This window comes from Macaca nemestrina, chromosome 14 (assembly GCF_043159975.1).
Source record: "Macaca nemestrina isolate mMacNem1 chromosome 14, mMacNem.hap1, whole genome shotgun sequence".
Lineage (NCBI taxonomy): Eukaryota > Metazoa > Chordata > Mammalia > Primates > Cercopithecidae > Macaca > Macaca nemestrina.
Window position 1 is genome coordinate 36,881,411 of NC_092138.1, and position 288,358 is coordinate 37,169,768.

The 288,358-nt window shown below is 40.1% G+C and overlaps 1 protein-coding gene, 1 long non-coding RNA gene and 1 pseudogene across 3 annotated transcripts; 2 read left to right on the forward strand and 1 right to left on the reverse strand.

Annotated features, from left to right (window-relative positions):
* Positions 1 to 417: 417 nt before the first annotated feature.
* Positions 418 to 126,439, forward strand: LOC105489131 (uncharacterized). 2 transcript variants are annotated; one of them, XR_011613049.1, is made up of 6 exons: positions 418 to 1,154; positions 2,563 to 2,736; positions 99,129 to 99,336; positions 104,210 to 104,325; positions 108,065 to 108,223; positions 125,730 to 126,439. It is a non-coding gene; the product is annotated as an uncharacterized lncRNA (long non-coding RNA). The 2 variants fall into 2 exon arrangements; XR_011613048.1 differs by lacking the exons at positions 418 to 1,154; positions 2,563 to 2,736 and adding an exon at positions 76,989 to 77,083.
* LOC105489133 (acyl carrier protein, mitochondrial-like) lies at positions 44,295 to 44,929 on the forward strand. The gene has a single exon (XM_011753826.3). It carries the CDS (start codon positions 44,306 to 44,308, stop codon positions 44,774 to 44,776), a length of 471 nt encoding a protein of 156 aa, XP_011752128.1. The 5' UTR covers positions 44,295 to 44,305; the 3' UTR covers positions 44,777 to 44,929.
* A 28,947-nt stretch (positions 126,440 to 155,386) lies between the features above and the next one.
* LOC105489130 (ubiquinone biosynthesis protein COQ9, mitochondrial pseudogene) lies at positions 155,387 to 156,977 on the reverse strand (annotated as a pseudogene).
* Positions 156,978 to 288,358: the final 131,381 nt, after the last annotated feature.

A 288,358-nucleotide genomic window follows, 5' to 3' on the forward strand; every position in this document is an offset into this window, starting at 1 on the left:
TCTCTCAGCTTCATTCCCACTCCTGTGAACATCCGAACACCCGGCTCCCCAGTGCTATGGAGGCTATTAAATTAGTCTAGACAGCAGGCGGGCGCTAAAGAAATTGGAAAACAACAGCTGATCTCAGTCACAGTGCACTGTGGACTCCTGTGAAGGGGATGTGAGATATTGACTCTATCATGAGAGCCCATTCAACAAGGGGCCATCTCCCCCGACTCAGCCCCAGAAACATCGGCTCCAAACCATCGCTTTTAAGTGGGAGAAAGGAGTGCTTGGCTCCACTAGCAATGCCTTCAGCATCATCTCTTCATGGAGTTATCCAGCCTCTGAAGGCTGTCTTGGGCAGCGTGTGTGTGTGTGTGTGCGCGCGCGTGCGCATGCACGTGTGTGCGCATGTTAGGGACGGTTATAATCTGATAATTTTTTCTCCTTTTGGCGTCACAATCAAGGAGGTTCCATCTTACAAGAATGTAGGTGGGAATGAGTGAGGATGGAAGAAAGGAAATAACAAAAAGAGCTAAACTTTGTTGAGTTTCCACCTATAAGCCAGACACTGTGCATGACCTGCAATGCTTACCTGTAAAGTTTCACTTAGTTTTCCTAACAGCCCCACGATGTAGGCACTATAATTTATATGCGTTTACAGAGGAGGAGACTGAGGCACAGAGAAGGCCTGATCAGTAGTTGAACTTCAGCAATCTCACTCCAGAGCGTATACTTTTCACTACTGTGTTGGCAAGCAGCTAAAATGGCGAGGAGATAGCAGAAAATAAGTAAGTTCCTTGAGTGAGCTACTGTTAATGGGCAGGGAAAAACCAGATCCTAGTCCTGGGGAAACACCAAGCAGCACCTAGAAAGTTTAGCTGAACTGCCTGAAGAGAGCTGCTGCAGCCTTTGGGTTTTTGACTCAGAAGAAGAATGTAGATAAGGGCTTGCTGGCTCTGCAGAAATGATTCTGCCCCTAAACTCTCTGCTTACTGAAGATAGATTCCTTGAATTAGGTGGGTGGGGAGAGGAGATAATTTTCCCAGACTCTTCAGAATGGCTGGCCTGGAAGAAGATGAAACTGGACCAGCAACTGTAGAAGCACGGGAAGCAGTTGTAGGGGCCATGGAGAGCCTGGTCCTGTTTGCATTTTGTAGTCATTTGCTCTTGTGAGTATCCAGCTCTTAGTAGTAAATACAGTAATAGTAGTAAGGCTACTATGTGTATAGTGCTTTCTTAGATGCTGAGCACTAAGAATGTCCTTTTTAATGGCAAGAACTATGTGTGTATTGAGTGTTTCACTCATACTTAATCCTGACAATAACGCTATGAGGCAGGTATTGTTTCTACACTATAGATGAGGCAACTGAGGCACAGGAAGGTTAAACGACTTGCCCAAGCTCGCCTTGCTAGAGAGAGGCAGACTGCTAGGGTAGCCTAGCACCAGAGTCGAAGCCCTTCACCACTGCAAGCCCCCTTCATGGGCTTGTCTTCTGAGAGATGTCACAGATGCTGGTGGATGTGAAGTCTTTGTATCTGAAGAGCTGGGTACAGTGGCTCATGCCTGTAATTCCAGCCCTTTGGGAGGCTGAGGTGGACAGATCCCTTGAGCCCAGGAGTTCCAGACCAGCAATGGGCAACATGACAAAACCCCATCTCTACAAAAAACTAGAAAAATACCCGGGCTTGGTGGCACATACTTCAAGTCTAGCTACTTCGAGGCTGAGGTGGGAGGATTGCTTGAGCCTGGGAGATCTAGGTTAGAGTGAGCTATGGTTGTGTGGTGGCACTGCAGCCTGGGTGACAGAGTGAGACCCCATCTAAAAGAACAAAAAAAATAACAACAACGACGAAAAAAGAGCTATTCACATAAGGAGAGGAAACATTGGTTTTGCATATAAGTCAAAAAGAATATTGCTGGAATAGGGCATGACACATGAGTGGAAGGTCGTGGCCCAAGATTTCCATGGTTCCTAGAGATCCTCATGTGTGAGTAATCTCTGCGTTCTGGAAAAGTCTAGTTCCTTTCTTTCAAGATTCTACTCTGGTGGCTGTCAGAGGACATAACTTCTTTTGGGCCAGATGGTCAGCACATATTGTCAGTTTGCAGCCATGTCATGATTCAGCTTTAAAGGCACCATCCTGCTGTACTGCTCCGAGTCTCCAACCCCCATCCTCTGCCCTGCTGGGAAATTCATTCAGTTATAGAAGCCTGAGAGGCTTCATGGCTGAGTCCCACCTGGTCTGTGCCATGGGAGGTATGGGGCTCACCTCCAAGGGAGAAGGTTCAGGATAGCATTGCAGGGACCCTGGTGCACCAGGGAAGTAAAAAGGAGTGTATGAAACAAAAGGTCTCCTGTGGGAAGAGGAGCAGAGGGGCAGGGTGAGCTCCCCAGAGCTTAGGGCGAGCTCACTTTAGGTGGAAAGATACCACTATGCCACTATCCATGGAGAAGGAAGGGAATGAACACTTCACTGAATGTCCTTTTTATGGCAAGAACCATGCATGTATTGTCTCATCCAATATTCTCAACTCCTGTGTGAGGATAGTATTTTGTTGTTCTTATTATATATAAGGAAACCGGAACTCAGAAGTTAAGAAGCATATCCAAGAATGCCCAGATAAATAAGGGAAGAACTGCAATTTCAGGACACTCCAGCTGCCTTTAAAGCCTACAGTTGACTGGATGCTAAGCCAGTGCAGCCCACTGGACTGTACATGTAAACCAGCGCATCCACTGCTCTGTACAGGTAAGCCAGCACAGCCTGCTACTCTGGACAGGTAAGCCAGTGCACCCAGCTGATCTGTGCAGGTAAGCTGGAGCACCCCACTGCTCTGTACAGGTGAGCCAGTGCTCCCCACCGCTCTATGCAGGTAAGCCAGGATATCCTGCCACTCTGTGCAGGTAAGCCAGCACAGCCTGCTACTCTGGGCAGGTAAGCTGGAGCACCCAGCTGATCTGTGCAGGTAAGCCAGAGCACCCAGCTGATCTGTGCAGGTAAGCTGGAGCACCACACTGCTCTGTGCAGGTAAGCCAGTGCTCCCCACTGCTCTATGCAGGTAAGCCAGGATACCCTGCTGCTCTGAGCAGGTAAGCCAGGGGACCCCACTGCTCTGTGCAGGTAAGCCAGGACACCCTGCTGCTCTGAGCAGGTAAGCCAGCACAGCCTACTGCTCTGTTCAGGTAAGCCAGGGCACCCAAGGGCATCCCGCTGCTCTGTGCAGGTAACCTGAGAATCATCAGGCATGGTGTTCTAACCAGTGGATGGGATTTTACAGGATAGGGTATAGCAGAGATAAACTAAAATACTCACTTTGAAAAATGAGCATTATAGAGCAAAGGTGAGAGGACCCTGCAGGGATTTGGCCCAGGATACGGAAACATGGTAGAGCTGCCTCCATAACAGTTTTAAAGATTTTAAAGTTTTCTTGGTGGCACTTGGGAGCTACATTTGTCATGAGAATAGGAGATGAAGTGTATTTAGGTCAGAGTCTAAAGGGAAAATTCCCTTTTCAGTGCAAAGGGAATTACATTCTGGAAATTATGTAATGTCCTTCCTTGAGTTCTTCAAGTTAAAAAAAAGAAAAAAAGTTCATTAGTGAAGGTGGGCGGTTGTCTAATCCACCTTGTCTTCCCAGCCCTAGCTTGTGAACTGTGTAAAATACAGAGCTTCATCCCAGACTGACTGGGTCAGATCTGGAGGTGAGCCCTGGTATCTGTGTAAGAAACTCCAGTAATTGTTATGCTCACCTGGTGTTGACATCCAATGCTAGAAGTTTTAAGCCTCCTCTGAAGCTATACCTTCAAGATGTGGAATCCTTCAAAGCCATTTCCAGTCAAACACATAGCCATTCTGCAAACTATTTTTCCTTCCTTCCTTCCTTCCTTCCTTCCTTCCTTCCTTCCTTCCTTCCTTCCTTCCTTCCTTCCTTCCTTCCTTCTTTCCTTCCTTCCTCCCTCCCTTCCTTCCTTCCTCCCTCACTTCCTCCCTCCCTTCCTTCCCCCCTCCCTTCTTTCCTCTCTGTCTTTCTTTTTTTCTTCCTTCCTTTCTCTCTTTCTGTTTCTCTCTTCCTCCCTCCCTCCCTTCTTTTCTTCCCAGGATCTGGTTCTGTCACCCACACTGGAGTACACTGGCATAATCATAGCTCACTATAGCCCCCAAATCTTGGCCTCAAGTGAGTCTCCCACCTCAGCCTCCTGAGTAGCTAGGCCTATAGGCATGTGCCACCACACCTGACTAATTTTTAGGTTTTTTTTTTTTTTTTTTTTGTATAGGCAAGGATCTCACTATGTTGCCCAGGCTGGTCTTGAACTCCTGGCCTCAAATCATCCTCCTGCCTCAACCTCCCAGAATGCTGGGATTACAGGCATAAGCCACTGCCCCTGACCCAAACTAGGTTTTCTTAACCTGGGGTTCATTGCTGCCTTCAATATCACCAGGAACCCTGTAAAATTGAAGGTAAAATTCTGTATATTTTTGTATACAGAAGGTTCATTATAGTCAGATGTGCTGAGACATCTATGATTTTAAAAGTTTAAGAACCTCAGCAGTATATGTTTTGACAACTTTTCAGAGCTCATTTAAGATCCTTATAAGCAAAAGAGGTTGATTGATTTATAGACACATTTTTGGTTGTATGTGTGTGTTTGTATGTGTGCATATATATTGGTATATTTGGTGAAGTGCAAAATAATACTACACAAACTACTCAAGGTGTTCAAAATGTTTGGCTCACATTACTTAATAAAAAATTATATCCAGTAAAAAAATCTAATTAGAAAAAAAGCAAAACACATGAACCAACATTTCACTGAAGAAGATATACAGATGGCAATAAACACATAAAAAGATATATGACATCATTAGCCATTAGGGAAATGCAAATTAAAACCACAATGAGGTATCACTACATAACTACCATAATGTCTAACACAAAAAGGAGTGAGACTACAGAAAGACTGCATCAATAATTATTTGCTGGGAAATGAAAATGGATACAGCCATTCTACAAAACTGGCAGTTTCTTATGCAACTACCATACAACCTGGTGATTGCACTCTTGTGCATTTATCCCAGATAAATTAAAACATATGTTCATAAAAAAACCTGTACATGAATGTCAACAGTAGCTTTATTCATAATAGTTCCAAATTAGAAACCGTTCAGATGTCCTTCAATAGGTGAGTGATGAAACAAATTGTGGTACATCCTTACTATGGAATATTACTCAGCAATTGAAAATACGAAACTATAAATAAATGCTACAAGTTGGATGACTCTTCTGGAAATTTCATTGAGTGAAAAAAAGCCAGTCTTAAAGGTTCCATACAGTATAGTTCCACATATATAACATTCCGGAAATGACAAAAACTATAGAAATGAACAGATTAGTGGTTGCACAAGGTTAAGGATGGAGTAGGAGTATGTATGAGACTATAAAATGGGATTATGACAATCCTTGTGGTACCATAACCAGGATCTTGACATTGACACTGTCAAGATACAAAACACTGCCATTACCACAAGGCACTCTTATCTCTCAGGAAAACCCAAGGGTTTTAGAAGCTTGTGCCAGGAACTAGGGACAGAAAACAAATGAACTTCTTATTATACCACAAAGTCACATGGTCACATGAAACCAAAGAGACTTATTGAGTGAGTTGAGTGTTACGTGCAGGCATAAAAATCATACTTGCAGAGTGCCCACAGGGGCCAGCCAGCTCCCCCACTTGCATTATTTTGCTAGATTCTCATGAAGGCCCTATATTTTGAAGATGAGAAAACGAAGCCTTGGAAGGTAAAATGACTTGCCTTAGGTCACATAACTAGAAGGTAGCCCAGGTAGTATTGAAATCAGTGTTTTCTGACCTTAGAAACCAGGCGTGTCCAGCTTTTTTGGGTAAATCTTCACAAGAGCTCTTATGCGAAGGGGCACTTGCAGGAAGCAAGATGGGGAAGGAAAGCAATAGGACTTTTCCTTTCTAAGCCTTAAGCTGCTGGTTTGAATGACAGTGGAATTAAATAAAAGCTGTGACAGAGAATCTTTCTGAACTAAAGGAAAAAGGCGTGATTATTCAGAATCTTTAGGGGAGAAGCAGACTGATTTATCTGGCCTTTATCCGAACCTTTCTGGGAACTAAAAAGTTAACTCTGGCTCCCCCTAAGGGCTCCCAATTGTCTGGCACTTGGTTCTATGTCCTAAGGGGATAGTGTGTGTAGGTGCAGTGAGTATGCGCTGGCCAGCGTCATCTGTGCTCAGCCTGCTTCCCATCCTGGGCTGGCCTCTAGGGCTTACACCAGGGGACCACAGGGGGCTTGATGCTACATACCAGTCTGGGACAGACAGGATAGGGTGGCAACCTGGCAGCAGTAGCCTCTGGTCCCTTTACCCCACCCTTTTTGTCTTCCCCGTTGGAAAGAGAACTTGGTTGAACAAATAAGTAAGACCAAGATATAACAATGCAGTAATTACTTAAAAATAAAAGGATAACAGTGCAGCAATTATATGACAGGAAAACCAGGAACAAAAGTAAAAGCTAACAGTTAATAAAATAACAACTGATGCAAGAATAACTGTAACTGGAAATGCATGGATTCACAATTTTATTGATTGAGCACTGTGTGCTAGTCACTATGCTAAGGATTTCATAAGAATTATGTCCTTTAGTCCACTCAACAACCCATGAGGTGGGTACTGTTACTATTCTCACTTTACACACAAGAAATAAAGACACAGAGAAATGGTCACTTCTCAAAAGTCACGTAGTTAGTACAGGAGGGAACCAGAATTCAGATCCAGGTAAGTTGACTCCAAAGCCTACTCCTTTTTTTTTTTTGATACAGTGTTTCACTCTGTCACCCAGGCTGGAGTACAGTGGTACAATTTTGGCTCACTGCAACCTCCACTTCCCAGGCTCAAGTGATCCTCCCACCTCAGCCTCCAGAGTAGCTGGGGCCACAGGTACACACCACCTGCCCGGTTAATTTTTGTATTTGTTGTAGAGACGGGGTTTCACTATATTGGCCAGGCTGCTCTCAAACTCCTGAGCTCAAGAGATCTGCCCCTCTCCGTTAGCTTCCCAAAGTGCTGGGATTACAGGTATGAGCCACCATGCCCGGCTGAAAACCTACTCTCTTAACTACACTTTGCTACCAATTGAAAACCATATTTATAATGCCTGGTAACCAAACATCCTCCTTACCAATATAGCAGTAGAAGCTTTATGATTTTTCTAAGAGTTGCATGGCAGCCACACTTCTCAGAATGCTGAGTTAGTGTGTTTCATAAATTCTAGTGATCTGCTAATTTAAATTTGTGAATACTAAGCTTTAGTCACCCTCAGCAACTCATTCAGTGAATTATTTTTAAGGAGCTCTATCACATAGGTAAATATTGGAAGTCTCTGAAATTGAGCAACATTCTGAGGATCAAAATGATTTGCACTTTGGCATTTTGAGCAGTCAGGGAAGTCCTAGGAGCCCCAGACCATACTTTGAGAAATCTTGATATGTAGGACCTAGGCAGAATTACTGGACAGATAATTTCTTCTGGTACGCTCCCCGGTGAGATCCCTTGGGACACGGTAGATGCAACTCTCCAGAAGTTTTACTTCCAGTTAGAAGTCTGTAAGAATTTGCTCAGCTTATAAAACTAAGACAGTGCAACCAAGTTACTGGCTTTAGTGGTCAGAGGGTCCAGCCAATCTCCCTATAAACTCTGATTCAGGACCAGGTCTTGTAAATCAGTTTGGGTTATCCCTTGCAGCCTGGAATCTTCTGAATTTGCATGCCTGAAAAGGGACTGAGGATGATGTCTCACCAATAACTTAATCATATTTCCTTCAAAGCCTGGAGAGATCCTCGTGACATACAATATTTAAATATAGATAATTTCAGGCTCTTGTTAGGAGAGGGTTTCAGTGATTAAAGAAAATAGGAATTTTATTCAGATTCAACATTTCCCATTTGTAATTATCCTCTTGAAGTCCCTTTGTAATTATTCTTTTTTAAAAGATCATCTGTATTAGCATATTTAATCTAAAATTTTTAATTAGATGATGGTTTGCTCAAATTAGAGATGAATAAGTTTCCCATGTAACCCTCAAAAAAGCTTGTTTTGTGCTTTGATACACTGATGGAGAGAACATTCAAAAAAGCAAGGGAGGAAGGCAGGATTGCACAGACATTGCCAGGTAATGATGTGAATTTCATATCCACGATTTAAACCCCTCCAGCTTTATGTTACAGGCAAATATCAAGCTGACCACTTTACATTTTTTCCATTTACCCCTAGCTAGCCTGTTCTTGGATACATTAAATGCCTACAATGTGCCAGACAATAGGAGCTGGGGTGTGGTGGAGCAAAAATAGCACCTCTCATAGTTTTTATGAGCTTACAGTTTTGTGGCAAGACAGACTTTAACTGAACAATCACACAAGTGAGTGTTTACTTTCAAACTAAAATGAACACTTGGAGGCAGAGTAGAAAAAAAAGACTGTGGCAAAGCAGTATTTGAAGACAATTCTGTATGGGCCTCTCTTGTTTCTGCATGTCTTGTGTCAGCTTGTTCTGGACTATCTTTTCAAGAATATTTGTACAGCAAATAGCCTTAGAAGATAGAGATAGTATCTTCCTCCAGGGCAGAGGGCAGCTTTGTTTTCTGACAAGTATAACAAGATAATGTCTCTCTCTGGGACAAAGACTGGGCAGGTTTGCTAGCAGCCTCTTTATAAGATTGAAGGTTTCCTAAGATCAGGGTTCCTTAGCTGTAATAAAAACCCACTGCATGTGTAATAACCATCTAGGCATGTGCAGTATCCATCTGAGATGGTCCACATCTCCTCATGGGACTTGTGGCTTTGTGGAGAGGAGGGCAGGGGAACTGATGCAAATATGAAGCCTACGCTGCTTGCTGTGCTGTAAGTAATAAAATATTTTGTCTCTGATCCAGGAATCTTGTGTCTCCGGCCAACATCCAAGAAATGGTGGCAGGCTAACTTGTTAGCTCCCAAGTAGGGTAAAATCCCAGATCTTTCACAATTCTTGACACAAGACAGACTACAGTCCAGTATCATTCACACAGAACTGCTTATAGGCTCATTGGTACTGAGATAGAAAGTGAGGGTCGGTCACTGGTGAACACTTTTCTTTTGGAGAAGGGAGGAAATGAGGCCCAGAGCAGCCGCCCTGACAGCTCCCTCACCTACACATGCACAGCACTGAAAGTCCTGTGCTTCACTACTGCTACAGAGTATGTGGAAGACAGAAAGCACAGGTGCTGGACTGCTATCTATTGTTGCTTATACTAAGCTAAGAGATGGGAGCAGATCCCACCTCCCCAGCCTTCGTCAGAAAGGGACAAGTTCTTAGGGGTCAATGACAGAGTTATTCCTCAATAAAAGATACAGGGTCTGGGACTGCTCCCTAACTTCTGAACTCAGGGCGTGGCCACACCCAAACTGCCAGTTTCTGTTTTTGGTAAAATGTGAAGCTATTTGTCTCTTGCCCTTCCTGCAGGCTGGGCAGGACCATGTGACACCATCCTACCTTAATAGCTATATAAGGTAGTGAGGGAATAAGGTTGGTAGGGGAAGGGAAGACTGACTAAGTCAGGTATTAGGATTGGGTCTTTGCTTGATTTTCTCACCTTGGCAATCCCTGAATGCCCCTTTTTACAGTAGTTTTTCTTATCTTTTTTAAAATGACAGTTTCACAAGATAATTATGTATTTTAAAATTAGGTAATGTTAGCAGGCAGAAGTGAGGGAAACTAGAATGGTGATGGGTATGCAAAGCCCCTCTTAGCCTCTCTCCTTACATGTGGCCACTCTTCAGAAGCCAAAGCAGGCGCTCAGAGCTGGAGCTGGCCCCTTCCTTCTCAAACCCCAAGCTCTTGGGATACCTCAAACCTGTACCCCAACTATGGCATAGGCAGAATACATGACTGTCCTATCTGAAGAAAGACATTTGGGAAAAATAAATATCTTTGATTATAAAAAGCAGAGACCATCCCCTCTGAAGGATGTGCAGTAAAATAATAGAGTTTCTGAAACTGTATGGAAACATTCTTTGAGCAAAATTCTCTTTTGAGGAGAGGATGAAGGAGACAATGAAGCACACATCTCCAAAGATAGAGGCTAGGGGTGGAGACAGCATACTGAAGTTCCAGCATCATTGGATGCTCTCTGATGGGTCCTGGCCTTTATATATAGGTGAGGAGTCAGAGAGAGGATTAATGATACTAGATAGAAAAAAAATTGATAATATTAAAATATTAAAAGTCTCCCATATTGACTTGTAATTGTGACTTTACTTCCATGTAGTCTTGAAATTTGAACTTACATCACTTGCAGTCTGAGAAACATGTAATCCAAGAAATTAATTAAAAATGTTTGCAGGTTGGCAACTGCTTCCAAGCACCCAGCAGAAATCAAGACAAATCATCTCAATCCAAGCCCTTTGGGATTCCCAAAGTTACATGGTAATGATAAGCTTAGAATAAAATCAAGCAAACTTGAGGAATCAGACACATGAGCAAGAGTCAACACTAACTGCAAACTGCAGAAAAACATAGGCAAAGGCTGCAGAAAAAAATTACAAACTACTGTGTACAAAAAATGTGTGTTTTAAATGTTCAAAAAGTAAAGGATTGAACGTATACACAAAAGAACACAGTATCCAAAAAGACTAGGTAGTTCCACTTCCAAAAAGATGGGATATAAGTTCTTTTCCTTAATCCTCCTGCTAAGTACAGCTTAAAACTCTGGACATTATATGTAAAGCAAACATAAGAGGACCCTGAAAGGTGGACAGAAAAAGTCAGATGGACTAAGGACCTTGGGACTTGAGGAATAATATGGCATGAGGACAGCATCAGCAGAGGCTTAATAGGGAGCCAGAACTCCCACCGTTGCACAGCAGTAATGAGGGACCCTCCCACCCACTGACTGTTAACAGAGGCTGAATGGAATCTGACCTTTCACCCAGTCAGGCTGCAATGTGGTACCCTTTTCCTCAACCTGCTGGAGTGGAATTTGAGAAGGCCTGCCAAAACAGGAGATTTAATTAAGATCTGGTCTCAACTTATCCCAAGAACCTGATTAGAGTTAAGCCAATCAACAGATGCCAATGCCAATATGACCCAGATGTTAAAATTATCTGAGAGGCCGGGCCCACAGTGCTCACGCCTGTAATCTCAGTGCTTTGGGAGTCTGAAGTGGGAGGATTGCTTGAGGCCAGGAGTTCGAGAGCAGCTTGGACAGCGTAGTAAGAATCTATCTCCACAGAAAATTTAAAAATTAGCCTGGTATGGTGACATGCACCTATAGTCCTAGCTACTTGAGAGGTTGGGGCAGGAGGATTGCCTGAACCCAGGAGTTGGAGGCTGCAGTGAGTTATAATTGTGCCACTTCCCTATGGCCTAGGTGAGAGAGCAAGACCCCATCTCTAAAAAAATAAAATAAAATAATCTGAGAATGATTTTAAGGCAGCCATTACAAAAATGCTTCAACAAGCAATTATAAACATTCTCAAAACAAATAAAATGGAAAGTCTCACCCCCCCCCAAAAAAAAGAGAGAAAATCACAGTACAATAAAAATATAATATATAAAAGAAGAATCAAATGGAAATTTTAAAACCAAGAAATACAATAACAAAATTCTCCATGGATAGGCTTAACAGCAGAATCAAGGGAATGAAAGAATAAACGAACTTGAAGATAGAACAACAGAAATTTTGAACAGAGAGAAAATAGACAGAAACAAAACAAACAAAAAAGGGACAGTGCCTTAATGACTCACAGAACTGTAACAAAAGACTTAACATTCATGTCATCAAGTCTGGGAAGGAAAGGAGAATAAAGGCAAGAAACTGAAAGGTATTCAAAGAAATAATGGCTGAAAACGTCCCAAATTTGACACACAACGTAAAACTGCAGATTCAAGAAGATGAGTAAACCCAAAACAGGATAAATCAGAGATCTATGCCAAGACACAGAATAAGCAAACTTTTGAAAATGAAAGTCTATTGGGGGAAGCCGCCCCCAATATTTCAATGTAGATTCTTTTTTTTTTTTTTTTTTTTTTTGAGACGGAGTCTCGCTCTGCCACCCAGGCTGGAGTGCAGTGGCCGGATCTCAGCTCACTGCAAGCTCCGCCTCCTGGGTTCACGCCATTCTCCTGCCTCAGCCTCCCGAGTAGTTGGGACTACAGGCGCCTGCCACCGCGCCCGGCTAGTTTTTTGTATTTTTTTTTTTAGTAGAGACGGGGTTTCACCGTGTTAGCCAGGATGGTCTCGATCTCCTGGCCTCGTGATCCGCCCGTCTCGGCCTCCCAAAGTGCTGGGATTACAGGCTTGAGCCACCGCACCCGGCCTTCAATGTAGATTCTTTCTATTTTCCATAAGTGTCAGCTGGTCTGAGAAATAAAGAGTGCAAAGAGAGGAATTTTACAGCTGGGCCTCCGGGGGTGATATCACATATCGGTAGGACCATGATGCCCACCTGAACTGCAAAACCAGTAAGTTTTTATTAAGGATTTCAAAAGGGGAGGGGCTGTAAGAACAGGGAGTAAGTTGCAAAGATCACATGCTTCAAAGGGCAGAAAGGAGAACAAAGATCACATGCTTTTGAGGGAACAGGATAAAGGCAAAGCAGAGCTACTGATAAGGGTTTATGTTCAGCTGTGCATATATTGTCTTGGTAAACATCTTAAACAACAGAAAACAGGGTTTGAGAGCAGAGAACTGGTCTGACCTCAAATTTACCAGGATGGGGTTTTTCCCCTACCCTAATAAGCAGGAGATCAGGGTTTATTTCAGTCCTTATCTCAACCACATAAGACAGACATTCCCAGAGTGGCCGTTTATAGACCTCCCCCCAGGAATGCTTTCCTTTCCCAGGGTCTTAATTATTAATATTCCTTTCTAGGAAAAGAATTTAGCGATATCTTCCCTACTTGCATGTCCATTTATAGGCTCTCTGCAAGAAGAAAAATATGGCTCTATTCTGCCCAACCCCGTAGGCAGTCAGACTTTATGGTTGTCTTCCCTTGTTCTCTAAAATCACTGTTATCCTGTTCTTTTTCAAGGTGCACTGATTTCATATTGTTCAAACACACATGTTTTAGTTTGTACAGTTAGCACAATAATAGTCCTGAGGCGACGTACATCCTCAGCTTACCAAGATAACAGGATTAAGAGATTAAAGTAAATTATAAGAGTATTATTTGGGAACTGATAAATGTCCATGAAATCTTCACAATTTATATTCAGAGACTGAAGTAAAGACAGGCATAAGAAATTATAAAAGTATTATTTGGGAACTGATATATGTCCATGTTAAAATGAAATCTTCACAATTTATGTTCCTCTGCTGTGGCTCCAGCTGGCCCCTCTGTTCGGGGTCCCTGACTTCCCACAACAAAAGACAAAGTCCTAAAAGAAATGAGAGAGTTTTACTGAAAGGGGGAAACAATCAGTAAGATAGTGGCTTTCTCATGGGAAATCATGAAATCCAGGAGAAGCAGTGTCTTAAGGTCACATGTTGAATCTGTTTGTTCTTTCTAACAGTAATCTGCCCTTTAGGCAGCTTTACTCCAGATAGACACCCCATGGGAACCTCAGAACTTACCCTCAGGTGGTGGTGTCTAGCATTTGCTATATTTGTTTTTGACTTTAAGGAATTACGATTCTTTGATCTAGAGAAAAAGGGATTAGAAGGGCCGTTATTAGGAGACAGCTATTCATTAGCCCCCTCAACTGCAAATTATCCTGCATTCTGAGAACTTCCAAGAAGCCTCCAGAACACATTACAGAAGCACAAAAAAAAAAGCTAAGCCAGCTGCCTTTTGGGGACATTTCATTCTGGGCCCAACATTATTTCCTTCAGCTCACACTCACCTTGCTCTTCCCTTTCAAACAGTTCTTAGTTTTTTGAAGTCCATACCCCTTCCTTCTCACAATTCTTTCTTTTCTGTTTTTTTTTTTTTTTTTTTTTTTTTGAGAGAGAGAAACTCTGTCACCCAGACTGGAGTGTAGTGGTGTGATCTCAGCTCACTGCAACCTCCGTCTCCTAGGTTCAAGGGATTCTCTCACGTCAGCCTCCCGAGTAGCTGGGACTACAGGCGCACACCACCATGCCCAGCTAATTTTTGTATTTTTTGTAGTCTTTTGAAAAAATTTTAACATGCACACATCTCCAAAAGATTTTTTTACAAAAGGAATGGATTTTGGGAAGAGACAAACGTTGGCCAAGGGAGAAGTATGAAATAGAAAATGAATATATGACTGGCCCTTGAACACCACAGGCTTTTCAACTGCTTAGGGCAATAAAAGTGACACCAAGTGTGCCTACCTCCCCTTTCACCTCCTCCCTCTCCTCTGCCTCCTCCGCCTCTGCCATCCCTGAGACAACAAGACCAACCCCTCCTCTTCTTCTTCCTCCTCGGCCTACTCCCTGTGAAGACAGCAAGGATAAAGACCTTTATGATGACCACTTCCACTTAATCCATAGTAAATATGTTTTCTCCTCCTTATGATTTTCTTAATTGTTTTTTCTAGCTTACTTTGTTGTAAGAATACAGTATATAATACATTAACATATAAAATATGTGCTTATTGATTGTCAGCTGGTAAGGCTTCCAGTCAATAGTAGGCTATTAGCAGTTAAGTTTTGGGGGAGTTGAAAGTTATATGTGCATTTTTGACTGTGTATGGGATCAGCACTCCTAATCCCTGCATTGTTCAAGGGCAACTGTAAATGTAAGGTAGTCTGTTAATTGTTTTATCACTCAAACTAGTACAGAGAATGCCCTGTACAACACTGTGCAATAAAGATTTAAAAATGGAGGTATTTCCTTTGAAAGACTGAAGATTTCAGTCTCTGCTATTTGGGACTGAGGCTGCAGTCCTTGATTTTGGATGGATCATTGGTAGTGTGCATCCAATTTGCTGTTGCTGTGGCTTTTTCTAAGAACAAGTGAAAAGCCCTCAGGTCCAGTCGCAGGGGAAGTCACACGATCTCCTGATGAAATTACTTCTCTTCCTTTTTTTTTTTTCTTCCTTCCTTCCTTCCTTCTTTCTTTCCTTCCTTCCTTCCTTCCTTCCTTCCTTCCTTCCTTCCTTCCTTCCTTCCTTCCTTCCTTCCTTCCTTCCTTCCTTCCTTCCTTCCTTCTTTCCTTCCTTCCTTCTTTCCTTCTTTTCTCTTTTCTCTTGAGATGGAGTCTGGCTCTGTCACCCAGGCTGGAGGGAAGTGGCATGACCTCGGCTCACTACAACCTCCGACTTCCAGATTCAAGCAATTTTTCAGGCTCAGCCTCCCAAGTAGCTGGGACTACAGGCGCATGCCACCAGGCCCGGCTAAGTTTTGTATTTTTAGTAGAGATGGGGTTTCAGCATGTTGTCCAGGCTGGTCTGGATCTCCTGACCTCAAGTGATCCACCTGCCTCTGCCTCCCAAAGTGCTGGGATTACAGCGTGAGCCACCTCGCCCAGCCTTCTCTTCCCTTCTGAGAAGACTGCTCAGTAGGCACATTTTTCTGATGTGCCTGGAGAAAGTTTGCTCTGGTTTCTAAAGCTTAGTTGTAGAACTTTAGAGTCATAATGCCTGTTCATGGCCTCTCTCCTCTTGGTAGTAGGGTCCATAAGTTTCTTTCATATAGGGTAGAGCAGACATTTGGTCTTTGCCAGGAAGAACCTGAGTGTGGTAGCAAGATCTTTCTAGAGAAAACTTGGGGCAGGATGATAAAGAAAACTAAACTGAAATTAATCCATAGTGTCAGTAGCTGAAAGCTACTTCTGGGACCTTTTGGTTGAGTCCTTCTGGTATAAAAAGCACTGGACAGTTGGGGTACTGGGTTCAAGTCTCAAAGCCTATGAGACTTTGGGAAAATCACTTTAAATTCTCTGTGATTCAGTTTCAAAATCTATGAAGTGACCCTCTCAACAGGGGTGGATGCAATGAGCTGAAATGTACAATATTAGACACCCATAGGTAGACAGCCCCAAGTTGTTATGGCAGTGCCTCAAGGGAGTCTTGAAGGACTTGGGCTCCCTGCCTTTCTGCTCTGTCTTATTGGCATGTGGTTGCTATTTCCAACATCATCTCATGGCCTTAGATGGCTGCTGGAACTCCAGTTCTCTTCTCTGACATTTTGGTATTATGAAAGAGGAAAGAGGGAAGAGCAAAAAGGTCATATCTCACTATAGAGTCAGGTTTCCTTAAGCACATTAGGTACAAGGGAGGCTGGGAAATGTAGTCTTTGGGTTAGGCCCACGGCTGCATCCAATGGCGCAGGTGTTCTGTTGGTGAGGAATGGCAGCATGGTGGGGAGGAAATGGTACTGGGTAGACAAGCAGCAGTTCCATAGGCAACAGTTACCTTAGATGAGGATAGGAAACAGTCACAGGGATGAGGTGGAGGGGAAAGAAAGTTGTCCCAGAGAAGGTGAGTTTTCTTCTATAGACATTTGGTATTTTGATTTTCATTCTGTCAGTTAAGCATGAGCATATTTTGCCCCACAGAAGGGATTTTTTTGAGACTCTGTTTGGCCCAGTGTGGAGATAGGAGGTTTGTATGGAAAACAAAACAACTCAGCCACCAGCTGGGCACACACAATAAATTACTTCCAGGTTGTGGGTAACGGCAAAGTTTCTCGGAGCCGTAATTCTCATCTCTCTTCCTCTTCAATGAACACAAGGCCACAAAAAGTCCTTCACAATGACAGTTGTTTTAGCATCAGGGTTCTGAGTGGCTAACCTACAGAGAATTTCAGAAGAGAATGTTGTTTGCCATTTCTCTTATCTGGAAGATGAAACTGGGACAAGATAGGGCATTTTAGGTGGGAAGTTTCAACTATAAGTACTGAAGATCTTTTCCACTTCCTTTTCTTTTGTCCTTTATACCCAATCAATCAATAACATTGGCAATTTTTTTCCTTCAGGTATCTCCTACTTTCATCTTTTCCTCTCTGGTCACATTGCTCATGGGTCTGGATTACTGCCCCAACCGCCTCCCAACTAACCTCCCACACTCACCTTCTCATCCTAACTTGGCTACCCATCTTGCAGAGCAGCAGCTCTTCATTAAATTAAATCTATTTCTCGTTCTGTTTTCTATCTGCTCAAAACCCTTCTACCACCTCCTCTTTTTTACAAGAAGTTATCAATTTTTTCATGGGCATAACAGTGAGAATTGTTGGGGGGTAAAGGAGCAGATTAATCAGACATTGGAGGTTAGATTTCCTCTGTAAGATAGCATGCCTAGGCTTGATTTTCTATGTTGATAAAGCATGGTTATTATTTGACATTTGCCCTAAGATAAATAAAATGATTTCCTGTTTTGTCTTTCTATTGTTTATTTTATGTATTTCATACAGTCCTATAACTTTTCTGATGTGTGTATGGTGGATAGGTTGCTTCTTGGCAGTTGGGTAAGCATCTATTTCTACTCCCTATACTATATTCATTCCCTCATTCATTTACTTATTAATTATTCTAACAACTATTTTTTGAGGGATTTTCTGCTCACCAAACATTACAGTAGCAGCTGGATTTATATTTGTATTGCAGTTGCAGGACCATTACTCAAATTGATGTGGATTTCTCTCACCTCTTCATTTAACTTATAAAAATTTTATCTTTCAAGGCCCAATCAAATGTTACCAAGAAGTAATGTTACCAAATGTTACCAAGAAGTGTATCAAATGTTATATCAAGAAGTTACCAAGAAGTAATCCCCCTACTCTCTAGCATTCATGGATTGATTCTGAATGTCTATAGGAATGTGATGCAGCTATGTTAGTCAAAGCTCTTTGAATGTCAGTGACAGAAACCCAACTCAGGTTGTGCAGACCCTCACAGCCAAATTACAGGAGGGACAGTTGCTGACATGTTGGGTTATTTGAAAGATGGAAGTTGAGGGCTCTCAGGGCTCTCCCCTCTCTCTCTGTTTTCCTCTCTTTCCATTTCTTTGCTTCCCTTGGCCCTGCTTGTTGCCTTCCTTCACCCCTAGAGGACACTGATGGGCCATCAGGTATAGTTGGAATGTGATCTATACAACCTTTGGGCTTATATCCTATAGCTTTGTAATCATAGAGGGAAAGGATCCCAGAAGAGGATTCCAGCTGACCCAGCTAGAATCCCAAAGCCATCTATCTGTGGCCTGTTGCTATAAGAAAGGCATGACACACTAGATTGGCAGAAACAGTAGCTACTACAAAGTCTGCCCTAAAAGAATTGACCTGGTCTTGTTTTGAGAAAGATAAAAAATTTTGCATTGACCAGTCGTGATCTTTCTGTGTTCACTGCAGGCTGTGATTCAATGGGCAATCTCTGAGGACAGCAATCACATCTTGTATTCTGTTAGATCAGATCTAGTCCTAATTAACACGAAGAAGGGTGAGGGTAGGGCTCATTAGACACCCATTCTGAGACATCACGAAGACCACTGGGGCCTCTTCCATTTGACAGTCCCAGAGCTTTTGGGAGGCCAAGGCACAAGGTCTTCTAACACTTTCAAGAGCAGCATGTTCCTGAGGCACACAGAAATTGCTGCCTGTCCACTCTGAGTTAAGTTGCAGTTGGTAAACTTGTATTCTGATCCACTGTATTAGTCCATTTTCACACTGCTATAAAGATACTATCTGAGACTGAGTAATTTATAAAGAAAGATACTATCTGAGACTGAGTAATTTATAAAGAAAGGAAGTTTAATTGGCTTACAGTGCCACATGGCTGTGGGGGCCTCAGGAAACTTACAATCATGATGGAAGGGGAAGCAGGCACCTTCTTTCCAAGGTGGCAGGAGAGAACGAAAGTGAGCACAGGAAAAACTGCCACTTCTAAAAGCATCAGATCTCACGAGACTCACTCCCTATCGTGAGAACAGCATGGGGGAAATGGCCTCCATAATTTAATCGCTTCCCTCCCTCCACACGTGAGGATTACAATTCGAGATGAGGTTTGGGTGGGGACACAGAGCCAAACCATATCGTTCTCCCAGCTCTGACCTACAGCCTGAGCTGGGGATGCGGCCCACTGAAGCCAGACTGATAGTGGTTGTTACATCCCAGTGTTTCTGCCCGGAGGGCTTGGTGAGGAGACTGTTTACTCAGTGTCCCTCGTGGGGGCTTCCTTCTGGTTAGAGTCACCCAGAGGCCAGTATGTGTTAGGACAGTTCACAGAGCTGGTCACCAGGGCTGGTCAAGGCAGACCAGGAGGACAATTCGGGATGAGCCTCACATTGAGAATTTTGATATTGAGACCGTGGATATAGTGGTTAAGTATGAGGTCAGAATACAGAATTCAAATCCTGTTCCTACAGCTTATGAGCTTTGAGATCTCTGATAAGCTACTTTATTTTGTGTGTCTCAGTTTCTTCAACAGTAAATCGCGGATAATCAGACATGCTGTTAAACTGTAATAATCTTCACAGATACCCAGTTAGACCAATCACAGTGGACTTGGGTGCTGGTCCTGGAGACAGGAGCCAGGGGCCCTTTCTAGTTCTTTAGTTGCTGAACATGGAGAGATGCAGAGGGTCCTAAGGGAAGTGCCTGGATGAATGCAGTGGCTGAGTTTTGACCACAGGGAGCTTGAGTTTTGATTTTTTTCCCACCTGTAAATATTTCAATATTTTAAACCACTGCTATATGTGTAGGACTGGCCAAACATTACCCTGGGGACAGTCATTGTACTTCACAGGCCTTTTGTCAGGAATATCAGTTAATGCGCAAGCCGTGCACTGCCCAACCCCAGCAATGCCATTCACTTCTGAGCCATGTAGAAGTGTGGAGTTATAATGACAATTTTCCAGCAGACAGTGGTAAAGTGTCTCAAGGAAAGAGCGTACTCTAATTTTCAGTATATTGCCATATGGATTAGTGGAGGGACTGGCTGCTATGAAGATTAAATGAGATAACCCATCCTAAGTGCTTAGAATAATGCAGGAGGGTAGTAAGACCTCAGTGTAAGTTAGTTATTACTCTCTGTAAATGAAGTACTGTTGATTCACCGACAGCATGCTAAGAAGTAATTATTCATCATTCAACTGCAAACTTGTTATACCACACTGCATGCTGTGTAAAATAAATTCACGTTAAAAAATTTGTTCTGCCTTTATCTTTTTCCCCCAACATGCAAAATTTCAAACATTCAGAAAAATTGAAAGAATTCTGCATTGAACATCCACATGCCCACGGTCTAGATTTTAAAATTAACTTTTTTCTGTATTTGCTTTGTCACACATCTCTGCACCTACCTATCCCTTTATTTAGACATCACTTTATTTTTAAGTGCATTTCAAAGTTTGTTGAAGGTATCAGTATACTTAATTATTGAACTTCAGCATTCATATCATTAACTAGAGTTCAATATTTGTATGTATTTTTTAAGGTAAAGTTTACACGTGGTGAAATGTACAAAGTTTAAGTGTATTATTTGAGGTTGGGCGCAGTGGCTGACACCTGTAATCCCAGCACTTTGAGAGGCCTAGGTGGGTGGATAACCTGAGGTCAGGAGTTTAAGAGCATCCTGGCCCACATGGTGAAACCCCATCTCCCTAAAAATATAAGAATTAGCCGGGGATGGTGGCACACCCCCGTAATCCCAGCTACTTGGGAGACTGAGGCAGGAGAATCACTTGAACTCGGGAGGCGGAGGTTGCAGTGAGCTGAAATTGCACCACTGCACTCCAGCCTGGGCAACAGAGTGAGACGCTATCTCAAAAAAAAAAAAAAAAAAAAAAAAAAAAAAAAAAAAAAAAGTGTGTCAGTTGATAAATATTTATTCATACATCTGTGTAACCCAAACCCCTATCAAGATTTAGAACATCAGCCAGGCGCGGTGGCTTATGCCTGTAATCCCAGAACTTTGGGAGGCTGAGGCAGGCAGATCATGAGGTCAGGAGATCAAGACCATCCTGGCTAACACAGTGAAACCCCGTCTCTACTGAAAATACAAAAAATTAGCTGGGCATGGTGGCAGTTGCCTGTAGTCCCAGCTACTTGGGAGGCTAAAGCAGGAGAATGGCACGAACCCGGGAGGCCAAGCTTGCAGTGAGCCAAGATCACGCCACTGCACTCCAGCCCAGGCGACAGAGCGAGACTCCATCTCAAAAAAAACAAAACAACACACAAAAAAGATATAGAACATCATCATGGCCTAGAAAGTTCCCTCAGGCCACCATGTAGTCAATGGCCACTGCCACAATCCCTAGGCAACCAGTCTTCTGATTTTTTTCACTCTATATTAGTTTTTTCTGTGCTAAAACTTTGTATGAATGGACTGTTACAGTATTTGCTCTTTTATGTAAGACTTCTTTCACTTAACATAACATTTTTGAGATATATACATATCATTGAGTGTATTAGTAGGTCTATTCCTTTCCATTGATGAGTAGTATTACATTGTTATGAGTATAGCATGGCTTCTTTAGCTATTCTCCTGCTGATGGACACCTGCAATGTTTCCCATTTAGGGCTATTATGAATAAAACTGCTGTCATCCTTCTAGTACAGGTCTTTTTGTGGATGTATGTTTTCATTTTGGGGGATAAATATGTAGGAGTAAAATTAGTAGAGTGGGTATATATGTTTCATTTTATTAAAAACTGTGAGACCTTTCCCCGAAGTGATCATATCATTTTATGTTCTCACCAACAAGGTATGACTGTTACAGTTCTTCTGCATCCTTGTCACTATTTGATATTATCACTCTTTTTCATTTTACTCTATGGGAGTATACTGGAATTGTGTTTTTAATTCATATTTCTCCAATGACTAGTTACTTGAGCACTTTTTGTGTGCTATTGGCCATTCATATATATCCATTTCCAAATTGTCTGTTCAAATCTTCCCCATTTAAAAAACCTTTTTATTTTGAATTAATTTTAGGCTTACAAAAAAAGTTTCGAAAGCAGGGCAGAGTTTCTGTATATGCCTCATCTGGGTTTCTTCTAATGTTAACATCACATATAACCATAATACAATGGTCAAAACCAGGACATTAACACTGGCACAATACTATTCACTAAACTACACTTGATTCAAATGCACCAGTTTCCATAGTTTTTGTGTTCCACGATTCTATCTAGGATCTCATACTGCATTTAAATTAAAAAAAAATTTTTTTTGAGACAGAATCTCACTCTGTCACCTCGGCTCACTGCAGCCTCCTCCTCTGCCGTTCAAGCGATTCTTGTGCTTCAGCTTCCTGAGTAGCTGGGATTACAGGCGCGCACCATGATGCCTGGCTAATTTTTGTATTTTTAGAAGAGATGGGGTTTCACCATGTTGGCCATGCTGTTTTTGAACTCCTGACCTCAAGTAATCAGCCTGCTGTGGCCTCCCAAGAATTACAGGCGTGAGCCACCATGACCAGCTTATACTGCATTTAATTGTTATTTCTTATGCTCCCTTCCCTTTTAAAAATTGAGTTGTTCTTTTTGTCATTAAATTCCAGGTATACTTTATATACTCTGGATACAAGTTATTTTAGTCTTACGCTTTGAAATTATTTTTCCCAGTATTTGACTTGCCTATTCATTTTTGAAATGTTGAATTTGATGAGCAGACGTTTTTAATTTTGATGGTCTAATTTATCAAATTTTTCTTTTATGGTTATTGCTTTCTGTGTTCTACTTCAGAAAATTTTGTCTCTCTTTAACTTGGGAAGATATTTTCCTGTTTTCTTACAGAGAAAATTTAAAGTTTTAGCTTCTGTATTTAGATTTATAGTTCATCTCAAAGTAATATTTATGGTGTATAGTAGTGGTTGAGACTAATTTTCTTTTCCTCATATGAATTTTTAACTGCTCTAGGACCATTTGTTAAAAAAGAATTTTCCGTCCCCATTAGGTTTTTTTGGTTCCTTGGTTGAAAACAAAGTTATTTTATAAGTGTCTGGCATTGGCCTATTTTTCTATTTTGCCAGTACTACAGTGTCTTCGTGACTATAACTTTAGGGTAAATCTTGAAGTTGGTTAGTGTAAATTCTCTAAAATTTTTTTCTATTTTAGGTCCTTTGCATTTCCACATAAGTTTTAGAATCAGCTTGTTGATTTCCACAACAAAGGCTGTGGCATTTTTGCTGAGATTTGGGAAGAAATGGTATAAAAATGTAGTCTTCCAACTCATGAATATGATAACATTTTCAACATTATTTCTAAATGTTTCCAAAATTTCCAAAAGACCTTGTCAGTTTTTTTTCCTAGTTTCTCTGGGCAATGTTTTGTAGTTTTTAGTCTTGTGCATCTTTTGAGGCATTTATTTCTAACTATATTATGTCTTTTGAAGCTATTGCAAGTGGAATTTTAAAACATTTTATTTTCCAATTTGTTTGCTACCAATATACAAAAATGCAATTGGTTTTTGTATGTTGACCTTGCAAAACTCTCTTAGTAGTTCCAATAGATTTGTAGATCCTTAGAATTTTCTAAGTAAACAATTATGTCATCTGTGAATAGAGATGAACTGGTTTTACTTCTTCCTTTTTGATCTTTATGCCTATTTTCTTGTCCACTGCATGAGACAGGATCTTCAGTACAATACTGAAAAGAAGTAAAAAAAAGTGCTTTTAAAAAAATTTTATGGGGAAAGCATTCAATATTTTACCATGGAGTTTAATAATGGTTTTCTTTCTTAGATGTTCTTTATCAGATTGATGTAGTTCCTTTCTATTTTTAATTTGCTAAGAGATTCCAGCATAATGGGCATTACATTTTATCAAATGTGTCTTGTATATCTATTGAAATGCTTGAATAGCTTTTCTCCCTTCATCTGCTAATATGATGAATTACATTGATTTTCCAATGTTAGAGCAACCTTTTATTTCTGGGATAAACTCCAACTGGAGTGTGTGTGTGTGTGTGTATATAAGTTTATATATATAAATTTTTATATATTTCTTTATTTGATTTATTAATATTTCTTTGAGGATTTTTTAGTCTGTATCCATGAGGGATATTCTATAATTTTTTAATTTTTTGTAATTTCTTCATCAAGCTTTATATCAATGTTATATGAGCTTCATAAATGAGTTGGAAAGCAGCTTCTTGCTTTCTATTTTCTGAAAGAGTTTGTGTTAACATTCATATTAGTTCCATAACTTTTAGCCAGAAGCCACCAGTAAAATCAGCTGGGCTTGGAGTTTTCTTTGCAGAGAGGTTTTTGATACTGGATTCAATTTCTTTAATATGTATGAGAATTTTCATATTTCTATTTTATTTTACATCATTTTGGTAAGTTGTATTTCTCAAGGAATTTGTACTTACACTCAAGTTGCAAAAATTATTTCCATAAGGCTGTTCTTAATTTTTTTTGGTACTTTTAATGTCTATGGGTTCAGTAGTAGCGATAGTCCCTCCTTCACCTTCATTCTTGATATTAGTAATTTGTTGTCTCTGTGTCTCTGTTTTTAAAAGACTTTAGTTTTTGGAGAAGTTTTAGGTTCACAGCAAAATTGGGAGGAAGATACAGATTTCCCTTATATTCCTTGCCCCAGCACATGCATAGCCTCCTCCATTATCAACATCAACCACTGAAGTGGTGCATTTGTTAAGACTGATGAACCTACATTGACACATCATCATCACCCCAAATCCATAGTTTACAGTAGGGTTCACTCTTGGCATTGTGCATTCTATGAATTTGGAAAAATGTATAATGATATACATCTATCATTTCAGTGTCATATAGAGTATTTTCACTATCCTAAAAATCCACTATGCTTCACCTATTTGTTCCTCCTCCTACCCTCAACCCCTAGCCACTATCCCTCTTTTTACTGTTTTCGTAGTTTTTTGTTTTTTAGCATGTCATATAGTTGGAATCATATAGTATGTAGCTTTTTGAGATTGGCTTCCTTCACTTAATAATATGCATTTAACCTTTCTCCATGTCTTTTCATTGCTTGATAGTGCATTTCTTTTTAGTACTAAGTAATATTTCATTGTCTGGATGTACCACAGTCTATCCATTCACCTACTGAAGAAGCAACTTGGTTGCTTGCAAGTTTTGTCAACTATGCATAAAACTGCTATAAATATTCTTATGCGACTTTTTGTGTGGACATGTTTTCAACTCCTTTGGGTAATACTAAGGGGCGTGGCTGCTGGATCATATGGCAAGAATATATTTAGTTTTGTGAGAAACTGCCAAACTGTCTTCCAAAATGGCTGTACAATTTTACATTTCCACTAGCAATGAATGAGAGTTTCACAGACTTGCCAGCATTTGGTGTTGTCAATGTTTTGGATTTTGGCTCTTACTATAGGTGTGTAGTGGTATCTCATTATTGTTTTAATTTGCATTTTCCTGAAGGCATATGACATGGTGCATCTTTTCATATGCTTTTTTTCCATCAGTATATGTTTTTTGGTCAGGTGTCTGTTAAGGCCTTTGGCCCACTTTTAATTCATGCTGTTGTTTTCTTACTGTTGACTTTTAGGAGTTCTTTGTATATTTTGGATAACGGTTCTTTATCAGATGTCTTTTGCAAATATTTTCTTGCAGTCCATAGCTTGTTTTCTCATTCTCTTGACATTGTTTTTGCAGGTAGAACTTTTTCATTGACTGAAGCCCAGCTTATCAATGATTTCTTTCATGAATTGTTACTTTGGTGTTTTACCTATAAAGACATCACCATACCCAAGATCATCTAAGTTTTCTCTACTGTTTTTTTCTAGGAATTTCATAGTTTTGTATTTTATGTTTAGGTCTATGATCCATTTGTGATAATTTTTGGAAGGGTGTAAAATCTATGTTTAGATTCATTATTTTGCACGTGGATGCCCAGTTGTACTAGTACCAGTTGTGAAAACATTTTTTTCACTGCCTTTACTCTTTTGTCAAAGATCAGTTGACTATATTTACATGGGTCTATTTCTGGGCTCTCTCTTCTGTTCCATTGGCCTATTTGTCTATTCTTTTACCAATATCACACTGTCTTGATTATTATAGCTTTATTGTAAGTCTCAAGGTTAGATGGTGTCAGTCCTTTCATTTTATTCTTCTCATCAATATTGTGTTGGCTATTTTAGGCCTTTTGCCTCTCCCTGTAAACTTTAGAGTCAATTTGTTGATACCCATAAAATAGTTTGCTAAGATTTTGATTGGGATTGCATTGAACCTATAGGTCAATGGGAAGAACTGACATCTTGACAATGTTGAGTTTTCCTATCCATGAACATGGAATATTTTTCCATTTATTTAATTTTTCCTTGATTTTTAAAATCAGATTTTGTGTGGTTTTCCACATATAGATCTTGTACATATTTTGTTAGATTTATACCTATTTAATTTTTTGGGAAGTGCTAATGTAAATGTTAGTGTGTTTTAAATTTCAGATTCTACATATTCACTGCTGGTATACAGAAAGGTGATTAATTTTTTTTTCTTTGAGATGGAGTCTAGCTCTGATGCTCAAGCTGGAGTGCAGTGGCACAATCTTGGCTCACTGCAACCTCTTCCTCCCGGGTTCAAGCAATTCTCCTGCCTCAGCCTCCTGAATAGCTGGGACTACAGGCGTATGCCACCATGGCGGGCTAATTTTTTATGTATTTTTAGTGGAGACAGGGTTTCACCATGTTGGCCAGGATGGTCTCAATTTCCTGACCTCATGATCCACCCCCATTGGCCTTCCAAAGTGTTGGGATTACAGACGTAAGCCACTGAGCCTGGCCAATTAACCTTTTTGTATTAGCCTTGGATGCTGCAACCTTGCTATAACTATGTATTTGTTCTAAAGTTTTTTTTTTTTTTTTAAATCTGTTCTTTTGGATTTTCTGCATGGATGCTCATGCCATCTGCCAAAAAACACAGTTTTATTTCTTCCTTTCCAATCTGTATACCTTTTACTTCCTTTTCTTGTTTTATTGCCCTAGCCAGAACTTTCAGCACAAAGTCAAAAAGGAGCAGTGAGAAGAGACATTCTTGCCTTGTACCTGATCTTAGTGGTAAAGCTTCTAGTTTCTTATTGTTAAGTATTATTTTTAGGTGGAGGTGTTTTGTAGATATACTTTATTAAGTTGAGGAGGTTCTAATTTATTCTTAGTTTTTTGGGAGTTTAAAAAAATCATGAATGGGTGTTGGATTTTGAGAACACTTTTTCTGCATCTATAGAAATGATCATGTTATTTTTCTCTTAGCTTGTTGATGTGATGGATTACATTAATTGAGTTTCAAATGTTAAACAAGTCTTGCATATGTGAGATAAATCCCACTTGGTCATGGTGTACAATTCTTTTCATACATTGTTGGATTCCATTTGCTAATATTTTGTTGAAGATTTTTGCATTTATGTTCATGAGATATACTGGTCTATCGTTTTCTTTTCTTGTAATATCTTTGTCTGGTTTTGGTTTGAGGGTAATACTGGCTTTATAGAACAAATCAAGAAGTACTCCTTCTGCTTCTATGCTTTAAAAGAGATTGTAGAAAATGGGTATAATTTTTTCCTTAAATATTTGGGAGAATTCTTGAATAAACTCATCTGGGCCTGATGTTTTCTGTTTTAGAAAGATATTAATTATTGATTCAACTTCTTTAATAGATATAGGCCTATTCAAATTGTCTATATCTTGTGAAAGTTTTGGCAGCTTATGTCTTTCAAGAAATTCACCATTTCATCTAAGTTATCAAATTTGTAGGCATAGAATTGTTTATAGTATTTCTTTATTATCCTTTTAATGTTCATGGAATCAGTAGCGAGGTCCCTTCTTACCCCTTTGATATTAATAATTTATGCCCTCATTTTTTCTTAGTTTGACTAGAGGCTTATCAATGTTATTGCTCTTTTCAAAGAATCAGCTTTTGGTTTTCTCCACTGATTTTCTATTTTCAATTTCATTGATTTCTGCCTAATTCTTATTATTTATTTTCTTTTGTTACTTTTGATTTAATTTGCTCTTCTTTTTCTAGTTTCCTGAGGTAGAAATTTAGGTTATTGACTTTAGATCTTTTTCTTTTCTATAAACTTTCTTCTAAACACTGCTTTTGCTGTATTCCACAAATGTTGATAAGTTGTGTTTTCATTTTCATTTAGTTCAAGTAATAATCAAAGTTTTGACTTAAAAATTTTTCTCAATGTTTGTTGCTTTTTATTTACTTTTGCTTTTATTATTTTCTTCATTTAAATTACTCTGGGTTTATTTGGTTTTTCTTTTTAAGGCTCTTATGGTGGAATCTTAGGTCACTGTTTTTTGTGACAGATTGCATTTTCCCAAGATGATCATAACAATCTCTTTCATCCTACGTGCTCTTCTAGAATTTTACCACACTGCATCAAGAGTAAAGTCTAATTTTTCTCTTCTTGACTTGTAGGGGATTGTGAATCACCTGTAACCAATACAATGCAGCAGAAGAGATGCTGTGTGACTTTCCAGTTAGGATATGAAAAGGGATGAAATAACCTTTTCCTTGCTAGCTGTGAGTTTTATTCTTGGAACCTAAGTCTTCATATAAGAAGCTCAGCTACTCTCAGGCCACAATGCTGGGAGGAAGCCAAGCTATGTGGAGAGGCATGAGTAGTGGGCAGTCCTAGCTTTTGAGTCCTCCAAGTCCAGGAGCCAGAGATATGAGTGAATGAGCATTGAGATGAATCTAGTCCCACCCATTGACTTCTCTTCAGACTTTGGGTTGTTTCAGCGGATGCCCCTTCAGTCTCCAGATACTGTAGGAACCCAAAATGTAGCACCCTGTGTGGTGTTTTTTGAGGCCTGCCCACCAGCAAAAAAGACTGTATTGAAAAAAAAAAAAGCTCATGCAAGGCAAGTTCTTCCACGTGTCAATTCCCTCCTCCAATTTCTGCTTCTTTTGGTGACTCTAGAACCTTTGAGTGGGTTGGTCTGATAGAGGCTCCTCAGCACTTACCAGAAGTGAAACTCAGCATCTATCTTTCAAATCCATGAAATTATATTATCTATATATTAACAGAGCATTAATCTGTTTAATACAAATACTTTGTATTTGTCACAGTTTTAGTAAATTTATTTAGGATTTTTCTCATTTTAAAATATATTAGGAGTCTCACTTTTGAAAGTCCAGTCTCTTAGCTTCCAGAGTGAGGAGAGCCTGAGCTCAACTTCAGCTGCTCTCTCTGCCTCTGAGTTTACACCAGAGGTTCACATGTTCCATCTTAGATTACAGGCCTGGGAAAACTTAACAGAGTTACCTTTTTCTCAAGGTATAATGTTAGGATATAGCCCAATAAACCTAACAAATAAACAAAGAAGAAATAAGAAAAGTGAAGGCTTCTAGGACTCAAGGAAAAAGAAATTAGAAAATATCCTCTAGCATGAGATTCTTTTGTTTTTTTGGAGATGGAGTCTCGCTCTGTTACGCAGGCTGGAGTGCAGTGGCACAATCTTGGCTTACTGCAGCGTCCGCCTCCCAGGGTTCAAGTGATTCTCCTGCTTCAGCCTCTCTGCTTCAGCCTCTCTGGTAGCTGGGATTACAGGCACCCACCACCATGCCCGGCTAATTTTTGTATTTTTAGTTGAAGTGGAGTTTCACCATGTGGCCAGGCTGGTCTTGATCTCCTGACCTCAAGTGATCCACCTGCCTCAGCCTCCCAAAGTGCTGGGATTACAGGCATGAGCCACCATGCCCTGCCATAAGAGATTCTTAAAGCTAGAGATGGGAGGGGCTGGGGCAGTTACGGAAGGCCTCACCTCTGGCCCGTGCTTCTACACCAGGGAATTTGTCTCAGCATTCCCATCCCCTTCTGGGCTGCACTGAGCTTGTTTCAGCAGCACTGAATGCCATCCTCTTCTTTGTAATGTCTAGCTTTTGCTTGGAACATTTTTGCCTGTGGTAGAACATCACATTCAGCTCTTCTCCAGGAGGTAGGGACAGAGATGGCTTTGCAGGAAACAAAAAGTGAGGCTTATCCTCTTAAGTCAATTGGAGCCTCTTATACTTTATTCAAAGTGCAATTCTAGTCTGAACCTGAAATGGTGATAATGGCTTAATGGGCACATAAATAAGTGTTGAAATATGCACAGCTGAAAAGGGACCCACAATAAAAGTGGAGAAGAGGTAATGATGCAGAGAGAGGACCAAAGTTTCTGATTAAAGTCATACCTAATCTGCTGTGGAGGTTATCACCAAGAATTTGAGAAACTATTTGCTTACAGGGAGATTGGTAGTGTGGAGTGTAGGGGTGTGTGTTTAGGGGGAAGGGTGGGTGTGGGAAGATGTGTAATAGGAGAATGGGCTAATTAGAGGAATTGGAGGAAAATTGGAATCTTCCCACTCACTCACTTTCTTTTCAACTACTACACCCATTTTTATTTTTAAACTAAAAGCAGAGTCCTAACTTATAGTATAGTGCAAATAGTCAAGATTTGGATTCAAGCAGCCCTACCACTTTCTATCTATGTGACCTCTTTTTTTTCAAATCTGAATAATGTGAAAATGATAAGCAAAGCTGAAGGACTGCTGTGACAACAGCAGATAAGATAAACTGAATGAGATAAACTGTCCAAATGCACCTAATACAGTGCCTGGCAATAGTAGCTGCTGAAGCTGGCTTAGTTTACTCTCCTGTCATCCTTATCTGCTGCTCAGCCAGGCCAGTTTCTTTTACCCCTAATTCAAGTGGTAATTGAATTTATTGTTATGGTGCTAGCATTTCTGTGTTACATAAAATTACAAACTCGTATAATCTTTAATGCGGACGGATCATAAGGTTCAAGGGTCTTGCCCACCATCTTTCAATTTGTTGTTGAATCAACAAGTATTTATTTAACTCTGTGCGCCAACCGTGCTAAGCATTAGGATAGGGCAGTGAACGATATCGACCCAGTCCTTGTTTGTGGAGCTTAGAAACCAGTAGAGAGAAAGAGACTTGAAGCAAAATATTATTACAGATGATCCATGAGAACAGTTCTCCGTGGTAAGAAGGAGAAGAGAAGAGCTCACCAAGTGAGCACAATGGTGAACTTGATATAGACTTGGGTGTTAGGGAGGGGAGCCCCAGAGAAGTGGCTTTGGGTTGAGCCCTGAGGGATGACCAGGACTTAGTTTGGTGAAGAGTGGGAGGAAAGGAGAGAAGACACCTTTGAGGGGCTGAAAGGTGTCAACGTAGCTGGATACAGATGGGGTGAGTGGGAAAGGGTTGAGGGAGTTGTGAAAGTTGGCTGACTAGGAGCTGTTGGGAGGAGAAGCTCAAAAGAAGTTGAAGAGGTGAGGTAAGCACGGGCCAGATCATGCCATAGAGGCACGTCAGGGCATCTGACAGTACAAGACAAAAACAATATACAGAACAGGACTTCCTTTCCTTGGGTCTTCTGGATGGTTCTCTGCTGCCCTCTATGGTAATCCAGGGCTGTAAAATTCTCTGTAGGGTAAGCACACGAATCTCATTGAGGGTCTTAAGCTAACATTTTAAAGGACTCAAAATTAAGAAGTCATTTTTCTCCAAATGGATTAATGAAATGCCAAATAGTGGATCTGAGTGCTATTGGAATGTCGGAGTGCTCTTGCTCCTTTCTAGTTGGCAACAGGCCGGAGTTGAATGTTGACAGCAAATTGTACAGATTTTTATTTTCTTAAAAAAAAAAAAAAAAACTTAACCTGCTTCTGAGAATGTTCTCAGAGAATGCTTCTTAGAATCTCTATACACAGTGCATGTTAACGGCAGGGAATCCCTCATAGAAACCCAAATAAGCAACTCTGGAATTAAATTAGCCCCCAGCTATCTTAAGCAAATATCCTACAAGGGAAATTGTGTTATCTAACTGGCCAGTTGATTCTTGACTTTTTCAGCTTCAAGAAAGAATTTAAATGGCATCCCTGTGTGTTACTCTCATTTCAAATCCTCTGGAGCAGATAAACATTATCATGAAACTGGCCAAGGATGAAATTTAAATAAGTAGTGATTGGAAAGGATGACAGTAAGAGTTTCCAACCCACAAAAACAGACAAATTAGTTTAATTAACTGCAAAATTTGGAGGACAAAGATATGGGGAAAATTATTTAGGTCGATGTGTAATGCATGCTCAATATTTTTGTAAACAAACGTGTTAGGAAAAAGAAATCCTACCAGTATAATTAATCCTTAAAAATGTACCACCAACGAGCGACTTGGAACCAAGAACATGTTTTTGTCCTTGTAAGTTACTGTCTCTTTAAATGGCAATACAGATGGAAGACCTGTCCTCACCAAAGAGGGTCTTCCTCTGTTGTGCCATCACACTACACTGCCAGGCTGTGATTCAACTATCGGGTTTATTTGTATGGAGATCATGATGGTTTCTCATGTGGTTGAATCATGGTCTGAATAGACAAAATAGAAGCTGACTTCATGTTGGAAGCAGCCATCTTTTACTGATGATTGGAGGGAAAAGAACTTTAAACAGATAGCAGGGCGTACCATGCAGTAGTAGAAAGCCATGACATTGACCCAATAGTTAGCAAGAGATATCTGCAAAACCATGTGGATAGCTAATTCTACATCTCTCCTCCCTCATCATGAAGCCAGGGTGTGCTTTTTAAAAATTTTACAATCTCCATAGATACAAGTGTTTTTTGGTTACATGGATAAATCGTATAGTGGTGAAATTTGAGATTTCAGTGCACCCATCACTGAAGTAATATACATTTTACCCAACATGTAGTTTTTTTTATTCTTTACCCTTCTCTCAGCTCAACTCCTTCTGAGTTCCCAATATTCATTATACCACTCTGTATGGCTTTGCATACCCAGGTTGTGTTTCATGTAGTTCTGTTATGCATGCACACACATGTGCACATATAGACTCTGATTTGCTCTTCTGTTACTCTGGTTGTGTAGATGAGGACTTAACCTAATGTAATAAGTTATAGATGAGTGTATTTTAAATCTGGAGAACTAGGAAAACATTTTGGCAAGGCCAGGGTGCAATGTAGTTAATAGGGAAGATCTATTGATTTTGTCTGCCCAGCAATCCTTTTCTAACTCCCCTGGCTTTTCTCCCCCCTCTCCTCCCCACTTCTCCTTGCACCACCCTCCTACTAGTTCCTATGGATCAGTTAGAGCTGCCAATCACAATGTACCCTGGTTATGGACCGTAACTCTGGCCTTGGCCAATCATAATACCCTATTTCTCTAAACACAAGGATTAGTTCCATAGTACGTTTTATAATTTAAACAGAGCCCATCAGAATTCATTCCTGGGAGTGGTATACAGACATTGGGAGAGAGAGTATCTTTCTGCTGGAGAAGATAAGCTAGGAGGAAGTGACTCTAGGGCTGCTGCTTCCATCTTTTTCAGTCTGCAGGTGCCAAGCTGAGAAGAGTGAGACATATAATTTCGGCATAGTTGAACCCCAAATTTCAGGTTCGGAGGTTCAGGTTCTTACAGTTATTTCTTCTCCTCCCATCCCCTCCCCCTTCCCCTCCCCTCCCCTCTCTCTTCCCTTCCCTTCCCTTTCTTCCTTCCCTCCCTCCTTCCCTCCTTCCCTCCCTCCCTCCTTTCCTTCCTTTCCTCCTTCCTTCCTTCCTTCCTTCCTTCCTTCCTTCCTTCCTTCCTTCCTTCCTTCCTTCCTTCCTTCCTTCTTTCCATTCAACAACTATTATTAAGGATTTATGATGTTTCAGACAATTTTTCAAGGATGCAGGAAATTATGGTGAACAAGATTGACAAGATCCTAGTTCTCTTGATCCTTATACAGAGGAAATTGACAACATATTAGTAAACAAATAAATAATTACAATAACTGCAAATAGGGATGAGTACTATGAGGAAAATAAAATGAAGGGTGATGTAATAAAGTCTGGCTCATGGTTGAGAGGATAGATAATTTAACTGGAGTGTTCGGAGAAAGCTTCTGTGAGGAGGTGATCATTGAGCTGATGCCAGAAGGACAAGAAAGAACTAAGCATGCAGCAATCTGGAAGGCAAGAAGATCAGCAGAAGGCATAGCCAGAACAACAGTCTCACAAGGAAAAGCTTAGGGTGTTAAGAGCAGAAAAGGTAAATGACAGCAGAAAAAAGGGAAGTAGGAAGGAGAATGTGGAGTAAGATGAGTTTGGAGACTGTGTAAAACTTACAGTCCCTGGCCAGGGATGAAATTTTATTCAAGTGACTGTAGGAAGACTTTTAAAAGAAGAAGATGCCATGATCAAATTTGAATTTGAAAAGGATTACTTTGTCTACTATATGAAAATAATTACAGGGAGGAAAAAGTGAAAGCCAGAAAGCCAAGTCAGTGTTTTGCTCTTATATTAATTAGGATGATTGTCATTATAACAAAGTTAATCAGACTAGGATTGTATTATTATTAATACGCAAACAGTTCCAGAATGACTCTCCAGCCTCGTAAATATCATTCAGGACCCACGCTGTTTCTATCCTTTAGTGTGTTATGCTCAGCGTGTTAACTTGGCTTTTAGGCCTCTACGTTCTTGTTTACAAGATGGCTGCCTCGGATGGTTCTAGTCTTCTCAGGTAGGTACACAATATCTAGATGATGAAGGAACTGTCCTCTAGTGATCCTCTTTTTCCTGGCAGTGACAACCCTCCCCAAAGTCTCTTCCCAACCCAGAGATCAGGAAAGGGTTATGTGACAAAGGGGCATAGAATCACTGTGTTTGTATTAGACCCATCGTGGTTCATTCCTTTCCAGGAACACATGGAAGGATGAACATTAAACAAAATAAGGATTTATCAGCAAGGAGGAAGGGATGCAACTGATAGTGTCTGCCATGATTGATTTGATTACTCTGAATAATCCAGATAACTTAAAAAATACTTAAAAAAATTCCTAGCATCCCCAATCTTTTTCCATGTTAATCTCTGATAAGCAGGAGAGACCTCGTGCCATGATGCGATTCTAAATAACTTTTTCACTGTTTATTGACCTTTGAGAACTATAATCCATAGTACACCTCTCTGAATTGTTATTTAACAACTCTTCTTGACCAAGGAGCCTTGTTTTTGTTATCTCTGAGTTGCGTGGGGCCAAAGAAGGTGACTGGCTAGTTTAGGTAACATTGTGACTGTTTGTGGGTTGGTGCTTCTGCCGCTACTTTGAAATTGTTTCAGATCATCACTCTCCTGGTCCATTCCCTCATTCTCTTTGTCTCTTTCACGTCACCTTCAGTGTGGCTGCTGATCCTCCTTCGCTGCATTGTTTATCCTCTATTTAGCTGCAAGAGAGTTATTTCTTAAGGATCCCCCATACAGCAGTTCTGGTTTCCCTTCCAAAGCAGGACTGCTACTTCTGTCCTAAGGGCTATCTCATTGTCCTTCATAACAGAGCCAGCATAGTCATTTCTTACTGAAGTTAGTCTGACTTTGATTTCTGTCACTTGTTACTAATGTTCTGACCTAAATATATTTGCCTGTATAGATTGCATTCTAGATGGGGATAGAAAGATAAGTATAGATAAGCAAGGCTTAAAAAGGAAGATTGCTGTGTCCTAGTTAATCAGCTGAGTCAGGGACAGTGCTGGGCAGAATTTTTTTGGTTGTCAGTTTTGTGGTCTTTCCACTTTCTTGAAGCCATTTTTGTGAAATTTTCTTCTCCAGCCAGCCTCAGTCTTTATTTAAAATTACTCAAGTCAGTGTCACCAGGCTCTCCCTAGGGAAACAGGCAATGGCAAAGTCCACTCTTGCACAAAACTCCTGCAACTCTAGAGTCATGCTGTGCTGAGTCTCCAAACCAGAAATCCTCTTTAACTGGACACTGTGTCTGACTTGATGCAAAGTCAGGTAAATAGCTACTCAATTGGAGAGATTGAAGAAGTTACGAGACCTTCTTGCTTTGCATCTCTCCACAAGCAGCTGAAGTTACAATATCCCTAAAGGAAACAGAAATCCACCTGTCATCTGTAGAGGAGGGAGAAAGGATGCCCAGTAACTCATTATCATGTTAGCTTGAATTTGTTTATCACATTAGCTGATAAATGTATCACTCAAAGTGGCCAGTAAATGGGCCACAGACTCTGTGCATTTTTATAAGGATGATGTTTGAATAAAGCAGAGTCTGGGACAAGACCACAGACTCTTGGGGTTAGAAGGAGTCCTCAAGTTTGTCTCATTTTCTGTTGAGACTTTGTAATCCAGGGATGCATAATCTGAGGTATAGGCTTTAGAGGGTTCACAAACACCCTAGAATAACATGGAAACTTCATGTGTCTGAAAAATTTTTGTTAAAGTGGGTTTGCTATGGCTTGAATGTGTCTCCCAAAGTCCACGTGTTAGAAACTTAAGCCCCAGTGTAACAGTGGTGGGAAGTGGAGTCTAATAAGAGGTGATTAGATAATGAGGGATTAATGTCACTATTGAGGTAGTGGGTTAATTATCAAGAGAGTGGCTTTGTTATAAAAGTGAGTTCCAGCCTTTCTGGCTCTGTCTTGTGGGTGCTCTTTTGCCGTGTGAGGCCCTCCACCATGTTATGACTCAGCAAGAAGGTCTTCACCAGATGCAGCCCCTTGACCTTGGACTTCCCAAACTTCAGAATTGTAAACAAATACATTTCTTTTATTTCTGAGTTACCCAGTCTGTGGCATTCAGTTATAGCAATACAAAATAGACTAAGCCAGAGTTAATGGGTTTCATTAGATTTTCAAAATGCTTCTGTAAATAAAAAGAGTTAATGTCACTGAGGCCCAACCTCAACCCCTGCATTGTATGAATTCTTACACATCAGAGCCCAGTGCAGGAAAATTCCAGTAGCAGAGAACTCCTCCCTTCCTCTCTCCTTCCCTCCCTGTCACTTCCTTCACTCCCTCTCCCCTTCCCTTTTGGATAGCAGCCAGCCTAGTGCCAGCTTCTCAAATTGGAGTATGCAGGCCCCTAAGAAAATGTGAAGGGAGATGGGAGGCTTCAGGATAAACATGGACCATTTTCCCAGAAGGATACTTTTGCTTGAAGATTTTGATGAAAACTTTATTCTAGTATTTAAGAAAAAAACTAATCTAAGATAATAGAGCAAGTATGTAAAACTGACATGAATTTGAGAGCCAAAACTCGGCAACTCCTTTGGGCTCTGTCTGTTCACCTTGATGTATCATTTCACTCTCGCTATGGGACATTTAGGGAGACTTCAGTAGAAAATTTGCAGAGGCACTGGCATATTTAAAAAGGCACAGTTTCAGGCTGGGTGTGGTGGTTCATGCCTGTATTCCCAGCATTTTGCAAGGCCAAGGTGGGAGGATCATTTGAGCCCAGGAGTTCAAGATCAGCCTGAGTACCATAGTGAGACTCTATCTCTATAAAATAATGCAAATATTAGCCAGGTGTGGTGATGCATGAGGAGGGTGAGGTGGGAGCCTCACTTGAGCCTAGGAGGTCTAAGCTGCTGTGAGCCGTGATTATACCACTGCATTCCAGCCTGATTGACAGAGCAAGACTCTGTCTCAAAAAAAAAAAAAAAGTACAGTCTGTAGAGTAGAACCTAGCTCTACCTCTTGTTAGCTCTGTGTCCTTGAGAAAATAGTTTTAGCTTCTGAGAGCCATCCTTTCCTCATCTATTAAATAAGGATAATAAAACCTCCCTTACATAAGAGTTGTAAGTTTCAAGGAAATGAGGACTGAAGGGCCCTTGGCTCACAGTAGGCCTGTTCCAAATGGCACTTTCCCCTCTATTTACATGATGAGCTGTAACCTGCCTCCAGGAAACTCTCTCACTGGTCTTAGTTTTGTCTTCTGGGGTCTTGGGAGTAAGTATATCCAATTCCTCCCCTTGCAACCCAATCCTTCAGTCATATTTTTTAAATGTGCTAAAATATGCATAACAAAATTTACTGTTTTAACCATTTTAAGGTATACAATTCAGAGACATGTAGACATTCACAATGTTGTACAACCATCACCACTATCTAGTTTTAGAACCTTTCCATCACAAACAGAATACCAGTGCCCAAACAGAAGCCCCAAACCCATGAAACCATCACTCTCCATTCCCCCTGCCCCAGCCCGTGACAACCAATAATCTGCTTTCTGTCTCTATGGATCTGCCTTTTTTGGCTGTTTCATTTAAACAGAATCATAGAATTCATGGCTTTTAGTGTCTAGTTTCTGCTTTCCTCAAGACCACGAAGAGCTCAGGCCAGAGGAAGGCAGTGTGCATTGAGAGAGGCAAAGACAAGTATATTTCACCTCACAATGTAGCCCCAGCATCCTACCCCTGCTCCTACACCTGGTAGTCAAAGTCCAGCCATGTTGCAGCGGGCCACAGGGCCTGGCACCAGCATCTGCATCATTCATCTGAATGACGAGTCTGAGGCCAGGGGCACTGCTCGATCCAAGGTCGGCTTGGGCAGCAGGTGCCTGGGAAGCGATCATTCAGGCTGGCAGAGTCCAGCTGGATGCTGTGCGCTGTTTATCCTTGTATGGCACAACAGAGCCTCGTTACAGGAGCAGCACTTGGGCACACATTCACAGGAAAGACAAACCAGCCTGGCCTGGCCGTGGCCTTTGGAAAGACAGAGTCTGCTAATGTGTGCAGCCAGTGAGCTGCATGGGTAATTAAATCACTCCCAAGGAAAACCTTGTTTCAGCACTAAAGGTCATGGTTATGATTTGTCTGTGATTCTTTGTCAATACGTTTTTCTAACCAAGTACCACATAAAGAGTCCACTATATGGGCTTTGGTGCTGCCTGCATGCCCAGGGATAGGAACGGAAAAATTTGTGGGCTGGCCCCGTTAAACGCACCATTTAACGCGGTACAATAGCTCTCCAGCCTCAAGTCTGCCTTTTGTTTACTCAAGACCTAATTCACATGGGGGTGGGGGGGGGGTGGGAAATTAGTGTAGCTAGAAGTTTAGGGTCTCATAAAAGGCTTTAACTAGTTTCACAAAGATATTCACAGATGGCTGCACAGTAAACATTGTGAAGGACTAGAGCTGGGTGAGAAGTTGGAAGAATGGAGCACTAAATTGTGCTTGTGTTCTGCTCTCACGGTTCTGAGTTGGTTACAGTAAATCACTGGGATAGGCACGGGGATTTCTGCTTTCCCCTGGGCCCTTTCCTGTCCTTTCTCACAGAGAGGACCTGGAGAAACCGCTGCGTCAAACACCAGCTCAGGGCTTGAGAGTTGCAGGCACTTTCACAACCTCCTTTAGGAAGCCAGGTGTTGAGTGATGGCTCAAGCAATTGGGCCCCAACTGTGGCAGCAGGAATGCTCCAGAATCACAGGTAGCATTGACCATGGTTATCAAAACCCCACAGAAACCAAAGAGAGTTCCTGGTGGCTCAAGGAACAGCCAAAGTAGAGAAGAGCCTCCCTCAAGTTGATGGAAACTCTAACTCAGACTCCATCTCCTCCAGGAAGCCTTAAATAATCTAGAAGCTTTATTTTTCTCTCAAGTAATGTTAAACCAGGGCAGTTTCATGAGAGTGTCAGAGACTGAGGCCCCTTTCATCCTTTCGTTCTACTTTTTAGTGCAAGTTTTTTGTTTATGTGGGACTAGGTTTGTTGCATTTAATGTACAAAATGAAAAAAAAAAAAACTTTTAATTTATCTGTTATGTGAAAGAAAGAGGCAGTCAGTCCAGTTTGGTGAGTCCTTGATGTCATCAGGGACCAGATTCCTTCTAGATTATTACTCTGCTGTGCCTGGAGCTCTTATTCTCAGGTCTTGCATGGCCATCCCCTCCATGAGATCTGAGTTCCAGGCAACACACAATGAAGGAAGGAGAAGAGGACATTCCAACTTTGTTAAGGAGACTTCTCAGAAGCCTCACATTCATTGGCAGAACTTAGTTCCATGGTTACACTTTACTGAGAGAGACGCTGGAAAAAGCCTTGTAGCTGGACACATTGTTGGATCCAACAATATGTGTTCTTTGCTGAGGAAGACAGTGAGAATGGATTTGGGTAGGCAACTAGCAGTTTCTATTTCAACCCTTGCAGTCTGTCCCACTAGCTTGCCAAACCTTTTTAGATATGTCTGAATCATTAGGAGTGAGCAGTAGAAGGTTTTGGCTCAAAATATGATGCTAGCTATATGTATAACATACAGATCATAATGCCTGGCTCAAAGAAAATACACAAAAAATGTAGGTTTTCTTCTCCTTTTTACAGTACCTGGACCAGAGGTTAATCTTCAATGCCTCACTTTCTGGTTGATTGATTCCCCTTATTCTAAGCAAGCTATTAAGATAACACCTCTTCCCTGAAATACTTCCTGTGTTAGAATAGTTCTGTGTGTGTGCTGCAGACCCATGAAAAGGAGGGGAATCCAGAAGAGCGCTCATTGCAAGCGTGTCAGGGGCCAGAGCTGGTACTGAGATTAGGAAAAATAAAACCAAAGAGTTTGGAGACCAGGGAGATAAGGAAGAAGGCGACCGACGGTTGAGATAAAACTACGACAAAGTGGTAATTTCATTGATTTGTCCTGAAATGTGTGTAGAAGAATGAGCCCATGATTTGGAGCCAGGATACAAGATTCAAATCTTGTTCCATCATAAAGTTGACCTTTGGCTTCAATTTTCTCATTTATGAAGTGAAGAGGTTAGACTTTCTGGCAACCAGCTCATGAGGCTGGCTCTCTTGGGTCAGGGATGTGGGGGGGTTTCAGGATGATCCCATATGGTTTGTCTGGCCGGGCTCACTGGCAGGTTAGGAATCCACTGAGAGGATGAGTCTGAAGGAAAATTCTGGGTGGAATCTAGGAAATGGGGCATAAAAGCTGAGAACCAGCAAGGCAGGACAAATAGAATATGGAGCTGGAGAAGGTCAGCCTCAGAGGAAATGGGAGAAATAAATCTGGAAATTGAGGTTGCCAGAAATCACAGTACTCAGGGGTCAAATGAGTTGTAAAAACGAGTTCAAGGCAGGTGATCCAACTTCCCAACGTCTGTCTTGCATCTGAACTTCTTGGACCTGGGAGACATTCTGGAAGTGGGAAGCTCTCAGGATAGGGCTACATGTTGTTCGGGTCTCCTGTGGCTCTAAAACTGCTGTGATTCTAAGTTGAATGAAGAGGAGATACAATTCTGTGAGAACAAGCTATTTCCTGGGAGCTGGTGCCTCTTCACTCTCTAGTGCTATCTGCTGTTGGGTTGGGCCATAAGCTTCCCTGACTCCAGAATAGGAATGGGCAGTACTAATTTTAAGATATTCAGGCCGGGCGCGGTGGCTCACGCCTGTAATCCCAGCACTTTGGGAGGCCGAGGCGGGCGGATCACAAGGTCAGGAGATCGAGACCACGGTGAAACCCCGTCTCTACTAAAAATACAAAAAATTAGCCGGGCGCGGTGGCGGGCGCCTGTAGTCCCAGCTACTCAGGAGGCTGAGGCAGGAGAATGGCGTGAACCCGGGAGGCGGAGCTTGCAGTGAGCCGAGATCGCGCCACTGCACTCCAGCCTGGGCGACAGAGCGAGACTCCGTCTCAAAAAAAAAAAAAAAAAAAAAAAAAAAAAAAAAAAAAAAGATATTCAAAGAAAAACAAGGTCTCGGTCAGGTTGAGATGAATGGGTTGGTTCATACCAAAAGATTGTGGAGAGCAGTTGTGCTCCATTAGCTTTTAGGAGGATAAACCGTGTGTTGTGTTTCTCTGCTTTGGGGAAAGAAAAGGTGGAGGTGAAGAGGTGGGAATGAGCAAAGACAAAGAAACTTACAGAACAATTTAAGTATTAGATTTTAAAATTCTAGGTAGGCAAATCTTCTTCACTGGGAAAGACAGATGATTATATTTCCTGAGGTTAGTAAGAGTTTTTCAGATACTTTCAAATAAGCAAACAGAGTCAGGTGTGTGCTTCCAAATAGTGTTTTTTCAACTTTCCTTAGGCTAGGATTTCAAAATGCTGCTCCAAATGCAGAAATCACTGGGCTCTTTATCCAAATTTTCAGGAACTCTTCTGCACAGAATCCCTCCTAGTTTCTGACGCTCTGGTGTTTGGTTTGTTGGATGGCATGTGCAATAGAGAGGCAGAAGCAGGAGGATAAAACCAACGACTGTATTTCTCCCGCAAGAAGCAAGAGCAAGCCTCTCATGTATGGGCATTTATTGTATCATGGGAGAAGATGAGAAGACAGGGCTTTTGAAGCAAACCCGGTCCAACACCCTGCTGAACTGACCTGCGCCCAGCTTGGCCTGAGGGGATTTCTTGATGTGATGAGAGAAAAACTGAGGGGAGTGTGTTTCAGAAAAAATGAAAGGGCATTTCTGTTTGCTTCTCTCTTGTATGTCTTGTGACGCTATCAAAAAATAGAATCAGGATGTGCTTTGGCAGTTAGACATTTATATTTCCAGCTGGACTCAAATAATTTTTAGAATCTATTTACAACAAGTATAGAGTCACTTTTTTTTTCACGTTTGGAGAAAACTACCTTGTTGGCATGGTAAATAGCAAATGAGTCAAAGAACTCTTAGAAATAATATTTTGAATGTTTAGAATAACATTTCGAAGGTTAACTCATTAACACTAATGATTTGTTATATTAATTTCACCCAAACTATAGATTAAGATACTCAGGGAAGAAATATGTTAATTTTCTATAATCTGCAAGATTTTCAAAAGTAATTTGAGAAAAATATAGCAATCTACAGTTCTGGCAATATTTTCTTTAATGAAGAAAAGCCAGTGAGCAGGTCGAGGAATACCTTTTATGACACATTTTCAGATATTACAGTGTATGTTGATTATTTCCTTTAAGGTTGCAAGGAAGATACATGAATAAGTAAATGAATAAAAAGTGATCTCTTTTCAAGAAGGCAAGATATATACAGAAAAAATATAACACATGGCTGACTACAATAAATGCCAAACAAGAAGGCTCAGAACTTCTGAACAGAAGTTGTTAAGAGCTTCACCATCTATCTGCCTGATAACCCAGGAATGGAATTTTGGGGTCATGATTAACTTCCCCCTTTCCCTTGGACCATGATACATGTTCCCAACTCTTGGCCTTTATTTGTGCTGATTCCTTCCCTGGAATCCCCTCTGCTCATCCTTCACACCCCTTAAGACTCAGGTCAAATGACAACTCCTGCACGAAGACTTCCCTGATGTCCTCTGTACCAAGTAACTTCTGAGGCTTAAATCTGCTTGCAAAAATCTAGAGATCTAGAGGAGACCACATAGAAACTATCTTTTGTCTAAGCTGAAGAAAGAAACCAGAGAGGTTTTACTTTTCCCCTGTAGGATCCACAGTTGAGCGGGCTCTGCTAACCCTCCACCATAGGCATTTTTAGGGGCAGTTTATATGTTGCTTCATGGCTTGGCTGCTTGGCAGGAAGAAGAATAAGTGATGGTTGTGCCTCTTCTCAGAAGAGTTCTGCACCTCTGAACCACATTGCAAGGAAGCGGGGTGAGGGGAGAAGGAGAGAGAGAGAGAGAGAGAGAGACTGAGGTGGGGCCTCTCCTGGGTGGGAACAGGCCCAGAACCATACTATATCTTTAGCTTCATGACAGCAGCCAATGTGGTGGTGTGATATATACTTGGATATATCAACCGCTGTGTTTTTTATTCAGCTAGTTCTTGTGAATTTTTGGCCTTTTTTCATTCAGTCAGTGACTGCCCTTGGTTTAGGGGTGCAACAGATAGGAATCTCAAAGAACTAGAAGAGTACATGGTGTTTTGAAACTCATGACAGAAGTAAGAGTTGTGAGAGGTGGAGGTAGGGGAAATTTTAGTGCCATAGGAACCTGGGCTTTGTATGTGCCAGAAACAAGAGGCTGTGGAGAGTGAGCTGGCTTTAACCACCGTCTAGCCCAGAGAGAGACTCCTGGGCAGGAGGCAGCAGAGTTGTAAGAAAAGCTGGGCAGTTGGATGCGGGGCCATGGCTGGGGCCTCATGGCTCAGTGGGGGCCCTCGGGGAGAGTAGGTGTGTGTCTTGCTTCTCAGGTGAAGCCCAGGAAGGTGCTTTGCTTCTCAGGTCTCTCGGCTCATCCAGTTTGGCATATGGCATGTCTCGCAGCAAAGAGAACCTGAGATGGCCCCGTTGACTTTCCCATAGTCCTAGGGTAGCATGGGACAACATCCAGACGCCCCCGTACCACCTGAGAGAAGGCCTGTCACCTATCTGAGAGAGGACAAATGGACCAGACGAGGACTCGGATGCAGTGGCCACATAGGGAGCTTGACACCTCCGGGATAGATGCAAAAAGACACAGGCTACTGGCACCATTGGCAAGACACATCCATCTGGGGGATGCCTCTGTGGAGAGGCAGCACTGACGGAGGACGAGACGCCTTCTCCTCACCAGAGGAGCACGACATGGCTCAGTGGGGCAAAAGCTCTAGACAAAGGCATAGACAGAAGATTCTGGGTTGCTCGAGTTTTTATTCTAAATGGTCCAACATGGAGCTTCTATTACCCAGTGAAAAGGGGGCTTGAGATAGAAATGATATAAAAATAGAGTGCATCCTGGGTCGGCGTAGCTATGGCGTCTCGTGTCCTTTCAGCCTATGTCCGCCGCCTGCCTGCGGCCTTTGCGCCGCTGCCCCGGGTCCCGATGCTGGCCGTGGCCCGGCCTCTCAGCACCGGTCTGTGCTCCGCGGGGACCCAGACGAGGCTCGGGCCTTTGCAGCCGGCCTTAAGGCTGGCGCAGGTTCCTGGTAGAGTTACACAGTTGTGCCGCCAGGATAGCGACATGCCCCCTTTGACGTTAGAGGGCATCCAGGACTGTGTTCTTTACGTATTGAAACTCTATGACAAGATTGACCCAGAGAAGCTTTCAGTAGATTCTCATTTTATGAAAGACCTGGGCTTAGACGGTTTGGACCAAGTGGAGATTATCATGGCCATGGAAGACGAATTTGGATTTGAAATTCCTGATATAGATGCTGAAAAGTTAATGTGTCCACAAGAAATTGTAGATTACATTGCAGATAAGAAGGATGTATATGAATAAAGTATCAGACCCTTTGGCTTTGGGGAGAGAGGACTCAGATGATAGTGGCGAATATCTGGCAGTGAGGACGCATTTTCGCATTGTTGCTGACTCTGACAGAGTGATTCTGATGGACTTGTATTTAAATTGTGTAAGTGTTTTACCCTTTGAAAATAAATCTGTAAAACAAACAAACAAAGAAATGATATAAAAATAAAGGCGCTTTATTTATTTATTTTATTAGCACTTCACTTAAAATTCTTTTCCCGTCCCCCACCCCAGATTTTATTTTAGATTCCGGGGGTACATGTGTAGGTTTGTTACCTGGATATATTGCATGATACTGAGGTTTTGGGTACAAATGATCCTGTCACACAGGTATGAGCATATTGCCTGGTAGTTTTTCAACCCTCGTCCTCCTTCCTTACTCTCCCTGTTGTAGTCCCCAGTTTCCATTATTGCCCTTTTTATGTCTATTAGTTTCTGATGTTTAGCTCCCACTTAAAAGAGAGACCATGTGGTATTTGGTTTTCTGTTCCTGCATTAATTTGTTTAGGATAATGGCCTTTAGTTGCATCCATGTTGCTGCAAAGGACAGGATTTCATTCTTTTTTACGGCTGCATAGTATCTCATGGTGTATGTGTACCATATTTTCTTTATCTAATCTGCCATTGAGGGGCACCTAGGTTGATTCCATGTCTTTGTTATTGTGAATAGTGCTGCAATACAAGTGCATGTGTCTTTTTGGTAGAACAATTTGTTTTCTTTTGGGTACATAGCCAGTAATGGGATTGCTGGGTTGAATGGTAGCTCTGTTTTAAGTTCTTTGAGAAATCTCCAAATTGCTTTCCACAGTGGCTGAACTAATTTACATTCTCACCAACAGTGTATAAGCATTTGTTCTCTTTTCTCTAGCTTCTCTTGTTTTTTGACTTTTTAATAATGGCCATTCTGAGTGATGTGAGATGGTATCTCGTTGTGGCTTTGATTTGCATTTTAAAGATACATTTATTTCCTCACCTCAGCTTGTGGCCTAAGGAATTCATAACTGCTACACAGGTATTGTAAGATCTATCTATCTATCTATCTATCTATCTATCTATCTATCTATCTATCTATCTATCAGCTATCTATTTATCTATCTATCATCTATCTATCATCTATCTATCTATCTATCTATCTATCTATCTATCTATCTATCTATCTATCTTGCCTTGACTGTTATCTTACCTCCTAACTTATTAGCAAAGAGCCCCACCTATTAATGTAACTGTTAATAAAATGTTCTTAAGCCTGATCAACCTTGTTAATTGTCTTTGAATAAGAACTGGACTTGGGGGGTGGGGCCTCCACTAGAGGCCAGCACACACCGCAAAGCAGCAAGCTCTGCTGTCCAATTCAACATTAGCCACTTCCCTAGTGTTCCTACAAGCCACTGAGCAAAAAAGAACGTCATACAGAGTCCTAGCCAGAACCAGCCCCCTACTCTGTGTTTGCACTAACTCTTTTGATATGGGTGTGGGGGGACTTTGCTTTTAGAGAGCTCTGGTGAAAGATTCCTCTGATCAGAGTGAATGCTTCATTGCTGAGAACTGTTTTTTTCTTCTAGTCGTAGATTAAGAACTGTTTTATTCTTCTGGTGGTAGAATAAGTTGTTCTTCTCTTTCAGAGAAGCTGATGACTTCGAAGTCACTTGGCATAGTATCCGGTTTCCTCTGTGATCTATGGGATGGCTGAGTCCACAGTGTGAGTCCAGCAGCAATGCCTTTTGCACTGAATTCCTGATTGATTCTATTGAACTCCTATCAGTTACCAGGAGCAGTTCCTGGATTGGGGAACAGCTGGAAAGGTGCTTTATCTTTGCCTATTTCCAGGACATGTGAGCACTTTAAAAGCCATCCTTTCAGCACTTGAGGACCTAATCAGCAATCTCAATTTTGCTTTTTTGATATGGTCTCTGAGTCTTAGATGTTAAACACAGTGAAAGCTTGGAAATGTTCTTCTGCTGTAGTGAGCAGTCAGCCGCCCTTCTGTGGCAGAGACCGGCCTGACACCCTCCTCAATAGTCACCTGATGTTAAAACCAGATGAAGATCCCTCGGGAGAGCCCCACTGAGTTTAAGTCCTTAGCATGGCACCGGGGGTTTTTTAGTCTAACTTTTCCTTGATGTTGGCTTCCACCTTGCATCCTGTTACAGCCCATACTCTAGCTATGGAAAATGATTGTCAATCACTCAGCACACTAGATTGTTCCACAGCTTTGTGCCTTCGTTTGGTGAATACCTGCTCCTGTTTCAACACTCGCCCCTTCCCTGAGTTTTCTGAGCTTCTGGGAAACCCCCATTCTATATCCCCCATGCCTCCACCCGCACCTTGTTTTATGGCCTCTTTAGCATTTTATTGGGGGATGTTTAATCCTGTGACTGTCACTCTTTCCAGATTGTAAGGACTTTGAAGGCAAAAACTATGTCTCAGCTAGCTCTGTGTTCCTAATGCCTGGGGTCTAATAGCCCCTCAGGAAATGTTTATTGAGTGAATAAAATCTACTTTGATTTCTTGCAAAAATCTTGTGGCACTGACAGTTTAATAATGGTGCCAGGAAGCTCTTTTCCAGTAAGCAGAGTGTGGTTGTGTTGAGGTGAAAGATTCCAGCTCAGGATTGGGAGGAACATGCTATCCAATCCTCACTTCAGGTCAAAAGGACCACAGAATCACGAAATATTTCTTAAAGCGAAGAATACATCAACCAAAAGTGGGTAAGGGATGTCACTGCAGTTCATCATTTATGGTCTCTTTTAACAGAGTTTATTGCCATCAAGGATTCAGCAGACCAAGACCATACATCATGTGAGGGGCTCCAAAGAAGCTCTTGAAATTAGCTCCTGGAGAAATCTTGCTTGAACAGCAGGTTCCAAGCAAACTGTGACACAGAGAAAATTTGTCTTTATCCAGCTCTTTTTCCTCCCTCTGGTTCCCCAGATCTCTCAGATTGTAATTAAGAGATTCAAAGTGTTCCATTCACCTCCTTTTAAAGACTGCCAACTGCCTGAACACCTTTGATTACGAATCCACATCACAGTATGTTATAATCTACATGCTCGTGTGGTTATAGCTCTTATAAAACCCTGGGCTTCTGGAGGTCAGGCAAGTGTATCCTACTTACCCTTATATCTTTGGGCACTGTTATGGTATTACAATAGTCTTATACAATAATATTCAAATGTTAGTTGAGTAAATACATAAATAAAAAACATATTAACAATATGTTTATGTTAATATTAACAATATGTTAACAATATTTTATTGTATATGTTTTTTATTTATGTATTTACTCAACTAACATTTATTGAGTCTACGTTTTTGAAATTTCATTGAACAGAGAAGCACGTTTCCCAGAAAAGACTATACTCTTTGCGGTTTTTAGACTAACTGGAAGCATAGAAAACTTAACACATATCTCAAGATTGTTCTGATTCAGTCATGGAACCAGAAGAGTTCTTGCCCTACATTTGTGCCATACTTTATAGTTTAAAAGGTATAGGCACTACCTTTTCTCTTATTTGACATTTCTTTTTTTTTGAGACGGAGTCTCGCTCTGTCGCCCAGGCTGGAGTGCAGTGGCCGGATCTCGGCTCACTGCAAGCTCCGCCTCCCGGGTTTACGCCATTCTCCTGCCTCAGCCTCCCGAGTAGCTGGGACTGCAGGCGCCCACCACCTCAATGAGCTTGTGAGATAAGTGTTAATCTCAAAATTTTACCAGTGAGAAGATTGGTGCTCAGAGAGGTTAAGTGACATCTCAGACAGTGCACAGAGAGCAGTATCCCAAGTCAGCACTAGGGCTTTCGTGTTTTGAGGAAAACTCAATGTTTTTAAAATTGTCATTCATAGACTACCAGCTCTGTCACCTTTGGACCTAGTGAGGTCTCTGATGGTAATGCAATGCCATTTTGGATGCAAACTCAATTGAAATGTTTTAAAGCATGAGACTTATGTTAATGTCCCATTGTTCTAAGAATTATGCAGTAAATAACTGGAAAAATATGCCTGTATTTCAGACATTATGTTAATAGCACACATATTGCAAAACAGAATCACTAAAATACTGTTAACTCTCTTCTGATACATTCTATGCAAAACGTACTATACACTCTAAACTTTTCACTTAAACTCAAAGTGACATAATAGCAATAGAAAAATTCAGTAAGTGAAGATATCTGCAGCCTATTCAATTTATGTATTTGCTCTATCGATAGTACTAGGCAAATAGGAAACTTTGTCATACCTATGTAGTGTTTACAAAGAAATGCTTGGCAAACTAGCAAACCAAATGTGTGTTGTGCCATAAATTTGGAAATTTGACTTTTTATAACCTTAGGCATTGTCAGATTCTCTACAGTTCTTCTAAATCCTTTTGCTTTATGGTTTTCATATATCTGAAAAGATAAGTGTATGCAAAATTGGATGTTTTCCAAGCAATGTGTCTTTCATTTGTATTTCCTGAGGAGCTCAGCTATATGCAGTAATGCACTCATATTTTAGAATGCTGACTATGAAATAAAGTGCTACACTTAAATATACAATGTCTCTACCATCATTCCCTAAAATATTTGGGTAAATGTGGTTTTGACTTATATATAATTTATTATATTCCGTCAAGTCATGCTTATAACTTCTACTTTGTATTTCCTAAATTTGAAAACATATCTTTTTCTACCACTAGAATATGGATTTCTTGAGGGCAGCATTTGTGTCATTTAAGATTGTGTTTAGCAACAAGTAGCAGAAAACTTTGGTAAGAGGTTGAAACAAATAGGGGTTGAATTATTTCAGAGAACAAGAATTCTAGAGGTAGGCAGCTTCTGGGGTTGGTTGGTTGGCTTAATGATAACAGAGCAAGTTTGTTTTCTTTTCTTTCCTTTTTCTTTTTCTTTTTCTTTTTGTTTTCAGACCGAATCTCACTCCTTCACAAAGGCTGGAGTGCATGGCAAGATCTCGGCTCACTACAACCTCTGCCTCCCAGGTTCAAGAGATTCATGTGTCTTAGCTTCCGGAGTAGCTGGGATTACAGGTGAATGCCACCACACCTGGCTAATTTTTTTGTGTTTTTTGTAGAGAAAGGGTTTCACCATGTTGGCCAGGCTGGTCTCTGACTCCTCATCTCAAGTGATCTGCCCATCTTGGCCTCCCAAAGTGCTGGGATTACAGGCATGAGCTACCATGCCTGGCCTACGGGTAGTTTTGTTGCAATCCTCTTGGTCTTTTCCTCATACTTGTTGCTTCATTGTTGCAAGAGGGCTGCTGTCCCTCCAGCCATTAACATTAAGGGCAGGAAAGAAGAGGAAGAGGAGCAGCAGCAATTTCTATTCCTTTTGATTCTTAAAAACCTGCTAGTAGAATTCTGACTTACCATCTCCTTAGCCAGAGCCATGTACCTGGCTACTCCCCATTGAAGTGAAGCCTGGTAAAGTGGATATTTAACTCTTCTAGCTTATTTTTTTTTATATGAAATTAAATTAAATTTTTTGAAAATTATACTCTAAGTTCTAGGGTACATGTGCACAACGTGCAGGTTTGTTACATATGGATAAATGTGCTGTGTTGGTTTGCTGCCCCCATTAACTCATCATTTACATTAGATATTTCTCCTAATGCTATCCCTCCCCCATTCCCCCACCCCATGACAGGCCCCAGTGTGTGATGTTCCCTCCCCTGTGTCCAAGTGTTCTCATTGTTCAATTCCCACCTATGAGTGAGAACATGCGGTGTCTGGTTTTCTGTCCTTGCGATAGTTTGCTGAGAATGATGGTTTCTAGCTTTGTCCATGTCCCTACAAAGCACACGAACTCATCCTTTTTTATGGCTGCATAGTATTCCATGGTGTATATGTGCCACATTTTGTTAATCCAGTCTATCATTGACGGACATTTGGGTTGGTTCTAAGTCTTTGCTATTGTGAATAGTGCAGCAATAAACATACGTGTGCATGTGTCTTTATAGTAGCATGATTTATAATCCTTTGGGTATATTCCCAGTAATGGGATTACTGGGTCAAATGGTATTTCTAGTTTGACATCCTTGAGGAATCACTACACTGTCTTCCACAATGGTTGAACTAGTTTACAATCCCACCAACAGTGTGAAAGTGTTCCTGTTTCTCCACATCCTCTCCAGCACCTGTTGTTTCCTGTTAATGACTGCCATTCTAACTGGTGTGAGATGGTATCTCATTGTGGATTTGATTTGCATTTCTCTGATGACCAGTGGTGATGAGCATTTTTTTCATGTGTCTCTAGGCTGCATAAATGTCTTCTTTTGAAAAGTGTCTGTTCATATCCTTTGCCCACTTCTTGATGGGGTTGTTTAATTTTTTCTTGTAAATTTGTTTAAGTTCTTTGTAGATTCTGGATATTAGCCCTTTGTCAGATGGGTAGATTGCAAACTTTTTCTCCCATTCTGTAGGTTGCCTGTTCACTCTGATGGTAGTTTCTTTTTCTGTGCAGAAGCCCTTTAGTTTAATTAGATCCCATTTGTCAATTTTGGCTTTTGTTGCCATTGCTTTTGGTATTTTAGACATGAAGTCCTTGCCCATGCCTATGTCCTGAATGGTATTGCCTAGGTTTTCTTCTAGGGTTTTTATGGTTTTAGGTCTAACATTTAAGTCTTTAATCCATCTTGAATTAATTTTTGTAGGAGGTGTAAGGAAGGGATCCAGTTTCAGCTTCTACATATGGCTAGCCAGTTTTCCCAGCACCATTTATTAGATAGGGAATTCTTTCCCCATTTCTTGTTTTTGTCAGGTTTGTCAAGATCAGATGGTTGTAGATTTGTTGTGTTATTTCTGAGGGCTCTGTTCTGTTCCATTGGTCTATATATCTGTTTGGTACCAGTACCATGCTGTTTTGGTTATTGTAGCCTTGTAGTATAGCTTGAAATCAGGTAGTATGATGCTTCCAGCTTTGTTCTTTTTGCTTAGGATTGTCTTGGCAATGCAGGCTCTTTTTTGGTTCCATATGAACTTTAAAGCAGTTTTTTTCCAATTCTGTGGAGAAAGTCATGGGTGGCTTGATGGGGATGGCATTGAATCTATAAATTATCTTGGACATTATAGCCATTTTCATGATATTGATTCTTCCTATCCATGAGCATGGAGTGTTCTTACATTTGTTTGTGTCCTCTTTTATTTTGTCGAGAAGTGGTTTGTAGTTCTCCTTGAAGAGGTCCTTCACATCCCTTGTAAGTTGGATTCCTAGGTATTTTATTCTCTTTGTAGTAATTGTGAATGGGAGTTCACTCATGATTTGGCTTTCTGTCTGTTCTTGGTATATAAGAATGCTTGTGATTTTTGCACTTTGATTTTGTATCCTGAGACTTTGCTAAAGTTGCTTGTCAGCTTAAGGAGATTTTGGGCTGAGACAATGGGGTATTCTAAATATACAATCATGTCATCTGCAAACAGGGACAATTTGACTTCCTCTTTTCCTAATTGAATACCCATTATTTCTTTCTCTTGCCTGATTGCCCTGGCCAGAACTTCCAACACTATGTTGCATAGGAGTTGTGAGAGGGTGTCCCTGTCTTGTACCAGTTTTCAAAGGGAATGCTTCCAGTTTTTGCCCATTCAGTGTGATACTTGCTATGGGTTTGTCATAGTAGCTCTTATTATTTTGAGATACTTTCCATCAGTATCTAGTTTATTGAGAGTTTTTAGCATTGAAGGGCTGCTGAATTTAGTTGAAGGCCTTTTCTGCATCTATTGAGATAATCATGTAGTTTTTGTCATTGGTTCTGTTTATGTGTTGGATTACATTCATTGATTTGCATATGTTGAACCAGCCTTGCATCCCAGGGATGAAGCCAACTTGATCTTGGTGGATAAGCTTTTTGATGTGCTGCTGGATTCGGTTTGCCAGTATTTTATTGAGGATTTTGCATCGATGTTCATCAGGGATGTTGGTCTAAAATTCTCTTTTTTTGTTGTGTCTCTGCCAGACTTTGGTATCAGGATGTGCCAGACTTTGGTATTAGGATGATGCTGGCCTCATAAAATGAGTTAGAGAGAAGTTCCTCTTTTTCTGTTGGTTGGAATAGTTTCAGAAGGAATGGTACCAGCTCCTCTTTGTACTTCTGGTAGGATTTGGCTGTGAATCCGTCTGGTCCTGGACTTTTTTTGGTTGGTAGGCTATTAATTATTGCCTCAATTTCAGGGCCTGTCATTTGTCTATTCAGCGATTTAAATTCTTCCTGGTTTAGTCTTTGGAGAATGTATGTGTCCAGCAATTTATCCATTTCTTCTAGATTTTCTAGTTTATTTGCATAGAGGTGTTTATGGTATTCTCTGATGGTAGCTTGTATTTCTGTGGGATTGGTGGTGGTATCCCGTTTATCATTTTTTATTGCATCTATTTGATTCTTCTCTATTTCCTTCTTTATTAGTCTTGTTTGCGGTCTATCAATTTTGTTGATGTTTTCAAAAAACCAGCTCCTGGATACATTGATGTTTTTTGAATGTTTTTTTGTGTCTGTATCTCCTTCAGTTCTCCTCTGATCTTAGTTATTTCTTGCCTTCTGCTAGCTTTTGAATTTGTTTGCTCTAACTTCTCTAGTTCTTTTAATTGTGATGTTAGGGTGCCAATTTTAGATCTTTCCTGCTTTCTCTGGTGGGCATTTAGTGCTATAAATTTTCCTCTATACACTGCTTTAAATGTGTCCCAGAGATTCTGGTACATTGTGTCTTTGTTCTCACTGGTTTCAAAGAACATCTCTAGTTCTGCCTTAATTTCATTATTTACCCAGTAGTCATTCAGGACCAGGTTGTTCATTTTCCATGTAGTTGTGTGGTTTTGAGTGAGTTTCTTAATCCTGGGTTCTAATTTTATTGCATTGTGGTCTGAGAGATGGTTTATTGTGATTTCTGTTCTTTTGCATTGGCTGAGGAGTGCTTTACTCCCAATTATGTGGTCATTTTTGGAATAAGTGCGGTGTGGTATTGAGAAGAATGCATATTCTGTTGATTTGGGGTGGAGAGTTCTGTAGATGTCTACTAGGTCTGCTTGGTGCAGAGCTGAGTTCAAGTCCTGGATATCTTTGTTAACCTTCTGTCTTGTTGATCTGTCTAATGTTGACATTAGGTTGTTAAAGTGTCCCATTATTATTGTGTGGGAGTCTAACTCTCTTTTTAGGTCTCTCAAGACTGGCTTTATGAATCTGGGTGCTCCTGTATTGTGTGGATTTGTATTTAGGATAGTTAACTCTACTTGTTGAATTGATCCCTTTACCATTGTGTAATGGCCTTCTTTGTCTCTTTTGATCTTTGTTGGTTTAAAGTCTGTTTTATCAGAGACTAGGATTGCAAATCCTGTTTTTTTTTTTTTTTTGCTTTCCATTTGTTTGGTAGATCTTCCTCCATCCCTTTATTTTGAGCCTATATGTGTCTCTGCACATGAGATGGGTCTCTGGAATACAGCACACTGATGGGTCTTGATTCTTTATCCAATTTGCCAGTCTGTGTTTTTTAATTGGGGTGTTTAGCCCATTTGCATTTAAGGTTAATATTGTTATGTGTGAATCTGATCCTGTCATTATGATGTTAGCTGGTTATTTTGCTCATTAGTTGATGCAGTTTCTTCCTAGCATCAATGGTCTTTACAATTTGGCATGTTTTTGAAGTGGCTGGTATCGGTTGTTCCTTTCCATGTTTAGTGCTTCCTTTAGGAGTTCTTGTAAAGCAGGCCTGGTGGTGACAAAATCTCTCAGCATTTGCTTGTCTGTAAAGGGTTTTGTTTCTCCTTCAGTTATGAAGCTTACTTTGGCTGGATATGAAATTCTGGGTTGAAAATTCTTTTCTTTAAGAATGTTGAATATTGGGCCCCATTCTCTTCTGGCTTGTAGGATTTCTGCTGTTAGTCTGATGGGCTTCCCTTTGTGGGTAGCCAGACCTTTCTTTCTGGCTGCCTTTAGCATTTTTTCCTTCATTTCAACCTTGGTAAATCTGTGTCTTGGAGTTGCTCTTCTTGAGAAGTATCTTTGTGGTGTTCTCTGTATTTCCTGAATTTGAATGTTGACCTGTCTTGCTAGGTTGGGGAAGTTCTCCTGGATAATATCCTGAAGAGTGTTTTCCAGCTTGGTTCCACTCTCCCCATCACTTTCAGGTACACCAATCAAACATAGATTTGGTCTTTTCACATAGTCCCATATTTCTTGGAGGCTTTGTTCATTTCTTTTTATTCTTTCTTCTCTAAACTTCTCTTCTCACTTAATTTTATTAATTTGATCTTCAATCACTGATACCCTTTCTTCCACTTGATTGGGTTGGCTGCTGAAGCTTGTGTATGCTTCATGAAGTTCTCGCACTGTGGTTTTCAGCTCCATCAGGTCACTTAAAGTCTTTTCTACATTGTTTATTCTAGTTAGCCATTTGTCTAATCTTTTTTCAAGGTTTTTAGCTTCCTTGCCATGGGTTCGAACATCCTCCTTTAGCTCAGAGAAGTTTGTTATTACTGACTTTCTGAAGCCTACTTCTGTCAACTTGTCAAAGTCATTCTCCATCCTGCTTTGTTCCGTTTCTGGCGAGGAGCTCCAATCCTTTGGAGGAGAAGGGGCACTCTGGTTTTTAGAATTTTTAGTTTTTCTGCTCTGGTTTCTCCCCATCTTTGTGGTTTTATCTACCTTTGGTCTTTGATGATGGTGACCTATGGATGGGGTTTTGGTGTGGATGTTGTTTTTGTTGATGTTGATGCTATTCCTTTCTGTTTGTTAGTTTGCCTTCTAACAGTCAGGTCCCTCAGCTGCAGGTCTGTTGGAGTTTGCTGGAGGTCCACTCCAGACCTTGTTTACCTGGGTATCACCAGTGGAGGCTGCAGAACAGCAAATATTGCAGAACAGCAAATATTGCTGCCTGATCCTTCTTCTGGAAGCTTCGTCTCAGAGAGGCACTTGGCTGAATGAGGTGTCAGTTGGCCCCTACTGGGAGGTATCTCCAAGTTAGACTACATGGGGGTAAGGGACCCACTTGAGGTGGTCTGTCTGTTCTCAGAGCTCAAACACCATGCTGGGAGAGCCACTGCTCTCTTCAGAGCTGTCACACAGGGACATGTAAGTCTGCAGAAGTTTCTGCTGCCTTTTATTCAGCTATACTCTGCCCCCAGAGGTGGAGTCTACAGAGGCAGGCGGGCCTCGTTGAGCTGCGGTGGGCTCCACCAAGTTTGAGCTTCCCAGCAGCTTTGTGTACCTACTCAAGCCTCAGCAATGGCGGACGCCCCCTCCCCAAACCAGGCTTGCTGCCTCACAGTTTGATCTTGCACTAGCAGTAAGCAAGGCTCCATGGGTGTGGGACCCTCTGAGCCAGGCACAGGATATAATCTCCTGGCGTGCTGTTTGCCAAGACTGTTGGAAAAGCACAGTGTTTAGGTGGCAGTGTCCCGATTTTCCTGGTACAGTTTGTCATGGCTTCCCTTGGCTAGGAAAGGGAAATCCTCTGAGCCCTTGCACTTCCCGGGTGAGACAATGCCCCTCCCTGCTTCAGCTCACCCTCCATGGACTGTACCCACTTTCTGATCAGTCCCAATGAGATGAACCAGGTACCTCAGTTGGAAATGCAGAAATCACCCATCTTCTGCGTCGATCATGCTGGGAGCTGCAGACTGGAGCTGTTCCTATTTGGCCAGCTTCACTCTTCTAGCTTTAACAGTGAATGGTGTCAAGGTGGAAAGTGGTTGAGAGTAACTGTCATTGAGTCAGTCAGCCAGCAGCTTGCCATGGTGTCCTTTTCATCTCTGAGTCTCCTGCAGTCCTGACACAATGCCTTGAATAGCATAGTCATTTCAAATGATGAAATCCCTTTAATATAATCCAATTTAGAGATTATTACATTGGCCTTGTAGATGGTGGGTTTTTAAGGGATAGGAACTAATATGAGTGCCTATGACATAAGAGTAGGTGTTTTATAGACTCTGAATCATTTTATTCCTCAGAACAATCTCCATTTTACAGGTAAGCCAGTGGGAGTTCATTTGGATTGAGTAGTTTGAGATTGTAGCTAATAAGTTAAAAAGACCGTTTTCAAACACCGTTCTGTCTGATGCCCAAACTCATGCTGTTTCTATTCTACCACCCTGACTACTGAATGATTCAAATTATCCTGATATGAAGATCAGTCTAGTAGACTGGCATGTTCTTGATACTTCTTAGAATTTCAAAATTCAAAGTCTGACTCAATACTGTCAATGACCTTCTATGATGAATTTTTTTTTTCATCATAGGCTGTGACATCATAAATTAGGTGTTCTGAAATGCAATTGCTCTTTTAAAAGGATGTCCACTTAAGTGGGGGTTTAGTGGGGTATCTGGGGTGGGATTGGGTGAGAGTTAGGGCTTATGTCACCCTCTGCTGCATCTGAGGGTAGGGACAGCACATCACCTTGGATTTGACTTTCCTTGTCCAAGAAACAGTAATTTGCATGAGCCCTCTTTGTTATGCAAACTGAAAGTGAATAAATACTCCTTGCATACCTGGCAGCTTCAATGGGGCTGCCAAGCCTGCAGAGCTGATTCTTGTGGAGAATTTGTCTGAATCAAGAGCCTTCAGGGTAGGAGGGGTTGAGGCCCCAACCCCTGCTTCCTGAAATTATGTTAAGAAAACCCTTTGGGTAGGTCAACTGGCAGAAGACACACACAGATACAAAAGGAACTCCTCCCAGGAAGCCTGAGGTGGTAAGCAGAGCTCATCGGCTTGTGGCCCATTCAGGAGACCTCTGGCGGCATGACCCAAGCTGGCTGACAGCAAATATTAGGTTGGTGCAAAAGTTATTGCGGTTTTTGCTGTTAAAAGTAATGGCAAAAACCACAATTACTTTTTCACCAACCTTAACTGAGTGTAGAGTGGGAGCTCTAATATCCCACTACAGCATGCAAAGGCATCACTACATCACTAGGCATCACTATAGTATGCAAAGCTCTGATGGAACTGTCAGGACTGGTCCTCATCTGTGATACCCTGTGGCTGTAGGAAGTGATAGCAGAAATGGACTGGACTCTTCAGTTCTCTGCTCGCCTGGAGTTTGGTCAAGACAACTTCTCTGTACACTGAGTAAGCTTAGGGGCTTTGGGGTGGAGTATGAGAATCGAAGAGGGGAACAGCCAGTTTACAGCTTTGTAGGGCCGATATAAGGCTCTGAAGTCATGTTTAGGAGAAGGAATCAACTGTATTTTATAGTGAGTAAGTAGGTTATACTCCAAAGGTCAGTGACATAAAATCACTGCTAAGCTGAGACTCTGCTGAGTTATTTCTGGACCTTCAGGTGGACATAATTAAAACAATTGCTAGATGAATTGATATTAAACTGTCAGGTTGGAACTGAGAGGCACAGAAAAACATTAACGGAGATAACTCTTTAATGAGAAGTGATTCCTGATGCAGATAGACAAGAAAGAAACAAAGATTACAGAAGAACAGCCTGCGGATCATAGTGTGCCTGCACACATAGAGAAACTAGAGTGACTAAATTGATGGGAAACAAGGGATGTGAGAGCTTGGAGCAGAGATTAAGGGGGCTAATGAGGCAATTTCTTTGCTTTTCAATAGGTAATATATTCATACATTCAAAATGCAAAAGGTTTGAGAGTGTATAATGAAAATAAGTGTCTCCATCCCTATCCCTACCAACTCAGTTTCCTGCCTTAGAGGCCGCCAAGGTTATGAGGTCCTTATGTTGTTTTTTGAGAGATATTTTATGCATATGTAAGAAGTATGTGTGTGGGTAGCCACACTTTTTTTTTTTTTTTTTTAATACAACGGGTGTTATAGTATACACAGTCTGCACTTTGCTCTTTTTAAAAAAACCTAGGCAATATGACTTGGAGATAATTTCATATTAGTATAGAGAGACCTTTGTTATTTCTTCTTCTTCTTTTTTTTTTTAATGCCTATTAGAATCCCATTGCTGGTTGTACCGTACTTTATTTAACCAGTCCTTTCTTTATGGACATATTAGGTTGTTTCTTTTTTTTTTTTTTGAGACGGAGTCTCGATCTGTCGCCCAGGCTGGAGTGCAGTGGCGCGATCTCGGCTCACTGCAAGCTCCGCCTCCCGGGCCGACGCCATTCTCCTGCCTCAGCCTCCCGAGTAGCTGGGACCACAGGCGCCCGCCTCCGCGCCCGGCTAGTTTTTTGTATTTTTAGTAGAGACGGGGTTTCACCGTTTTAGCCAGGATGGTCTCGATCTCCTGACCTTGTGATCCACCCGCCTCAGCCTCCCAAAGTGCTGGGATTACAGACGTGAGCCACTGCGCCTGGCCTAGGTTGTTTCTAATATTTTGCTGTTGCAATGGTAATACAGTGATTCATCTTTTATGTACATCACATGTGTGTATGAAAGAGCAAGAGAGAGAGGAAGAGAAAGATTCTATTGTTAGAATAAATTCCTAGACAATCACATTTTCTAATATGTGAGGACTTATTTATAAAACTATTGGCCATTTGTGCTCTATAGCTACCAAACAGACCACGAGGGCACCAGCTTTACTTACGAGGTTCAGTTGAATCTACCATGTCCCACTATACTGAACAATAAGAAGTGCTGGAGAGCCAGGTATGTTTCCCATTTTGCTTCTGTGAGACTTCCTAATTTTCTCTCTCAGTCTTAAACATGGATGGCATTATTTTCAGACTGCAGTAAGTTATCAGCCTAAGTAGATCCCTCTGATCTTCTAAGATTGGTTCATCTTATTCTCCCATATTCTCTGCAGACAAAGAAGGTAACCAAATGTTTGGTTTTAAATACTCCATCTCTTTCATGCAGCTACACTTGCATAAGATTGTACATAGAGGCAAAGTAGAAATTTTCGTAACTAAGGGGGTTGGGCTGGCAGAGCAGATAATCAGGGCAATGAGGAGCAGAGATTGAGATTTGTTATGGTAGATCCACTTGTAGATATTTTAGAGTTGGCTTTAATTGAACTTTTATTATTCAAAAGGAATGCAATACATCCACTGGCCTTTTAAATTTTTAATTGAGGGGACATGTTTAAAGTTTTAAATTACTAGATCTATTTTGCTTTAATTGGCCACTATATAAAACCAGACAGAGTCCATCCATAGTAGCACCTAATAGTTCTGCACCATCAATCAAAGTGTGTTTCTCCATTTTATTTCCTGCCTCTACTATTAACTTGTCATTACCAACCTGCTTGTATTCTTTCACATGGTGTGTGATGGATTAAACTAGTTAGCTGGCCAGATAGATTATACAGGGTACATTAACACTTAGTGTTTTTGATGGAGCACTGGGCAAAACAAAAGCCCTTCCTTACGAAAGACAATTAAGCCTGCTGCTTGCTGTGTTTTGAACTTCGTGGTTCTCTTTCTCTGAGTGGGCAGATAATAGCCATGTAATCATTTTAGTGCAGGTGCATTTAATTAGTTTCTTTCTTAAGAGGCTTCTATTAAAGCAAAATGGTCAGTCCGTTGAGTAGCTGGTTTCCTTGCATCAGATTTTTCTCTCCCTTTCCTCCTTGTCTATTTTTGGCAAAATGACTGAGAAACTCCTGAGACAAACTACTTCCATAAGGTCTTTGTTTCTAAGAGAGGAGCTTTTGAGATTCTGGGCAGACAGCTCAGGAGATCTTCCCCAAGTTTCAGTGTTTAGTTGACCCAAGTTCCTGATGTTTTATTTTCTGTTATTTGGAGGCCGAATCATCCCAGTCTCATGTTCAGAGAGGCCTCCCCTAGCCAGTGTTCACCAGGTACACTGTGTGCTACCCAGACACCTTGATACTCACGGTGTGGGTCTGGGGCCCGGCTTGGCTCTGCCTCACTAAATAAGACAGGTGTCCTGTGATTGGCCCCCAACCAATCTACCCTACTGCTTAGACCCTCACCTGTGTGCACCTGCTGCTGTTGCCTGCTTAATCTGTGCAGATTGAATTTGTAAATCTTCATGGAAATGCCATAAATATTCTCTAATTCTCTCAGCACTTCCACAGGAAGGACAGAGAGCATCTCTCTCTGGTTCCCTGACATCCTGTTACTGCTCCTGAGGGATTCTAGTACCTCCAGTCACCTTGACCTCATGTCTTTGGTAACGTCTGGTGTCTGGGCTCAAGGTTCAGTTGTTTTTTGGTTTTCTTACTTCCCTGTTCATTCTAAACTCCTGGGTGGCTGGTGGGGCTTGCTGGCTCATTTGGGTCTCAGAAAAACTGGGGAAGGAACAGAACAAAAGGCCAGTTTTCTGTTTCCTTATCACCCCTGTAGCATGGGGAAGCCATCCTGCTTAGGGGGCTTCATGCTGTCAACCTCCTGCTGACCCTCATTGTTGGTAGGGTGCCAATTGCTTGAATGAAAACTGACCTCAGGCAAACTCTCCTGAAGGCTGGCTTAGTCCCCACTGGCAAACAAGATAGAGTAACTAAGGACTGGGAGTGGGCAATGAACCCTGGGGCCTTTCTTCCTGCATGCACCTTATAAGCAGGATCTGGGCTACTTCTATCTCTATTCACCCACAGAATGTGTAACAATACCTGGCATAAGTTGCTGCTCAGCCATCACACCACATTACTGCTATTTCTGCTGATAATACTAATAAGAGTAACAACAATAATATATGACAGAGGAATCAGAACGAGGCCTCTTGCCAGGATTTTTTAAATCACCAGCTGCCCTAATCCTGCCTCAGTCTCTAACATCATCCATAACCTCCCTAAGAAGCAAAATGATAGTATCTCATATTATTGATCTTCTACCTTGTTCAGGACTTTACATACACTATTACACTATTATTAATCCCCCAGCATTAAGAGCCTGCCTTCACTTGTCACCAATATGTCAGGTGCTCTTCTAGGTCATATATATCATTCAGTCCTCACAGTAATCGTGTGCTCTGGGTGCTCTTATCTCCCCATCCCAGCATGTCCAAACAACATTTTTAGATCAAAGATGTTTGATAAAATAGCAGCAGCAGCAGCAGCTGTTAACATTTGTTGAGTGCTTATTATATACCTGGCACTGTTCAAAGTTCTTTGTGTATGTTAATTCCTCTAATCATTACAACAATTTCTATGAGCTATAATGTAGGTATTATTTATCTTCATTTTGCAGATGAGAAAAATGAGGCACACAGGTCAATAGTTTTGCTAAACTCACACATGGATAAAGCTTTCTAGCAAATGCTACAGGACAGGTATTGTTAGTCCCATTTTTGGTATTAATAACAAGAAAACCAATGATGTTTTAAGAGCTGGTTGAATTTGAGCAGATTGACCTGAGAGGAAGTCAGAGTTCCTATTTCAGAGGCAAAATTATTCTTTTGTTTAGGAAAATGCCTTCATAAGCTTGTTTGGTGTTGAAGGTATACGAGCATCACTGGAATAGAAGTTTAAACAAAGACCAGGTAACTTTTCTGTGGAGTAAAATAACAGGAGGTTTGGAGTTGTTCACTAGAACCTTGAGATGGCAGAAGGACCTGGAAAAGAAGAAGGTAGGTACAATACAGAAAAAAAGAGAGAGAAAGAATGGCTCAGTAACATGATGGGAAGTTAGGATCCCTGAAGGAATGTAGTCAGTGATAAATTCCATGTGGAGGGAATGAGCAATGAATTCCTTGGGATAGGAATGGCTGACATTCAGTGTGAAGTTGTTTTTGCATATGTTGCTGTCTTTTAATCCCAAAACTTCAATAAAAGTTTGATACTCAGAAATTAGCACTGCTACTTTGGAGGAGTGAAGGGAGAGGACATTTATGGAAGGGGCTTTCCAAGCAGTGACGAGCAGGGAAAGGGCTTAGAAACTTGGGCCAGAGCTAGGAGTGAGTCCAAGTCAAGTAACAGCAGAGAAACAAGCTGAAGTATAGACCCGTTAGAGAAGTGAGTGTAGTAAGAGCCCCTGCAAACTCCCTTCCCCAAATGTACCCAAGGGAAGTGAACAAAATAAGGCAATGGGGGGAAGAGGGAGCAATTAATAACTTATGTAATAATCAATTATTTTCTAAATTTGTGCATGTGTATCTTTTAGGGACTCAGCTTCAAGCAGTGGAAAGTATTGTCTCAAATGGGACTAGTCAACAAGGACATGTATTATCTTGCATATGAGAAGGCTCGGAAGTAGGGTATTTTCAGGGTTGGTTGATTCACTGGTTCAGCCATATCATCAAGGATGCAATTTCTTTCACTTCTCTCTGCTATCTTCTGCATTGGTTTCATCCCTAGGGTGGGAGCAAGATGGCTGCAGAAACTCCAGGAGTCACATCTATATATTTCAATATATAGAAGAAATGTTTTCTATTCCAGTAGCTCCCTTAGGAGTGAAGTATCTTTTTCAAGAAAATTCCTAGAAGACTTCTGTGTCTCATTGGCTAGAAACACAATCATTTCTGAGCTAATCCCTTCCAAGGGGATTGGATTTGGCCTTAGATAACCCAGGTTTATCCTCAGAGCTGGGTATGGGGTCAGCTTCCTCTGAGGCACATGGCTACAAATGGGAGAGGTAGAAACTCGGAAGATAGCCAGGACTTGGGTTGCTGGGTAGAAATTGTAAAGTGTGTACTGCACAGTGGGAACAAAGGAGGAAAAAAATGGGGAGAAATACATTTTGAGGTTTCTGACTGCATGTTTCTGTTGTGTTTCTAGCCCTATAAATGAAGCTGTAGCTCTCTGGCCTTACACAGCTAAAAGAATCCGCTGGGGTGTGGCACTCCTACGCAACAGAATACTATGCAACTGATAAGGCAATGAGGCATAGCTCTGCATATTGGTCTAATATGATCTTCAGGATATATTTTTAAGTGATAAAATCAAGGTGCAGGGTATTATATGTATCTGTAAAAGGGGGAAATACAAATGTAAACATAAACCATAAACTAATAAAAGTATCTCTATGCATTGTTTTGTAAATTGACTTTAAAATCATGTAAACTGAAACAGAAAGCAATTCTTAGAAATTAAAAAAATGACAAGCTTAATTGTGAATTATGTAGGTGGTTTAACTGTATCAAGAGGAATTATTTAGAATGACATTAAAAACTCAGTAATTTGGACATCTCTTGTGGGATATATCTATCCTAAAGAGAAGAACTGCAACAAAATTTAAATTGTTAATGTCATTAGGAACCAAAATTTTTCAACATAAAAGAAACATATACCATGGTAAAATCAAAGAAGTTAAATTAAATCTCTGTAATTCTGAATTTGAATTGTAAATATCAGTATAAATTTTTGATATATTTTCTAATAAATATTTCCCAGCAATTTCTACTAAAAAGGCCTAGAACAGGCCATTAATAGACCTCCCAGATTGTGGTCTGTAAATACAAACACCCAGAAAATGAAACCAGAGTTTGTGGTGAGATAGTGAATTCCATGTTTAGGAGAGCAACTGTGCAAGATAAGCCTGGAAAATCTTGTCAGATCAGAAAGCAAGGAAAACATCGAGATAATGGAGATTGTGTTAAAAAGATTCAGAAGCTGGTTTGAAGAACTCCCACCGGCCAAAGATGGAACAGTTTCAAAATCAAAAGGAATAGAACAGTGAATGGATTGATACATATAAACTATAAATATGCATGGATTTGTAATCATATAAAAATAATTGGTCACCTTTGAAAGATCCTAGACAACTAATCCATGATTCTGAAGAAAGGTAAATGAGAGCACAGAATCCAGTCTTTAACTTGTTGTTCCTGCATGACGTGTACCTCAAAGACAACAAACATTTGCTGAAAGTTTTTCTTTGTAGAAAAATCCCAGTTAATGAAAGTAGAAGCATAGATTTAAAATATTAACATTTCAACTCTTTTTTTTTGAGATGGAGTTTTGCTCTTGTCATCCCGTCTGGAGTGCAGTGGTGTGACCTTGGCTCACGGCAACCTCCACCTCCCAGGTTCAAGTGATTCTTCTACCTCAGCCTCCTGAGTAGCTAGCATTACAGGTGTATGCCACCATGCCCGGCTGATTTTTGTATTTTCAGTAGAGACGGGGTTTCACCATGTTGGCCAGGCTGGTCTTGAACTCCTGACCTCAGGTGATCCACCCACCTTGGCCTCCCAAAGTGCTGAGATTACAGGCATGAGCCATCGCACCCATCCCAAAATTTCAAATATTGATGAAATAATTGATTTAAGCAATTAACATCAATGCCTGCTAAGACCTTTAGTTGAAAAGCTGATAGGGAACTTTATAACAGATGAGCAGGCTGGCGACACCTGCACTCCTTGATCAACATTAACATCAGGCGTTACGTACCTCCTCGTGTAATGTAATAGGAAGTACACAGCACCACCTATGAAGTCTTCTTGCCAAAAACTGAACCTAAGTATAATCAACACTTTATGTTTACAGGAAATGTTGGGACATAGAAATGAAATATAATACACGGACTTTTTTTGGATTCGAATTGAAACAAGCTGACTACTTAAAAATATATAAGACAATGAGAGACAGTTGAGCACTGATACTGAGGAATTATTAACTTTTTCAATGATGGTAATGGTTATATTTTTTAAAAACTCTATTTTTTTGTAGCTACAAATGGATATGTTTACATATGAAATACTATAACGTTTGGAATTTGTTTCTAAATAATGCAGTGTATGTGTGAGGGAAGTGAATGGGGATATGGACTGACAAACGTGAAGCTGGGTGATGGGTAATGGAGCTCACTGTAGTGTTCTCTTTGGCTTATGTTTGACAGTTTCCATAATAAAGTGTTTGAAAAGAATGAGCCGTGGTCAACCCAGCTTTCAATCAATGCAATTTTGGCTTTTGCTGTTCTGGCTGTAGGCAGGGGCCTTGATGTGAAGGCTCTCGCAGAGAAGCCATGGCTGTGTAGATGCTGCCTTGGGAGTGAGGAATTGCATTGCCAGGGCCTTTGAAATACCTGGTACCATGGTTTTCCAGGTCCCTGCTGTACTTGTGTATTGATCTTCCTCTTCCCCTTCCTCTCACTCCTGCTGGGTCCTCTCAATCACCGGAGTGGTGACAGGATTCAGTGGAACAATCTGGATGAGATGAACTCTGGAGAATTTGATCTCAGGAATGGTGGCATTGGCTGTTAGTCACATGCCTCTTCTTGCTTACACTGTGATTCTGGGACTAACCACAGTCCACAAGTCAAAAGCTATCCTCTTCTACTGGTGCCTGAGACTTGACATCACTTCTCCATTGCCAAACGTAGAGTCTTGGATCCTATTGAAAGATAAAGTCCATGTAAAAGGGCTGACTCTGTAACTGTTCAGTTTTCAAGTTAAGGTGCCAAGAAAAAAACTCATGCTCAGAGGGTTCTGTTACTCATTTGGGTATGACTGTTTTCATCTACTCTAGTAAAAATGTTAAATAAAGGGATGGGATAGTATCAATCATAAAATTTTCTCCATTCAGATCTTTTCATGCTCTTGGTGTATGCTATTGTTTATATATATTAGAATCTAAGATGGCATCTGATTTAATACAGAATTATTATTGATTTTAATTTTCATATGGTAACTTTTCATGATATTCCAAGAAGAACACTATGATTTTTAGGGGGTTCTGCTACTAGGTAAAGTTTGAGAACAGACCACTGCAGAATGACCTATATTTTAGTGTGAGTGAAGGATTTGAGGGTGGGTTTGATGAAAGGCAGAATAGCTTTATTCTGGGTGAGAACTGAAATTGGAAAAACCTCAACCCAACCCTTGTCTTGTTTAAGAATGTGTTTCCTTGACAACACCATTTAAGTACAATAACTTAAGGGAAGGTTAAATTCTTAGGAGCAACACCTAAGCAGGGAGAGATGATATTTCAGCTTAGCTTTTCCTGGGCGTTAATGACTGAACCTGCCAGGTCATAGGCTGTAAGATTTATTTCTTACTCTAGAGAATATAGTTGTAATGACACAAGAATAGAAATTAATCAGAGTTTTTTTTTTTTTTCATTCCTTCTCATCTTTGTTTAAGTAGTTCAAGATCTTAGCCAAGGGATGGGGACAATTGCTGGCAAGAAAGGAAGCTTTCTGAATAGGCGTGAACCTTGAAACTCAGAATAAAACTGAGTAGAGGGGGACACCTTGAATTTAATTCACATTTTTAATCTGAAAAATTGGAAAGAAGGGCAGGAAGCATTTAGACTATCCGCAAATTACCTATTACTGTCTCCGGCCTCTCTTCAATTTAAGGCAGCTGGGGTACGTGTAAGCCAGATGTTACCAGAGGGAATCATGGTAAGATGAGTAACTAGAAGCTTAAAGATTGTGATTTCTAATCTTAGAAGGTTGATGTCTTCTGGGACATAGAGTGTCTACGATTATGCTCTGTAGATAGAATTTGTCATTTTTGCTCAAGGATCAAAACAAGCATCAAAGAATTCTTTAAGTCTGTGTTATTCTTCCTATTCTATTTGGATCGAAATCTGTACTATCTCTCTCCCACTCTCTCTCTGTCAAATCATCTTTCTTGCTATCTCACATCTCTCATTGCATGCACCAGAGTTGTGCTGTTCACCAGCCACATGTGGCTACTGAGCACTTGGCATGTGGCTAGTCCAAATTGAGATGTAAGTATTAAACAGCGGATTAGGAAGACTAAGGATGGATAAATGAATATAAAATACTCACCAATAGTTTTAAAATGTTGACTACATGTAAAAATGGAAATAGATATATTCAGTTAAATAAAACATTAAAATTAGCTTCAATATTTATTACTTTTCTAATATGGTGATTAGTGTGCTCAAAATTACTATGTAGCTCACATTATATTTCTGTTGGATGGAGGCACACTAGAAAATATTCATGACATCTTTAATTTGTCCTAGAGACCAAAGGTATGAGATCAGAAGCTGGATCCCTCAGTCTGAATTGTGGTTCTCCACTTTATACATATGTGGCCTTAGATAGTTCTAAAAATCTTCATGCCTTCCTGTCCTATTCTGTAAAATGCAGAGAGAAAGAGTTGCTCTTGCATCAGGTGGTTATGAGATTGCCTGAGACAGTGGCTGGTTCAGAGCAAGTTATGATATTCCTACTCTGTTGCTCTAACCCAGAGCTAACCTCTTATGTTCCTGAAAATCAGAGACTCTGTTGAAAGAAGGGGTAGGCAGCAGCCTCCCCAATCTTCCCACCATTTACCCATTTTTACCTGCAGTCAACTTCACACCCATATACCCTTATATGGTCTGAATGTGTCCCCTAAATTCATGTGTTGGAAACTTGATCCCCAGCACAGTGGTGTTGGGAAGTGGGGTCTTTTTTTTTTTTTTCCTGAGATGGAGTTTCACTCTTGTTTCCAGGCTGGAGTGCAATGGTGCGATCTCGGCTCACTGCAACTTCTGCCTCCTGGGTTCAAGTGATTCTCCTGCCTCAGCCTCCTAAGTAGCTGGGATTACTATGCCCAGCTAATTTTTGTATTTTTAGTAGAGACAGAGTTTCGCCATATTGGCCAGGCTGGTCTCGAACTCCGGACTTCAGGTGATCCACCCAACCCGGCTTCCCAAAGTGCAGGGATTAAAGGCATGAGCCACCGCGCCTGGCCGGGAAGTGGGGTCTTTTAGGAAGTGTTTAGGTCATGAGGGGTCTGTCTTCATAAATTAATTATTCCTCTTACAAAAAAGGTTTGCGAGAGTGGGTTCTCTCTCTCCTGTTCTTCTGCCATGTGAAGACACAGGGTTCATCTCTCTTAGCCCTTCCACCTTCCACCATGTGAGGACACAGTGTCTTGGCCCACACCAGATGCTGGTGCCTTGATCTTGGACTTTCCAGCATCCTGAACTGTGAGGAAATAAATTTATTTTCTTTGTAAATTCCCCAGTATCCTGTTATACCAGTGCAAAACAAACTAAGATGTGTCCCTTTAACATTTGAGGACAGGGATTGCACATTCGATTCCTGCATTTCACCCACAGTATTCTACATATGGAGGATGCACAACAAATAATTGTTTATAACAAAAAAAAAAAAGGATAACATAACTTATCTAGGAAATACAGATTTGGTGATTGGAACAAGTTTAAAGAATATCTTTGGACACATGCTGAGAGCCTATGACATCACCATGTAATATGTCTTTTGTTTCTCATGGCAACCTGAAAGATTATTAAATTGACTATTGACTGCTGCTTTTAAGCAATATACAACAAGAATTTCCTTCCAGAAGAATAGCTATGCATTTTTCAAAAAGGAAGAGAATGTGTTATGTCTGAAGATCTTCATTATAAGTCATTCTTTGTTTCAAAATTATGCTTGCTTGCTTGCCTTTCTGTTTCTATTAAAAATAAAAACACACTCCTTCATGCCTCAAATGAGGTAAGATAATGGTGATAGGATATCAGTCCTAAGCCTGTCCCATGGAGGTAAGGGGTTATAATTACGTGGCCCATTGAGCCTCAACTCTCACTCTGAGGAAATAATCAGAAGCGGGGAACACATCTTTTTTCTTCTGAAGTGCTGGTGGAAGCTTAGCTGGAGGTACTGGTGCCCCCCTCTTTTAGCTGTCCCCAAAGGTCAAATATCCTGATCACAGTTTCAGGTTGAGGCCCATCTGGATCAGTGAAGACCACAAACTGCAGGTGGAGAGAAGAAGCCAAGCGGGTACTATCCAGTGGCTTAACTATGCATTCTTTAGGGAATCAAAAGACATTGGTGAGTCTCTGTGTATAACACTCATATCCCTAAGATTAAATCAATCTGAATGAGTGCTGTCCCAGACCGAGGCAGCCTCTCTGATTTAGCAGCTTTTAAAACTGGCTACCAGAACATGCTATAGGATGTTGTTCATCCAGTATCACGGGGTCCAAGAAAAATGATCTTCAGTCATTTTTACTTAGAACAACTTAAACGAAACCCACCTGAGTGAGCTATGTGGTGGAACGTGAGAATGGTCCCAACTCCAACTCAGAGAAATCTCACTGTAAGAAATGTTCAGGAAGAAATGTAGAGATTGAATCCAAAGATTAATTAAAAGATCTCGGCCAGGTACGTGGCTCATGCCTGTAATCCCAGCACTTTGGGAGGCCTAGGTGGGTGGATCATGAGGTCAAGACATTGAGACCATCCTGGCAAACATGGTGAAACCCCGTCTGTACTAAAAATACCAAAAAAAAAAAAAAAAAAAAAAAAAAAAATTAGCTGGGTGTGGTGGCGTGTGCCTGTAGTCCCAGCTACTCGGGAAGCTGAGGCAGGAGAATCGCTTGAATCCGAGAGGCGGAGGTTGCAGTGAGCCGAGATCGCGCCACTGCACTCCAAGCTGGTAACAGAATGAGACTCTGTCTCAAAAACAAAAACAAAAACAAAAACAAAACAAAACAAAAAGATCTCATTTATTTGTAGTGTCTGTGCTACAGGATTTATATTTCCTGAATTATGGAGCTAGTAGAAATACTCCATCCCTCTTGGCAAAGTGCAGAGAACAAACAATTTTACACAAACCTCAGAAGCCACACTGCACAAAGGAACAGGTGACCAGAGGCCACTTGCTTCTGGCAGTTCCCTCAGACAAATTTGTAAAACAAGTAACAGTTGATTCAACAACCACAGGCTTTGGTCTTGTTTCAAACCCTTCTTCTCTGGAACTGGCCTTTTGCCTGAAGCCAGTTTTGGACCTATCCTGTACTATCCTGTCTCTACTTTCCTCTTCTGGGTGAAGGAGAACATCCATTTGTTGTTCAGATAAAAAGTACTCTTGTGAGAATGAAACTAATAACGCTTCAGTGACTTTCAGAGGCTTCCTGGTCCCCACTGTGTCAATTTAAACTCCTTTGTCAAGATTTCAGGACCCTCCAGTATTGTCAAACACATCTCGTTTTTCCCAGGAGTGCATGCTAAGCCTTTATTCCTTTTGTTCATCTCATCTAAAATTGCCTTCCTGCTTCTTATATTCTGGCTGACATTTAAGGCTCCGTTTAAGTTCTATTTCCTCTGTGAAGATTTCATTGTTTCCTTAGCTATTCTGAGGACATTTACTCAGTACCCACACCATGAAGACACTACCCTGCCTTGTTCACTCTCACTTCTGGTGTGTAACTCATATCTGCCAGCTAGTGGCAAAACACCACTTGACACTTCACTTTTCATGCCCAGAACTTAGCTACTGCTGGTTACTGGGGGCTCTTTCTACAGAGAGAGGGAGAAGTTTCTGACATCGAAACTACCTCAAATGGAATGAGGTCATTTAGGACATAATGAGTTCCTTGTCAGTGGAAGGTATCAACTAGAGGTCACTGGAAGGGGCCTTCCCTAATGCATAGATCTTAGTGGATTCTTTATACATGTTTGATGAATGAATGAATGCAGGCTGTTGGGAAAGAGATTCAGATATTCATTTGGTATGTGACAAAATTCTCAACACCAAGTTTCTATTATTCTATAAAATGGTTGCTCATTAAAAAAAAAGCATTTGTCACATTCATAAAAGTCTTTTCTCATTTGGAAACAATTTCACATTTGTTACCTCACTTGATTTTAGCAAACTTGTGAGAGGTGTGAGCTTTCACCGTTATGTAAGTGTTACACATGAGGAAAGTGATGGAAACATAACAAGGATGTGTAGAAGGTGCATGAGGAGAGGGGGACACAAAAATAACCAGGAAACAATGGTTGCCATGCTCTGGCCTTGGGCCATTTAGTGGTGGAGGGTTTGGGAGACAAGTCAGGTATAACAATGGGAAAATAAACTATAGCCAAACTTACTTCTCCAGTACAGTTCTGATCTCCCTGTTTGTGCTTGGATCCGCTGGACTACCTGATAAATCAGGACTCTATGCAGAAGCTGCTGGTTTTCCTCTTCAACAAAGAAGTTAGAATTGCAATCTGGGTGAACATTTTTAACTGAGTCATAGTTGCTCTTTTATTACCTTGTGATAGGGTCCAAAAAAAACACTCAGAAAATTTGAAAATTCCAAAACGTGGGGCTTCAGGGGATGTATATGGAATTTATTTCCTGCTTTAGTGGAATGGTGGATATTAAGTCATCATATAACAAGGAATGCATTTATTTATTTTTTTTGAGACAGGGTTTTGCTCTGTAGCCCAGACTGGAGTGCAATGATGCGACCTCAGCTCACTGCAACCTCCACGTCCTGGGTCCAAGTGATTCTTGTGCCTTAGCCTCCTGAGTAACTGGGACAACAGGCATGTGTCACCATGTCCGGCTAATTTTTGTATTGTCGGTAGAGATGGGGTTTCGTCATGTTAGCCAGGCTGGTCTTGAACTCCTGGTCCCAATTGATCTGCCTGCCTCAGCCTCCCAAAGTGTTGGGATTATAGATGTGAGCCATGGCACCTGGCCAGGAATGCCTATTTTAAGAGCAGAATGTGTTAAAGGGCTGAGGTAAATCATAGTAGTATTTTCCTAATGCTCTCTTGTAAACCTTGACAGTATAATATGAATTCAGGAACACAGTTATCAATCAGATATAATGTGCAAATCATTTTGCTGAACACCTGTCAAAAGCTTTGGTTATGCTCCCTGTTGAAGAGGACATCATGAAAAGACTTGGGCAGTATTGTAAATGTGAAGTAGGAGAATGACGAAGTGATCAGGGTGTATTATAAGTGGCTGTATTTGTTTTCTGTTGCTACCTAACAAATTATCACAAATGACGCAGGTTAAAATGACTCACAGGAGTCATCAGGACTCAGCTAAGATGTGCCCAGTGCACAGGGTCCTCTGCTTAGAATTTCACAAAGCTGCAATCAAAGTCCTGGCTGGATTGAATTGCTTTCTAGATCTCAGGGTTCTCTTTCAGGTACCCTCAGGTTGTTGACAGAACTTGATTCCTTGTGTTTGTAGGACTGAGGCCCCTGCTGTATTGCTGGCTTTCAGCTGGGGCTGCCCTCAACTCCTAGAGCCACTCAATTTCTTGCCTCATAGGCCTTCTCACAACATGGCAGCTTATGATTTCAAGACCGGGAGGAGAATCTCTGACCTCCTCTGTTTCTGATTTCTAGACCCTCTTTTAAAGGACTTTCCTTATTAGGTTAGGCTTGCAAAGCATAATCTCATTTTTGATTAACTTGAGATCAACTGATTAAGAATTTTAATTACATATATAAAATCCTTTCACTTTTGCCAAATAACATAACTTAATCTCTGGAGTAAAATCCTACCATATTCACAGGTCACTAAAGGAAGGGGATTATACAGGGCATGCAGATCAGAAGTGGAAATCTTCAGATTATCTTAGAATTTTTCCTACTATACTAGCGAATCAGAAGGCAAAACATCATCCTGTTAGGGGCTAGAATGATGTTTTTCCAATAGCAACTCTCCCATACCAGTTGGGATTGATTGTCCTACAATTCAATTCTGGCACTATCTGAAGTGAGCATCAGATCCTACAGGTTAAGGGCACAGACTATTCTCACATTAGACAGCAGATGTAAGTCCCAGGGGCCGTCTGTACTTCTGTCTCATGAACCACAAATTTGAGGATTTCCACGACCACCTCTCAGGTTCGATAATTTGCTAGAACTACTCACAGAGCTCAGGAAAGCACTGTAATTATGGTTACTGATTTATTAGATAGGATACAAATGAACAGCCAGGTGAAGAGTTACATAGGGCAACAAGGTGTGTGATCAGGGTTGAGGGATGGGGCACAGTGTTACATGATATTTCCAGGCATGTCACCCTCCCAGCACATCCTTGTGTTCAGCAACCCCCAAATTTCCCAAATCTGGTTGTTTCAGGGTTTTTTATATGGGATTTCATTACATAACATTCAAGCATTACGGACTGATTATTTGTGTCCCCTGCCACCTAAATTCACATGTTGAAGCCCTAATCCTCAATTTGATAATATTTGGAGATGGGGTCTTTGGGAGGTAATTAGGATTAGATCAGGCTATGAGGGAAGGGCCCTCTTGATGAGATTAGTTGCCTTAAAAAAGGAGAAAGAAAGATCCTTCTCTCTTTTTCTCTGTCTGGCTCTGTGTGTTTGTGTGTATGTGCAGTGAGGAAAGGTCACATAAGGACACAGGAAGAAGGTGGACATCCACAAGCCAGGAAGAGAGCCCTTATTAGCAACCACATTGGTCAGCACCTTGATGTGGAAGTACCTAGCCTCCTGTGAGAATAAGTTTTTGTTGCTTAAGACATCCAGTATATGGTATGTACTTGTGACAGCCAAGCCAACTAAGACGGTAGGAGCATGTAATTAAATTATTGGCCACATGATTGACTCTGATCTCCAGCCCCTGTTCACTTCTGGGGACCTCCTTGGTAGATAGGGGCTGAAAGTTTCAACCATGTAATCAGGTAGGAGAATGTGCGTAGGCTATATGCAAATACTATACCATTTTATATAAGGGACTTGAGCATCTGTGCATTTTGGTATCTGAGGGCGGTCCTGGAATCAATCCTCCATGGATACCAAGGGAAGACTGTATATGTGTGTGTGCATCACACACACACACACACACACCAAGCTATAATATATATTCACCACCAAGTTATAATATATATGTACATATCTAACATCAGTGTGATTTTGGTGTTAATTCTCCAAACAAGGAAATGCTTAACTAGTGTCACCAAGGGGATATCTTTTTCCTAGTTTTATTCTAGACTTTTTTTCTTTGTGCATTTATGGTTATTCCTGATGTCACCTCAGTCTACCTCTGACATAGATCCATGGTAGATTAAAAGTCTCATTTGGGAACCAGGACTGAGAAAGGACTACTGGATTCTTAGTCTTCCTGGATGCATTTGCACTACGTTTTGTTTGTTTGTTTTTTTGGAGATGGAGTCTCACTCTGTTGCCCAGGCTGGAGTGCAGTAGTGCAATCTCAGCTTACTGCAACCTCCGACTCCCGGGTTCAAGCGATTCTCCTGCCTCAGCCTCCTGAGTAGCTGGGATTACAGGTGCCCACCACCATGCCCAGCTAATTTTTGTATTTTTAGTAGAGACGAGGTTTCACCATGTTGGCCAGGCTTGTCTTGAACTCCTGACCTTGCCCGCCTTGGCCTCCCAAAGTGCTGGGATTACAGGCGTGAGCTACCGTGCCTGGCCTGCACTATGTTTTTAAAATTTTTATTTTATTTTTTCTTCTTTTTTGTATTTGTACAAATTTATGAGGCACATGGGAAGTTTTGTTACATGTATATAATGTGTAGTAATCAAGTCAGGGCATTTAGGGTGTCCATCATCTGAGTACCAAATATTTTTGTTAAGTGTCGTCACCTTACTCTATCAAACACTGAATTTATTCCTTCTATTTTACTGTATGTTTGTATCCTTTAACCCACTTCTCTTATCCCCTTCATTCCTCTCTACTCACCCTTCCCAGTCTCTGCTATCTTTCCACTCTTTACCTCCATCTGATTAAATTTTTTAGCTCCTATATGTGAGTGAGAACATGTGATATTGTCTTGTTGTGCCTGGCTCATTTCACTTATGATAATAACCTCAAGTTCCAACCATGTTGCTACAAATGACATGCTTTCATCCTTTTTGATGACTGACTAGTATTCCATTGTGTACATAAAGCACATTTTCTGTATTCACTCATCCATTGATGAACACGGGTTGATTCCGTATCTTTGCTATTGTGAATAGTACTGTGATAAACATGGGAGGCAGGCATACCTCTGATAATGTTGATTTATTTTCCTGTGCATAGATAACCCATTTGTACTATGCTTAAGCTTTGTAGGGGAGTCTTCATCAGCTGGGTGTCTACAGGTGTGGTTTGCCCTGTTCATATTTGTAATTGCATTCCTTGTCAGTGCCAAAAGTCAGACATATTCCTATCACCTGTTGCTGATACAGGACAGCACTGCTTTTCCTCACTGTTATTCTAGTAGGGTTTTGTAATCCATTCTTACTTTGAGGACAAGAAGAACAATCTTGATTAATGCACAGAAATGCCTTCAAATGTTTTCACAATTTTCCTCTGCATATGTTCTATATGGCACTCCAAAACGTATCCCTTAGCTGGAGCTGTGTTTACTTTTCCATGTCACCATTTCATTCTCATGTATGCCCATGCTACAGCTATAAATCGCTTTAAACTGTTCCTCAGTAACTTAACGCAACTTTGAACTGGCACTTGAGATTATTATAGTAATAACCACAAGTTCTAACCATGTTACTACAAATGACATGATTTCATGCAATTTGCATGCATCCAGGAAGACTATGACACTGTGGGCAGAGCAATGAGTGTCTTCTTTATTCCTGGGTGTCACCAAGCAAGTAAGAAATGCCTGTGGGTGTCAGAGACAGGTTCATGTAATTGTCAGGAGTAAGGAAGGAGAGGAAGAAGGGAGAGGGAAAAGACATGGGAAGGAAACATGGAAGAAGGTAGAGCAAAAGAAGAGAAAAAGAAACAAGTCCACAGAAGACACACACGCTCACACACACACCCCCCCCCCCCCAAGATTACATCAATAATGAAACCTATTTAAAATAGTTCTAAAGGTAATTTAGGTTTTTGAAGGGTTTTCTTGTGGAAGGAGCCTATACCATGCCCCAAAAGGGTTAACTGAAGACCAGGAACCAAGACACAGGATCAAATAGGGCAGAGAAGCCAGGAGGAGTAGAGAGGTGAGGTCTCAGTGAGCCTGGAAGAATTTCCAAAGTGGAATGCAACACAGTCAGAGTGTTTTTAACCTGGGCAATTTGTTTCAGGTCCCAGAGTTAGGGGTAACAGGTCAGTACCTAGAAGCAGGTCTCCTGACCCCACTGTGGAGCACACTCATCTCCGAGGCCCAGACCCTGCGGCAGGGCAGCACATCTGATTATGTGACTCTGACAAAATGTCAGAGAAATGAAAACAAATGGCTGAGCAGTCCCTGGGGCTATAAAGAGTTCAGTTATTAAGCTCCTCGACCAGAAACATCGAGATTTAGTCATCTAGGATGATTTTATTCCATTTTCTATTATGGGCTGCACCACATAAATCTGTGTTTTATTGCTGGAGTGAGATGCCAGATAATTTCGAGATTACTTTTGGCACTGTCTGAGTTGGCTCACTGCTGTGCCGACAAGTGCTTGTGGAAAATTAGCAGCAATGATATTAATCACCTTCTTTGGGGCTTCCCCCACCCCCACCCTGCTAGAGCTTTGTTTTATCCTTCTGAAAAACAGAAAAACAAAAAAATTTCTTCCAAAATGCAAATATCTCAAGTGGAATTAGAGAGTGGGGTGGGGTCAGGAAAGAGAGGTGGTAGTCGTGTTGGAGACACAGGAGAGGTGGGATGTAATGAGGCATCCATTGTGTGATGCTATTGTTATGTCATATTTCTCATGCTGGAATCCTTTGTGATGAGACTGCTGGGAAATGGAAGGAAAACAAGAAAAAGTGATACTGAAGAACATAAAAGTATAGCCAGTTTCCTCCTTTGATTGGCACATTCAACTGGTGCAATACAGGGTAAAGGAAGGCAAGAAATGGAAGTGGATGAATGGATGGGTGGATGGGTGAGGGATTTTAACACACACACAACCACATAACCGTACACATACACACACTCATGTAGCTCTGAAAAAGGCAGTTTATTTTGGGGCCAACCGCCTTGACAATTGATGCTTTCATTCTCTGTCTCACAGTGTCCCCAAACACTCTCCTATCAAAAGCTGATTTTTTTTTAACTTTTATTTTAGGTTTGAGAGTACATGTGAAGGTTTGTTATGTAGGTAAACTCGTGTCACAGGGGTTTGTTGTACAGATTATTTTATCACCCAGGTATTAAGCCTAGTACCCAATAGTGATTTTCCTGTTCCTCTTCCTCCTACCCTCAAGTAGACCCCAGTGTCTTTTTCCTTCCTTGTGTTCGTAAGTTCTCATCATTTAGCTCCCACTTATCAGTGAGAACATGCAGTATTTGGTTTTCGGCTCCTGCGTTAGTTTGCTAAGGATAATTGCCTCCAGCTCCACTGATGTTTCTGCAAAAGACATGATCTTGTTCCTTTTTATAAAAAAGGTGATTTCTTGAGAATCTCCGAACTTAGGTCAAAAATTGTTTTAGTTTAAGTTACTGCATTGTCTACCCAAGGAGGTTCTGCTTTTGATAGAACAGCAACTTTGTCATCTCAGCACCTATGCATATTTATTGAATTAAATGTAAGTCTCACATCCAAAATTATCTAGAGAACAAAAGGGTTTGCTTCCCACTGCAGAAATTTCTGGTATTAAGCAAACTATTTCTGGGAGGCAGTATGGATAAGCAGACAGCTGGGATTTCTTGGGGAGCCAACTTAGGTGTTGCCAAGCATTGCCTATGAACAAGGTTGGCTCTAATTGCTATTAATATGTACATACAAATCCACATAAACAGTCCTCATTATGGACCAAGAGCCCCTGAGAGTTCTTTTAAGCCATTATTCACAAACTCTAGCCATTCACAGGCCCTCTCTCCACTCCTTTCGGTTTCTTTACTTTACCTCATGCTCCCTTTATAGCTGTTCTGTCCTAAACTTTCCCTCTCATTCAGCTAGATAGTTCCCTTCTGCTCACTCCCCAACTCTGGATGTTCTCTACTCATCCTACCTCCCCTGCACACCCAGTAGTCACCTGGGTTCTGTTCAGTGACTCTGGACAGCGTCACCTGACTCTTCTGGTTGGGCTCAGCTGATGGAGGCATCAGTAGGAGACAAGTCTATGGGAGGAGAGCGAGGAGATGGAGTGTTCCCCACTACTCCTTTCCTTTCCTGTGCTGCTGTGGTTCTCACGGTGGCTGCGGCCCTTTACAACACAGTTTCTACTGGGTGGTCCCTCTTTCATGGTTTCAGCTCTTGCTAGGTTTAATAACACCACTTGTTTTCCTTGCCCCATGAAGTGTATAGGGTAATGGTTCCCCACTAATGCTGGTTGTTGGGTACCTCATCATCTATTGTTGGTCCTTCGAGTATTTTGCCTATTTCTAGCTACAACCCTGATTAATATAACCATTTTCTAATCCTTTCCATTGTGTCTTTTAAACTCCTTCCTTTCATTGTCAGCAAATTCCTGTGTCTTTTCCCTTTCTTCTTAAACACCCTCTACCTTTTCACTTAAGCTGAAGCCATTTTCTCTACTGCAAATATCGCATGCTTTGAAACTCACTAAAATGAAAGCTTCTCTTTCTCCCACGTACCCTATGTCTTGGGACAAAGTGGGAGAGTTTGTGGTTCTTTTCACTGCATCATTCTGCAGCTTCTAGAACTTTAGTCTACCTTAGACATTCCACATCCCCTTATCCTCTGATGCCACACTTCCCCTTCATAGTGACTGGTTTCCCTGCCCTGCTCAAATCACCACCCATCCCACAAGCTAAAGACATTCTTCTCGAGGATTCTAGCTCTGGCTCATGGCCTTCCTATTCACTCATCTTTTCATGCATTCTTACATATTGTAGGAACTCAATAAATGAGAGCAAATGACATTATTCCCTTCAATCCCCCAATAGTCTGATATATTTTCCATTCTTTTAATAAAAACGTCAGTCTTCACCTTTGCCACCTCATTTTTTTTGCTTTCTTTTCATTCCTTTATTTCCTAAAAATCTTACTTCTTTCCATCATGCCATTGAAAGTTCTCTTTTTTTTGAGACAGAGTCTTGCTCTGTCGCCCAGGCTGGAGTGCAATGGCATGATCTCAGCTCACTGCAACCTCCGCCTCCTGGGTTCAAGTGATTTTCTCTCTTCAGTCTCCCGAGTAGCTGGGATTACAGGCACCCACCATCATGCCTGGCTAATTTTTGTATTTTTAGTAGAGATGGGGTTTCTCCATGTTGGTCAGGCTAGTCTTGAAGTCCTGACCTCAGGTGATTCACCTGCCTTGGCCTGCCAAAGTGCTGGGATTACAGGCGTGAGCCACCGCACCTGAAAGTTATCTTTAAAGTTCACTACTGAGGTGTCAGTTACTAAATATAATTATTTCTTTTCAGTTTGATCCTACTTTTTGCTGCACTTTAATTCAACATCGCAAATATTTTTGAATGAGTCCTATAGGTGCCTGGTAATGTGCCAAGTGACCTTAGAGGCCAAAACTCCTCATATAATTTTTGTAATCTGTATATATTTTTTGTGTGTAGTTATTTAGAATATTTTCTATTTATTTATTTTGCTGTTATTGATACATAATTTTTACATATTTGTGGAGTACATGAATGTTTTTTACTTGCATAAAATATATAATGATCAAGTCAGAATATTTGGGGTATCCATCACCTTAAATATTTATTATTTATAGGTGTTGGCACCAAGTCATCTCTTCTAGTTACTTGGTAGTGTACAAAGTTTTCTTGCTAAGTATAGTCACACTAGTCTGATATCAAATATTAGAACTTTTTTCTTCCATATAACTGTATGTTGGTACCCATTAACCAACTTCTTTTCATTCCCTCCCACACCCTCATCCTTCAGAATCTCTGGTATCTATCATTCTATTCCGTATGTCCATGAGATCAAATTTTTTAGCTCCCTTATATGAGTGAGAAAATGCAGTACTTGTCTTTCTGTGCCTGGCTTATTTCACTTAACACAATGATCTCCATTTCATCCATGTTGCTGCAGATGACAAGACTCAGTATTTTATGGCTGAATAGTATGAATAGTATTCCATTGTGTATATATACCAAATTTTCTTTATCTATTTGTCTGTTGATGAACATTTAGGTTGAATTCATATCTTTGTTATTGTGAATAGTACTGTAGTAAACATGCAGGTAAGGGAACCCTTTGATATACTGATAAATACCTAGTAGTGAGATTGTTCACTACTGAGAAATCTCAGTGTTGTTTTACATAGTGGTTCTGCTAATTTACATTCCCACTGACAGTGTGTAAGAGTTCCCTTTTCTCTCCATCCTCATCAGCATCTGCTGTATTTTTCCTTTTTAACAGTGGCCATTCTAATATCTATATCATATCATATATCATATGTGATAGCATATCATGATATGATTTGCATTTTCCTGATGATTAGTGATGTTGAGCATTTTTCCATATAACTGTTGGTCATTTGTATGTGTTCTTCGGGAAAGGTCTATTTAAGTCCTTTGCTAATTTTTAAGGGGATGATGATTATTTTTTTACTGTTGAGTTGTTTGAGGTGCTTTTATATTCTGGATATTAGTCTCCTGTTGGATGAGTAGTTTGCAAATAATTCTCTTTTCCAATTTGTTTTATTTCTCTTGCCTGATTGCTCTGGCAAAGACTTCTAGTACCATGTTGAATAGGAGTGGTAAAAATGGGCATCCTTACATTGTTCTAGTTCTTGGAGAAAAGGCTTTCAACTTTTCCCCATTCAGTATATTAGCTGTGGTTTTGTCATATGTGACCTTTATTATTTTGAGATATGTTTTTTCTGTGCCTCATTTGTTGAGAATTTTTATCATCAAAGGTGTTAAATTTTTGGTTTCTGCCCTTTGTTATGTTGTTGTGATGTATCTTATTTATTGATGTATATATGTTGAACTATCCTTGCATCCCTGCTACAAATCCCACTTGATAATGGTGTATTATCTTTTTGGTGTGCTGTTGGATTAAGTTTGCTAGTATTTTGTTGAGAATTTTTGCATCTATGTTCATCAGGGATGTAGGCCTGTAGGTTCATTTTTTTGTTGTGTCCTTGTCTAGTTTTGATATCAGGGTAATGTTGGCCTCATAGAATGAGTTAGGGAGAATTCCCTTTTCTTCAACTTTTTGGAATAGTTTGAGGAGGATTGTTATTAGTTGTATTAGTCCATTCTCACACTGCTAATAAAGACATAACCAAGACTGGGTAACTTATAAAGGAAAAAGGCTTAATTGGCTCACAGTTCTGCATTGCTAGGGAGGCTTCAGGAAACTTACAATCATGGTGGCGGGGGAAGCAAACATGTCCTTCTTCACATTGTAGCAGGAAGGAGAATAATGAGTGCCCAGTGAAGGGGGAAGCCTGTTATTAAACCACCAGATCTTGTAAGAACTAAGTCACTATCATGAGAACAGGATGGGAGAAACTGCCTCCATGATTCAATTATCTCTGCCTGGTCCCTTCCACGACACATGGGGATTATGGGAACTACAATTCAAGATGAAATTTGAGTCCAGGGACACAGCCAAACCATATCAGTTATCCTTTATACATTTGGCTGAATTCAGCAGTGAATCCATCTGGTCCTGGGCTTTTCTTTGTTGGGAGGTATTTTATTACGGATTCAATGTTGCTGCTTGTTTTTAGTCTATTCAGGTTTTTGGTTTCTTCCTCATTCAATCTTGGTAGGTTGTATTTGTGTAGGAACTTATCAGTTTCCTCTAGGTTTTCCAGTTTGTTAGCATATAGTTGTTCAGAAGAGCCTCTGATGATCATTTGCATTTCTGTGGTATCAGTTGTAAAGTCTCCTTTTTAATTTCTGATTATGTTTATTGGGTCTCCTTTTCTTGGTTAGTCTAGCTAGAGGTTTATCAATTTTGCTTATCTTTGTGAAGAACCAACTTTTTATTTAATTGATCCTTTATATTTTTATTAGTCTCTATTTCATTTAGTTCTGCTCTCATCTTTATTATTTCTTTTCTTCTGCTGATTTTCCATTTGGTTTGTTCTTAGTTTTCTGGTTTCTTGAGGCACATCATTAGATTGTTTATTTGAAATCTTTCTCTTTTTTTGATGTAGGCATTTATTGCTATAAACTTCCCCCTTAGCACTGCTTTTGCTGTATCTCACAGTTTTTGATATGTTGTATTTCCATTTTCATTTGTTTCCAGACATTTAATTTCTTCATTGACCCATTGGTCCTTCAGAAGCATGTTGTTCAATTTGTATGTGTTTGTATAATTTCCAATGTTCCTCTTAGTTTCAATTTCTAGTTTTATTGTGGTCTAAGAAGACACATGATATAATTTTGATTTTCAAAAATGTGTTGAAACTTGCTTTGTGGCCTAACATATGGTCTATTTTGGAAAATGCTTCACGTACTGGTGAGAAAAATGTGTATTTTGCCAATGTTGGATAAAATGTTCTATAAATGTGTATTAGGTCCATTTGCTGTAAGGTCCAATTTAAATCCAATGTTTCTTTGTTGATTTTCTGTCTAGATTATCTGTCTAATGCTGAGAGTGGGGTGTTGAAGTCTCCAGATATTATTGCATGGGAGTCTCTCTCTCTCTTTAGATCTAGTTAATATTTGCTTTATCAATCTGGGTGCTCTGGTGTTGGATGCATATGTATTTAGAAGTGTTATGGCTGGGCATGGTGACTCACTCCTATAATCCCAGCACTTTGGGAGGCTGAGGCAGTCAGATCACTTGAGGCCAGGAGTTCAAGACCAACTTGGCCAACATGGCAAAACTCCGTATTTACTAAAAAATAAAAAATATTAGCTGGGAATTGTGGCGCACACTTGTAATCCCAGCTGCTCAGGAGGCTGAGGCATGAGAATCACTTGAACCTAGGAGGTGGAGGTTGCCGTAAGCTAAGATTGCCAACTAAACTTCAGCCTGTTATTTTTTTTGAACTCCTGGCCTCAAAAAAAAAAAAAAAAAAAAAAAAAAAGAATTGTTATATCCTCTTCCTGAAATGATCCCTTTATCATTATATTATATAATAACTTTCTTTGTCTTTTTTTGATTCAAAGTCTATTTTATCTAATATAAGTAAAGCTTCTTCCACTCATTTTTGGTTTTCATTTGCATGGAATATCTTTTTCCATTCTTTTACTTTTAGTCTATATGTGTCTTTACAGGTAAATTGTCTTTCTTGTAGGTAGCATATAGTTGGGTTTTGTTTTGTTTTGTTTTTTAATTCATTCAGCTAGTCTATATCTTCTAAGTGGAGAATTTAATTCATTTACATTCAAGGTTATTATTCATATGTGAGATTTTGTTCCTGTCACATTGTTTATCGGTTTCTGGTTATTCTATATATCCTTTATTCCTTTCATTTTCTTTTATTTTTTTTGCCTTTGTGCTTTGGTGGTTTTCTACAATGGTACCATTTGGATCTTTTCATCATTTGTGTTTTTGCTTTAACAGTGGATTTTAGACTTTAATGTGTTTTCACGATGGTAACTCTTGTCCTTTCTCTGCCAGGTTCAGTACTCTCTTGAGCATTTCTTCCCTAGTCTAGTGCTAATCAATTCTCTCAACATCTGTTTGAAAATACTTTATTTCTTCCTCATTTATGAAAGATAATTTTGCTGGTTATAGTATCCTTGGGTGGCAGTTTTTTTTTTTTTTTTTCCTTTCAGTACTTTGAATATGTAATTCTGTTATCTCCTGGCTTGTATAGTTTCTGCTGGGAAGTCTGCTGTTAGTCTGATGGGAGTTTCTTTATAGGTGACTAGATGCTTTTCTCCTGTTATTTCTCTCTCTCTCTCTCTCCCTCTTTTCATTTCCCTATTGTCGCACTAGAGGATCTTGCTGTTTTTAGAATTCTCTTTTTCTTTGATGTTAGATAGTTTGACTATAACGTGCCACAGAGAAGACCTTTTTGCATTTTATTTGTTTGGAAATCACTGGGCCTTTTGTATCTGGATGTTTAAATCTCTTGATAAACTTGGGAAGTTTTTATCTATTATTTTATTTAAAAGGCTATTGAACTCTTCTTTGGTCTCTTTGCTGTCTGGAGAACTGATAATTTATTTATTTGGTTACTTTATGGTGAACCATGTATCACAAACGCTTTGTTCATTCTTTTAAATTCTTATTTATTTATTTATTTATTTATTTATTTATTGAGACAGAGTTTTGCTCTTGTTGCCCAGGCTGGAGTGCAATCGTGCAATCTTGGCTCACTGCAACCTCCGCCTCCTGGGTTCAAGCGATTCTCCTGCCTCAATCTCCCCAGTAGATAGGATTACAGGTATGTGCCACCATGCCTGGCTAATTTTGTATTTTTAGTAGAGACAGGGTTTCTCCATGTTTGTCAGGCTGGTCTTGAACTCCTGACCTCAGGTGGTCCACCCACCTTGGCGTCCCAAAGTGCTGGGATTACAGGCGTGGGCTACTGCCCCCAACCCCCTTTTATTTATTTTTGTCTGAATGAGTTATTTTAAAATCAACTGTCTTCAAGTTCTGAGATTCTTCAGCTTGATCTAGTCAATTGTTGAAGCTTTCAAATGTGTTTTGTATTTCATTCAATGAATTCTTCAGCTCCAATATTTTTGTTTGACTCTCTTTTATGATATTTCTTTAGTACATTTCTCATTCATATCCTGAATTATTTTTGTGATTTCTTTGTGTTGTTTTTCAGAATTTTCTTGTATCTCACTGAGCTGTTTGGTTGTCTAAATTTTGAGTTCTTTTCTGGGACTTCATTAATTTCTTTTTGATTAGGATCTGTTGCTAAAGAATTATTGTGTTTCTTTGGAGGTGTCATATTTCCTTGCTTTTTCACGATTGTTGTGTCTCTACATTGCTATTTGTGTATCTGGTACATTAGTCACTTCTTCCATTTTTTGGAATTTGCTTGTGTAGGGGATGATTTTTCTTGAAGATGTATCAATGATGTTGGTTGGGTGTGTGCAATAGTGTAGTCTCTGTATGATTTCTTTGATTATAAATAATATTGGTGGTATCTGTGATTTCCTCAGTGGCTTAGGGTGTCATTATTAGTAGAGGCTGTGAGGAAGTTTTGCTGGGGACTGGGATGACAGGTGGGCCAGTCTTCAGGCATCAGTGGTGGCAGCAGAGGGCTGAGCATGCCCGTTCTTGGGCCCCAGGGTGATATATGCTGGCAATGGTGTTAGTGGGTTCAGGTGGCCAATCTTAGGCATCCAGGTGGCTTGCTCAGCTGCCAGTGGTGGCAGTGGTAGGCTGGTCATGTGGGTGCATTTTTGGGCCCCCAGGTAATTGGTGTGGTGTGGGTGATGTCAGTAACAGTGGCAAGATGATCCTCTGGGTCCCAAGAGGTGCATGCTGGTGTTGGTGGTGGCTTCAATGGGTTGGGCAGCATGGTCCCCAGGCTCTTGGGTGGTGCATGTGGGTGGGTGAGTATTGTCAGTGTCATTGGCAGCGGATTGGGTGGGCCCATCTTCACCCTGGAGGGAGTACCCAGATGCCAGAGGTGGTAGCATGTGTGGAGTGTTCTCTAGGTCCTCAGGCAGTATGCTTGGGCTCGGGGGTGGGGGATGCCAGGCCGCGCAGGTCTGACCTCAGGTCCCTGGTGCTCTACAGGGGTGTCTTCAGCACTGTGCAGAGAGGAGAAGGAACCCTGCCCTCTGCACACAAATCTGAGCACAGAGGCCACACCGCCACCACTCGTAGCCTTTTATAGGCAGCCTTCCAGCTTGCCCACCCCAGCCCAGAATGGCAGCAACAGCAGCTGCAGCTGCAGCCGTGTGTAGAGTGGGGGAGGGCTCCCAGTCTCTATGTACAAGTCTAAGCACAGAGTTCGCCTTGCCAGTGGGGTCTGGGGACTCACCTGCCTGAGCTCCTCGTGGCAGTAACTGCCATGGCAGTGTGTGGAGGAGGGCAATGGGGTCTACTCTCCAGTTATGAGCCTGAGCACAGAGTCCATGCCGCTGCTGGGATAGGATTGCATTTCTCAGCCTGACAGGGAGCTCTCGGGGTCTGGAAAGCACATGCTGTGGTTTCCTTTGCCCAAGGGCTGCCTCTTTGGTTTGCTGCACTGTTCTTTCCCCAGAGAGTAGTACTCCTTGTGGATAGAGTACTGGGGACCCTGCAGAACCTTTGGGTCCAGCCAGCACTGTGCTATTGTAGCCTTCCAAGTGGACACTGGAAGATGTCAGTCAGGGCTCTAGAAATGTGGAGATATGGGGTCTGTGGTTCACAGGGTGACAGCTATGCTCTCTCAGTGGTGCTGTGCTGCAGCTGCTTGGGTCTTGGGGTTGTGAGTGATTCAGCCAGCATAAGTCATCTGTCTGCTACAGAGCCCTCGGGCCTCTAGACTACCTGCCCCTGCCAGTCCCAGGGTTTGTGTGGATAGAGGAGCTCTCTCTTGGTTAGGATTGCAGCAGATTGTAATGGGAATGTGACTGCTGAACATCTCTCACTTACACTTTTTCCACAATAGGAGTTTCTCTGTGTCCCTAACCAATCTCGGCCAAGCTGGCTGCTCAACTATTTCTCCTTCTGTGCCTCAGGTGTTCCCTGTGACTTGTCTGTTGAACTCCAGTGTTTGCTCCTAGGTGTTCTATTTGAGATGTGATTATCTATTCACCATTTTGGTTCTTTCTGGAGAGGGTGAGTGTTCAATGTCTCTAGTCAGCCATCTTGAAGCTAATCTATAATTTAACAAAATCTTCCCTTTTCTGCTAGTGCTCCCTGATCTTTATATAGTCCCAATTTTACTTTTTCCTCCTAAATTACCTCCTCAAGGCTTTGCCTTGCGCAACTTGCCTCCACATTTGGGCAACTGTCTATTCACTTGGTTTCCAATGTCGTCTGTTAACAACTTCCAAATTTACGTATCAAGCTCTGCTCTTACTCTAGCAGGATTAGATATTGCAATTCAGCCCTGGGTAAGATAAAGGGAGTGCAGGCAAAGTATAGCTAATTCTTGCAATTGCTTACCTGGGTTTGTTGGCAGCAGGTTCCTGAGATATGTGGAGGGAACAGGCCTAAGCTTTTTCTATGTTCGAATGCTCTCTGTGCCCTAAATATACTTGCTTTGGTCTGACCAAAGTAAAAAAGTTTGGGGTGGCAAAGAATTGGAATAGAGGGTCGGAAAAAATCAGTTCAGTGCAGTGGTTCACATGAGCCTGGGAATCAGAATGCTTGCGTGCAAATCCTGACTCTACCAGGCACTCACTGTGTGCTCTTCCTCAGACTTTGTGAATAGCTCTCTCTGTCTCTGGTTCCTTATATGTAAAAGGGAATAAAAATAGGATCTTTTCTCTAGAGTCACCATGAGAACTAAATGAGATAATGCATGTAAAATGCTGAGGCCTGCACAGAGAAGGACTCACTAAATCTTCACTATCTCAAGCCCTTTGGCTTGTTTTTCTCCCCAAAGTAGAGAAGAATGTCTTTTCCAAGAAGTCTATGACAGAAGGCAAAAGGCATTAATGTGGAAAGCTCTGTCTTTTGTGGAACAAAATGCTAAGCCCAGGTCTGGGGCTTTGTGGCCGGGATTCATTTATTGCTCATTATGAATAGGTTGATGAGAAGTAGGTGGGTAAAAGATGAGGGAAAAGCTTTATGATGAAGTTTATCCTGTTTTCTGGGCCCAGCTCTAGGAAAGCTGATTAAATGAGGTTGTGGCTGAACAGGGCTGCCCTACTTAAGGCTTTTGTCAGCACTTTCTTTGCAGATTCTAATTTCCAGGGCCTAGAAATGGCTGTGTTGAAAATATTCTCTGAGGACTTGAGGTTGGTGTGGAAGATCTTTATCAGGCACCAAATAATCCTGTCAAGCTTTAAACGAGGAACAGAGAGAGAAAGAAAAAAAATGTTGGAAAGAGAATGAAAAATGCAGACAGGGAAAGAGAAAGAAAGGGAGCAGAGATGTGGAAAGGTTAAAGGAAAAGGAGAAAAAGAGAAAAAAATTATTTTTAGGGTATCTTAGAAACTCCCCTGAAAATGGCACCTCTATCTCAGGCTTTTCTTCTTGCCCAGGCCTTCTGCTGTTATAATTAACTAGAAAGAGCTCTGCCACAGAGCTTCCTGCTGTCTGTCTGTTCCTATGGCGAGGTCCCTACTTCCACAGACCAACACACTCTCAGCCGCCTGCCCTTCTTCCTGACTGCCAATGTGTTTCCTTAGCTCCTTTTCCATCAAACACTCTACCAACCCGATCTCTGACTTCTTTAAAATTTTAGGCCAATGTTGTTGGTTCCCTAGAAGGATCTTTGATTCTCTTCTTGGAGGCTACTGAGTGGGCTGAGGACTAAAGATGAGGCTTGGACCAGAATCTATAAAGGAAAAGTGAGGCCACAGTTAGTTCTATCTGAATACCAACCCCAGTAATTCCAGATTGTTAGGTTCCCTTAGCATGAGGACTCCCAATCCCTGTGGCAGAGGCTGTGGTGATGACTTGAGAGGGTCCAAGGTTGGGTTTGCCATGTCAGGGCAGGCATGTGCGAAAGAGGTGTGGGTGGCCATGCCTCTACCTCTACAGCAAAGATGGAGGTTCTTATCATGCACTAAAGGGAGTCACTGCTCTCTGTCTCCCTTGCTCTGAGAACTGTGGATACAATTGGTTTTAATATACAGGGCCATATTTGGGAACTCCCTTGTTGCTTTCAATCCTTAGTCTATTCCCTCAACACTGGAAGTTATACCTGTGAAAAAGCAGCCTGAAGACTGAAAATTAGCATGTGGCTAATTTTCTCTCCCTTCCCAAACCTCAGGAAAACAATTATAGAGGAATAAAATATATATAAATCCATAAGCATAGAAGAGCAAAGGAGACAACTGCTAATGAAAACTTTCTATATATTTTAGGAAGATGGAATGTGGAGAGGGGACTGGTGGCTGACTGAACAAAATAGGGACAGTAACAACCTGAGTGTCCTCAGATGGGGGGAGCTTTAATCAGTGCTGCAGAACTCCAGAACGTCCCAGGACCTTCACCCCACCCAGGAGGGAGGGGTGAAGTGCAGAGCTGAAACCAGGGGTATTGGTTTGAAGTCTGAGAGCAGAGTGGCCTGCAGACTTCCCAGTACTCTTCTCCCCTCACCCAGCTAGGCCATCACTGCACTGGCCATGAGGTACAGAGAGGCAGGGTGTTAGCGATAAAACACAAAGCTGTAAATGGGAAATATTTAATAAAAATATACACACTGAATAGAACACCACCACCCTCTCACCCCTGCCTGCTCTTTCTTACAGAGCTTGCAGATATCTTATGTATAGGCATAGGTACAGCAGTGGATTGGATAATTCTTCTCTGAAAGAATTTGGGATGACACCAAATATAAGAGCCAGTTTTTAAGATGTTCACCCTGTGTTAAGAATCACACGTTGACAAGTCTCATATACATACACAGTATAGCCAATCAACTTTTAATAATTTGTTTCTAAATCTAAGTGACTAAGCAAGAAACACAAGACATTTGAAGAACTCTTCCAATGTATAGTAAAGGAACCAAAACCCAAAACAGGATCTATGAGGCAATGTAGAAAGGAAAAAAAAATCTAAAATTTACATAATCATATTTTAAGAGAGATGAGGAAAATATTGCAGTCTGGGTTCTCAGCCTTTAAAGCTCATATCAAGGGACTCATGTACAATGTCAACTGATAGGAATCTTGGGAGGAAGAGTAGTGATTGATTAGCACCTGCCTCTAACTCCTAACCTTCGGCCCTCGGGCTTAGGTATGCTCTAGAGAGCCAGATAAAAATATTAGGTTTATTAATGGGAGCCCCTTAGTTGCCAAAGGCCAGGGTAAAGCCAGGTCAGAGAATGCAATGAGGACCTACTGCCAGGGTTGAATCTAGACAAATGCTTCCTCTTGTGGGTGAGCTGGATCAGCTGAGCAGACTGATCTATCCCGACTTGCTGCAGGGAGAACCACTGCTCTCCTCCCAATGTCTGGTGCTGGCAGTGTCAAGAGCTGCAGGGAAGGTAGAAAGGCTGTGGAGGACTTTCATGTACCAGATAGTGAGCTTGCCACTTCTGGAAAACCAAGAAGGAACCCTGGAAATCCTTACTGCAGCATGCAGGAGGTGGCGTAGACAGAGGAAATGGAAATGATATGTCACTTTTGTTTCTTCCCCATACCAGTATGTGGCTTGATGGATTGGGCTCTGCAATCCCAGGTAACTCTTTTGAGGGGATGTGTGAATGAAGGGAGGAGAAAGAAACCACAAAGTGTGTCTGTCTCTCACTACCTTCCATAGACAGGGACATATAAACGGAATCTATGTAGATCTAGAGAGGGTGGAATAAGTGCCCCAAACAAGAACTGTGGGGCATTATTACCCTCTCATCACCGTATAATTACATGTGAAGGAAATTTTACGATCAATCATTGGTAGAAGAGACCTGGGAAGAGGATGCTGTGGACATTTTGACCCAAACAATCTTGGTGAGGAGTCTAACTCCTGGTCTCTTAACAGCAGGTGACATCATTTAGGGTAATGTCAGCATTAACAGGATAAACTACCAGAGGTAGGAATTAGTGTGAATTTTAGAGTCAGAAAAATCCATTTCTATTTAAGCTTTTCCAACCTTAATAGCTTTGTGACTATGAGGAGCTCTGTAATGTCTACCGGCCTTAGTTTCCCCATGTGTAAATTGTTACTTGGAATTGTTGCAAAATTTAATGGGAATTCATTCACCCCATTTATTCGACAAGTGTTATTTAAGCTTTGGATTTTTTGGCACCTATCATGTGTCGGGTGCTATGCTATGGATGTCATTAAAGAACTTGGCACTACACAGAAGTTAACAAATGGTAGTTTCTCCTTCAGAGGATTTTAGCTCTTTTAGTATTCAATAGTCCTAGTCAGGGCCGCATGAATTCAGAGCCTCGGCATAGGGGAATAGGGTTGGCTCTTTGGAAAGCAGGAGAAAGTCATTGTAGATCGTCACTCACTCTCTGGCTTGCATTAAGAATGTTCTGGCAGTATTTCTATCCTTCAGACCTGTCTGCACTTACTTAATTGTTCTGAACTCTGAAGCCTTCTATTAAGCAACAGCCATTTCCGCCCAGCTTGCCCAGTCCTGGCACCTCTAACCAGGGCTCAGATTCATCTTGGAGATACCATTTACGGTGGCAAGAAGCCCTTCAGTGTCGTGGCCTTTGCACTGTGGACCACTGGAGCTGAGGTCATCTCTTTTCCTCAGAGCAGAAATGGTCTGATGAGGTGCTCTGAGTCATGGGTTATGCAGCTGTCTGCTTAGGACTTGACAGAACGCAGCTGAGTAAGGATGACTCGCCACTTAATGGACATTAATTACTACTCACAGCATCCCTGTAGGTCAGAGGACAGAAGGATTCTGATGTCAGATCTGACATGCTGTCGCTGGCGGTAGGCTGGCACTTACGTTTGATCAGGGTTGTGGTTAGTTGAGCACAGCCAGAGGGACCCAGATGGACAGTCTTGCCAAACTTGCAGAACATTCACAGTTACTTTTTTTTTTTCAGTGACATTTACGTCATGAACTTTGTCTTTGTTTTCCCCATCCCAACTTCGTACTCCATCCCCACTCCATACCAATTTAAACAAGTACGCCTGAGAGGTGCAGAGTCTAGTTTCTGAGCTCTGCCTTCTTTGATGGAATTAAAACCAGTGCTTCTAGAGAGCATGGGTTTATCCGAAGTCTTCGCTTACCAAATCCCTGTATTGTAGCTTTGCGATGCTACTAAGTGTAGAGCGGATTAAAAAGCAAGAATAATTAATAGCATTACAAATTGGAGAAGCGAATGGCAGTCTTCTTAATGCTAACCTCTGGTTCCTGTAATAAAGCAGAGATTTGTAGGAGCTCCTACGCAGTGCATCATTTTAAAACATCATCTCCGAAGCACTCGTTCGTTCCATTTTAGCCTAGGTGGCATATGGAAGGTGTCAGCTGTGAATATTTATTGGGATTAAAATGCACTAAGAGGTGAATGCTGAGGGGAAGCATCTTGTGATATTAATAGAGCACATATATGTCATCCAGAAGATGGCTGATGGGCTGGCCCTCCTGCTCTACAGTAGCTGGATCATGATTCCTTCCGGAGGTGGTGCAGAACAATGCGGATTGGAACAGCGCTGCATCATCTTCAGCTGCTTGGACTTTAGACGCTTGAATTCAAGTGCAGGTTGGGGAGAAGTTATCTGGCAGAGAAAATAAGAGGCAGGTTTTCCCTGTTGTTAAGTGAGGAGTTTAACATTGAGAAGAGAACCTTCAGCTTTGGCATTGCCAATGAGAAATGCATGGCCTCTCTCCATTTAGGTGGTAAACCCATCAAGACAAAAGAGCGCTTGTCTCAAAAAGAAGGCTGTAGAGGTGAACACATTCAAGCCAAAGGAAGGGCTTTCATTTTTTACTTCATAAATACGTGGAAGTGGCATTTATGCTGGTGCCTTGGACTTTTGAGTTTAAAACAGTTGAAAGGGCCACAGTTTACAGGCTTATCAACAGATAAAGCATATTAAGTATTAATTCCTGTTTAACTCACTCTTGTTCACATTGGAGGTTTTCCTTTAAAAGTAGTCTAAAGTTTCATAGCAAAAATCTTACTTTTTAACCTTTTTGTTAAGGTGATAATTTAATATTATTAAATCTACCTAATGTACAGTTCTGTGAGTTTTGATAAAGGTGTACAGTCATATAACCCACACCCAATCAAAATATACAACAGTCTCATCCCCACCCTCCAAATGTGCGTGTCCCTTTATATTCAATTTCTCAGTCCCTGAAAACCACTGATCTGTTTTCTGTGTCTGTAGTTTTGCCTTTTCCAAAATGTCCTATAAATGGAATCATATGTAGCCTTTTTGGTCTGGCTGCTTTCACTTACCATATTGCATTTGACATTCATCTACGTTGTGGTGTGTATCAGCCACTTTGTTTCTTTTTTACTGCTAAGTATTCTATAGATGCGCTGAAATTTGTTTATTCAGTTCTTAATAGGGAGATGTGTGGATTGTTTCCAGTTTTTGGCAATTATATATAAAGTCACCTCTGTACAGGTTTTCAAGTGACCATAGTTTTCATTTCACTTGGGTCAATACCAAGTAGGAGGCCAATCTGTGTGGTAAGTGCATGCTTCACCTTCTAAGAAGCTGCTGCACTGTTTTCCAAAGTAAGTGTACATTTTTAAATTTTCACCAGAAATGGATGAGATTTTCAGTGCTCCACATTTTTGACAGCACTTAATATTATCGATTTTAATTTAATCATTATTATAGATGTCTATTGGTATATCATCATCGTTTTAATATGTATTTCTGTAGAGACTGTTGATTTTGAGTGTCTTTGCATTATTTGCCATATGTAATTTATTTTTGATGGAGTTTCTATACATCTTTTACCCATTTGAAAGCAAATTGTTAATTTGATAGAAAAGTAGTGTTTTAAATTTTTTTGGTTAGGTTGCTGTTTTCAACTGTTATCTATATTCTCCTCTACCCCACAAAGCCTTTAGCCACCTGAAATATATTGAGATCAACATTTAGTGTGAATAGAGCCACATTTTCTCTAAGTCAGACAGCAGAAAACTATATATGGAGCATTTTTCTGGATGTCTTTGGAAATAAAAAATAACTACTTCCATTCCCCCTGGAGGAGCCTACACCATCCAGTAAAATGGGGTCATTAAGCCAAGTTCTTCTTTATAGGAGAAGAAACAACCATAGCCGCTTCTTTAAGAGGGTAACTTGTTTTTCCTAGAGCTATAAGACACCAGAGGATTATAGAATTCTGGTTTTTAAAACAGCCTGAGGATTTCCTCAGGGCAAATATTGATTATTTGTAACTTGAAGTTTTAAATCATGCTTCAAATGTCATTTTAAAATATAAGAAATCGATGTAACTGTAAAATTGACATAGTTACTTTAGATATGATACCAATAGAAGCCACAGCAACCTTCATTATTTACCAGATTGAAGAAAAAAATAAATAAGACCTTGAAATATTTTACTGTTTTAGTTGGATATACTTGTAGTGAACTTCTGTTAGGAATTTTTTTTTTTTTTTTTGCAGCTCCCGGTGTTTCCTTTCTTGAGGACCACCTTTCTTTTCCATGTCATTTTGCATCTTCCGCTGGGATGGGCCCTCACCAGCGGTGTTTGTAGTACATCATCCCACCCCTTGGCCAGAGCTGATGTGGTCAGAGGTGATTCATTCTGGGCCAATAAGATCTCCTCAATTGATGCCGAATCTGACATGATGCTAATTTGGGAGTCATGATATTTCTTGCCATGTAGACATGGAATTAGAGAAACTGAGTCTACAGAAAGAATAAGCAAATACATAAATAAAAATAAGGCTGATTCTTGGAAAGACCAAGATGACAGACACAGAAAGGCCACTACCTAGTTAAACTCACTTTCCTAGATGGCCCAGGCCTCAGTTTCTGCCCTTTTACTATACTATACTTTTCTATGCTTAAAAACCATGAGAATTTCAATTTCCATTTAATTCCCCCTTAGGTTAAAGGCAGATTAAGTTGGTTTACGATATTACAATCTAGAGAGTCTCAGGCTGGGTGTATTGGCTCATGCCTATGATCCCAGTATGTTGGGAGACTGAGACAGGAGCATCGCTTGAGCTCAGGAGTTCAAGATTAGCCTGGCTAACATGATGGGACCCTGTGTCTACAAAAAATAAAAAAATTAGCCAAGTATGATGGCACATGCCTGTAGTCTCAGCTACTCAGGAGGCTGAGGTGGGAGTATCACTGGAGCCCATGAGTTCAAGGCTGTAGTGAGTCATGATTGCACCACTGTACTCCAGCCCAAGTGACAGAGCAAGAACCTGTCTCAAAGAGAGAGAGAGAGAGAGAGAGAGAGAGAGAGAGAGAGAAAGAGAGAGAGAAAGTCTTAACTGAGATAGCACTGGATGATCTTGGTTAGGAAACCCATCTGAGTTGGCAGCCTGAAAGAATTCCAAGTGGCAATTGTCATAAATATTGAGCTTTATAATGCCAGGTGAATAACTGGAATTGAGAGTGGAGACAGTCAATCTGAAGATAGGTTTCAAGGAAGGTGGAATCACTTCTTTGTTTTGAGGTCTAGTCAGATTCCTAGAGTCTTAGATTGGGAATGAATCTTAGAGGTTATATAGTTCATTTTGTTCAACTTTTCACACAGGGTGGAAGGCCTCTCTCTTAAATTCAGAGAGTTAGTCCATCTGGCCTCTGATTATGTCAGTTGGTTTAATTCAGGCTCTACACAGGCCTGGGAAGACAAATGTTATTTTCTATATTAAATTTCACATTTCTCCCCACAAATCTTCTTCCAAATATTTCAAGACAGTTGTTGCTCTTGGGATTCCTCCTTCTCATTCACTTCTGGGGCCATCCATAGATAATGAAGATATTTTTGCCAGCAGCATTCCAATTTGGATTCAAAAATACTAATGAAATTTGCTTTTGGTTTCCTGGTTGTCTGTTGATGAGTCATGCTTACAAACTGCCTCACTTCATATCTTTTTCAGTGCATTGTAGTCCACTGAGTGTTTAAGGCAAGGACATTTTCGACAATACGGAAAGACTTACCTCACACAGGTGCTGCTTGTGTCAAAAGAGTGAGCCCTGCTAGTTGGAAGCCAACACAGACTTTTGGTGGAAAGAAGAAGAAGTAGCATCTAGATACCTGTACCCAATAGGTGATCAACCTATTAAGTGAAATGAGTGAATTACTTGTGATCAAGTCATAGCTGTTTTATGTAGAAAGGGTTTGTTTGTACCGTTTTCCCAAACTAGAAAGAAAGTAGCCTGGAAGTTTGTAACTATATTTCCCTCCCCTCACTTCAGAACAACAGCAAATGTACTGTCTACAAGAAAAGTGCCATTTTGCAGTTAGTTTTAAAGTGTCACAGACCAGCTGGAATTGGAAGTTCTTGGAACTTTAGAGGTGTTGGACTGTGTCAGACTGATAAATTATGTAAAACCTGTTTCCCTGAGTATTATTAATCATCCTCAAGCAAATGAAGACATGCTAATTAATTTGTGGTGGTTTTCACCTGCAAATGCCAAAGGAACTAAACCAAATTAAATCTTCTATTCTCTTCAAGACCAGCACCCTGTTAAATACCCTATGACTTATCTAATTCAATTTGAAAGATGTGATTCTTTGGAAACGTATTTTGCCTGTGGTTTCAAAATCTTAAAGGCGCTTTATTGAATGTGTACCCCAAAGTTTTGTACTTAGGGACTTGGAAAATGAGTGGAGGAAATTCATTGCTATGATTTATAGAGGACCCAGCATATACAAGATTCTGTATTAGATAGTTTACCCGTATTAGATGCTCTCTCATGGGTAGGTATTACCAAAGCTATAGGAAGTAGGAATTATCATTCTAGTTGTATTAAGAAGGAAACAGTCTCAGAGATTTTATATAAATTTCCCAGGCCACACAGTTTATTAGTATGGAGCTAAAATGCAAATCCAGGGCTGTCCAACTCCACAGTTCATGCTCTTTCCACTTGTACCATGCTCCTCCCAAGGAGACAATCTATTGTGTGTGTGAAATGGAGACAATCTATTGTGTGTGTGAAATCTCACCAGCTAGACACCAAAGGACCATGCATTATAGACTTTGCATGGTATTTTAAGAATTTGGATTTCTCATTTAATTTCCTCCATTGGAGAAAAGTCTCAAAGAAAAAAATTTTAGAGTCTTCTAATGATTTTCACAAGAACAGCATTATGCGCAATACTACCCCATTCTCACCCTCCACTACATGTGTACTTGGCTATTTCTGAGCCAGGTCATTTCTCTTCGGTAACAATTAAAATATTATTGCTCAGATGAGAGATGCCTTTCCACTCATGAGCCATGTTTAATGTGCCTCTGAAAGCAAGTGGTCTCTGAACATCCAAGAAGGACTCTGTACCCAATAGGTGATCAACCTATTAAGTGAAATGAGTGGGAGAGACTGAGAGAAAGTAGTAGACTCCGATTGGCCACAGATGGTTTGCAAAAGATGGAACTGGGCATCTTATATCCCTGTCTAGATCAATGTTCCAGAGTCTCTTCCGTATCACTGTGACTGTAAAAATTAAATTGAAGGCTCACTTGTGGAAAGTTCGTTGTCATTACTAGCATTTTTCTTGGCAATTACTTGGCATACCCACAGAGGTAAGAGTGCTGGCGAATGCTCCACAAGACTGTTTAGATGTCAGAGTGGAGTCCTCTAATGTATTTCCTGACAGCAAGCCCCATCCAGGATGAATGTGCTTGGCCAACATCCAGAGCTGGGCACACTCCAGGGAAGAACCTAGGAAGTAGGATTCTGGCCAAGGTGTCTCGGGTCTTTTTGTGGGGGTTTGGAGCTTCCTTTTCTTCATGCATGTTTGGCTAGTTACCAGCCCTCTTTCAAGGACTCAAAGGCACTGAACTGTTAGAGGAGGAAGCCCTATGGAACACTTTGCTGAAGACAAAGATTATGTAAACTGATGTGCATTCGGCCTCTTTTAGGAAAAGGTATAATTATCTTCACCTTCACTTCTTTTGTTTATTTCATTCTCTCCCAGTTATGGAAATACCTGTGGTCTCAATAAAGATTTCAGACTCGGGCATCTCCCTTCTTCACCATTTCAAGTAACAGACATCCCTGTTTTGTCAAAGAGCTAGTGAGATGTACAAGAGCATGTACTTCTGAATCTTGTGTGTGTCACTAACTGTCACGTAGGGCAAGTCACGTTCTCTCCAAGCCACATTTTCCTTTCTCACCTGTCAAATGGGATGATCATGCCTGCCTCACAAGGCTGTCCTGAATGAAAATTCAATGTGAATGGAATTAGCACAGAGTCTGACTTATGGAAGATGCTCAAAAATGTTTGATTGCTAAAATGAAGACCATTGCTTTTTACTTTTGAAAGTCCCCAGAGTCCTCCCTTATCACACACAACATGCTGCACATACACACACAATATTTCTGTTTTTTTTTTTTTCCAGGCAAACATTTCCATATTATGTGTTACTGCTTGCAAGTTGCAGTCAGCATTAAGTTAAATTTTTCTCACATTTCTTCTCCTGCCCTGTCCTCCTCCATAGCATAGAACAAGAGAAATATGAGTTAGAATTGCATTGTGTATTGCTAATTCTTCCCTGACTGCTAGTAGAACCACCTTTCACATGCGCACACACAGACGCATACCCTTTCCATTTTGTTACCCCATGTCTTCCTTTTCAGATGTCCTCATTGTACATGTTTTTCATTGTTAGACATGCTTCTTCTGGAATCAGACATAGTAAAAGTGTCCACTTGGATACAGCACAGTAATGTGTGTGTTGGGTGGCATTGGCAAACCCTTATGCAAAATGAGAAAAATGCTCCTACCTTTATAGGCAGGTCAAACGAGAAAGTGGGAGAGCTGTTGGGGGAGTAGCTGCTTTCCTCAGGAAGAAAGAAGGGAGAATAGGTGGCAATGGGTGAGTTTTTATTTTCCTTGAAACTGAGTTTTGGGTGTCAACTGTCTCAGAAAGAAAATCAAAGCAAATCCCTCTGTTCCACTGCCCTTCATAGGGAAAATACAGTAAATTGGTCCTCTCTTTGCTAGGCTCTTCCAAAGGTTTATATCCTTGCTGAAATAATCTTCAGGAATCACTTCTAAATTTCACGACCTTGTTCACTGTTTTTTTTACTAGCCATTCTTACATCAGTTTTACCATCTCCTAGCTGTAAGGCATCTGGTAAAGCCAGCTAAATTTCTATGGGTTAGCACGGTGCTTACCCAACAACATGGGCATGGTAGACAGCCTCCAGGATGGTCCCAAAGACCCTTGCCTCATGATATGCACATACTTGAGTAGTTCTCTTCCACAATGTGCTGTGGTTTGTGTAACCAACAGAATATGGGAGAAGTGATGGTATGTCATTTTTAAGATTATAAAAAGATACTGCAGTTTCTATTTTGATCACATCTTTCTTGCATCACTTGCTCTAAGGGAAGCCTGCTGCCGTGTGTTGAGGATCCTCCAGAAGCTCTGTGGAGAAGCCCATGTGGTGAGAAACTGAGGCCTTCAGGCAACAGCCATGTGAATAAACCTTCATGGAAGTGGGTCTTCCAGCCCAATCAGGTCTTCAGGTGACTGCAGCCCCAGCTGACAGTTTTCACAGCAAACTAATGAGAGACCCTGAGCCAGAGCCACCTGCGTAAGTCAATTCCAGATTCCTGACTCTCAGAAACAGGAAAATAAATGTTTATTGTTTGAAATCCTGTCAAAAACTGAGAAGGATCTGAGATTTTACCCTCTTTGCACACCAACAAATTTTTATTTTCTATTCAAAACAGTTTTATGAATATCAGTAGAAGTCATGACTCCTAAGTCAGAGAAAAAGACTTGTATTATTTACAGCACAGCAGTTAGCATGAGCTCATGTTTACATTGGTTTCTCTTGCCCCCTAAACCCTAAACCCTGAAAGGGTGATGTGGGGGGTGGGCACAGGTGGATGCTGTACACACAGTTGGTTTGCCTCCCAACTAAAGAAATCCCAATCTTCTATAAAAGTACTTCAAGAAAACCTGCTCAAACATTGTCCTGGCAGTAGACATTAACTTTATTATACTGGATGGCAAACAAATCTGGCCTCTGTCCCAAAGGAATACACCCAGTCTATCTTCCAACATTGTTTGCTGTGTAAATATTCTGGAAAAGAGTCTGGACCAAAAGCTGTCAGTGTCTCTGCTCACAACACACACAAGGCATCCAATGGAGACTTGTCTGCTGGCAGCCACTGAGTTTTGGAATAATTTTCTGTGCAGCAATAGATAAGTAATCCGATGGGAGGTCTGTGTCTAGGCCTCACCTGTCAAAGTCACTGTACTGAGGGCATGTGTAGTAGAGTTGTATCTATTGACAGAGAGTGAGCGCAAGGGTTTTAGACTTAAGGAGTAAGTGAAGGGACAAGTAGGTCCTCTGGTTTTAGAGGGCGATAAAGAAGGAGAAAAGGAAAAAGCGACAGAGGGAAGGAGCCAAAAGGTGGAATTTACTAGAATTGACAAGTGTAGCTTTCTCTTGTAGCAAAGATTTTTACCTAGAGAATAGATTTGTAAAATGAAAGAATTCACTACTTAGTATCTTGCTGTGTTTAAAAACCTCTTCTCATCTTCACTAGCAAGTTGTCCTATGACATTGTGGGGGTGTTGCTAGTGGATATTTTTCACACTTTTTGGTCCCTAGTGAAGGAAAATGAGGTGTAGTTAATTTTGAGCCAATCCATAGAGAACCCAACTTAGAGAATTCTATTTAAAAGACACATCAAAGAAAGCACTTAAAAGATGATTTTTGTTTACTTGCTTTATTCTGTGAAAAAGAGGAATCAAAGACATCTGGGTTTTCTGCTGTCAGGCAAATATCTTCTATTCTCCTCTTGAAATCAATTGAGGGGCTAAATAATTAAGAATGATTTTAATTTGAAATGATACTTGGTCTTATGTTTCATTTGATTTTAGAAATATTTGAACAGCCTTCCCTTAATGAAGTCATTTTTAGACACCCAGAATGAGTATAACTGACAGTTAAAAAGTAAAACCAAAAGTGTGAATGAGCTTCCATCAGCGCATAAGAAAAAGAGGACCTAAGATGCTTGATAGATGACATTACTTCAGGCTTCACTCATCTGGCATCTGTTGATAGGACAGGGCTCAGGGATACTTTATTGGTTTTCCAGTATGTAATGCCAGAGCTGGTTATTGACATTTGCAGGAGCATCTCTCAATAACAGCACCCAGGGCAAGTTATAGCCTTGATTATAGCTCGGGGAATTTAAAAGCAGGTTAAATGTGAGCTCTCTAATTTCTCTCCTAGTTTCTTCATCTCTTAAATGGGAATACTTATCTCAATGTTATTGTGAGGTTTAAATGTGCTAAAGTAGATAAAGAGTGTAGCACTGTGCTTGGCTTATAATAAATGCTCAATAAATGAAAGTTTTTAAATTATTTTTATTATTTTGAGACAGGGTCTTGCTCTATCACCCAGACTGCAGTGCAGTGGCATGACCATAGTTCACTGCACAAGGCTTGTATTGTTAATCCTCAAAGATACTAGGCATGCCCTTCCTTGGGCTACATTATGTCATTTCAAATGCAGTAGAGTTCCATTAGATGACATTTGGCTCTATCATGTTCTATTTGATTGCATTACAGGCCAATTCATAGTTCTTATTTATACAATGTTAGCTATGTGCCTCTCTTTCCTGATGTATGGAAAAGTCTCTCAATAAATGCTGGCTCTTGGTCTTGTCACTTGATATAGCAAAATAATAAATACCACCCAATGACCAAACTTAGCAAAGCCTGGTTATTTTCAAAGCATATTGATTTCAACTTTTTCTTAAGCAGAAAGGCTGTTTATGGAAAATTTCCCTAGAGGTTGAATTCCTAACAGTTTCAAACTATTTTGTGTTTAAAAACCACGAACCTGGTCCAAAAGGAGGCCAGGACTATGAGTTGTCCTGCAGGTGTGAGTAGAGGTGTTGTGCTCACACTTTTTGCCCTTCTGGAAGGATCTTTTTATGGGGCCCCTGGTGATGTAGTCAGCAGGCATTATCACATGTAGCATTCCCAGGGGTTGTCACAGACTGGAGAAAATCACCTTGCAGTTCAGACAATGATAAGGTCTTTGCTATCCAAGGGGCCTCACGGTATGCTTGAGAAGGGACTGAGGTTATGGCAGATGCTGCCAGAGCCCAGCCACATCTCCTGGGCACCCATTACTCCTGTGCCTGCCTATCCTATGGCTTCTATCTGCAAGGACTTTGACTCTTTGCTTAGAGTTTTCTCTGACTGTGGAAGATCTCTTAGCCCAAGGGCAGGGCATGTTGGAAGTAAGGCTAAGCACAGAGGAAGTACAGCCCTTGGGACCGAGGGACTTGACAGGTAAACACCAAGCCCCCTTGCTCTCCATGTGGGAAAAATTCAAGATGTGTTCTACACTGCCTTCCTGTCTTCCCCCATGTGATTGAGCCTCCATTTGCCCATAGTGGTATCATGCTTCATAATATTCTCTAGACTGGCTTCTTTCCCTTTCCTCTCTTAGTTCTCTACTTCCTTAATGATGCTCCTTGGGATATCTCCCAAGCAAACTACTCCAACTCATATCCTTGTTTCAGAGTTTGCTTTGGAGGAAGCCAATCTACAGCAAAGGATATGCTCCCATTGCTTCCCTTCTCCCATCAGCTCTGCAGGTTCCTCAGATTCCCTCATCCGTGTACCTGTCTCCTGTTCTTCATAGGAACGAGGGAAAGAAAGAGGGACTTGACATTCTGACCAACACTATATGGGTGATTTTAAATCCTTCATCTCATTTCAATACTACGATGTAGTATTTCCATTTTACAAATGAGAAAACTGAGGTGGGAGGACTAAATATCTTGATTGAGGTAATGCAGTGTCTAGATGGAAGACATAGGTCTTGATCCCAGGTTTTCTGACTTTGTTCTAAAATAGTCTCATTCCAGTTTATCTCTGAAGGTGTGAACAGATCAGAGGAGGAATAAAGTTTATCTCCTTATTGTGTTATAAATTTTTAAAAGGCACATCAATCACATCATGTTACTCTGAAGGTTTCATGTAACAAGTAGAATAAGATTCTAGCTCTATCCTATGGCCTGCCCTGCCCTACATGAGCTGTCTCCTGCTTAAATCTTTGATCTCACCTTCTGGCCCTTCCCCCTCTCTCACTCTGTTCTGTGCATACACCAAGCTAATCCCACTTCATGGTTAGCCTTTGTCCTTGCTGTTTTCCTGCATGGAATGCTCTTCTTCAGATCCTTTGCAGGCTACCTCCTTGTCATCATTCCAGTCTCAGCCCAAATGTGACTTCTTCAAAGGAAGTCCCTGACCATTCTAACTAAACTACCTGTCCTTGCTCCTCTCTCCCTGCCTGGTCCCAGGCATTTCCCATCCAGGTGTTCTTTTTTTTTTTTTTATTAAAAAATTTTTAAAAAAATATATATTCAATGAGCTTATTTGTTTCTGGTTTGTTCTCTCACCCCAGCCTCATATAAGCTGATTGAAGGCAGGGACCTTGCTTGTTTCATTCATTACTGTTTTCCCAGGGCCTAGAATAGTGCCTGGTGCACAGTTTTTGTCAAATGTATACCTGCATAAATGAAACTGAGGCAGTAGAGAAAAAAAAATGTAGGCATCTATCTGATAGGGCCTTAAAACATATTTGGTGTATAACTAAGATTTATTTACCCAACTCTTTGTAACCAGCAGAATTAATATAACTTGAAAGCAAATGCATCTTGCTGACATTTTGGAACCTATGTGCACGCATTAATACCGATCAAATTAACTGTGTGTTTCACAGCCTGCCATTTGGATGAGAGATGCTGGAAAGGGAGAAGGTGGACAGCTTCTTAGCCTCTTTTTTTCTGGCATATTTAACGACATTCCAGTAAATCCGGCTCTCGGTTTGATTAAAGATTGTTTGGGGTATGGAGAAAGAGTATGGAGACAGTCTTAACAATCATTTACATTTTGGACTTTACTCAAAAAACAAAAATGTCATTGTTAAAAGGCTTACAGCTTAAGTCCTCAGAAATTTAATTTTGGCTTTTTTATCTCTTTTATTTTGATATTTGTATTTTTGCCCAACGATTTTTTTTTTTAGGGGAAGTGAGAGAGAAAGGGACACGCCTGTGCTCCCATATTTGTTTTAGTAACATTCCCTGATTTTCCTGATTACAAAAGTTACTTAGATTCCTTAGAACATTTGGAAAGTAAAACAAAGTAAAGAAGATAATAAAAATTATTGTAAGTCTATTTCTTAACAACTGCTAATATATTTATGCATTGCATTCCAGTTGTTTTTCTATGATTATGAATATCTATATGTATAGTTCTTCGATTCTAAGATAATATCTGTTATAAAATGGGATATTTGTTTATTTATTACTTTTCCTTCCCTTTCCTTCCCTTCCCTCGTTCCTTCCTTCCTTCCCTCCCTCCTTCCCTCCTTTCTCTTTCTCTCTCTGCCTCCCTCTTTCCCTCCCTCCCTCCCTCTCTTTCTTTCACAGGGTCTCACTTTCACCCAGGCTGGAGTGGAATAGTGCAATCCTGGCTCACTGCTGTCTCAACTTCCTGAGATCAAGTAATCCTCCTGCCTCAGCCCCCCAAGTAGCTGGGACTACAGGTGCGCACCACCATGACCAGCTAATTTTTATATTTTTTATGGAGACAGGGTTTTGCCATGTTGCCCAGGCTGGTCTGGAACTCCTGGACTCAAGCAATCTGCCTCGGCCTCCCAAAGTTCTGGGATTACATGTGTGAGCCACTGTGCCTAGCCTATGTATTACATTTCAAGAAAAACAAAGTTAAAAGTATATTTCTTTTTTCCTAAAAAAATGGCAATTGGGTACCATTTTCTCTGCACAAAACTTGAGAATGAGTTTCCTTCCCATTATGAGTTTAAAGTTTCTTCTAAATCACTTTGGGCCAGTCTTAATTCTGCATATCATCTCTGTTTTGTGTTGCTCCTGTAATGTGTGCTTCAAATTTTGATTTCTTTGACATCTATAGCCTAACGTCAAAATATAGTAAACAATGCAGTTGACCCTTGAACAACACAAGTTTGAACTGCATGGGTCAACTTATATGTGGATTTTTTTTTTCAGTAAAAATTACACCAAGGGTGCCTGCCTCTCCTGCCTCCCCTCCCAGCTCCTTTACCTCTTCTACCTCTGCCACCCCGAGACAGTAACCCCCACATTGTTCAAGGGTCAACTGTAATGGGATTTTATCCACATTCCCTATTTTGTTAAACTCATAATTTTTTCTTCTATTGAATTACACATCACAAGTCTCTCTTGAAATTTAGCCAGAAGCTTTTACTCATGGATTTTTCAGTGCCCAAATAACAGTCCTTCATAATGCATGAATCAGTCACACCAAACTCTCCAAGCTTTTAAGATTTCATGATATATTTGGAGGGACTGGGCACCGTTCCCATATGCATTGCAAGAAATGACAAGTATGTCACAACTTAATCTATTTGGCAGCTTGCAAGTTCTTTTTGATATAAATTATTAAATGCATCCTAATTTTAAAAAAATCAAGAGGTAAAAAATGCATCATAGAATCAAAGATATATGGTATATGTGTAACAATGTGAATGTCTTTTTATTTCAGCATTTTTTTTTCAACTCTGTTGCACACTAGGGTTGCATGGATTTTAAAGATAAATCTATAACAAAGCCACACCCTCAGACCTTCTAGAGGGGCCTAGGAACTAATATATATATAAAAAATAAGACCAAAAAAACTTCTCAAATTCCAATAAGCAGGCTGATTTGAGGACCACCATTTTAATAATTGGTGTACTAGATTACTCTTGCAGTGGGAACTGACTTTGGGAAATACCTAGTTCAGCAGCCTAGGATAGAAGGCAGGATTTAGAGAGAACTGTTGTCCAGGAATCTCAGTGACAAAAGAGAATGTCTAGTGGCTTTGCATAGGAAAATGAGAGGATTTATTTTATTGCTTGAAAGGAGGAGAGGTAGAGAAGAGAGGATGAGGAAAGATGTGCTCATGAAATATGAAACCGAGTGACTTAATGTGCAAATGAGCCATTGGAAGTTTTCCTGTGGTGAGGTAGCTAACATAATTTTTGAAAATGATAATGTTCAATTTGTAATGATTTGCATATTGTTATATGAACTTTTCCTGCAACTTTCTTCCAAATGCTTGATTCTATTATACTCTTGACTGCTTTATGTAATTATTTTCTTGGTAGAAATTGAATAGTGGGGTTTGGGCTAAGAAATAAAAACCTAAAGAAATTGAGGAAGGAGCTGAGCTAACACTCTAAAATATGGACTGATGCAGGACCAAAAAGAGGATTGTGGAGCTGAGATGACCATGAATATATCATCCCTCAGGAAATCTTAGAAAGAGGTTTGCTTTGTCATATGGCATGGAATTAGTAGCTTAAGCCAATTTAGTTCAACATGTAAATCCAGGGAATCTTCACTTGACATGCCATTCAACACACAAAAACCTACTCCTGTATTTTGTATTCATATTTTAAAATAAATTGGGATCATACTTTGTATCCAGCTTTGTATACTAATTCCTTCACTTAGTGTAATGCCATGAACGTTTCCCTATATCATTAAGTATTCTTAGAGACTGATATGGTTTGGCTGTGTCCTCAATCAAATCTCATCTTGAATTGTAGCTCCTATAATTCCCACATGTTGTGGGAGGGACCATGTGGGAGATAATTGAATCCTACGTGCTGTTCTTATCGTGGTGAATAAATCATCTCATGAGATCTGATGGTGTTTTAAGGGGGTTCCCCCTTTTGTTTGATCCTCAGTTCTCTCTTACCCCCACCATGTAAGACGTGCCTTTTGTTTTCCACCATGATTGTGAGGCTTCCCAAGCCACGTGGAACTGTGAGTTCATTAAACCTCTTTTTCTTTATAAATTACCCAGTCTCGGGTAAGTCTTTATCAGTAGTGTGAAAACGGACTAACACAGAGCATGAATTTTAACAAATGGTCTTTTTTACAATCATACTATGATCTATTTATCTTATGGGATGGAATAGGATACTGCCGGTATTCAGAATCTGAAGTCAGACGCTCTGCCTTCACTGCCCCAGCTGTGTGGCTTAGGCAGGCATTCCCACATCACTGCCTTGAAGCTGACACAACATTATTCTTTACAAAAGGATTTGCAGTTTCAATGGCTAAAAAATTGCTCTTAATTGTTTTAAATTTATGTCTCTTTGATTAGTGAGTTTGAACTCCACTTTACCTGCTATTAGCATTTTACCAATTCATTCTTCTGAAATCTGCTTTCCAGAATTGGAATGTTAATTTATTTGAATGGATATGTATCCATGTGGCTCTGCTGAAAAAAGAAGGTTATCGATCATGGTGGAGAAAGCAGATCTGCCTCAAGGAAGTGATGTTTCATTTGCATGATCAAATAAATCACATGCCTACTTATTTGAGATCAAATATCCCAAATTTACCTGCCAAGTGGGATCAAACCCATCTGAAGATATCCAGATGAATAAAGCAGAGAAATACTTATGAGAAAAAAAGCAGAAGTCCAGTGAGCTTCCAGTCGCTAGGAAGTTCATATCAGGATCTTATTAGGGTGAGATTTAGAATAACTGAGCATCATCATCTTTGCAATAGTGATGAGAAAGGCACAGGAGGTGCTGGATACAAAACCTACCAGACTATCTGGCCACGTTTAATGGGTCATACATGGAAACTATGGAAAACAGCCTATGCTCGGTCCTAAAAGCCACTTGTCAGCAGACAATTTCATTCACAAAATTGACATAACAATTATAATTAACTTTTCAGTGGGAGGAATATATTGAAGAGATGGTGCTCCTTGCCTTCATTCTCTAAAGGAAGCAAGACGATGTTTTTCTAAGGGCTTTGAAAGGCCAGTGTCACTCCTGACAGCTGCCACAAGATATCAAGGAAGAAAACAGACATTAGGCAACTTGTTTATCTTCAGAATCCTGAGGAAGTCACAGGCCTCTGTAGGGATTGGGTATTGGTTGACGTCATGATGTTGTCTGAGAACTACGGTAGAGCAGCTGGGGCCAGGAGGTGTAATAACTCCTGAGCCCAAGCTCTTTTTATTGATACTGCCCTTTTGTCGGTGAAACAGAGAAGGTGAATAAAGCAATTTCTAACTCTTCTAAAGTTAAACCAGAAGTTCACCCAGTGTATTTTCCCTGGAGTTGACAAACTACCAACTGTGTCCTGAGAGCAAATACTTTTTTCTTTTTTACATTTTTAAGTGTAAAATGTAAAGGACTATTAGCCTTTTGGTAAGAACAGCTGCTTCATTTTGCCTTTTGGCTGCAAAGCCTAGAATATTTACTCTCTGGTCTTTTACAGAAAAGGCTTGCCTATGCCTGTGTTATGCCATCCCAAGATATCTGTACCTGTGTCAGGCTGCAGGATATTCCTGTGGCTCCCTCAGTTCTCCCCACTGGAGGCTTCTGTTCACCTAGACCACACCTACAGTGGTGCCCTGATGAGAAAGGATCACATTTGGTATGTCTGTATTCCTGAAAGAGAAAAGGCAAGAGGAAAGGAGGGGAATTCACAGCTAAATTTTAGGTGAGACAGAGCAATGGAGGAGGGTAATATAAGGAAGTGTATGAGATGTGAGAAGCAAAACCCTCCCTGACCCAGCTGGCTGGGTAGGAGAGGCTGTGAGCTTAACAGGGGAAAAGATGGTGAATGTTCTTCCAGTTCAACAGGGAGGGCAGAAAGCTGAATGGGGAGCTTTTAAAATAGAAGGTAGATGGTCTTGGAGAGGCCTAAATACCGCTTGACTCTGTTAAGGATACTTGGAGAATATAGATTATACTTAAAAATAGCAAAGCTGTACAGGTCAGGCTTTGGCTCAGGGGAGAGGAAAGAGAAGGGCAATGCCAGAGATCAACAACCTTGGAAACAAATGCTTTCCAGGCAGCTGAAAGGCATGCTCAGAGAATAAGAAACGAAGCAGACAACTGCAAAGGGTAGAAACTCCTAAAACAGAACTGGAGGAAAATGGAGATGGGCCAGTGAAACCACAGCATCCAGCAAAAGATCAGGAGATGGGGGTTGCAGGTGCACATGATGGGGGTTTAACAAAATGCATTCATTTTTATTTTGAAATATTTCAAACCCTTTCAAATCTCTTTTGAAATTTCAGAAGAGATTCCTATTTCATCTTTCTTTCTGAATATACATATTCACTTCTCTTTTGCCAAAATATCCAAAATAAGTTCACAGACATCACAAGTTACCCCTAAGTACAACCGTGCATACCTGTCAAGAACAGGGGTAGATTATGAGACTACAGCTCATGACTGCACCTGAGAAAAAATTACTATCTCAATTGCATTATTAACAGAGTGGAAATTGAAATTTCCCCAATTGTTCCTAAGTGGCTGGGTTTCCCCACCTCCACTCCCAATCCAGGAATTAATCAAGGCTCATGCATTGCCTTTGGCAGTTATGTCTTCTTAGTCTTCCCTGATTTAGAAGCCCCCCATTTCTTTCCTTTGTTTTGCCTTATTTTAAGGTCAAGTTTATTGAGGTATAATCTACATAATTATAAAAATACTTAAAAGCTTACTCTTTAATGTACAATTCTGTGAGTTTTGACAAACACACACAATTGTGTAAGTACCATCACAGATTAGAAGCCTAGATGTACAACAGTTTCATTTCCTTCCAAAAGTCCTCATGCCTTCCTGCTGTCACCCCCTCCTCTAAACCCGGTCCCTGATAACCAACGTTCAATTCTCTGTTCCTATAGTTTTGCCTTTTCCAGAATATCATATAAACGAAATCACACAGCCTCTGGCCTTTTGAGTCTGGCTGATTTCATGTAGCATAATGCATTCGAGATTCATTTATGTTGTTACATGTATTAGTTGTTTGTTCCCTTTTATTGTTGAGTGTTATTTCACTGCATGAATGTACCACAATTTGCTGATCTATTCATTAGTTGAAAGACATATGGTTTGTTTTCAGTCTAAATGATTAAGGCTAAAGCCATGATAAACATGCAGGGTAAGTTTTTAGGTGAGCGTATGTTTTCATTTCTCTTGGGTAAATACCTAGGAGTAGATTTGATGCATGTTATGGTAAATATATATTTGCATTCATAAGTAACTGCCAAACTGTTTTCCTAAGTGATTGTACCATTTTGCACCCAAACACACAGCCATTTTCTTTGTTCCCTCTGCAGAGCCTCGAAGTAGTCGCTATCTGTGTGAGAGTTGATCTATCAGTTTATTCCATCATGTCAGAAGGGGAGCACTGCCTTATCTTAGTATAATTATGCTATCCTGAAAGCTAGTCCAAAATATTTTAAAATCTCAGAGCTGGAGATTTTTGAAGGGACCTAGTGTAACTTTCCTATTTACTAATGAAGAAATGGAGACCCCTTGATATTAAATTCATTTATCAGTTCATTTAATGAACGTTTTTAAAGCACTTACTATGTGCCATAGTCTGTGCTGGGTACTGGGACAGTAGAGACGACTTGCTCCTTGGCCTCCAGCCCTTAGAAGAGCGGGCTTGGGTTTCAGTCTTCCACCTTCTAGCTCATTGCTTTTTCAGCTACTGCTGGGGAGAATGAGAGAGAGTGAAGGGGAGAAGAAGCCCCCACAGCCTAGGCTGTGGGCATGAAAATGACCAAATTTTGGCAGCCTGAACCAGACACTGAACTACAGCAGCCTTAAGTTTTCATAAACTTTTTCTGCTAGCATCCTGGGGAATTGAGCCATGTGGATAGAAAAGCTTCTCTAGGATCATTGTTGGTAGAGTGAAAGTGTGAGAGATGTCCCTAAACTATACCAAGGTTCATCTTAGGGAGAGCCCATTGAAGATGCCCATTGAAGAATGGCAGGCTTGAGGGTGCTAGAGTTAGTGCAAAGTGAAGCAAAAAAAATTGCCTGGCTACACACGTTTATTTCTTGGGCCTTGCCTAAGGAGTGAGTGCCAGGTTCCCTCTCCTAGGCCTGCGGATGACTTCATGCAGCCATGAGCTGCTGATCTTTCCGAGCACTTACTGCCACATGACTGGCTGTGGCTCCCTGCAGGCAATAAATAAACCCTCCTGCATATGGGAATGGTTGACTTGGTTGCATTTGATTTCTTTCTGTAGGGAGACTTAGGAATTGGCTCTGTGAAAAATGGAGAGAAAGAGAGGCATAGAGACAGGAGAGTTTAAACGTCTTTGTCGGGCCTTTTCAATTATTCATGGAAAATCTATACACTCTGTTATCAGCTCTAAGCAAAGCAACTTTGTTGTTTCTATTGATCATGCAATTTATTATCTTTATTTAAACTCTTCAGGCAATAAATAAATAAAAAGCAGTTTGAGGGAAAGAAGCTTCTCGGGAGAAAGTAATTTTCCAGGAAAGTAGTTTAATCCTTTTTAAATTAGGCTTACCAACTTAAAGATAGTATCTGATTATTCTATTTTATTGCCCTTTTAAAATGATAGTGGTCTAGTTTTCTCTTTTAGCTGAAACCTTTTCAAGTTTCACTTCTTTTCTCACCAAACCCTCCATTGTACTCATACATTAATCTTCAAAGAAAACATAGTAAAATATATTACAACTAGAAATAAGACAGCTTCTACAGTGTTATTTCTCTATCACTTGCTGGTGAATATAATTTACTAAATCTTTTAAAATCTGTCATTGGTAAAATTGGGACACCAATGTTTGCGCTTTCTACACTATGGTCAAATATGAAGATTATACAAGATGACAATGATGATGAAACCACTTTTGTATAGTTATTCACTGTTCATTACATTATTTAACATTTATCTCTTCTCTAGATCTTCTGATACCAAATGCAGCATTCTTTACCAGGCAGCATATGTAGTATGATAAAATTAGAGCATTGAACGAGATAATCTCTAAGTTCCTTTTCTGATTTAAAATTCTCTGATTTTATTACAGCTTTTCATCGAGAGTTGTTTTCAAGCTGGAGACTTCCAATGATTTCTGTTGGGACTCCCCTTGAATCCCGGGTAAAATGGTCACTTCTTGGGCAAGTGAGCATTTCACCACCTTCACAGGTTCTCGGCCTCCCTCTGTAGGTCTGCTCGGCTGCCTCCAGGTCCTCGAGTGCCTGTGTGTGTGTGGCAGACTGCTGTGCTCTTCCTCATGCGCCTCATCATTCTGTCCCTGTGCTCTGTGTTGCATTCGTGCGCCGCACCTGCTGCCGTGTCGACGTTCTTCTTGTTCATTCATCTGTGCCTCCTGGCCTCACTCTCCATGGTTATGCTATGTTGCTGTTTCTGTTCTTACATTTACTCTTTCCTTTTCCCCTACTAGATAAGTGTTCCTAAGTTTTCTTCATCGGTGAGAAATTCTTGATGTCTGAATTGAATCCCTTTTATTTAAAAAAAGACAAAAATATGTCTCTTTTCTAATACCAACATTGGTTTGCTCCCCTAGGGTAATTCACAGGAACTGTAATAGGTTTCTGTATGGGCGTGAGAAAGGCAACAGGCGAAGATCTAGTTTTTTGGGGGGATGCATGTGTAGTTACAATTATGTTCTTTACCCTTGGGAATACAACATGATTCCCCCCCCAACAATATAGGCTTGTACTTAATATCCTCCAAAACACTTCTATATTTTTTATATTATTGTTATTTTTAATTTTTTTATCTTAAAAAATGTTTGCAACAAAAGCCACATTCAAATAAAGCCTCTGCATTTTTATCTTTATTTTTCAACTACTTTCCTTATTCTAGGGCAATATAGGTGCTTTTTAATTTAAATGTATCTTAAACCAAAATTCTCATGAAGCTTAGTAATAAGGGACAGTGCTAACCACAGGAAGGCATGGCACACTTGCATACAAAGGCAGCATGGTGAGGTTGAAAAATCATGGGTTTTGGAGTTAGGTAGATAGATTTGAAACTTGGCTTTGCAACTTACTAGCTTTGTTAGCTTGGAAAAGTTCTATTTAGCCTCTCTGTGCTTTAATGTCCTTTTCTCTAAAATTGGGTGATGATAATAATAACAATCTCATTGATCCATTGGGATGGCTAAAAAACTTTGCCCGTGAGTAATCGCTACTAACTTAATTCATGGAGGCAGAGAATTAGTTGCCATAGGATCAATTAGAGCTGACTGAGTATATAGTGAACAAAGACAAAAGAAAGGAAAGGAGTGGGAAAATGAAGAACAGAACAAGGCAGTAAAGAAAGTCTTCAGCCTTCCAGAATATAGCCATGATAGAAAGACACTGAGGACAGCCCAGAAAAGACAGATTATGGTCATTTTACACTCGGAGACCTAGGCCAGTTCATTGGAAGGGAACTTTGAAAGAAACAAAAGGGAGGGCCAAGCTGAAAGACTGGATCAAAGTGGAACAGAGGGAGGACAAAAAGAGGAAGAAGAGGGAGAGGACAATGAGAACAAATGAGCAGAGAGGAAAGAGGAGCTGAGACATTCTCTGTGGCTCTTTGGGTCCAGAAGAGGGAGCTGGAGGCAGAAAGTGAGGTATTTGTTGAAATGAAAAAAATGGTTTTATAGTTTTTCAGGAAGAGGCTATGCTGAACCCATGAAATATAAATGCATGAGTCTATATTGATGCAATAAGGAATTTGGGGTGAGCTTTAATTTAGCAGAGAAGCAGTTTATTTTCAGAATCTCTCACAAGAAAGATTAACCGTTGAGGGAATACTGTGAAAATGTTACTTGGGCTAATGACCTAAATAACCCATTTATTTTCTTTAAGAATAGGGGGCACATGAAGGAGCCGTGACTTGATTACTCTTCTAATGAATGTAGTGCTTGAATTTAGCATTCTTTCTAAGAAGTGTGTAAGAGGACTCTGGTAGTGAACAGATGAGGTTAATCATCTGCCAAATGCCTTTCATTTATGCATAACACAGGGTTTTAACCAGTGCAGGGGACAACCAAAGACACTTCACCCACATGGATTAAGTGATTTTCTGTACATGATATAGCTAGAAGCAATTTTTCTGTAAAGTGAACGAGAATGACTGCTTAGGGGCATGGAGGGATAAAGGACTCCAGTTATCACCGTGAATGGACTAAAGTGGGATTGCAAAATACTCCATTGTTGTATGTACATAGGTTCCTGCTTCACTCACTGAGTGCATAGAGTACAAAATAAAGTCTCTTTAAAACAAAAAGAAGAAAATCAGTGAATCTCATCCACTGGTTTGTGAAAAACCCGTTCTTCTCTTGTTAAGTACAAGAACTTTTAGGTATTTCTTTTAGGAATTTCTTCTGGAAGGCCCTCTATTGACCTCTCTCTCGAGATGGCTTTGGTCTGGGTCACCCTAGGCCATCAGTCATATTCTAATAATTTGAACCTTAAAAAGAAGGGGTTCTGGTTTCTGCTTCCTCTCTTTGTGTTCCGTATAAACTTCAGATGCAGACAGATGTATGGGCATGGGGCCTTGGCTAACTGCACTTATGACTCTTAGCCAAATTAATGAAGGATAATACTAAAGAGGACAAAAACCTCGGGCTATTACATATGGACTTCAAATTCCAGAATGAGTGTGAGATAAGAGAAATGAGGTAGTATTTTAAAAAGAATCTCAAATAAGAGTCAACCAATACTGCCCCAGCCCTTGCCCCCAGTTCTAAATTCTCCTTTTGCACAAGAAAAGGGAGAAAGAAGAGCATTTGAGAGTGGCTTGAAGGACTCTGCCATTCTTCACACATTTGGGCAAAACTCATCATAATAAGGTAAATCAGTTAACGTCAAAATGCATCAAAGAGAAGATACAGCAATTCTTACTAGATTCAATTTTTCAATTTTCATGTAAGAATTAAAGCTAAATATTGACAAAGACAATTTATTTCTTGCAAATAATTGGGGTTGAAGCTTTTGTATGAGGTTATTTTTTCATAGGTTACAATATGGCTGAGTTGGAAGGTATATGATCATGGATGTCAATTATGGAGGAGAAAATATTGATTTGGGAGTTTATAGTTCCACAGAAGAAACGTGAAAGAAAAAATATGTAGCAAAAAAAGATTACATTACAAAGGGATTTTTCCACTGTAGTTCATGAAAGATAATAGACTTGGAAATACCAGAAAGTTGCTTGTGTCTTTAAACATTTAGTAAACATATAAGAATGTGTAAAATAATTTGTTTTTAAAATGTACATTAATAATCTGAGTCAGAATTATACAAATTAAAATTAAGAAAATTTACCCTTTGAAAAGAAGGGAAGTGGTGAAATGGAAAGTGAAATATTATATCTTTTGCAATTGTGCTCTCTACTAAAATTAATTTCTCAGAAGTTGGGAGATCTGGCAGAAATCATAAGTATGAACAATTTCTTATTTATATTTATGAATTTCTTGTTTGAAATCAAGAATTTCTTTTTTGAAAAGGAAGAAATGAAAACTGAGACATAATGGAGGCTGAAGGAGGAGCCCTGATTCTGAAAACAGAATCCACATGATGGGACATTTTATGAAAGTATTCAAAGGAAGCTTTCAAGGTGAGGGGTAGACTCAGCGACTTTAAGGCGTAAAATAGATATTCTGAATGTAGCAGAAATAGCAAGAGGACACATAAAGAGGAGACAAACAAACCAAACAAAAACAAAGGTGAAGATAATAGAGTAGGAATAGAGGAAATTCAAGGACAGATGAGAGGAGTCTTCCAGTCTGAACCAGAGAGTTGTGTGATATAGGTCAGGCAGCCCTCAGGGAGGGCAGGGACACAGCCAGGAAGGGGTGGAGGAAGGAGGGTAGGACTTACAGATAAGGGTGACTTGGAAAGAGAAATGATTGATCATAGAACTGTGTCGAGATCCTGGGAAGTCAAGGGGGAAGGTGGAGAGAGAAAGGGAGGGATGGGAGCTGTGTGATGTGATAGAGAACAGTGTTCACCACAAGTCAAAGAAGTAGCAATCTGGCGGCAGCAGGTATCACAAGGGATGGAGATAACCTGGAGGGATGGAGATAACCAAGTTATTGAGGTACAGGATACACCAGAGCTGCATTCGCAGAGGGTTTTGAGGATTGCTTGAGCTAATCATTGGCTGCTGCTGCTCATGCTACATGGGAACAGTGCAATATGGCCAATGGAGAAAAAACAAGGAATATAAAAGTTACATTGTTAAAGGGAGGAAGGAGATCAGAATTAGACATTTTTTTACAAAGGTCTCTAAGATGTTAGATTATTTATTTTAATAAGCTATGAGGTGTAAAAGAGATGATACATGTAAAATACTTAGAACAAGGCTGAACACATAATAAGTGCTCAATAAATATTACTGTTATTTGAAACGTCATTATTTCATAAAACTTTATAAGGCTTTTTTTCTTCGATGTTTTCCTTTTAAAAATTATTTTACTTTATCTTTATTTTTTAGTAGGGCTGCCTTCATCTTTGCTGTAGACGACACAGACTCTTCCAATAAAATATTTTCTTACCTTTCTCTTTTCTCTCCTCTCATGGCTTCTTATAGATTCAATTTAATTAGATATTTCCTTTTCCATTGCATATCATAACAGAAGAAAAAGCCCAGGGGAATTGCAAAAATCTTGTCATTAGTGAGAGTAGACTTCCATCATCATTTATTGAAATTTATTTTTGAAACATGTTTTGCAACAATAACACAACCCTAAGATAAACTGGTAAAGAAGAAGTTTAAGAACATGAGCTGTGGTATTAGATAGATTTGGGTCTGAGTCCTCGCTCTTCATTTTACTACGTCTACATTCATGAGGAGTTTGACTTTTATAAGTGTAACATTCTTCTTTACAACAGATATAACAATATAAGTTACCAAGAAAAAGTGGTACATACCTTGTAGGGTTGTTTTCAGAATTAACTGAGACCATCTGATATTGCTTTCACCATCCTCCTTTCCAGTGATGGCCTCTTCTAGTCCGCCCCCACCACAGTCAAAGATTGGACCAATTGCAGTTTCCAGGACATCTGGCTAAAATTAATCAGTCCAAGTGTGAGCACTGGGTGTGGCCCAACCTGGGCCAATCATAGCCTTCCTCCAGGATTTTTTGAATATTAATTGAAAAAGTGTGAGGAGGAGATCCTTTTGTAGTGAGAAAAAAATAAAGCCAACACGTGGAGAAAAAGACAAGACTTTGGGGGAAGAGAGGATCAAACAGAAAGTAAATGTGGTGCGGATCCCTTTTTAACTGTGATGCCTTGGGTTCTACAGAACTCTGATCTGCTTGCTTTTGTGATTCTCAACTTAATGAGTTCCACCCTGATGCAATTAAAAGCAATGGCCTTAGATGAAGAAGCACTAGATCAGTTCATATCTTTGTCCCCTGGCTGTATTTTTTACAGAGAAAGTTCTGTGTTTGTTGAGCTGAGGCCTGAGCACTGAATCTTCCCTGTAACTGTGATCTTTACTCCTTCTAAGGTTTAGTTTCAATATCTCTGCTGGGCTACCATTGGCCTGGGTTAGAGAATTTGGTTTCTTGAAATTTGAAAGACTCAAAATTATTGGACTTTTGGGTAACTGAAAGGGCCTTTATTAGCAAAGTTGTATTTTCTTTACTCTTTTATATTGGATATTAAACTTATCTCTTTCTTATAGTACCTCACCAAAAGCTGCAAGAGATTGCCAAAACATGCCAAGATCTGAAAATTTCCCATTAAAGAAAAGAAAACCTTAGTATGTGACAAGGGTTATAAACTAACCCTCTGGAGAGACAGGGATCCTCAAATCCCTCCATCCTTCTCCTCCATCCTCCATCGTTCAATCAGCTGATTCTACATTTAAGAACAGACTGATGTCAACTTCCAAGTTCCAGAAATGAATACAATAGACTTCTAAAGCAGAAGTGATGAAAATCAATTCTGGCTTATTTACACAGAAGAGGGTTGCATTCAAGAGGTATTGGGGAGCTCAAACAATTGTTTTGAGGATTAGAGAGCTGTGCAAGGGAGTCTGGGAAGGTGTGTACAGTTGAGCCTTGAACAACATGTTTTGAACAATGTGAATTTGAACTCCATGGGTCCACTTACACGTGGGTTTTATTCAGCCTCGGCCAACCCCGAGACAGCAATACCAGCCTCTCCTCCTCCACTTCCTTAGCCATCTCAATGTGAAGATGATGAGGATGAAGACCCTTATGGTGATCCACTTCCACCTAATGAACAGTAAATACATTTTCTCTTTCTTATGGTTTTCTTAATAATATTTTCTTTTCTCTAGCGTACTTTATTGTAAGAGTGCTCTCTCTAATATATATATGATATACACATAATATTTATTAGATATATTAGATATAAGATATGTTATATATTAGATATATAAATAATATATAATATTATATATAATATATTATGTATATATTATATGTATTAGAGAGAATACTCTTACAATAAAGTAAGCTAGAGAAAAGAAAAAACATATATTTTATATATACATATATTACACATACCATAAAAATATTTGTTAATAGACTGTTTATGTTACTGGTAAGGCTTCTGGTTAACAGTAAGCTATTAGTAATTACGTTGTGGGGGAGTCAAAAGTTAGATGTGGATTTTTGAGTGTGTACGGGGCAGTCAGTACCCCTAAGCCCGGTTGTCCAAGGTCAACTGTATGTGGTATTTTCAGGCTACAGTGGAGGCAGCTTTTGTGTTCTATTGACTCTCCATAAAAATAAAAGTTTTACCAATATAGGATGTGTTTCAGATGCTTGGTGGCCAAAATATGACAAATATCCAATACACAGGGTGATTGTGCTGATGAGGCACTTTCTGCTTCTTCCTTATGTTCCTGTTTATTCTTGCAACAAATTCCTGTTGTGAAGAATCTGTGTGTGTCTTTTCCTTGTGACCCCAAGAAACCAGAACAGCTGGATTTTACAGACGAGTAAAGCGTATTGGAGGAAAATAGGAGGGTGATATCAGTGAAGCAAGATTCTGGGACTTCTGATTGTTTAAGAAGTTGATTAACAATATCTCTTTAAATATTTCTACTAATGTAAAAAAATCTCAAAATATTTTAATATTCTTTATGATACAACTTTGAAGATGTAGGCAAACTGTATTTGACCACACTTTGTACTGATATGTGAAGAATGCTCCTTAAAAATAAAATTTTAAAATAGAAAGTGTTTAAATATAGACAAGTCAGTGTAGGGAACACTATTTATCATTTAGTTTTAAATGTTTAAATAACTGCCTCCATTTCCCTAAATTCAAAGGTAACCATTTCAATGGCTTTCACCGACTAATTTAATTTAGTATTGCATATTGTTATATAAAATATATAAAATACGGCTATTTTAATTTTTTGAAACATACATATGGACTTCCTGCTATATAAGGATGTGGCTTCCTTTTACTTTCCTTTTCTGTCACATTCCTCTGTCATCCTAATACATTGTAATTTTCGAGATTAGGTAGCCATTGCTTATATTATGACCATGTAAATGCTGTCCACATCTGAGATATTTGGTATTCTGTGATTTTTTTAAACTTTCTTGCACAACTTTTCTTTCCTCTGAGGTTAATAATTATCTTTTATTTTCTAAGTTTTTGTTACATTTATCTGTAATTCCTCCTGAACTTTTGGCCATTTGTCTAAATCTCCTTTCAATATATTTAGTTGTATTAGGCATTCTATGAATTCCATCTTTTGGAAGAAATTTCTTCTGAAGTTTTGAACCTGCTCTAATCTGGCATGGATTCCTATCTGAGAGCTGTCTTCGGGACCACACTGTGGATTTCCTTGATCTTTCTCTTATTTGGTCCCAGATTTTGTAATGGCATTTTCTTTCTCTTTTCAACTTATGTTCTCCTTTTGGTAACACATATGCCTCAGTAGTGTTCTGAAAGATGGTGCTTAGATGAAATATTTTTGGAGAACTTATATGACTAAATGTGTCTTTTTACTGTGAGATTAATGGATAGTTTGGCTGGGTATAGAGCCAGAGGTTGGAAATAATTTTTCCTCAGGCTACTGCATGCATTGCTCCACTGTCATCTGGAATCCAGTGTTGCTGTTGACTAGACCGAAGTCAGCAAACTACATCCCTGTGATGCAGGGCAGGCGAGCCTGAAGTGGAGTTTAGCCTATGAGGGTTCTTGGCTTTGCCCAGAAAATAATTCAAGGGCAAGCCAGAGGTAGAAGAAAAACAGCTTTATTGAACAGGCAGTGTTACAGCTCTGGTGGTATTACAGCTCTGTGACTGCTCTTGCAAAGCAGGGCTAACCGGTAGGCAGAGAGTAGCAGCTCAGGGCAGTTTTGCAGTCATATTTATACCTGCTTTAAATTGCATGCAGAATAAGGGGCAGTTTATGCTGAAATTTCTAGGAAAGGGGTAGAAATTTTTGGATCATTGGGTCATTGCTATGGAAAAGGGCAGTGACTCCCAGGTGTTGCCATGGCAGTGGTAAATTGACATGGCACGTTGGTGGGCATGTCTGATTGAAAGCTGCTTCTGCGCTGTCTCTGTTTCAGCTAGTCTTGAATCTAGTACACTGTCTGAGCCCCACCTGTAGAGTTGAGTCTCACCTGCTACCTCACCTGTGGCCTATTTTTGTATGGCCTGTGAGATAAAAATGTTTTTTACATTTTTAAGGATGGTAAAAGCCAACCAACCAACCAGCCAACTAACCAACCAACCAATCAAAAAAAAAAAAAAAAAAAAAAAAGGTTCCAAAACAAAACAAAAAAGAAAATGCAACAGATTGTATGTGGCCTGCAAACTCTAAAAATATTGCTTTCTATCTGGCCCTTCACAGAAAATGTTGCTGGAGTAGTCCCCCTGGAATAGACTGACACTATTTTGATTTCTGATCTTTGTGTGATTTTTTTGTCTTCCTTTCTGGGAGTTTGTAGGGTCTTCTCTTTGAACCTGATGTTCTTAAATTTTTCAATAACTGTCTGTATATGGTCATGTTTTCATCTGTTTTACTGAACCCTTGCTGGGCTCTTCGAGTCTGGAAACTCAGATCCTTCTGTACTGGGCAATTTCCCTGAACTATTTGATAATTTTCTCTCTCCTTTTTGTCTGCTTTTTTCTGGGACTCTTATTATTTGGATGTCAGACTTTCTGGATAGATACCCTAATTTTCTTATCTCTTTTCTTTCAATTTTCACTTTCCTTTTTAATTGCTAAGTGATCTTGGTTGTTCTTTGAAATTTCTTTTATGGCATCTTGTTCTCTGTTCTTAAATGAATGCATCATCTCTTATCTCTCTGAGCATTATATATATATGTGTATATATATTTTAAGTTTTCTTTTTCTTATATACATCCTGGTTCCTCCAATTTGCTTTTTTCTGCTTATTAGCTTTGATCCCTATCTTTCGGTTTAGGGCCTTTTGTCAGATGTCTGATGTCCTTGAGTTGCCTGTTCATGTTTTAGAGTGGAACACTGCAGCCTGATGGGAAGCCTCTGAGTACCCAGGTGGGGCCTGGGAGGTCTGAGAGTCCCTACAGAGGTATCTGGCTCTGGGTTATTTTTATTTTTATTTTTTGTGTTGTTTTGTGGGATTGTCAAATTATCTGGAGAAAATGCTTTCAATGTCTTGTGTTAAGGATAATATACTTATTACTACCATTGTTCTAGGAACCAAGTGGGGGAAGAGGACTGTGGATTTAGCAATGCAACATATAAAAATTCCCTTAGCCCTGTTTTTATAATTAAAAAAAAATTTTTTTTAGAGACAAGATCTTACTATTTCCCAGTCTGGAGTACAGTGGTGCCATCATAGCTCACTGCAGCTTCAAACTCCTGAGCGCAAATAATCCCCCCCCATCAGCCTCCTGGGTATCTAGGATTACAGGTGTATACCACCACACCCAGCTAATTTTGTTTTAAAAATTTTCTTGAGATATGGTCTCACTATGTTGCCCAGGCTGGTCTTGAACCCTTTTAGTCCTGTTTTTAATATAATTGCTCTGCCGTGCTTGGTCTCCTAGCTGAGAGACTCTCTGTTTAACGTTCTTTTTATTTTTTATTTTTATTTTTGAGTCAGGGTCTCACTCTGTCATCCAGGCTGGAATGCAGTGGTGCAATCATAGCTCACTGAGCCTTGACCTTCTGGGCTCAAGCAATCCTCCTGCCTCAGCCTCCCTGAATGCTGGGATTACAGGCATGAACCACCATGCCTGGCCTGCTTTACTTTCTCCAGTGAATCAACTCACAGTTTTCAAGTGACGTGAGAAGGGCAGCCGCCAAGCTGCTCTGAGAGAGGTATGAGTCTGAGATTTAACTGCATTTAAATTTTTTAAAAAATTTAATTAATTAGTGCTTTTTATCTGCTTCTTCCACAGCATCCTCCTGTTTTCAGCCCATCCTTCTATTTTGGTCAGGCTGTCACCTGTACTTCCAGTGCTTTGTACTGCTAGTGTCTCACCTTTCTTAGGGGGCCCGCAGAGAAAATCAAGCTGTTTTTTGTTTCTCCCTGGTCAGCACAGGATTTTCATTTCTCAGTTCTTCGAAGTCAGAAAATCCCATCTGCTTTCCAGCTTTTAAATTTGTTTCTCTTGTCTCTTTTCCCATTATCTTTCTCTTTTTAGATTTTCTGCCTTAAAATTACACTTATTATCATTTTATTGGGGTTTGGGAGGGAGTGAAAATAAATTTGTGTTCACCATCTGTCATTATGCAGTTTAAACAAATCTTATTTTGTCATATTTCCTTAGGATTTTTATTTCTTAAGAAATAAAACTTTACAAAACCAGGAGAAACTCTTTTTCAACCCCCTTTCAGTCTCATTTCTCTTTCTTTCTCCACCAAGATAACCACTACCTTGAAGTCAGTTTCTATCATTTCCTTCCATAATGATCTGCCTTTACTTTACATGTATCTATCCATTAAAATGCATAGTTGTTCTGCATGTGTTAAACTTTAGATAAGTGATGTTATATGTAGTTTTCTCTAACATTAAATGTTTGAGGTCTGTGCGTGGTGATAGACTTAGCTGTAATTCATTTATTTTTACTTCTTAAGGATATTCCCTTGGATAAATATGGTCAAACTGCTCTCCTGTATTTCTACTAATTTATATCCCATACTAGCCATGTATGGAAGCTGCCATTTCTCCATGTCTTCTCTAATCCTGTACTTGGTATTATAATATGTTCTTCAGATCTTAGGTGGTAGCAACATGGGTTGTACTACCTGTGCCCTGAGTGGCACAAAATACAACATTAGAATTCTGTCTTTTCAAAACTCACACAGACTAAAGCCAAAGGTAATATTGAGTCTGAGTACACCTAAATTCTATTAGATCTGACCTCTCTTTACTTTAATTTCCTAGAATTCTCTTTGATCATGACTACTGCTATTCATGACAATGCTATGCTTTTCCTTAAATGAATAAAGTCTGAGATATGATAATTTTGGGATTTGGGTACATAATGTAGGGGAAGTGTAAAAGTAGGCTTCAGACAGATGGTGATGCTGGTTCTAGGAGTTCTACTCTTTTTCATTCTCTCTCAACTTTTAGATTCTGATGCCAAGGTCCTCATTAATCAGTGAAAGATGGCTAGGAGACCAGCTTTTAAGAAGAAGCCCACTGTTTGACTTATGCTTCCTGGTGTGCTCACATCTTCAGAGAGACAGCACAATCTGCTGTGTATAACCTTGATTAACACAATTAGCTCACCATTGCAAAAGGGGAAATATCTTCCTTTATAGAGATTTCCCTCCACTTTTCTCATCTTAGGCAGAGCTTTGCTAGCACAATGTAACAGAAAGTTTTGATGTGGCTCAGCTATATTCCAGCCCTTCCCTCGCTAAAGAAATGTAGTGTCAAGGCCTCTGGGCATTTCACTAATTTGTTTTTGCTTTTTCAGCAAATGCTGAAAAATATCTTTCAAGTTTAATATATACTTGAAAACATGCAAGGAAGTGAAGTATATGAAAGTCGAACAACAAAAAAACCTGATAAGAGAATCTCAGTCGTAAAGAGGAAAAAATTTTTAAATGTCTTGATTACATCTTGCCTTCAGTATATAATGTTCAGGATTACATTTCCAGCATGATTTAAATGTTCTTTCTTTTTTAAATTTTTCTTTACTACTGAACACATAAGCCTCATTCATTGGCTTATGTTCAGCAGGAATTCAATTTAGACTAATGATTTTCTACTATTGGCATGCTCGATAAGTTCCTTCTTTAACTCAAGTAGATTGTGTATGAAAGCTATGCATTTTATTGCCAGTGTCAGACGTTTAATATTTCTTGTTTACTTTTATTTATAAAATAATAGGTAAAAGTGTAAAAAATGAGTAAGTGGATAAGTAGTACAGTGCACACAAATATAGTGAGGCTGCTAAAATGGAACAATTGGCTGGGAGGTGACTTTGAGCACTCGTTTTTCACCTGAGATATGAACATCCAAGTTTGGAAATAGTATTACACAAACACACACATATGAGTATGTTAGTTGTTTGAAAACTGAATGCATGAATGTTGAGGCCATCTGGACTTCTATCTCATTCTTTTATTCTCTTTTGATTTTCTTAAGCCCTGAGTCTTTACCTTTCCAATTATTGGTATAGCACTCCTACATATTATATTTCCATAATGGAACTTATTCTTGTATCTGCAATTGCAGATGCTGTTTATGTAGAAGTTTACTCAATTATCCTGTGTATGTCATCCCACTAACCTCTTGGAAACGACAGGAAAAACTGATAGGATTCACAAATAAACTTGTGAGATCATCAGAGCATATTGCATCCCAAAGACTCAGGACAGGCTGGTGCTGTGATACTAATTTTCTTTCACTCTTGGCTATACAGTGTTAAGCTTAGAAAGCCTGAAAGATAAAATACCAAGGGTTGTAAAAGCCCAAGTAGCACAAATGGATAGCATTTCAAGTTTCTATAGGCATAATAAGACATCATCCAACAATCTGGAAGTAAGATAAACAAGATGGTTGTTTCAGAGTTAAATATTTAAAACAAGCATGTAGGCTGAGTGTGGTGGCTCACACCTGTAATCCCAGCACTTTGGGAGGCCAAGGTGGGAGGATTGCTTGAGCCCAGGAGTTTGGAGTTTGACTCCAGCCTGGGCTACATAGTGGGATCTCATCTCTACAAAAACAAACAAACAAACAAACAAACAAAAAATTAGCTAGGCATGGTGATGCACAACTGTAATTCCAGTTATTTGGGAGGCTGAGGTGGGAGGATTGCTTGAGCCAGGGAGGTTGAAGCTGCTGTAAGCCATGATCATTTCACTATGCTCCAGCTTGGGTGACAGAGCAGGACCCTGTCTCTCAAACAAACAAACAAAACAAGCATGCAATTAATTTTTTTTTCTATGCAAAAGAGAATATCTCTCTTGTCTATAAAGTCAGACAGAAAAATTACTGAAACTGATAACAGGTCAAAAAATGTCTACATCAATCAGAAGGGATGTTGATCAGCAAAGAAAGCCTAGGATAGGGAGATCACAGGAGTGACGGTGATTAAAACCATTCTGGAAAAGAAGAGGAAAGGAGTTGAGCACGCGCAAGTGTGAGTATGCACCTGTCCAAGGTCAAGTGTAATAATCCTTTTGTAGAGATAAATACATTATGCAATTTCAGCCTGATGCTATTAAACATTCAACCCATCAAATTTATTCTTCGTATTTTGATTCTATGTTCACCAAGTTACTTTGCAATTACAGCTTGGTTTCCTGGGTAGTTAATGTACCTACAGGAAGCGAACGCCTAGACCAATGGTCTGAGTGTATGGGGCTTCTGACATTTTATCTCACTGTGAATAAATAAATAGGTATTCTGGTTTCAGATATTAGACTTAGAGCTCAATCAGTATGAGTTTAGCTCTGAAAAATGGGTTCTAGAAAACTCACTAAAGTAAAGTAGTATAAAAGTAGCCCACTCTGTGAAGCTCCTTTTGAAGTAGTCAGCTGGCGATGCCATCCTCTGCCCCCCAGCTCCCTCATATCATGTTGTAGCTGAGAAATTGCACCTATTGACCACAACACTTCAACCCTCAAGGCGGATACCACAGCAAAGGAAACTGTCTTTGAGGTATTATTCAAATCTAGCTTTACCTTTTTTTTCCCCACAGGGTCAAGATGTGCTGCACAAATCTAGTCTCATCATCAGAACACCACTGTTCATTTTTCTTCTGTTTTTCATCCTCCCATTTTGATTACTTTGGCTACAGTTTCCATGTTACAGGCCATCTTGGTCCTGCCTCTTTTTCCTACCCTCAAGCAGTTGTTAGTGCAACCTCCAATTTCCGTAGAAGGACCCCTACTCAAAGGGCAAATGTCCACACCAAGGATTTCCAGTATCCTTGTCCTAGGATTTAGGACTGTGTGTGACTCAAGAAAGTTCCTAATTTCTTTCCTAAGCAAGGTCATGAAGGTCCAAGTACAGAGCAAAGTTCTTCAACTGAGAGACTTCCCTAGTACAAAGAAGAAGGTGAGATGCAGTGAAAACCTCTGGCCAACCCAAGGCAACAGCTGCTCCATTCTAGCCATTCCTCTTGGGGAAAACCCTTCATGTTGAACCAGATCAGTGAGAAAAATTCTTTCTAGACAATGAATATCTGCTGGTTTCTTCCCAACATAATTCTAACATCATTGATGTTTTTACAGATATTTTAATATCCTTGAAAAAAGTTTCAAAGATGATGAAAATAATCCATCAAGCATATCAGAAAACCATATTTTTCAAATAATGAAATAATACAAGTCATGTGTCAAAATATGCCATACATTAAAAGTAGACAGTTTTTACCTTGACTATTTAAAATGGCCAATTTTGGCCCTATGTCTGTCACAGTTTTTTTTTTTTTTTTAAATAGGTAAAGCTACAAAAGCGAAAAGCCCAAACTGAGTGCCCCATCACATGACACATACATGTTGAATCTCAGGTGTTGAATCTCAGGTGCGGTGCTGATTCTGGGGCAAATTGCTGACCATTAGCTTTGGGGACTGTAATCTCACATGCACATTATATTCAGGCACCCCAGTTTTATTGACAAAATCTCAGGAATTTTAGTAGGAAAACAAAAGCTTGTGTGTCTTGATTTACAAGTAATTGAAATAGTAAAAATGCATGAAGTTTGGTTTTACAAATACTACCATTCATTCAAAGGATATGTGCTTAAAGGGATAGTAAAGTCTCCCAAGTTGGGTGTCTGGAACTTACCATTACCGCAAGCACCATCCCTCTTCTGGAGGTCACCTAAACATGCAGTGATTTGCTGGTATCCCAAGCTGTTTTTCAGGAATGTGTGAGCTGCTGGGCAGAGAAGGTGGCTCTGAACTCAGAGTTTGGGAGTTCTGGAGATGGGCTTGAGGGACAGAATGCCCAGCTTGTGAGCTGCTCTCCTTTTCTTGATAACTATATTCCCCTGTCTCATGACATTCACACAGGTGGGTCCCTGGCACTAATGCTTTATACACGGCCCAGCTTCCTCTACTCACTTCCCCTGCAAGGGATGGAGGACATTTGTCTCAGGTTAGGCAAATTCAAGTCTCTTTCCTGCTAATGAGAAATTTTGAAACTAGAGAAGTAAACCCTAGAGTACTGGCCAAACCCCACCCTAGGGATGAGAAAGAAAAAAGACTGTCTTCAAGGAAAGACAAGAATTAAGAAGCTATGAAAAAAGAGAAGAGGCAAGAAAATCAGAGAGGGTATTTCTTAAGATTCTCCAATTTTCCAGCTACTGGTTTGTCTCCTTATTAAGAACTGTTTTTACCTTTGGGATTAATGAAACACCTCTGTATATCCTTATAATAAAATACTCCTTTTGGTTTAATGCTTGAATTAGTTACTGGTAACCCAAGAGTCTTAAGTAATAGATAGGAATAAACACAAAAATGACACTCCATCAATGTTTTAGTCTTTCTCTGTAAATGTCATTTTAGTCTGGGTGGATGTTTCCAGGTAATTTATCTGGACCTCCAGTTATATATATATGTGTGTGTGTGTGTGTGTGTGTGTATATATATCTATATATATTTATATATAGTGTGTGTATATATATCTATATATAGATATATAATATATAAATATATATACATATATATAATATATATGTATATATAGATATACAGATATCTATATTTATATATAGATATACAGATATCTATATTTATATATAGATATATATACTTATATATATTTATATATTATATATTTATATATTATATATCTGTATATATTTATATATTATATATTTATATATAAATATTATATATTTATATATATTAATATATAAAAAATATATATTATATATTATATTATATTATATTAATATATAAAATATAGTATAATATATTTTATAAATATATAAAATATTTTATATTTTTTATAATATATAAAAAATATATTATATTAATATATAAATATATAAAAATTATATAAATATATAATATATAAAAATATATATTATATATTTATATATTATATATCTATATATATTTATATATATAGTAAGTTGAACTATATATATATATATATATAGTTCAACTTACAAGTCTTCATGGTGTTAATAAAACTTCACAAGAAAAGCTAAAATCTCCAATAAGAATTTCAAAGAAATAAAACCCCAAATCGAGGAATGAATGTAGTTATAGTGATCATATTTCCTTGAATCTAAAAGAGACTTCTTTTAAAAAATAAGTTTTATTTTCAGGAAATTGGGGGTACATCTTAAAAGCGACATGTTCATTTTAAATACGGTTTCTTTTTTGCTTTGTCTCTAAGAAGCTGTTGATAATACAATGGAGCATTTGAAAAGGTATGACATCTCAGAATCAAGGCAATGGATCCTATTAATGTAACATACTTCATAAACTTCCCTTTTACATGAATATTGTGGGATTTACAGATTCTTAAACGTTAAGAAATGGATGACCTACTTTGAGGATTCCTGTCAAAATGATTGTACTGTGGAATGGTTGGTTTTATTTCCCTAAGATATCTTATTTGACCTGGGCAAAGTTTTCTTGTTAAACAGTAAGTAACTTTCTTCTCCCAAAATAAAGGCAATAAAAGTGGAGACACCAAGCTAGGGGGCTGCACCTTTCACAGAGCCATTGCCATGGCGTGGCACAGAGGGTGGCGGGGGGTGGAGCCGGGTTGGGGAGAGCCGACTTCCTTTCTGAACCTTCTTTGGTGTCTTCTACTTAGTGAGTCCCTGTGTTTCATTGTTGTCTGGCTCGTGGTAAAACAAAACACACTTCTGACTTTTTCACTCCCATTTTCCTCAAAATTAGAAAAAAATTTTAAAAAACCTCAAAAAATGGTATTTTTAAACATCACCTCCACTAACTGTTGAATACTTTGGCCCTTAAATAGATGCCTCTTACCTTTCATTATATAGAATCACCTCTTAGAAAAGTTTGTAATTTAAATACATAAAATCACTAGAACGAGTAATAGGAAAATCAATCTTTATTCTTTCAGATTAAATAAACCTGCTTGTGAGAAATGTCCTATATGGATAACAAAATATTGAGAGCTAGTTGTTTTTAGAGTCGTTAGACAACAGTAGATAAATCTTTTAAAGCAGGTGGTTTCTGTCTTTCTTTGGGAGGAAGTTGATCCTCAGGCACCTGGAAATTCTTGGGTCTAAATCCACACTCCATCCCAGAGTGTGATAGGGGAAGAATGGTGTGTGTTGGAAGCAGAGGGGCTTTTTATTGATTTATTATTTTTATTTCCATAACCTTTTGGGGAACAGGTGGTGTTTGGCTACACGAATAAGTTCTTTAGTGGTGATTTCTAAAATTGTGGTACACCCACCACCCGAGCAGTATACACTGTATCCAATTTATAGACTTTTATCCCTCACCCCACTCCTACCCTTTCTCGAGTCTCCAAAGTCCGTTGTATTATTCTTATGTCTTTGCAGCCAGAGGGGCTTTCTATGAAGACTGGCTTCTATACTAACTGTGGCTCTTTCTCCACAATTCACTTAACCTCCCTGAGCTCCAGATTTCTTCACTGTAGTGTGGTAGTAATATTACTTATCTTTAAGGATGCCCATATAGATTAGAAAATGTGTGTCCAACAACCAGCCCAGGTTGCCTATCTGTGCATTGATTGGCACTTACTAGGTAGCTTCTGTTGTCTTCACTCACATTGTCAGCAACTTTATCACCTGCCAGAGAACTCCCTTTGGCAGCAGCTGAGTTGGCCCATCCCAAATGAAGCAAACCTGTCAGTCTTCTTCAAACAATTACTCTTCCCTTGCATAATTGGTAGGGGAGAAGCTATAAGTGCTGCTTTAGTTCTCAGTTGCAGACAACACTATCGTCTTTAGCAGGTTCAAGCAGAAATGAATTTATTCAAGCATATTAGAAAGCCCAGAGGATCACTGGAAGGCTGAACAGCGTCTTGGCTGAGCTTGCATTTCAGAACCACACTGCAGAACTGGCCTGGAGAGGGGGCCTCCGCCACCACCAACCCCAGAGCCAGGTTTATCTGCTGCCATCAGGGTGTTTTTGTCGTTCCCTTACCCCCAAATCATGCTGCCAGAACCACCAACACCTCCAGAAATTTGCCAAAAGTACCAGCAAAATAGACCTGTCATCTTCCACCACTCCTCTCATATTGCTTCAGAATCAGTCTCATTTGGGTGGGTCTGAGTGATGGTATCTACATCACAAGCCTGTTCTCTAACAAAGAGGGTTAGGAAATAGCTTTTTTGGTTTTTTGAGTCTATGTTGAGAAGGTGGGATTCCCCATTTGGAGAATTATCAAAGATCTTGGCAGCCACAAGTGACGGGTATCTACTGCAATGTCTTAGGTGTGTCAGAAGCATCTTCCTGCTGTCTCCCCAGGTTGTCAGGGCATGAAGGCAATCATCCTTTGCCATCAAAGTGACGCCTACTGTCATCAAGATTTCCAGGGTCTATTTTCATCATGTTGCTGCCCTGGTTACCAAGAGACAAATTAAAAATATCAGTCATATTTTGTGCGTTTTATGATTTACGTAGTTCCTTTCACATTATTGCACTTTTTTTCCCCTCACAAAACCCTGGAAGTTGGTCATTATTAGTTATATAAAGGAAATAGATAATCAAAGAAAATGTATTTTGCCAAAAGTCATGCAGCTTTTGGATGCAATAAATGTTTCTATCCAAATTGGTTGTTTCTAACTCAAAACTAACAAATTATCAAGAAAACAGACTTATGAGGTCTGACAGTTGTGGGTTCAGGGTACAGCTCTGCCATTTATTAGTTTGCCACTTAACCTCCTCGAGCTCAAGTTTTGTCACTGGTAATGTGAAAATGATAGTAATATCCTGCCTTGTAAGGTGATTGTGATGATTAAATAAGATAATAGCTTCTAGTACAGTGTAACTGTAGGCAGCCCGTGAGTCATGTGTAATATCATTACTGTGATTGGGATAATTCTTATTTGTATTATAATACACTTAGGAGAACTGGGGACACATACCTTTTATATCCTGATGAATATGTGCTCTAAATAGCCCTAAACAGAAGAAGGTTTATCTATAGGGTGCCCAGGCAGACAGGACTTTAACTCTATTTATTGACTTTTTAATAACTTGGCCAAATGTCATTTTAAAATTATAGGCAATTTTCTTTCTTTAGAGGGCAACATTTATTCACTCCTGGGCAGTCTTACTTTGTTCTGGGAAGGACCACTAAGTGACCCCTTTAAGGTATTTACATATCTGGCAAAACCCCACTCCACTTTAATGTCTTTCCGTGAATTTACAAGGTGTCCCAGGAGCCTTTGGAAGTTCTGATGAACTGGGGTACCTAATTACCTAACCTACATACCTATCTAGGTCAGAGAACAGGGAAGGTCAGCAGAAGCTCTGAGAGGAAATTGCCCTAAGGGAGGAAGGAGTGTGAATGAGTGACCCCAACACAACACAAGGGCAAGTGAACTGTTTCTGGGGACAGTTTCTGGCTGATACTAGACATCCTGATCCAGGATATGGTCTGCCTTGGGGAAAACAATGGATGAGCTGAAAGAGCTAAGAATGCAACAACTGCAACTCCAGGTTGGGATTGGTGGGGCCTGGAGTTGGTGATCTTGGGGTAGGGTCCAAGGAGCTACTCAGGCAGAGGGCATTGAGGGTGTCAGCTTCGGGAGCCTCTTTGGTTTGGGTGGTGACATTGTGTCCCCCCTGGAAAGGCATTAAAATGGACTGTAAATGACATTAGAATGCCAGCATAAGCAACAGCAACAGTGGCAGCCAATGGGCATTATTCTCATTCCCAGGTTATTCCAGTGCCCGTTTCCAATTTCCAGTGGCACATTCCTGATTTGGTAATAGTGTCAACATTGGCCGTGAAGGAGGCACTTCCTGTGGCTTGCTCACACCATCCACATTTACCCTTAAAACAAGAGAACCCAGACTGAATCTGAGGACTGAGTGAGCACACTTGGGAGTTTTGATCATACCGAGGAGGGAGCTGTTTCATGTGAAAAGGGGAATGCTCAGATTTTCTGTTAATCTGGATAAGCGAAGATTTTGTGGGATTGTAATTTGTATATGAAAGAAAAATGTAACTTTATGTTGTGAGCCCACACTGGAAAAGTCTGGGTTACATATGTAAATAACTATTGTGTATGTACTATGGAAATGATTAACTGCCATTGATATGATTATAAAAATGGTGGTTTATCAAACACCAAGGAAAGGTCAAAGACTAACCCATCACTAAGTTTGCTAACACTTAGCAAACACAGGCTAAGTGTCATGGGAATTCAGAACATAGGTAAAATGGCTTTTTAAGGCTCAGTCACCCAAAAGGAAGGCTCACAAGTGGAAAAGGACCACATGGCCTCTCTGTATTCCTAGGGGAGCCCACAGCTTGAGTGGTGGAGTGGAAAGAGCCTAGGTTCTGCAGTCAATCGGAACTGGATTCCTGCTAGCCTTTTTGAGCTCCGGTTTCTCATTTGCAAAGTGGGAATAAACATACTAGCTTTTTGAGATGGAGTTTCCCTCTTGTTGCCTAGGCTGGAGTGCAATGGCAAGATCTCAGCTCACCACAACCTCTGCCTCCCGGGTTCAAACAATTCTCCTGTCTCAGCCTCCCAAGTAGCTGGGATTACAGGCATGCACCACCACGCTTGGCTAATTTTGTATTTTTAGTAGAGATGGGTTTCTCCATGTTGGTCAGGCTGGTCTCGCACTCCCGACCTCAGGTGATCCACCCACGTTGGCCTCCCAAAGTGCTGGGATTACAAGTGTAAGCCACCGCGCCCGGTCAACATACCAGCTTTTTATGGCGCTGTCCTGGCCCTGGTGTGACAGAACATAGGGAGGCACTCTAGTGTGATGCCTAGTGCATATCCACTTCCTTGGTCCCTTTACTCCTTGATATGGCTTGGCTGTGTCCTCACCCAAATCTCTTCTAGAATTGTTTAATCCCACAATTTCCACGTGTTGTGGGAGGGACCCAGTGGGAGGTAATTGAATCATGGAGGCAGGTGTTTCTTATGCTGTTCTTGTAATAATGAATAAGTCTCAGGAGATCTGATGGTTTTAAAAAGAGGAGTTCCTCTGCATAAGCTCTCTGTTTGCCTGCCGCCATTCGCGGAAGATGTTACTAGCTCCTCCTTGCCTTCCACCATGGTCGTGAGGCCTCCCCAGCCATGTGGAACTGTAAGTCCATGAAACCCCTTTTTCTTCCTAGTCTCGGGTATGTCTTTATCAACAGCGTGAAAATGGACTAATACACCCCCTTTCTGCGTTTGATGGGTGTGGGGTAAAGGGGTGGTGACCAGAAGCCCACGAGCTCGTTCTTCACTGTTGGCGGGCCTCCAAAGATTTTTCTGTGAGGATTTGATAGTTTTCCCCAAATCCTAAAAATCACCCACCCCTTCGGGGGCTTTATGATTTGAAGATAACTAGTAAAATTTTGATGACTTGGACTGATTTTTTAGTTTGTTATAGGACTAGGCTAATAGGGGCATGGGCTCCATTTCCATCTTGAAAATTTGCTTCTCGTAAAATGAAAATCCAATGCAGGCTCTTGTCTGCCTTCATTCTGGGCACCTGCAAGCGTGGGGTCAGGGAGTCCGCGGGCAAGTGCACTATGGAGAATTTGCTGCAGGTAATGGAATGGCCTGTAACTTGAAGGTGAGGCTGGGGAGGGCCTAGGCCACATAGTGTTGCCCATTATGGGGCAGCCTGCCACGAGTAAGAGGCAAACTGGTGGGACAGACCCTCCAAACCTGCCATAAAATGCCAATCCAGGAGGAGGAATCTTTCCAGCTCTGTCTTATGTGTATATATAAAAAAGCTGGAGCTCAGAGTGGTTAAATGACCTGTTGAAGAAAGGAACAGAAATACATGTGATTCCAGGGCTTTGGATTCAGAACACTTATCCGCTAGGACAGAGCCCAAGGCCACACCTTCCTTTTTTACATTAAGGCCGACTCTTTTGCCGCTAAATTGGTCTTAGTTCTTTAGACTTGGACCAAAATTAATAAAGGTCTTTTTTTCCTAATTGCACAATCAAAATAAATTATGTCTACAAATTAGAAGGCAAGGAAATTGCATGTGCATTTTGGGTGCCCTGATAATGTCCTGCAGTAAATTGTTTTCATATAAATTGCATGCTTAATTAATCGCTTTCAAAAATGCCCATGTATTACTCTGCAAATACATCTCTGCCTGCAATTCATAAAATGCAAAGACAAATTAAATTGCTGATCCCTATATAAAAGTGTCACCCTTGGTGTATCTTGGCTGCGCTCAGTCATTTTGCTTTCTTTCTGACTAGCGCAATAAACCTGGTGAGCCCCTCCCCTTCAGAGTTGCCCCTGGGTATCTGATTCAACAGATTTCAGGTCTCTCCTAAATTACAGCTGGACGAGGCAATAAAGTTAGTCTATGTGCTACAACCAGCTGCATAAAAAATCTGGCTGGCTCAGGTGATGCCTGAGACCCTCTCAGAATGGAAGATAAAAAGAGGCAATGAACTTTGGGAGAGCTAAAAGAAAAAGAAAAATACATAAAGATTCATCTCCAAATCCAAAACAAAACACTTCCCACAAAAATGCATGCATTGATTTGATTAAAACGTAGAAAAATATGAAAACATTGTCATCCACAATTCCAATACCCAGATATAATCACAGATAACCATGTCCTCTTTGGACAGAATATTGAATGTTAGAAAAGTTAATCATTGTCAATTGAGATACTTTGTTTCGAAAGTGATTTGCGTTTTGAAGATGAGTTTGGGTATGCATAATTTTCGTTAGGTAGAGAATTTGTCCGCTGTTTCGGGCTCCCAAATACAATATGCTTCAGGCAAAAGTTAATGTTTAGAAACGACTCTGGTATGGCCAGCTTGCTGCAAATACATCTGCTCTGATTTCTAGGAAAGAACTGTGCTAACAGAAAGTGAAAGGAACGCAAGGCTGCTAGATACTAGTTTATTTATCAACAAGGTTTCAGTGCCTGAAAGTTTTATTCTTAAAAAAAAAAAAAAAGATTTAAACAAATGTTTTTCTTACAGAATTCCACGCTCTGGCTTCCCCTTCAACACTGGAGGGGGTGAGGGGGATGTCCCCAGGTGACTCCTCTCAGCTCAGCCAGTGGTATCGGGGTGAGAGGGGACCCAACCGAGTAAACTCATTAGCCAGCACAGCTTGTCTTATTATCAGCACAGCTGATAATCCTTGCAGCTGGAGCTGAAGGGCTTGCCATTTGATAGCAAAGAAAGTACAAGTCAGTAGCGCTAATTTGTGGGGTGTCTGGGCTGTGGCGCCTACTCACTCCTGCGAAGACCAGGGTGGATTTTCTGTTGAGCTGAACTGTAGCAGAAGGAGTCAAGCTGTGGGTTAAAATCTACTGAGGTATTATTTCCAGTGATAACCAAAACCAAAAATCAAAACAAAACTGAATACCTTGCACTGTTGCATTTTTGCAGACGCTGTGTACTTGGCCTTGCCTTGCCTTCTGGTGCCAATGCTAATTCAGGGTGCATGACGGGAAATGCAGCTTTAGCAGGGGCTCAGCTCCTCTCTCAAACAGCTGCGCCTGAGTTGCTTGACTTTAAGAAGTTGTTATCCCCACAACATGATTTCACTGATAACTTTCTGGCTGACTCAAGCAGCTTTGGAGGTAGAGGTCCACTCAGGTATACAAAAGCCTGGAAAAGAAGTTGTCTTGAAGCAAATTCTGTGGTGGGTCCTACAGAGGTACTAAAATGACGAAAAGTTCGACCACAGGAAAATGCTGAGACCAAATTCCATTCTTATGTTACATTCTCATTCTGTCTCATCTTAGCATAACAAAAATAAAAATAAACAAAACACTGTCAGGTCAATAAATGATATCATAACATGTTTAAAAAGTATAAATATTTATAAATGATATAGGCATGAGATAATGTATGCATGAGGTATATATCTGAGCACATGGGTGTGTGTGTGCATGCACACTCCTGAATAGTGTTGATTCTTGATACATTTATAAAACCAGCAAAATTTATATTTGGTACTCTTCTAAACCATTTTATTTTTTGCCATTCCTTTTCTTTCCAGACTTGGTAAGCCCCCGTCTGCCCTCTTTCCTCCTCCAGATATCATTTTCCATTTAGGCCTGACTTTTGTTTGATAGTGAGGAACCTGTGGACTACACAAATTTTTAAGGCAAATTTGCTCCTTGGAAGCTTAACATTTTGTATGTCCTATGTAAAATATCCTGTGCAGAACCACAGGAGAAAAAGGAATTTCAGTGATCTTTAACTTGGTAGTGTGAGTCCTTTTGACAATCTGGACCTTCAAGCCATGGAAGGATAAAATGATGAAATTTTCTTTAGGAAAGAGGTGACTCTTCTTTAGGGTGTTTCCTTGAAAACATAATAGGCTCAATGAGAAGCCCGACCTTTTGATATTATAGTGTAAGATGATGGGCTTTCTGATTGAGAGCTGTAAATACATACCTTCTAAGTCACTTCCTCCCAAGGTACACAGGAGACAATTACAAGGTGCATCTATTTATCTCTCAAGGAGATAAGACAAGTTTTCATTGTGCCTTTCACACTACTGCCTAAATTTTGGTGAAATTTGATTTAGACTTTGTAGTCATTTCTGTGCTGTCTTACATGTGTGCAAATCTGATAATGCCTATTCTTTAACAGTGATGCCTATTCTTTCTTCTGTGTTGGTGTAAAGGAGTCTTCTTTTGGCAGGATTTTTTCATTTTCCCAACTGCCTATAGCAGCTTTCTAAGTGTAGCTATGCCTGAGTACTTCTTTAGAAAAGAGATATTTGAGTGCAGAATGGTTACTATTACAGGCATTCAGATGGTGGTATAGTTGGAAATCCATCCAGGTACCAGTGACTGCTGGTGGTGCTTACATTTTGGCAGGAGTGGAGATGACCTAGGATTTGTCTGGGGTCTAGAGAGCCAATGCCTTAGAAAGTTGACGTCAGTTGTTTTTGGTGCATAGCAGGCACTCAGTAAGCATCTGCTGAGTGACTGGTAAGTTTGAAGTAGGTTGCTAGAAGTCTGTTTTCATGAGGTACTGAGGACCCGCTTAGGAAAAGGGCACTGGTATGAGGAGCTTGGTTCTGTTGTAACGAAGTCTTGGTAGTCAGAAGGGACATCCTGGTACCATGTGAAGGCTGCCACTCACATCTCTCTCTTAGGAATTTCTTCCTGGTTCTATGAAAATAAAGGGATGTGGGTAAAACGTGGCAGAGCTATTCCACTGAAAACATTGGAAAGCTGGAGGGCAGAAGCGATGCTGCTTTCTAGCTCCTCTGAGAGGGTCTAGCTCACATAGCAGAGGCCTGAGTGTCATCTTTTCCCCATCGCCGTGGACCAAGGTTTGGCACTATGAGGGTTTGGGTTCAGTAGAAATAGAGGTGCCTGGTAGGAATGGACTGGTTTGTGAGCACATATAATAAGGTTCCTTGGGATTCCTGGAAATATATGAGAAAATAGGGGTTATTTCATGAGGGACTATGGCTGTATATTAGCACGTAAAGGCAGGAGTCTATGTCACTTCAGTTTGCATTGTCACCATAACTGTTATGATACTGTCAGGTACATAAAGCCTAGGTGAATTTGTTTTAAAAGTAAATATTGGGCCGGGTGTGGTGGCTCACGCCTGTAATCCCAGCACTTTGGGAGGCTGAGGCGGGTGGATCACTGAGGTCAGGAATTTGAGACCAGCCTGGCCAACATAGTGAAACCCCATCTCTACTAAAAATAAAAAATTTAGCCGGGCGTGGTGGTGCGTGCCTGCAGTCCTAGCTGCTCAGGAGGCTGAGGCACGAGAATCACTTGAACCCCGGAGACGGAGGCTTCAGTGAGTCGATGTCACACCACTGCACTCCAGCCTGGGTGACAGAGTGAAACACTGTCTCAAAAAAAAAAAAAAAAAAAAAGTAAATATTACACTTCTATTACATTAAAAAAATTTTAACATTAGAACCCAGGTTCCCTCATATCTGTTATGAGCAGTAATAACACGGTGAAAATTCAGGTTTCCTCAATTCCAATCCAGACATCAGCACAATAGAGCAGTCTGCCTGGTATCAGTGAAAACTAATACTCCAGGTCCTTCAATCTCACTTCGGGGTATTTACCCAGAACATTTTAAATCAGTGTATCACAGTGATATCTGCACGCCCATATTCATGACAGCACTATTCAAGTTATGGAATCAACGTTAAGTATTATCAACAGATGAATAAAGATGTGTTATGTATACACAATGGAATACCATTCAGCCTTAACAAAAGGAAATTCTTTCATTTATGACAACATGGATGAACCTAGACGACATTATACTAAGTGAAAGAAGCCAGGCACAGAAAGAGAAATACTGTATGTTCTCAGTTACATGTGGAATGTAAAACAATCACACTCATGGAAGCGGAGAGTAGCATGATGGTTACCGAGGTTTGGTTTGGGGGGAGTGGGGAGATTGTTGAACAGTACGAAATCTCAGCTGGACAGGAGGAATAATTGTTGTTTTTTTTTTTTCTGAGATCTATTGCGTGGTGTGGTTAATATAGTTACTATTAGTATATTGTACATTTCAAAATTGCTAAGAGACTAAATTTCAAATGTTTTCACTATGAAAAATAAGTATTTGAGGTGATGGATATGTTAATTAGCTTAATTTAATTATTCCACATTGTAATCATAAATCATACCATCACTTTCTACCCCACAAATATATATAATTATAAATTGTCGATTGTCAACAACATTAAAAAGGAAATAAAAAGAAAAATGGTATTCTGCATACTCCTTAAACTTTAAAATTTTACTTCTTTTTTAACAGGGACAGGGAAATATGATAACACTACAATTCTCTAACTGTTGCTTCCAAGCCAAGATTTCAAGGGGGGCTAGTTTGTGGCTTTTCTCACTCCCATCCTTTGTTAAAGTCTTTAACTCTTCACCAGATACCATAAGAAACTGAACTTTAAGCATCTGTTTTCTGTCATCTCAGCTGACAGTATATTTTCAGAACTCTGGAATTTCTGCTGTTGCTTAATCTTATATCCGGGAGCAGAATCTCTGAGGCTAGAACAGGAAGCAAAGCCTGTAAACTCTGAGCTCCTGTCCTAAATTTTGCCTTTCAGAGGGGTGCAGGGATGGGGGGCAGCTGTCAAGTTTCAATCTATGACTCTGTGCCAGTCTCCTTGGGACTTCCCAGCAATAATGGCACAACGATTCCTCAGGCCTCTGAAGGTGGTTGCAAATGGGGAGCTGGGTGGAAGCTACAAAGAAGGTGCCTGTTTTTGAATGAGTCCCAGTTTGGGAACAGGATGTAGAAAATCAGAACCAGACAACAGTGGAAATGCAGGAAGCATGGCACAAATGTAAAATTAATTGCAGAATTTTTCATAGCTTAGTTGTATAAATCGACTTTCTGAAGCCCATAAATTATTGCTCAGAAATTATGTAAGAGAAGGCACATTATCAGGCAGGTGTACAGCTCTTCAGACACATAGTCAATTCAAATTGGATTTTCTGCACAATATATAATGCTGTCCTTTATCCTCCGAGACAGCATTTCTTACTGGGAGTGGAATGGGATGTAGGGCAAAAAGCCCAGGCTTCAGCACCAGGAGATCCAGGTTTTGTCATAATTATGACAGTTATTGGACAAAACCTTAATTTCTCATGGCCTTGGTTTTCTGATCTACAAGATGGGAACTTTCATTTGGGATGACGGGAGGTTTTCACCATCATATATCTCTCCCAGGATTGCCGCGAGGATCAAATAGTCTCACATGAAAGAGACATATGGACAGCAAAATGGCTGGCCCGGGAGCTCTTGTTTCATTATTGCTGGGACGACCCAGGAAGCCTGGCACATATTCCAAGAGCTTGAACCTTGACAGCTCCCTATCACCTCTCCAAAACAGAAAATTAGGACAAGATCCAAGTTGACAGACTTTGTTTCCTGCTGTAGCCTCATAGATTCTGTTCCTGGGTATAAGATTACGCAATAGTAGAAATGTTAGTAGTAAAGTACTGTTCTAAAGTTGGTTCTGTGACATGTTGTGCCTGTGGGTAGAGCTCAAATAGTCCCTTGATGCCAGCTGAACTATCTTCCTTGCCCAGGTTGGAGAGGTTCTGCTCACTTGTCACACCAGCTGCCTCTTGAAGAATGTGCTGCTAATGATGACTTTGCTTTTTCAGGCCTTGGGTCAAATGAAGAACAATTTTGTGGCATGTATCAGGTTGTCATTGAATAAAGGGTTCATGAAGCTGCTTAATTTCCAGGTCACTCTTCTCTCAGAGCTCATATTTTCCTCTGCAAAATGGGCATAATGACCCTACAGTAGGCTTACTGTGAGCATTTAGTGAGGAGATGTCTGGCCTGTTGTTATGTTCCAAAACTGTTAGTTTCAAGTTGAATATAACAAATCTCTAGGTCACTCTCTTCCTCAACATTCAATTTTGTTTTCTTTGATACAAGTTACGCTTTATTTTCATTAGAGTGTTGTGCAAATCATTATGTCTGCAGAGTAGTTCAAAGTTCGGTTATAAATTAGTTGCTATAAATACACTTAGTTAAATTTTCTGCAGCAGTGATCTCTCCTCACCATGCTCTCCATTCCTTATCTCTCGTTCTTTTTATCCTTCTTTTAATGGTTCTATTATATGCTAAGAGGGTTCGTTTTTTCCTTAGAGGCCAATGCAGACCTTTCTGGGAGCAAGAATATGTAAGTATTAAAAAAAAAAAAAAAAGCAGGAGTGGGGTGGGGGGCGGGAACAAAGTAGGAAGGGAAGAAGAAAAGGAGAAAGCAAGGTAACTGTAGGTAGATAGATTGGTTCAGTCTGTTTGGCTCGCTGTGGTCCTGAAGCCTGAAGTTGAGTGAATGTTTCAACTTAAAATCAGCTGCGATTTTCCCGAGAAACTTGTTGGAAGAGAGGCTTTGGGGCCTCATCCAAAGGATTTGCGCTTTCATCCTGGCCAATCCCTCTCCGTCAGCCAGTGCTTACACCCAGTCAGCCACTGTATTTTTCCGTTGTCCTTTTCCTGGGCCTGTCCAGCCTAGTCAGCCCCGAGCTAGGCTTAACAATTCCCGCTCCCCAACTTCTTGATGGATGGGCTGAGAGATTGGTATCAATTTAGACTTGAACAAAGCCTTAAATACAGACTAATATATGAGATCAGGTGTTAGCTGTGTGAAGGTGAATGCTCCCTCCTCAGTCAGGGGGCTCTCTTATTTTGTTCTTCAAGTGGAATGTCCACCCTTTTTCCAATAGAAAGGAACAACAACTGGGTGGCTTTATTGTAAGACCCTGAATTCTGAGTCTTTCTCAAACTCAAGACAAGTTGAGTGTGAAAGGAAAGGTGAAAGCTTTTTTTCCTTTATATGAATATGTAACTCATTCTAAAGTTTGTAGATTTTGTAATCATTTCAATGACTTTTTCTCAGTGAAATACCGAACGGATGGACTTTGGCAGGAAGAGAACCAGGGCAGCAGATTTTTCTGGCTGCCAGCATCAGGCCTCTTAATGATGGAAAATGGATTGGGAGAAGGAATATCAATACACAAATGCTGAATCTAATATAGAAACTGGAGCAAGTTGCCAGAGAGTTCTGGGTTGTATACTCTTGGAAGGAAGCAGCCAAGCCCTGAGGGGCCTCCTAAAGGAAGAGTCAGAAATAGAAGCAGACAGGCTTGCTGTTGGAAGGCTTGTAGTTCTTTGGGGAATGCTAGAAGCAGCGGGGTGACCTATTTTTTTCCTTTCTGTTTCAGGTCTTTTGATTAGGGTCCCGAAGTTTGTGTTCTAAATCTACTTGCCATTTGATTGTGAGTGTGTGTGTGTGTGTGTGTGTGTGTGTGTATAAGAGAAACATTTGTCTCTATACTTCCCTAATGGCTATGTTTCACATTTTCACTTTGCCTTTAGGATACTATGTGCTTTGTAGGTGGTACTTCCATTTCCAAAGTCCTTCTTTTCTTGCCAGTCATGCTTTCAGAGGGAGGCTGACAAAGAGGGTCTTTGGCTATTAAGAGTGTGTTTTGGCTGATGGTCTTCGTTGATGAATTTGATTATGTGTGTCTGTGTGTACATATGTATATGCATGTATGTATTTACATATCTAATTACATAATACATATATAATACATAGTCATTGCTATTGTTAAAATTAGGGTCTATTTATGTTTTGCATCATTGTGAAATGAAAAATGGTGACTGCACGATGACTTGATCTTGATCACTGCATGTCCTATTTTTCTACCTGTGGGCTCCATCATGATTAGATTCCCCTGTAGCTGTATGATGACCATCTTACATGAATGTGTGAAATAAGCTTCCCTGAGAGCAGTTTCTAATGAGGAGATGACATTGAGTAGTAACAATGCCTTCCATGTGAATAGCATTTTATAATTTACAGACAATGCTGAGTTTTCACTTATTCTCACTGTTAAGAATGGATGTTTCTGGAGGCCCCTTCTATCTTTCTCTGGAGTCAAAGAAGCGCTCCAGGAGTCATTGTGGTTCCTGGAAGGTCTTCTGTTCTCAGAAGGGAACTTCATTGCTTTTAACTCCACAAAGTTGCTGCAAAACTTGAGCCTTTGCCCATTGGTTGGTATTTTCCTTTGTTAGAACAGGCTAAGAAACCCTTACAGTAGCCCTTTCCACCATAATCATGGTGAAAGTTCTCTGCCCTCTCAGGACTTAGAAGATAGACTCAGAGAAGGTCAATGTTTTGGGAAGAAGGGCAAGAATTACGTTCTTAGTTTTTTTCAAGATAAAAATGATCTCATGTCTTTCCTACCATAACTCTGAAAAGGTAAATGTGGTCCTTGATGTGAAATTCCCTAAAGATAAATCTTAACTTCAGAGGATAATGACTAAAAGCTATGGTTCTATAAGGCTTGGGCTACAAGAAGCAAAAGTATCCAAGTCACCTGCATTATGTGGGTTCAGACAACAGTGCCAGATGCTATAGTTCTGGCCTTTACACACACAAAGCACCCGAGAGAGAGTGCAAATCAGATTTCTTAAGAGTTGGGCCTGAATTTTCAAGTATCTTTTCGACATTGTCATATGGATGAAGGAAGGAATCTTATGTTCATCTCAAATTGAAATTTTCTTCAAATTTTCAAAGTTGCTTCTCTGTTATGGTCTGAATATTTGTGTTCCCAAAATTTGTATGTTGAAATCCAATCCCCAGTGTGAGGGTATATGAAGGTGGGGCTTTTGATAGTCGATTAGGTCACAAGAGTGGGATGTTTGTAATGGAATTACTGCCCTTGTAAAAGAGTCCCCAGAGAGATTCCCTCACCCCTTCCTACATGCGAGGTTACAGTGAGAAGGGGGCTATCGGTGAGGAAGTGGGTCCTCACCAGACACCTTGATCTTGGTATTCCATGCAGCCAGGATCAAGGTGTCTTGGCATTCCATTCACAGCCTCCAGAATTGTGAGAAATAAATTTCTATCATTTGTAAGCCACCCAGTTGATGGTATTTTGTTACAGCAGCCCCGTAGGACTAAGACTCACATTGCTGTAGCCCAGTTAATGGTATCACTATCTACAGAGTGACCAATATAGAAACCACAGATTCACCTCTGCCGCTTTTCTTTTTTTCTAATACTTTCCAAACCCAACTTCAATTTCACCCCACCCATAAAGTTTTCCACTAATAAATCAAGACATTTTTATACCTCTGTTAACAAATTTGTTAACAAATCTGCCTTGTGGGCCTTAATATCTCCTTCCCTAATTACTGTCTTTCTTCCACTAGAGCTCCTTTGGGGCAAGTATTAATGCCTTCTTCACCTTTTATATTTTTCTGCCTCCAAGTACCAAATACTTGCATATGGCACAGACTTGGAATATTTGGAGAAATTTAACCACTTATACCCCTCATATCCTAGTCTCTATTCCCCCTGTGATCTTTTGACATTTATGCTATTTCTTGATTAAGGGGTTGTAGGACTTTCTGATGTTCTAGAAGCAGATATTAAGTGAAATATCTCATGGCATGTTGACTGCAGTTAATAGTGTGTATATTTTTAAATCGCTGAAATAATAGATGTTTAACATTGTTACCATGAAAAAAAAATCGTTGGTGAGGTGCTTATTAGGTTAATTAGCTAATTTAATCTTTCTACCATTGCAGAAACATACATAGATTAAAACATCATATTGTACTCCATAAATATGATTGTTACCTCTCAATTAGGAAACAAATGTAAAAAATACACAAAATAATTTCAACTATTCTCAGTGTGATCTTGGTAGCATTCTCAAATTGTCCTCATTGTTAATCCAAATTCTCAAAATGGAGCTGTTTTCCATGGAGTTAGGCTGTGGGGATTTTCTCATAATGCCACCTTCACACTGCTGCCTGTTGCGTAAGTCTCTCACTTTCTCCTTGATGTTTGGAAAGCATATAGTGAAGTGAGGAGAGAGACAGGGAGGTTATGACTGGTTAGTTGTAGCAATCATACACTGATTACCTGAAAGGTTTTGCAGGGCTTACTAGCTTTGCCTTTTAGGAGACAGCTTCCCTTACATGCCACCTTCTTCAATAACCTTTGGCTCTCTTGTAGACACAGGTTTAAGGAATCATACTGTTGATTCTTAAAGCTATTTAAACAAGATGGCCTTCTGGATGCTGAAGATCCTGCTAAATGTGCCACTTTTGATCTCAGCTCAGCTGGGAAATCTTTGCTTTTGTACAAACTTGGGAAAAATCAATACAAGTGGCTGTGAGATACTGAAATTAATCCCCCCTCACCCCTTTCTTTTCCTTACATGCCATCTGATTGCTGCTGAGATAAAAATGGGGCTGTTTGGTTTCATGGAATATTTTACAGTTCTAGGGACAATGGAAATCATTGTTCTCTTTTGGAGAAAAGTGGATGCTAATTCCTGAGTTATTCAGATAATGAAGGCAAAAGCTTAGTTTCTGAAAGACCTAAGGGTTGTATGGTTTGAGAAAAAGGATCCCATGGAGGGTATTTGTTGTGACATCTCTCCAACCTCCCTGAAATGTGAGGAGCAGGAGTGAGAGAGTTATGGGTTTCTCACGAACTAATGAGACTCTCTACACACTGACCTCTAATACAACTCATTGAAAGTATCCCTTTTCACAGCATGTTTACACAGTGACTATTTGGCTGTTAAGCAAATACAGTATTTAACAGGCCCGGAGTGGTCTGCTTACATGAGAGCCTGTAATAATCAGAAGGGGAGACCATGCCAGAATATTAAAAAATTAATACGTGGCTTAGACAAGCAATGATCCTTGAAGAGAACAACAGTTTATGGAAGACAAGACAAATGCCACCTGCCACAGTGACTCCAGGAAGATCCAGGCTGTAGTCTCCTCTGGAGCAAAAGCAGTTTTCCAGTATCTTGAACAGCCAGCTGAGGTGGAACGCTGGAAAAATGAGTCAACTATCTGGTTGTTCCCTGGGTGGTCATCTTCCACATCACTGGGGAAGACACTGTGCAACTTATAACAGCTGCTGTTTTCACACCACCAAGTTTACTCCCATTTTCTGTGGCACCCTATAGATCTGTGTGGAACCTTAGAGGGCTCTGTGAGCATCATATTTGTCATTTATTGTGTGCTTATTGTATACCAGGCCATGTATTCAAGTGCCTTATGTCATTTTAAGTGATATTATGTCACACAATTCCAATGAGAGGTGTGTGTGTGTGTTTGGAATTTCCATTTTATAGAAATGGTAGCCCAGAGAGGACAAGTGACTTGTTCAAGGTCACACAGCTTTTAAATGATGGAACTAAGATTCAAACATGATTTTTTCTGTTCCAAAGCCATTGAATTAGAATACTCACTATACTGTGATCGGAGGAATCACATATAGTTGCTGGACAGCCAACTTTTTATAAGCAAATCATTGTGGGGGCACAAACCTGATAAAGAATGTCAGCTTTGGTGATCCCCCAGGGATGGAAGCCCTTATAAGATGACATGGATCTCCCTGATCTTTGCCACTGCCACAGTGTCCACAGAAAAGCAGATATTTGAGACAGTATTTGTTGATTTGAGATGTTTGATTTCTAAACCTAATCCTAGTATGATACAACTTAGATGAAACAGTGAAAATTTATAATATATCACCATTCTAAAGCTGGGGATAATCATGAGGGAACAAAAATACTTACATATAAATACTCCCAGGTAAGACACCTTTCTGTTACTTAATTCAGATCCTTGACTTCATTTTACCAATGGGGTATGGGTGATGTGTAGAGACACACAACTGGATTCCCAAATACAGCTCCAAAAGAGAACTGGAGAGTGACAGGGAAAGGTAATCTGGAGCTTTGGGGCCAGGGAGAGCAGATTTGGTGCAGCTGTGATGATGAATAGATCAGCGCTGTGGAGAGGAAAAGAGAATCCATTAGATATTAGTTGTGTCATAACCATTTAAGCTTTTTCAGAGCTGAGTTTTGTTTTCTGAGGAATGTGGCCCTTTTAGAATTTTCCCATGAGGCATGCAGATTATTTGGATTATTGAAAAAAATGCTACACCACCATGTGCACAGCATTTTACAGTTGAGAAAGCTTGATCCTCACAATAACACCATGATGTAGGAGGAGAGCTATAATCAAGCTCATTTCACAGATGAATTCATGGAGGTTTAGAGGGTTTTCTTCAATCACACAGCTTTTAAAAAGCCACAGCAGCATAAGAACACTAGAACACCTTAAAGATACGGCATATTGGGTCAATCTAATGGTTTACCCCCACCAAATATTTCATTTTAACTCTTCAGAGCCAGAGAGATTTCGTAAAGGAGGTGGCAGCTGCCTCTGTTAACATCAAAAATTGGGAATTCATCCCAACACTCTGAACCTCTCTCTGGCAACTGGCAAAAGATGGGGCATTTGAAATTTTTTCAAACCCTTCTTGAAACTATTTACATTTCTTGGCTTGTTCAACTCGTGGAGAGTAACAAGGTCCACATGTTTACCACCTGCTGTGTGAAGGCGTACTTCCTTTGGTTATTATTCTAAATGACTGCTTTCCAGGCCTAAGTGCTCCCCTACTCAAATCCCCTTCTCAACTGGTTATCGTCCCCAGGAAGCAATGTCTGTCTGGCTCACAGCCTCTGGCCTGCACACTTCTGCTGCTGTGGAGGTGCGCCTGATGGTTGTATCTTCAGCATCACAGCATGAGGAAGTATGGGGGATTGCTTTTAGGGTGCAAACGCTGCCTATGTGCTGGAAAAAAATAAGTTGGAATCCGGGCTTTTCTCCCGAATGCTCTGATAGCTTGAAAACTGAAGCAAAGATTGCCATTATGAAACTTTTGCCTTTCTCGTGGCTATGTCCTTTTGAAAACCTTCACTGTCCTAAGGAATTCCACGCTAGTCCAAATGAAAGAACTGCAAAATCATACTTGCATGAATGTACTATTCTGGTTTGAATCCTTTCTAGTGACTGACCTTGCTAATGTGAACATGTTCATATGGTTAAGATTAATGAGTCAATTATTTTTATACAAGCTATCCCTCATGTAGGCTGTTTTCTTTGACTTGACTATGTTAATTAATAAAAAGCATTCAATCCTCTTTATTGGAGTTTGTGGTTAATCAGGTGCAATTATCAATAAAAGTATGGTGAATGTCGGTGTGCTCAGGCACCACTAATGAAAATAGGATATATTTAGCTATGAAGAGAAATCTTCAAGTTCCTCTTCGGTGAGTGTTTCCAGAAAGAAATAAGGCTATAGATCTTGGAAGGCAGAAGCTGCCATTATAAATATAGTTGTGTTTTTAATTAAATAAATACTGAAACAAATGTGATTGAATATGAGATAATCCATTCATGTGGATATTATTTCATGCCATGCTTTAATTAATGCTTCCTGGGGCTTGGCCTGGCTCTTGCTAGTTGGAGAGTGGAGTAGGCAAATATATCTGCTATAAACACACAAAGGCTTGCATGCAATCAGTCTACCTGCACTAGAGCTCCAAAATGACAGCATTACTTTAGGAAAGTCCAAAATTAAAAAAAAAACAAACTCAAAGTTACAGAAAAATTTAGGGGACAATTGTTTACATCAGTGTGTTTTTGATAGTTGTATTGTTGTATTGTATTGTAAAGGAACAAACACACATAAAGCAGTTTGCTCCTGGTGCTATGGCTCACGCCTGTAATCCCAACACTTTGGGAGGCTGAGGTGGGGTGGATCACCTGAGGTCAGGAATTAGAGACCAACCTGGCCAACATGGTGAAACCCCATGTCTACTAAAAATGAAAAAGTAGCCAGACATGGTGGTGGGTGCCTGTAATCCCAGCTATTTGGGAGGCTGAGGCTGGAGAATCACTTGAATCTGGGAGGCAGAGGTTGCAGTGAACCATGATTGTGTCACTGCACTCTAGCCTAGGTGACAGAGTGAGATTCCATCTCAAAAAAAAAAAAAAAAGTGCTTAGTAACTGGCATACTGCAAATAGTTACAATGTTATTATCTTCATTATTCTTACTAATGTTCCTTTAAACACGGCCTCTCTTAGAACTCTTAATATCTAATTTGGTCATTATCATTTGTCAGGGATACAACTTTTATATGAAAACCAAGGTTAAGGACAGTTTCATTTTTAGACTGAGATGGTTAAAACAAGAGTTTCAAGACCTCCCTTTAAAAAACAAGTTGAATTGATGACTTCCTGGACTTGTGAGCTTAGTGAATGGTCCGTTTGCCTTAGTCTAGGTCAAAATATTAGAGACTTCTAAATGAGTTTTTTCAGACCTTGAGTATTTACAAATTTTAAAATCTCATTTTCAATAGTATATCTACAACGAGGCTGTTCCTACATAAATGCAAAGTAATTAACTGCCCTTGAATTTTTACACCTGCCTGCTGCCATTGAAATTATCTTAATTAAGGACAATGATTCATTGCTCAGGTAGAGCTAAGTCATGGCACTGTTCTGGAAACAAGATATTTAAATTATTTGGAGATGTAAATGACTTCTACTAGGACCTTTCCTGGCTGTACTTTGATGGGAAAGGAAAAGAGAGGACGATGAGAAGCCAAAAAGGAATTTGGGAAGCTGATGACAAACCTCACGAACTTTATAAGACCTGTTCACAATATCTCCAGAGAGGCAGCAATGCCAAAGAGAATGGAAAGCTTCCTGTGACTTTGCTTCTTCAACAGGTATTCACTGAGGACCACTCTGGGCCAGGGAGGGTGCCAAGTGCTGGAACTATAACAATAAAGAATTGGTGAAGTTCCTGCCCTCAAGGAGCTTATAGTTTATCAGAGGTGGATGGGATGGACATCTAACCAAATGAACACATAAGGTAGAGCAGTGCCAAGCACAGCAGGGCTCCGTGGGAAGAATTGATTTTACATGGTGCCACAGTGGTGTGCTGCAGTCAGCTTGCACCAGCTTGTGAGAGTTGACTGTGCACATGTCTTCCCAAGTATGTGTTCAGCGATATGGTGTTAGCTTAAAAGCAGCCGTGGGGAGACTATAGGACAGAAATTGGCAAACACTACTACTGAGGGCTTTTCTTCCCCCCAGAGAACCAGCCGTGACACATTCACTAGCCTAGTCCTGCCTGGAGTGGGGAAAGACTGTAGAAGAAGTGGTATAAAGAAAGGTGTTATAGAGAAGGGTAGTATTGGGCTGAGTCTTGCAAAGCAGTTAGAGAAAATAGCCACTGTTGGATTTTTTAGGAGAGGAATTTGAAGGTTTTAAAATTTTTTTTGCAAGAAGGGTAGGATTTTTTTTTTTGAAAAGATGGGGAACAGTGGAACTTGCTTCAGATATTTCTAATGATTTTATACTCTAGCCAATGTTTTAATCATCTGTTTTCTGAGGTCAGACTCTGGGTTTTATTTATTTTTGTATATATACATCCTTAAACATGATGAACACATAATGAGTGTTTATTGTATAAATGGATAATGTTGATATTCCTCATACCTCTTCAATTACCTATCTAGATGAAGTCAACCATTTTCATGAACCATTTGCCAAGCATTGTGCTAGGCAATCTATAACTTTATATATACATTCTGCAGAAGAAACTAACATGGAGAGGATAAAGAATTTGTTCAAGGTCATAGAGCTCATAGCAGTAGAAGCAATATTCAAACCACTTTGGTTCCAAACCTCACAATTTTTCAACTGTTCCATATTTCCTTTCAAATCGGGGCCATTTTTTACATGGGAATGAGGAGTGAGTAGAGACACTAAGTATTCTGGGAGTGAGAGATCATCAGGTGCTGGGTACATGGTCTTTAGCTTGGAAATTACTGGTTTAGGTGACAGTACATTCTCTCTATTAGATTCCTTTGGTGACATTTACGTTGGCACCCTGTCTGATCTATGATAACCTTTTCTATCAACTCCTAATCTGAAATGCAGTTTGACACACTTATGCAGTACAGCAGAAAGCTGAAAAATGAGTTTGGATTTCTTTTCCTATCCCACCCTCAATTCAGTTACCACAAAAAGATCTATCAGATCAAAACACTTTATCTCCCTATCTCCAGGAAAAATGTCAAACAAAAATATTTAGAGATAATCTTGGATGTGGTGCACCTGAGTACTGCATCCAAAGACCAGATTTGACAGGTGTGGTTTAGGATTACCTATAAGTCAAAAATGGAATACAGTAGACGCCATTTCTTTGAAGTTTTGCTTTCTGCAGTTTGTTAGTTGTGATCAACTGCAGTTCAAGATTATGAAATGAAAAATTCCAGAAATAAAAAATATGTAAGTTTTAAATTGCACGCCATTCTGAGTAGAGTGGTGAAATCTCCTGCCATTCCACTTTGTCCTACCCAGGGCGTGAAACATTCCTTTGTCTGGCATCATCTACCCTGTATAGACTATTGCCCATTAGTCACTTAGCAGCCATGTTGGTTATCACGTTGACTGTTGGGATATCTCACTGTTTGTGTTCTAGTAATCCTTGTTTTACTTAATGACCCCGAAGCACAAGAGTATTTAAGCTGGCATATTGTTACTGTATTTTATATGTTGTGCTAATCTTTTACTGTGCCCAATTTATAAATTAGACTTTATCCTAGGTATGGATATGGGAAAAAATGTAGTATAGATAGGGTGCTTTCTGTAGTTTCAAGCATCCACTGGCCATCTTAGAATGTATCTCCCTGGATAAGGGGGTTCTACTGAATTAAATGTTGGCACTTTAACAACTTGCTTCATGCTACTTAACTCTTATTATGACCTCTGAGTGAGACTGTGCCCTATATTGATTTCCATTCTTCAGACTAAGACATTAGCTTTTTCTTCTCAAATAATAATGAAATGACTTATCCTTCTTGTGTCCTCAACCCAAAATTCTCACCGTGGTGGAGAATACAGAAGTAAATCTGCACATACGTAAATTTTTTTCAAGTGAGAGATACAAACCCTGCTGGAGAAGGGTTTATATTTAGACACTGCCATTTTATAAATACCTGTAGGTGGAAGACCACGTGGGTATTACCAGGTCACCAATAATTAAAGGAGGAGTGATAAGATCCCCTTATGTTACCCTGCACTAATAGAGTTCTTGGTTGGAAACAACCAAAGCCTACTCTGGTCAATTTAAGGGAAAAATGAATTTCTTAGAAAGTAATGGGGTAGCTCGTGAAATTGAGGAAGGTTGAACAACAGGTTTAGGAAGTAATCGAGGGAGGCAAGGCATGGATGAGGCAGAGTCCCAGGAGAGTTCTGCTGAGGACACATTCATTGCCAGCTGGAGACCCCACCCCTGCTGGCCCTGGCCAGCAGACTCTCCACATGCTGCTGGGCTCTGTTTGCCTTGGACATTTGCTGCCCTGCCTCTGGGTCCTCTACTGCACCAAAGCTACCATGAGAAATCTCTGACCGATTCCACATCCTTCCCTCAAAGATCTGTGGTCCGGGTGGGAGCATCTGAGTGGCTACGCTGTCACAGGGCCATACTCTGCCTTCTTGGGAGGAGGGAGAGGGACCATCTGTCTTTTTCTGACTCCCCCAGTAGGAAGTGAACTTGGTCTCCTACCGTTTCTGTGATTTGCCCAAATCCGGAGGGGCGTTTAGATACTGGGCAGAACTAAGTGATGGATGTTTCCTGTAGACACCTAGTTTTAGCATAGAAATGTGCCTAAAGGAAGCTCAGATAGCCTCATTTGAATGGAACACTGTTCAAACAACGCATGCTGTTACACTAATGTCAATGATTCTAATTATGACATTTATGTTTCAAAATCCATGGCCCTCCTGAACCTGTTATTTACACAAAGTGAATTTGTCCATGGTCTGGGTTTGTCTGACTCTAGTGAGAATGCTCACATGCAAGCTGACTTCTTTCTCACTGTGTGGCTTGGCTATGCAATTCAGAAGATGTAAAGAGGTTTTCCCTGGCTTTCAGCCTCCCTATCTATTTTGATCATGGAGGTTAATAATGCTGAAAAGCACTCAGAGTATATAAGGCCGCTGAGGAAATGAGAGCTCTATGTTTTATGGCTGAGACATGACTGGTAATGTATCTGCCAGGAAAGTTGCCATTCAGAATGCATCAATGAATACTGGATTCCATCAATCCTTAGCCATTTCTCCCTTCCCCCACCCTATGTGTCGCCTTGCTTCTCACATGGGAAGGGAGCACTTGGAGCTGAGATCTGAGCATGCTGGTAGTTTTTCTCTGTAGGGCTCTGCCAGGGATGGGCAGTGGCTTACCACCCTGGCTGTACATTGGAATCACCTGGGAGCTTTTAAAAATCCCAGTGCCCAGGTCACACATGAAACCAATTAAATTAGACACTCGGGGAGGAACCCGGGTGTCAGTATTTTTGAAAGCTGCCCAGATGGTTCCAATGTGCATGCAAGATTGAGAATCACTGTAGCCCAACCCCCTAAACTCTACATGAACCAGCCTTGCCTCAGAACAAGCAGGCAGTAGAAATGGAAACTTTCCACTACCCCCTCCCCCAGTCCTTTTTCTTTTTTCTTTTTTTTTTTTTTGCAGGATTTAAGTGGTTATTCCTGAGACAAGTGTTATGTGGTACAACAAACATGGGCTTGAATTCCAGTTTTCTAGCTGCGAGTCCTAGGGAGGTTACTTTAGCACTCTGGCCTTCAGCTTCCTCACCTGTAGTAAATTCTGCCTTAAAGTGTTGGGAGGATTCAGGAAGCAATTTTACTTCAGTTTCTTAGTGCAGTACCTGCTCCATAGTAAGGGTTTAATAAATCCCAGCCAGTCTTACTGTTGTGCAGCCCTTAGAGCTTTCAGAGCATGTTCGTATCTACTGTTTCACTAGATTCTCCCCCACAATCCTTTGCCATAAGCTAGTTTGGAATTTATCATCCCATTTTAGAGGTGAAGATGCTAACATCCAGAAAGGGTGAATATTCTTCCCTGGGCGCACAGAACTTCTCACTTGGACGTTGTCTCAACGAAGAGGTAAGCAGGGAAGTTTCTTTTCTTTTCCGCTGCTGACTTGGCCAGGCTTAGGGGCCTCCGATCTTCAATATACTACCTGCTTCATGTCCAGAATCCAAGCAGCAAGTGTCCAGGGAGATCAAGGAACTGGCCAAAATGTCACAAGGGACAACTTGATTGTCAGCTCCCTCAGCCTCTACTTTGTTTCCACCTTTCCAATCCTTACCCTGGTCAAAGTCTGCTTTCAGGGAAAGTATCTGATATCAGTCATTCACACTTTAGTATGAAGTTAGATGGTATAACATTAGAGTGCAAAGAAATCAAATCCATCCACTCATTTGGAAGGTGAGAAAGTCCAGGTCCAAAGAGGAAAATTACTTAGCATAAATTCACTCAGTGAATTAATGCCAGAGCAGGAGTTATTCTGACTCTCTTCATCCAGTGCTCTTTTCAAATCAGTTTTCTCAGGGACATTCTCATTTGTTGACTTCTCTCCAATTGTGGACAGATATTTCTCTATTTGAAGGAATTTCTAAAGAAAGATGTACTAAAAGGACTAAGATTTTTCTTAGTGTTTCTGAACCTTTTTAACTTCAAGAGGACACAGATGGGCTACATGCATTACTTGTTCTGGTTATTCATTGTTATATAACAAACTGCCCCAAACCCACAGCTTACTTCCAATAACCTATTTCTCTCATGAATCTGGGGGTTGACTGATGAAGCAGCTGTCTCTCCCCCTCTCTCTCAGGAGGTAGCTAAACTACCTCCGGTTAGCTAAACTGCTTCCATGGAATCCAAAGGATCCCAGAATGATTGTTGCAAGAGAAACTATTGGAAACTGCATACCCCATGCTAACATAGATTTGGACATCATGCAGCATTACTTCCCCCGTGTTCTATTCATTGAGAAAACTGCAGGTTCAAGGGGGGGAGGGTCATAGCCTCTATCTAGTAATGGAAGGAGTGTCAAATTTTCAGACATGTTTTGTTTTATTTTTTTATTTTTATTTTTTCTGTGTTTTGAAATACTTTATTATTTTTAATACTTTTTGTTCTAGGGTACATGTGCACAACGTGCAGGTTTGTTACATATGTATACATGTGCCACGTTGTTGTGCTGCATCCATTAACTCGTCATTTACATTAGGTATATCTCCTAATGCTATCTCTCCCCCACTCCCCCAACCCCACAATAGGCCCTGGTGTATGATGTTCCCCTTCCTGTGTCCAAGTGTTCTCATTGTTCAATTCCCACCTATGAGTGAGAACATGCAGTGTTTGGTTTTCTGTTCTTGTGATACTTTGCTGAGAATGATGGTTTCCAGCTGCATCCATGTCCCTACAAAGGACACGAACTCATCCTTTTTTATGGCTGCATAGTATTCCATGGTGTATATGTGCCACATTTTCTTTTTTTTTTTTTTTTTTTTTTTTTTTTTTTTTTTTTTTTTTTTTTTTTTTTTGAGACGGAGTCTCGCTCTGTCACCCAGGCTGGAGTACAGTGGCCGGATCTCAGCTCACTGCAAGCTCCGCCTCCCGGGTTCACGCCATTCTCCTGCCTCAGCCTCCGGAATAGCTGGGACTACAGGCGCCCGCCACCTCGCCCGGCTAGTTTTTTGTATTTTTTAGTAGAGACGGGGTTTCACCGTGTTAGCCAGGATGGTCTCGATCTCCTGACCTCGTGATCCACCCGTCTCGGCCTCCCAAAGTGCTGGGATTACAGGCTTGAGCCACCGCGCCCGGCATGTGCCACATTTTCTTAATCCAGTCTGCCATTGATGGACATTTGGGTTGGTTCCAAGTCTTTGCTATTGTGACTACTGCAGCAATAAACATATGTGTGCATCTGTCTTTTTTTTTTCTACTTCAAACATATTTATTATTTTTAGACTCAAAATACACTAATCCTGCGATGCATGCTGGTGTCATATGACACCAGGCCTGGGATCACACCTCTGTCCAGCAGGCACTTGTCTCGGGTGAGGCAGTTTTCTGAGGGGTTTCCCAGGAGTAGCATCTCAGGACACCTGAGAGGGAAGGGGGGTGCAAGGAACACCTCTGTGTGCACACGCCTGTGCTGTGCTGGGGATGAGCTGTCACCTTGAGGTGGCATGAGGCATGCGTCACCTTGACTCTGGCTTGGGAGCCCCAAGGTTAATGGAAGGTTAAGACATGATCAAGGTGCCCATGAGATCGTGACAGGGACATGCTGGGTTTCTGTGGCTTGACTGCTTGGATGAACATCTCATTTTTCAATCACACAATTGCAGTGCAGAAAGGCATCAGGAGGCTTGGTCTGGTATTAGGAACTGAAGAAGCGGCCCAATCCCTGACCAGAACGGTAGCATCAAATGCCTTGTGGTTTCCAGGTGGCTGTGGTAGTGTCTCAGGAGTCCTTTAGTGTGTTCTCATGAACACCACGTTACACGGATGGCACCTCATACTTTTCAAAGCTCTTTCAATCTGTCCACTCATTCTCTTCTAGGCATTGTAGCTTACACCCTTTCCTCTCACCGACGCTGGTTTAGACCTGTCAAGTTCTTGAGCGTCACCGCTGCACCCATGAGTCCTTGCACCAGTGCCTCTCCTGTGGACTTTACCTGCTTGGCAGTGTGGCCCATGTTCATTGCATCATTAATCCGGTTTTCCAGGAAGCGCCAAGTGTCCTCAAAGTCTGGAGAGGAGTCCTGCATCATCACCAGCTCTGTCGTGTTGTAGATGCCAGCCGGCATGGCTCGGTGAGTGTACCAGTTAAAATCAGTGGACTGGTCCCCAGCGTAATGCCACATGTCATCCACCATGCTGGTGAGCAGGCTCAGGCTGGATGGGATGTTGTGAGGGAGCATGAGGACGCTGAGGGCCTGGGGCCAGTGCTCAATGTATGGGATCAGCATTCTCAGTCTGGTTTCCACTGCATCCCTCAGGAACTGGTCTGTCTTCTTCTTCTCTGCCTGGCCCAACTGTACCAGCTTCTGCTCCTCTTCCAGCACTCGCGTGAGCCGGGCATTGCACTCGGTCACAAAATGCAGTATTCGTTCACTGCCATCCTTCCCAAACATGCTGGCTGCTGCACTGGGGAGACCTAGAGACTGGGCTCCTTCTGCAATCGCCTCTGCTGTCCACCCGTGGGTGGGCACGAACTCCAGGGCTGCCGTCAGGATGCGGTCCTGCAGCTGCTCCTCACTTTCATAGCCTTCCTCCTCCTCGCCGCCCTGGTCTGTATACCTGGGGGGTGGATGAGAAGACTCTGGATCAGGTTTTTCTGCCCCCTGTGTCTCAGAACGCTGCTGAGAAAATGAAGGTGGAGGCTGCTGCTTCTGCTCATCTGAAGACCTTAGCCCCACAGCTGAAGCATGGAAGGCATGTGGCACCAGGGCTGGTCGGCAACGGGTCACAGGCAGGCACCGCAACTGCAGGAGCTTCCAGCCGGCCCGGCCAAGCGCACCAGACACGGCCGCCGCCGTCGCCATTTTGGAAGCGGGTGCGTCGCCCCGCATCTGTCTTTATAGCAGCATGATTTATAATCCTTTGGGAATATACCCAGTAATGGGATGGCTGGGTCAAATGGTATTTCTAGTTCTAGATCCTTGAGGAATCACCACACTGTCTTCCACAGTGGTTGAACTAGTTTACACTCCCATCAACAGTGTAAAAGTGTTCCTATTTCTCCACATCCTCTCCAGCACCTGTTGTTTCCCAACTTTTTAATGATCGCCATTCTAACTGGTGTGAGATGGTATCTCATTGTGGTTTTGATTTGCATTTCTCTGATGGCTAGTGATGATGAGCATTTTTTCATGTGTCTGTTGGCTGTATGAATGTCTTCTTTTGAGAAATGTCTTTTCATATCCTTTGCCCACTTTTTGATGGGGTTGTATTTTTCTTGTAAATTTGATTGAGTTCTTTGTAGGTTCTGGATATTAGCCCTTTGTCAGATGAGTAGATTGCAAAAATTTTCTCCCATTTTGTAGGTTGCCTGTTCACTCTGATGGTAGTTTCTTTTGCTGTGCAGAAGCTCTTTAATTTTATTAGATCCCATTTGTCAATTTTGGCTTTTGTTGCCATTGCTTTTGGTGTTTTAGACATGAAGTCTTTGCCCATGCCTATGTCCTGAATGGTATTGCCTAGGTTTTCTTCTAGGGTTTTTATGGTTTTAGGTCTAACATTTAAGTGTCTAATCCATTTTGAATTAAATTTTGTATAAGGTGTAAGGAAGGGATCCAGTTTCAGCTTTCTACATATAGCTAGCCAGTTTTCCCAGCACCGTTTATTAAATAGGGAATTCTTTCCCCATTTCTTGTTTTTGTCAGGTTTGTCAAGATCAGATGGTTGTAGATGTGTAGTATTATTTCTGAGGGCTCTGTTCTGTTCCATTGGTCTATATCTCTGTTTTGGTACCAGTACCATGATGTTTTTGTTACTGTAGCCTTGTAGTATAGTTTGGAATCAGGTAGTGTGATGCCTCCAGCTTTGTTCTTTTGGCTTAGGATTGTCTTGGCAATGTGGGCTCTTTTTTGGTTCCATATGAACTTTAAAGTAGTTTTTTCCAATTCTGTGAAGAAAGTCATTGGTAGCTTAATGGGGATGGCATTGAATCTATAAATTACCTTGGGCAGTATAGTCATTTTCACAATATTGATTCTTCCTATCCATGAAAGAGCATGGAATGTTCTTTCATTTGTTTGTGTCCTCTTTTATTTCACTGAGCAGTGGTTTGTAGTTCTCCTTGAAGAGGTCCTTTACATCCCTTCTAAGTTGGATTCCTAGGTCTTTTATTCTCTTTGAAGCAATTGTGAATGGGACTTCACTCATGACTTGGCTCTCTGTTTGTCTGTTTTTGGTGTATAAGAATGCTTGTGATTTTTGCACATTAATTTTGTATCCTGAGACTTTGCTGAAGTTGCTTATCAGCTTAAGGAGATTTTGGGCTGAGATGATGGGGTTTTCTAAATATACAATTATGTCATCTGCAAACAGGGACAATTTGACTTCCTCTTCTCCTAATTGAATACCCTTTATTTCTTTCTCCTGCCTGATTGCCCTGGCCAGAACTTCCAACACTGTGTTGAACAGGAGTGGTGAGAGAGGGCATCCCTGTCTTGTGCCAGTTTTCAAAGGCAATGCTTCCAGTTTTTGCCCATTCAGTATGATATTAGCTGTGGGTTTGTCATAAATAGCTCTTATTATTTTGAGATACGTTCCATCAATACCAAATTTATTGAGAGTTTTTAGCATGAAGGGCTGTTGAATTTTGTCAAAGGCCTTTTCTGCATCTATTGAGACAATCATGTGGTTTTTGTCTTTGGTTCTATGTATATGCTGGATTGTGTTTATTGATTTGCATATATTGAACCAGCCTTGCATCCCAGGGATGAAGCCCACTTGATCATGGTGGATAAGCTTTTTGATGTCATGCTGGATTCGGTTTGCCAGCATTTTGTTGAAGATTTTTGCATCTATGTTCATCAGGGATATTGGTCTAAAATTCTCTTTTTTTGCTGTGTCTCTGCCAGGCTTTGGTATCAGGATGATGTTGGCCTCATAAAATGAGTTAGGGAGGATTCCTTCTTTTTCTATTGATCGGAATAGTTTCAGAAGGAAAAAGTACCAGCTCCTCCTTGTACCTCTGGTAGAATTCGGCTGTGAATCCATCTGGTTCTGGACTTTTTTTTGTTGGTAGGCTATTAATTATTGCCTCAATTTCAGAGCCTGTTATTGGTCTATTCAGGGATTCAACTTCTTCCTGGTATAGTCTTGGGAGAGTGTATGTGTCCAGGAATTTATCCATTTCTTCCAGGTTTTCTAGTTTATTTGTGTAGAGGTGTTTATAGTATTCTCTGATGGTAGTTTGTATTTCTGTGGGGTCGGTGGTGATATCCCCTTTATCATTTTTTATTGCATCTACTTGATTCTTCTCTCTTTTCTTCTTTATTAGTCTTGCTAGCGGTCTATCAGTTTTGTTGATCTTTTCAAAAAACCAGCTCCTGGATTCATTGATTTTTCTGAAGGGTTTTTTGTGTCTCTATCTCCTTCAGTTCTGCTCTGATATTAGTTATTTCTTGGCTTCTGCTAGCTTTTGAATGTGTTTGCTCTTGCTTCTCTAGTTCTTTAATTGTGATGTTAGGGTGTCAATTTTAGATCTTTCCTGCTTTCTCTTGTGGGCATTTAGTGCTATAAATTTCCCTCTACACACTACTTTAAGTGTGTCCCAGAGATTCTGGTATGTTGTATCTTTGTTCTCATTGGTTTCAAAGAACATCTTTATTTCTGCCTTCATTTCATTATGTGTACCCAGTAGTCATTCAGGAGTGGGTTGTTCAGCTTCCATGTAGTTGAGTGGTGCTGAGTGAGTTTCCTAATCCTGAGTTCTAGTTTGATTGCACTGTGGTCTGAGAGACAGTTTGTTATAATTTCTGTTCTTGTACATTTGCTGAGGAGTGCTTTACTTCCAACTATGTGGTCAATTTTAGAATAAGTGTGATGTGGTGCTGTGAAGAATGTAAATTCTGTTGATTTGGGGTGGAGAGTTCTATAGATGTCTATTAGGTCCACTTTTTGCAGAGCTGAGTTCAATTCCTGGATATCCTTGTTAACTTTCTGTCCTGTTGCTCTGTCTAATGTTGACAGTGGGTTGTTAAATTCTCCCATTATTATTGTGTGGGAGTCTAAGTCTCTTTGTAAGTCTCTAAGGACTTGCTTTGTGAATCTGGGTGCTTCTGTATTGGGTGCATATATGTTAAGGATAGTTAGCTCTTCTTGTTGAATTGATCCCTTTACCATTATGTAATGGCCGCCTTTGTGTCTCTTGATCTTTGTTGGTTTAAAGTCTGTTTGTTTCAAACCACCGTATCACCCTAAAAAAGTATCACAGCCAAGTTTCAATTTCACATTTTTCTATATGCCTGGCTCTGTAATAAGGGCTTTCCATTTCATTTCTCTTGGTGAGGGATCAGAAATATGGTGAATAGAAGAGGATAAAATTCATTTAACTTTTAGACTTCAACTTGATGGAAGCGTGTCAAAGTACAATGAAATGAGGCTGGGTAGTAAGACTTATGGAGTATTTTGGGTTTGATTTACACTGGGGACAGAATTTCAGCTGCAAATTGTCTTTGGAGAACTCAGCCAAGTGTCTTTGATACTCAGCGACAGTCTAACATTTTCATGTCTGTGTCTTTTTCCAGGGTTGCATAAGAGTTACCTCTTACCTTTGCTTAACATGCAGAGAAGAGACTGTTCTAGGAAAGCTCCTGTGTATTGGATTTAGCTTTGATGTGTTAAAGTTATAAAAATAACAATTGTTTAATTTATTCGAGCAACTCCTGGATTCAACTTGTGCTTCATTATTGGTGGGTTTATAGACTTCGGTAGTTGAGGGAGTTAGTAGAAAGCAGTTATATGATCCACCTCTAGCAACAGGACAAGTGTGAGAGTAAATCTTACTATGTTCTTTTGAGTCTGAATTAGTGACTGATTATTTTGTGGAGTGTGTGTGTGTACATTTGTACATGTGTGTGTTATAGACCTGTATGCTTAAGAAAAGAGAAGGATAAAAAAGTCTAAGGGCAGTTATCACAGAGTGGCTAAAAGCTGAGCCTTCAGAATCAGTCAGAGATAGATGCAAGTTGCCTAAACTCTCTGACACTTAGTTTCCTCATCTGTAAATTGGGATAATAACATTTAGCTCATAACATTTTATGAAGGATTAAGTAAAGTAAAATATGTTAAGTCCTTTGTGCAGCAAATTGTACATCATTGACTCCCAATAAATGTTAGTATAATCAGTCAGTCAATCAATCAACCAATCCATCTATCAGTCAGGAATTGGAATTCTGAGTTCAGGTACACAACAACTCATCTCTGTGCTTCTGATCACATAGTTTTGAGACCTCCCGTGATGTCAAATTAACCTACTTCTCCATCAGTTTCTGCATATATGTGATGGTAAAAATGAACTCTTTAAAAACCAACTTTCACTTACCTTCTTCTTAACTGTCTTTTGAAGAAAGAGAAGTTAGGGTGAAGTAGTTTTCGTAGGAGGCAGAAAGATCCAAAGAATTTGGCAATTTATTTAAAAATAAAACCTATAACTTTAAAATAGAAAACCAAATAAAGGAAACTGCCCAACTATATAAAACACAATGACTAGTTTCTATCCATTTTAAAGCTATGGGTTCTTTCACTAACTATATAAAATATAATGAACTTGTTTCCATCTATCTAGCTAAACAGCACAATGTATTTAAAGTTTGCTATTTATAGAGGGATGCAAAATGAGATGTATTGACATACTGGTCATTTTCCTGCTTTACAGGTTTGTTGTTTTGTTTGCTGTATTTGAACGGCCCTTGGCCTGTGGCTTTTCCACAAAATTGCGCTAATGGTCAACAACACTCTATAGGATCATCTTTTATACCATCTTTTATACAATCTTGCAAGACAAACAGTACATGAGAGAGTCTTTTGAGAGTGGGAAAAACTGAATTGCATGCTGCTTTCATAGAAGGTTTATTTTCAAGGGGTGACTGGGAATCAGTATGCATGGATAAGGGGGAACATCTTAGAGTTCCCCTTGGACCTTGTTCCAAAATTGTACTTACTGGCTGTGGGGCCAGACTAAGATACTTCTCTGCAACTCAGTTTTCTCTTCTCTAACATGGGGATAGTGATAGTAAAAGGCTTGTCATGAGGGTTAGATGAGAAATTCTTTTAAAAATGCTAGAGTGTTAAAAACTTGGCTGACTTAATATTTCTATAATTGTTCTTTGTTTTTGTTACAGAATCAGAACAAAGAGGGAGGAATCTAACATTTACTGGCCACCTTTCAGGTGTCAGGAACTTTACATATTATTTCTTCTAATACTTCCCAGAATATTATACGATGGATATTCTTAGTCCCATTTTACAGATGAGCAAATTAAGACTCAGAGAGGTCAAGCAATTTGTTTAGAGTCAACATAATTAGTAAGCTGTGGACTCCAGAATTAAACTTGGCGTATTTGACCCTAAAGCCCATGCCTTTTCTGCTTAATTGAACAACATACATTGAATGAGATTAGAAAAAAAATGTAACCCATCTATTTGCCATTTTGTTGACTTCATACCAAATCCAAGACACAACAGATGATTTTGTTGAATCAACTGGTTATAGGGATGATATAGACCCAGTAATGATTCAACCATGAAATTCTTTCTTCTACTTGAAATTAAACAGCCCGCCAAGGAACGTAGTAGAATCTCCCTCCCCTAGAATGCTCTAAAAGCTGGACAGGTAATTTGTCTCTGTCTGTTTTATCACTGGCTTTTGAAGGGGCAATGGAAGAAAAGCAGCCTCTTGGAATTTCTTCCTCATTTATTCTATCTCTGCAATATGATTATATTGCAAAAAGCATTTCTTTCTATTGCTAAGCAAACTCTGGGAGTAACTCAGCACATAAAACAGTGAGTATCGCTGAAAGGAGTCAATAGCAATAACTAACATTTGTATAAGCTATTTTTAGGGCCTTCAGGGCTCCTCCACATATGTTTTTACCCAAAACTCTATCAACTAGTGGAAGAAGGATGGATGAGTATTATTACTATTTGTTTTACTTTTCATGTTGAAGAAATAGAAGCTCAGAACTTAAAGAATTTACCCAATATGCTGAGGATAATAAGTAGCTGAATTCAAGCTCGAATGTGTCCAATCCAATGCTATAGCTCTCTACCTGAGACCTTGCTACTCAACGAATAGTACGTGAACTAGGAGTGTGGGCTGCTATGAGGAGTTTGTCAGAAATGTAGAATCTCTTATCTCACACCAGACCCACTGAATCCAAATCTACAGTTTAGCATGACGGTCATGTAATTTGAATATATATTCTTCTCTGAGAAGAGTTGATTCTTAGGTGACGTGACCTCCCACATTTGTAGCATTATATTAACCTGAAAGCACAAGGCTGACCATAAGTAAGAATGTAGTAGCTTTCCAACTCAACATGGCCCTCTTCCCCTTTTAAGTAAATAGGAATTGACTTACTAGCAGACATAAAGAGTTCTTGTTTTATTTTCGCTTGCTGGCATCTTTGAGTAATGTTTTGGGGAGTCTAAAATGACTAAGTTTGGGTGAGGTGGTAAAGGCAGCTCAGCCAGTAGTGCTAAGCCAGGAGGAAAGGGGGACCAGCCACCGGGCACGGCAATAGAAAGTCCCCTGGTCCTGGAAAGCACATCTTAGGTGCTACAGGATGCATAGCCTGGTTTCTCTGAGCACCTTGTCCAGGTTTCAAAGCAGTTACTTCTGGCTCACTTTGAGATGAGATATGCTGAGGCCAGATGCCCTGAATGAGGAGAACCTTTTCAACAGCATGTGTCTGGCTAGCATCATTCAACTCCAGCAAAGCCCCTAGAGAGCTCGTGCAGGCGTTTCCTGCTCAATGCCTGGGCTTTCTCTTGTTTAAAGAGCCAGCTGTGTTTCTAGTGAATGTGTGCTCTCCAGAAGGGCTTCCTCAGTTACACAACATTCCCTTCATCCCTGGAAATAGTGTCCAGAGGGGACCCAGAGGCCTGTTGGCATCGTGGCCCTGGCCAGCACACTATCCTCTTCCTGGGATGGCTCTCCATCCTCTGCAGGTGATCCTGGTAAGTGAGGAAGAGAACACTTTAGAAATTTTTGCCCTGCTGTAAAAACAAGGAATTTATGAGCATGCTGGTGTGAAAAGAGGGCCTAGGGAATCATTACTGAAAGCATAAAAGACTAATTTTCCCCATAAAGTGGCAGCAATAAATGTCCTGTAAATATGGGCCTCCACTGACTCCTTCTTCAAAAGCATATTTTTACCCCCAATCCAGGAGAGTCTATTTCATATTTAACAAAGTAAATAACATAGACTGAGTGTCTATTCAAATGCACCTGAAGTGACATTGTATCCATTAAGGCAAGGGAGAGCAACTAAGGAGGACACAGTCAGCTCCGGACGCCTCCAGTCTAGGGAGGAGAGAGAAGGAAGGAAAGAACATCAGGAATAGGAGGAGGGCTGCAAGGGGCGGCAAAGGAGGCTGTCATGGGTACAAGTCCAGAAAACAAGCAATGGGGAAATAGAGGCATTATCCTCCTGAAGCTCCAGCAGCCTGAGATGATTTTTCTCCTGATGATCACAAATTAGGAAAAATGGCATGTTCATAATATCCATTTATGAAAAGTAAGACAAAATTTGGATATAAGCTTTGTAGATTCTCCCCCTTCCACCCCTCATTTGTGGATATGGAAAAGTATTTGATATTGAGAGAGTTCTGGAAAACGTTTACATTTTTGCTGACTTTTGCGTGGGCAGCAGATCAATGAGCAGATGTTAGATTTTCAGGATGTCAGCCAGGAAGGATGACCCTTGCTTTTCTGAGAGACTGAGAGACTGTGGCAGTCCCTGGCTTGGTGGGAGTGGGAAATGAAACCTATGCCAGCTGGCCTCCAAAGAGGAGGAAGGAACATGCTATTTCATTGTCAGTAAAAGAATCTCTATTAGCGGTAATTATGATTTCAGAGACAGTTGGCAGATAGATTGTTATCGATCATTTATCTATAATAGACCAATAAGCCTATAAATATTTCTTCCAATTTTGCTTTCTGAGAGTAGGAGCATAAGGTTGATTAAGGAGTTCCAAGCTGGGAGGATCTGGGGAGCTAGGCTCTGGATGAAAGGGATTGAGAGGGAGCTACAAGACAGATGAGAAATTGCTGCTGCTGCTGCTGTCATCTCTGTCACCTGTTCCTTAAAAGGCATGATGACATAGGGGTGGGGCAAGGCAGCTAAGATCATGCACCTTGAAGTCAAATACTCTGGGATCAAATCATAACTCCACCTTAGCTGACCTTATGAAAGGGTGACCTTTGGAAAGACAATAGGTTGCCTGCGACTTGAATTTCTCATTTGGGGATAATATTTAATAAAAGTAGGTGTGAGAGTTAAAAGAGGCCATATTGGCAAATGATTTAAAACAGTGCTTGGCACATAGTAACTTCACATGTTGAAGTTGGCTTTATATATGTGTGGGCTACTAAGTTATAATGACCTTTGTAAGTATCCCACTCCCCTTGCCATGCATCACATAAAGACAGGTATTTGTTATAATACATGGACTCTATTCTCTTCCCACAACTACTTTGGAGGCATTGCTGGTGCCAGATGGTGTTTATATATTAAAACCTATGAAAAGCACACATTATTCAGATGAACTCAGTGACTGCTACATGATTCTGGGGAATTTGCTGTTCACACCTGGACTCTATCACACTCTGATGTGTTTAAGGGAGTGACTTCGGTTGAGATGACTGAGGATGAGACATGTTCTAGTTCATGGTTTTGCTGGTGACTGTGCTTAAATTCCTGAGGCCTGAGTTGTGATTGATTCTACGTTTCCATTTTTCTGGTGTTCAAACTGTGATATCTCCTCTTCCCGAGGTGCCTTGAATCATGAGGCACTTTCTCGGCAGCCTTGCAGGCTGTCACCCTACCCTGCAGGACTCACGCACGGTGCGAACATGTCCTCGTCTCCTTATTCTCAGTCACCATCTTCTTCCTCCTCTTCCTTCATGAGGGCCACCCTCTCCTACACACACTGGAGTCTTGCTTTGTCTCCCATGGCTCTTGCCAGGAGGAATTTTTGAGAACTTTCTCTGGTACATCCTGACTGGAGTCAGACGCTGGGAGCTGAGGCCACACTAGGTGATGGCTGGTGTGGTAGCAGAGCAGGTTGATGCTGGGGGAAAGCTACTTCTGCTCTTGGAGCTGCTGTATCAGCATTTGGGTCTGGATGAAGGATGGGAAAAATAAGTTTGCCACTTCTGAATCCTGGTAAACTGGGTCCTGAGGCTATCTGTATAGGATATTCTTCAATCAACCAATCAGATCTAAGAGTGTCTACAAGTGTCTCAAACTGTCCTTTGGATTACAGGGGATTAAAACGAAGGGTAGGAGATGTCCCTCAGCTGCAGGAATATAAACAATTACAATTACAAAACTTTTGTTGAGATGGGTAGTTTCAAAACGACATTGAGATTCAAAATATGAAGTAGGAAGGGGAATTTGGATTGAGAGGCGAGAACATTCCAGATGGACAGGAGAAGAAGGGTATGAGGAATGTTATCCATGCTGTTTCAAAGGGCTCCACGTGGGACAAATAGGAATAATCCACTTAGAGAAATAAAGTACATCTGTTTTTCAACCACATTCACATGCAGTATCTGATTGGGAACGGAATTGGTTAGGTTGGGGATCACAGAGCTTTGCTAAGTGAGACTACAGAACTTGAAAAAGTGGAAAAAAATAACTGCTCTGCCTACCCCCAGTGGAGTCAGGCAATCAGTTTGTCTGGCTCTTTTACTCTGAATTCATGGATTCTCTGTCTAGAAGACCAGTCCTATTGAACTGTTATTTAGGTATCTGGGATTCCAGCCTCAGTTTACTGGCTCTATGCCTCTGTTTCTCTTTTATTGAATAATCCAGCCTCTTGCTCTGTGTCAGCTAACCCTCCCTTAAGTCTGAATGTCAGCCTAGGTAGAGCATGCAAAAGACCTCTACCAATGCTCTTTCTTTTCCTTGCTGAAAAAGAAGATGGTCCATTAGTTTATAGACTGTTTGGAAATAATTCACACTATTCCTTAGCTGGAAAGAGGCACTTGATAATATAGCAGTCTTTTTATAAAGAACAGAATGAGAAATGTATATATTAGTTTGACTCCATGCTTTATTATTAGCCATCATTTTCAACTTCTCAGAGTGCTGTCACCCACCCCCAAAGACCTTCATCAGGGTTGACATTGGCATTGATTCAGATCACATTAGTGTAAATTTGGGTTTTCCATTGCCTACTGCTTAATAATAATCTGCAGTTTTGTCCCCATAGTATCATTAGCACCTTCCTCCTCCAGGTGCTAACAAGGGGTTGCAGAAAGCCCCCAAGCCTATAGCAATTTACACCTATGACTCTCCCTGCAGCTATTTCGTCTTCATAATCTGTCACATTCTTCACTCAACTTCTTAACTCTCTCACTCCTCTTACAGAGTTGGCCTATCCAAAGTCAATTGATTTTTGAGCCTTATAATAAGGCTAGGGAGGCGAGGAACCTTGCAGATCATCTCATTGATATCTTCTGTTTTCCAGATGCAAAAAGTAAAGGTCAGAGAGGTTAAATGTTTTGTCCAAAGTCACACAGGAAAGTAGAGGCAGAGCTGGGCCTAGACTCTGTACCTCCTAATCCTTACTGTTCTTTCTCTCACTTGCCCTGACTGTAGCTTAGGATGAAATAGCCACCCCCATGACCCAGCAAATGCATGGATTGTGTGGTCTCTTGTGATGGAACAGAAGCCACAGTACTTAGGGACAGTCTCTAGGCTGAACTGTCAGGTTCAGCTAAAAGAGGGTAAAATTGAAGGTTGCAGAAATTTTTATAACTTTGTAATGTGTTATCCTTGAAGGCTGCTTACATATTAAATTTCTAAAGGGCATATTTATTCCTTACTATAATGGGTCAAATAGTCACTTTTTACTTACTTTCCTTTTCTCTCTGAATCTGGTGGGTCATCAGTCCTGCTGAACACTGCCTCTTGGAAGCGTTTCTCAAATTCTTTACCCAGTATCTGCTGTAAAATCTCTCCTGTTTCAGATCCCAATGACTGCTATCACTTCTTAGCTGGTATCTCTGTGCCCTGCACTCCTGACACCCACAAATCTGTCTTCCACACTCATTCCAGGGTAATGGTCTAAAACTGATCCTGTCCTTCCTCAGCACATTTTATAGGTAATAACTTCTCCTCATTTAGAGAATGGTCTCCAAACTGGGCTAAACACAGACTTTCTAGGGGGTACATGTGCACGGATAAATTTTTAAAAATCTGTGTCCAGATCTTCAATATCTGAATGAGCTAGCAATCACAAGATTTCTGTACCCCTTGCAAAAGAAAGGTAGGCTTTTTAACCATCCTAAATCTTACTTTGTGCATCGCCCTAAGATATAAAATCCTCAGAGTACCAAAAGAAGGGATGCATGGAAATCTTGGTTTTATTTTATTTATTTTTTTGAGACAGAGACTCGCTCTGTCACCCAGGCTGGAGCACAGTAGCGTGATCTCTGCTCACTCCACCTCCCGGGTTCTAAGTGATTGTCCTGCCTCAGCCTCCGGAGTAGCTGGGATTACAGGCATGTACCACCATGCCCAGCTAATTTTGTATTTTTAGTAGAGACGGGGGTTTCACCATGTTGGCCAGGCTGGTCTCGAACTCCTGACCTCAGGTGATTTGCCCACCTCAGTCTCCCAAAGTGCTGGAATTACAGGTGTGAGCCACCACACCTGGCCAGAAATCTTGTTGTTTAGGGAAGTTTTCTTGTTTTTATGACACCTTGATCCCATTGGGCTTCCTGTGTTTCCTATCTTATACATCTCTCTGTTAAGGGTAGAGCTTGGATTTGGTTGGAGTTGGGATGGTCTGAATTCAGAACAGATGGAATGGTAAAGCTTAATGATTATGGTTCTTTTAAATGTAACTGGAATGTTCTGGAAGACTATCACATTTTCAAGATAATTGTATAAAAACTAAGGATAAATAATTTATATGATTTCTCTCAGATTCAGTGTGCTTTATAGCAAGGTAGTTAAAATTGATTTATTAATACCTAAAATACAATACTTGTTTCTTAAATAGTCAATTCTCATTTCATTTTATAAAATGTTTAACATTTTCTGTGTCCTTTTGTTTAAAAAAAAAATAAACCTATGATAAAAAACCTTAAATAGATAAAGGGTATATAGTTTTTTTTCCCATAACATTTTTATGATGAAAAAAATTTTAAACGTATGGAGAGGATCAAAGAATTGTGGTGAACATTCACATATGCACCATTGAGAGTCTATAAACTTTTCTTTTTGAGATGGAGTTTTGCTCTTGTTGCCCAGGCTGGAGTGCAATGGCGCGATCTTGGCTCACTGCAACCTCTGCCTCCTAGGTGCAAGCAATTCTCCTGCCACAGCCTCCCGAGTAGCTGGGATTACAGGTATGCATCACCACACCAGGCTAATTTTGCATTTTTAGTAGAGACGGGGTTTCTCCATGTTGGTCAGGCTGGTCTCGAACTCCTGACCTCGGGTGATCTGCTTGCCTCAGCTTCCCAAAGTGCTGGGATTACGGGTGTGAGCCACAGTGCCTGGCTAAATGTTTCAATATATTTGCCTTATTGCATATCATTTACCTAGCTATTCATGTACATATCCATAAACCCACCTTGTTTTTCCATGCAGTTCAGTAAGTTGCAGACATCAGACAGTTAGATTTTCAGTTACTTAGGGGGCAATGAACAGAGTAAGTTTAAAGATCGCAGACTTACAGAAGAAAACCCAAACTCAGCTAGGCTTTCAAAGGGCTCTGTGGCGGACAGGACCGAGTCTTAGGCAGACAGTAGTTTTATTGTGCTCCCCTCCTGTGCTTTGTCCTTGGTATTTGCTGTATCCAATGCTCCAGCAATATGAAGTCGCTTGAAGTTACCCAGCACCAAGCTGATTAATGCCTCTTTGTCATGGTAGCATAGACTGTTCTCCCTGCTAGGGGTTTGCTTCCTGCCTTGCGGCTTCCCTGTCCCTCTTCTACCTCTCCTTTAAGACTTAGCCCGAGGCGCACCTTCTGTGTAGCAGAGGCTAAAGAATAAGTAAATAGAAATTAAAAGCCTGTTGAATTATATTGAGTATGATATGGTGAAAATTCCTTGGATTGCAAATCAGAAAACATGGGAGTAAAACTCTCTCCTCAAAATCTCCCTCAAAATTTTTTGTGAACCCTCCTATTATGTATAAGCTCCCCGTGGCCTGAATCCTTTATAATTGTATTTAATTATATATAATTTGTATCTAATATATTTACAAAATAACATAGTTATATTAATATAAACAAATGCATTTAAATATATTCATATTTCTATATTTTCCATCTTCTTAGGGCATGAAAGCCAAAGTCAGAGTACCTTCTCTAACACCAATGTGTGGCTTTACAAAGGTTATTTAATCTTTCTGGATGTTAGTTTGCCTATCTGTTAAATAAAGGCAGAAATACCTGTTTTACTACCCCCTTATGTTTTCTTGAGGATAAAATAGATGTGGTACATTGTTTGTAAGGTATTTGGAAATAGAAAGTGCCAGAGAAGTGTAAGATATTCCTCCCACATACAGGGAGAAGGCATTGCTGGTGCAGGTACTACAGTTTTGTTGATCAGCTTTTGTAATAACTCTGGTCACCCTCCCCTCTCTTTTTCTCAAAATTATCCCATATGGTGGCTCCTCTTTGTCTAATCTCAGGGCCAGCTGAATCTAATGTGAGAGCCTGACAGGTCCCTCAATAGGCAAGCCATGTTAGGGAGCCCACAGAGATGAGTGGAGGGGCCTCTAATCAGAATCAAATTTGAGCTTCAGTGAGGAGTTTTACAGGAAGTTTTACTACATTTTTCTTCATGCAACACTCAATGGCAATGAACCATCTCCTAGGGCCCATGCCTGTGCCTGTTTCCCAGCCAGAAAGGAGCGAAGATATGGTACCTCCTGGTGTCAGTTAGTATTCCCCCAGCACAACTAACAGAAACCTGAAACATCTGGTTAAAGCAGTGAGAACATTTATTTTCTCATGTGCCTGAAGTGGAGGAGTAGGAGCTTCAGGGCTGGTGAGTTCAGTGGTGTAGTCATTAGGAATCAGCCTTCTTCCATTTTCCCACTCTACCATCCTAACATGGTACCAGCAGTTCCAGGCACCACATCCAGACAGGAAAATATCCTGACAGAGAAGTAAGAAAACAAACAACAATAACAAAAGCCCAGGTGTTTTCCTTGGGTTCACTTTTGAGATCAAGGAAATTTTTCCTAGAAGTCTTCCAGCATCATTGGCCAAAATGTTTTTGCATGCTCACTCCCAAACCAGCTGCTGTCAGGAGGAGGTTTAAGGGCACCATGATAGGCATGGCCCAGTGAGGACTCACCCTTGTGGGGTTAGTCGGTCTTAAAGTCAAACGCCATATACAGAGTAGCCACTTGAACAAAAGGAGAAGAAAAACAATGGATGTTTAAGTAACCAATAGTATCTGCTGAACTGCTTTCATCGAACTTAGCTAGGTAACCTAAGGGAAACTGGGAAGATACAAAATAAGGATGGTGCAAAAATTGGTATTAGCATATATTGTTGATTGTATTTTCTTACCTCTTTCTTTGTTCTTTGTGGCTGGACATTTTGACCTATTATTCCTGCTTTATTTACCAAACTACTAACCTCTGCAAATTCTGCCTACTTATATTATACTTTCATGTTGTTATCTTTAAATATTTCTCCTTCAATTTGCTCTCTCAGATCTTTTTGCAGAATTAATGTCTGTCTCCCCCGTATTTTCACAGCATGGTTTGGTACCTTTTGACATAGAGTCCCTTCTGCAAAGCTCTTTCAGTAGGCTTTGCATAAGGGAGTCTGTGTAGGTGTTTGTTTTCCAGATAGATAGTAAGCAAATGGAACTTGAGGTTATCAGTCCATTCAGTTCCCTGAGCACCTTTCCAGCATTTCAAACATACGGCACTTAGTACCTGTGTGTTCACTTAAAAAAAATGGCTTAGTTTTATGGTCATGTGCAGATGTGGTCAGGAAGTAGATTCTTCATTCTCTTGTGAATAAGCTTATAAACCATGACATTGATTCCTTTGCTTCTCGATGCTTTTGACAAAATTATTTTTCAATTAGCCTATAACTCTTCTAAGGCTTAAAACAAAAAGAAAAAAAATCAAAAGTCTCTGACTTTGTTTGGCCTGAAGGAATATTATCTGCATTCAACCCTTTTGAATGGCGGGTTTCAACCAGATACCTTGGCAGCATTTCCATCCTTTACAATAGTAACTCGCAGTGTGGCTCTAGCCTCCAGTTTCTGAAAGAGCTTTCTTTGAGATGAAAACTACTCCTTTCTTCGGTTAGAGGTTGCTTTCTTTTTGCCTCTTTATCCCCTTTTTATTCTTATTGCAGAATGGCTTTTCTTTGGCATGGTGGCCCCAAAGTCTGAGCTCCTTCAGGAAGACTGTACACTCTGCATTGTCCTGGGACATGGGCCTCAGTAGCCAGTAGAACTCCCTGCAGAACTCAGCACTGCCTTAGCTCCAGAAGGCAATGGCACACTTGTGGAAAATATTTGCTTCTATCTGTTTAAGCTTCTTTCTTCTTCAGAGTTCCTCATGTAGTGACTTTCCGTTGCTGGCACATTCATGTCTATATAATCAAAGACTTCATTTGTGATACATTAAGAGTATTGGATTTATCATGGGGCCCTAGAGGATCAGAAGGGTCTTTTAAACCGATATATTCTCTTTTTCATTCTAAAAGTTGATCAGTGATCGTTGGGTCTTAAATGGGAAAGGGAAAGTTATTTGTGATGTGGCTTCATTTTATCCTTGGCTGGCCAACACCATAGGTTCTATAGGAGGTGAGGCAGAGTGGCTAGAGGAAGAGACTAGGAGAAGCAGATATGTTTCCCAGTGCTCTAACATAGTGTGTCCTGCATGGAAACAATCCTATAAATAATGATTAGGTTCAAAGGTTAACACAGAAAATTCTTTTTAATCAGTAACAAGCCTAACGTCTGAAAGTATCCTATATTCGTACAGAACCATAGTTATCACATGATTATGTTTAGTATCTTATTTGACCTTAATTCTGTATGCTAGTATTACTATCCTCATTTTACAGATAAGAAACATCCCTATCTCACAGGATCTAGCACAAAGTAAATGGTTAATAAATGTTTATTAGATGAATGAACAATCAATAGACATAGTAAATTCAGTCTTGCATGGTATTTTGGTGAAGCTGGGGCTTGAACGCAGTGCTTCTGAATCTTGGGTCCAGTCCAGAGATATTTTTATCTCAGTATTTCCCAGGTTTGCCATGGAAAGACCTCTGTGTGAGAGGAGAGTCAGTGAATCAACTGTGTCTGGGGACACAGACTGAATTTACCCAGTGACAGATTTCTTAGAGCATCTATGCTTTATTGATTTAAAAAACAAATTTTCTCTTCAAATGTAGTCACAGTTGTTGGAAAAAGGCAACTCAAACAATGCAAATTTATGTGAAGTGATCACAGGGTTAACTGCCATTTAGTTTCTGTACACATCTAGGTTTTATTTTAAAGATTCATGTGAATTTAGCTTTCCATTCCATACACTCATATACAAGTTATGTTTAAAATGACTTATTAAGAACAACTGACACCAGGAAGACACACTGTGTGTATCCTGTGACTGTGGCATATGGTGCATTATGGCTTATGCCTATGTTACAGAATATCCCAGTGTCTTAGTCTGTTTGGGCTGTTAAGCAAAATATTTTAGACCGGGTAATTTATAAGCAACAGAAATGTATTGCTCACAGTTCTGGAGGCTGGGAAGCCCAAGATAAAGGCACCAGCAGATTCAGTGTCAGATAAAGGCCTGTTTTTCATATTTGGTGCCTTCTATGTGTCCTCACGTGGCAGAAGGGGTGAACTAGCTACCTCCAGCCTCTTGTATAAGGACATAAATCCCATTCATGAGGGCCCTGCCCTCCCAGCCTAATCACCTGCCAAAGCCCCCACCTCTTAATACTATTGCTGGTGATTCAGTTTTAACATATGAATTTTGGGGGGACACAAACATTCAGATTATAGCACCCAGTTAGGGAACGATGGAGTCCTGCTGCTGCTCCTGCTTCTCGAGACAGTGTGAATTATGAGGATGGATGCAGTACTAACCATCACAGTAATCCTGTTTCCATAGAGAAATACATGCTCAGTTCTCAGCAAATTAGTGTTAGGAACATAGCTTGGGACTAATTGTGTGCCTATAAGGTCCTTGCTAACCTCAAAGTGGTTTAATTTCAGTCTCAAACTTTCTGTGAATCACAGGTTACCTGGATCACTTATAAAACATTTCCTTCCCCGTGGCAGCATCCCACTGACCATATCTGGAGATACTCAGAGTAAGTAAGTTGGTGGTCCCTTGTATTGGTTGCCACAACATTTCAGGCTCATGGCTATGATGGCAATACATCACTACTTCAAGCAGTGATTTTGTTTTTTAATCAATTCTCTCCTTTGAATCAGCTTTAGCAGTTCCGCCCTCATCTCCTGACCACAGCTGCCCATGTTGAAAGGCTGAAGGTAAAGGTCTTTACAGAAAGCAGTGAGGGTTACACTTTGTTTTCAGTCACACTTGTGTGATCGGTGAAAATGAGCCTCGGCTCTGAACTAGGAGATGGTAAGAATGATGTTTCCTTCACCCTCACCTTGATTCTACCTGCTTGGTCTGTGAGTCAGCTTCTGAGGGTAGAACATAAATTTCCTCGCCCTTTCTTTCCTCCCACATCATCTTCAAATCTGCATATGTCAAGATGGATGGCCTGACTTTTCTGGGGGAGGAAATCACTCTAATTTAGATTCTGTAGTGAGTAGGGGGAGGGAAACAAAGGCTCAGTTCAGTAAGAAATAAACTGAAGACTGTCCCCTTCTTCCTGACTCAAGAAGATAAGTATTGTACACAGCGGTGGAACTTTGGATAATCTCCTTGTTTGATTATTTTCTTGCACATTTCAGGGAATAGCTCTTTGTCTAGCCATTGCCTCCCTGTCGTGTCAGGCCCATCACCCAGGCATTACTCGGATGATTAAGAGCAGCACATATACTAGGTCAACAATAATATACCTTTTCTAAAAATATGTGTCTAATATGGTGTCATTGTATTGGGAGCCAGGAAAATGAATTCCACTCTCAAGAGAAATAAAATGGAAAAAGAATCCAACAGCATGATTATAACTCACTTTCCCCTTAATACCTCTTGTGCATTTTAGAGCTTCTCATAAATGTTTTTCCTTCTGTGCATTGTCTTGGTACTATTTTCATTAAGAATAGCTGGTACCCACTGAAATGGTGGCCCTGTGATCAGAGGACTATGATTTCCTCTCATCTGTTTTACTGGAAGCTCTGTGAAGTAGGAAGAGCTTGGATTTAAAGTAAGATGTCATTGACAAGCATAAGAAAGTATTTAGTTAATGTAATGACTTTCTATTAGTAGGGGAAAATAACCTGGGGTACATTGGAAAAGACAACCTACAATGGAGTGATAGCAAGTAAATAAGCTGGCTCAGAAATGACTGATCGTTGTGCTTATTGCACCTGGAAAAAGAAGAATCAAGGGAAGAGAACTAACATTTATAGAGCACCCACTATGTGTAAGCCATTGCATTTATTTTAAGAACATTAAAACATTTAGATCTATAACTCACTCTGATGGGAGTTTTTTTTTCCCTTCATTTTACAGACTCAGAAACTGAGGCTCAAATCAGTGCAATGATTTGCCATAGCCTGGAAGAGGGTAAAGCTGAGCTTCATACTGGGTTCTGTCTGATGGGTTACCATTATACCATACAAAAGGGCAAAGTGTTAATTTTAGTATTTGTGATAAAAGTAAACATATATAGGCAAATTTTATTTTATGTAATTTGAGAATGCAGAGGAGGATCCATTGCATATGGAAATGCAGTGGATATAGAAATAACTTCTATATCCAGCCTGTATTAGTTCTTGCATTGCTATAAAGAACTACCTAAGACTGGGTAATTTGTAAAGAAAAGAGGTTTAATTGACTCAGTTCCCAGGCTGTACAGGAGGCATGGCTGGGAGTCCTCAGGAAACTTACTATCATGGCAGAAGGCAAAGAGGAAGGAGGCATGTCCTACATGGCTGGAGCAGGAGGAAAAGAGAAGGGGGAGGTGCTATGTACTTTTAAACAAGCAGATCTCCTAAGAACTGCAGATCTAAGAACAAGCAGATCTCCTAAGAACTGCATTAGGGGGATGGTGCTGAACCAGTAGAAACCACCCCCAGTAGAAACCACCCCCCATGATCCAATCACCTTCCACCAGGACCCACCTCCAACACTCATGATCACACCTCAACATGGGATTTGGGTAGGGACACAGGGCTAAACCATATCACAGTTCAAAATTTTACCATTAAAGTTGTATTCCTTTGGGTTACATGTTGACTGTTTAAAATACCTGGAAGACAAAACACATAGTAAAACCCCAATGTTTTAAGGTATGGTGTTGCGAAAGAAAAACAGAATCTCAGGATCCCAAATTCCCTATGCTAAAGGGTGGCTTAAGCTGGGGTAACTGAGTCATGTGTAACAAACAAACAAAAATTGCCTTCCTTTTGTTTCTAGATAGCTGCAACATAGAAGGCCACAGATTTCCCCAAGTGGCCTCCCTCACAAATTGCTCACAAGCAAAAATTCCTGTTGGACCCCAGATCTTTCAGAATACACGTGCCCCCTATAACCTCACCCTAAAATAGAGTTCTGTTGAATCTTACCCTGATAATGTAAATTAATATCTTATCTTCACAGATAACTAGACAAAAACAAGACTAGAAATCATCCTTCGTCCCACCCCAGGCAAATGCATAATTGACTTCTTTTACTCTGTGTTTACTTTATCTTATGTAAAATGTAGATCTACTGAGCACAAGATGAATGCATAATTGACTGTTCCCCTACTCCTTTGTTTCATATGTAAAATGTGAATTCAGTGAGTGCTAATCAAAGCCTTATAAGAATAAAACCAGTTGCCTCAAAGCCTACCCTCCCTTTTTTTTCCCTCCTCCCCCCCACCCTCTCTCCTCTTTAAATACAGAAGTCCTCAAAACCCTCTTTGGAAAAGGCACACAGGCACAGATCACACAGGCTCTTGTGAGTTATTCCACCCCCCCACCAGGAGTGTCTTTAATCTTTGCAAAATAAACCTCAAAATTGATTGAGATTTGCCTCCACTTTTTGTGATTTACAATGTCCAGTTCTCTTCTAGGACGGGTAAATTTCATATCCTCCAAATCTTGAGAAACTCAGTAGTTACTATCGTGCAGAGATGGGAATATTCAGGGCAGGTTGGAAGTAGGAAGGGCAATGCTGACCAGCAGTGAGCCAGGGAGGGGACCAGCCACCATGTCACTTTTCTCCACTACAGATAGTCTTAATAAAATAGCAAGAAATGTGAAAGTAACAGTTCTGTCACTACACACCACAAATTGTCAGGAGCTCTGAGACCTCAAGGAAGTATCTGAAACGTTGGCAGAAAATGGGGAGAGGGAGTCTGGCTAGCAGCTTATGTTCAGTGTGTGTGTGTGTGTGTGTGTGTGTGTGTGCATGCGAGCATGCGATAGAGACAGACAGAAAGAGGAGGTTAGGGATGAATGTGTCCTCACTCCCAGAGCCCCCTTTTGAATTTGTTATGCCTGTTTATGCCTCCAGAAGCCTCCCATTTACCCTTGTGTCCAGAATATTCGTCGTTTTAAATTTTCATTGCTCTATCACCCATCCCCTTTCCAAACACACACACACACACACACACACCCTTCTTTTCCAGTGACTTTCGAAAATCTCCTAGAATCTTGTACAATTGATTGCTAATGGCTTTCTTTAGATATGTCCAGTAAATAGTTAGCACTAAAGTGTCTATAGGTGGCACTCTTAGCTCTGATCACAGGTCTACCAACAGGAATGTGAGCTGGCTGTGGAGGAAGTACAGATGGATGCTGACTTCAGTCTGTTGGCTCTAGGATAGGGAGCCCAAAGTAAGATTCAATATCCCTTTGGCACCTGGAGGGAGTCCTTTCAACTCATAGGTATTCCCTCAGGCTAACCCTAACTCCCTTCACCCACTGTCTGGTGGTTGGAGATTCACTCATTCACCCGTATAGCCTCTTCACTCCCAATTTCTAAGCAATCAACGGTTTATGTTCTTGTGGCCTTAGGGCCTAAGTATTAAGCTCCCCCATGGTGGGAATCCTAGGTGTTCCAGTGCTCCGCACTGTGCTTTTGGCTTCCAAGGAGATCCTACTGCTGGGGTGTAATCCCCTGGATACATCTCTCTGCTGGAGAAAAAAAGTTGAAAAGCACAATAGCTATGAATCCATACCCCTTAAAACCATTGGTGACTTAGTGGAGTTTCTGAAACATGCCTTTAGTGGGTAGTTCTCCACCTCTCCTTTTACTTCTCATTAACAAATAAATAAAAAACACGAAACTCGAGATAGGAGAGGTGGGGGAGAAACCACGCAATTCTTTCAGCTGCATTTGTGGTTCAAATAGAAGCAAGGAATGCTATAAATGTTCTGACAAGGATTGAGGATATTTTTGTATTGACAGATGCACATGTGGGAGCAGCCTGTGGTGTCATTTTGGAAGGAAGGCTCCCAGCTTTCAGGGTCATTAAAGCCAGGTGTTCTTCCTTGCTTTCCCATTAACCTCTGCTTGGAAAGAAGGCTTATGTTCTGCCCAGACCGGATTGGCCTCACTGGTGGTAACAGACTTGTACTTGAAAGCCCACCCTGGTAAAAACAAAACAAAGCACAAAACAGACTGGAGTTTATTGTGAGCTGATAATAATAGATTGGTTTAAACCCTCAGCTTTGTTTCTCTGGGCTCAGAGTACCTGGAAAGACCTGAAAGTGGTTATAATGGTTTGTAAACTGTTAGCAGCACACAGCCCAGACCTAGGGGAAGTGCCTGGAATGCTGAGAGAGAAAAGGGAGAGAGTTGTACTGTGGGTTCATGTTCAAATAGGAAAAGAAATTTACTTTTTCCCCATATATTACCTTCTTTAATTTCTTTTTTGTTTATGCTACCAGCATTTCTCCAAGACTAAAAATCTGAATTTTCTCCATCCTCCTTCATCTTTCATCATTTATAGCCAATCATCAGTCACATTTTTCCAGTTTCACTTATTCTGTCAATTTTCCTTAAGTCTCCATGTCACGTGCACACAGACACACACACACTCACATCCCATGTCTTTCCATTCCATTGTCACCCACTCTAGCTCTGACCTTTACCAAAATTCAATAACTCAGTTGAGTTTCTTGATACCTTCCAATCTCAAATATCTGTTTCTGCCAGTTTGGGGCACTCACCACTATGAGACTAGGTCCGATCAGCCTCCTTACCTCCTCGTAAATCTTTAGTGGCCACTCACTAGACAATCAAGTCCAGGTTCTTTACTCAAGGACTAGATGCCTCTTGAAGGAAAAAAAAATATTTAATTCACATTTTTACTTTCGGGGTGCCTAGGACTCTAAAATATCTACTGATATGAATTCAAATGAAGGGAATGCAAGGTCTTTGATATCATCTCATAATCTGGTATTTTAGTTTTTCCCCCTGTAGCAGATGCTGTCTATGGCTTGTCTCTGAGAAGTCACCTGCAGCTTCAGTAGACAGTTGTTTGTACACCTAAAGGACTTCCTGCCTCAAGTGCCTGTGTCTCTTTGCTTGATGGCTTCCTCTAGCTGAAGGTGCAGGCTCAGCTGAAAGTGCATTGGAATTATGCCCCAGGAAGCAGCAACCCTCAGCCAAAGACAGATGGGAGCTGGTGGGTAACAACCCAGCTTCCTTGTCCCTTGGGAGGGCAATTCTGAATTGTGTTTCATGCAGTCTTTCAGTAGGTCTCCAGTGGGAATGTGTTCCTCTTACCCACAGTGGTAACCCACCCATTAACACACCCTTCATTGACTTTCCCTTCTTTCTCTGGATGATTTTGCTATTTCCTCTACTAGTTTCCTGGAATCACTCCAAAATAAGCTATATGAGCCCAAATTCTTGTCTCTGGTCTGCTTTTAGGGGAACTCGATCTTTCCTTTGCAACCCTAGCTCCACACACGGGGCTACAGACTGTCCTCTGCACAAATCCTGTGCTTTTCCATCTCCACCAGAGTTGTTCCCTCTGCCTGGAATACTTCCTTTTATATCTGTGGATCAAGAATCCATTTATCTTTGAAAACCTCACAATCTATCCTTCTCTAAAGATGTAGAACATATTCTCCCTTGCACGGTAATTTTTTGGGATTTGTTTTATTTTTTCTACTAGACTATGAGCTCACTGGGGGTATGTTGTCTTTGTCTTTGCATTTATCACACTGACTGGCACTAGTATATGCTGAATAAATGAATGTTGACTGATAGTTAAGTGGACGGTCAGGGATGGAAGTCTTTCATTCTCCATGTGTCTGGTTCCTTATTGTCTGACACATGGGAGATAAAGCATTTCTAATTCCCAGGACACTAATGGATCAAGATGTGATTTTGCTTCAGTTGGCTTAAAGATTCCAGGCATTCACTGAGTGACCCTTCCTGCAATTCCAAAAGCAGAGCAACAGAATCAGATGATATTTTTTCAGGCTTGAAACCAAGTAGTTGTAGCACAAAAGAGGATTCTGTGGTACTCATGGCCCCTTGTGTTGTGGCTGGAGCTGACCTGTAGCAAATGTACTTTTAGTGACCTCAGAGCATATTACAACCTCATTTTTCAATTATAATTCCTTCTCACCATCCTCGGTGGAAAAAAGTGATTACCAGGGGTATTATGGAGGGAAAGCTAAACAGGGTTACACAGAAGGGGCTGATGGAACATGTGTGGCCTGTGCGTGTCTCCCAAGGGATCAGCCATCATATATCCTGTCCTCCCTTCTAAGTTGTATGGTTACTGAGATAGCCCAAGGCCTGCTTTCCAAGACCGCTGGGCTGCAACATTAGAGTATCTCTCTGGGAATAAATGCCTCAGCTGGGTCCTGCCTTTCAGCCTGAGCTGCATTCATCATAGATGGTTGAAGGTCAGATTCTTAAGATAGTCAGAATGAAGCAGCTAACTGTTGGTGGGTTCCTAGATCCCTCAAGTTGGGGGTGGGGCCTGAGCCTGAATCCTAGACAGTGTGTCTCCAACAAGATGTCTTCCACATACATGAAGCTGAGATTGTGTGTGTCTATGTGCCTCTGTGTGTCTGCATTTAATATGATATATGACCTTAAGAATCTTGAGACATGATAGAATTTTAGTTCTAAATTTCCTTGATATGGTTTAGCTCTGTGTCTCCACCCAAATCTCATCTGGAATTGTCCCCATGTATTGAGGGAGGGAAGTGATTGGATCATGGGGGTGGTTTACCCCATGCTATTCTTGTGATAGTGAGTTCTCATGAGATCTGATGGTTTTATAAGCATCTGACATTTCTCCTGCCTGCACTCCCTCCCTCCTGCCACCTAATGAAGAAGGCGACTGCTTCCCCTTTGCCTTCTGCCCTGATTGTAAGTTTCCTGATGCCTTCCCAGCCATGTGGAACTGTGAGTCAATGAAACCTTCTTTGCTTATAGATTATACAGTCTCTAGTATTTCTTTATAGCAGTGTGAAAATGGACTAATATATTCCTCAAAAGAAGTAAGATGAAGTCTATAATGACTTCTGTTCACATATCTACATAGCAAATTCAGATCAGACAGAGTTTCATTTTCCCTTGATTAATTCTTTCTATTTTCACTATTGCTCACATCTGTGTGCTTCTGAGGAAGTGAAAATGTGATTCCCAGCAAGATTAAGGCTTCTATTTCTCTCCTCCATGTAGAATTGGGATCATATAGCCTTTGTTTCAGAATCGTGGATCTGTCCCCATCTTAAATTTTTAGGATTTCATTTATAACATCCAGTTATCGCAATATAGTTGACCCAACCCATGTCTTGAACAAGTTTTGCTTGTGGGATGTGATCAAGCAGCTTTGTTATCTCCCAAAGTCCATTTAACTCACTTCTCTTGGTTTATTTCTTTTCCTTCTGTGGATACAAACTCAGACATCCCCACAAATTTTCTAGATACTTTAGGTATTACCAATAGTCTTAGCCAGATATGAAAATTCCTAGCTCCATGTAATCCAAATTTCTAACTTGATTTAAAGGTAAAACTTTCCCTCTCTCTTTGGGAGACCTTGCAGCAGGACACCCACCTCTTGTGGGAGAAGGAGATAGCCTCTTTTCCATTATCCTGCTTTCAGGTTCTGCTTCTTCCCTCCCCCATCATGCTAAACAACACTTCTAATCTCTCCAGGATTAGTGGATGGGACTAGGAAGTATGGAGAGAGATGAGAACAGGAAAGTTTTTACTTAGTCGAGATGGTTGTGAACTGATGTCATTATTTGGTTCTGGTAAGTTTTAAAAGAGGATTCTTTTGCTTAAGAGGTACTTTGTAGATTCTTCAGGAATCTATATTTCTAGGGTTTTCTCACCTGTAGTCTCCCTGGTGCAGAAGATGACCTCTATTCTAGCTCATTCCTTGCAATTGCCTCTTCAGCCCATGGAACAGTATTTTACCCTCAGCTTCTCGCTGTGAAGAAAATTTCATTTTGTGAGATATTAGTTATCTTCATACTAGCCATCTCTGATCCTGACACATTTTGCATGCTTTACCTTAGTGTCTTTGGGAGTTGCAGGATGATATCCACATAGTTGCCACCTTTCCTGTGCTCCCACCATTAGGACAGTTGGCTAACCCATCTCTTGATTTTTAGATTCTTCAGTGTGAGTAACACATTAGTCAGCTAACTGAGTGGTTCTGTTGAAGCCCTTCTCAGGAGGTTTAAGATAAAGGGCAGGTACCCTTTCTTCATGAAGGAAAAACTCATAGCACACCAATTGTCCTTTGTAAAAATCCTCTCCACAAATGCTGTCTTAATCTTCAATTTTGACTATTTGTACCCTTGACGTAGACAAAAAGCTTGAATTGTTTGACAGGTTTTTTATTATCTTCCATATCAGTCAGGGTAGGGTAGGTTGTGCTGCGATAACAAATAATCCCCATTTTTCACTGGCTCATGACAAAAAGGCTTATTTCTCACACTACATATCTTTCAGGGTCAGCTGTGTTTTGCTCCTCAATGTCTCTACCCCAAGACTCGGGCTGACAGTGCAGTCTCTCTCTGAAACATTAGTTATTGTGACATAGGGTAAACATGAGTATGGCAAAGCACTTACTGATTTTGAAGGCTGCTGTCTGGATTCTTCTGCCTACATTTTGTTGACCAGAGCAAACTACATGGACAATCTAATGTCAATGAGGCTGAGTATATTTCCTTCTCATCCCAGGATGAACCAGTAAATATTTGTGAACAATAATATAATCTATCATACCTTTTAAAAAAACTTGTACCTTGGTACACCTCATTTTGGAATGTAATCGCTCTTAAATTCTCTGGCTTCAGGAACATTTTCACTTTAATGCCCTGTTACATGTGTGGCTTCTGTAAGTGATATATCATGGGGTAGTAGAAAGGGTTTTAATTCTGGAATCCCATTTGAACACTTAACTAGTATAAGGCTTTGAGCAAGTTAATTTGTTTGGGCCACTGTTTGTTCATCTTTAAAATGGGACTTAAAATAATGCTTTCTTCAGGGTAACTGTGGGGATTGTCATTAGTGCGCATAAAGGGCTTGGCATCAGTGATGCTACCTCTGTTCTATACATCTTGGGGATAAGGGAGACAAAACTGTGACAACAGATGATGATGTTCTGAAGTCCTGATGAATTTTGAAGTCATTCTAGGATTACCCTTTCTCAAAAACTTCCAAAAAATAATCCTATGGAGTCAAATAATAATAATAAATCCATATTCTGGCCAAAACCTCCATATTATGGCCTGAAATCTGGCTATTCCAGGCCATAAAACTATCCGAGAAAGAAATGTTGATATTTACAATGGAATTTTCTGATTAAGCCTAAAGCCCAATATTATTTTCAAATGATGGCTAGAAGTGGGCGGGGGGCGGGGGGTAGGGGAAACTTCCATTCTGAAGGTGTCAGCAATTTTTCTGTATCTCTGGAGGTGTAGACTTGAATTCACCTTTGAGGGTAGATTTCTTCCTTGCTCTGAGGAAACACCAACTACCAAAACAACAAAGAAAGCCCTCTCCTGGAACTTGACTGTGCAAAGGTAAATCAAAGATCTTTTTCAGATATGTGGAGGTGCCAGGCCAGCGTTCTCAGAGAGGTGGCTGCCAGCCTGATCACCCCCATCCATATCTTTGATTCATTAATGATATTTACAAACAAGTATGCAGTACATAAAAATTAGGAGATGTCATCTAAGGCTCCATATTTTTCTTGAAAAATCAGAAAATCTGATGCATATCCTGGTGTTCTCACATGGAAACCTGGGTGCTAAGTAGGAGTTGCTCTCTTTTGGTTGGAGTGTTACCGTACTGGTTTTTGTTATCTGCCTTGGCCTTGTAAGAATATGAGTTTGGATTCTGGTTTTAGACAGAAAGCAGCTAAACTCTTCTGCACAATAATTAAAAAGTTACAGATTAGTTCTTTGGAAGCACAGCTCTGATTAGTTCTTTTGAAGCACAGCTCTGATCCTGCTGAAAACTCTCCAAATGCCTCCATTGCCTAAGGAATAAGACTCCAGATTCTTTATTTTTGCCAGGCCTTTAACATGCTCCATGGTCTGGATACAACTGGTTTGTTCATTTCCTTTGTTCCTCTGCTAGTTGTCATTATTTATGATCCCTTCTATATACCCCTGCATATCCCCGCATCTATGACTTTATTCATATCCCCGCATCTATGACTTTATTCAGGACTAACAGCAATCACAACTAGTATTACTAGGTGCTTATGTGCCAAGCTTGAGAATTGGAGCTATTAGTCCCATGTTACCAATGATAAGTTGAGATTAGAGGAGTAAGATATTTTGTCCAGGTTATACAGCATAAAGTAGTGGTGTAGGGATTTGAAGTTTGATACCACAGTTCACTCTATCTCCAAGACACCTGACTGCCTCCCTCTGCCTTTTGCTAGGAATACCTTTCCCCTAATCCACTGCATTCTTACACATCTATCAGTCTTCTAATTTAGAACAAATATCAACTCTTCTATTAAGAGTTTTCCTGATTTCCTCCATGTTCCCCATCCCATCCCCCAACCAATTACCACACTTCTAAAATAGTCTCTGAATAGTCTTTTGTTTTCCTAAATATCTGGAGAACATGATGTTTACTTTGTGATACTAATCACATTTGATCATGTATTATTTTGCTCATTGAGAACAATATCCATGCCCCTGTGTCCCCCAGAATATTCAGCATTTTACATCAGAGATAGCAGGGCCCCAATATATATTTGCTGAAAAAATGAATCTAAAAGATGATTATTACTCTCCTTTGATGCCTAAGCTGATTTTGTCTGGTGGCTTTCCTAAGAGCCACTTATAGACAGCTCAGTTTGTCTGACACAACCCAAGGGAGTCCGCTAGAAATGACAGCCAATTCTGCTAAATGATATACACCCACACTCCAAATTGGACAGGCACAGAGTTCACCTGCTTTAAAATAAGGCAACTCTTTATGGAATATTCTGAGCTAATAACAACTATTTAATGTTGCTATAGCAATTATGATGAAAAGCTCTCTTTGCCCCTCTTCCAGGAGCACCCTACTGTTATTCACCCTGGAAGTACAGGATGCCCAGCCAGCCTCTTCACCTCCAGCAAAGCAGCTCGGCCCCCCATTGTTGGTCCTTTGGAATTTCCAGCCAGTTGTTAGGAACAGTTCATTCTGTATTCCAAATTACAAAGCCCGTTTCTCTTGAGGTAGGGGCAGGCATCCCTTACACCCTGCCTTTGGCTGTGGGTAGCAGGAATACAGCCCATTAAATTACCTCTTTAAAAAAATTTTCTGTGTGGTTTTGGTGAAGCCTTTTCCATGAGGCTTAGAGTTAGGATGCAACACTCTCTTGTATCTACCTCTCACAGACTGGGAGACAATGTGGGCCACACAGTATCATCCTCTCCCAAAAACACAATATCCCAAATAATTCTTTCTTCCATCTTCCTCTGTTTCAATCCTCCATTCACAATTCTTTTATGTGTCCTAGATGTGATGGGGAGTTTCAGAATTGTGACATGAGTTTTTGTTCCATATTCTTTGTAAATCCTCTGTCATCTTCTACATATTTATCAGTTAGATGGTAACTGATAATTTATCAGTTAGTTAGATGGCTTGATATTCTCTGACAGTTCTCAGATGCTTGGTCTATTTTTTCTACTTTTTCCCCCCAGAATTTCAATTTAGATACTTTTTATCAATCTATATTTAAGTGCACTGGAACTTGACTGTGCAAAGGTAAATCTCTCCTGTGTTCTATCTGCTATTTCACTCTTAGAATAAGTTTTCATTTTGATTTTATACTTTTTCATTTTGGAAATTTTCATTGGTTGCCTTTATAATCTTAATTTCCCTTCTGAAATTCCCATCTTGGAATGCATTTTTCCACAAGTCTTTATTACATCATTTATTTTAAAGTTATTTTCTTAATAAAATTCAACCCCCTTCAAAATCTCTCAATAAACTAGGTATTGAAGGAACATACCTCAAAATAATAACAGCCATCTAGGACAAACCCACAGCCAACATTATACTGAATGGGCAAAAGTTGGAAGCATTCTTCTTGAAAACTGGCACAAGGTTGCCCTCTCTCACCACTTCTATTCAACATAGTATTGGAAGTCCTAGCCAGAGCAATCAGGCAAAAGAAAAAAGTAAAGCGCATCCAAATAGGAAGAGAGTAAGTCAAACTATCTCTGTTTGCAGATTACATGATTCTATATCTAGAAAACTCCATAGTCTTGGCCCAAAAGTTCCTTCAGCTGATAAAAAAACTTCAGTAAAGTTACAGGATACAAAATCAATGTACAAATATCACTAGCATTCCTATACACCAATAACAGTCAAACCAAGAGCTAAATCAGAAAGGCAATCCCATTCACAATTGCCACAAAAAGAATAAAATACCTAGGAATACAGCTAACCAGGGAGATGAAAGATCTCTACCTTAAGAATTACAAAACACTGCTCAAAGAAATTGGAGAAGACAAACAAATGGAAAAACATCCCCTGCTGATGGATAGGAAGAATTAATGTCATTAAAATGGCTATACTGCCCAAAGCAACTTAAAGATTCAATACTATTCTTATCAAACTACCACTGACATTCTCCATAGACTTAGAAAAAGCTATTTTAAAATTAATATGGAACCAAAAAAGAGCCTGAATAACCAAGGCAATCCTGAGCAAAAAGGACAAAACTGTGGGCATCATGTTACCTGACTTCAAACTATACTAGAAGACTACAGTAACCAAAACAGTATGGTACTGGTACAAAAATATACACATAGACCAATGGAACAGAATTGAGAGCCCAGAAATAAGGCTGCACACCTACAGCTGTCTGATCTTTCACAAAATTGACCAAGAACAAGCAATGGGGAAAAGACTCCCTGGTCTATAAATGATAGATAGCTGGGACAACTGGCTAACCATATGCAGAAGATTGAAGCTGGACCCCTTCTTTACACCATATACAAAAATCAACTCAAGATAGATTAAAAACATAAGAAATTCAAAACTATAAAAACCCTGGAAGACAGCCTAGGCAATACCATCCTGGACATAGGAACAGGCAAAGATTCATGGCAAAAACACTGAAAGCAATCACAATAAAAGCAAAAATTGACAAGTGGGTTATAACGAAACTTAAGAGCTTCTCCATAGCAAAAGAAACTATCAACAGAAAAAACAGACAACCTACAGAATAGGGGAAAATATTTGTAAACTATGCATCTGACAAAGGTCTAATATCCAGCTTCTATGATGAACTTAAGCAGATTTACAAGAGAAAAACAACCCCATTAAAAAGTGTACAAAGGGCATGAACAGACAATTCTCAAAAGAAGACATACATGCGGCCAACAAGCATATGAAAAACGCTCTATCACTGATCATTAGAGAAATGCAAATTAAAACCATAATGAGATACCATCTCACACCAGTCAGAATGGCTGTTATTAAAAAGTCAAAAAATAATAGATGCTGGTGAGGTTGTAGAGAAAAAGGAACGCTTATACAAGCAGCATGGAAATTCTTCAGAGAGCTAAAAGCAGAACCACCATTTGATCCAGCAATCCCATTACTGGGTATACACCCAGAGGAATATAAATGATTCTATCATGAAGACACATGCTTGCGAATGCCTATTGCAGCACTAGTCACAATAGCAAAGAAATGGAATCAACCTAAATGCCCATCAATGAAAGGTTGGATAAAGAAAGTGTGGTACATATCACCATGGAATACTATGTAGCCATAAAAAAGAATGAGATCATATCTTTTGCAGGAACATGGATGAAGCTGGAGGCTATTGTCCATAGCAAACTAATGCAGGAATAGAAAACTAAATACCACATGTTTTCACTTATAAGTGGGAGCTCAATGATAAGAACTTATGAACACAAAGACAGAAACAACAGACACTGGGGTCTACTCGAGGGTGAAGGGTGGGAGGAGGGGAGAGGAGCTAAAAAGATAACTATTGGGTACTGGGCTTAATACCTGGGTGAAGAAATAATATGTACGACAAACTGCCATGACACGTGTTTACCTATGTAACAAACACGTGGACCCCCAAACGTATAAAATCTTTTTTAAAAAAATAACAAAGTTCTTTTCTTGTACTTCCAAGTTGGAATTATTTGGGGACCTGCCTTTATTGAATATTTCTTCTCTTAAGCTTGGATCACCTTTACATATCTTCTAACCTTTAATTGTATGCTGAGATTGTGTGCCCTCCCCCCCACCACCAAAAAAAGGGTGGAGACTGAATTAAATAACTTTTACCCTTAAAAAAGGACATATTCCTTCTTCTGTCAGTTCTTTGGTATGGGATCTGGTATAAGATCTATCAGATGCTAGTAAGGGAAGCTACTCAGTAGTTGTGCAAGTGGTGCTGGGTTTTGTTGCAATGCTAGATTCCGTTCCCTATCTACTTCAAATGTTTTGAGGAAGGGATTAGGACTTTCCCATTAGCAGTTTACGAGATCTGAGTAATCTGTGAGATTCTTGAGATTTTGTCTCTGTTTCAGAAGATAGTCACCAGATTCAATCAAACTGTGATTGATTTCTTTGCATTCCTGCCGGGATGCTAGATTTTTGGGTCACAGAGAGTTTGTTTTCTTGGCTTTCTGAACTTAGTAAGTTCTCTCTTTCCTTCTGCTTTGTTCCTAGCTTTAGGAGGATAGCTTCAGTGTATTAGGTGAGAGTGTGGACTGCCTACTGGAACAACTTGAAGGACTTCTCTCAGTTCTCTCTGTCTCTAGACTTGGACTTGAGGAACTTCCCACATGCTTCATGAGGGATTTCTCTCAGTCTCCTGCCCTGCCTCCATCCATCAGTGTACTAAACCTTTCACTTTGAGAAGGCTAGTAGAAAAGAGGTGGTAGATAGGTATGGACTCACTGTGTGGCTGGTCGTCTTCAGGATTTTAATTTTTCTTTATAGATCCTATGCAGCTATTAAACATTTATTAAAAAATACAGATTGTTTCTCCTTATTCCCATTTAAATGGCTTCCTCTTCCTCCTACCTCTGTGCTAAGGATGAAAGCAGCTATGTGTCTCTTCTCTTCTACAAAACGCTATCATTTTCTGAAATCTGGTTCATTTAAGTTTTTTCTATTTTCAGATCTCTGACAGGTTTTTAAAAAACTATGACTTTGTAGCTTATGTGGTTTCTTCTTGTTAGAGTGAGAACTACACTCTTCACTTTCTATATTTTAATTGGAGGCCAAATGTGAACATTATTCTGGTCTATAAGTATACCATGATTTATTTAACCATTCCTTAAGAACTGGGTATTTATAATGTTTGTAATTTTTCACTACATTAAATAACTTTGCAATAAATAATAACTTTATCATCTCAGGTTATAAGTCATAGTCATTTTTCCTACGTATTTGCTTAGTATTGATTCCTCTAAGTGGTAAATGAAAGGGGCATGAGGGAAGCTTCTGAAGTGCTGTTAATGTTCTATTTCTTAATCAGTGCATTGGCTACACTCGTTTGTGTTTTTAAAAGTTTTTTTGTGAAAATTCCATGAGCTGTATACTTGTGATTTGTTTTGACTTTTCTGTATGTATGTTAAAACTTAAAATTTTATTGGGTTGGAAGTTTTTGTGTACAACTGTGTGTTCCCTCAGAGTTGTCTATTAATATTTTATGGGTGCTGATTTAGACCAAATCATTTAACTTTTATATTATACTTCATTTTCTTTATGTATAAAACGTGACAGTGAACATCACATATTTATGTGAATAAAATGAGATGAACACTTGAAAATGCTTTGAAAACTATGAAGTTGCATACAAATGTAGAAAACATCTTTATATTTAACTATAAATGAGTTTGAATCACACACAAGTCTGAGTATCCTGGGATATCTAAGAGTGCTCCAGAGTGAGCGATAATGTGTGAACTTTGGGAAAATCCAGAGTTAAACAGACTAGCATTGACTCGGTACAAATTTGTGGCAACAAAATTTGCATTCAGTATCTTTTCTATCCTGGAAATTCTGAACTTCAAAGTCAGTGCTCTTCCTATGCCTCCCTATTCCTCATTTCTAGGAGAGAGGAGACAGCTTGGAACAGTGACTTCTCTGACTCCTGATTGTAAAGTGCTGCCATTTTGTTCACCATGAATTTGTTAGCTCCTTCCAAAACGGTGGTTTCACTTGCCTCATATACAGAAACTACAGGGTCAAAATAAGTGAAAACAGCGAAAGCCTGGCACAGAGGAATTCACAGGAGTAGGTTAACTTTTCTTATAGAGTATTTGAGTGGTCATTTGTATGGAATAAAGTTAGAATGAATAAACCCAGGTGAAAATATCAAATATTGCATGTGGCACACCTTAGACCTTCAGTCAATAGGAGTTCTCTTCTTTTCTCTCCTTTCCCTGGATCCTCCTTGCTTTTTGTGTCAGTGGAAATATGCTTCTATAGAGATTTCACCCTAGCCTCCCTGCCTTAAAAAGCATTCCTGCTGGTTAACAAACCACGGAGGAGGGGCAAAGCAGAGACGGCTTGGCAATACACCCTGCCAGGAAAGAACTCTGCTCTATGAGATGGTAAAGTACTTTCAGGCCCACTCTTCAGAATGCACAGTGCTGAGTGTAAAAGTATCATTATTGTAAACTCGAGCAAAGTACAGCCTAATCACAGTTGATAAAGGAAAGGGTAGGAGAAGCCTGCAATTCACATTTTAAAAATCAGTGGTGTTTTCTCTGAATGGCACTTCTTTCCTGTCAGGTCTTTTCTTGACTATACCATCTCAGGGGCTGCCAACAACCTTGTCAAACAACAAAGAATCTTTGTAGTAGAAAAGTACTTGAAATGTCTTCTAGGCCTGTTTTCTGACCACCTATCTCTAGTAATGGAGATGATGTGGTTGCTATTTGGGGGCTTGGCAACATTTACCAACCTTCCAACACTGAAATTGCTTCTTGGAAAAATAGACCAGAAAAGTTCGAAAGAACCTTTGAGATGGTTTACTTCAGTGTCCTCTTTCTCTGGATTCTGCAACTGAAGCTCAGAGAAGTTAAGTTATTAATCCAATGGTTTTGTGTTAGTTAGGATCCAGGGATAGAACTGAAGTCTAAGTACTCCTGAGGGGGGCATTTTGAAGAACTGGCAAATCAAACTTTGTTGCTTTATTGATTATTGTATTAGTCTTTTGCTTGCCATTCCAAAATATTCCAGAGTGGGTGCCTCAAACAATTGACATTTATTTATTTTTCACAGTTCTGGAGGCTACAAGTCTAAGGTCAAGGTGCCATCATTGCTGGTTTTTAGTGAGGGCTCTCTTTCTGGCTTGCAAATGGCCACCTTCTCACTGTGTGCTCACATGACTTTTCTATGTGAATGCGTGGAAAGAGAGAGCTGATTTGTGCTCCTTCTCCTTATAAGGACACTAATCCCATTAAATTAGGGCCCTACACTTATGACCCTATTTAACCCTAATTACCTCCCAAAGGTCTCATCTCCAAATACCATCACATTAGGGCTCAACATAGGAATTTTGGGTGACACAATTCAGTCCATAACAGTGATGAAAGAAGCAGCCATTGCTTTTGTCAAAGTGGAAATCTAGATGCTACCATACACAGAAGAAGAGTCTAGGGCTCTGAAATGTCACCAGATACCCTCAGATCACCTAATAAAACAGGCATTTCCTCATTCTTCATTCTACTTCACGTTTGTGCAGTTACCACATGCTTTACCTTGGAGCCTCATCCTGGAATGCTCATCCAGCTCTTCTAACATCAGTTGTCTTTCTCCTCTGCTGGCTCAGTCACTTTCCTTAGTTTTCAATCATGTTTCTTCATAGAAAGTAGATGCCACCAGAAGTTTTGTGTTTGGTCTCTTCCCATCTTTATCTAATTGCTTACTCTCCCTGTCAAGCTCACATTGATTCAATTCTCACCTCTCCCTCAATTCTCAGACCTGAATTCTAACTGCCTGCTGGAAGTTTCCATACAATGCCTTAGAATTTAGAAACTAAACTCATTTCTCTCCTTAACACCTTCCAGCAACTCTCATTCCTGTCTTCTCAGATTTTGAGTTATTTTCAACTTTGCCTTTATTTCTCTCTTACATCACTCAAAAAGTCCCTTAGACACAGCCTCCTTAACACTTTCTGTTACTAGAGTTGTCTTTATCAAATTTACGGATTTAGTGCATTTAATCTGGTACAATATATTGAGAAAATAACTGACTACTTTTCACTCTAAAACATTCTGAAAATGGTTTCCAAATAAATCATTCTAAAGTAGTTATCTGATTATTGACCCTTTCTTGTTAAAAAAAAAATCCCAACAAAACCACCAAGATCATTTTTTCACAGAATTAGAAAAAACTATTCTGGAATAAATATGGAACCAAAAAGCAGACCAAAGGCCAAAGAAATCCTAAGTAAAAAGGACAAAGCTAGAGTCATCATGTTACCTGACTTCAAACTATACTAGAAGGCTACAGTAACCAAAACAGCATGGTACTGATACAAAAACAGACACATAGACGAATGGAACATAATAGAGAGCCCAGAGATAAGACAACACAACTATAGTCACCTGATCTTTCAGAAAGTTGACCAAAAAAAGCAATGAGAAAAGAACTCCCTATTTAATAAATGGTGCTAGTATAACAGGCTGGCCATATGCAGAAGATTGAAGTTGGATCCCTTCTTTACTTCATATACAAAAATAAACTCAAGATGGATTAAAGACTTAAATGTAAAACCTAATACTATAAAAACCATTGAAAATAACATAGGAAATACCATCCTGGACATAGACCCTGGCAAGGATTCCATGAGGAAGACATCAAAAACAATTGCAACAAAAATAAAATTGACAAGTTGAAACTGATTAAATGAAAGAGCTTCTGCATAGCAAGAGAAACTAACAAACAACCTACAGAATGGGAGAATGTATTTTCAAACTATGCATCTGACAAAGGTCTAATATCCAGAATCTATAAGGAACTTAGATAAATTAAACAAAAAACAACCCCATTAAAAAGTGGGCAAAAGATGTCAGCAGACACTTTTCAAAGGAAGACATACATGCAGTCAACAAGCATATGAAAAAATGTTCAACATCACTAATCATTAGAAAATGAAAATCAAAACCACGGTGATATACCATCTCACTCCAGTCAGAATGGCTCTTATTAAAAAGTCAAAAAATAACAGATGTTGACAAGGGTGTAGAAAAAATAAGACATTCATACATTTCTGGTGGGAATGTAGATTAGTTTAGCCATTATAAAAAGCAGTGTGGCAATTTTTCAAAGAACTTGAAATAGAACTACCATTCAACCCAGCAATCCTATTGTTGGGTATATACCCAAAGAAATATAAATCATTCTACCATAAAGCACTCTTCATAATAGCAAAGTCATGGAATCAACCTAAATGTACATCAATGATAGATTGGATAAAGAAAATTTGGTACATATGCATCATGGAATACTATGAAGCTGTGAAAAAGAATAAGACTGTGTCCTTTACAGCAATATGAATGGAGCTGGAGGCCATAATCCCAAGCCAACTAACTCAGGAAGAGAAAAGCAAACACTGGATGTTCTCACTTATAAGTAGGAGCTAAACATTGAGTACACATGGATGTAAAGAAGAGAACAACATATATTGGGGCCCACTTGAGGGTGGAGGGTAAGAGAAGGGAGAGGATTAGAAAACTGTCAGGTACTATGCTCATTACCAGAGTAACGAAATAATCTGTACACCAAATCCCTGTGACATGCAGTTTACCTACATAGCAAACCAGCACATGTACCTCTGAACCTAAAATAAGTTTAAAAAATTTAGAATTTTTAAAATCCTAATTTATTAAAAGATTAATTACTTTACCTTGATGCTCAAATTTTTTGATAGTGTGGACTCAACCTGTCATTATAACTTTTTCTCCCACTCTTCTGTGTGTCTCCCTGTATATATTCTAGGCTTCTCTCTGTTGGAATGGTCACACATCCACCTTTTTTCTTGTGAAACACTATAAAAGATGCATTGTTGTTGACTCTCCAACACCCCTTCTTCCTATTGTGTAGTAACAGGGACATTTATTCAATAGGGGAGGAATAGAATGAATGGTAATTTGTTCAAGGTCCAAGGCTAACATTGACCAGGGTAAGCATGATGTGACTCACATTGGCCCAATCAGAAAACAAAACAATAATTTTGACTCATGATTCATGCCGAAGCACTATTTTCCACCATGAAAAAGAAAGGATATAGCCCCATTGTTGTTGAAATAATCTGATGGTCATAAATAGAACCAACCTTAGAAGCAGATGCTAAGAATGGTGGAATGGAAATATTAGTGAATAGAGGGTGTCATTGAGTCATTGAGCCAACCAGTTTAACAGCTTGTCTTACATCTGCAGTTTTTAAAATAATTTCAACTTTTAAGTTTAGGGGGTACATGAGCAGGTTTGTTACATGGGCATATTGTGTGATGCTGAGGTTTGGGATATAAATGATCCTATCACCCAGGTAGTAAGTGTAGTACCCTCATGCTTCTTTCCTGTCCCCTCTAGTAATCCACAGTGTCTATTTTTGTCATCTTTATGTCTACGACTGCCCAATGTTTAGCTCCCACTTACAAGTGAGGACATACTGTGTTTATTTTTCTGTTTCTGCATTAATTTGCTTAGGAAAATGGCTTCCAGCTGCATCTATGTTGCTGCAAAGGACATGATTTCCTTCTTTTTTATGGCTGCATAGTATTCCATGGTATATATATACCACATTTTCTTTATCCAATCTACCATCAATGAACACTTTGGTTGATTCCATGTCTTTGCTATTGTGAATAGTGCTTCAATGAACATACAAGTGCATGTGTCTTTATGGTAGAGCAATTAATTTTCTTTTGGATATATACCCAGTAATGGGATTGCTGGGTCATATGGTATCTCTGTTTTAAGTTCTTTGAGAAATTTCCAAACTGCTTTCCACGGGACTGAACTAATTTACATTCCCACAAACAGTGTGTAAGCATTCTCTTTTTTTCTGCAGCCACACTAGCTTCCGTTGTTTTTTTGACTTTTTAATATGTGATTTGTCTATTGCCCACTTTTTAATTTTTTTTTGTTTTGAGAATCTTGCTCTGTCCTCAGGCTGGAGTGCAGTGGCGCAATCTCAGTTCATTGAAACCTCTGCCTCCAGGATTCAAGCAATTCTGCCTCAGCCTTCCAAGTAGCTGGGATTACAGGCGTGCACTACCACACCTGGTTAATTTTTGTATTTTTAGTAGAGACAGGGTTTCAGCATACCAGCCAGGCTGGTCTTGAACTCCTGACCCCAGGTGATCTGCCTGCCTTGGCCTCCTAAAGTGCTGGGATTACAGGTGTGAGTCACCATGCCCAGCCTGGGTATTTTTATTTATTTACTTTTTTGCTTGTTCAATTATTTAAGTGCTTTATAGATTCTGGATATTATACCTTTGTAAGATGCATCATTTGCATATATTTTCTCCCATTCTGTAGATTGCTTATTGTGTTGATAGTTTCTTTTGCTGCCCAGAAGCTCTTTCATTTCGTTAGATCCAACTTGTCAATTTTTGGTTTCATTGAAATTGTTTGAGGCTTTTGTCATAGATTATTTCCCAAGGCTGATGTCAGGAATGGTGTTTCCTAGTTTTTTTATTTTTTAGAATCCTTATAGTTTGAGGTCTTACATGTAAATCTTGAATCCATGTTGAGTTAATTTCTGTATATAGTGAAAGGTGGGGGTCTAGTTTCATTCTTCTGCATATGGCTATCCAGCCATCCTGGTATCACTTATTGAATAGGCAGTCCTTTCCACATAGCTTATTTTTGTTGACTTTGTGAAAGATCAGATGATTGTAGGTATGCTGCTTTATTTCTAGGCTATCTATTCGGTTCCATTTGTCTATGTGTCTGTTTTTGTACCAGTACCATGCTGTTTTGGTTATTGTAGCCTCATAGTCTGAAATCAGGTATTGTGAGGCCTCCAGCTTCGTTGTTTTTGGTTAGGATTGCTTTGAAACAGCATTGAATCTGCAGATGGCTTTGGGCAGTATGGCCATTTTAACAACACTGGTTGTTGGAATCCATAAGCATGGGATGTTTTTCTATTTGTATAATCTATGATTTCTTTCAGCAATGTTTTGTAGTTTTTCTTGCAGAGATCTTTCACCTCTTTTGTTGGATGCAACCCTAAATATATATTTGTGGCTATTTTAAATTGGATTGTATTCTTGATTTGTCTCTGAACTTGAATGTTATTGATGTATAATATTTTCATGTTTAATTTTTGTGGGTGCATAGTAGATATGTATGTATATATTCATGAGGTACATAAGCTATTTTGACACGACATATAATGCATAATAATCACATAAGGGTAATTGGGATAGTCATCATCTCAAGCATTTATCCTTTCTTTGTATTACAAACAATGCAATTGTACTCTTTTAGATATTTTTAAATGTACAATATATTATTGTTCTCTGTAGTCACCCTGTTGTGCTATCAAATACTAGATCTTATTCATTCTATCTAACTATGTTTTTGTGTTCATGAACTATCCCTTTTACTCTCCTCCCCCTACTACTGTTCTCAGCCTTTAGTAACTATCGTTCTACTGAAATATCTCCATGAATTCAATTGTTTTAATTTTTAGCTCCCACAAATAAGTTAGAACATGTGAAGTTTGTCTTTTTGTGTCTGGCTTATTTGTAATTAACATAATGTCCTGCACTTAACATAATGTCCTCCAGTTCCATCCATGTTGCTGCAAATAATAAGATCTCATTCTTTTTCAAGGCTGAGTAGTACTCAGTTATGTGTATGTACCACATTTTCTTTATTCAGTCATCTGTTGATGGACACTTGGGTTGCTTCCAAATCTTAACTGTTTTGAATAGTGCAGCAATAAACATGAAAGTGCAGATGTCTTTGATATACTGATTTCCTTTCTTTGGGGTATATATCTAGCAGTGGAATTTCTGGATTCTATGGTAGCTGTATTTTGAGTTTTTTGAGAAATCTTCAAACTCTTCTTCATAGTAGTTGTGCTAATTTACATTTCTACCAACAGCGTATGAGGGTTCGCTTTTCTCCACATCCTCACCAGCATTGGTTATTGCCTGTGTTTTGGATAAAAGCTATTTTAACTGGGGTGAGATAGTATCTCATTGTAGTTTCAATTTGAATTTCTCTGATCAATGATGTTGAGCACTTTTTCATATGCCTGTTTGCCATTTGTGTGTCTTCTTTTGATAAATATGTATATAAATCTTTTGCCCATTTTAAAATCAGATTTAGATTTTTTTCCTATAGAGCTGTTTGAGCTCCATATATATTTTGATTATTAATCCCTTGTTAGATGAATAGTTTGCAAATATTTTCTCCTATTCCATGGATTTTCTCTTCACATTGTTGATTGTTTCCTTTGCTGTGCAAAAGTTTTTAAGCTTGATGTGATCCTACTTGTCCAGTTTTTCTTTGGTTGCCTATGCCTGTCAGTTATTACTCAAAAAAATCTTTGCCCAGATTCATATCCTAAAGAGTTTCCCTAATGTTTTCTTTTAGTAGTTCAGTAGTTTGAGATCTTAGATTGAAATCTTTAATCATTTCCATTTGATTTTTGTATATGGCAAGAGATAGAAGTCTAGTTTCATGCTTTTGCATATGGATATCCAGTTTCCCCAGCACCAATTATTGAAAAGATTGTCTTTTCCCCAGTGTATGTTCTTGATACCTTTGTTGAAAACAAGTGCAGTAAGGATTTATTCTGGGTCCTCTATTCTGTTCTATTTTTTGTCTATTTGTTTGCCAGTAAAATGTTGTTTTGGTTACTATAGCTCTGTTGTGTAATTTGAAGTCAGGTAATGTGATTCCTCCAGTTATTTTCTTTTTGCCCTTGATAGCTTTGGCTATTCTCCATCTCTTGCGGTTCCATATAAATTTTATGTTGTTTTTTCTATTTCTGTGAAAAATGTTATTGGTATTTTGGTTGGGATTACATTCAATCTGTAGATTGCTTTGGATAGTATAGACATTTTAACAATATTGATTTTTCAAATCCATGAGCATGGAATATCTTTCCATTTTTTTCTGTACTCTTGAATTTCTTTCATCAGTGTTTTACAGTTTTCATTGTAGAGGGCTTTCATCTTTGGTTAATTCCTATTTTATTTTAAAATTTTATTTTATTGTTACTATTTCAAATGTGATTACTTTCTTGAATTCTTTTTCAGATTGTTCATCGTTGGCATATAGAAATGCTACTACTGATTTTTGTATGTTGATTTTGTATCCTGCAACTTTACTGAATTTATCAGTTCTAATAGTTTATTGATGGAGTCTTTAGGTTTTTCCAAATGTAAGATCATATCATCTGCAAACAAGGATAATTTGACTTCTTCCTTTCCAATTTGCATGCCCTTTATTTCTTTCTCTTGCCTAATTGCTCTTGCTAGGACTTCTATCACTATGTTTAATAAGAGTGCTGGAAGTGGAAATCCTTGTTGTGTTCCAGGTCTTAGATCAAAGCCTTTCAGTTTTTTGCTGTTCAGCATGATACTAGCTGTGTGTTGTTCATATATGGCTTTTATTGTGCTCAAGTATGTTCCCTCTGTACCCAGTTTTTTGAGGATTTTTTTTTCATGAAGGGATGTTAAATTTTATCCAATACTTTTTGATATGACTCATATGAAATGCTCATATGGTTTATTTCCTTTATTCTGTTGATATGATGTATCACATTGATTGATTTGCATTTGTTGAACCATCCCTGCATCCCTAGGGTAAATCCTACTTGGTTATGATGAATGATCTTTTTTTTTTTTTTTTGAGATGGAGTCTCACTCTGTCCCCCTGGCTGGAGTGCAGTGGCGCCATCTTGGCTCACTGCAAGCTCCACCTCCCGGGTTCCTGCCATTCTCCTGCCTCAGCCTCCCAAGTAGCTGGGACTACAGGCGCCCGCCACCGTGCCCGGCTAATTTTTTGTATTTTTAGTAGAGACAGGGTTTCACCGTGGTCTCAATCTCCTGACCTTTTGATCCGCCCGCCTCAGCCTCCCAAAGTGCTGGGATTACAGGCATGAGCCACTGCACCTGGCTGAATGATCTTTTTAAGTGTTGTTGAATTCAATTTGCTAGTGTATTGTTGAGGGTTTCAGCATCAATACTCATCAGGGATATTGGTCTGTAATTTTCTTTTTTTGACATCTTTGTCTGATTTTGGTATCAGGGTAATATTGGTCTCATAGAGTGAGCTTGGAAGTATTTCCTCTATTTTTGGGAATAGTTTGAGTAGAATTGATATTAGTGCTCTGTTAAATGTTTGATGAAATTGAGCAGTGAAGCCATTGGGTCCTCTGCTTCTCTTTCCTGGGAGACAATTTATTACAGCTTTGATCTCATTACTTGTTATTGATCTATTCAGGCTTTGAATTTCTTCATTGTTCAATCTTTGTAGATTGTATGTGTCTAGGAACTTAGTCATTTCTTCTGAGTTTTCCAATTTATTGGGATATAGCTGTTGAGCATAGCCTCTAATGATCCTTTGGATTTCTGTGGTATTGGTTATAATATTTCCATTTTCATCTGTGATTTTATTCATTTAGATCTTCTCTTTTTTTTGTTAGTCTGAAGTTTTGTTACTTTTGTTTATCTTTTCAAAAAACAACTTATTTTGTTGATCTTTTGTATTTTTAAATTTTCAGTTTCATTTATTTGTGCTCTGATATTTATTATCTTCTACCATTTTTATGTTGCTCTTGCTTTTCTAGTGCTTTAAGGCGTGTCATCAGGTTGTTTATTTGAAGTTTTTCTATTTTTTTGATGTAGGCACTTATTGCTATAAATTTTTAATCTTTCCTCAGTACTGCTATTATTATATCCTATAGGTCTTAGTATGTTGTATTTCCAGTTTCGTTTGTTTTAAGAAACTTTAAAATTTCCTTTTTAATTTCTTCAGCAACCTGGTGATAATTCAGGAACATGTTGTTTAATTTCCATGTGTTTGTTTGTTTCCAAAATTCCTGTTCTTAGAGATTTCTAGTTTTATTCCACTGTGGTCAGAGAAGATACTTTATATCATTTCTCTTTTTTTCCTAAGACTTGTATTGTGGGCTAACATATAATCTATCCTTGGGAATGATCTGTGTGCTGAGAAGAATATGCATTCTGCAGCCATTAGATGAAATGTTCTGCAAATATATTAGGTTAATTTTTGTCTGTAGTGTGGATTAAGTCCAATGTTTCTTTCCTGATTTTTTTGTCTGGATGATCTGTCCAGTGCTGAGAGTGGAATGTTGAAGTTTTGAGCTATTACTGCATTAGGGTCTCTCTTTATCTTTTCTTTTGCCTGATTGCTCTAGTTAGGACTTCCAGTACTACCTTGAATAGGAGTGGTGAGAGGGAGCATCCTTGTCTTGTTCCAGGTCTCAAGGGGAATGCTTCCAGCTTTTGCCCATTCAGTATGATGTTGGCTGCGGGTTTTGTCATACATGGCTCTTATTATTTTCAACTATGTTCTTTTGATGCCTAGTTTCTTGAGGGGTTGTATCATGAAGGAATGTTGGATTTTTTTGCATCTATTGAGATGATATAATTTTCATCTTAAATTCTGTTTTTGTGGTGAATCACATTTATTGATTTGAGTACATTGAAGTAACCTTGCATTCCATGAATGAAGCCTACTTGATTGTGTTAAATTAACTATTTGATGTGCTGCTGGATTTGGTTTGCTAGCATTTTGTTGAGGATTTTTTCATCTACGTTCATCAGCGCTATTGGCCTGTCGTTTTTCTTTTTTGTTGTGTCTTTGCCAGGTGATGCTGGCTTTGCCTAATGACTTATAGAGGTATGATTTTGATTTTTTTGAATTTGTTGAATCTGGCTTTATGGCCAAGCATGTGGCCTATCTTGGAGTATTGTCCTTGTGTATATGAGAAGAATGTGTATTCTATGGTTGATGGATGGAGTATTCTGTAGATGTCTATTAGGTCCAATTGATCATGTGTTGATTTAAGTCCAGAATTTCTTCTTTAGTTTTGTGCCTTGATGATCTGTCTAACACTGTCAGTGGGTGTTGAAGTTCCCCACTACTATTGTGTGACTAAGTCTTTTCAAAGGTCTAGAATTAGTTGTTTTATGAATGTAGGTTCTCTAATGTTGGGTACATATATATTTAGGACAATTAAGTCTTGTTGAATTGAATGCTTTATCATGTAATGCCCTTTGTCCTTTTTTTACAGTTGTTGGTTCAAAGTCTGTTTTGTCTAATATAAAAATAGTGACCTGCTCTTTTTTTGTTTTCTGTTGTGTGATAGGTCCTTCTTCAACCCTTTACTTTGAGCCTATGGGTATTATTACATGTGAGATGGGTCTCTTGAAGATAGCAGATGGATGTGTCTTATTTTTTTTTAATCTAGTTTTTAACTGTGCTTTTTCAGTGGGGCCTTTAGACAATTTACATTCCAGGTTAATATTGGTATGTGAGGTTTTGATCCTACTGTGAAGTTGTTAGCTGATCACATTGTAGTTTCCATTTTGTAGTTGCTTTATAGAGTAAGTGAGCTATATACTTAACTGTGTTTTTGTAGTAGCAAGTATTTTTTCTTTTGTTTCTATGTTTAGAACTCCTTTAAAGATGTCATGTAAGGCTGGTCTAGTGGTAACAAATTCCCCTTATGCCTGCTTGTCTGGAAAAGATTTTATTTCTCCTTCACCTATGAAGCTTAATTTGGCAGGATATAAAATTCTTGGTTAGAATTTCCTCTTTTAAAGAATACTGAATATAGGCCCCCCAAATCTCCTGGCTTGTAAAGTTTCTGCTGAGAAATCTGCTGTTAGCCTGATGGGGTTCTCTTTGTGTGTGATCTGATCTTTTTCTCCAGCTGCCTTTAAGATTTTCTCTTTAGCATTGACGTTGGACACTGGTGATGATATGCCTTGTGATGTTCACTTTGTATAGTATCCCACAGGTGTTCTCTGGATTTCTTGTATCTGGATGTTTACCTCTCTTGCAAGATTAAGAACATTTTCTTGAATTGTTTTATTAAATACGTTTTTCATGTTGTTGACTTTTCCCCCTTCTCTCTCAGAAATGCTAATAATTCATAGGTTTGTTTGCTTTTCTTAATCCTGTATTTTGTGAAGATTTTCTTCATTTAAAAAAATTTTTTTTTTTCTGCTTTAGTTCAAAAAAAAAAAAAAAAAGCCCTGTCTTCAAGCTCTGGGATTCTTTCTTCTTGGCTCTGTCTATTGATAAATATTACACTTATGTTTTGAAATTGTTTGAGTTTTTCAATTCCAGACCTCTGATTAATTTCTTTTTAGGATGCTTATCTCTTTCTTCGTTTCTTAGATTGCTTTAGAATTTTCTTTGTACTGATTTTCAATATTGTTTTGAACCTCATTGAGCTTTCCTGCAATCCATGCTTTGAATTCTTTGTCTTTTCTGAGTTTCCTTTTTGTTTAGGGACCACTGCTGGAGAGCTATCATGATTTTTTTTTTGATGGTATCATCATATTCAGATCTTTCATGATGTTAGAATTGTTGCACCAATTCTTTCACATCTGGAGACAGAACAATTCTAATTCTTGTAATTATTTTCATGTAGGTAAGATTTTTTCTTCTTTTTTCCCCTATACTATTCCTGTGTCTTATTTTTCCCTTTCCTCCACTTTTATTGGGTAGAGCCTTTTAGCTTTGCTTTTATATCTCTTTGTATTTTCTTTGGCAGGTTTTATATTGGGCTAAGTGGTTCAAGCTACAAGCTGGTAGATGATGCTTATGGGTAAAAGCTGGCTGCAGCCAACATGGCTGGGTATATATTTGATCCTTGATTACCAGGAGAATCTCTCTGTTGCCTCAGGCAAAGGGCTGATTCATGGAGTGCACAATGCTCTGAGCTCCCTGGTTTGTTGGGTGAAGGGATTGTGGGGGGCAAGATGGTGGGACAAGGCTGCAAAGTCCCACCTGCAGGTCTACCACTGGCAGACACAAGCACCAGCACTGAAGAAGAATCCAGTGGGTGGCCACCAAGAGCCCTGAGGTGTGCCTAGACATGGAACTGGGAAACTCCCCTCAGTCCCAAGTTCTCTGCACAGGGATTGGGGGCAGCCTAAACTCCTGATCCAGGTGCGTAGTGCTCCAGATGCCATAGATCTGCCTGGGTGTGGAGGAGAGGGGATCCCCTGTACCAAGATCTTTGCACAGAAGAGGTGGGGTAACTCAGGCTGCTGAACAAGGCAAGCAAGTGACCTGAATCCCTGCAGATCTGCCTATGTAAGTAGCATGGAGGGCCCTCTTTCACTAGGATCTCTGCACAGGAAGGGTGTGGTGGCTTAGGCTCCTTATCCAGGAGAGCTGGTGCTCTGAATGCCTGAAGATCTGCCTTGGCGTTGACCAGAGAGGGCCTCTCTGTGCCAGGATCTCTGCACAGGAGGGGTGGGGTGGGTCAGGCAGCTGATCTAAGTGAGTGGGAAAAGCTTGGAAATCTGCCTGCACATGGAGTGGAGAGGTGCCCCCAAAAGAAGATCTGTGCACAGGAAGGGTGACTTAGGCTGCTGACCCAGGAAAGCAAGCACTCTGAATGCCTGGAGATCTGCCTGAATGTGTATCAGTGAGGGCCCTCTTGCACCTGGATCTCAGCACAGGAAGGGTGGGTCAGCTTGGACTGCTTATCCAGGTGAATGGATGTTCTGGATGCCTGCAGATCTGCCTGGGCTGCTGTGGAGAGGGTCTCATTGCACCATGATCTATGTCCAGAAAGAGTGAGGTGGCATGGACTGCTGAATCAGATGAGTAGGTGCTCTAAATGTCTGGAGATCTGCCTGGGCATGAAGCAGAGAGGGCTTCGCTGAACCAGGATCTTGGCACAGGATGGGTGGAGCAGGTCAGGCTGTTGATCTAGCTGAGTGAGTGCTCTGAATGCCCAGAAATCTGCCTGAGGGTGGAGCAGAAAGAGCCCTGCTATATTGTGATTTATGCCTGGGAAAGGGTAGGGCAGCTGAGGTTGCTGGTCCAGGCAACATGTATACACAATAGCCTTCAGAATGAAGAACGCAACTCCCAGTGAGGTACAGAAGCTTGTATACCATTTTCAGGCTACAGAAAGAATGGGGGCTCAGAGAATGGCCACAAACAGGTTTTAGTGGCAAGACAGGTTATGGAAGGGAGAAAGCAAGAGGCCTGGCTAGCAAAGTTGGCCTTGTTATGTACATAGACTCTCACAGATAGCAGCCTTCAGAGAGAATAAGTGATAATTTTTTTTTCAGAACTTTAAAGATGTTAGACTCTCAATTAACCTATTCTCAATCTGGGAAAGGCCTAGAAAGGGAAGTCTTGGTTACATTAATGGAAATTCTTTACAGATACAAATTTCCCCCACAAAATTTCAGGGCCAATTTTGTCTGCTGGTCCTATGGCAGTCATTTCAAAATATGTCAAAGAAATATATTCTGGGGTAAAATATTTTGATTTTCTTCAACTCATCATGCCTACAAGATATGACTAAAACAAGAATTGGTGTGTGTAACACACTTCTTTTACTCAGCGTATGTGGAAAACTGAGGGGGATTTTCACGCATAATTAGAAGCATCTGTATGTGAAAATCAATGTTCATTGTTTCACCAGTTTATCAATTATTCCTTTCCACAAGAAATAATCGCTGAAAACTTTTTTCTGTACCGTCTGCTTCTTTGTCTCTGGTGTGCATGCTTCCCTGAGGACCCATTCCTGGCTTTTTGTTTCTCTAAGACCTGTACTCCTAACTCACCAAACCAAACAGCCCATACCAAATCAAATAATTTTTTTTCTTTAACTTTTAAGTTTCAGGGTACATGTGAAGGATGTGCAGGTTTGTTACACAGGTAAACATGTGCCATGGTGGTTTGCTGTACAGATCAACCCATCACCTAGGTATTAAGCTCAGCATCCATTAGCTATTCTTCCTGGTGCTCTCCCTCCTCCTGCACCCACTGAGAGGCTCCAGTGTGTTCCTTGACTACCGTGTCTGTGTGTTCTCATCATCCAGTTACCACTTATAAGTGAGAACATGCAGTGTTTGGTTTTCTGTTCCAGTGTTTGTTTGCACTGAAGATAACAGCTTCCAGCTCCATCATGTCCCTACAAAGGACATGATCTCATTCCTTTTTATGGTTGTGTATTATTCCATGGTGTATATGTACCATATTTTCTTTATCCAGTCTATCACTGATGGGCATTTCAAATCAAAATTAAACACAAATTTTCTTTCACTCTTTGGAGAAATATCTGCTACCTTCTTAGGCAGAACAAGAGCATTTATTATTTTCTCTATTCTTAATCCAGACTAGGCTATAGCTATATATTTCATAAACATGGCCTCTCAAATAAAAGAATGATTTGTTTCCTCAAGAGGAATTCTGTTGTTTTCTTAGAGTAATGGGCTGAAACTTGGCCAGATTTTAAAATAGTATTTCCCCATGCACAACATGAGAAGGATAATTGCTATAATGTGGACTCATTGCAAGGATTTAGTGAGACATCATTTTTAGTCCAAGTAAGGAAGCTGGTCAGATGGCTGGGTAAACTTAGCCTATGAGCTTGTGAGGCTTTTCCTGGGACAAAGAAAGGATTCCACAAAAGAAGTACCAGTGACTCTTTGCAACGACTCTGCATACCTACCATAAACCTTGGTATTTTTGTGTGTGTGTGAGTGCATATATGTACATGTGCACTTCACTCGTTATTGATAAATTTTCATAATTATCTCCTTTATCAGATAGAAATTTTGCTTCACTTAGAACTGTTGCAAGGATTAAATAATTTATATAGAGTGTTTAGCATAATGTCTGGAATGTGGTAAATGCTCAATAAGTTGTAGTTACCTTTTCTACTATTTTTACTGCCTTTTATACGTGAAGGGAACAGACAAATAGAAAAATTGAAATGATGGCCAATGAGATTTAGAAAAAAAAAAAAAGAGCCAAAACTGTGCATAGAGGCCACCCAAACAGACAATCCAGACTTAAATCTGCTTCAAGCAAAGAGAAAAAGAGTCAGAGTTAGAAAAACCTGGTTTAGGATCCACTATAGGAAATCACAGTGGCCAAAATGCTTTATATTTGGAAATGAATTGGAAATTATTGCTGGATTGGGTAGATGGGTAAGCACAGCCTGAAATCAAGTAACACTGACCCAAACTAAGCAACTAATGAAAACAAACTTTCCCCTTACATGGGAAAGAGGGCTGTCAGTGAACACGTGTGGCTCATTTTACACTTTACAAAGCCCTTCCTTTGCTTTGAGTTTTACTCAGCCACCTGAGACAAGACAGAGAAAACATCAATATCTTCACTTTCCATGCAACAAAAGGGGCTATATAATCACCTGACAAGTTCTTCCTGCCCACTGCATAGGCAAAACCAGTTCGCTGAGTCCATGGAATTAAAGTAAAGAAACTGCCTAATTAACACAAGGCTGGCCATATGTGGAAACTAGAGTTATCACTCACATCAGTCTCCCCTGAAAGCTCAAAGGTGAGGGTTTTTTAAGGATAGCTTGGTGGGCAGGGGGCTAGGGAATGGGGAATGTTGATTGGTTGGGGATGAAATCATAGGGGTATGGAAAAATGGTCCTTGTGTGCTGAGTCGGCTTCTGGGTGGGGGCCACAGGACCACTTGAGTCATGAGTTGTGGGTCTGGGTGGAGTCAGTCACCAGAAATGCGTAAGTCTGAAAAGACATCTCAAAAGGTCAGTCTGAGATTCTGTGATAGTGATGCTACCTACAGGAGTAACTGGGGAAGTTACAAGTCTTGTGACCTCCTGAACGATGGCTGGTAATAGTTTAACTATGCCTGCATCTTAGCAGAATTCAGGCCCCTCTCATAATCCCAATCTTGTAGGCTTTCATTAGTTTTACAAAGGGGGTTAAGTTTTGGGAAGGGCTATTACCATCCTTGCTTTAAAGTTAAACTATTAACTAAATTATTCCTATGGCTAGCCTAATCTATGCCCAGGAACGGGTAAGGATGGGTAAGGAAGGCCAGAAGCAAGATGAAGTCAGACATGCTAGATTCCTCTCACTATCATAATCTTTGCAAAGGTGATTTCAGCAGTGAATGGATGAGGGAGTTGGTAATTCTCATATGCTGAGGAAGTATGTTTGATCATGAATGTCATCTTAGAATTCATCAGCAGAAGCTTTTCTTCATCAGTTCTGGTTTCCAGGACCTTGCCTGTCTGGAAGAAAGAAAGAAGACCTAACAATTGTCCTTTTATTTCTTCTCCTTCGCTTTGACTTCCTTAAAAATTGGTTGAATTCATAATAGCCGTTAGAGGTGGAATGTATGTATGTGTGTGATTTAGAGACAAGATATACTACTACTTCACATAGATTCTAACCTAATCTATGTTTTCCCTCGTTTATTTTTGAGCATGAGGACTCTTTTCTTTTTCTTTTTCTTTCTTTTTTTTTTTTTTTTCATTTCTTGGTCTTTAAATCTTCAATAAAAAGCAAAACTATTTTCTAAGATTATATGCAGGAATCTTCCTAGTCATTTATAGGAGAAAATGCTTATTCTCTAATTACAGACTTCCCTTCCATGTGGAGGATCTCCTCCCTTGGTGGAGATGGCTCTCTTGGAGGAGTGAAGATGGGCTGACTTAACTATAACTACCAATATTAGTTAGAGAAACTGGGCATTTATAGCCCAGACCTTTCGTCTCCAGAAGTGGAGCTTCCCACAGGAAGTGTACATGTCATTCTTTCTCTCAGCAGCTGCTGATGTCAGGGGATGTCCTCGGGGTGTAGACTATCACTTGAATATAAGCCACATGGGTTTAACTGAGGCCAATATTGGGAAAAGTGCCTTTCCAAATACAGACTTTTTACACATTGGAAGCAGTACAGTATTTACTGATTGTAAAGTGAAAGTCATCTGAGTTTTGTGTATGCTAGATAGATAGAATTAGATTGGTTGACCCAAATTCCATTATGAATTAAGGGTAAGGGATGAGGAGAGTGATGTGAGAGGGATACAGTTGGGTTCAGCCTGATACAGTTGGTATTCAGGGTCAAAAGTGATCAACCACCATTTTGTTCCCAGTTAACTCTAAGCTAGCTCATTATGAATAAGGGAAAACATTACCTTGGAGTTGGTTTCTTAGGTCTCAGGAATTCTTTATTAAGAGTTAGATTTTTTTTAGGCCGGGAGCGGTGGCTCAAGCCTGTAATCCCAGCACTTTGGGAGGCCGAGACGGGCGGATCACGAGGTCAGGAGATCGAGACCATCCTGGGTAACACAGTGAAACCCCGTCTCTACTAAAAATACAAAAACTTAGCCGGGCGCGATGGCGGGCGCCTGTAGTCCCAGCTACTCGGGAGGCTGAGGCAGGAGAATGGCGTGAACCCGGGAGGCGGAGCTTGCAGTGAGCTGAGATCCGGCCACTGCACTCCAGCCTGGGTGACAGAGCGAGACTCCGTCTCAAAAAAAAAAAAAAAAAAAAAAAAAAAGAGTTAGATTTTTTTTTTAAAACCACTGTGGTACAGCACTGAAAGTGACTGCTCACAAAATAATGTAGATGCTATGTTACTAGATAGAGCCTATACTCAGTCCAGTCTTGGGGTGCTAGGATCTAGGACCTTAAAGGGGAAATGGAAATTAGAAGGCTTTAAATATAGCAGATGGAAAAGAAAGTTTCCTCAAATAACATCTGGTGACAGTAGTTGCTGCTTTTCAAGAAAAGACTGTATTATCCTCTGAGGGAAAAGACAATGTGTTTTCCCCCTTAAAATATGGTGAATATATAGTGCCAAATATATAGTAACCAAATTAATCTCTTAATGAATTTAAAGTCCAAGTGAACCAAAGCCCATAGATGATGTATTCTCAATACCTGGCATAGATTAACCAGCACCTCAGAAAAACTGAAGCTAGTGAGGAGGATTAGGAGCACAGACTCTCAGGGCAGCTGCCTAGGATTTGCCTATTGGTGCTACCACTTACTAGCTAGCTATATGACCTTGAGCAAATTCCTTGAGGGACCTGCTTGCCTTCTAAATGTGGTGGGTGTAAGACCAGTGCATAGCCTAACTACTTAAACTTTAAGAATTCAGGGGCAATAAAGACTTGCCATTGAATTAAATTAACTTTGTAAGTTAAATTGTAGTTTCCTAAAGAAACTAATTGCATTTCAGTGCAAGACCATAGTGCCAAAGAACCATTGTGCTCAAGAGCATCTCTGCTAAAGAACTCCTAACTCCACCCAGGCATTGAGAACTCTGAAATTGAATTGACCAAAAGAAGAAATTGGGGAGAAATAATTTGGACTTCAGTTTCTTAGGACTTCTAACTCGTGAGAGCAAAATAACTTGATACTTTAATTACTTGGGGCTTTAAGTTTCATGGGAATTTAATTTTTAGATTCTATTCCCTAAGAGTTTGGTAATGAAAGTTTACATTAAAATTTTGGTATCTTGTTGGCATTTATAATATTGTTTTATCATATTCATTTTATTATTACAGTATCATGTTAACTGAGCCTGGGAAACAGGGATTGGCAAGCATTCTGGATGCCCTTGTAAGACACATGCTTGGGTGGGAGATAAAGCCTACCAAATGCAGGGGCCTGCCACAAAGATGAAGTTTTTAGGGATCAGGGGTCTGGATACATGTTATGATTGACTTTCCTTTGTACCTCCTACCACTAAGAAATAGACATATACTTGTTATGAAAATCTTGGATATAGCACCAACCACATGTAGGAATATATCCAATTCATTTATCCTGTGACTCATAAGGCTACCAATTTTGAATGCCGTATAGAGAGAGGTTTCCACAGCAGTATCAGTTTTCAGTACAAGTTCAGTACAGCTGACTGGGCCATATGACTCAGCAGATCTCAAGTTATTAGAGGTATCTGTGACAGGGTCTCTGGCAAACCCCAATAGGAGAGTCATAGAACAGACCCTTGAAACAAAGCCATGCCATCTGCAGCAGAAAAGTATTCATTGTTTGAGATGCGGTTCCTGGCATGCTCTTCAGCCTCATGGAGGACATTAAGTGATTATACAATTGGAGCTCGTTGTGATGAGTTAGATATTATCAGACCTATTAAGAGGTAAAGTTGGGAGAACACAGTAGCAATCCATTGTATGATGAAAATAGTATACTCAGGACTTAGGCCTGAGCAGGTCTCCAGGGCACAGCTGAGTGAATAGGTTGCTGAGGCTCCCATGCCACCTACCTCTGTTGTATTGATGTCTCTTCTTTAGCTCACATGCCTATGGCTTCTAGGGGTTCACGATGACCAACTGATAGAGGAGGAAAGTATCCAGGCCTGGATCACAGAAGGGTTGTAGTATGAACTGTTGCTGCACTACAGCCACAATCAAGAGTGGCCCTAGGAGACAGTGATGAGGGAAAACGCTCTCATTGTACAAAGTTGTGCAGAGTATACCTGACTTTCAACTTGAATTGATGTAGTGAAGAGATGTGTAGTTAGTTCTATAGGATTGTGCACAAAATTTGCAAATCTCTGTGTTTTCTATTGATGCTCACCAGAGGAGACCCTAAACAAACAGTTTACATCAATGACTTACCCAGTAGAAGCCAGTGAAGTTTTGTCTTTGGCCACCAGTATTTGTACAATGAACTCATAATTAAAGTAGCCACAGTGACAGAGAGGGAGGCTATCCATGAGCCCAACAACAAGGACTCTTTTTTCACCAAGATTGATCCAACTGCCACTTGAAGACTCTCCAAAATGTCAGCAGTTGAGACTGATGCTGAGCTCTCAGTGTACTACCATTCTTTGAGGAAATCTTCTAGTTCCTTGATGGCAAGTTGATTACTCTGGACCCCTTCCACCTGGAGAGGGCTGAAATTCGTTTCTTCTTATGTTTTTTTTTTTTTTTTTTTTTTTTTGAGACGGAGTCTCGCTCTGTCGCCCGGGTTGGAGTGCAGTGGCCGGACCTCAGCTCACTGCAAGCTCCGCCTCCCGGGTTTCCGCCATTCTCCTGCCTCAGCCTCCCGAGTAGCTGGGACCACAGGCGCCCGCCACCTCGCCCAGCTAGTTTTTTGTATTTTTAGTAGAGACGGGGTTTCACCGTATTAACCAGGATGGTCTCGATCTCCTGACCTCGTGATCCGCCCGTCTCGGCCTCCCAAAGTGCTGGGATTACAGGCTTTAGCCACCGCGCCCGGCCATCTTCTTATGTTAATATGGGTTCTGGGCATGGGTTTGAATTCCTTGTATACAATGCCTTAGTTGGTACCCCTGTCTGAGGACACAGAGTGATTATGTGCTTATCGTTTGATTTATTGTCACAGAAGCCTGCATCACTTTGGATTAAGCAACCAATTTTTTCAGGAAAAAAAGGTATGACGATGAGCACCTTACTACCATGGGATCCACAGATCTTAAAATACACCATCCCATTCTGGAAGTGGTACCTGCTGGAACTGTTGCAATGGCCTCTTAAAGCACTGCAACATTCAGCCGTCTTGGTGAATGTACCCTTCATGGTTGGGCTACTTACTGTCTTTCATGGTGTGATACATATTTTGAACTAATGTCCATTATACAGGGTTGTGTCCTCAATAGTTAGAGAACATGGTTCTAGAAAGCAAGATATAGAAGAAGGAATGACTCCATTTCCATTATTCCCGGTGACCTATGTGGGGAATTTGTGCTTCTCATCCCCACAAATTTAGTCTCTGCTAAACCACAGGTTCTGGTCTCCAGTAGGAGTAGATGGAGGACATTTCTACTACAGGACACATTAATGGTTCCAGTAATCCTAAAGCTATGACTGCAGCTTGAACATTATGGGTTCCTCATGCATGTAAACAAGTAGTCCAAGAAGTGAGTTACTATACTATACTGACAAGGATAGGTGCCCATGATTACCATACAGAGATAAGATTATGACTATATAGGGGGACAGGAGGTGTGTCTAGAGCTCAGGGAATTCAATGAGCTACTCATAGGTGTATTCAAGCCCATTATTCATTGTGAATGGGCAAGCAAGCTCAGTAACTACAGCCTGCCAAGGGCATGTTAGCTAGGAGCTTAGACCCCTGGGGAGAAAAGCAATCTAGATTGAAAAAAGTGCTTGACTAAGGGCAAGGAGCATCTATTATGCATGGTAGGAGGAAGGGACAAAAAGATAATTTGTGGAAGTAGAGACTTTAGTTTTTCCCACTGACCCTTCTGTTTTAAGTTTTGTTTTGTAGAAATGGCAACCACCTTGGAGAAGCAGTGACAGTCTGGAGCTTATTTAAAATGTAGGGCATTGCAAGAAATACAATGTAGCAGGTGTTAATGCCTTACCCCTATCTCCTCAAACCATATCTTCAGTTGACTTCTAGCCACTAGCATCCACTGAAGGCTTTCTGTGATGACCAAAGACCACTCGGCTGGCCTCAGCTGAGCATCAAGCTAGAAGCACTGGAGAAGTACATGATTCTGGAAGGAGCCATCAACCAAGCTCTGATGAGAGCTGATGTGTTCCTGCCCTATGTCCCTCACCTCACATGTGGAAGAACTCTGAGATGCCACCTCACATGTGGAAGAACTCTGAGATGCCACCTCACATGTGGAAGAACTCTGAGATGCCACCTCACATGTGGAAGAACTCTCAGCTGGAGTTCCTCTGCAGGTTTAAACTTGATTGCCCACAAGAGAAAATTTGCTTGTTAACTGCTCCCACCCCCCGCCCCCGCCCTGACACACACAGTTAGTGGCTGCTTCCCTGACTGTGTTAGTCAGGTTTCTCTAGAGGGACAAGACTAACAGGATAGAGGTATATATGGAGAGGAGTTTATTAAGGAGAATTGACTAACACGATCCCCAAAAACTCAAAAGTAGAGAAGCCAGTAGTGCAGCCTTCAGTCTGTGGCCAAAGGCCAGAGAGCCCCTGGCAAATCACTGCTGTAAATCCAAGAGTGCAAAAGCTGAATAACTTGGAGTCTAATGTTTGAGGGCAGGAAGGATCTAGCATGCAAGAAAGATGGAGGCCAAAAGACTTAGCCAGTCTAGTCCTTCCACATTCCTCAGCCTGCTTTTATCCTAGCCAAGCTGGCAGCTGATTACATGGTACCCACCCAGATTGAGGGCAGGTCTGCCTTTCCCAGTTTACTGACTCAAATATTAATCTCATTTGGCAACACCCTCACAGACACTCCCAGGAACAATACTTTGCATCCTTCAAGCCAATGAAGTTGACACTCAGTATTAACCATCACACCATCCTATCTCACTTCCTCCTTTCCTATCAGTGCTGCCTGGGATTATCTCCAAATAAGACTCTTACACTTAAATCTTTGTCTTGTGGTTTGCTTCTATGCTTCTAGGTGAACCTAAACCAAGACAATACACAAAATGAATCACAGAATCAAACGTGCAAGAGCTTTCTCTTATTTTTGTGAATCATTGATACCATAAGTTGTCTAAGTGAAGATGGTAGAATTAACTGTGCTTGGAAATTTGATAAGGACCTGAACAACAGGAAAGTGTCTATTTGCCTAGATCAAGAGTCAGCTTACTTTTTCTGTAAAGATCCGGATGGTAAATATTTTAGGCTTAGGGGCCTAAAATGATACAATCAGTTTTGGATATTATTCTTTGTGGATTTTATTTTTATTTTATAATCCTTAAAAATATAAAAATGATTCTTAGCTCACAGGCTGCATAAAACAGGCCATGGGTCGAATTTGGTCCACAGGCTGTTGCTTGCTAGACAGAAACAAGTAAAAATATGGAGATGCTGGTTTCACAACATAACCTGGCCTCAAATGTGAGAATTTACGTTTCAAACAAGTTCTCATTCTTCACTATTGATTTATATTTACACAGATAGCCACGGGTATTGGCTGTGGGACAAGATGCGCTTAAATGTTGTAATGATCTAAGTTTAAATAAAACAGAAATGTACGTTCTCCTGCAAATGTTCTCCTCCAAAACCACATGAAGGGAAAAAGTGCTTGGCACAGCCTTCTCTTGTGGGGGAGGATTATTATTTTAACAAAAACATTTGTAAAATAGTTCTGGAGACTCAACAAACTGAAGAGGTAATTGACTTTGCCCTTAGGAGTCATTCTGCACCTTCAGCCTACACCCCAAATATGTTGACATTTTAGAGCAGAATTTTAGCTTTTATAACCTTCACAATGTGTTTACAGCATTAAATATATTGAGGGAGGAAAGTCCAAATGGGATGATTTATTTGAGAAATTCCCAGATTGGGGGAAGGTGTCTCTTGAAATGGTTGCCTCAGGGAAAGAGTATATTGTGATATATTTAGTAAATGATGTTGAGGAAAACTTCAGTGGACTATATAAATTGGGGGTTGGGGAGGGAATAGAGAGAAAAGTGTTTTCAATGAAGGAGATTTATGTACCAAGAAATAGATAGTTTGGAAAAGAAATATTTTCTTTTGTTTCCTTAACCCTGATAGATTTAAAGTCTTTGGAAAACTGAGGTAGAAAATTATTTTCACCTTTTCTGCTTTTGCACTACTCCTTACTGTTTCTCCATAGTATATCACATGGCAATATATTTTCGTGTTTCCATTTCTTGCTCATAACACAAAATAATATGAATTTCTGAACTCTGTTGCTCGAAGACAAGCACAGTTTGAAATCGCATCCATTCCTCTTAGAAAGTGTTTAGCTGTATCAGTCCTCATGAGAACTAGTAGCTGTTGTCTAGAGCCTAAGTGAAGAAATTGTGTTTCTGCTTAGAAGTCTTAGTTTCTGTGGCAAAAGGAGTTATGAGTCAATATCCCTTTATGAACAAGGCAGTCTGAAACATCAGTCCTCTTGGACTTTGAAGTGTTTAGCTAACTCAATTCATCCATAGTAATGGGGGATCTGAAGAATCTGATGGTTAAAATTATCAGAAAATGTGGAAATCGCTAATGAGTCTGATATACCTCAGTTTCTATCTCAAAGCTATTAATATGTAACCAAGTGGATGTGCCGGATACCTGGCTCCTACCTGAATTTCTGATGGAGATAATATGATCATAGAATAAGGCAAAAAGAAATCAAAGAGGAAAGAGAGAACTGCAAAGAATATGAATTTATTATTACTAGATAATCAACCTGTGAGCAATTGAAAGTTAGCTATGTGTGACTTTGGGAAGGGAATTTCATGATTTCCAAACTTTCTTTTCTTCCTAATTGAAGAACCTTGTTACATCATGGTATGCCTAAGTGAATCACAGGTTTTGGGCTTTATAGAGATTATGATAATTCGTATAGATCACTAAGGAAAACTATTTACTATTTATCTCATATCCTTGAGCCTCACAACACGTCAAAGCTATTTATAGAGGGTCTCCTATGCTCAGCCTAGGATAAAATGCACTAAAAAAGAAAGAATAAGTAGGCCGGCTGCGGTGGCTCAAGCCTGTAATCCCAGCACTTTGGGATGCTGAGGTGGTGGATCACGAGGTCAGGAGATCGAGACCATTCTGGCTAACAAGGTGAAACCCCGTCTCTACTAAAAATACAAAAATTAGCCAGGCGTGATGGTGGGCACTTGTAGTCCCAGCTACTCGGGAGGCTGAGGCAGGAGAATGGCATGAACATGGGAGGCTGAGCTTGCAGTGAGATGAGATTGCGCCACTGCACTCCAGCCTGGGCAACAGAGCAGGACTCTGTCTCAAAAAAAAAAAAAAAAGTATATTGCCCTAGTGGAGTTGATGATCTTCTTAGAGAAGGGATACTTTCATATTTCTGAGCCTTATAAGTGGCCCTCCTTTTGCCTGTTCCTGTTTCTAGCTGTTAACCTGGAAAATGCTTACTCATTCTTCCAGATGGGACTCACATGTCATTTCCTCTTTGAAGCTTTCCACAACCCCAATGATGCAGGGCAGGTGATCCCCAAAATTGGGGCTTAGCCCAGGAGAGTTCTTGGTTTTGCTCAGGAAAGAATTCAGTGGAATTCTGCTGGCAGTGGAAGAAAGCAGGTTCACTGAAGTAGCAGTTTACAGCAGAGTGACTGCTCCTTGTGGAGCAGGGAAATCTGCAGGCAGTGCACCCAGAGTAGCAGTGTTTGGGCTGTTGCCTAGCAGTTACATGCAATTAAATAAACTGTTAATTACATGCAAATTAAAAAGTGGGTTATTCAGAAATTTCTAGAAGAAAGGTAGTAACTTCAGGTTGTTGCCATGGCATTTGTAAACTGTCATGGTGCTGATGGGAGTGTCTGATCTGATGAGCAGCGAGGGCAACTAGAGGTTGCCTTTGGAGCCTTTGCTAGCTTTGGCCTGATATACTTCCTGCTGGTCTCTCCACATGGAGCAGTGAGTTTTCTTTTCTTTGCACTCTCACAGTTTTGTGAGACTCTGGCTATATGACACAGTCATCATCCATTTTCTCGACAATTTTCTCTGGACTGTAGGCACTTTGCAAGCAACAAAATTGTTGTATGTATTCTAGCACCTCACACAGAGCCTGAAATAGTGTGGGTTCAATTAATGACTAACAGTCCAGAGGCCAAATGTGATCTGCACACATGTTTGGTTTTGCCCAAGCACTGTGGGACTGCATAGTTCTTTAAACTGTTTTAAATTAATTGCTAGAAAATTCAAATATATGGTATCCCTTGAAAAACTGGAAGATCCATCTTTATTAGTCTTTTTCTCTTTTATGGGACAGTTGGCTGGAGCTGGGAAGTAGTTATTCCACATAAAAAAGGGTAAGTGTTTTTCAACTTGCCCTAATTCCCAGCACTCCCTAATATCAACTTGACCTAGATTGACCTAATTTACTTATTTATGTTACCTGCCTGATCCCTGTACATATTGGAGATCACAGTCCTGTGTCACAGAACTACCCAGCACTAAACTTGTCATTTCTTTCTCAGAGTCATCCTAATTTTTACTGCCCGCATCCAAGAAGTAATCTTTACGTCTTTTGAACTCCTCCTAGTTCGGTAGCCCTTAAAGAGGGGGAATGTGCATATTAGAATCACTTACGATGCTCTTTTGAAATACCATTTAAAAATTTTTTTTGAGATGGAGTCTCTCATCCAGGTTGGAGTGCTGTGGCACAATCTCAGCTCACTGCAACCTCTGCCTCCAGGCGTCAAGCAATTCTCCCACCTCAGTCTCCCCAGTAGCTGGGATTACAGGTGCCCACCACCACACCCAGTTAATTTTTGTATTTTTAGTAGAGACAGGGTTTCGCTATGGTGGCCAGGCTGGTTTCAAATTCCTGGCCTCAAGCAATCTTCCAGTCTCAGCCTCCCAAAGTACTGGGATTACAGGCTTGAGCCACCACACCTGGCCTTGAAATATTTTTAAATCATAAGGTAAAAGAAACATATGTTTAAAAATCTCCTGCATATATCACTTGTACTCACTTTAAGAACCACTGAAGTTGGTCTTTTATTTATCATTTTCTTTATTGTTATTAGGTAGATCATTTATCTCCATTACTAGATTGTAAGCCCCTTGAAGGTGGGATCGTGTTTCATTTTATTTCTATCCTGAAAAGTGTATTGAACATGGAAGACATTCTCTCTCTCTCTCTCTCTATATATATATATATACACACACACACACACACACATATATACACATATATATACATATACACATATACATATATACACATATACATATACACACATGTATATATACACACACATATATATATGTATACACACATATATACACATATACACATATATATACACCTGTGTGTGTGTGTGTATATATATATATATATAAAATTTCCATTTTTATTTTAGATTCAGGGCGTACATGTGGAAGTTTGTTACAGGGATATATTGTGTGATCCTAAGTTTTGGGCTTCTATTGATCCCATCACCCAGAGATGAGATGGTGAACACAGTACCCGACGGGAAGTTTTTCAGCTGTTGCCTCACTCCCTCTCTCCCACCCTTCTTTTGGAGTCCCCAGTGTCTATTGTTCCCATCTTTATGTCCCTGTGTACCCAATAATAAATACTTTTGAATAAAAACCTTAAGTATACTAGATAAATTCAGAGACAGAAGACCCTGAATTGTCAGAGGTGATTATACATGGTTTCATGAAGTATGGTGGACTCGACCATTACCAAAACAACAGTACTCCTATGGTCAATTCTAAAGGACCGTCTGTTTTAGATGCAACTCTCATGTAATGGTCTATCTAAAGGGCCTAATTTCCAAAGAGAGTAGTTAAGGCACTGGAAGAATCTTACGTATTCAAAGGAAAATGCTCTATTAAAGAATCTGAATCTTCATATTGTAAAATATTTGGCATTCATCCTGCATCTTCATTGGCATATCTGTCTTTACTGAAAAAGAAAAAAAAATCAAGTACTGGATGTCACTGAGAAGAAAGGACCCACTGGAATATTTTATATACAGTTGTCCCTTGATGTCCATAAGGGATTTGTTCTAGGACCACCTGCATACCCCAATCCAGTCATACCCAAATCTCGTCATACTCAGGCCTGGGAGAACCATATAAATGAAAAGTCAGCACAGTTTCAAGGTTTTGCATACTGTGAATACTGTATTTTCCTGCTTTCTGTCAAAAGAAAAAAATCCACTTGATCCACTTATAAGTGGACCTGTGCAGTTCAGACTTGTGGTGTTCAAGGGCCAACTATATATTCTTGTCTATGTTGCTCATGACTAGGACCTTAAGGATACATAAATAGCTGAAACTGGATTTATGCACCTCAAATCACATGAATATTGCAGTTTTTTAAAAAGTGAAGAGTGTCTTGTTTCTATTAAATTCTAATTATGACTACCGTAACAGTAAATGAAGGCTCTCTAATTACCACAAGAGGGATATATATAAATAACAGGGACTTAAGTTGCTTCTGTTTGGTACTTCAGCTTGATGAGTTCCATATTCTAGACTCCTCTGAGGAAAGAGAGCAAGAGAGAGGTTTTATACCTTACATTATTCCCTTATTATGAGATCCAACTATCTTTTCTGCTCCATAATTACTTCATTCTGCTCTAATGGATTCAGCATTCATACCCTGTTTGTATGTTTACTAGTATTTATAAGTTTCCTTCACTTTACGAGCAAGTCTGATAGAGAATTCTAGCTCAGCTCAACAGATTCATTTTGTACATTTGTTATGTATGTTAGACCCTGAGCTAGGCAGAGGGGCTATAAAAAGAACAATAAAATTTTTTTCTTCATGGACGTCTTAGTCTAGTGGGGGTGTGCCAACACCAAGACACACGATGAATAGGTTTTTACACACTGGTTAAAGAATACAGAGGGAAGGAGGTGATTTCTTCTGACTGGGAATGTCAGAGAAGGTGATGTTTAAACCGGGCCATGAAGGATGAACGGTAGTTCCACAGATTTAAAATGAAGGAAAAGGTATTTCTGGGATATTGTTGGCAAAAGTAGAGGAACTCCAAAGTGGAGCCTGCTTGGAAAAATGCAAGTCACTACCCATAGCTGGACTGAACGGAGCACAGAAGGAATAATGGGAGAATGATGATAGAGGAGATTGGAAAAATAGTTTCAATACCCACAAAGAGCAGGAAATTAGGCCCTGGGGTTGTACCACAAGCATAGTGATGACTACACGTCCACGCTGTCCTATCTCTAGCTCTTTGTGGGTATTAAGACTATTAAGAGGTAAATACGGGGCTTTGCCTTATCCAGCTCTAGCCTCCATTGATAAAACCTAAAAATTTAACTTCTCTGACTCTGTTGCAGTAGATAGATTCCACTAATCAGATATTCTTTCATGAGATTTGGAAAGCAGAAATGCTTTCCAATTTCCTACTTTTAGCTATGTCTGTTGGCAAGCATTTACTGGTGTCTAATCTTTAGCTCTTTGTGAGTATTGAGAGGCTGTTGTGGTGGAGATTCTATTATTACTGACTTGAAATTATTAGTATTTTTATCTTTGAGTTTGGGTTCTGTGAGTGAAGTCTGATGTGGGTTGGGGACAGGGAGCGATCAAAGCCTCAGCTCATGCTGGGTGTCTTGAATCTCTGGGAGGGTTCCTTGGATACCTGTTCTTCCTGCCGCCTGGGACCCCAGATCTCATCCTTTCCTTTCCCATCTTTGCCTAAGCTGCCGCTGCCGTCCCTTATTCCCACCTAGGCAGATGCTTGCAGTGCTATGGTAGCACAGTGGGCAACTTTGTGGGATGAGCCTCCTGGACACCCCCTTCAGGTACTGAGTGTGTCCTGGCACAGATGATGCCCAACACCCATCTTTGTGTATTGGAGACTTGGCCTGTGGGAAAGCAAGTCTGGATTATTTGTTCCCATCGAAGAAGGTCAGCCCAGTGACTGGCGGGAAGGGGGTCCAGCAGATGGTTAACTGTGCACTGAGTCACTGCACAGGGCCCCTGGAAACCTCTGAGGATCTGCACACAACCAGCAAATATCACTGTGTTTAAAGGAGCGTAACAGTAAATAACAAATAAGACACCATGACAGGTTGACAGAGAGACCCCTGAACAAAGGACAAAGGTTAATATGTTGCTACTTTTAGTGGCACTTTTCCCCTGCCTTTCAAATGAGACACCACATTTTCCTTTTGCACTGGGCCCTACATGTGATGCAGCAGGCCGTGCCTCTAGATAGAGCACCTACAACAAAATCAGATCGTTAGTGCTACAAAGAATAATTACTTGCTCCTAAAGGACATGTGGCTTATTATGCTAAAAGAATGGTTGTCTCCTCTCCAGATTTGAATTACATTATAATAGGATTTATTCTATTCCCAGAAAGAGTGGGAGAAGGGGAAAATCAAAACGCCTTCTATCTGTAGGCTCTGTGTATGTGTGTGGTTGGGGGAGCCAATATAGAGAGAATGAATGTGAGAGACAGGAGGAGAGAGAAAGAAGTAGAGGGAGAGAACATTGAGGAGAGAGAGAGAGAGGATTATCACCAGGGCAAAGTCGTCAAGGAGAAGAAGGGCATTTCTGGAAAGTGCAGGGAAGAAGTTTGAATCTGGCAACTATAGAAATATCTCTTCAGAGAAGCAAGAAAAGGAAGTAATGGTGGATGGAAATAAAGTGTTTTTAGAGTTGCCAGGGGTATATGTCTTTATTTCTTCATTCCGGTTGCCTAAAATTGAATAAGGTTAAACATTAGCGGATGGAAGAAAAATAAAAAGTTTAGCTGTGGCAGGTGGTAAAAGGAACAAAGTGGAGATGAATAAAATGGTTGGAAAGGGTGATTAACTGTTAAAAAGAATTCTGTAATTTTAAAGAAGGGGGCCGTTCTAGGCTTACTAGAAAGAACGAGCATCGTCCATGCATTAGAAATGATTTTGTTTCAATAGATTCCATGTGACACCACCTCCTTGGGCATGTCTGTTGCTGTTCCTTGCAAGGAATACTTTTATTTTAAGAGTTTCTTTTAAATTTCACATTGTTTCAGTGAATTCCTAGTTTGCTGTCTTGGACCTTTGCTTTTCACTCTTGGTTTTTGCTTTATCTGTTTTCCTGGCTTAGATTTCTAGGGAGTGTAGGGAATAGCATCTGCTGACAGCTTCCTTTGCCTCATGGGGCCTGCTTGTTAAGAACAAGCTTCAAGGGCAACTTCCAATTGTTGTAAGTGGGTAGAGACTTACCTTGACTTGGCCATGCTGGGAACTACATTCTGGAATTTACTTGTTTGTCAACATTGCGGTGTTGACCCTTCTCACAGACACACTGTTCCTGAGTGGCTCTTATAGATTGTTTCTGTGACAAAACAGCCCTTAGCATGTTCCATGAAGCTCTTTAAGCTTTGCTGTGGAAGGGGGCAAGCCCCTGTCTCTTGTGACCACTTGGTGCTTCCCTTGGGTCCATAGTTCTGCAGTTTTCGACTTTAAAGAAGAGAGAATCTACATTAGGCAAAAAATTTATTTCAGCTCCCAGCCGTCAACATGGAGCCATTTTTACACTGTTAGGAGCACTATCACCATTGTCTTTAAAAGCAAATATATATTTATTTGTTAAAATTTGGACTTTCATTTTAGATTCAGAGGGTACAAATGCTGGTTTGCTACATGAATATATTGTGTGATGCTGAGGTTTGGGGTAAGGATGATCATGTCACCGAGGTAGTGAGCATAGTACCCAATAGGTAGTTTTTCAGTCCATGTCCCCTTTTCCCTTCCCCCTCTAGTAGTTCCCAGTGTCTGTTGCTCCCATCTTTATGTCCGTGTGTACTCAATGTTTAGCTCTCACTTATAAGTGAGAACATGCAGTTTTTTGTTTTCTTTTCTTCTGTTGATTTGCTTAGGAAAATGGCCGCCAGCTGCATCCATGTTGCTGCAAAGAACATGATTTTGTTATTTTTCCTGGCTGCATAGTTTCCATGCTGTATGTGTACATTTTCTTTGTCCAATCCCCTGTCGATGTGCACCTGGGTTTCTTCTGTGTTGTTATGTAGTAGTAGAAACTAGGTTGGTTGATTTTCCTTGGGTTGGAGGGGTGAGTGATGGCAAAGAAAATATCATTACAGTCTGTGCCTCTGTGTCGGTATTGCCATATTTTTGTAGAGGGTAGCATGGTGTCTCAGTTGGGACTCTGTTTGCAAGCATATACCTCTCCAGGGCTAACTAAAGGAGAAAAAGGGGTTTATGAAGCAAGGAGACTGGGTAGATCCCAGACTCTAAGGCAGAATTGAACAATTGGATCTTGTCAAGGACAGGAACTAGGAGAGTTCTCTGGAGTCTGGTATGAGGAACTTAAGGACTGATATACTCTTATTTCAGAAGCTGCCATTAGAAAGACTCAGCTCCTGCAGTTATTCATTGTTAATGACTCACACATGTTTTAGATTCCCAGGAGAGAGTGTGTGATTGGCCTCCCACTGCATATACAGTCATCCTTTGGCCAGGCTGATGAGGCAGTTTTATTGACAATTCCATCATGATTACACTGTTAGGAAGGGAACATTCCCAACTGAAAATAAGCACTAACTATGTGCCAGACACTTTTACATATGTTATCTTGTTTAACCCTTATGGTTAGCCTACAACCTATGGGATTTGTATTATTTATCATTGCTTTCCAAACAGAGAAGCTAATGCTCTAATTAAACCAGGATTCAAATCTATGGTGAATGGCTACACTTATTAGGAATTCATTATCTCACGTTACTAATTATTAGTTAATAGAGATGATGATGATGATGGCTATTATTTTAGGGCCTTTTTGAGATTCTTTTCTCCCTTTGGTTTGTTTAGTTTATTCATAGGAGTTACTTACAAAGGTCCAAATGATCTTTTCCCTCTTAACCATCTTCACAAGTCCTTTATTCCTAGGAGACACTCTCAAAGTCCTACTCTAAGTCCCTTTATTTTTGGCAAAATTCTAAAAGAGCCAAATTTTAAGTTCCAAAGTGGACTTAATAGAATCAACCATACCAAAAACTGATAGGAATAACAACTTGTAGCCTAGCAGAAAAATGGATCCAAACAGACACCAGAATTAGACTCAGAAAACACAGTAAGAGGGTTTGAAACATTAAGTCTTGGCCAGGCGCAGTGGCTAATGCCTGTAATCCCAGCACTTTGTGAGGCCAAGGCGGGCAGATCACTTGAGGTCAGGGGTTCGAGACCAACCTGACCACGACCAACATGGTGACTATGGTCTCTGCTAAAAATACACAAATTAGCCAGGCATGGTGGCAGGTGTCTGTAATCCCAGCTACTCAGAAGGCTGAGGCAGGAGAATCACTTGAACCTGGGAGGTGGAGGTTGCAGTGAGCTGAGATTGAGCCACTGCACTTCAGTCTGGGTGATAGAGCAAGACTCTGTCTCAAAAAAAAAAAAAAAAAAAAAAAAAAAAAAAAAAAAAAAATTAAGCCTAAGAGCAAATGTTGCATGTCAATCAGTGGTCCCATATGGCTTCACTATATTAAACCACAGGCCAATCAACATCGTTTTAAAAGAAAGTTATGCTCAATGTCCTTCATTTAAAATGCATGGAAGGACAATGTTTAAGTGGAGGTGACACTGCAGGTCCACAGTGCACTTTTCTGAGCTGAGCTTCCATATGGAACTTCTGGGCACAGAGCCTTTCCATAAAGATGACCCTTTCATAAGCTGTGCCCATTTGTCTTCGTCTGCCATAGGAGAAGGGCATCCAGGGCTAAGACCATAATAATATACAGTGGTTTCTGTAAACACACAATGGATTTTAAAAACATGCATCTTTCTTCTTTAGTGTTCAAAGTAATCCATACACAAACTATGAATTTATCTTGACTTCATTGGAACTGGAAATGAGGTTTCAAACCTTATTTCCTACTATTTGAACTTATTGGAGTCCCTATATATCCTTTTTAGTAGTTCGTCGTATCTTTTAGTGAAATCCCCAAGCACACGCACTGGCTGTCTTTACTGCATTCCTTCTAGACTGTAAAGTTACTTGTAGAAAGAGAACACATTTGGCCATCTTTCGTTTTTTTTTTTCTTGCCTACTTTTCTCTGACGTATTTCTTTCTCTGACTATTGCCATCTTAAGTGCTTTTAAATACTATCAGAGGGCTTTGGGGTCAGGATAAGAGTGCCATTGTCACACAGATGTATTCTGTGTATACTCGAGCCTCATACTTCAAAGGGATAAAATGATTCTATTAAGGAAGGAATAATGCTTTGGCATGGGTGAAGGGAGCTGAGTGACAGGAAGGAGAGAGTGATAATGGAAAACACTGGCCATGAGAAAAAAAAAAGAAGGTGGGCTTGGAGGATCCTGGAAGGAACTGTGGCAGAGGAGAAGGAATAGGAAAAGAAAAGGCTTTGGAGACGAAAACATATGAAAGGGAAACAAGGTTAGTTGGTGAGGGAAATTATTATGCCAACAGCAATAATGACAAGAAGCATAGAGTAGATCAAAGTCTTTTTACAACTTTCTCAGTTGGGATAGGCTAAACTACTGTAATAAACAGATGCAAACACAAATTGGCACAAAGTTGGAGCTTATTTCTTCCTTATGTAACAGTCTAAAGTAAATGCTTGGGTACTGAAAGAGCTGTCCTCCATTTGGCAGTTCAGAGAACTGGACTCCTTCCATTTGGTAGCTCTGCCGTCCTCTAGAACTTAGTTATTGTCTGCAGCCTCATGGTGAAATGGAAGGGGAGGATGGAGAGCCACCTGCTCAATTAGAAACCCCAGCCCAGAAGAGACACACATGACTCCACTGGACACAACTCAGCCGGTAGGCCTGCATTTGTAAGGGAGGCAAGGAAATGTAGTTCAGCTGTAAGCTCAGATAAAGTCCAAGTTCTGTGGAAGATGGGGAGAATAGGTTTTGCTGGACTGCTTGTAGTGTCAGTCCTAGTGGCTTCATGAGCAAGCACAGAGCCATAGGGTTCAACAGATCTGTCTTAGAATCCATAGTTGGTGAGGTTGTTCAGTTGCATAGGCTCTCTGGGGCTAATATTAGCACCTATCAGAGGATCCTTATGAGCACTAAATGAGATAACTAGTATAAAGCATTTAGCACAGTGTGTGGAAAACTACAAACAGTAAATGTTTGCTATTATGCTCCATAGCTATAGAACAAATAAGGAAAAGCAACAAGTATCTATTGGTAATACTGTTACATGAGTTACTTTAAACCTATACTAATTTAAAAAATAAAATTATTTACAAAATATGTTTTAAATACTACTTACATGTAACAAAGTATGTGGGACACATCTCACTGCTGACTACTAAACATCAGCATGCTATAACATCACGTTTTAAACCTCTGATAGGGAGAGTCACCCCATAGATTTTGCTTTTCAGATTATCCTTGTAGATGAAGACCCCAAATGGTCTAGTCCAGGGGTTGGTGAACTTTTTCTGTGAAGAGCCTGGTAGTAAATATTTTTGGCTTTGTTGGTCATATGGATCTCTGCTAAAACTACTGAACCCTGCTTTTGTAGCATGAAAGCAGCCATGGTCTGTAACTAGTGAGCATGGCTGTGTTCCAATAAAAATTTATTTACAAGAATAGACAGTAGACTGAATTTGATCTGTGAACTTTTTGGTTACCCTTTCCCTAATCCACCATTTTTTCCCCTTACCACTTCATATTCGCTAGCTTTTATTTGAAAAAATGATTCCCACTTTACAGACAAGGAATTTAAAGCTCAGATAAGTAAAGTTACTTGTCCACAGCCTAGCGACAGGTGAGCTGAGATTCAACCTGAGTTCTGGTTGGCTCCAAAACCTGTGGTCATCCCTAGCACGCTGTCACTCTTCCTTATTTAAGACCACCTTTGTTTTTACTGCATGTCAGAGCCAGGACCATGTTGGAACCGGAAGTCCACTTTGGTGGCACAACAGGGACACTTAAAGGGCTCCTTGCAAAGACTGAAATTGTAATCAGGCAATTGAAAATTGGAAGAGCTGGGCTTTTCCTCCATCTAGGATTTATTCTCAGTTGATGTCTAAGAATAAGAGGGCTGTCTTTTCTCTCACCTTGGACCAGGCTGGCTGGTAGGCTGGCTGGTATCTTTGTAGGTTTGTCAAATGCTGACATGGGCTTTGCCTTTGAGTCCCAGCCCAAAAAATTCCAGCTGTCCTTGCATGCTAACAAGACAACATCTTTCTTGGATCATTTGTTCTCCAACCTGGGCCACCTCTGAGCCCATTTCTGTCAAAGACTCTCCTTCCCCACAGGCCAACTCCTCTCCTGCAAACTCTGAAAGGGCCTCTGAAGCCAACACTGTTTACCAATTTGTTCTTAAAAGTGTCAGAACTGTAATCAGACGAGGTCAAGCAACAATTCTCACAGCTGTTATAAAACATTGCTAATTGCTTTACAGGCTTAATAGAAAACACAGTGCTGTAGCCTGGAAATGGTAATTATTGTGACTCAGGTTTCTTGGCCTAAATTCCCCAGTCGCATGTTCTTTTACAGCCAAAGGGGTGGGGGGAAGAAAAAGAAAAGCAAAACATAATATACTACAACTTTCATGATAAAAAAACTATAAAAAATTTCTAAAATGAACGGTCTTCCTGACTAATAAAATTGGGGTCCTTTGTCCATAAAGCAGTGTAGATCTCACTAGAAGAAAGGAACTCTGAAGATTTGGTTTCTATACCTCATGCTAAGAAATATTGATTGCAGCCTATGAGAAGACTTTCACTTAACCACATTTTAAAAATCTTTCATAAATATTGCAATAAAGTAAAATTCATTGCTAGTTAAATGCCAACACCAGCATGAGCTTATTTATCATCCAGATGACTGAGCTGCTGGCGAGAGGAAACAGAGGGACAGTAGGGAATTTATATAGCACATCTTGAAATATCTTCCTGCAAGGTAATAAAGGCCATGCTCCACATTTGGATCTAATGGCCAATAAACAATTTTCAGAAACAGAAAAATAAAAGTGGTGGAAGTAGGCTGCATTGGGAAATTCTATTTACACTATAGTCAATTATTGCAGTGTTCAGCTTTATTACAAACTTTTTTTTTTTCCTGTTAAACATAGCTTGTCAGAAATCCTATACCAAGGGAATAAAATGTCAGGATGGTGTCCAGATCATTATAGCATGTTCCTCATAACAGATTCTTACTTCTAGAAACTCTAAATGATTTGTGACAGTGTTCATGGCATTTGAAAGTAAAATTAGTCAAGTGAGATTTTTTAATGAAGAATGTTTGATAAGAATTGTCTGAGTTAAGCCTGGTGACACATGCACCTGACTTTTTTTCCTGCCATTCTTTCATTCACAAAGTGAAAAGTCTGGTCTAAATCTGTGCTTACATAGGCATCTTTGAATATATTGCTGCCTTAATAAAGTTTATATCTCTATAGTCATCAAAATAAGACAATAGTTTAAAAAAGAGAAGTAAATTTTTTTGTAAAGAGCTAGATGGGATTCTCATTTCATTTAAAGTGCCTTTAACTTTAAAGGTGAAATAAAATATAGACAGGTGAGATAATCTGGTTAGAGGGAAAATGAGGATAGAATAATATAAAATAGAGGAGTTTATATGCAAAGTATATGTAATGGACATTTCTTAGAGGCCACAAATTTTATTCTGAGCTTTCTAGTTTGCAAAATAAAAGGTATATAGGCACATGATTCTGGGTCCATAAAATAAACATAATGTAAAGCAATCGTTCAGGATAGACATAAGTTTTTGGTATTAAGACCAAATTGTGAGAAATTTCTGCTACGAGTATTTATAAAGAAGCAACTGTAAAGTAATGAACTATGTCCTCAAAAACATGATAGTAGGTATAGTAAGGCGTTTTACACAGAAAGCTTTTTCTTCATAAAGCTTAATCTCATAATATCTCTCTGCTTAGCTTGGTGGCAAATTGGCAGAGCACAGTTCAGCCAAGGCAAGTATACCAGAGGAGAGTTAAGCTGGTACCTTAACTGTAGGGCCTATGGTTTCCTCTTATTCCTCTCCCTCTTTGTTTCTGTCTGCCCCTGTTAACTGGTATCTCATTTCTCATACTTGTTTTCTTCTATACCTCTTTAGTCTTGTCAAACAAAACCTACCCTAGGAAACATAAGTAGGTAACTCACTTCCCTTATGAAGTTATGGTCATGTTGGTACCTAATTTGTGTATATATGTATACACTATATATATAGAGTTGTGTGTGTGTATGTGTGTGTGTGTGTGCATATCTGGAACTTTATAAGGTCAAAGCAAGCAGTGATGGTTTCTCCATATATAAGGATCTGAAAATAGGGTAGTTTGTTCAGTACAGTACAGTCCTGGCTTATGCCTTCCTGTTGAAATTACAGAAGTGCCCCTTTTCATGTTCATGCTCAAAAGTATCTCTGTTTGGAAGCTAAGTAACATGGTCACCCTGCCTCTAAACACACTGGAATCAAAGGAGGGAGGCTAATAATGTTGCCTCATAGTTTCCCTCAGGCCAATTACTGGGGAACATGAAAGGAATTGATGGAGGAAATAGTCAACCTGTAGGATCAAGGCTACCTTTGAATAAACTTAAAGAACTAGAGCCACCAGGCAGCTAAATGTTCTATCTTATATTCAGAGGATAAGTCCCTTTCTACTGGAATCAGAAAGAGCTCTGACTTTGATGGAGATATAAAAACTTAGATCCAGCAGCTGATTAGGAACTGCAGCATCGTTTATAGCATTGTCAACACAAAGGGATATGATGGTATTGACAGGTGGCTGAGATAAGAGCAGTAGTACTTACTACTGTCTGAAAGTAGGATCAGAAATGGCATGAGCCTTGGAAGAAGGGGAAAGGTCTCTTCCCTGAAATGACATACATCTTTAATTACTACTTAAGGGAAGAAATACAACTGGCACACTTGTGAACTTGTGTATGAGAAAAAATGGGAATGAGATAGAGTACAAAAATGAAAAAGGATAATTGGGGATTGAAACAAGAAAAGTTTGCTGGTGATTAAATTAGAGACCAAGTAACAAAATAGAATCAAATATTGCTGTGACTGGCAACTACACTAAAGGGAAGCAAGTGCTAAAAATAGACTTGACTTTAAAATCAGTTTAGCAAATGTTAAGACAAGGCTTAAGAAGAAGAAATGTTATTCGATTTAGAATCCTGTGTTAAAATCCCGTTTGTTAAGGTATAACTTTACAGCCCTGAATAACTATCAGAAAGAAAAGCTATTAACAAAGCAGGTGTAAATATAGGCCCTACATGGTGACAAGTGAATTGACCTTGACCTAGACCTAGATAGGGGAGAAAGATGGATTTGTGTTCCATATATAAGAATCAGAGCCTTGAAAAATTACCCATTGGTAGTGGGTATTTTCTGAGTTATTTTATTCCAGTAGCTTTATTGTGTAAAAACAGTCATCCACAAGAAATCAAAACCCAATACCTCCAGTGTGGGTGAGGAAAACACAAGAGTATACATAGCTCATGTGGTGTAGGAATTCTGGACAAGAAATTAACATAAAATATATTCAAGATCATTAATAATTTAGAGATTCTGGCAGAAGAAAATGAGAATTGTTCTGTGATACAATCTCAAAATGCAACGCTTATAGGACTTCCGAAGATAAACAAGACTTAATGAGGTTGAGTTCATTATACCAAAATTATAAAATGTGAGTTTATATGGAAAAAAGAGGAGAATGAATACTCTAAAAAGAGGATATAACAGAACATATTAGGAAAGATTATACATTAATGTATTTAATGTGAATTAATGAAATGAAAGAATAAAATGTATAATAAAAATAGGTCTGTAAGCAAAATATCAGTTTCAAAAAGGGCTAAATAAAAATTACAGAAATAAAACATAGTATTTGAAATTAAGAGCTCAGTTGATGAGTTACATGGCAGATTAGATACAGCTGAAAGAGGATTGATGGGATTGGAAGATCCACCTGAGGAAGTCACCCACACTATAGATCTCAGAACGGAAAAACATGAAAGAGCAGTTAAGAAACATGGGGGTGAGCATGAAAAGGTATGAAGTGTATCCAGTATGGGTTCTGGTAAAATGGAACAGAGAGAATAAAGAAGAACCAACATTCTAAAATATAACAATTGAAATTTTCCATACTTGAAAAAAGAATTGAATTATCCCATTGACAAAGCACACTAAGTCCTGAATAGGATAACTAAAAAACACATGCTAGACACATTGTGAGAAACTGGAGAATATGAAAGAGGAAGATCTTAAAATGAATGAGAGGAAAAAGAAATTTTCTCAAATGGAGGAATCACAAATAGATGAGTATATTTCCCACCAGTGGCAATGGGTGGCAGAACACAATGGAATAATACCTTCTGAGATCCAAGGGAAACTCTATACCTCTTAATAAAGAAGGTAAAATAAAGGCATTTTCAGAGGAAAAAAAAATGACAGTTTACTAATCTTATTCTTTTACAGGGAACTACTAAAAGATGTGCTCTCATTAAAGAAAAAGGAAGACGTGGAAAGCAAGAAAAAATAGAAAGCAAAACAAGTGTAAAAATATAAATCTATACATTATTATATATATATCTATATGCATTCTATATATCTGTAATCTAAATATTCATTATTTGTGCTTCAGGGCCACCAGCACCCCTGTGTCTGCAAACTGCTCTCAAAATTCAGCTGTTCTAGCCAGTGCCAACCTGTGAACTTTCCACCATATCCCAGAATCTGCTATTGTCCAAATCACTTCCCAGTTTCCATTTAGTAATCTTTCTGAAGGAGCCAGGACAATAGGGCCTGTTGTTTAGTGAATTTCTTTATTATTTTCAGCCTTTAAAATGTAATTTCTGTCTCTTGCAGTGAATTTGTTTCCTCTTTTCACTTCATTTTGTTTAAATGTTCAGGTATTTAGCTCCCTTTTTATATTATTTAAAAAATTTTAAATTGCCTATTATAGGATGTTCCCCCAGAGCAAAGAGCAAAATTTTACAGTTATGTAGCAATTCTAATAAACTATACTTCTAATTCCATTCCTTTACTCATTGTCTCTTCATTTTAATACTTTTAATACAATGTCATTTTTAAAGAAACCCCCCCAAAATAAATATACATTATTATAACAGTAATATGGAAGGAAAAAAAAGTGATTTGAATTAAAGCATTCTTAGGTGCTTGTATTATTTAAGAGAGGGAAAAATATAATGATACTTTTAGAAATTACTGAGTCAAATATGCCTGATAGAAATTAAGGGTAACTCATAACAGAATAAAAATAGAATGTTTGCTTTCATACCAATGGAGAAGTAGGAAGGGGGATAAATAAAACTTCATTATTCCAACTGGAAGAATGGAAAGAGAGAAAATAAGCAAAGAGCAAGGTGTAAATAGAAAACACAAAATAAGATGATGGAAATAATTTCAAAATATGGGTTCTGATAAAACGGAAAAGAGAGAATGAAGTGGCAACATTCTAAAAGATAAAAATTGAAATTTTCCATACTTGAAAATCACAACGATGCAAATGGTATAAATTCATAGGTTAAAAGAAAATTCCTTAGGCTAGTTAATAATAAAAACCAAAACAAACCAAATCAGTAGTAAGATATTCACTCGAGGCAAGCGAATGACAATGAGATTGAAACAGAGTGTAGAAAGATAAACCAGAGATGAAAAACATTCTTGAGTGCTCGTTCAGCAGTCATTCTAGATATCCTTCCCAGCTCTTTCTTTCTTGATGGCAGAACCTTATGTCACGTTAGAGGATAAAAATACCAGTTTTGCAGGTGACCAGCCTCTTTTGCAACCACAGACCTGTGCCCATCTGTTGGTCTTTGTGTATTTTGCTTTTGCCTGGACCATTTAGCAGCCTCATCCAATTGACATTATGATGCCTCCACTCCCTTTCCCCTTTTTAAAGGTAAATTTCTATGTTTACTAAATTATTTTACTGTTAGAAATTTAGCATATATTTTAATTATATATTTTGTTGCAATTGTTGCTTTCCTTAATATTCTGGTTGAATATGCTCTCTGTTAGATGGAGCTTCCAAAAAAGTTACCATTTTGTTATTGTAAAGGCACAGATGAAGCAGGTAGACCTTTTCCTGTTTGGAACATAGAAGCCTGGAGGGTGGGGAGGGATCTTCATTTTGGAACTGCGAGCGTGAAAGTTGAATGCTAAGGATACTAGAACAGGAAGCTAGAAGGAGCCAGGATCCTTTGAATTCCTTAAGCAACTGCATCCAGCTTTGGGCTGCCTGTCTCTGGACTTGTTTCTTGGAAAAAGCAAAATTCCGTCTGGTTTAAGTGATCTTGGTTGAGCTTTTCTTATATTCAATTGAACACAATCCTAACTGATATAAGCAGTATATTCTGAACACTATTAGGCATTCATGAATAACAATAATTTGCATTTTGAGAGTGCTCAAGGGCCTTTGCACCCCTTCTTACAACTTGATCTTCCCCAGAACTCTATGAGGTGAGTACAATAACTGGTATTATTCACATTTTCTAAATGAGTTCATTGAAGCTTTGACAGACTAAATGAATTTCTCAGGATCACATAACCAGTCTTTGGCAAAGTGGGATATGAGGCCAGGTGTCCAGGTTTCTAGAACAGCACATTCCCACAGTACCAACTGAGAGGATGGTATTCACATTTGTGGTTAGGCAGAAATTCATCCAGATGCTGTCTGTCATCAACTCTCAGTTCAACTCCATGCAAAGGTACAAGACTCATGACTTTTGAGTTGTCTTTTTATAGCTTAAGTATAATTTGCCACACTGAGTAACAACAGGTTCCATACTGGTCTATTACTAAGAGGGTCTGCCTCTGCTTTTGTGGGCTGTTTCCAGGCTGCAGCTTTGCAGGGGCACATGTGCCAAGTAGGTGAGCTGAATGGTGGGCATCCTTCTTCTCTCCACCCACCCCTCCCCATGGCTCATGATCTTTATTCAGGTGGGAATGATGATCCTGCTTTATGAGTATGATCTTTAAATAAACCTATACTTCCAGTGGAAGGAGAAAATGAGTCATTGGAAGGAGTATTTTTTGAGGCAAGGTGTTTGCAAATGTAAATGTATAACTGAGGTTTTAAAATCAAATATCTTAAATGCTTTTTGGAATTGGAAAACCTTCAAGAGGAACACAGTTTAGAGATCTGTACTTCTCAGACTTTAGTGTGCAACATAGTTATTTGGAGGACTTACTAAGACCAAATGCTGGGGCCCATCACCAGAACTTCTGATTCTGTAAGCCTGTGGCAGGACCCGAGCATTTGCATTTCTAAGAAGTTCCTAGGTGCTGCTGCTGCTGTTGATCCGGGCAACACTGAATTAAGATTAAGAAAAATCATCGAATACCAGAGCTGATAGAAACATTAACTCTCCTCCAGCTCACCTCTCAGACATGTCAGATGATTTTCTGAGGGTTACATGGCCAAGTTAATGGCAAATGCTAAATTTCTAGACTTCTTCATATTCAGACCAGGACCTTTCTACCTTCCTCTGCTACTGAGTCAATTCATGGATGTGCTTTGCTCCTCTAGAATATAATAATTATACAAATAATAATATATATTACTATTTATATATTATATGTATACATATACATATAGTATTCTGTGTTTGTGAGTTTCTAGGAAGACTTAAGGCTTCAATTCAATTTGAACATTTGCTGTTAACAAGGAAAACAAATAATTCAGTGGTTACAGAGATTTTCAAATTCTTTTATGCTTTGAAACTACCTTGTAAGAACAATCTGGTCCTTCACTTGTCTTCCCTTGGTGTGTATCTGAATGATGCTCACTCACCTCTGCTCAGTGACAGTCTTGCAATCCTACACTCCTAAAGGCGAAGAGCATGAATATCTTAGATTAATAAATGTTCTTATTAAAGAAACTTGAGCAATCCAACCACTTCTTACTAAGCTGAACATTTCTGTTCCCAGCAGGGGGTAAGTAATCACTTACAACAGGGGTCACCAAACATTTTCTGTAAAAGGCCAGATGGTAAATATTTCAGGCTTCATGATCTGTAATGTCTCTATCACAACTACTGAACCCTGCTGTTGCAGTGTGAAAGCAGCCATAGACAATACAGAAATAATTAGCAAAGAACCAATAAAACTTTATTTATGGATAAAAATTAAAATTTCATATTCTCACATGTCACAAAATAATATTCTTTGGGTGTTGTTTTTAAGCATTTAAAAAGGGAACAGGCATGTGGGCCATATAAAAACAGGCAGCAAGCTAGATTTGGTGCACCGTCTATAGTTTGTTGATCCATAAACCTGAGTTCTTCCTCTGCCACTCTCTGTCCCTCCATCCCTTCATCTCCCAGCACGGTCAAGGTGTCCATGAGCATCTCTTTTCTGCCATTAAAATTCTATTGCTGGGGAAAAAAAATTCGATTACTGGTAATTAACATATAAAAAAAGATTTGACCTGAAGCACAAACTAAAATTACAAGGAGAAGTCACATTAATTTGGCAAAAGTGTAAGAAAGTATAATCAATACTAGTCAGGGGCACTGAACGAGCTCTCAAATGTTGGTGGGAATTGATACAAGGGTTCCGGAAAGCATTTCATTTATTTGTATGTGTTAAGGTTCTTAAGATGTTCATACATTTTTACCCAGATTATCTCAGGAAATAATCTATTCTAAAGAAATAATCAGCAATAGGAACAAAGAATATTTGTTTCCTAATGATCAAAGATAGGGAAAATATTGAGGATTTATCATAATGAAAAAATAGAGTCTAAATGTCCAACCATAGGAAATAGCTAAGTACATTTTAATTTATTCATGCAATATTAACAGTGACAATCCCTGTCTGTAGCATTAAGGGTCAGTTTTTTCTTGTTTATACTTCTCCATTTTCATTAGGCTTTCTGTAAGGTGTGTATACATGACTTTTAAAATTAAGATTATAAGTAATAACAAATAAGTAATTAACAAATACAAAGTAATTAACAAATACAAAGAGGTGAAAAAATTTCCTATAATCAATGTCTTCTTTGCCTTTACTTTTTGTGTGTGTTGATTACTGTGTCTATCTGAAAGCCTCCAAAGGTACTGAATTTACCCCAATTCCTTTGGTGGATATGTGACCTTCTAACTCTTTACACCTACTTTGCCTCCTTAATGTCACTTCTCCTATCTTCATAACTGCACTCTGCTAATTCCTGTTTCACGGTAGGAGACACCTTTTCCCCACCAGTGGTACCTTTCTTCTGCAAAGAATAAGATGTTCTCACATTCTCAGTTTCTTACAATGTGCCTAGTATTTTCAACTCTTTTAATTTGGATGGCTGTGTTTTTGTTTGTTTCATTTCTGATAGCCTCTGTTTCTTGAGGAAACCAAGTTCCCTGGTGCTTGGGTCAGGAAAATCTAAGGGTCCCCACAGTTTTGCACCCCAGTGATTTCTTCCCTCAGCAATCAAACATTCTTCCTTTACTGAACAGAAGCTCCTCAATTCACTTGAGTCACAGGGCAGGATACTTGCCCAACTCAAAACCTTTCTGAGAGTTAAGTGAAAGCCGTTGCATCTCCTCTTTATTTCCTCTTCTCTTTTTTGTGTTTTCATCTTTGTTTACCACAAGAGATCTGTTAGGTTTCCATAAAAGTGAGTACCTCAAGGGAAAATGAGTACCTTTACTCACCATGACCTTCCCCTTTGCCAATGATGGTCCTAAGTATTAGTTCATTGGGCTGTCTCTTGTTTGCTTAAAAAAACTTCAGTACCTACTATGTCTCTGCCATGTGTTTCTTTTCTTTTCACATTTTGCTCATTTTTTCAGGGCTATGCATGTCACACATTATACACCTCCAGGGGTACCATCACACAGAACATGAAGTGCCACCTCCCCAGCAGTACTCAGCCATGCAGTGGTCACCAATGAAGTCCTACTTAAAGGAAATATGAATTAGAATAATTGAACAACAGAACTGGAAGAGACTTTAAACCAGTGTGTTCTAACACCTTCACATCATGGCAGATATAGTCAGTGAAAATACTTTTATAGCACATTGGAATAAACAAAGATGCTTGTAGCTGGCAATGATTGGCTTAAGGGCTGTTGTTGTCCAACTGTGCCTAGTCATCAAGAAAGTTGATCCATATCTTGGCACACTGGTGATCCATTTGAGATTTAGCAGAGTGCCTGGCACAGCAGCTGGGAAGCTCTGCCTTAAAGATCAGCTAGTCCATTCCACCTTCACTTCCGCTGCTTTATAGATGAAAGAAATGAGACCTATTTTCTGACCTCAGTGGCATCATGAGTCTGAGGCTTTGAGCTGATAATCTGGGGAAATGGAAGTGTTGGGGAATACAAGACATTTTATCTTTCCACTTGCACCCATTTATTTAACCTTCTATTTAGAATGTTTTAAAGAAGTTTTCTTTTTTCCTACCCTAGCCAATACTGGTCTCATTATAAGGAGAGACTCCAAGTTGCATTCAAAAGTAACTGGGAAAAAAATGTGTAACTGAAGGCTTGTTAAATCCTATAATGTTCCTCATGCTGGTGTTTTTAATAAGGTGAAGCTATTCTTATAGATTTCTTATAGATTTGATGGCAGAAACTAAAGCTTTGTCTCAGCTGCAGTCCCTAGGTTCTTATAAAAATACAAATTTTATGTAAAATGCTGAAATGAATTTTGTGTGGGAAGAAAAATCTAAGAGATCACTCAGAATTATCAGGCTCAGAGGGTTCATTAAGACACCAAGTGACCTCTGCCTCTAGTCAAAAGTACTTGCTCCTGGGAACTGAGGGAAGGTACTGAAAGTAGCCGAGATAAACTCAATTGCAACTCTCAAATGGCTGTTAACTGTTTTTCCTGCATGTTTTGGAAGAGACAAAGCAAAAATAAAGCTCTGACCCTCCTCTCTGGAGATCCAGTCACTGAACCAGGGACTTGGGCTTTTGTGAGCATCACTTTAGTTTTAGTTTTTTGAAGCGCATTTAAGATTCCTTGCCTTTAAAAATAGACGGATGATAGGCACAGGGGCAGGGGAGGAGGTGTGAGTCTCTGGCTTCAAGTGAATGAGATCATTCTGCAGCCTGCCCATTTCCCAAATTGCAGATGTCATGAGGTGAGAATGAATCCTCAACTTGTTCTGGTTTCCAGGTTACAATCCCTCTGCTTTTTCCCTACTGCCTTGAGGGATTCTGAGGAGTCTGCAAAAACACTTGACAGACAATCATTCTTAAAGTCAGCAGATACACACAGAACCCCATTGAAACTCTCTTACCAAAGAGTTGAAAGCTCTTGTTCGTAACAGGTTTAAGTATAAACACGTGTTTTTGACATTCATCATTCCTCCACCCCCTTTCAAGAAGCCATATGTGATCATATTCTGGGAGGTAACACAATCTACAGCAGGTGGGCTCCTTAATTGGCCTGCTTGGGGAGTAGCTAGAGTTGGGTTCGGAAGGTACTGACCTTATGGGTTTGGTAAGTAGGAGTTTGTGAACGAGGCTGTAAAACCTCAACAGAGCCTTTCAGACCCATAGGGAAACAATAGAAGCCGATGATGTGAATATTTCAGGGAAAGTGATGGAAAGAGAGAATGTGAAGAAGTTGTGATGTTGAATGCCAACCATATTTAGTTGCAAAAATACGCAAGTTATTCCTTCAACAATCCTACATATAGTCCCATGGGCTCTACTCTGGACTTTTACATTTCTTCATTCATCTTCCTTCCTGGAGCATGTAAAGTAGAGCTGACAGTGGTGAAGCACACTGAGGTTCAGGGAACGTCCACAAAGCCACCAAGGTTAATGGCAGAGCCAACACATTTCTGGTTACATATCTTTGTTGTTCCTGCTTTGATCAGAAATTAAATCATGAGATAATGTCAGAGTGGTGTCTACACAGCAATGAAATATGGTGATAGGATGACGGCTGATATGCTTTCCCAGAAGCAAAGTATATAATTCAAGCCTGAATTATCCATTTAGGTAGCTGATGTTATTAAAATGTGCTGGATAATGAGCAATTCACTTTGTTTTCTGGAGGAATCAGTTTATTTGTTGTGAATGCTTTCGAGATGCAATTCTCAAAACCTATTAATTCAGCTAATATTTATTGAGTGACTGCTATGTATGAGGGGCTGTGAACAAAACAGTGAAGCAGGCTCAGTCCCTATTCTCAGCAGCTGGTGGTCTAGAAGGAGAAAGAGATTTTTGGAACAGGTCATCCAAATTGTTCCTGTAGCTATGATGGGAGCACATAGGAGGATCATTAAAAGCAGCCTTGACTATGGTGGGAGGGGGTGATTAGGAAAGGTTTTCTGGAGGAATATCTAAGATGAAACACGAAAGATAGGTAAGACTTACTTGCATGAAGAGAGGGCAGAGAGAATGTTCTGGTATTGAAAGTCTGTTTAAATCTCTGGAGGGTGGAATAGGGGAGCTCTCTCAGGACCTGCCAAGCATTCAGGTGTGTGAGGCAGCAGCAGTGGGGGTGAACTCCTAAAGGCTCTGTGTGTCTAGTCTAGTTCCACTGTGCTTGGAATGTGGCCTAATCCCATTTGGTTCAAAATACTCCATTTGGGGGTTATTACATACTATTTCTATGATGTTTCTAAAGCTCTGTCCAAGATTACACTAATGCAAGAAGGTTTGGCATTAATGGTTTGGGGAAAGGGACATCAATTAAATACTTTTCCAAGAAAGGAAATTAAGATCTAGTGGAGACTAGAAACAAAGATGGAAATAATAACTTCTGGATGTTGTAGAGTTTCTCAGGATGAAATAACAGAAAATTCCATAATTTTCATAAGTAACCATTGTCAAGAATTTAGCTCAGCTTCTATTTTATTGTGTCAAATTTTCAGATTACATGCTGGTCTTAATTTCTGGAGGAGAATGTTAAGGATAAATGTAAGCTTTCCTGATGGTTATAACTATATCTGGCATGAGTTTTATGTGAATGAACCACATTTTTGCAGTTTTTTTTCTTCTGCCTTTGTTAGTATTTTAGCAACAATAATCACTGTTATTGTTGGTAGATTTCCCAGATTCCACCTATATTTTGACAATAACAAAACCAACAACAATAATAATACTTGACAGATTACAATATACTTCCACAGGTCAACATTCTAACTTTACTCATTTCCATGATGCATGTTGTCTACATGTACATGCAATTAAAATGTAAGTTCTGGATCTAGTTCTTGTAAGGTGTCTAGGCCATAGTAAACATTTAAACATGACTTGGACTTGAAACCAAGGTCAGTGATTTTTATTTTCTCACCTAGAGGCTCCGTTCTTGATTACAGCATCCTGTGTTACATGTTTGAGAGAAGTATCAGCTTCTAGTATGCTGCCATTTGCAAACCCTCTGATTTGTCCAGGAGGAGTGAGAAGGAAAAGAATGCTTGAAGCTTCTGGGATATGAAATTATTCTTCCCAACAGCTTTGAATTTTTTATTCCCTGCTAGATCTACTCATATGAATTGTGGAACTGTAAACCAAAAAGTATCTGAGTCTGGTCTCAACCAATTTAGAAGTTTATTTTGCCAAATTCAGGGATGTGCTTGGGAGACAGGTCTGTGCCTTTCTCCAAACATGATTTTTGAGGGGTTCAATATTTAAAGGGGAAAAGCTGGCTGGATGAGAAAGAGGGAGGATATGGTCACATTACCAAATTCACATGTTGCAAGAGAAACGGAGCAGGTGGGGGGATAGTAAATTATGTATTTGCCTAGTGCCAGTAAATCAGTACTTTAGGTAAGATAAGGTGGGCCGGGCGCAGTGGCTTACGCCTGTAATCCCAGCACTTTGGGAGGCCGAGGCGGGTGGATCACGAGGTCAGGATATCGAGACCATCCTGGCTAACACAGTGAAACCTCGTCTCTACCAAAAAAAAAAAAAAAAAAAAAAATTAGCTAGGCATGGTGGCGGGTGCCTGTAGTCCAAGCTACTTGGGAGGCTGAGGCAGGAGAACGATGTGAACCCGGGAGGGGGAGCTTGCAGTGAACGTAGAGTAGCTACCAGTGGAGATATGTAGCTTTTATCTGTAGCTATCTACTTAGAAACAAAAGGAAAGACAGCTTCTTACATAACTCAGCTTTCAGCTTAATTTTTTTCCTTTTGGCATAGTAACTTGGGGTTCCAAGTTTTATTTTCCTTTCATACAACCATCAAAAGAGGAGGAAAAAAATGAATTGTGCTTTATTACTGTTCTATATGGACCATTTATTGAACTACATGCTAGGCATGTGAGAGAGATTATTTCAATCCTCACAATAAGCTGAAAAGTTAGGTTCTTCATTTTCATTTTTAATGAAACACTTTCAGAGAGATTAAGTAAATTGCCAGCATCCACATTGCCATTATTATCAACATGTGATTTCCAAGTGAATGTTCTTTCCACCATGCCATCCTCAAAGGTTCTCCGGCTCCAAGGTGACTTGTTTCAAATCATCCAGAACATGTGATGTGTTGAAACTTGTTGGAACCTCTGAATGTCAGGTTGGAGGCCACAGAACTAAAGCAAAGGGAAATCCAAAATTGCTCTATTAAAATGACAAATATTCCAGAGGCAGCTAATTAGTATGATAACCTATGCGTAAAAGAGAATTGTAAAATTAGTGAGATCAGCCTTGCAATGCCATTAACCATATTATAACATTTTACATGGTTTTCCCCCAACATGAAGTGGTCTTGCAAATGCCTGATCTCAATTTGCTTTATCATACGGTGCTTCTCATCAGTGCCACACACTACTGTGAATACTGTGGTTTTCACAGTTGGATATTTTTTATCTCTGCAAATTGGTAAATTAAAATAATTTCACTTAGGGTGATCCTGCAACAAAAATATACTGGTGACCTTGACAGCATTTCTGTATTTTTTTCCCCGTCTCATTTGCTTTCTGATAATTTTCTTTTATTTCTGCTCTGAATCACCTACTCTAGGATACGAAGGTCCAGACAGAGTAAGAGGTCAGTCTTGTGTATCCCGAGTCCTTTCTTCAAGAGGCAGTTTACTGGGAAAGATGACAGCTTTATTTGATGGAACAGTGCGGGGGGAAAAAAAAAAGACGCCAGGTTAGCCATTAGAGTTCTTCTAGGAAAGGTACTTGTGGGCTAGCAGGTTTGGAAAAGCTGGGAGAATGTAAGCACAAATTACATACACAAATTAGGCTAGAGACAGTTGTGACATTCAATGGTTGCCATGAAACTAACCCACAAAGGAAGGACGAGAAAAGTCAGGTACTATGATTGCAGAGAAGTGTTCAGGAAAGGTGACTAGTTTGATCAGGTTTGTTCCAGGAAGTGACAGCACAACTATGTGAACTCTGCCTCCCTTTCACTGTTCATCTCATCCCAACTTCCGTCCTCCATTTTGTGTCTTTTCTACCTTGAAGCCCTTTCTGGCAACTCCAAGTATTACAAAAGGATTTCAAACTTCAGCCAGAAAGCACACAGGGTGGAGGCAAAAAGGCTGATGTGTGAACTTGGGCCTTATGAAGTTCATGTGGGAAGAGGAATTTATTTATATAAAATGCATTGTAGACCCACAATAGCTTGTGATGTTTGTCATCATGTTACATGTTTTCTGATTTTACTTTGAGTTGAATTTGGTTTGTCATGGTTCAAAAAAACCAGAATCTGCACAGTGCCTGCTATATTAGGGGCTCTCAAATGAATGAAAAAAAAATAAATAAGTAGATAAATTGGTGCCTGTCTGCTTATAATTGAGATATGCTAACATGAGCTGACAAAAGAGATTGTGTTAATCATAAGGAATAAACTAGGAACAAAACATGATTTGCAGAGAAAAGATAAGATATAAACATTCATTCATTTACTTAGATTATTCATTTATTAATTTTACACATATTCTATAAATGAATTTTCTATTTGTGCTAAGCAGTATGCTAGGTTCTGAAAAAAAGTGTGAAAAGTGAAACAGTAATTGACCTTTCCCTTGAGAGTTGGTATTCTAGTGGAGAGTGAACAATATTGGTATTCTAGTGGAGAGCGAACAATAAGTATCAATTTATAAATTAATAAAAGTAAAAGTAATTTTAAGGGTTCTTGGATGGATAGTACTTAGATAATGCAGTTATTGAGGAATCCTGTTCAAGGCCACTTGAAAGAGAAGGCGCTGTTGTAGGAGTCAGAGTTGGAGGGTTATTCTGGGAAGAACTGGATATTCTGGGCAAATGCCCCAACACAGCAAGGAGCTTGTGGCGTTTGAGGACTGAAAGAGGAGTCATGAGCTGGTAGGCTGAGCTAGAGGAGGCTGGTCTGTGATGAGGTTGGACAGTGGGACACATACCAAATTTTGCAGGGTTGTGTAGAAAAACCCCAATTAACGACAGATTGTTTTGCCAAAACTCATTTGTAAGGTCACTGTAGGAAGCTTGGAAGACATTTACTCACAGAAAGAATGTTACAAATGATTGTCAGCTGTCTAGCCTGCAATGATCTACTTAACTTATAATATCTCCATAGCCCAAATCTGAAGGTTATAGTTTCAGAAGAAAAAAGCATTGGCTTGCAATGTGGACAGTGAGGAGACTCCTATCTTTACCATTCCACCAGCTCCAGCACAGACTGCCTCCCTGGCAATTCCAAGTATGAGTTGACTTTTTCAGAAGGATGTTCCTCATCATGCTTATCATGCTAAGGTGCCATTCCTATTCTACCAGGGGTAGTTTTTTCCTGTTTCAAATCTTATTTTGTTTCTAATCATTAATACATTTTGCATTTTACTGAATGTCTTTTGTATAATTACAAAATAGTAATGTATAATTACAAAATAGTAATGTCTTTTGTATAATTACATGGCAGAAAACTTCTTGTTAAAAAAAAAAGGGCGGGGGGAGGTTGTTTTGATAGCTGTGTACTAGGTTCCTTTTCCCTGTACCCCTCTCGCCTTCATGGTTGTGGGATTTCATCTCCATCTGTGGCTCAGTCACTAGGGCTGCCAGATTTAGCAAGAAAAATACAAGATGCCCAGTTAAATTTTAATTTCAGGTAAATAATTTTTTAGTATAAGTCCCAAGTAATATAAAAAATGACTAATACTAAATAAAAAAATCATCATTTATCTAAAACTCAAACTTAACAGGTGTTCCATTTTGTGTGTGTGTGTGTGTGTGTGTGTGTGTGTGAGAGAGAGAGAGAGAGAGAGAGAGAGAGAGAGAGAGAGAGATGGGATCTCGCTCTATGGCCCAAGCTGGAGTGCAGTGGCACGATCTTGGCTCACTGCAACCTCCACCTCCGAGGCTCAATCCATCCTCCCATCTCAGCCTTTTGAGTATCTAGGACGACAGGCACCTGCCACCGCACCCGGAGAAATTTTGTATTTTTGTAGAGACGGGGGTTAGCCGTGTTGCCCAGGCTGGTCTCGAACCTGTGAGTTCAAGTGACCCGCCTACCTTGGCCTGCCAAAGTGTTGGGATTTGTAGGCATGAGCCATTGTGCCCGGCCATGTTCCATCCTGGCCACCCTAGACAATTGTGCCCTCAGTCGGGATGTGAGATGTGGGCCAGAAGGTCAGTGGCTCAGCTTTATTGTGGCTCCTTTGCTGGGTTTGTCCCCAGGCTTAGTGGCTGGATTTCTGCCTGTATTTCTTCCCTTCTTTCCTGAGTGACCCTTGATTCTCTGCTTAATGTCCTAGTTCTTTGGAAGGCTTGGGTTGATCCTTCCCTACACATGCCTCATGGACTGGTATCCTATACCCAAATAAAGTCTTTGGGTGAGTCCCTACCATTTGCTTCCAGGTTTCCCTGATAAGTTTAGTGCAGAGGAAGGGAAGAACAGGCTTTGGGCATACAGGTAGTAGAATTCGCTCTACTTCTCTTCACCTGTGAAAACTTGTGTTTAATATCTCTGACCATTAGTGTTTTTAATTTGTACAATGGAGTAATAATAATATACTTACGGGATTGTTATATGGATTTCTTATTGTCATTGCTCAATAAATGTGAGAGACCTTCCACCTGTCATGATTATACACTGGTTTACTGGTTGGCCCCTTTATACTGTTTGCCTATTGAACCTCTTCCTGTTCACAGATGCTAGGGAGTCTCTAACACCTAATAGATTTCAGGCTCTCTAAAGTCCTCTATGGGTGTGACTGTATTCCTCAGTAGTGAGAATAAATATATGTTAAGTGAATGAATAAGATACCTGGCCCACTGATCTTGTTTGCCTGCCTGGTTTCTAGGTCCCAGCCATCTAATTTCTGTCTTCAGACATGGTATCACTCAGTCCTCTAATATTGTAGGCTCCTATGAGAGTCTTATTCCCTTTCCCCATCCCTAGTCCTTAGTGGCTAGTGGGGCAGTTGGTCAGCCTGCAATGAGAATAGTATGATTACCCAATGGGTTCATCTTGTCTCCTGCCCAGAAAAGCCAATGCATTAAAAACAGCAGGTTTTTGCAGGGAAAAGTTTAATAATCACAGGGCCAGCAAAACAGAAGGATGAGAGTTAATTCTCAAACCAAAATGCAAATCAGAATGCAAAAAGTCTAGAAAACATTAGAAAAAAACAATCTTAGGTTCTATAATAATGATGTTATCTATAGCAGTAATTGAGGAAGTCACAAATCTTGTGACCTCTAGCCATGTGACTCCTGAGTAGTAAGGGATTATAGAAATTACATCTACATTTTAGCAGAATTCAGGCCTGTCCCATAATCCTAATCTTGTAGCCTTTGATTAGTCTTACAAATGCTTTTTCAGTCCCCTAAACAAGAAGGTGGTCATTTTAAGGCGGGGACTGCTATCACCTTGCTTCAAAGTTAAACTGTAAACTAAATTCCTCCCATGGTTCGCTTGGCCTACATCTAGGAATGAGTAAGGACAGCCAGCCTGTAAGGCTAGAAGCAAGACAGAGTCAGCAATGCTACATTTCTTTTGCTGTCATAATCTGTGCAGAGGTGGTTTCAGTCATCTGTATGGCCCTCTCCAAGTCTCTCTTCTATCCTAATACTAGGTACATGCATATCTATCCTAATCCTGGATTTAATTCACCTCTTACCTATGCACCATTTTGATTTCAAGGCTTTTCAGCTATCTACATAGACACGTAGTATCTAGTCCATTTTGCCACAGCTTTGAGGCCCCTGTAACTGGGTCCCAGGAGCTCCTCATTAAAGTGCCATGCTTGGCTGAGAAGGACCCATTGTTTGCCTCTTTGTGTCTTTTGTAGATGCTGTAGGTCTCTGAAGACTCCACATCCAATACTCTCCTAACATGAATCTGGAATGTACTTTATGACCAGCTATGCCCAATCGGTTTGATATCCATTCTATATAAACAAACATGGGCATTCAAAAAACTTGAACTTTTAGTGTTGACTGTGAGGCCCTACTCCTTAACTCCAAGATTTTCCACCAGCCAAGATCTAGTTTTTAGTGGTGCTAGCCATGCCTGTCACATGGGTGCTGTGTTCTGAAGCCAGGAGAGACTGAGGAACCTGACAGACAGCTTGGGCTGTTTATCTCACTATTAAGTCTTTCCTAGCCTCTTTCTCTTCCCAAAGAGCTGCCTGTGGGAATAGAGACTTTCCACCAGCTCTCTAGGTCTCCTCTACTTCCCACTCCTCACTAACTTTTTTTAAAAAAATGTAACTAGATGTGGTGGCACATGCCTGTAATCCCAGCTTCTCAGGAGGCTGAGGCAGGAGAATCACTTGAACCCGGGAGGTGGAGGTTGCAGTGAGCCGGGATCAAGCCACTGCACTACAGCCTGGGCGAGAGAGTGAGAGTTGGTCTCCAAAAACAAACAAACAAACAAACAAAAAGTAACTGAAGCTAAAGAAAAGAAAACTATCACATTGTAGCATTGAGGATTAGAATGTGGCAATATGCATTTTTCAATTTCCTCCACAAAAACAACACAACAATCTCAAACTAAACTTCTTGGCCTTATTTCTTAGTCAGAAGTAGCTAACTTGCCAATTAATGTTTAAAACAAACTTAAAAATTCCTCCTCTAGGCAACTCTATCCAGAGATAGCTTCTAGCTAAGAGAAGCTGGTAATTTGCATATAAAGACTTCTTTTAATTACTCCCTAAAACCTGCAGTTTTTACAAGCTATGTCTGACATAAACTGCTACTGTATCTTGTTGCAAAATAATTCCCGTGAACCTAATTCCAGAGAGATCAGTCTTGATGGAGAGTTTTCCACATAGTATTGAGGCCTAATGGCCAGATTTCTCTCCTACTTCTAAACCTCTTCTATCATTGTCTCTAGGAGCTAGTAAGGGGCTTTACACCAAGAGCAAAACTCACTAAATAATCCTTGAATTGGATTAGGGCCTTTTACTTTTATGCATATCTAATTTGATCATAGTTTGTTCCATTTAGGTCTCTTAACCTTGACACTGTTGACATTTTGGATCAGAAAACTTTGTTTTAATGGGGGCACTTTCCTGTCCACTGTAGGATGTTTAGCTGCATTACTGACCTCCATCCACTAGATGCAAGTTATACCCACCAGTGGGACAACAAAAAATATCTCCAGTCATTGCCAAATATCCGCTGGGGGAACAACCTCACCTCCATTTGAGAAACACTGCTCCAGTTAGATCCAAATTCGGCTGAGTAGAAAGAATTGCAAAGGGAGAAAGAAGGAAAGGCTATCTGTTGATACATAGATTTCCTTTATGTCCTTTGGAATTTACCTCTCCCCTCTCTTCCTTTCGGATTACCTTGAATGTCATTGTTCCTAATCTAAAAGAAGTAAGTGGCTAGAGATAATAGGATGTTTGTTTTAAGGGACCAGGAAAATGAAATTAAACAGGGGTTTCAGAAAGGGAATTGTAAAATCTGGAATAGAAATAGAGGGTGAATACGTCCTCCCAAATTTTCTGTAAGTCACAGCTTCTCAAAAAAATTCATGGTAAGAAGAGACATGTGTGTCAGTGGAGAAAGTGTGAGGATAATATTCACTAATTGAGTACGTACTATCTTCCAAGTTTCTTATCACACAGATTTTCATCAGTTACTTTTAATAATAAACAATTGGGTAAGTTCATTATTATTATCCCCATTTCACAAAGAGAATGAGAAGGCTCAAAAGGAAGTAACTTGTTCCGGATCACCCAGATTGGAAGTGACAGACATGGGAGAGATTCAAATAAAGACCTTCAGATTAGCAAAACCATGTTCTTCCTCCTTGAACATGTCCGTCATTGTGTCAATTTTGGCACTTTTAACCCACAGGAAAAGATTTCTTTTCTTCTGGGGACTTTGTATCAGGTGGTTTTACATTAGTCAAGTCTTATTTTAATATGCCAAGAGATAATATATGCATATCCCTGTGCCAATTCCCCCTCCCCCAACACTTTCTGTAAAGTGATTTTTTTTGTGGTTGCTGATTAAGGACTCTTGACCTACATAATTAAGCCATTTTTCCACAGTCCAGTCTTGTTCATTATTTTCTGCACGTTGGCACCTTCTGCCTTTTGAATAAATAAAACCTAATAAAGATACCTCCATAAAATTTGCATAGAGGATATACGTTTGACTGAGAACATATGTTTGATGAGGTGTTCCTGCTTACTACCCAAATGTTTAAACAATGCTAATAAAAGAAGCTGCTGTTATGTTACATTGTTGAAGCTAATGTTTATAATGTTCATTTCCAGTGGGGCATAATACAACCTTGCATATAACGGAAGAGCATTTGCCAGCCTTTTTTCTCTGCAGTATTACAATTAAATAATCATTTTACTCTCCTTTCTGTCATAAAATTTGGAACAGAATTACAGAATCATAGAAGCTCAGAACTACAAGGGGAGTTGGAGACCTGGCTTAAGTCTAGATCGGCCACCTCCAAGCTGTGCCACTTTAGACTCAACATTTAACTTTGTGAGCTTCACTTTTCTCCTCTTAAAATTGGGATAGTATTATACATCTCGTAGATCTGTTGGAGTGACTAATAAGTAAATGTATGTCAAAATGCAATGTAAATATTAAAATGATAGATGAACTTAAATTCAGTAAGAAGATAGCACCTACCCTACAAATCACTTTGCTGTGGACCCAAAAAGAAGTAAGAAGAAACCCTTGACTTCAAGGAAATCTCCCTCTAGTGGAAGAAACAGATACATAAACAAGTAACAGTAATGTAAATTATACTGCAAGCCCTATAAGAGAGGACAGCAGAAACAACAGAGGAAAAAGTGATAGGGTCCGATGTTGAAATGCTTATCAAAGAGAGGGCATTTGAACTAAGTTATGAAAGATGATTAGGGTTTGGACAGGCTAAAAAGGTTGATGGGCAATCCAGATCAAGAAAATGACCAATGCAAAATGAGATGCCATGTTTTGGGGTTGTAATTTGTTTAGAGTACTTGAGTGAAAAGACTCAAAATGGTGATGGGCAGAATAAACTTATGGTTTAGAAAGATTGTTCTGGTGACAGCAGGACAGCAGGACAGCAGGAAGTATGGAATAAAAAATGGAAGCTGGCACATGTAATAATTCTATTGGAAGAAGATGGTAGAATCTGGGTTTCATGTGTCGGTGAAAAGATTGAGTAATTTTGAAAATACATTTTGGTTCTGGACTATGCTCCTCTGACTACAAATATACTTCTGAGATTGGACAACATGGTCCAGATTCACAAGGGTCATGGAAAAGTAGGAGTTAAGGAGATGAAATTATAGGAAAGAAGGTGTAGTGTGTTTAGAGGATCTCCTAGGAAGAACAGACCACATGGGTATAGATACTCTGTTGCTAATAATGAAACAACAAAACTAGCAGCAGAATACCAAGAGAATAGAGAATGAGTGGTGAAAAATGAGGCTGGAGTTGTCAGCAGGGGACAGATTATATGTGGCCTTGAAAGTCAAAATGGGGCAGTGAATTTTAGAAAGGAGGAGGGTCGTGCCTTCCTTTGAGGCAGAGCTCAGACCTCCAGGTCACCAAATGACAGCTGTTCTTTGGACCAAAGACCTTTAGTAATAACCACTAAATTGGCCAATAAAAATTTTCTGATCTCTAAATGTAAGTCCAAAAACCACTTGCCAGAGCATCACATAATTGTGCAAAATAGGTCAAATGTTTTTGTTGTGACTTCTTAGGAGTGTACATTTGGAGGTTATGTCAGAACCTCCTCTCATCTCTTCCACCTCTTCTCCACCCAGAGCTCACACCCTCTGTGGAATGAAAGTCAGAGAGCTCGAGCCAGCTCCACAGTGGCTCCTTCCTTCCTACCTTTCTTTGTACTGTACTGTTGTTATTTTCTAAGTGGTGAGTGAGGGCAAGACAGAGTGTCAGTCTCCCCTCAGAACACACACTGAAAATAGAAAATAAGATGCATTGTGACATTTTAGCTAAGAGACCTTTCTCTGGCTTTGGGAAAAGCCAGCTGAACAGGTACTTATTGTCACACAGCCAGAAGAAAACTACACAGCCCAAATGTCACCTCGGAGCTTATTTGCTGTTATGTTTCAGTGTACATTTGATTATTCTTCCTTTTCATTCTTAAGGATAAGGGGTCAAAGCCACTCCAGCTCTGCTTTCTTCTCATAAAAGTCTCCCCCACTTCTCATAAAAGCCACCCATGTGTGAGCAAAACTCAGAGTTTCTTTTCCTGTTTCAAATTGGTAACAGTACATTTACAAACACATCTTTACCTGAATGGTATGGATTCACTTAAACTTACTCATATTTTTTTCAGATAAATTAACCAAAATTGCCTAAGAGAGAAAGCTTCAGAGAGAATTTTGGACATTTCAAGTTCTTTGCTTTAAACAATAACTAACGCTCTCTTTCCTTAGTCTTTTTACTTCTCAACTATATAAGGAGACAAGATTACATAAGTAAAAAGAACAAAAATGTTGGAAGCATTCTGATCTGTGTTTCTGCATTGGCACGCTGGCTCACTAGCTGCATGGCTTAGGCCAATTTCCATTATGCCTCAGTTTCCTCATTTGTTAAATGATCATAATGAGAGTACTTGCCATATAAAATTATATTGAGGATTAAATGAGATAATTTATGTAAAACATCTAACTCATTGCCAGTAAATGTTACAAGACCTAATCTAGCCCAGGATGGTTCCATGCAGACCAGGGGCTTCTAACAGAAAATGGGGTGCAAAGGATGATTGGAGGGCTCCTTTGTTCTTTGGTCCCAGTGTGGCCTGAGGAAGCACAGGAGAGGGTGTCAGTCCGAAGAGCATAACTGCACTCGAGTTCTAGGACCAGACCCTGGGGACACAGATCAGAATGCTTCCTAGCTCACAAGGCCCATCTCCCATGTGGGCTTCTATTATTCTGGGTCTCATGGAGGCAATGAGGAAGGTCTGTTTGACTCGGATGCTAGGGAAGGAAGACAGTACAGAGGGCCCTGGGTGTGCCCTTTAGCAGCTCTGTGCTATTGACAATGCATTTAACCCCCTGTGCCCTGGCTACCTCATCTATAAACTGGCCAGTGTTGTTTGGAGAATAAAATGAGTTGATAGCAGCTAACATTTAGCAAGAGCTAATAGTTTTTGAGGGCTAATCATGTGCCAGGCCCTGTTCTAAGGACTTCACATGCATTCACTCATTTAACTCAGAACATTCTGTAAAATTGGTGCTATTCATCTAATTCTACAGATGAGGCCCAGAAATGTAAAGAAACAGAAACTCTGCCCAAGGTGACTCAGTTAACAGGTGAAAGAGGCAGGATTCAAATAGACTACTCAGCTTCAGAGCTGTGCTCTTAAAAACCTAAGATGAGATGGATTTACAGCTGAATTCTACCAGAGGTGCAAAGAGCAGCTGGTACCATTCCTTCTGAAACTATTCCAATCAACAGAAAAAGAGGGAATCCTCCCTAACTCATTTTATGAGGCCAGCATCATCCTGATACCAAAACCTTGCAGAGATACAACAAGAAAAGAAAACTCGAGGCCAATATTTCTGATGAACATCCATGTGAAAATCCTCAATAAAATACTGGCAAACTGAATCCAGAAGCACATCAAAAAGCTTATGCACCATGTTCAAGTTGGCTTCATCCCTGAGATGCAAGGCTGGTTCAACATATGCAAATCAATAAATGTAATGAATCACATAAATAGAACTAAAGACAAAAACCACGTGATGATCTCAATAGTGCAGAAAAGGTCTTCGATAAAATTCAACATCCCTTCATGTTAAAATCTGTCAATAAACTAGGTATTGATGGAACATATCTCAGTAAGAGCCATTTATGTCAAAACCACAGCCAATATCATACTGAATGGGCAAAAACTGGAGGCATTCCCCATGAAAACCAGCATAAGACAAGGTTGCCCTCTCTCCCCACTTCTATTCAACATAGTATTGGAAGTTCTGGCCAGGGCAATCAGGCAAGAGAAAGAAATAAAGCATCTTCAAAGAAGAAGAGAGGAGGTCAAACTGTCTGTTTGCAGATGACACGATCCTATACCTAGAAAACCCCATCATCTCAGCCCCAAAGCTCCTTAAGCTGATAAGCAACTTCAGCAAAGTCTCAGGATACAAAATCAATGTGCAAAAGTCACAAGCTTTGCTTTACACGAACAACAGACAAGCAGAGAGCCAAACCATGAATGAACTTCCATTCACAATTGCTACAAAGAGAATAAAATACCTAGGAATACAGCTAACAAGGGAAGGGAAGGACCTCTTCAAGGAGAACTACAAACCACTCCTCAAGAATATAGGAGAACACAAGCAAATAGAAAAACATTTCATGCTATGGATAGGAAGAATCGATGTTGTGAAAATGACCATACTGCCCAAAGTAATTTATAGATTCACTGCTATTCCCGTCAAACAAACCATGGACATTCTTCACACAATTAGAAAAAACTACTTTAAAATTCATATAGAACCAAAAAAGAGCCTGTGTAACCAAGAAAATCCTAAGCAAAAAGAACAAAGCTGAAGGCATCTCGATACCTGACTGCAAAGAATACTACAAGGCTACAGTAACCAAAACAGCATGATACTCAAACAAAAACAGACACATAGACCAATGAAACAAAAATGATCTCAGAAATAAGAGCATACATCCACAACCCTCTGATCTTTGACAAACGACAAAAACAAGCAATAGGGAAAGGATTCCCAATTTTTTTTTTTTTTTTGGAGTTGAAGTCTCGCTCTGTTGCCCAGGCTAGAACGCAGTGATGCGATCTTGGCTCACTGCAACCTCCGCCTCCTGGGTTCAAGCAATTCTCATGCCTTAGCCTCCTGAGTAGCTGGGATTACAGGCGTACACCACCATGCCTGGCTAATTTTCATATCTTTAGTAGATTTGGGGTTTCACCATGTTGGTTAGGCTGTTCTTGAACTTGTGACCTCAAGTAATCTGCCTGCCTTGGCCTCCCAAAGTGCTGGGATTCCAGGCACGAGCCACTGTGCCTGTCCAGGATTCCCTATTTAATAAATAGTGCTGGAAAAACTGGCTAGCCATATGCAGAAAGTTGAAACTGGACCCCTTCCTTATACCTTCTACAAAAGTTAACTCAAGATGGATTAAAGACTTAAATGTAAAACCCAAAACTATAAAAACTCTGGGAAAAAAATCTAGGCAATACCGTTCAGGACATAGGCATGGGCAAAGATTTCAAGCCAGAAACATCAAAAGCAATTGCAACAAAAGCAAAAAGTGACAAATGGGAGCTAATTAAACTAAAGAGCTTCTCCACAGCAAAAGAAACTATTATCAGAGTGAATAGACAGCCTAGAGAATGGGATAAAATTTTTGCAATCTATCCATCTGACAAAGGGCTAATATTCAGAATCTAAAAGGAACTTAAACAAATTTACAAGAGAAAAGCAAACAACTCCATCAAAAAGTGGGCAAAAGACATGTACAGACACTTCTCAAAAGAAGACATTTATGCAGTCAAAAAACATGAAAAACTCAACATCACTGATCATTAGATAAATGCAAATCAAGACCACAATGAGATACCATCTCATGCCAGTCAGAATGGCAATTTTTAAAAAGTCAAGAAACAATAGATGGTGGTAAGACTGTGGAGAAAAATAGGAATGCTTTCACACTGTTGGTGGGAATGTAAATTAGTTCAACCATTGTGAAAGACAGTGTGGTGATTCCTCAAAGATCTAGAACCAGAAATACCATTTGACCCAGCAATCCCGTTACTGGGTATATACCAAAGGGTATATTCTATTATAAAGATACATGCACTTGCATATTCATTTCTGCACTATTCACAATAGCAAAGACATGGAATCAACCAAAATGCCTATTAATGATAGACTGGATAAAGAAAATATGGTACATATACACTATGGAATACTATGCAGCCATAAAAAGGAAGGAAATCATGTCCTTTGCAGGGACACGGATGGAGCTGGAAGCCATTATCTTTAGCAAACTAATGCAGAAACAGAAAACCAAACACCGCATGTTCTCACTCATAAGTGAGAGCTGAATGAGAACACATGGACACAGGGCAACAACACACACTGAGGCCTGTTGGAGAGTGGGGTGGGAGGAATGAGAGCATCAGGAAAAATAGTTCATGCTGGGCTTAATACCTAAGTGATGGGTTGTTAGGTGCAGCAAACCACCATGGAACACATTACCTATGTAACACCTGCATGTCCTGCACATGTATCCCAGAACTTTAAAAAAAGGCTATACTTTCTAGGCCAGTGGTTCTCAAAGTGTGGAAGCAGTAGCTGCAGCAGCAGCAGCATCACCTGAGAAGTTGTTAGAAATGCAAATTCTCTGCCTGATCCCAGACCCCCAGATTAAACTCTGAGGGTCCGACCCAGCAGTCTGTGCTTCAACAAGCCCTGCAGTGGATTCTGACATAGTCGCAAGTTGGAGAACCCACTGCTCTAGACTGGGGGTTGGTAAATTATAGTAGCCACCTGTTTTTGTATATAAGGTTTCTTAGGAACATAGAGATGCCTATTCATTTAGGTGTTGACTGTAGGTGCTTTTAGACTACAGTGCCAGAGTTGTCAGGGTGTGCAATAAATATTTGTTGATAAATATGAGTTTGATTGTAGAGACCATCCAGCTTGCAAAGCCTAAAATATTTACTATCAGCCCTTTAAGAAAAGTTTTGCAGACCCTCAGTCTAGGCAATACAATGAAAGTCCCTAACACAGTGCCAGTACATAGTAGGTACCCAATAAGTGGCTACTATTAAGTGCTGAGAAAGCATGACCTAGTAACTTATAGAGGCCAAAGTGCTCTTATGCCATGGGGGAAGGGTGGGCAGGATCAGTGCAGAATTGGGTTCCACAATTAATACGTCCTTACTTATGATCCAGATGCAGCTGAGCAATTTGGTCATGGTGCTAATCAGTTCTCACCACGTGGGGAATAGAAAAGGAGTATCTTACTCTTTGGAGTCATTACCCTGCTGTGTTTTTTGACAAATGACCCCACTGTCCTTGGGATAGCTTGCTTAGAGGCATGGGCTTTGGAATCTGGAGCACCTACCGTAGTGCTCTTGACCTTCAGCTTCCATCTGACTCTCCAGCAGACAGGATCCTTGATTTGCACGTATCAGTGGGAAAAAAAGAATTGATGGTTGGATTATTGTTTTTTCTTCCATATTCCTTCCCCTAGTTCAGTCTGTTTTGAGTTTAAATATAAGGTTTTTTTTTTTAAACAAATCAAACTATGTATTTAACAAATATTTATTGCACATTCTGTCATGTACCAGAGATGAATACATTCACAGCTTTTTTGGTGGATAACTGTTCATTGAGTTAGGTCGGGTATTATCCAGATGGCAAAGCCAAGGTTTCAGAGAGGATGAGTGAGGTCCAAGTGTTACAAGCTAAAATGCTGTGTTGCCAGGACCTGAACCTTTATCACCTCCACAGTCCTGAACCCAGCAGGCCTCAGCCTCAGCTTGCTGCCTTCCATGGTCTTTCATTTTTATTTTTATTTTTATTTTCTGAGACAGGGTCTTGCTCTGTTGCCCAGGCTGGAGTGCAGTGGTGTAATCAAAGCTCACTACAGCCTCGATCTCCCAGGTTCAAATGACCCTCTCACCTCAGCCTCTAGAGTAGCTGGGACTATAGGTAAGCGCCACCATGACTAGCGAATTTTTGTATTTTTTTTTTTTAAGATATGGGATTATTTTTTAAGGCTGGTCCTGAACTCTTGGGCTCAAGTGATCCACCTTCCTCAGCCTCCCAAAGTGCTGGGATTATAGATATGAGCCGCTGTACCCAGCCCCATGGTCTTGATTTCAGTTCCAGCTTCAGGAGCAAACTAACCCAGTTAGAACACCTGTGTCTTCCCAAGGCCTCCTGTGTTTTGGGGGAAAAGTCTTGCCTCCTCCTGAGGAAATCAGCTAGTCTAGGGGTGTCCTTCTCTCCGTGTAGGAGAGTTAGGGGCCAGGGTCCTGACACGAAACAGATGGCATACTTGAATGCAGTGCTTGAAGAACGTTCAATAAAGGGTCCAGGAGCAGCAATCTAGTTTGTGGGGCCCAGTGCAAAATACAAACTGGGGGCCAGGCTAGGCACGGTGGTTCACACCTGTAATTCTAGCACTTTGGGAGGCCAATGCAGGTGGATCACTTGAGCCTAGAAGTTTGAGACCAGCCTAGGCAAGACTGGCAAGCCTCCATCTCTACAAAAATTAGCTAGGTGTAGTGGTGTAGATCTGTAGTCCCAGATACTTGGGAGGCTGAGGTGGGAGGATTGCCTGAGCCTGGGAAGGTTGAGGCTGCAGTGAGCGGCAATCGTGCCACTGCACTCCAGCCTGGGCAACAGAGTAAAGCCCCATCTCAAAATATAAAAGTAATAAAAATGGGGGCCTTTGTTCAAAAATTATTAATAATCTCAAGTACTAAAGCAAGTGTAGGCACTTCTAAACTTGGGACTCTGAGACTGTGTGGGTCATACTCCTATGAAAGTATCCCTAAGTGGACTGTTTGCAAAGGTATGGATAGGATTTTTGAAAACTGCTAGGAAGTGATGCAGTACCCTAGGTATAGGAGCACTGTGAAGCCATTACTACTTCTGGGATTGAAGAGACAAAAGGAAGAAATAATGACCGATGACTATAACCCAGAGAGAGTAACTGTATAGAAACAGCCTTCAGTAAAGGAGATGATCTGCAGGGACCCAGCAATGAGGGATGGGGTAAATTCTCCGACCTTATTCTTCCCTGCCCACTTCTCCCCTGCTGGGAACCTAAGGGGAAGTTAGAGAGCAGGAAGCCTGCAAGAGTCCTGAGCCCAGAACAGGGGAGAAGGTGGAGAATGAGACTGGAGTGACTAACAGAAAATGGTCAGCCTCATCAGCATTCAGGGATTCACGCCTTCTGGGATCCAAGACCCTCTACCTACTCGCTCCATCCTCCTTTCCAGGTGTTTCTCCCTCTATTCTCCTCTATTGAGGCTTCTCAAAAATTGTCCTCACAGAGTCCTTAAAGGCAAGCCCTCAAAACTCTCACGGTATAACCAGAAGAGACCCCCTTTTTCCTCTTAAAACATTTTAGCAATTTATATTATAAGCCATACAGAACTGAGTTTTGATTTAAAAAACAATTTCTCCATCTCCCAATTTTTCAAGTGAAAGTGACTTCTGTGGATTGAATTGTGTCCCTTTCCCCCACCAAATTCATATGTTAAAGTCTTAATCCTCAATGTAACTGTATTTGCAGATAAGACTTTTTGGAAGTAATTAAGGTTAAAGGAGGTCATAAAGGTAGAGTCCTAATCCAATAAGATTGGTGGCCTTATAAGAAGAGGAAGAAAGAGAGCTTTCTCTCTCTCCCTCTCCCTGAGTGCATGCATTGAAGAAAGACACGTGAAGTAGAATGAGAAGGTGGCTGTCTGCACAGCAGGAAGAGAGCCCTCGCCAATAACCCAGTTGACCAGTACCTTGATCTTAGTCTTCCCAGTCTCCAGAACTGTGAAAAATAAGCCACTTTGTTCATGGCATTTCATTACGGCATCATGAGCTGACTAAGACGTGACATTATAGAAAGATGTGCTTTTTCTTGTACTCTGGCTTTGGTAAAACTCCATAAATCCTAGTTCAAAAGCTAAGGTTTACCTATGAAAGAGTTTTCGTGCTTTCTGCCCTCCTTGGAAAAGTGGGAAACGGTGTCATGTTGGAATTGGGCTGGACTTATTTCCAACCTCTCTTCTCCCTACCTTGGATCACTTACTTTTCTGGTCCTCAGTTTCCTCATCAGTGAGGATGCCACCTACCTGTGGAACAGCCATTTATTTGAACAGATTCCATGCTTTCCATACGTGGAAACTCCCTTCCTCTTTTATCAAAGCACTTGGCTTCGCTGACCTACATTTGGCACACATTGGCTGATTGCCTATTCTTTCCCGGACCCTGAGGTGTGATTCATCTCTGCATTCCCTAGCACCTTTTACATAGTAGATTCTCAGCAGTGTTTTCCTGCTGGACTGCTCTTCCCTCTCCAGAAAAAGTGGAGGCTATATGATGTTCTCCTAGAATAGAAGGTCACTTCAGGCATTGTCACGGCTATGCACTGAAGTGTGGCTTGGCCCCAGGTTGGAGTTTTTAACTCTTGGCTCTTTGGTTAACCTCTTACCTCTGAGAATAGATTATTCACTGACGCCTTCAGTGGAGCCTCAAGAAGACATTTTTTTTTCCCCTGTACACAGAGCTGTGGTTTTTCTGATTTCTCTGCTTTCATTCAGAATCTCCCCTAGCTGTCTAGGAATACTAGTTAACTAAGGGCTTGGCTTTGGATGCCTGGCCAGGGCCATTGGGCAGGGACACAGACACCTGGCAGGCGGGTTTCAGAGAATTCATTGCAACAGCTGTGTGGCCTGATTGCTCCAAGCCCATTATTCATTTTGCATAATTGTTGACCTTTCTGTCTGCACTCTCCATGGAGAATTTCAAGCCATTTTCCAGAGCACAGATGAATATCTGAAATGTACAATAGCACAGGAGGCTGTCAGCATCAGCCTTACAATTCTTTGTAACAGAGTGGGGGAGGAGAGTGAGGCCTAGTTAGGAGAGCAACTCTGGCTTGAGTCAGGATCTTAAGGAGTCAGGCAGCTTCAGGTGATTAGACAAGGAAGACACACTCGTGTTGCCATTTGAAGATGTCTGCATCTTTTTATTGGTTCAGGGTTTGACAGTGACATCCTTTTGTGCATAAATCACTGATGACCAGATGTACAAAGTCCTTTAAAATTGATAAAGGGTTTTACCTTTCCAGTCACATCCCTCTGCCCTTATCTCAGTAACCCATGTGCAAAACACAACAGACTCTCAGTGGTTTCCCAGAAGTACCATGCCAGTTCCTGGACCTTTGCACAAGCCATTTACTTCTCTTAGAATGTCCCTTCCTCACTTGCTAACCTTTTTTGTTGGCACTCATAGGCTGAATTAGTCACTTCATCCTGTTGTCTTCTGATAGTGCCTTCCACATCATCCATATTACATTGTATCACATGCTTATACCTCTAGCTTGTCCTGTTGGAGGGTCAGGGTCTGGAGAGTATTCATTATTCTATTTCTAATACCTGGCACATAATAAGTACTCTGTAAATGCTTTAAAAATGAGTGAGGAAATAGATATGGAATGAATTCTTATTTTAGATGCTATAAACCTCCATTATGTTGTTTGCGACTCTATATTGCAAGTGAAAGAAACACAAAGTGATTTAAGCAAAAAGTAATCTTATTGGATTATGTAACTGAAAAGTCTGGGGAAGACTGGGTTTAGGAGTGGCTTGATCTAGGGTGCAAACAATGTGGACAACAGACATCTGTAAGCTCAGCTTCGTCTAGGGGTGGCCTTTATCCACAGCCTGGCTCTTCCTCATAGCACTGAAGTGGCTAAAGCAACTTGAGAGGTGAGGTTTTACTCCCTCATTCTGCTAAGGCCGGAGGAAAAGAGAGGGTTTCTTTTTTCCAGAAGGTGCAGCAAAGGTCTCATTGGGTCTGACTGGGATATGTGCTAATCTCTGATAATCCCTGTGGCCAAGAGGCTAGCTATGCAAATTGACTCAGGTCAATCAGGATTTACCTTTGTCAATTTCTTTCAAAACAACATTGCCAGAATGTGAGGGCAAAGGTGAAATCCACAGAAGGAAATCAAGGTACTATTGCTGCAGGAAGGGAATATGGATGCTGGCCAAGCAAACAACGTACTTTCACTCTCTGTATCCAGTCCCACAGGCTTAATGCAAGAGAAAAAATAAATAGAAAAACAAAAACCTTTCAAAGGGTTTAGCAGCCATATTCAATTTTTGTGAACTAAATCCAAACCCTAAAGCAAAATGTATAGTCCAGTCCTTTGCTCTAGAGTTAAAAATTTCTAGCAGGGCCTCCATTTAATAAATCACACAGTTGGGCGTTTTATTGGTAAATATTGTTTTTTATTACAGTAGACATCAGATGTGTCATTCTTTCCTTTGGTCTGGGTGTATTTTCTCTTGCAGTGGTTCACAGTTTTATGACCTGGGAAACTGTGGTGAGGTCCGTGAGTAGAGAATTATGCTTCCAGACCCAGATCTGCGTCTTACATTGCTGGCTGAGGTTTTCACCTTTTCCTTTTTCTGCAGCAAATATTGCCAATTGGGAGGGAAAATAAATCACAGGTAACATGAAGATATTTTTATCTTTTTAGCAGTAGTATAAAAATTCCTTCCTAGGGAAAGACTGAAGATGTCAAAAAGAAGCATTGGTAAGCGTGCACTAGGAGCGCACACAAGCCCTAATGATAACACAGGTCCCCAACAACCAGAAGAAGGAAACGATTTTTAAAACATGGGTAGAAGAAAGAACATGAGTCAAACTCAGTGGAAGAAGAGGAGGCCTGAGAAAGGCGAGAAGAATTGGTCCAATGGGGATTTGATTTTTGCCTGGGAACAGAGTATACAACTAATGATGTAATATTCTTTCTCCATATATCTTAGGAAGTCTTTAGTACAATCAATATTGCCCCATAACACTTTTGTACAAAAAGATTTTAGGAATTCCAAGAAAAGTTGATGACTTCTTCACAGTTGATGCTGGGCAAAAAACAGAAGTTGCTATAAGGATCCTCCAATATCTAGCTTATGCATGCTATATTTTACCTGTTCTGAGACGTCACAGATTTAAGATGCACTTTTAATTTACATACGCAGATGAAAAAAAGTTGTTTATGCAACTATGACAATGCTTTCTCATTACTTATAAATATTACATGATACCTATCAAGACCAACAGGTATGTTATACTGTACTGTATTATAATATTATGTTTAATGCAAGAGGTCTTTTAGACTAACACATATGTTTTATGATTTATCACTCATCTGAAAAGAAGAAAAATACAAATAAAATTAATTGGTTTATGAATTTCTAAGATTTCTTCACATTTAGAGGTAGGCTCTTTTGAGTTGCTTTGCAATGTGCTGTCAATGATTGTGTTTTCCTCCAGAATGTGGCTGGCCATCATCGAGTATTTTGTGTCACAGTGTTTCTTATGAGTATACTACTATTGCCTCCAGGATTTTTTTCTAAACCCATTTTATAAGATTTGTTTCTGGTGCTCTCTTGATGTTACCAGAAATTACCAACAGAAGTGACCAACTCTCCTATTCCTTCTTCTAATGGTCTTCAAAGAATTTGTAACTAAAATGTTGAAATCTTACAGCTCTCTTATTCTCAAGCATAACAACCAAGCTGCTACACACCAAGTTATTTAACCAAGTTTTTAGTCAATGACAACTATAGGATGGCCACCTGGTCAACAGCAATTTTAAGGTGCATTTATTGGAAAGCCTCCCAATTTAAGACATGCTAACTTGTTAAGAAATAAATGCAGTTATAAAATATCAGAGTTACAAAGGACCTTTAGGGATACATTCAATGCAGTCTACCATTTGCATTTGAAACACTGGCACCAGAGAGATTGATTTATTTCCTAAATTCATACAGGTACTTGTAGAGCATTGTGACTGCAACTCAGACTCTTCTTCATCCATCCTACTCTTTATCTCACATAATCGTGCTTTTATTCATAGGTTCTCATGTGAGTCAGTCATTTTTTGGTGTTATTTTTTGTTTGAAACATGGATTATGTTCTGTGGCAGGAAATAGAGTTTGGGGACAATCTCAAATTGTTGGAGTCCATCGCTTTTTTCTTACCATAAATCTTTGTAATGGCTCTATCAGTTTAGAAGTATTATATAAATATCGTTTGTAATTATGGAATGTTTTGTTTAAAAATTATAAAGTGTGGGCCAGGTGCAGTGGCTTACACCTGTAATCCCAGCACTTTGGGAGGCCAAGGTAGGGGGATCAGGAGATAAAGACCATCCTGGCTAACATGGTGAAACCCCGTGTCTACTAAAAAAATACAAAAAAATTAGGCAGGCTGTAGTTCCCGATACTCATGAGGCTGAGGCAGGAGAATAGCATGAACCCAGGAGGTGGAGCTTGCAGTGAGCCAAGATCCTGCCTCTGCACTCCAGCCTGGGCAACAAAGCGAGACTCCATCTCAAAAAAATTATAAAGTGTGAAATTATCTGTATTGAGTATCTCTGTCACTCTCTCTCTCTCTCACTCTCTCTCTCTCTCTCTCTCTCGTGGGTATGTATGAAGATAAAGAAGTTAAGTATAAGTTAGGTGTTGAAAGAGAGCCCAGAGAAAAATCATCTATAAAAGTCAATGAGAATCATTAATCTGGGCAGGGACTCTTTATGAAAAGTTAAGGGCAGACAGGACCTCCTTCCCACACAGAGTTCAACACCTGGAACTCATTGTATCATAGGACAGGACCGTACCCAAAAGAGGGGATAAAAACTTGGAACAAGTTTTCTCAAGGTGAACTATTTCGACTTCAGAGAAGTTTATTTTACAAGCCCAGTAAAACTGTTAGGACCTGCCCAGTAAACCTTAGAAGGATTGAGCACTGAGAATATGGGACTCCTTTCTTCACCAAGGGTAATCAAAGACAGAGAAGTTCTTTATTCTTTCCCTAGTTGTTTTACTGTTTTCCAGATAGCTAGAAGAAAGAAAAAAAATAAAATTCATTTTATAAAAGCCATGTCTGCCTTTGTGCTACATTAATCCTTAATTAACACAGGGACAAAATTATCTCTCGGTTTAAAAACAAAAACACACTAGTATCTTTAATGAAAGTTTTAGAATTCAAATTAAATTCAGTGGGCTTATTGGCTCTACCAGAGTACTTTGAAAAAAATCTCTCCAGATAATTGCACTGGACGAATAACTATAACATCTTTTCATCCACTCATAACTTAATTCATCTGCAGGTTTAAAAGAAGTCAATTTTTGAATCCAGAGTGTAGATCATGTGATACTTTTCTTAGTCTATTACTAATGATGGGTTTTTTCTTTCCCCGTGGAGAGAAAATACTGGCCAGGAGACAGGTGAGTTTGGTTCTTCCTGGATTCACTATTCATTTGTTTGTTTCATTTTCTTTCAATGCCTTCAAGATGTCCCAGCTTTAGTTAGCTTTACACAGAGCTCTGGGCTTAGAAAACAGTCTTCCCTTGGCTATACCTTCAGGTGGGGGATGAAGGCTGCTTCTGCCTTTGGATGTGGGAGACTGGGCTTAAATCTTCTCACAGACCAGTTAAGTCACTTCAAAAGAAAACTATTCTGGCAGGCTTATTCATGTTCACGGTAGAGATTTCATTTCATTAAACCCTAGACTTGACTTTCTCTCAGCAAGGTCAAGGAAAATGTTACTTGCAGCACTATTCCTTGACTTCACCAATGCCACCAATGTTTGATTTATGGCAGCTGTGCCTTTGTGAACCTCAAAAGGGCCTTGCTGAGGAATTTCTGCTTCCTCTGAAGTTAAGGGGTGCAGACAAAGAGCTGGCTGACTGAGTGAGAAATGGAAACCTCTATCCATCATTTGAATAGTGACTGAGACTTCTGGACCAAGGGAGGCTGCTCTTTTAAAATACCAAGGAGATTTTTATAACCTTGGTCTCTTGTGTGTGTGTGTGTATGTGCACACATGTGCATATTGTAATGGGGTCTCAGTCTCAAGTCTGAGTTTTAAAAAAATATTAATTAGCTGGTTCTGAATTCTAACTCTAACTGGTCAAGAGAGAAATGAGAACAATTGTGGGATATAGCATATGGTTCCCGGGACTTTGGATCCCAGATTTCAAGCCTATAATATATCTTTGAGGATATATTACCATGAGGCTTATAGAGCCAGTAATGTCTTCATATTAATTGTTAAACTTTAATTCTCACCGGAGGATTATCATACTTTCTCCCATTTTCCCAGTCTCTAAACTAATTTTCCTTGAGCTTTCAGATTTAGAAAAGCACACATTTCCCCTAAGGTTCTGGAAAGGAGTTACTGCGTGGACACACTGCCTGAGTTCTATCTGATCTTTTTCACTATGTCAAGAGCAGAGCTTTGCATAGATCAGCTCTTTAATGTGTGTCACATGATGTGTCCCTAAAAATCACCGTGCTGATCAAAATCACATAAGAAATACCATAGGACTTGTGCAGAAAACGGGGTTAGAAGTAAAACAATCAAGAGCTTTATCAGTGACACATAAAAAACAGAGAATAGTGAATACAAATTGTAGCACAGTTTTATACATAATAGTAGAGACATAGACAAATACAAAAATAAATAGGGCACTTTGTCTTGAAAATGACATGAGGTTGGACTATGACAGTGGGCATCAGAAGGTAGATGCTTGTGAATAACTGAAAAGCTGGAAGGAGGATCAGCTGAGATCACATGGGAAATTATAATACCAGATGTGGATGGGTGTGGCTTGTAACACATGCAGTGAACTGGGGTAGCTGAGTGATGTTGAGATGTGCATGTGTGCCTATGTGTGTGTGTTTTGTGTATTCCTTTGCTGTATGTGTTTAACTAGGTTCAGTTTCCACATTGGAACACATTCCTGTTTTCAAAACAAGTGTTCTAGCAGAATTGATTGTATGGGTCGAGTTAATCAAAGCTGCCGAATGTGAGAATGGTATTTTCTTTTCCACTTTGTCCCAATCTTTGCTTTAGTCAGTTAGAGATGCATTCTCTCAGTGGAGATATTTATCCTGTGGATGCCTCACTGGATTGTGTGTGTGCTGATATTATGCCCTTTATTTTTTTTCCCCCTTCCTCCTCAGTCTACAATGTCAGAGATACTCCAGTGACCCAAAAGAAGGAGTACATGTAACCAAAGGAGATGACTGCCCATGGGTATAATTTGAGGAAAGCCAAACATCCTGCTTACTTAAGAATAGCAGTCCTGCTAGCCATCCACAGTAGCCTGAGTCACCACTATTGGGAAACAAGGGACTGTATTTTTTTGTGAGAAGAGATATGTGACACTGGAATTGGGTACATCAGTACTGCTCACAACACTTTCTAGAAATATCTACTGTAATGTATCTAGCAGTGGCAGCAGACCTTAATGACTAAGATAAGGAATGGTAAATGTTCTTCTTTTTCTGTTTTTATAGTGTACTCTATATTTTGTTGGCTATAAAAATAATATATATCCAAAAGGGAACCTTTTAGAGAGGTAGATAGAAGGGACCAAGCAAAATCATATCCATCCCCTTTGAAAACATTTTCACGCATTTCCTTCCAGTCTAGGAGTAGTAGGTTTTGCTGGTAGAAGAAGAGAAGAAAATGGAGCTGGTTGTGTTACAACATTCCTTGCTGGTGTCTTTACTCTAGTATTGTCTTCATTCATGAATGTAATGTAAAGGCTAAATGAAAGCTTGGGACAGCTAAACACGTGGCAACTTCAAAATGACTCCTCCTGCTCTCTTGGCTGGTCTTCCTAGAAGAGCTTCACTGCCCATTATGACCCAAACTTTCCAACCAACCATTGACCTCAACTGGCTTTGAACATACTGTTGTTTTAGCAACTCACCTCCTGGATTGTCTTCTTGGCTCTTAAATTCTGCTTGTGCATTGTACTCAGTTGTTGAATTTCCCTCTTGGCTTTAGGGACATGGCTTATACCAGCTTCCTGGCTTCTGGATTTAGTGTATGTGTAGACTTGGTTTTGGATCATGCCTTTGACCTGGGTCAGCTATCCAGCACCACAGTCATACTTACGAGCTACTTGATTGACTGAGCATGCCCAACATCCAGCCCCATTGTTAAGGGACCATTAGCTAATGGAATCCAGTTACCAGCGAGAATAGGCCTGCCTTGTGTACCGTAGCAAAGGTCCCTGAGCCACCCTCAAGATGACTTACACAACCTCCTAAGATTGTCACTACAGGGCTACTGACCTTCAACGTTCCATGAAGACTTATTCAGCTTCTGAATTTCATCTTAGCATCTTGGCTGACAATAGGCAAATATAGGGCTTTTTTTTTTTTTTTTTTTTTTTTTTTTTTGGTGTTTGGTGACTCCATCACTTTTGCAACAGTACTTTAATGCCCATTAACCAAATTACTTTGATTTCTTTGTTTAAATATGATGAAGACCAGTTCCTTTTGAGAGACCTGAGCCACAGAACACCTCCAAAGATGGACTAAATCAACTGGGAGCTCTGCTGATTCCTCTGCTATCTCAGCAGCCTCCTAGTCCCTAGATAGCGGCTGCCACTGTCTCCCCATCATTATGTCTTGTCTATATGCCATGTCTAGACAAGGCTGAGATAGACAGAGCTTTGCCTACTATGTCAGGGCTTAGTTCAAATGGGAGGGTATTGAGGGCATTTTATCATCCAAACTTGGTAGAAACACTGCAGAGTGCTTTGGTAAGTAGGCCACAATGGAAATAATAGTAGTGGTGATTATGAAATCTTGTGTTTGTTTACAGCTTTACAGAATACAAAATGCATTCACTTTGGTGATTGATTTTACGACTACCAAAACTCTGTACAGTAGGCAAAAAGGGATATGTTGCTTGGAGAGGTTAGGTAACCTTCCAGAGGGTGCACAGTTCAGGGGAGGGATCCAGGATTCTGAGTCAGGTCTTTTGATTCTTAGTCCAGGATACATTCTAATTTTTCATCACTGTATATTGTCATAGGCTATCTAATCAGCCCTTAATGTCAGGTCAAAATCATAAACTGAGGACCAAGGCAATATATCTCTTTCAAATTAAACACTCAATACAGCATAGAGAATCCTGTGGTGTCTACATAATTATTTATAAACTGACTTATTCTTTTGTTTTTAAAAATCTCATTTTTTTTTCCTAAGACAGATTTTTAAAAGTAGAAGGAATTAGAGAGATGTAGCTTCATCACCCCATGTTTTAGATGAAAAGATTGAGGCCCAAGAAATTTGAGTCATCCAATAAATGGGAAAGATGGCAAATTAACTGATTTTCTTAATTCCAGTCTGGCACTTTCCCCCACCATAATCTGTTGAGACAGCAACTATCATCACTGCTTCGTCTTCTCTTACCTCCTCTACTCTTTCCATGTCACAGGCTTTAGTGTCATCTTAAAGTATCTGAGACCTCTCCAGGGCTGCTTCCTGGATTTATGCCCTAGACAAGCCTAGACATTTGGATAAAAGCCAAGTAGGTGGTAAGTAACATTCTCATTTAGGATGTGCCTTGGCTTCACCTGACAGCAAAGCCATGAGTTGGCAGCAAATGGAGGCATCCTGTGGAGCTGAGTAAAGCCCAGGTCTCTGCAGCAGAGAAGGGAGGGCTTGCACACTTGCCCCAGGCAGTTTCTGAGTGTGCATCGTTCTATTCCTGTCTCTCTGACCTGCTGCTTTGGACTAAAGTGGGTTATGGAGCTCTGGATTCTTTGGAACCAGAAATTATCAGAGAATGAAAGAGCACGGAGAGGCCTTGCCATCTTTATTACCTCTTTTCATCTGCTTCAGACAGTGCAGCACTTAAACTTTTAGATAACTTCAGAATCAGCAGGGAGATAGCAATTGCCAATGGTACAATAGTTGATACCATTCATTAAGCAGGTAGGTGTATTGGCTTACCTACGCTGTCTAACTTAATTCTCCTAGAAACCTCTTCTCTTCTCAGGTGAGGCAACTGAAATTCAGCCAGGTAAGGTACTAGCTTAAGCCCTCATTCCTTGTGAAGGTCCATGTTGTCAAGATTTGTGCTGAAGCTCTACCACTCCAAGTTCTGTATTCTTGTTGCTACAGAGGGTAGTGCATGGCATCTGTAGGTGCCCCGATACACCTGGGGTAGAGGAGATGTGGAGTGGATACCTGGAGTAAGGCTGGAAAATTGGGGGTGGGATACAGAGGTGCAGATGTAAAGACTGTCATTCTTCTTCAGACTGAATTATCCCTCATCAAAGATGTTAGGCCTTTTCTTTTGGTTTCTCCTAGGGCTATTTTATGCAAACAAGGGGACTTCCTCAGGGTACTGTAGGCATGGTTTTTTCTCCTGCCACAGTCTACAGGGTGAGTTGCCCACCATTTACATTTTGTAGATTACCCTCCCAGGAGGGTAATCCTAGTTTTACAATATTTTGATGGTGTCTTTACAGTCGTCTTTTCTACAAGAGCAGTTTCCCCCTATCCCAGGACCAAGCTCTTCTCCATCTCTTGTTCTCAATGATCATGTCCCCAGTGTGAGTTGAGACAGGTTTTCCACACTAACACATGCACATTCATTCATGATGTCATAATGATGTCTCTGATTATCAAGCAACGGCATTCAAAGGGCTCAGCCAAAATGCCTGCACATAAAGGCAAAATGACCTGCTCTGGGTGGCACATGCCTCACAGCAATAGGAAGGATCTTTGACAAACCTGCATTGCTTGAGCAGTGGGGTGAGGTGAAAAAGAGCACGTTTACTGTATAACTTTGGGCAAGTTGTTTTTTGTTTTTTTTTTTTTTTTCAACCAGCATGAATTCCAAATAAAATATGGGTAACATATATCACTAACTTCAGAGTTGCTAAAAGGACTAAATGAGCAATGTATAGAAAGCTGGTACAAGTCAGTTTGCATATGGTAGTTAACCAATAAACACCGTTCCCTTCTTATTCCATTCCTTTCCTTGATTTTTAAGGCCCTAAAAGGCCAGTAATTTTAGGAAATTTTAACATACTCAGGAAAAGTCTTGGACTGACTAAGTAGTCATAACATAGACCTGATGGTCCTGCAGGCCATCCTCTTCCTGCCACTCTCAAGAGATCCAGCCAAAGTGGGAAATCCTCTGAGCATCCTTGGGGTTCCCACACTCCTGCATTGAGCTGTGGCTGTTCCTCTATTGAATATGGGGGATTTCTTTTCCACAGGGACTCACAGATGCCTGGAGGTGGAAGGCCACCAATAGCACTGCCCCACCATTCCCCACAGTTCCTCCCCTTCCTGACCATCATGAGAACAGGGAAGCTAGGACTGCTAAGACTGCTTTCTTTCAGATAAGGTCAGACATCCAAGGGGGCACAGCGGGAGGCAGAGCATCACTGATATCATCTGCAAATAATATTTATGGAGGCCCTGTAAGACCCTGATGTGAAGTAGAATTATGAGGAAGGAAAAAAGAGAAGGCCTATCCCTGTGCCCCAGGAGTGTACCTTCCCAGACTGACAATGTACAGGCACGGACTTGACACAACACTCCCCCTCCTGCCTTATGCTCACATTCATCTCTGCTTAGTATCTGATCAGCCGCTCAGATGTGCTTTCTCATCACCTGTTCCCTTGGAAACGGGAAACACTTTCGTCTGTGGGGAAGATGGAGCATGCAGAGGGGAAGCAGTCACTCCACTTAATGTGGTGAAGTTTGGAGCAGCACTGAGGAGCATTTCAGCGTTTTAGCAAATGTGTATGGAGTGCTAAGATGTGCCAGAATGTTTCTCTCATGATTTTATCTAATTCTGACAACTTTGTGAGGCAGAGCATGTTTGCCTCATGTTCTGAATTTCGAAGGCTAGATTAGGTTATGAGAAGGGACTTGTCCAGGGTTGTACCATCTGTCAGTGTCATCCAGTGCTGGTAGCCAAACTCAGCTCTCATGGTCCATTCCTCTACCTAGAACCTCATGGCTTTCATTGGAGAGGCTGCTCTGGAATCTCCAGGAGAGAGAACTGCTGCCATTTCCATTCAATCGTGTTTTTGAAATTGAAGGTGCATTCACGGGGCTTGTAGACCTCAAAGAGCCTGTTGTAATGGAGTCATCTGTTGTTTTCCTGGTGAAGATTTCTGCCTCTGGAACATCTTAATGAACATTTCTCTTTGTTACTTGGTGGGGTCCTTATGTGTTTGAAATGATGGATTTATCCCAAATAAAGAGGTGTTCATTGAAGTCAAGAACAAATACATCCACGAACTCCTCACCTTTCCTCTCAGCTGGTGACCAGTGGAGCAAGGCTGCCATTCAACTTCTCACCTTTCCTCTCAGCGGGTGACCAGCAGAGCAGGACTGCCATTCAAAGAAACCCTTGTGTTTCAGATGCAGATAAAAGGCCAGTGACTAGAGAGAGAAAGCACTGGAAGGGGATAAGGTCTTGTCCAAAACTCGTTCCCTACCTGGTCCTCCTGCTGTGCTCCAGTGATGGAGCCCACTGCTACAGTGAGTGTGGGAGCCTTGTGATGAAGCTGAGTTCATGACCCACCCCATTACCACTCCCACTTCTGATGTCGGCACTGTTTATCAGAAGCTTGCTCCTGTGACCTTGAAAGACATGTGAGAAAGAATGTGCATTTTTTCCTTTTTTCCCCAACATTCACAATCGTGCTTTCCTTCTTCCATTCTGTCTTCTCTGTCAAGTCGACAGCACAGACCTTCCAACCCAAGATGCTATAGACCAATGGCGAGAAATCAAATGCAAATGCAGATCAAGTTCATTCATGTTCATTCAATAAAATAATTATTGAGTTCTTCCTATGTGCCAAGAACATAGAAGCTGAGGTAGAACTGGGAACAAAACAACTTAACTATTGTTGTGGAATTTTCCCTGTGATGAGGGATATAGATGATAAACAAATAAGCATGTAATATGTTTCAGTTTGGGTTCCCCCAAAAGCAGACTTTAGGAAAAGGATTTGGCCGCAAGTAGTTTATTTAGGAGATAACCCCATGAATCACAGTGAGGGAGTAGAGGTGTGAGCTGCAGAAAGGAGAAAATTCAATAAAGGGCACATTAATCAGTGGGTTCCCATGGGGCAACTGGGGCTGAATCCCCCTGAGGACCCTCTGAAAATCAGTGCAGAAAACTAGTCAAAGGCTTCCTCTTGTGGGGTGAAAAGCTGGGGTATTTATTCACAGACTTGTCCTTCTTTGCTTCCTAGAGTGCTAACATCTCAACATTTCTGGCCAGCCTTGTCCACAGACTGAATATGTTTCCATGGTCAGAGGAAATCAATAACACCATCTATCACAGAGACAAATAAAGCCATAGGCTGTAAGGAAGGTGTCTGTGGCGACCTCCAGGGAAGGCCACGGGTGTGGTCAAGGAGACAAAAGTAGGATGTCATCAGCGGCTGCTGAATTAGGTGGAAATAAGTACTAGAAAGAAGGTCAAAAAAGGCTGTTGGGTGATCGTTGGGGGATGGACCTACTAACATAAGGTGGTCAGGAAATGTCTTCCTGAGGAGGTGACTTTGGAGTAAAGACCTCAAAGAAGTGAGAAAATAAGCCCTGCAGACGCCTAGGGAAAGCTCACTGCAGGCCGAGGGAGCAGTGAATGCAAAGACCTTCAAGCAGAAGTGGGCTTGGATCTGTTTTGAAGGTAGATCTATTAGGATTTGCTGATAGATTGGACATGCGGTTTGGGAGAGTGGAGTCATAAATGATTCTAGGAGTGTTTTCCAGAACATCTGGTAAAATAGAGTTGGCATTTATTGAGATTATGAAGTTCTGGGAGCATATTTGGGGGGTACCAAAAGTATTATTTCAGACACGTTAAGTTTGAGATCACTTTAGACATCCAAGTGAAGATATTGAGCCAATAGTTACACATATTTGCCTGAAGTTCAAGGTAGAGGTTAGTTCCAGAAGTGTGAATTCAGTGGTCATCAGTGTGGACATTGTATTTAGGACCACAGTAATGAATGAGATTACCTAGGAGGTGAATGCAGATACAAAGAATAGAGGTTTGAAGTCTAAGCCTGAAAGTATGTTGTTGGGGTATCTGCAAAGAATTGGTTTTAGGACCTCCTGAATGTGGCAAAATCTGCAGACACTCCAGTGGAAGATTTTGCTTCAGAGACTTTCCCTGGAGTCATTGTATATGCTAATTGGTGCTAAGAAGATGTCTACCTTAACAGGAGATTTAAATTTTCACTTCAGATTTAGATTAAAAAATCAAAAAATAAATCAAAATGTTCAGATTTTTGTAAATAAATAAATTTAAGCTAAGAAAGACTCTCCATTTTAAATGACCCCAGGGAAAGGTACTGAAGCAAAATCTTCCCCTGGAGTATCTGCAGATTTCAGTATCCGCAGGTAGTCCTCAAATATCACCCAAATCCTCTCAGTGGTAAGGTTACTTCAAACCTCCCTCCACAGATTTGGTCAGTACGCATCTGAACTGAACTATGCATTTGCATGTAGCCAAAAATCTGATCTGAATGGATTTCCATCATTAAGATGAGTTTTTCATCACATTGGCCTTGGAACAGAAAATGATTTCTTCTACTCCTGTATTTCCTTATTCCAATCTATTATATAGAATGTTGTCAGCATAATCAAATAAGATTCTGGTCAAGAATTGACAATGATTTCCTAATTCCTTTAGAAAACTCTTGCTTTCCTTCCAACAATCTTCATTTGGCATTACTATCCACATTATCTTCAGAGAATAAATACTTTTATTTAAGTTTATCTAATTCTGTTGTGTAACAAACATGGCTCTCTTAGTCCCACTTCCCAGATTTTCTGAAACCTTCCCCCCAAATACGTATTTTTTTCTTTAATATCTAAAAATTCCATGCCTCTCCGAGTTTATGAAACAGAGTTTGGTCTTTGGAATCAGAGACCTTGGTTTGAAATCTATGTTTGCCTTAGTTTCCCCGTCTATAAAATGAAGGTAATAATGCCATTCTCACAGAGTTGCTCTACATTGATTAGCTATAGGTCCTAGAATGTGACCTGTTACTGATCTACTCCAATTTCATTCTAGAGAGATCCCCAAACAGGATAGAGCTTAAAAAAAAATAAGGATCCTCCTCAGGTCCCACTTCAGTACTGTTTGATATTATCTGGCAGATCTGTACAGTAATTATTATCTGTAAGAAAAATTTAACAGTTATATTCCATCTTATTCTGTTTATAGTAGTTTCTTATACCAATGTGTAAAATTCAATTATTAAATACTATTATGCTACTGTATACAGGATATTTATTAATTTCTTCAGCAAAATTATGTACTTTTTGAAGGCAGGGATTATCTCATATTTTTTTTTTCTTAGTATAGTACACATTACTAAGTACATGGTGCCTCTAGAGATTTTCAATGACTGACTAAATATGTTATTAGACTGGCTCTCTTTTATTCAGATGCTCCAAAGACAGTCAAATGTTAGTATGGATGGCCTCCAAGAAGATTCCAAATATAAATGTGTATATTAAAAAATATGTACACATATATACATATAATGATTTTATGTCACTACATTATATTCTGGAATATAAGTGCTGTAGTGAAGGTCTTTTCCTTTTTTTTGTCTTGGGTAAATTTAAAGCTAATTATGGTAGCAACATGGTGTAATAAAGCATGGCTTTAGGAAGAGACTTGGATTCAAATTCCAACCCAGTTTTATAATTCCACCCACTGGCTGGGTGACTTTGGATAAATTATTTAGCCTCTCTGAGACCAATATTTTCCTCATTTAAAAAGGAGATACAAATACACATGCCCTTATTTGTACAGTCCAAATAAGATGACATGAGAAAGTACTTAGCGAGGTGTCCAGAAAGTAATAGGCATAGAGTCCAGGTTTGATTATGTTCTTCCTTGCATTTTCTTTAAACTGCACCTAGTGAAGTGCAAGGATCAAAAGAAGTCATCTGTATGAAAGCGCTGTGAAAACGACAGGGTTCTGAACACCTGTGGGGCATTAGCATTGTTATGATTGTAAGCAAAGATGACAAACTCGGATAAGAACACTGTGTTCTTCAGAGGGTCAGTCTCCCTACAAGGCTATCGGTAAAATTGCAGATCATTTTTCGGAAGACCCCTAGATCAGACCTTGCGATGTTCCTGGGTAAGGCATGACCCATGGCTGACTGCCTATAATCTTATTCCAGAGGCCTCTTCTACCCCTAGAAAAAAATTCCAGAAGATAAATCACAAATGTCATAGTCATCCTGTTATTCCTCAATGTATAGACAATAAAGCCCTTTATTTTCCCCATTTTTTGCTTGCTCCTCCGTTATTTCCCTCTATTGCCCCTTGTCTTTGACTAGAATTCAAGAAAATATTGGTAAATGTTGATTTTCCTCTTCAATCCTTGGAGGTGCTGGTCTACCAGAAGGGAGTCTAAAGACAAAATTCTCATTAAGCGACCTTGTTATGCTTTCTGCTGTTGTCCTCAACTTCTCCCTCTTCCAAATTGTTATAATTAAGAGAGTGCCCATTAAATAATTTCCTTTTGTCAGATGGATTATGTTTTATAATGGAGCCAAGTTCTATACTCATTATGAGTCCCGAGGCCAGTGCCAACAAAATGTCGGCACCTCTTCCCCAGAAAGAAACAGAAACAGCAAAAACAGCAGAAACAGCAAAGGAAGGTCACTTAATGACAATTTGGGAGGAAACCAGTGTAGCTTTCAGCCAATGGCCTCTTATTCTTGAATGTCAATAAGGTATTCTTTTTCACCTCAGAACTTCCATGGGTTCTTTATGCAGTAGGGATTTAAAAATGCACTGGCATCAAAGTGTCTCAGAGCAACAAACAGCCAACAAATCTCAAACTAAAGTGATGTTGAATTGACCCACACAGACCTGAAAAATGTCCCACTCTGGGGATCCTGGTGGGTCAAGCTATCTGTCATTCTCATGCTGTGTTCTCCTGCTGTGATTGCACCTCTGAGTTGCTGTGGCCAAGCTCCCTAATGAAAAGGAAATGATCCCATCAATCGCCCAGATGTTTGGCAGGGGGTAGACTAAACATCTGGTTGATTGACTGAATGGTGTTCTCTCCAGCCAGATGTTTGATATCAACAAAGCACAGTATGTGAGTAGATCCTTTCAAAGGGCATTCTCCTGAGGCCCCCATCACTTCCAGTTTATAGGAAATTCTTCTCATCTATTAATATAATTTTTGATTCTATGATGGGATCCTGCTTACTTTGCTTACTATATAATTTACTTTCATTTTTATCAGCTACTTAACAACTTTCCAGCTCTGTTTGATTCCCTTTTCTACAAAGACATCCTTGGTAGATTTGCTAGTAGAGGTTGTAGTAATGCAAAAATGTTTGAGTATGGGTAAAATGTTTAGATATATTTTCATAGCATAAAATATTTTACAAATTATTACTGCATCAAGGGTTCTTTGGATCACTGTTCAGGTAGCACATACCACTTATCAATACCACTAGACATTCTGAAGGTAGATTTTGTGTTAGCATCACAGTGCGTTTTCTACCATCTTCTCCTATTTAGCCAGGGAATTCTATGCCTGAAAGAGTCTCTTAGTAGCATTGAGTGAAGCACTTGGGATCTGAGACAGTACAAGATGGAACTGGTTTATGTGCTGTGGTGGAAAGAACACTGGATTAGGAGTCAGGATTTGAGCACTAGACCCATTTCATTCATTGACTCTCTAAGCGACCTGGGCATCATTTCAATTCTCTAGGCTTCCATTTTCTAATCTGAAAAATGATAAATACAACTTAGCCTTGTAAGACTTATTCCAGCTCTAAGAATCTCTGATTTGCTGAAACCCAGGAGGTGATGGATGAAATATAATCAATGCCATGACACAAAGTTTGAGGTGTTGCTTAAGAACAAAATTTTATATAGGTACAATAAATAAATAGTTCTATTTACTTCCAAATGTTCCTAGGGTGAGCAACATATTAAATATGATATTTCCATTACTAGTTTACTATTATAAAGTTCACTAGAGTGAAATTGGAAGTTTAGTTCTTACAAAGAAACACAAATGTGATTTGAAAATGAATCTATGGAAACAATTGAAAAGCTTACAATAGAAAAGATGGTTTTTATCTGTTGCCATAGAAGGGGGTATCTTAGTGATGGGCATTGAGTGGAGAAGGGTAAAAAGATAGGAAGAGAATATAAAAAGTGGATAGAAGGGCCAGAGCAGAAACTGCTAATATAACAATAATGTCGAGAACAGGCTCTCTGTCTCTCTTAAATTCTGCTGGATCATAGCATCTCAGGGTCAGGAGAGTCAAAGACCATAAAAGATATGAGCATTAATTAGGCATAAAAATAGCTTAAATTAGCCATTGCTTCATATTCTGAAAATGAAGATGACTGTGCATATCTCTGAACCAATAAAATGTATATTTTAAAAAGCCATATTTGTCAGACTGGAAGGTTTTAGAGAAAGTGAATGGATCTGTGGGTCTTGGTTTGTGATGTTTTCCAGATGAAATTTTTGTATTTCTTAGCTTTTGTTAAGCATTGTGAAAGCATTTTTACATTTGTGAAATGCTCAACGAATCATTTAGAAAGTAGGTACTTATTATCAGCATTAGTTTATTCTTAAGCCGCCAGAGATATGAAAAAAAGTAAACTGCGGTTTTCTGAAAATCAGATTGCAAAACTTAACCTCTGTGGCACTAACATAGGCTTAATAAAAATCACTTTGCGAGCACTGGCCATGTTTTCCTTATACAAAACAAGTCTGCTTTCTTTTGTCTTTGTAGGAAGGTCTGGAGATTTTTTATTCAATGAGCCCGGAATATTCTACTCAGTAGTCTTCTGGGATTTTACACCTCTCTTCATCCAGCCCTTATTCCTCTTATTTCCTCCAGAAGTGGTAAGGGTCAGGAAGAAGGGAAAATAGCTAAAGTAAAACCCCCATTTCTTCATCCAAACACTTTTTTCTCTTGGATATAATACCTTAGCTAAAGACCCAAACTTTTAAAGAGAGCTTCCAAGAGTGCATTTCATGAAGGCAGCCAGTGAGTGGGAAAGGATGGAGGGAGGACGTGGACGCTGTTCCCCATACCATCTCCTCTACGTGCAAGATGTGTTCTGAGCTGCCTGGGCTAGGTTAAGGGCAGTTTCGCCTAAAGATGTGGCGACAAAGTGGCTTCTCAGAGGTCCCGCTGGTCTTCTGGTTCCACAGCAGTGCCCAAGAACTGTCCTAACATATGTGGCATAAAAGTCCATATGGTTTCAATTTCCTTCACTGCATTACTGTTTTCGCTTTGTTTGTTCACAGACCTGCCTTACTCAAAATTCCTGCTCTGCTGGCTCCTTCTGCCACAGAGTTAGGGGTGGGGTGAGGTTAAAAAAACACTGAAGTGGAAGAGAGCTCAACCAGTTCATTTTGTGTAATAAAATCCAGTCCGTTGTGGTCCTGATTTCATCAAGCAATCCAAGTCAACATCGGACATTAATGACAGAAGGTTGCCAATTAGATACAGTCTGACACTGGCCCTGCTTCTCAGTCACCTTCAATTGTCAGTGATAAAAAAGGACAGTTCAATAAGATATGGATCATTCACTCCAAGTCTCCACAACTCATTTATGACAAATACAACTAACAGAGCATGGGAAAACTGCAGAATTGTTTTTCATTATCCTGGCACATTGGCTTCTGACTACGACTGTAATGATCTTCAGTGGTTTTCCATACTGCAAGTTTTTAATGAGTGATCTAAGAGGTGATGGCAACCAGAATTCCTACTGAGAATCTCAGTTATCCTTTTGTTTTTGAAAGAACAAATGGGTCTCCAAAGGAAGAGACAGAGAAAAAAGATTTAAAATGAAAAAGTGATCTGTTTTCATAAGTGGAATGGGTTCTGGTGGGAGATAAGGTGGCATTCCAGCAGTATTTGGGGAGGAAGAAATTGGAGGGACTGGGCTCTGGAGTATTAACCCACTGAAAACCTTGGAGGTGGTCACATACCCAAATGGTCTAGAGTCGTGGATAAACTGGAGTTTCAGGATGGCTAGTGCCAATTCTACATAATTCTCATTTGGTGAGCAGGGCCCAACCACTACAATTTTTGGAAAGTAATGATATTTAAAAACAGGTATATGTCAATATTCCAGATTCAGGTTCAGCCAGACTCCCTCTGGTGGGTAAAGATATGGGGCCACAAAGTAAATCCCTAAGATCTGGAGATGCAAAGATTAGGATAATTTAGCCTTGGCCAATCAAGCAGGCTGGGGTTCATTTAACACATTTATTTATTGAATGAATAAATTAATGGAGTTTCATAGAAAGGGTTCATTTATTCATTTAATCAATATTGATTGAACACTTACTCTATGCCAGATATGGTGTTCTTAGGTACTGGTGATGAGCTGTAGACTCCATCCCTGGGAAGGGAATAGTGTGTAGGACAGCCAGAGTCTGGGCTCTAGGCAAGGCAGAGAGGCGCCTTTGAAGTTGATGGCATGCAGAAGCTTCAGTAGACTTGACTATTTTTTTCTCATCACTTAGCAGGTATCTTGTCTTTTCTCAGGGCTGTTATTTTTATTACCACAGTTATTACATCAGCTATATCTCAATATCAAACGTCATGGGGACTAGGATGCAGGGCAGGGCAATAGCTGACCAAGGAAACAGAATTCAGAAGGGCATGGGTGTTGAGAACAAGACAAGGTAGGCCCAGCCCAGAAAGGCATCTCAGATACTGAGAGGCATGGCAAAACTATAAACCTGGAACCAAGGCTAACATATGTAAAATACAAGCAACAAGGAGAAAAGCATAGGATCCAACCTTTGCTTCAGCCAGCGTGCTTCTTATATGTCCTTTGCTGGTGCAAGTGATAGTCCTTCATATGGGAACAGGCAGTTCTTCATATGGGAACAGGCAGGTGGGTGAAGGCAGGTCATACACATCTATTCTGCTATGCAGCAGCTGTGCCTATTTATCTCATTTGTTTGCGAGGCAGTTTTGTAAAGTCAATTCTGATTTGCTCCATTTGGTTGAGCTTGTAAACTCATCTCCAGTGCTCTGCATTGAACAGAGGAGTTCACACTACTCTTACTACACAAAGCTCCACAGCATCTGTCTTCAAAATGAATGATAATTCAAACAATGTTGTATGGTTCCAGGATTATAAAAGTAAAATAAAAACCACCTTTGAGGGCATGTGCTCAGCCCCTGTGTATCCATGGGACATGGCTTCAATGTCATTGGTTTATGGATTTTGGTCCAATCAGAGTTTAAATGTCCCAAATGCCAGATTCCACCTCTGGCCTTGGAAGACAAATCTAGAAAAGAAATCTCATTTTAACTATTTCCTTATGTTCAACTTTTATTTTTCCCTTTCTTCATTGAGTTTCATTAATCCTAATGGTATTGACTTTCCCCTCTTGCTTTTAAAATATTTTTGCATCCTCTATAGCATTTGTATCCTTCAGATATTTATAGACTTCCTTGTCTTTCCTTAGTTATTAGCCAAGTCATGCATATTTAGCACTTTTAATCTTCCAGACTCTCTTCATAAATCAATGCCCATATTGCTGGTGTCACTTTTGCCCCTCTGCCTATTTGATCTATATCTTTCTGATTCCGTGTGTTCACTACATTCATTTATTCCATTGCAAGTGTTGTTATTATTACAAATACCTTAGTGAAAATCTTTTCTATTTAACACTAAAAGCAGCTATGGACTCTTCCTACCAAATTTCATTACCTGGATTATTTTAATCATCCTCTCCTTTCAAGAACATCTAGAAGGCAACAGTTTGTTGGAAAGATTGATGGACTAGGCTTTGGGTTCGAGTGCTTGCTTTATCTATCACTAACTAACTATATTCTCCTGAAGAAAGTCACTTTTTCTCTTTAAGCCTCAGTTTCCTAATATGTAAAAGAGGGAATTGGACTAGATGTCGCTAAAGAATCATTGAGTTCTGAAATTGTATGATGGTCCAGGATTCATGAATTGAATAGCTTTGTAGAAATTACTTTCCTGCTGAACTTCTAATTTTCTCTTCTAATGGGAATTATGATTCCTTTCTTGTTCACCTCACTGAGTCCTTTTGAGGATCAAATGAAACTATGTGAAAGAGCTTTTAAAATTTTAAAATGCTATGCAAACAGAAGGCTTTACTATTATTACAATGATAGTTACAAGTGTCACTTCTATTTCTACCACCCCAAGCTCTCTGATATCCAGTTCTTGGCTCTTAGGCTGAAAGTCATTCTTTGTGTTACTAGTGGCTCTTTCCAGGCTCCTGCTTCATGGGGTAGCTTTATATAATATTAAACTCTTCCAGGCATGGAATAGTTTTGTGACTTCTTTATTTATTGTTGATAGCAAATATGCTTTCATTTTCCCAGCCTGTATATCTTGATTTTATGACCAAGTTTATTTCACTTTATCTGATTGCTAGTATTTTAGATTATTGGTTCCTAGGGAAATATCTTGCACTTCCTTCCTATCTTAGACCTCCGTATATCTTTGTCAGACAGTCTGCCTTATTTATGTATCCTCAATGGTGTTTCTACATCCTCCTAAAAAATATAAACTGAAAATTTCATTAATGTGCTATTCACTCCTTTTTCAAGATCACTAATAGAATTGATTACCTGATTAGGAAAAATGAAAATTCTGAAGGATAAAAAAATCCAGGAATAATAGTCGGAATGAGAGTGCACGCAGTAGTGCTTTAAAAAAAATCAGTTCATTAAGTTGAGAAGGTAGCATACTAAAGTAGAAAAATCAAAGTAGGATTAAATTTTAGATCTTCCAACTCCAAATCTGATAATGTTGCTTTGTTGCCACATCATCTTCTTAATTATGCTTCCAATTTGCCTACCTCTGTGACATTATTCTTAATTGTCTTTCATAGCCTTTAAACAGCTTCCAAGGAATTTTGCATGTGAAAACTAAGCTTCCTTGGGTCAACACTGTTTTAATTGAAAAGAAATAATGGCAGATTCTCTGGCAAAGCAGTAAGTCTAGAGAAGGATCTCTCTTGGGTGGGAAGTTTTTCTCAATCCCTCAAATAATGTTCACAAGACAATCCCCATTACATTTATCCATGCGTAAGACTGGCCTTGACAGTGGTGCTTATTAAATGAGGCCTTCTCCAGAGGTGACACTGCCTGAAGTTATTAACAGCAATCACTAGAAGAGTATTACATACATTTATTGACACCTCTTCTGTACAATTATCATGTGTTTAATGTATTTTGTAGAAAAAAAGTATTACTCCATTTATATGTCTTTAGTGAGAATCCAGGTTTAGGGAAAAAAAGGAAAAAAGCACATGCATTATACTACTAAGGGATTAGAACTTTGAAAAACTTATTCCATGTAAATCTCGAGTCTTAGAAATTCTGGTTTCTTCTATTTCCCTATTTACTTACTGGGTTACCTTGGACAAGCCATTCAACCACCTTGAAGTTCAGCTCTTTGTGCAAAATGGAATAATGACACTTGCTTTTGAACTACAGTATAGCATTATGATTAAGATTAGATGAAATTATTGTAAAATACTAAACCAGTGTGATTACCATTATAATTATTTGTGCTTAGAAAGTTTTGAGCAAGTGAGTTATCTTAGTAGGCTGCCAAGTAAACAGGAAAATATACCAAACTATCATGGCTAGTATGTACATTTAGACCACAAAGATACGTGTTTAGTTTGGATAATCAATAACTCAGAGCTGAAGAGACTTATTAGGAAAGCTATGAACCCCAGAGTAACTCTTAGGGCCAGCAACTCAATTTAAATTATTTGATACAATGAAGTATATCAAGATATGTTTTCATACTATTAACAGATCTGAGAGAAAACAGTTCTTTAAATGGAGATTGGTAATAGATACTAGTGGCACTCTAGCTGGCAAAACAGCAGTTGTGTGTAAGTATTGCAGCTCATTAAATTTTGCTCAGTTAGGCTGTCAGTATCCACATACGCTATTAAAATAATAAATACTATAATAGTTTACCTTTGTTGATCACTTTATGGGCTTTTTGCTAATTGCTTTGCTGCAATAAATCATTTTATTCACACAATAATCCTATGATTGATCCTCTGTCATAACCCCGTGTTTTAAAAGACAGAATGGAGGCACAGAGAGGCTAAGTCACACACACAAGTTCACACAGGTATTAAGTTGTACAGCCAGGATTTACTTCCAGGGCAGACCAACCGTACAACCCATACTCTTTACTACTACAGTGATACCTTGAGTTTTGTGGATTCTGAAGCTTATACAATTGGAGGACCCTCTTTAAGAAAAAGAATACAAAAATTATTAATACAGAAATGCTAACACTCTTCTCACGGCCTTGGAAACATAAGCTTCATTAGATTCAGAGTGAATCTACCTGTTTCTACTATATGTATCATTTTGACTGAGTTAAACTTTTGCAGAAATAATAATGACAACATTTGCTTTACTGAGCCACATACTTTTCTACAGGTGGGTGGTTAATAATTGAGATTCCATGTCATAATAGTCAGTATCTGAGATTTCATGTTATAATGCTGAAAGCTGCTACTATCTAATTAGTGGCAGCTACTGACATCACAGCTTGCTCCTAGAAGGAAGTAAATAACTTTAAAAGTTTATGTTTTGTAGATCACAGAAGAATTAAGTAGAAACATTATAGAGTGATTTGGGGATGAAAAATATGAAACCTGAAGAGCAGGCAGTATAGGGAACTGCTACAACCATGGATCTTTGACTCCCATCCATCTGGATTGTGGAATCATAGAGCTAAAGTTCTACCACTATTTCTGTGGCTTTGTGCAGGTTTTCTGACCTCTCTCCCAATTTTCTTACTTGTAAAACAGTAATCATAAATGCCCATTTTAAAAGGAAGTAAGGATTAATTGAGATAATGAAAAAGAATTCTTACCATAGCAATCTGGCAGATGATAACAAATATATACATAGAAGAAGTAATAATTGTTAATACAATTTAATTTGTTTTAAGATGTGATTCCTAATCAAATAGCTTTTTTAATCCTTTAAACTGTTTCTTTCCCAAAAGGAATGCAATGATGGAAATAACACAATCGTGATTTCAGGAAATTTAGGCATTTCCAGGAGACAGGGGTGGTAAATGGGAACACAGTGTCCGCTCTTTGGGTTCCCTAAGTGAATAGCTAAGCTCTTTAAGAGTGGGCCTATATAGCTTAATGAGGTGTTACCTTTAGCAAGGCTTTTGGTAAAAATTTAGTCCCCATGCAGTCCCAGCACTTCTTGGGAACTGGAACTTATTGGTCCCAGAGGGAGAAACTTCTGTGAGAAATTCTGTATTCGGAGCCCTGAACCTCCCTCTGTTTTTCTTTCATTCTCACTACTGAATACACATGTCAGTAAAGCCCGATTAGAAGGCAAATAGAGTGTTTCCTGCAAGTTTTGCTGGACTGGTCTTGCAAAGCTTTGGATGAACTCCTACCATGCATCTGGCATTAAGCTGGGGTTGCTGACAACATCATTTTTGTCATTTTCATAGGTGACATCCCTAAAAGAACTGAAATACACGATCTCTCAGTCATTTTTCTCAGTGACCCAAACAAATTACATTTTAATAGTGGAACTTTTATACTTAACCTCTTTGAGCCTAATTTTCTTCTCTTAAAGGGAGAAATGATTCTTACCTCACAGGTTGGTGGTATTTAACTAGATACCATGGTATCTAACACATAAGAGGTTTAAATATATGCTAATTCTTATTTTTATTATTATGTTTTCCCTCTTCTGTAGCATTTTGTGATTCACAGATGTCCTTCATAACATAAACTTAGTGGTTAAGTAAGTTTGAGGAGTGTTTTGTATTTGTAATATATGCTAATATGCATTATTACACTTAAAGAGGGAAGTATAATATGATGGGTTTCCCAAATTTAATTGCTGGGAAAAGTTTCCACAGAAGAGACAAATGTTTTGCAGAACAAAGTCTGAGAAATGCTGTATCTTATCCAGAACATTCTTCAAGAAGAGAGAAAGACCTCTGAACTCAAAGCTCTGACTCTTGATGGAGATTCTTAGAAGTTAGGCAGTAATCCTAGCAAAAGAAGTGGGTTATATGGAAGTAATGGATAAGACAGAAGTTTGTATTTTATGATCACAGCTTCATTTTTGGAGAAATTGGATAATTTTATTATCACTTCTTAAATAAAGAATTTCTATGTCAGGAAAGAGGAGCTGAACACCAAAACTGGGGTTCCCTTTTCCAGAGTTGTTACTAGGATAGAGGCTGCTCAGCTAAGCCTGCCCTTCCCAGCTGCTTGCTTCTGGGTATGGCCATGTGACTAGTTCTAACCCACACAATTGGAACAGAAATGATGTGTGCCATTCTCGGCCAAGATTTTTAAGCAGCAAGTGTGCTGCCTTCAGGTTTTCTTTCCCTCTCAACTGGATAGATGAAGAAGATGCTCTAGTCTCTGTCTGTGGTGCCACAAGATGGAAGCCAGAGTCTCTAAACAATTACCCAGAGCAAAGCAATGTCTGGGAAGTACATTTGCAATGGGCTATTACACAGTGAGAGAGAAAACTCTGCTGTAAGAAGACATTTATTTGGGATATACTTGTTACAGCAGCTGGGGTTCACTAACTCATGCAGTCTCATCCTCCTTTTTTTCCAGAAATATATTCTTCCTTGAAAGAGTTTCTTTCTTTCTTTCTTTCTTTCTTTCTTTCTTTCTTTCTTTCTTTCTTTCTTTCTTTCTTTCTTTCTTTCTTTCTTTCTTTCTTTCTTTCTTTCTTTCTTTCTTTCTTTCTTTCTTTCTTTCTTTCTTTCTTTCTTTCTTTCTTCTTTCTTTCTTTCTTTCTTTCTTTCTTTCTTTCTTTCTTTCTTTCTTTCTTTCTTTCTTTCTTTCTTTCTTTCTTTCTTTCTTTCTTTCTTTCTTCCTTTCTTCCTTTCTTCCTTTCTTCCTTTCTTCCTTTCTTCCTTTCTTCCTTTCCCTTCCTTCCTTCCTTCCTTCCTTCCTTCCTTCCTTCCTTCCTTCCTTCCTTCCTTCCTTCCTTCCTTCCTTCCTTTCTTTTTCTTTCTTTCTTTCTTCCTTTCTTTCTTTTTTCTTTCCTTCCTTCCTTCCTCCCTCCCTCCCTCCCTCCCTCCCTCCCTCCCTTCCTTCCTTCCTTCCGACAAAAGTCTCGCTCTGTCACCATACTGGAGTGCTGTGGTCCCAGTCTTGTCTCACTGCGACCTCTACCTCCCAGGTTCAAGCAATTCTCCTGCCTCAGCCTCCCGAGTAGCTAGGACTACAGGCACGCGCCACCATGCCCAGCTAATTTTTGTACTTTTAGTAGAGTCAGGGTTTCACCATATTGGCCAGGCTGGTCTCAAACTCCTGACCTCGTGATCTGCCCTCCTTGGCCTCCCAAAGTGCTGGGATTACAGGCATGAGCCATCACACCTGGCCGAAAGAGTACTATTAAGCATATGTTGCATTCAGTTCTGTGCAAGGCAAAGGGTTGGGGAAAGGGGAAATAAAGAGGTTATATACAACATCTTTCCTGGGAGAAAATTACAATGTGGTTAGACAATTGCCCTATTTCCAACAATGAGGCATGTACTCAGGGCAGGCAGATCTCCCTGAGCTCCCGAGGCTTATCTCCTGTCTTTGAGGATGTGCTGCTCTGCAGAGCAGCTTCCCAAAAGGCATAGCAACTCTGCTGTGCTGTGTTGGGGATGGGGCAGATGTGGAACATGTAATGTGCATGCTAGGGTTTGCCATCACCTAGCCGATCAGCCTCCTACCTGGTGCTGAAGAGTTTCTGAATCACTGGTAGTCTCAATGATGGCTTTTAGTTCCAGCTGAGTAATTCTTAATTGTGGGTGGGAAAATTTCTTCTCAGGGTTTCAACTAGTAACTTTGTTCTCTACTGGTTAGGTTTGCATTCATTTAGCAAATCTCCGGGCATGTACACCATGCTAGGTCCCTAGGATCAACAAAATTCCAACTTTTCTCACATGGAACTCACAGACTAGGGAAGAGACAGGAATGCCCACAATCTCAGCCAACGTCATCGAAAAACTATAGTGAAGGGAGTTGAAGAAGACTCTCACAGAAGGTGTTGCTTAGCAAAGTCAAGAAGTAGGAATTTGTGGGAAAATGGGTGGGGGGTGATTAGAAGTGTGCTCTGGGCTGCAACACAGGCAAAATCAGGCTCTAGAAAGGGTAGAATGTGGGAGACAGCCAAGCACCTCAGTGTGGTTGATATTTAAAATACCTTTCACATCTATAACAGTACCTGTGATAGGATGCTCAATAAATATTTGTGGAATGCATAAATATAGTACCAAGGAGGTTGGCATTTATCCTGAAAGAGACTAGATGCCATCAAAAGATTTTTAAGCAGAAGATAAAAAGAAGAAAAAAGTAGAAGCCAGATTTCCAAAAAGCATGCTATTTAATTATGAGACAGTCCTTTGGAAAGCTATGGCTGCAATATGGTTTTTCATTATGGGTAATAGAGATAAGAAGGCTATAATATTGTGCCTTTGAAATCTTAACTATGGAATTATTTGCTACTATCTTGCAATATTAGGAAAAAGAAGAGGCCCTAAGGCGAGCATTAAAGATCACAGAAAATAAGACTTGGTTGATGAGTTACTTATTGAGAACATGTGCGAATGGAAAATGTGATGTTGAAAACATTCCTACATAAGCTGAAGGTTGTTTATCCTACAGTACAATCAATCCCTATTATGATATTATAAATAGAACCCTCAGAGAATCAGAGATGCCAGGGAGGACTTGAAATTTTGTTTGCATTCTCATCCACTGATGATGCTAAGAAAATAATGGCAAAAAAAAAAATCATTTGGAGATTGCAGGAAGGGTGGAATCCTTACAGAGATCCAAAATAAAAGCCTCATTTTGAATTGGAAAGCAACTATGTATATATGCAGGCTAGTGCATTTTGCAAGCAAGAAACTGAAAATGCCAAAATATCACTTTCTCTTCAGAGCTCTGTTGAACCCAAACCAGTATTTTATAGTATGGAAGATGATTGCTATTTCTATTAAAAGTGGTACCATCATCCACAATTATGTTGACAGGAAGTATAGGGTCCCATTGGATATAGTGGACTTTAATTTCCACCAGGAGAATCTAAAAGTAAAGATTTAGTACAATAGGGTCATGAAAAATATCCTGTGCCAAGTATTTTAACTAGCATGAAAATAGTCCAGTTTGATGATGATTAAAACTTTACATAGCAGCCTAGCTAAAAAAAATAATCTCTTATCGTCTCAGTTCTTTCTTTTATGGAGTGTTTTGGCAGAATCTTTTCTGACCATAAACAAGCAGGGCTAAAGTGGAGATAATTTGGAGGGCCATTTACCTGTGTTCTTCCCCTGGAGGAAAGATATGGAAAGAGCCCCGAATTCCTCATTTATAGTTTACGTTCCAGCCTACTAGAGTCTCATACAAGGCTCATCTTTTCTAACGCCCTCTGGATTTGTAGTAGAGTTTCCCAGGGGCTGTTCTAACATCATTCAAATTCCAAATGCCTGGCAGAGTCCAGGTGGAGTAACTTTTCACTGACAATGGCTACCATTGTACTCACAAGTATGTCTCTATCAATACGCTAAGAAAGTATCCTTTTGGGTGTTGGTTCCTGTGACCTAGCATGTTAGATAGAGTACTATGCTTGCTCTTACTTAGATATAGTATATGCTCAAGAGATCCTCTCTCGACCTTGCTTTCTGTCCTGGGAGGCTGACAAGTATGGATTACATCAACAAGCTCCCTTGCCCTTTGCCTGGCTGGATTCCTCCATCAAATCACAGTTCCTGTCAGATGGTCCTCTTCATACAGCCCTCTCGCTCCTGGATTTGGTAAATGCTTTCTTCGCTTACCCCTTCAGGCATGAGGTGGTGATAGTGCTCCACTGTTACTACCCCTACACTACTGAATTCTCTTTGCCATCTCCATAGACTCTGCTCTCCTCTGTGCACACAGTACTTTTGTTAATCTCTCCTTAAATAATGCCAATTCAAGTATTCCACCTATTTTCTACCTCGTTTTCTACTCTAGTTAATGTCAGCTTCACTCATAATTGACTCAGCACATGCTACGCTGGGTGGTTGTTACTATGTCAATGCACCAACTTCCCAAAGTTTTTATTTCATAATTTGCCAGGGAGAAGGAATTATCTTATGCCCCCTTAATCTTAAGCATCAACTAGCTTGGAGCCTGGTGAATTATAGGTGATCCCTGAATATTGGTTCAGTGAATGCCTAAAATGTTAATTGATCGTTCGAGTCTCAAATTTTCAGGCTAATCAGACTAAAACACCTCCAAAGAGATGAGAACATTTTG

Coding starts and splice junctions, on each gene's coding strand:
- LOC105489133 (XM_011753826.3), top strand. CDS start 44,306: ATGGCGTCTCGTGTCCTTTCAGCCTATGTCCGCCGCCTGCCTGCGGCC.